Genomic DNA, 282,030 nt, shown 5'->3' with positions numbered 1-282,030 from the left:
TAGTTGCAAATGGAGGATCAGGGATGGGGCAGAGAGACTCATCCTCATCTTCGCTTCCCCATCGCTCACTTCTTCTCCCAGGGTCTTCAGGGTGGCCTCTTTACCAGGGCTCTCGGCTCGGGAAAGACCAGCTGAACTATTTAGAAACCACTGCTGTTCGGGCGTCTGTTCCTCCCTCTATTTGTTCACCAGAGTGATGGAAGGGGGTGTGCTGTACGTTTGGGGAGCACTGGGGAGCAGTGCAGACTTTGCGTATGCCTTTGATCAAGTGGTGGCAGGATGTGGAAATGGGGGCTCTCATTGACAGCATTGGAGTGCCACCCAGGTGAAATATCTTGGTTGTAAACAGTCATTAGAGCCAGGAATTTTTCTCGGCTATGGTGTCAGAAGGGCAGACCTGAAAAACCTGCTGGGCCTGCCTCTGGGTGTGTGTGTGTGAGTGTGTGAGTGTGTGTGTGTGTGTGTGTGTGTGTTCCCGCATGTGCCCTCTGTGGCTCTCGCTGCAATCTATCCCAGCAACAGGACAACAGAATGACAAGACAAGGGTCTCAGAGGTTTGTGTGAGGGTGCCTTAGTGATGCAGGGGTGGTGGTGGATTGCTTCTTTACCGTCTCGTCTTGGTGTGAGGCAGTCCTAAGTCCCAAGGCGAGTGTGCAGATCAGAGGAGAGCCAAAGCAAAGGTTTCTGAGTCAGGTATGGAGGTGTGGGGCGTTGACCTGTGTCTCGCCTGCCCAGTGACCCAATGACTCATGCCCCAGCTATGTCCCAGAGGTCAGACTGACAGGGTGGAGTCGGGGTTCCTTTCTGGACCCTGTGTTGACTTCCAGGATGCTCAGATTTGCTAAAGAAGGAGGGATTGAGGCACTCTGGTGTGGAGCAGGAGACTGATGTTGGTGAGCTGGGTGAATGGGCCCAGGGGTCGGGGAAGTTGGGTTTCTGTTGGGGTGGAGGAGAGTTCAGGCAAGCCTTGTGAAAGTTTTCCAAACTAAAATGGGTCGGGAAAGCAGGTGTTCTGGGAGCTGAGGGACAGAGGAAGCTAAGGTGAGGTATCCAAGAAACCCTGTCGTGCTGGAGTGTTGAACCTCAGATGGGTGGGCTTGGGGGGGACCGTCTGCAGTGCACACACTGGCTGGATTTGTAGAAAAGGCTTTGGGGTAATGCATGAGTCCTTTGGAGGAAGGATACAGACCCTGTGGGACAGTCAGGAAGACTACAGAGAAACTAGGGTACCTAAGAGGCCGTTTGCTTATACCCCACGGTAGGAAAACGGGGAAGGAGCTTCTAGCCAGGCTTCCTTGGTTGTCTGGGTCTTCTCTAGCACACCATGACAAGCTGGGAATTTCAAGGTAGGTTAGGACAGGTGGTGGGAGGTGATGTCACCTGGTTGCCCAGTTGGGGACTGAGCAGGATATGGGAGGAGAGAGCAAACTCCAGAGAAGCAGAAGGAGGGCTGGCTGCTAGCCAAGCAGGCTCCGTGGTCATCCAGGGCAGAAAAGAGAGGCAGAAAATGTGTTATCTCTGGCTGTTGGATGGCGCGCCTCACCCATCCCAGCAGGGTAGCTTCTGTGCTGGCCTCAGAACAGAGTGGAAGCGAAGAGGGGCTGGAGGGACCCTGTGGTCAAGGGGCACTCCTTGCTACATCAGGGCAGCAGGATGGAATTAGGACAAGTAGAGAGCCAGCTCTGCTCAGTCACACTTGTCCAGCCAGCTGGTATACGTTTGTGGACTACTTGCTGTGTGCAGTAGTGTCTGGGGTAGCTGGAGCTACCAGTACACTGGGGCAGACATGCTTCCTGTCCAAATGGCAACGCAGGGAGGGACTCTCCCTTGTTCAGCAGGAGCTGTGGGACGACGTCACTCAGGGGCCACCTCTGAAAGGGGCATTTAAGCCCCAGAATGAGCTGGCCATGATAGTGCCGGCCTTTAACCCCAGCATGTGGCAGGCTAAGGCAGGAGGCTTGCCATGAGTTCAAGACCAGCTTAAACATAGTGACTTTCAGGCTAGCCCAGGCTACAGAGTGAGACCATGTGCCCAAACCAAAACAGCCCCAAAATGTTAAATGAGAAACAATGTTCCAGAGGTGAGAGGTTGAAAACAGTTTCCCTAGACTGTGGCCACACCCTGGGCAAAAGTCCTAAAGCTGATGGAGGTGCTCAAGAGACAGTTGGTGGGGTTGGAGCTGCTGTTTTGGGGGATTGCATACGACCGGAAGAGTTGTCCTATGCTGTGTCCTTTACTGGGCTGGAAAAGGTAATAATGATGGAGCTCCTGCCTGAGGAGTCCTTGTGACATGGCAAAGTAACTGTTCCGGGCACCCAGAGCTCACTGTTGCTATACTCACTTGAATGTGTACCATGACTTCTCTCCCTAGGTGAGACTCCTGGCTCTGTGTGGCCTATGGGCCTCTGAGGAGGCGTTGTGAGTCTTCCCAGCTTCCCACTTACTGTGTTAGCACTCAATGGGAAGGGAACCAAGGGACCAGGCCAAGTGGGTCCAGACATTGACACAGAATCTGAGCAGGCAGGCCAGGTAGGCCGGTGGGACCCAGGGTACTTCATGGTCCTAGCTGGAGTGTGGGAAGTGGGACTGGGCAGGGATGGGGCGGGTGGGGGGGGGGAGGGGGACGTGGCATGGGATGTATCTCCTTAATGCCTCCTGTGCTGTGTCACTGCCAGGCTTTGTCCAGCTGTCAGCCACAGCCTCCAAACAGTACAAGGATGGAAGTCAAAGGTCAGCTGATCAGCTCTCCTACCTTCAATGCCCCAGGTCAGCAGCGGCTTCCACTTCCTGCTGCCCTTCCCTGCCCAGCGTCTCCGTGTGTCTGCTTGCGGAGGGTGGGTCCCTGGCCCCCCAGTTGCTCCAGGATGTAGTAGCTATCCTGACCTTTGCTCCCCCTGTGCAGCTGCCCTGTTTGGAGAGGCTGCCCCCCAGGTGAAGTCAGAGCGTCTTCGAGGGCTGCTTGACCGCCAGCGGGTTCTGCAAGAGGCCCTGAGCCTCAAGCTTCAAGAGCTCAGGAAAGTGTGTCTGCAGGAGGCGGTGAGGGCCTGGCCCCAGGGCTGGCAGGCGGGAAGGGCGAGAGCCAGGCTGCCTAAGCTGGCAGACTGCTGTGATAGGTGCCTAACTGCTTGGCTGCCAGTTAGGAGTGTTCTTGTCACCCTGGGTGTCCTCCAAGTTTGACTTAGAGGTCACAGAATTAATGAAACATGATGCAGACCCATAGTCACTTGTGAATAATTTAAAACCTTCCCAAACCCTCAAAAGTGAAAGCTGTTTCCAAAATTGGGCAACAGAGTCCATCCTAAAGGGACACAGGATGAGTTATTTTTCCCTTCCCTCTGTCTATCCATTCATCTGTTTTCTGAGCAGAGTCTTACTCTGTAGCCCAGGCTGACCTAGAACTCGTACTGTAGCCTGTGGTGATCTCTAGCTCATGTCTTAGCCTCCCAAGAACTGCAATTATAGGCATGATCCACCACACCTGACTGTAGCTCTGCTTTTACCCTTCCTAGTGTGAGCAGCCACAGACTTTTCCTGAAGGAATAATAGGCTTCGGGGGCTCGGGGGTTAGCTCAGTCGGCCATGTAAGCATCCGGGCCTGAGTTCAACTGCAGAACCCATGCAAAATAGGTATGGTGGTCAGCACTTGGAATCCTAGTGCTGGGGAAGTGGAGGCCAGATGGCTTCCCTGGAGCTTGCTCACCAGCCAGGCTAGCCTAATCAGCAAGTCCCAAGCTAGTGAGTAAGACTTTGTCTCAAAAAAAAAGTAGGTAGTATTTTGAGAAACAGCATCTGAGATTGGCCTGTGGTCTGCGCAAACACACACACACACACACACTCTAATGGGATTCAGAAGATGCAGCCCATGTTATATATGCAGCATATAGAGTGGGCTTTTATAATTATAAAAACTAAGAACTCTGGGCTCCACATTTCAAAAATTCCTTTGCCCAATGGCTCAGAGATTTTTATTTTTTTGCCACTGAGGGCCTTAGAGTCCACACTTCCTACACTGGTGGTAGAGCTCTTGAGAGGAGGAGGAGACCTAGTACATGTGGAGTATTGAGCAGGGGTAGGCCCCTTGGGAGGGATAGTTTCTTGCACCCTTACACTACTTTATGCCATCGCTCCAACTGACTCTTGTAGTCTCTGTCCCGTCCCCTCCAGGAGCTAACTGGCCAGCTGCCCCCCGAGTGCCCACTGGAGCCTGGTGAACGTCCTCAGTTGGTACGCCGGAGGCCCCCTGCTGCTCGTGTGTACCCTCCACCACACCCAAACCCAAGTCACCACTCCTTGTGTCCTGCTGAGGTAAGCAGTTGGGTGTGGGAGCAAGATGGTGCTGCTGAGGGGCAGAATGGAGGTTATAGCCAGGACTTGGCCGAGTTAAGGAGGGAAAGAGTTTGAACAGGTGGGTTCCCCATGCAGTACTGGACCCCAACTGCCTCAAGACAAGCTCCCTATCTTTACAAGATACACAGGCCTACTTCCTCATCCTGTTCCCAGAGGAAGAAGAAACTCCTTCCCTGGGCAAACAGACTCCCCCAGGAAGAACAGGCCCCACTTCCGGTGTAGATGGGCTCTGTCAACTCTCCACTCTTCTGGGTAGTCATTTCTATTATTTAGTCCTATGCCCCCCCTTTTGGCTTGTGCAGGAACTGGCTCTTGAGGCCCTGGAGCGGGAGGTGTCAGTGCAGCAGCAGATCGCAGCTGCCGCCCGACGCCTGGCCCTGGCCCCTGACCTTAGTGGAGAGCAGAGGCGGCGGCGGCGCCAGGTACAGGTTGATGCACTGCGGAGGCTGCATGAGCTGGAGGAGCAGCTCAGGGACTTCCGAGGCCGCCTTGGCCTCCCTGTGCTCCAGCTATCTGCCGGAGCACTAGTCAATGCCCAGGGTGTCTGCCTGGGCACACGCCTTGCTCAGCTCAGCCAAGGTAAGCTGGGTCCCACATCTCTCCAGTGAGTGAAAAATGGTCATGAGAATGGACTGTGGCTAATGCATATGGGAATGGTGGAGAGGCAGAGCAGCCATTGAAAGCAGAGAGGTGAGCAGGACTTAAGGGACTCACCCCTCAAGGAGAATTGTGATAACCTGACTTGAGGTTAAGAGAGATCTTGAGGGCTGGGGAGATGGCTCAGAGGTTCAGAGCACCAGCCGCTCTTCCAGAGGTCCTGAGTTCAATTCCCAGCAAGCACATGGTGGCTCACAACCATCATGTAATGAGATCTGGTGCCCTCTTCTGGCCCACAAAGACACATGCAGGCAGAACACTGTATATGTAATAAATAAATAAATCTTTAAAAAAAAAGAGAGAGAGAGTGGTCTTGAACAGTAGGCCACAGGAAGATGAATACTTGAGTTCATGATAGGCTTGAATTCAGGTAAAGGTAGATATTTTTATGTATGGTAGGGTTGAACCTAGGCCCTCCAGCATTCTAGATAAGCATTCTACCATGGAACTACATAGCAGTCCTCTTTTTTATTTTTATTTTATTATTTGTTTACTTATTTTGGTTTTTTGAGGCAGAGTTTCTCTGTGTAACAGTTCTGGTTGTCCTAGAACTCACTCTGTAGACCAGGCTGGCCTTGAACTCACAGAGATCCGCCTGGCTCTGCCTCTCAAGTGCTGGGATTAAAGGCATGCACCAGTACCACTTGGCTTTTTATTTTTGTTTTTAAAAAGACTTATTCATTTTTTTACGTTTACCACATGCACACAGATGCTTGTGGAGGCTTTGAAACCTTTGGACTGTTGTGTGAGGACTGAACCCAGGTCCTCTGCCAGGGTAGCCAGTGTTCTTAACCACCGAGCCATCTCTCCAGCTCCTTGCTTTTTTGTTTTTGTTTGTTTATTTGTTTTGTTTTGTTTTGTATTTTTTTATTTGTTTTTGAGACAGGGTTTCACGGTGTAGCCCTGGCTGTCCTGGAACTCAGTCGGTACACCAGCCTGGCCTTAAACTCACAGAGATCCCCCTTCCTCTGCTGGGATTAAAGGCATGCGCCACCACTGCTTGGCTCCTTTGTTTTGTTTTTACTTTATTTTGAGACAGGATTTTGGTAAGTTGCCCAGGCTGGTCTTGAACACATTCCATAGTCCAGGCAGAACTCCCCCCCCCTCTCTGTCTGTCTCTGTCTGTCTCTGTCTGTCTCTGTCTCTGTGTGTGTGTGTGTGTGTGTGTGTATGTCTCTGTCTCTCTCTCTGTCTCTCTCTTTCTCTCTCTCTCTCTCATACACACACACACACACACACACACACACACACACACACACACACACACACCACTTCTGGAGCCTCTTGGGTAGCTGGGATTATAGGTCTGTGTCTGGCAAAGATGGGCTCTTGGGGAGGCGTCAGAGTCAGGAGGCAGAAGGCAGAATACACAGAGGCGCCTATCCAGTGGTGTAAGGGATGGAGCCCAGACCTTGGAGTGACAGACTGCTTTCCCCTTTCTCACCTGTAGAGGATGGAGTTCTGCACTCGGAGAGCAGCTCCCTCTCAGAGTCAGGGGCCAGTCACGATAATGGTGAGAACTATCCCCTCACCCTGAGCTCACCCCACTCCTGTGTCCTCTCGGAATATCCTGTTTTGTTCAGCCCCTCCTCCTTTCGCTCCCAGGTATCCTTTGCTTCACCTCTCTGCCTCCTCTGCCCTAGACCTGCAGGGCGGCCTCTGCATTTGCCATGCTTCACCTCTTAGCTTGCCCATGCCCCTCCCCTTTAAACCTGCCCGGCCCTGCCCCTTCCGGCCCTCTCTTTGAATTCTACCCTATTCTCTCTCCTACCCAGAGGATCCTCATAGCTGCTTCTCTCTAACTGAGCGCCCCTCACCACCAAAGGCCTGGGACCAGTTTCGGGCAGTATCTGGGGGGAGCCCTGAGCGGCGAGCCCCATGGAAGCCTCCCCCATCAGATATTTACGGGGACCTGAAGAGCCGGCGCAACTCTGTGGCCAGTCCCACCAGGTAAAGAGGAACCTTTTCCCCCTTTCCCGGGTCTCGGAGTGGGGTCCTGAGCCTGGGTTGGCAGGAGGGCCTACTGGTGGGTGCAGTTTCTAACCTGGGTCCCGATGTGGGCCTGCCATCTCTGTCTAGCCCCACCCGCTCGCTGCCCAGGAGTGCCTCCAGTTTTGAGGGGCGAAGTGTGCCTGCTACCCCTGTCCTCACCCGGGGCACTGGCCCCCGGCTCTGCAAGTAAGGGGACTCTTGAGGGTGGGTCTGAGTATCAGAGGAGGAAACCTTTCGTTCTAACTGTAGATGTTGACTAGAAATTACCAGAAGATGTGGGACATGGGCAACTGGGCTTTGAAAGGTGGAGAGAAGTTGAAGTGGGAATTGGAGGCAGAGGCATGAAAGATTGAGTATGGGCTTTGCTGCGGTGTTTTTTTGTTTTTTGTTTTTTTGGATAAGCCATTTTCTTTCTCTGACTCTTTCCTTCCTCATTTGTGAAGTGAGTGTAATATCTGCCTTTGAAAGACACAGGTACAGTGCATGTTGGATAGCATGTATCAAATGCCTACTGTCTGCTACTAACTGGCAGCATTTGTGGTGGAGAGCAACTCCTTTATCATCCTAAGATCCCTCTGAGGAGGTGCCGTTTGCATTTTGTAGGTGTGGAGACTGAGGCATGGAAAGGTTAATTAAGTAACTTGTGAGTAAACCGAAGTTCTGACATTTGAACTCATGCAAATTTTTTGAACTAGAGTCAGCCTCGAAACACTTTAGTGTTTCTTAAATACTTAAATGCCTACTTTTCCCATGCTGTGAACAGAATCCCTGTCTTCTGGGGGCATACACTCTGTGCATGGTGGGACGATTGTGTGGGGATGGTTCATAAACATGGTGTGTTAGAGTTCAGAAAGCCTTTAGTTCCGGCCATAAGGCCCAGGGCTTCCTCCAGGAGGTAGAAAGGAACCATGAGGATAGCCTTAGCAGAATAGGGGCTCCCGGTAACAGAAGAGTGCCTGTGTGTGTCCTACCTTAGCTAGCGCTTCCTTCGCATTCCCAGAAACATTTACATCACCCTAAGAGCTTGCAGCCCTGTCCCGGTGTACACTTCCCTGTCTGGGACCAAATCTCAGTGGCCCTTTCCATGCACTACTTAGCAACTACATGCACACAGCTTCTAATACTGGTCCTACTCTAGAGATAGTGGATGCGCAGAAAGAGTTGAGACAGTCAGGGTACTCATCATTGTTCTTCTTTTTCTGACCCTGCCCTTGTTACCGCACCTCTGCTCTCCAGACCGGAAGGCCTCCATTCTCGCCAGTGGTCCGGTAGTCAGGACTCCCAGATGGGCTTTCCTCGGCCTGACCCTGCTTCCGATCGGGCCTCGCTCTTCGCAGCTCGCACCCGCCGCAGCAATAGCTCTGAGGCCCTGCTGGTGGACCGGGCAGCTGCTGGGGGAGCTGTATCTCCACCTGCCCCCCTGGCTCCCCCTGCTGCTGGTCCCCCAGTCTGCAAAAGCAGCGAGGTGCTGTATGAGCGCCCCCAACCAGTCCCTGCCTTCTCCTCCCGCACCACTGGCCCCCCAGACCCTCCTCGGGCTGCCCGGCCTAGCTCAGCTGCCCCTGCATCCCGTGGGCCCCCTCGGCTCCCACCTGTATGTGGAGACTTCCTCTTGGACTATTCATTGGACAGGGGCTTGCCCCGTGGTGCTGGTGGGGCAGGTTGGGGGGATCTGCTGCCTGCTCCTGAAGTCCCAGGACCCCTTTCCCGCAGAGATGGGCTCCTTGCCATGCTCCCTGGTCCTCCACCCATATATGCTGCTGACGGCAGCAGCCCCCTTCTCCGCAGCAAAGACCCCAACACCCGTGCCATCCGTTCCAAGCCCTGTGGCCTGCCCCCAGAAGCTATGGAGGGTCTGGAAGTGCATCCAAACCCATTACTCTGGATGCCACCACCCACCCGGCTACCTCCAGCTGGTGAGCGAGGTGGCCATAAGAACCTTGCCCTAGAGGGCCTCCGGGACTGGTACATCCGGAATTCGGGACTGGCCATGGGGCCCCAGCGCCGGCCTGTGCTCCCACATGTGGGCCCAACACACGTACCCTTCCTCCATGCCCGCTGCTATGAGGTGGGCCAGGCACTATACGGTCCTCCCAGCCAGGCACCGCTCCCACACTCGAGGAGTTTCACAGCACCCCCTGTCTCCGGCAGGTATGGGGGTGCTTTTACTGATGGGTAGGGGTGTTGAATCAGATGCTGAAGGTATCCTGACCAGGGGGCACTTTGTCAAAATAGCTGATGAGTGGGACCACAAGGAGACTAGCTATAGTCTTGGCATGGGGTCACTATCAGACATAACCTGCATTAGTCTTTGGGGTCCTGGGGAGGGGGATCTTGGATGTTGGTAGCAGGAGTTCTTTCCCAAGCTGTAGAAGGATTTTTTCTATTCTCCCCAGTACTTGACAGCTGGCAGTGAGCCTTGAGGTCAGGGTGCTGGGAGGAAAGGACGTGCACTCCCTGGTCTTCTCTTTCAAGCTGCATACCCCATGCTTAAGAGCCTGAAGGTGCTGTCCTGTGCCTGTCTCCACCTCTTTAACAAGTCTCTTTTCCTCTCTCTGTGTGTGTCCTGTCTGTCTTTCCCTCTCATCTTCCCTGTCTTCCGGATTCCTGCTGTCCTTTCTAAAGATACTACACGGACTTCCTGTATCCCCCGGAGCTGAGTGCTCGCTTAAGTGACCTGACGCTAGAGGGGGAGCAGACTTCCAGTTCTGATCCCCAGACACCAGGGACATTGGTCTGACCCTTCCTGATAAGGCCCTTGTTGCTCTGGAAATACTCCAGTCTGGGGGACAGATGGTCGACCTCGCTGAGCCCTGGGATGTGGTTGCTCTTGGTCCTGAGGGGCAACTGCTTGGTCTCACAGGACCCCTGACTTCTTTTTGGGCCCAGGAGGATGTCCGATACCCCTGCTTCTCTTCTCATCTTGTGCTGGGGGACTGGAGGGCCCCAGCTAGCTTCAAAGAGGGGATAATGATTTGGGGACTCTGCCCCTTCCTCCATTTCTGTTTACAGTTGTGATTTAGTATTCACTGTCTTTGCCCAACACTAGGGATTTTCTAAAAGGGAAACTGAGCTCATTCCTGGTTGGGTTCATTCCTGTTCCTATGCCCAGACTGTTCCATTCATGAGCCACGACCCCGCCTCAACAAGATGGACCATATAGAGAGAGTCTCGGGGGGTTAAGATACCTCTGTCAACAGGACTCCTTCCCACCAGAGTTCTCGGGCAGATGGGCTTCTGTCCACATTTGAAGGTTGGAGGTCTAGGTGGGGTCCCTGAAGGAGCTGTTGTCACTGTCTCTGCCCATGGCCTCTTTGCTGAGGTTGTCAAGAAGCAGAGCCATTTGAGTGTGTCACATCCTAGGATGCTGCAGTGGTTAAACCTGGCAACTAGGGGATGCCAGCAAAACCCTCAGGTAACATCTGGCCATGGGCCACAGGCCACATCGTGTCCTCCTTGGCATTCCTTCTATTCACCACTTTTTAAACAGATCCACATAAGCTGTGTTTTCTATATTGTCTGTGACTTTCTGGAGCTGGGGGTTCCCCTGCCCCCTTACCCGGTGTTACATTTTCTTTTTGTACCGATGGATCTGGGCCCAAGACACTACTCACACTGGAAGGGGATTTCTATAATAAATATGTAAACTGACCCCTGGATTGCTTCTTTGTCTGCTTCAGTACAGGAACCCACACTGCCAGTTCAGACCAGATTATATATATATATACTTGAGACAGGACAGGGACACACTACGTAGCCCTGGCTGGCCTGGAACTCACTATGTAGACCGCATTGGCCTTGTACTCAGAGATCTATCTGTACTGGAATAAAGGGCATGTACAACCATTCCTAGCCAGGAAAAAAATATTTTTATGGAAAGAAAAAAATGCACTGGAAATAGCTTACAATAGTGTCATGTGTTTTGTAGTATGTAGCCAGGGCCAGCCACAACTCACAGTCCTCTGGAATTACTGGGCTCACTGTGTCCAGCTGTCATGTGTTGACTTCACTTGCTTTGCCTCCCTGCACTTATAACGAGAGACTATCCAAAATGACAGCACACACTTCTGCATCCCACTGTTTTAATGCTGATTGAGAGGCTGCAGGTGAGGACCATAGGCGTCACCCTTTCAGCACTGAACCAGTCAGGTATGGTCTGGCAGAACTGAAGACAGCCACGGGGTTGTTCATTGAAAGGTACAAGATGGGTTGGGGATTTAGCTCAGTGGTAGAGCACTTGCCTAGCAAGCGCAAGGCCCTGGGTTCGATCTTCAGCTAAAAAAAGAAAAACAAAAACAAAAAAAGAGGTACAAGAACTTCACACAAGAGGCCAAATTAGCTTGAGATTCAACCGGCTTTATTGTTGCAGGAACGCTAATGTATGTGCTCCATTCCCAGTTGGGGCTATCCCTAGGCAGCCCCACACCTTGGTCCTCAACACCAGGAAAATGTGGGGGAGGGAGGAAACCTCTAAACAGAGTTGGAGGGAGGCTGTTGGGTCTGCTGAGGGTTAGGGTCATCTGGGCTCAAGGGTTCATTGGGGTTAGGGCTGAGGACACTTGGGATTTAAGCTCAAGATTTGGCCATGTCTTAACCTGGGTTCCAAGCTGGATGGGGTCTGAAAAATCCTTAGTTTAGAGTTCAAGATTTGAGAATGTCCTGCTCCAGGCCCTAGATTTGAAGTATGGAAAACCAGTGAGTCCCAGATTTGGGTTAGGGGAGTATCTCTTGGTCCTGTTTTGAGATTGGCCATGGATACACTGGATTAAAAGCCCCGTTTCAAGGCGGATGTAAGTGACTGAGTCTCCAATTCAGTGCTGAGGAAGACTTTGGTCCCTAGGTAATAGGGCTAGGTGTCTTATTTTTGACAGGCCAGAGGGCTCTAGAATCGTTTTTAAATGGCTGAGAAAAGGCTCCCATCTTGGGTATGGTGTGGGGGTTGTCTAGATGCCAGGGTCCTAGGATCCAGCTTCCTGCTCTTGTCCCAGTGCCTCTAGGAGCAGCCCCATTGGTGTCCGCTTTAGACCAATGCTCTCGATCTTGTTCTCAATCTTGTTTTTAAGGTTTCTCAGGCGCAGTGAAGCATGCAGCAGGATCACTGTGGGCGATACCAAGAGTGGGTCAGGGAGGGGCCTTAGCTTGCAGCCCACAATGGGGAGATTGGCCCAGAGGCAGGCCAGCCTGCTATGGGGGATGTGGCCAGGAAGGACATTGCAGTAAATCAGGACTTGGACAGTTTAAGGCACTTCACACTGAAGACCCACAAAGGTAATAAAGAGGCATGCTCCCAGGAGAGGGAGCAAAGCCAGGGAAGAGTTAGTGGAGGCATGTGTGTCCTCCAGGTTTCCAGTCCCCTTAGCCCAGGAACCAGTGCAGGGTAGGTCTGGTGTCCAAGCATGAGCTGTCCATTTCCCCAGCTGTAACAGGGAGAGTAGACTCACAAAGCACCGGAGCCGTGATGCAGAGCAGGAAGGTGAAAGCGCCGCCCACGGCCCAGAGAATGAGGAGGCTAATGGCAAGCACTGTAGCCAGGCAGGCAGCTGGGTGGCTGCGACGACAGCGGCGCACAGCTGCGCGGGTTTCAGCAGCCCACACCAGCACCCCGAGAGCCACCACCACTACCAGTGCACTCAGGAGGGTGTGCAGTGGACGAATGTACCTGCAGGAACAAGGGCACTCAGCGAACCTCACCATCCACCAAATCCTGGACCCCAAGAGGTTTGTTTCCTGGCTCCAGAATCAGCATCCTAGCAGATAGTCTCACCAGGCCTGTCTCCATCTAGTCCATCCTGCAGGGATTCCTGTGAACTCTCAATTCCTCAGTACTACTGTCCTATCAGATCCTCATATCCTGCTAGAGGTCCTGGGCTCCCAAAACTTCTCTGGTCTTTGGCTTTAGACCTGCAGGGTTTCTTTCTAGTATTCCCAGATCTGCTCCCACATTCCTTTCCTTCACCTTAACCCTTGGAGATCCCTCACCAAGGCTTTCAGTCAATACACATTTCTCTTTGCAGACTAGGCACTTTCCAGGTGTCCTTTCTTTCAAAAGGCCCTCCACTACCCCATTTTCATATAGAACCACCCTCCCGCGGTTGCTTGAACGAACCCGTCCTCGGTTTCAGTCCCAGGCTTAACCCTGCCCAAGACCCTCTTCTAGACTGTCTGTCTTTGGCTTCCAGCTTCTAAACACTGGGTCTTCCCTCTGGGCCCAATATGAGCAGGCTCTTCTCTACAAACTCACCTTGCAAACCCTGTCTTTACTACACCCCCACTTCTGTCTTAAACCCTCCAGGGCTCCCTTAATCTGCCACATCACTCACATCACTGAACCTCTTAAGTACTCTCACATCCCCATATCAGACCTTCCTTAAATCCGGGCCCACCTCCTAGCCCACATTCCTCTTCAGCCCCCCTCCCCCGCTTTCCTACCCAGGTCTTCTCTCACCTCCCCCCACAACCCTCCTTATAACAAAAATCTGCCTCCTTCAAATCCTTCCATCCATGCCCCTCAGACCTTCCTTTTCTACCGAATTCGCCCTTCCCAGCCCAGCATTTCCCCTTAGGTTTCCCTCTCCTCATCCTCAAATACCCGCAAGTCCACCCTACTTCCCGCTAGTATCTTCAGCCAATCACTGCCTCCCTCCCTCACCCGGCCAGAGCGAGACTGGTGCCGAAGCAGAGAAGGTAATTGGTTTGGTAGTAGAGGAGATTATTGATGACGCGGTGACACCATCGCTGTGGATCGCCTAGATCAGGAGCCGCCAGACGCGCAGACCCCAAGACAAAGTCGTCTAGGGCGCGCAGCGGTGGCAGCCGCACCTCCGACATCCTGCGGGTTGCTGGACCAGCCTGAAGGGCAGCGAGACTACAACACCCGCAACCCCTCACGGCACCTCGAGGCACATTGGGAAATAGAGTCTAGGGGGCGACGTCTACCAACGCAGGCGTACTGCGCAGCTGCAAACTTGAACGTCACCAGAAACCACCAACTATGGTAGCAGAGACTGCCGGGAAAGCAAGCTTCGCCACGCTGTAAGCAGCTCAAAAGTGGAACTTCTCTTCACCCCTGGGCAGGGCACCACGCCACACTGTGACGCCGGGACTCTGCAAGCTGTGTGTTGACTCAACGCGGAACAGACTAAGACTAATAATAGGAAGTCAAGTCCCAAGCTATATTCCACTTCCTGTGAGGAGCCTAGGTCACCCTGCTCCAGGAAAAGCATGCCCCACCCTTGAGGTCAAGTCATAAATGCCATTTAAAGGCCCTTTATTCATATACATCACAGAGGCTATCTCCTGGTATTCTTTTTTAAATCCCCAGGTTGGATTACGACAATCCTTTTGGGTCCCTGTGAATGTTTTCCAGACTAGGTGGCCCAGGGAATCTGTCCTTGGCCTTCAGCACTGTCACAAAAAAAGTGCTTGGGGGAAGTGAGCTGTTTATTTAGACACAGCTGTGCTTGAGTGGAGAGTGGGAGGCCTCATTAATGCTTGCTGGTTGGTTCAACACCCTCAAGACTCAGTTTGGCCATCTGCTACTGCAGGTTCCTAGTACAGCTGCCAGGGCTCTTAAAAGTCATCGTCATCACAGATGTCAAGGTACACGTCAAAGGCCTCTCTGTTGCAGTTTCCATCAGGAGTGAAGACATATTTGTGGAAGGTCCCATCTACGCAGATGGCTAGGGAGGGTTGAGGTGTTAGGAAAGGTTAGGAGATGCCCCAGCCACATATTCCAATCCTCTCTGGTGTCCCACCATGGCTCATGGCTTTTGCCCAAGTGCCACACCCTTTGCTAATTATGAGGTTGAGCCACACATTCCAGTTTCTTCCAGCTTCTGAAAACCCCTAAATCCTTTTAGGTCCAACCCGCAGTCCTTTACCCATGTAGTACCACAAACCAAGGGGGCTCTTGTCACTCACCAATTACAGAGTTGACATTTTTGGAAGTATTTCGACCAAAGGCGCAGATGCATGCTGATTCCGCAGGCACAGTAAAGCTGGCCAGGCTCCACTGAGAATCCACGTACTGCCCAATCATAGGCCCGACCTTGCCCACACGAGCCAGCCTGTAGGCAGCATTTGGTAAGTCCAGGTATGGCACATGGCCAGGGGGATTGGGGCAACACAGGATAGGGTGAGGATACTCACGCAGAGCGCCGGTTGAGGCGGGTGTCTTTAAGAGCAAAGATATGGACAGTGCCCTTGTCACTGGAAGCACAGAGGAAGGAGGAGTCGTGGCTGAAGTTAATGCTGCAAGACAGACCGGTAATGATGTCCAACATGGCGACTTGTGCTGAAGGCACCAGCCCACCACACATACACTCTGCTCACCAGTATAGGGTGGCAGGGTCAGTGCCTCTTCGAAGCTCCACCAGTTTTTCCTTGGACTGGGTGTCAAAGAGACGAATAAGGGTACCCTTCTGGGAGGCCGAGGCCACCACAGTGCCTGGCTGGTTCAGGGACACACAGGCCACATCACTCTGGTGTGCATTAATAGTGAATGGAGCTGAGGAAGTACCAGGCTTTGTGCTTGCCAGGTCCTGGAGTCGGAGGAAAGAGTTTGGGCTTGGGGTAATATGGCACAAGTTCACAAAGACAGGCAGTCCATCCACCTCGCCACCCTTGCCCACTGGCTGGCTCACCACAAGTTGTAGACTTCCACACTTGTGTCCAGGAAACACAAGCAGTTGCTTCTCCAGGCTTGGGCAGAGGTCACACAGCCCTAAGTTGTGAGGATGAAGTGGGGATGGGCAGGTGAAGAGGAGGCCAGGGGAAGGCTGAGTCTCAGAATGGATAGAGCTGGACAAGGGCCGGCCAGACTTTAACCCTCTGTGGTTTAATACCCATAGCAACCTGACAGGGGTAGGCTTTGCATTAAGGTCCACTCTCCATGGTCTGAACAGATTGCCAAGAAATCCTTGGGGGCCCAGGGCTCACTGATTCACTTACCCATGTCCTCAGTGAGTGCTTTCTGATGTCAGGTGGGGCAGGACTAGGGGTAGGGATAAGGTAGGGACTGGAAGGGCTATATCTCTGGCATAGAGCCTCTCCCTCAAGATCTCTGAGGATGTGTTCCTTCTTTTATCTCCTCCTTTTTGCCTCTTCCCAAGCCTCATATCCTTACACCTGGATATCTGGGTCCTCTCACCCTTGGGGTTGTCCCGAGTGTCAAACTCAAACAGCTTTCGAGGATTGTCAGGGAAGGAGTAGACATAGATGCGGTTCCTCAGCACAATCACAATCCTGCAGACATCACAGAAGGCTATGAGGAAAGGGAAACTGCCGGAGTGGAGGAAGGGTGGGCTTGTAACTTGCGTGGGAACCTCCTGCCCCCATCCCAGTCTTCATCAAGCTCACTTGTCATGGCGCATGCGCACAGCCAGCACTGGCTTGGTAAACGTGAACTCCAGCACCAGTTTGTCCTTGGAGTCCTTGCCTTCTCGGGCATCGTCCCAGATCAGCACTGATAGGCAGATGGGTGGGTTGACAAGACCAAGGTTTAGGGTAAGAGGCAGACTGGGTGACAGAGGGCCCATCCCTATTCCTCATGGGCCCTCAACCATTTGCTTCACCATTCACTAAATATTCACTGTGAGCCTCACACAGCATGAACACTTAGGGACAAGATCTCTAAGAAAATGCATTCTAGACCAGCTATGCTCATTTGGAGATAAGAAAATCAAGGCTTGCTGGGCGGTGTTGGCACACACCTTTAATCCCAGCACTCGGAGGCAGAGGCAGGCGGATCTCTGAGTTCAAGGCCAGCCTGGTCTACAGAGTGAGATCCAGGAAAGGCACCAAAACCACAGAGAAACCCTGTCTCAAAAAAAAAAAAAACAAAAAAAAAACAAAAAAAAAAAACCAACCCAAACCAAACAAACAAATCAAGGCTCAAATGATCGGAGTCAAGGGCCTGTGGCACAAGAACAAAGAGTTAAGGATCCACAACTTCTCTCTGTAACTACTTCGATCTTCAGGATCCAGTCCATACTCAGGAGATTTTGTGAGGAGTTCTAGGGTTCTGTGACTCACTTACAATACGCTTGCCATGTCGTGTGGGATCAACAAGAAAAAAAGTTAAAACAAGGTGGTACTTGAGGCACAAGTCAAGAAGATATAGGAGAGATGGCTCCAAGATTTGAAAACCTACTACTTATATAGTCTTAAATAGTCACTTAAGAAGGTCTGTTTTTTTATCAGTAAAAATGAGGATAAGGAGGCTGCGGGTATGGCTTTAGCGATAGAGCATGCGTAGAGCCCTGAGTTCCATCCACAGCACAACAAATATGGGAAGAAGGGCGAATGGTGAATGGTGTTTCCTACCACACAGAATTAGTTGGGAGTGGTAGGGCACACCTTTAATCCCATCAAGCAGAGGTAGGAGGGTCTCTGTGAGTTTGAATCCACCCTGGCCTACGTAGTGAGTTCCAGGACAGTCAGGGCCATGTAGAAGACCTGTCTCTAAAAACCAAAAGAAAGAAAACCCTACAAAACTAAATGAGCTCAGAAAAACAAAAACAAACAAACAAACAAAAACTAAATGAGCTAATGTATGTAAAGCCAGGTGTGAAGGCACGAACCTGTAATCCTGGCAACTGGGAGGTAGGTGATCAATTCAAGGTCATACTTGGCTACAAAAGACCTTGTCTCAAATTAATATGTTTGTGTATAAAGTGCTTAAAATTACTATTATGGTCCCAGTAAGTGCTCCATTGTTTAAAACATGGCAAACAGGAGATGGACAAGATGTGGTTTCTCTCTCTTTTTTTTCAGAGCTGAGGACCGAACCCAGGGCGTTGGGCTTGTTAGGCAAGTACTCTACCACTGAGCTGCATCCCCAACCCAGTTTTTCTCTTTTTATAGTGCTGGGGATGGAACCGAGGGCCTTGAGCATACCAGGAAAGTGTTCTACCACTGAGCTACACCCCCAGCTCCAGTGATGTTTCCTAAATAAAAACAAAAGTGCTCGGTGTGATAACGCACACCTTTAATTCCAGCACTCTCTGAGTTTGAGGCCAACCTTATCAACAAAGAACTACACAGTGAGACCCTCTATCAATAAGTAACAGATCAAACATTTCAAGCTGTAAGATTCATGACTTACAAAGTATGCCTCACTGTGGGACTCTGAGGTGCTGAGGACTTCATCTGCCCATGCCTCAGGGTTGTATGTGGGAAGTGAGGAACCTGGGGAATCTAGGTCAAGTGCAGGATGAAAGAAGCACTTACCTGAGATCTCTGAGAACTTGGGGCTGCCACCACCGCCCACCAGGGCCAGCAGGTTGGATCGGTGCAGCATCTCTACCAGTCCCACGCTGCCTACCTGCTCGTGGTCTGCACAAGGACCAGGGTGTCAGTAGAGGCAGATGCCAAATGCCCACATCAGCCCTTCTGCCCACTGCCCCCCAACTATAGCCACTTACCCAGGTGCCCCTTCTCCATCAGTGGCTCCACATTATAGATGCGTACGCCTGTCTCCATGGCACAGCAAAAGCAGCCTGGGGATAGAAGGAATCTGTCTGACTCAAAATTCTAGGGCTCATAGCCATCTCTGACCCTTCTTTCCTATCTTTCCCACAAAGACACAATCACAAGCTTACTTTGGTCTTGGTTGAAATGTAGGCTGGTCACACCTCGGAGCGGTTGCTGAGTCATGGTCCGGGACTGCCTCCCTAGGCACAAAAGTGACAGCATTTCGAAGAGTTCTGGAGTGCCCTCTCTTAAGTCCTACAACTTCTGTCCCCCAAACCATTCCTTCTTCCTCACCACTTTGTCTATTTTGTTTTGAGATAGGGTCTTGCTACGTATCCCTGGCTGTCCTGGTACTCCCTAGGGAGCACAGGCTGGCCTTGAATTCCCAGCAGTCCTCAGCCTCCACTTCCTGAGTGATGGGATTATGGGTGTGTGCCATCACTCCCGGCTTCCTCCCCATTTTGATACTTTTCTTTGCCAGACTGCAAAAAACAAAAACAAGTGGAGTATACCTCCGAGTATCTGTTCAAACCAAGATCACCCGCAGAATGTATCTTGGCCTGCAATGACATACATAGACTCACAACTGCCATAAACAACACCAACCCTTACTGAACCTATCAGGAAGTAATGGGGTAGAGCATATCCCATGATACCTCCTCATTCCCAGCCATTCTTGGCTCTAATTCCTGACATGACCTCAAATCTCTTTCCACCTGCACCCGGCCCCACCTGTCAGTAAAGAAGAGAACAAGGGCTAAGGTTTCTTGCATCTCCCTGCAACTGCTAGGAATGGCCCACCTCCCACAGAACTCCCTCATTTATCTGCCCCCAGGACCTCTCATTTACAGCCTCCCATGCAACACTTTCCCAAAAGCCCTTTCTCATACTGCTGATTCTTCGAATTTGACACATTCCATTCCTTGTCCATGACTCCTAACTGAGCTGACCCAACGCCATTCTCATGAACCTCCTTCCCCCTAAAATTTGTCCCTTTTATTCCCACATTATCTCCAGTAGACCCTGCCCTAGGTCACAGATACACCCTAAAGATCTCCCACTACACACCACCCAACAAACCTGCCTTGGAAAACTTCAACCTGTTTCTGTCTCCCTGTCCTAGAAGCTTCATGCTCTTGTCGAACCCCATCACTCCAAGACCTCTGTCCAGACACACCCCCTACCCATCCTCTAAGACTTCAAACCTACTTTTTCTGCTGTAACAACATCTGGGTCTTGCTTCTACATGAGCCATACTCTGCTCTAGCACTAGCTTCCAAGACCCTCTTTTAGATCTCTGGTCCAAATGCCCACTCTAACTAAGAACCCTAATTGATATGTCTCACCCTCTCCCAAAAGTCATGTTCCTTTCCATGACAGCACCGACTCAAGCCGCCTGTCCCCACCTGTCAAGACCTCTAGTACAGACACCCACCCCACGACCCTGACCAACCCTTGGATCGTGCTCCAGCTGCTTTTGCTGACTTGCTCTTCACCCCTCCCCGACCCCTGCCCTAGCTGTCGGTGCCGCCTGCGGCACGAATTTCTGACCTCCCGGGCTTAGGTGCCCGGCTCCGCTGTTTACATCAGGTCTTACTTCCGGAGGAGGGAGTCTGTGACCGGAAGTGACTCATCCTGGCCTGAAAATCCGGCCACAGTTCTCGCCCAGTTCGCGGACTTGTGGAGCATCCCGAGCAGTGGTAGAGTCCTCCGAGGGGAGTATCAGGAGGAGAATGAGGGTCGATTGGGGAACTGGAAGCACAAGAGACTTCCGAAGGCAAGACTATCTGAGGGGACCCGGAGAGAAAGAGGGCCTTCCCCTCCCTAAACGGAAGCGGGCCAAGCATTGAACTCGTTAACCCACTGAGAGATAGAGGGGTGAACCTCCCAGGCTAACGAGTTAGTCCTCTGAATTGAGCTAGAGTGGCTGTCGGATGTTTACCTTTTAGCTTTGGAAGCTCCAAGTTGGGAGGAAGATAAAAGATCTTGAAAGTTGAGATCGCCTTGGGCCGGAGAAGAGGCGATGGGGTTTTACTTTCTTTTCCCCCACCCTATCCTTAGCTCTGTTTATTTACAAAATGATAAATACTGTTTTATGCTAAAACATCTATGTGCTCCAGGCGTGTTTGTGCACTCTTGAAGTCATAGATAATACTTGGCTAGGAAGAAGCAAGAGGAACAGGACTTAAAGGTTATCCTGGGGTACATGAGATCCTTTCTTTAAAAAAAAAAAAAGAAAGAAAAGAAAATAAAGAGAGAAACAGAGAGTGCTTACCGTGGAAACACAAAAGGCTCCAAATTACACACTGGGAACATTAGAGTTTTGAGGTCAGTGTATATATACGGTCAGTTGTGAGAAATAATAAACGAGTTGGGACTGGGGGCTGAAACAGGATTGCAGAGAGTTTTCACCCAGGGTTACTAAAAAAATCAACAAAAGGAAAAGAAGAATGGAGAACTACATTGCATTTACCACAGCCAGGGCTATATAGTTGAGATTCTGTTCTTGTTTGCTTTTTAAATGTTTTATTTATTTGTAATTTTTTTTGTTCGTTGGTGTTTTGCCTCTATGTATGTCTCTGTGAGGTGTCAGGTCCCCTGAAACTGAGGTTACAGACAGCTGTTAGCTGCCAAAGAGCAGCCAGTGCTCTTAACCGCTGAGCCATTTCTCCAGCCCTGGGGCCCTGGGATTCTCCCCCCTCCCCCCCAAGACAGGGTTTCTCTGTGTAGTTTTGCGCCTTACCTGGAACTCCCTTTGGAGACCAGGTTGGCCTCGAACTCACAGAGATCCGCCTGCCTCTGCCTCCTGAGTGCTGGGATTAAAGGCGTGCGCCCCCACCGTCCAGCTCAGCCCTGGGATTCTTAAACAAACAAACAAACAGATACACTGTATTATACTTCATTTTTTGTTTTGTTCCTTTTTGGCATAGACTGGATACAAACTATATTGTAGAAAATTGGAATTTACAGGTGGGTACTCACCAAGTCTGACCTGTTTAGCTTCCAAGATCAAAGCAGATTGGGCAGTTCAGGGTGGCATGGCCATGGGATGTCACTACTTCCTACTTTTGTTTGTTTTTCCAGCTAGGGTTTCTCTGTGTATCTTTGGCTGTCTTGGGACTCACTGTGTATTGCAGGCTGGCCTCAAACTCACTTTGTAGACCAGGCTGGCCTGGAAATTACAGAGACACAACTGTTGCTGCCTTCCCAAAAGTTAGAGCAGGTAGCAACAAAGTGTTATAGTGATGGTGGAGCCAGTGCTAGGTTCCTGCTGGCTAACTGCTGTACCACCACTCTGTTCTGTTGAATCCCTCTGATCCCTGGGTTTATAGTCTATCCAGTGTTGCTAAGCAGCACTCTGTTTCTTCTCCTGTGTGTATGCATTGTTTTGCATGTGTAGGCACACATGTATGAGTATGCGTGGGGGACAGAGGTTGACACTGGAACCATCCTCCATCCCTCTTGCACCTTGTTCATTGAGGCAAAAATCACCAAACAGGACTTCATGCTTTATTAACATATAAGGTCATGTGTTTACCTCATCCTTTTTAACCTACTCATTTTACTTCATAGTCTAAACATAGCATTATTCAGCCATTCCATTACTGATGGCTATCTAAGTTCTTTCTGGTTCTGTGTGGTCGGTTTGATCTCATTGTTCCCTTTGAGATGAGAGATGGGCTTGGGGGCAACACTTCCTTATAACGAAAGGCATTTTGAAATGATCAGTCTTCCTTTTATGTTTTTTTCTAAAATTCTTTTGAATTTTGACATTTTTGACGGTTTCACTTATATAACGAATTTTAGTTGCTTAATCCCCTCTATTCTCTTCTCTCATGCCCCCCAAGCTGGAACCGGGAATCTTTTCCCCCAAGTCCCATTCTACCTTCACGTTTTGTTTTAGTGTGTGGCCTACTGAGTCTGGAGTTTCTTCCCTGAGCATGCGTGGATAATATTTGCTAAAGCAAGGGCAACTTAGCAGTGTCGATGACACTAAAGAAAAGTAGACCTTCTTCCACCCCAAACAGTAAATTACCTAAAAGAAAGCCTGGGGCCTCGTGGGCCCTTCCCTGCCTCATGAGGAAACGTTGAAGAGCTCAGTCTTCTTCACCACAGCTTCAGTTACAGTGCAAAGGCAATGTTATTCCTGTTCAGGAGGGGTCCTTTTGCTATGCACCTCCCCATCCTCTGGCTCTCACATTCTTTCTGCCCCTTCTTCCTTGCTCTTGCCTGAGCCTTGGAGGGGGTCATATAGCTGTGTCCCATTTAGGGCCAAGCCCTCCAGCATCCTTCATTCTTAACCAGTTTGGGGTTTCTGCATCAACCACTGTCCTCTGCAGTAAGAAGCTGCTCTAACCTCAGATGGCTGAACTATGGGTAGGCTTAGTTTTTCTTTGAGACCGTGAACTCCTGATCCTCGTGCCACTGAGGCAGGAGGAAAAGTTTGGAGACTTGGGTAAGAAAAGGAGTCCTGGGGCTGGGGAGATAGATGGCTCACCAGTTAAGAACACTGGCTATTCTTCCAGACAATCCAGGTTCAATTCCCAGCACCCACATGGCAGCTCACAACTGTCTATAACTCCTGAGATATATATCTCTATATATAGTTCCAGGGCTTCTGACACCCTCACACAGACACACATACAGGTAAAATACCAATGTACATAAAATAGAAATAAACAGGAAAAGGGTCCTTTTAGGGTTGGAGAGATGGCTGCTTTTCCAGGGCTTGACTTTGGCTCCCAGCACTCACATCAGGTGGCTCACAATCATTTGTGACTCAGCTCCAGGTAGGGTATGTGATGTCCTTTGCTGGCCTCTGAGGGCATCTACACTCACAAGGCATATACCTACACATACACGTAAATAAGAATAAAATCGATCTAAAAAATAAAGTATCCTAGGGGTTGGGGATTTAGCTCAGTGCAGAGCGCTTGCCTAGCAAGCTCAAGGCCCTGGGTTCGGTCCTCAGCTCTGGAAAAAGAAAAAAAAAATTAAAAAAAAAAAGTATCCTTCTAGAGTATGGTTGAAGCCGCCTGCCAGCTGAAAATCAAGGACTCTAGCACAGGTTCAAGTGTTTGGGAAAGGTTTTCAACACAGAGTGTTTCTTTTAAATAGAAATATTTGCAAGCCAGGTTTGGTAGCGGTGCACACCTTTAAACCCAGCACTTGGAAGGCAGAGGCAAGCAGATCTCTGAGTTTAAGATCAGTTTGGTCTACACAGCAAGTTCCAGGCCAGACACAGCTACATAGTGAGATCCTGTTGCCCCCACCCCCCAAAACTTTTTTCTTGAAATAGGGTCCCCTCCTCCATTCTCTATCTTGCTGACCTCTCTGAGAATTTTATAGCATATATAGACTCTCCAGACAAATAGGCATTAAGGGGTTTGTATAATTTACATTTGTCTGATCATCTAATTCAAGCAACCTGCCATGCATGTGATTAGTTCTGGGGGTTTTGTCTTTTGTAAAATTGCCTGTAACAATTGGTATTGCCAACTTGACATTACCTGGAATCCTGAGGGATTGTTTAGATCAGGTTGCCTGTAGGCATGTCTGGGGGGGATTGTCTTGATTGCATTAATTAATGTGGGAATACCCAGTCTACTCTGGGTGACACTATTCCCTGGGTTTATATACCAAACTGTATTAAAGAAAGGAAGAGAAAGAAACCCCAAGCTGAGCACCAGCATTAATACATTATAACAGTAGTGAGTGTTCTTTCTCTTTCTGCTTTTGACTAAGTCCCAGCTGCCTTGACCTCACTGCTATGATGGCTGTAACCTGTGAATGGAAGGCACATCAACCCTTTTCCCTTAACAGTTCCCTTTGTGCGGGTGTTTTATCATAGTAACTGGAAAGGAAACTGGGACACTGCCTGATCATATCCTGTGACAATTTCTATCATGGGATTGATGTCCTTGGAAAACTGTTCGCAGGATTGCCTTAAATGTACAAGATTGGATATCATTATGTTTTTTAAAAGATATATGTATGTTATATGTGTATATCAGCCTATTAAACACTCTCCTCTCTTTCTTTGTGTGTATCTTTGTTTTTTCTTTTCTTTCTTTCTTTCTTTTCTTTTTCTTTTTGAAATGTGGTCTCTTTCTGTAGTTCTGGCTGTCTTAGAACTCACTATGTAGGCCCCATGCCTTCTGAATGCTATGATTAAAAGCGTGCACCACCACTCCTGGGCTTTATTTTTGATTTTTTAAAATATTTTAGAGGGCCGGAGGGATGACTCAATGGTTAAGAACACTGGCTGCTCTTCCAGAGGACTCAGGTCTGATCCACAGAACCCACATGGCTCTCACAACTGTCTGTAATTTCAGTTCTAGGGGATCTGACACCCTCTTCTGGACTCGAATAGCACTCACTGGATGCATGTGGTGTACAGATATACATGCAAGCAAAAACATTCATACAAAATAATAAAATAAATATACATTTTTTTGTAGGTGGGGTGTACTTGTTATGGAGCATGTGTGAAAGTCAGAAAACAACTTGTTGGCATCCTCTCCTTTCATGTGGGTCCTTGGTTTTTATTTTGTTGTTTTGCTTTTTGTTATTGGAGGCAGGATCTCACATGGTTTGAGATTTGATATGTAGCTAAAAATAACCTTGAACTCTTGATCCCCTTGGTTCTAACTTCTAAGCGCTAAGATGATAAATGTACAGGTGTGAGCCTGTAAGACACTACACACTGCATCTATTGAGTATATATGTATGTGTGTCTGTCTACACACACACACACACACACACACACACACACACACTAAATATGATTCCATCCAGCTGGTTCAGAAATCTTTAGCCAGGAAGAACCTTGAACTTCTGTTCTTCTTGCTTCTACCTGTCAGTTGCTTCGATTACAGGCCTGTGCCAAGGACAGCAAGAATGTAAACGGATGTTTCTTGTCCCGAATGCCCACTCCCCTTCCACGTAGCTGCTTCCAAATTACCACACAGAGACTTAACGTTATTTATAAATGCTTGGCCGATAGCTCAAGCTTACTGCTAACTGGCTTTTACATTTAAATTAACCATTTCTATTAATCTATGTATTGCCATGAAGCTTGTGGCTTTACCTGTCGTCTAGTATGTCTTGCTTCCTGGGCGGCCCGCTGGCGTCTCTTCTGACTCTGCCCTCCTTCTTCCCATCATTCTCTGTTTGCCTTTCCTACCCAGCTACCATCTTTTTATTAACCAATGAGAGTAATACATATTCGTAGTGTTTCCACAGCACAAGACCCTTTATCTTCTTTGTTTCTCTTTTTTCAAGATAATGTTTCTCTGTGTAACAACTCTGGCTGTCCTGGAACTTTTTTTTCGTTGTTGTTTTGTTTTTCCAGAGGGTTTCTCTGTGTAGCTTTGCGCCTTTCCTGGATCTCGCTCTGTAGACCAGGCCGGCCTCGAACTCATAGACATCTGCCTGCCTCTACCTCTGCTGGAACTAATGTCGGTGCATCACCATGCCCAGCCTCAAGAGCCCTGGTCAAAATCAAGGAAACAGAAGCTGGAGAAATGACTCAGTGGTTAAGATGATTTTGCAGAGGAGAAATGCTTCCGAGGTTAAGATGAATGAGTTCCTTCATTTCCCAGCAGCACATCAGGTAGCTCACGACCATCTGATATCCCTCCTTTCCTCAACATGCAACCCACACATGTGTACATACAAATAAAAACAAGCATTACACACAATTTGGGGCTGAGAGATGGTCCAGCAGTTAAGAATACTTCTTCTTCTTCTTCTTTTTTTTTTTATTTTTTTTTATTTTTCGAGACCTGGGTAGCTTTGCACCTTTACCCGGATCTTGCGCTGTAGCCCAGTCTGGCCTCGAACTCACAGAGATCCTCCTGGCTCTGCCTCCAGAGTACTGGGATTAAAGGCGCTAAGAGTACTTCTTGTTCTTATAGAGGACCTGGGTTCTCTTCACAGCACCCACATGGTGGCCCACAACCATCCATAATTGCAGTTCAGGGGATCTGATCCCCTCTACTTACCTCTGAAGGCATCAGGCATGCATATAGTACATATGTGTACATGCAGACAAAAATTCACACATGCACACATAAAATAAATCTGAAAAAAATCAATAAAATAGCCTGGAATTTGTTTTGTTGTCAATTGTTTTGTAGTACTGGGTATTGAAATTAGTGGCATGCCCATCCTAACACAAATTCTCTAGCACTCTTCTATAGTACCGGTCCTTTGAAAAATGATTCATTAGCCAGGCGGCAGGCGCACGTCTTTAATCCCAGCACTCGGGAGGCAGAGGCAGGCAGATCTCTGTGAGTTCGAGGCCAGCCTGGTCTACAGAGCAAGATCCAGGACAGGCTCCAAAACTACACAGAGAAACCCTGTCTCAAAAAAACAAAACAAACAAACAAAAACAAAAAAAGATTTATTTAGGGCCAGTGAGATAGTTCAAAGCTTTCAGCAAGTGTGGGCACTTGCCACCAACCCTGACAAGCAATATACTCCAGGCTGGGCTTGAACTCCTAACAATCCTCCTGCCTCAGCCTCTGAGTGCTAGGATTACAGGTGTGAGCCATCATCATGTCCTGTTTCCTTCTGCCTGTTCATCTGTAAGCCTGTAATCTATGCGGAGTAGGGCTATGCACAGGGTGTTACATAGGAAGCATTCCTGTGCCAGTACCTTCCTACTTTTATAACCATGTGGGATTCGGATCTTCAGAGGGTGCTTTGAGATGCGTTTCTTTCTGTGGGTGTTTTGTTTGCATGTATGTCTGTACACTTTAGGAGTTAAGAGGAGGGGTGTTAGAACTCTGGGAGTTCAAGACCAGTTTTTGACTACATAGTGAGTTCCATGCCAGCCAAGGCTCCATAATGAGACCTTGTTTCAAACAAAAACAGTAACGAAAAAATAATTAACTATTTAAATTAATTAAATAATTAAGCTGATAGGAAGGAGCCTGAGCTGATTGAGCCCCTCCCCTATTATTCATGCCTTACTGTACAGAAAGAAGTCGGACATTAGAAACTGTTTGTTTAAATTGAAGTGTGGCGTCTTCACCTTTAAAGAAGGCAAACAAACAAAGGAATAAATAAAATTAAAATGGACATGATGACCCATGACTTTAATTATAGCGCTCCAGAGACAGAGGAAAGTTGATCTCTGTGAGTTCCAGGTCAGCCTGGTCTTCATAACAAGTAACCAGCCAGAGATACAGATGAGACCTTGACTTAAAATATATTTCAAAAAGTTAAAGACAATCCAAGGGCCTCCTTCCTATACCTCCCGGCTCCTATTTTAGTGATCATCTATTTACTTATCTATCTAAAATTTATACAGTTGTTAATATTGAGAAATTAAGGTTGTGCTGTTGTTGGTTTTTTTTGGCCTGGAACTCATGGCAGTCTCCTGCCTCAGCGTCCTAAGTGTTAGAATCACAGGTTTGAGCGCCAGGCCCAACAAACGTTCTGACAATCGTCTATTACAGAAACCCTAAAGCAGCTGTCCGGAACCTGTGGGTCACGACCCCTTTGGCAAACCTCTGTCTCCAAAAATACTTAGATTACTATCCATAATTGTCGCAAAATTAGTTAGGAAGTAGCAAGGAAAATAACTATGGTTGGGGGTCACCACAACACGAGGAACGGTGTAAAAGGTCGTCCTGGTATAAAAGGTCGCCCTGCTAGTTAGGTTGAGAAGCACGGAATCTGTGGAGCACTCTAGGATAACCTAAGGTGTCGCCTCCTCGTAAGCCTTTTGTCCTGAAATATACCCACTTGGCCCCACTTAGGAACCTAACTAGCAATCTCGGGCCCACATCTCCCCAAACTCTGCCCTTTGCCTCCCCAGACCCACGGGGGAGGCTACGGCCCCAGTAAATGAACTGAGTTTTGTTGTTGTTGTTGTTATTTTGCTGCGCAGGCGCAATGTGATGCAACAGTGTACCAAAACCAACACCATGGCCTCCAGTATCGCCAGCAGAGGGCGTGCATTCAGTAGCGCCTGGAGCTCCTGGAGTTTAACCCTGTGAGGAAGGGGATAATTTAGCCTTGGCCCAAACCAGGGAGAACATTGATTCCTCAGTCAGAAGACCTAAAGATAGCAGGAATGGCTGGGCATGATGTCTCATGCTTATAATTCCAGCACAGGAGGCAGAGAGGCAAGAAGACTGTCATAAGTTCCAGGCCATCCTGATCCACATTCATCTAGCCAGCCAGGGCTACACAGACTTCAGCTCAAAAGAAAAAATATCAGGGAAGCTGGGCATGGTGGCTTAAGATGTAATCTCAGCATTTTGTAGGTAGAGTCAGAGGATGGAGAGTTCAAGGCCAGCCTGAAGCAAGCCTGGATTTCATGAGACCCTGTTTAAAAAAATCAAAAAACAAAAAACTGTGTTGCTGGGCTGGAGAAATGGCTCAGCAGTTAAGAGCACTGGCCACGATTCCAGAGGGCTCGACTTTCAGTCCCAGTATCAAAGAATCTCCCAAATGTCTGTAACTCCAGTTCCAGGGGATCCAATGATCTTTTCTGACACCAGGCATTAAAGCTGTACACAGACATCCAAGCAAAGCACCCATACACATTAAAAAATAAAATTCAGTTTAAAATGGGTGGCGGAGATGCATCAGTGGGTAAAGTGCCCAATGGGCAGGCCTGAGGACCTGAGTTCAGATCCCCAGCACGAATGTAAAATCTGGGCAGAGTGGGACATCTCTAATCCCAGCGGTGTGAGGTGGCAGGGGTGACAGGAGGATCCCAGGGGCTCAGTAGCCCACCATTTAGCCGAAGTGGCAAACTCCAGTCAAGTGAGAAACCCTGTGTCAAACACACAAAGTACAGAGCCAGGCATGCCAGGCCTTAGACTCTGGAAACAGGTAAACAGACCTCCGAGTTTTGAGACCATCCAGGGCTACATAGTAGGCTCCTGTCTCAAACAAACAAACAAACACTATGTATGGGGACTGGAGAGATGGTTTAATGGTTAAGAGCATTGGCTGCTCTTCAAGAGGACTCCTCCCCAGTACCTACATGGGGGTGAATCACAACTGTAATTCCAGTCTCAGGGTATCTGATGCCCTCTTCTGGGCTCTGCATGCATATGGTTGGTGTACAGACAACATGCAGGCAAAACACCCATATACACAAAATAATAATATGCAATTTTAAATATATGTACATTTTGTGGTTTGAGAGATGGCTCAGTCTTTAGAGCACTGACTTCTCTTCCAACAGACATGGGCTGGATTTCCAGAACCCACAGATCCTGGGTACCACCTTGGTTAAAAAAAAAAATGAGGAGCTCAGTAGAGGATGTTCTTTTGAGCCCATCAAGAAATTCTTTTCAGCTGGGCGGTGGTGGCTCACGCCTTTAATCCCAGCACTCAGGAGGCAGAGCCAGGTGGATCTTTGTGAGTTTGAGGCCAGCCTGGGCTACCAAGTGAGTTCCAGGAAAGGCACAAAGCTACACAGAGAAACCCTGTCTCAAAAAACAAAAACAAAAAAAAAGAAAGAAAAGAAAAAATTCTTTTCTTTTTAATTTATTTATTATGTATACAGTGTTCTGCCTAATGTATGCCTGCACACCAGAAGAGGGCGCCAGCACCAGATCTCATTATAGATGGTTGTGAGTCACCATGTGGCTGCTGAGAATTGAACTCAGGACCTTTGAAAGAGTAGTCAGTGCTCTTAACCTCTGAGACAGCCCCCATCAAGAAATCATAATGGACTTTGATTTGGACATACTCCCATATTCTGGCTTCTCCTCATTCCCTTCATAGGCTAACTCTTGCCTTAGGGAGAACCCTCACATCTCTTTCCAGACACCAGTTAAGGACTTCCTTTCCTCCCTACATCTGATAGTTGGGATCTTTTGGACAGGCCCTCTAGAGGGGTACCCCCAAAATGCCACACCTGACACTGAAAATTCATCTGGAGAAAGCCAGATCAGTCATTACCCCAATCCTATAACAGCAATTAGGGATACCTCCCTCTTGAAAGGGAGGAAGAAATTAGCTAGACAGTTTAAGGTAAAAATACCCCAAGGGCGGTGGTGGGCACACCTTTGATCAGCACTCGGGAGGCAGAGCCAGGTGGATCTCTGTGAGTTCAAGGCCAGCCTGGTCAACAGAGCGAGATCCAGGACAGGCACCAAAACTACACAGAGAAACCCTGTCTCAAAAAACAAAAACAAAAAACAAAAACAAAAACAAACAAACAAACGAAAAACCCAAGGGAAATTATAGTGTTCTCCCTCCCTCCCTCCCTCCCTCCCTCCCTCCCTCCCTCCCTTCCTCTCTCTCTCTCTCTCTCTCTCTCTTTTTGGCTAAAAACCAAAATCTTTCACTCTCTCTCTCTCTCTCTCTCTCTCTCTCAGCTAAAAACCAAAAATGTCTGGGCCTCTTCTTCCTTGCCCAAGACCAGATATGCCGAAGTGTCTTGGGAAACTTGATCTCTAATCTGGCTCCTAAACTAAACCTGTGGGCCGTGACCCTTGAGGGTGAGGAATGACCCTCTCACAGGGGTTGCCTAAGACTATTGGAAAACAGATATTTACATTATGATTCATAACAGTAGCAAAACGACAGTTATGAAATAGCAACGAAAATAATTTTATAGTTGGGGGTCACCACAACATGAGGAACTGTATTCAAGGGTCTCAGCATTAGGAAAGTTGAGAAGCGCTGCGTTAAGCCACTTGGAACAGTAATGTTCAGGTACTAGAGACTTCAAATGGTCAATGTATGCTTGCTAAGTTTGAAATAAAAAGCATAATAAAAGGGGAGGAGGGTGTTGTGCCCTGGGCACGAGACCCACAAAGAGACCACCAGAGACACGAACTCACTGAAATGCAAAAGCAAGGTTTATTGAAGCAGTTCAAGCCGCACTGCAAGGACCTCAGTCAAGCACCCCAACACAGTGGAGGCTAGAGGAGGTGCCCGCCCCTCTGCAAGCTCAGTTTTTAAAGGCAAAAACATAAGGTTACGTCATTTAGGGGTGCTAATATGGGTACAATTCTGATTGGCTCAAGTTTAGGGGCTTTCCAGAATTTCTGTGTTATCTTACTCTGTAGCTTGAACCGGTTGTTTGTCAAACTTTATAGACTACCTCCGGCATTGGTGTTTTCTGTGGTTAATCAATTGTTACCAGATAGTCCTTCAAACATCCTGACTTTGTACTTTTGACCATCTCCGGCATTGGGGCATTCTATGGTTAATCAGTTGCTACAGATGGCTCTTCAAACATCCTGACTTCGTCCTGGGACCTATGTCAGCAGCTCTGAGAATCTTGAAAATCAAGCCAGTTTCAAGCTGGGGTGAGGGGCTTGCTTGAAACGAGGGTGCTTTGGTTCTTCAGGGGGCATATTGAGCAATGTTCTAACACTTCTTTTGTCTCCCTCTCCCCCAAGAATTACCTAGCTACTTTACATTCCCTTTGAGTGTTCTTTTGTGAAAGGCCAAGATTATTTATTGCCTGTTTTGAATACTATGCGTCCCTGTTTGGCTTGGAACTATGTAGACCAGGATGACCCAGAACTCAAAAATCAGCCTGTCTCTGCCTCCGTAGTGCTGGGATTAAAGGCGTGCATAAGCACACACAATAGTATTGATAACTTTTTTCCCCCTGAGACAGGGTTTCTCTGTGTAGCTTTGCGCCTTTCCTGGAACTCACTTGGTAGCCCAGGCTGCCTTGAACTCACAGAGATCCGCCTGGCTCTGCCTCCCAAGTGCTGGGATTAAAGGCGTTTGCCACCACCGCCCGGCGCATTGATAACTTTTAATCTGTTACCTCAAAAATGGCTCTGGTGAAAGCACCATGGCATGGTGTGGGATCTCACTAACCTCTGATAGTAACAAGTACCCTATGCTGCCCTTTTACGTGCGATCAATTTTACACACCGAGGTGGTATTTGAACCCACGACTCAAGGTCCTTAAAACTCGGCTTCAGCATGAGGCCTAGCCGGGTGCTACAACCACTGCGCATGCCTAGAAGCAGTTCCGGGAACCTGGTGCACGGTTGGGGGTGGAGCTACGTTCTTTCCCAGAGCCCCGCAGGCTCAGAAAGCGGCAGACCCGGATGCGGCCGCCGACCAATCAGCGCCCACCAGGGCGGCCCCCGAGCCAATGGCCTGCGCGAGTGCCTTGGCGGCAGGCTCCAAATGGAAGGATTGGAGGGGTCAGAGGAAAGCGGCAGGACGTGGCCGGTGGGATAGAGGCGTCCCGCCGACTCGGAACTGCCATCCGCCAGCGCCGAGTGGCAGAAAACAGGCCAGGACGGGTCCCGGGGCGAGCGGACTGGGCCGTTTGCGGGCCAGACGCCGCTTCGCTCTTTTCCTCCACCATCGACAAGTGGGACGTTCCAAGATGGCCGCCGTGCGCAGGGGCGCGGGCCAGGGCGGCGGCTCCGCTCCCGAGTTCCCCCCACGCCCGACAACCAAGTGGTTCCGTCCGGGCTGAACGCCGAGGCGGAGGCGCCCCTCGGTTCACACGCAGTGGTTTGGCCCGTGCTGGCGTCACAGGCTTGGGCGTGGATACTTCCCCGAGCCCAAATTCTTAGGGTGGACACAGTCCTGAGACTACGAAGATTTGCGAGGGAAAACTTAGTGGGGCGGCGGCAGGCAGGTCTCTTGAGTTTGAGGAAAACCTACATAATGAATTCTGGAACAGCTAGGGCTACATGGTGAGACCCTGTACTGACCCCCCTGCCAAAAAGAAAAAAAACCCAACAAAAATAGTAATAATAGGGGCTAGAGAAATGATTCAGCAGTTAAGAGCACTGGCTTCTCTTCCAAAGGACTTGGGTTCATCCCTAGTGTCTACATGGTGGCTCACCATTGTCTGTAACTCCAATTCCAGGGGATTGAAAACACTCCCAGCCTCTACAGGCACCAGACACTCACGTGGTGCACAGACATAAACACAGGCAAAACATCTATAGATGTAACATAAATAAAAACCACCAACAATCAGCTTCATATCTTCTTTCATAACTCATGTCCATTATCTGCTTTCAGTCCTATCCCATTCCCTTATACTTAACTTTTCTCGTTATTTTCTTTGTTATACTGTACCCTATGTGTACATTTGCTTACACATATACATATATTATTGGCTAATTCAAAAAATGATAACATGCATTTTTCTGAGATTAAAATACATTCTAAGTCCATCCATTTTTTAATATATGGCTAATGAAAACTTGGTATGTGTTTGTATTAATGGACAACTAGATCAATTCCATTCTTTGCTAGTGACTAAAGTAGCAATAAACATGGGGGTGCCAATATCTCTACGGTTAGGGTAGAGTTCTCTGGGTATATGCCTAGGAGTGAAATAGCTGGGTCATATAGCAGTTCCATATTTAGTTCTTTGAGAAGTCTCCAAAATGATTTCCACAATGACTTCTTTACATTAACTTGCACCACCATCAACAGTGAATAAGAATTCCTTTCTCCCCACATCCTTTCCAACATTGGTTGTTAGCCATTTTGACTGTGGTGAGGTAGTGTCTCAAAGTAGTTTTAATTTGCATTTCCCTAATGGCTAGGGATACTGAACACTCTTTAAAATTGTTATTGGTCATTTTTTTTTGTTTAGTTTTCTCTGTGTGGACCTTCAACTCAGAGATCCACCTGTCTCTGGTTTCTGAGTGCTAGGATTAAAGGCATGTGCCACTGCTGGCCACCACTGCCACCACCACTATTCCCCCCCCTCCCCTTTTTTTGAGACAGGGTTTCTCTGTGTAGACCAGGCTGGCCTCGAACTCAGAGACCGCCTGCCTGACTCATTTGAATTTTGATAAATGGCAGTTTTATTTCCTTGGTATTTAATTTCTGCAATTCTTTGTATTTTGGATATCAGCCCCTTGTCTGAGGTATAGCTAGTGAAGATTTTCTTCTGTTCTGTAGGCTGTTGGCCCTGCCCACTGTTCCCTTTGCTGTACACAAAGTATTCATTTTCATGCAGTCTCACTTGTTGATAGTTTGGGTTAGTTCCTGTGCTCTATTCAAAAAAGTTCTTTGGGTCAAGCAGAGTGACACATGCCTTTAATCCTAGCACTTGGGAAGCAGATGCCTAGTCTACACAGAGTTCCAGGAAAGCCAGGACTACATATTGATACCCCAGAAAGAAAAGGAAAGGAAAGAAAAGAAAAGGAAGGAACCCCCAATAACTTGAAAGGTATTTTCTGTTTTCTTCTAAAGTTTGAGTGTTTCAGGTTTAAATTAAGGTCTTTGGTAGAGGTTGTGGCATCTCTCCAGATCCTAGGCTCTTTTTACAAAGTATGTTCTTGTTTCCTTTGTTTAAAATGAAGTGGGGGATAGCTTAGCCAGTTTATTTCTGGGTCCCCTATTCTATTTTATTGGTCTGTCAATTTTTTCAAGTACCAGGCTGTCTTTATCACTACAGTTCTGTAGTAGAATTTGAGGTTTGGTAGGTTCTGTAGGTTCGCTATAATTGCTTTGACTATACATGGTCTTTTGTAGTTCCATATGAATTGTTTTTTCTAAACCTGTCAACTATGACATGGTAACTCTGATAGTTACTTCATTAATTCTAGAACTTATTTTGGTAATATAGATATTTTCACAATATTAATTCTGTCTATCCAGAAATATGGAATAATTTTCCACTGAGTTGTATTGTCTGTAATTTTTTAAGTATCTTAAACTTTTCTTTGTGGAGATTTTTCACTTCGTTGGTTAGATATATTCCTAAATACTTACTTTTGGAGGAACTACTTTAAATGGAATATGTTCCCTATTTTCTTTCTTGGAGAATAGCCTGTTAGTATAAATGAAGGCTACTTACTGTTTTTTGAGACAGGGTCTCACTATGCAACCCTGACTAGCCTGGGATTCTCTATGTAGACCAGGCTTGCCTTGAACTCACAGGGATCTCCTGGGTGCCAAAAGGCTGTTTTAAATAATGATTTTGTATCCTATAACTTACTCTTGAGTGTTTATTAGGTCCATGAGTTTTCTACTAGGCTCAATAAGGTATTTTAGGTAAAGAATCACGTCATCAAGAAGCCACAACATCTGGATACCAAAACCAGAAGGAGGAGGAAGAGAAGGAGGAGGAGAGACAGACAGACACACAGAGAGAGACAGAGAGAGAGAGAGAGAAAAGGAATGAACAGAAAACTACAGACCAATATTTTTGATGAACATAGATGCAAAAATTTTTAACAAAATGCTTACAAACTGAATTCAGGAATACATTGAGAAGATTACACATTATGACAAAGTAGGCTTCATCCCAGAAAGGCAAAATTATTTCAACATACATACATCAGTAAATGGAATACATCATATAAACAAACTCAAGGACAGCAATCACATTATTTTAGTTGATGCTGAAAACACATTTGACAAAGTTCAACATTTTTTTGTGATAAAAGCTCTGGAGACTGTAGGAATAGATGGAAAATACCACAAAATAATAAAGGTTATATTCAATAAACCAACATTAAATTATAGCCAACATTGTATTAAATGGAGACATATTGAGCATTTCCTCTAAAATCAGGAATGAGATAAGAGAAGATAACCACTCTTCCCTATCTTATTTGATACAGTGTCAAAGTCTTAGCTATAGCAATTAGACAAGACATAGACCAGGCTGGCCTCACACTCACGGAAATCTGCCTGCCTCTGCCTACTGAATGCTAGGATCAAAGGTGTGTGCTAACACACCCAGCACATTTCCTGTTTTTAGTTTTTGAAGAAAGGGTATTTGATGAAGCTCAGACTGTCCTAGAACTCATGGAAATCTTCGTGTCTCAGCTCTCAAGTGACAGATTACAGATATGGGCTACCACACTTGGAGATTCATGTCTTTTAATGTCTGTTCATTTGTCTAGAGTTGTTTGCCTTTGTTCAATAGACAGCAATCTGCCTCTTTTCCTGGTGTTCCTGGGGATAGAACCCAAGGCTTTACTAGGCACATACACCATACACTGAGCCCATCTCTAACCCCAATTACCTTTATCATCCTATTCTGGGGTATTTTTATTCTTTTCAGTGTGTGCCATAGGCTGACAAATTAGGTTGTTTTTTTTTGGGGGGGGGGTCGGCGGTGTTCCAGACAGGGTTTCTCTGTGTAGCTTTGTGCCTTTCCTGGTTCTCTTGCTCTGTAGCCCAGGCTGGCCTCAAACTCACAGAAATCTGCCTGCCTCTGCCTCCTGAGTGCTGGGAGTAAAGGCATGGGCTGCAGCCGCTGCCACCACCACCACCTGGCAAATTAGGTATTTTTACCTGTGGCTCAGATCTAAGTCAAATATCATTTACTGCATGAATGACTTAAGCTTCAAGGACGATTTAGAAGCAATTGTGTCTAAGTTTCTGACTTCTTAATCACTGAGCCATCTCTCCAGCCCCTAAGGCTCTGACTTCTCCTGTTGACTTTTATCTTGGGCCATTAAGCAGGAAAGAGGTTCAGGACTCTCGACAATAACCTGTTTTAGAATATAGTTACCTAAGGCAAGCAGAGAAAGAAACTGCATGAGTCAGAAATATCTTTTAAGATGTTTTGGGACTAAAAGTGACTGGCTCCTTTGGAAATTAGAAGTAAGCCATCCCGTCTGTGGGCATAAGTCTCCATTTCTCTTCAGTGCATCATCAGCTCAGTGACATTTCTGGAGGCCTGCCTTGGATTAAGGATAACAGATGCCCCTACTAGAGTTCCCAGTGGGAATAACAGTCTGTTTCCCTAACTCTGACAAACTACCAGACCTAATTAAAGTATAAGGAGGAGAGGTCTGTTTCTGTTCACAGTTTTGGAGGTTCTGAGTCATGACCTAAGTAATCTCTACCAGGCCTTTATCTTTCAAGGGTCAGAAATAAGTGCTGCTGGCATTATCCTGGGCAAGAATCCTTTAAGATATGGATACATGGGCTGGAGAGATGGCTCAGTGGTTAAGAGTGATTGCTGTTCTTTCAAAGGACCCGGGTTTGGGTCCCAGCACCCATGTCCAACAGCTTGCAATTGCCTGTAACTTCAGCTCCAGGGGGATTCAACACTCATGGACTCTGAAAGCATTTGTACAGTCACACACTCACCCAGGCACACACATACATATAACCAAAAATCCAATAAATCTTAAAAAAGAAAGATATGGGCCTTTGAAAGCCATTCGAGACCCAAACTCAGGAAGTTGTTCAGAGATGTAGCACTGGAGATCCTATGGTGTTTGTCTGGAGACAGACAGAGTTCATAGTTTCTATGTTCCAAGAGTGAGCTCTGTATCGGATGGGGAATTTCACTTGTCCTGCACCCTGAGCAGGGACACGAGGCTAAGAAATGAAGTAGTTCCACCTCAGTCATCTCAGTTCCCACCTGAAGTCCCAGCTCACATACTGGTTTGGCTGTATCTTCCCATTTTTTAAAATGAATTCTATTACACTTAAATTTTGGTAAATAGTCTGGTCTATGTACTCACGTTGCTGTTCTTGTACCTCAAAGGGGGACAGAACAGTTATCCCCCATCTTCTCCCAACCTGTGACAGCCTAGGTGCTGCAGTGCTCCACAGATCAGTCTTCATCTGAGGCGCTGGGGCCCACGTACTGGCAGATAGTGTCATAGTGGAGCTCCAGCACCCGAGTCTCTCTCCCAAGTTGTACCAAAGCCTGACTCTGCACGCTGTCCCGACTCAGAAGAAGTCCTACCTGAGGAGGGATGGGTAGAGTCAGCAGGGTCAGCCCGGATCCTCAGTGCTCTGCAGACTCATTTCCAGGCACGGGGACTCACCTTTCCAGCATGTGGTCCCAGCACCACCATCACACGGTGGCCCTCTCCCTTGGGGATCAGGGTCTCCAGCATGCCCTCTTTCACACCTGCAGATGAAGAAGAGAGAGAGGAATGAGGCCCACAGCAAGGGCCAGGCTGCACAGATCCCGTCAGGAGGGCCCTTGCTAACATTTATTAGAGCTACTCTTTCTCCCCTCTCCAGATAGGGTTTCTCTGTGTAGCCTTGGCTGTCTGTGAACTTGATCTACAGACCAGGCTGGCCTCGAACTCACAGAGATCTGCGTGCTTCTGCCTCCCCAAATGCTGGGATTAAAGGCATGTACCACCACTGCCTGGCCCTCGATTTCTTTTTAAAACAGGATCTTATTCCACAGCCCAAATTGGCCTAGAACTCACTATAGTCCAGGTTGAACTTGGACTTGTAGGAATCCTACTTCAGCCTCCTAAGTACTAGAATGAATTCTTTCTTTTTTCTTAAATTTTTTTTAGATTTATTTATTTTATGTGCATGAGTGTTTTGCTTGCACGTATGTCTGTGGCACCATGTGTATGTCTGTTGCTCACTGATGTCAGAAGAGGGCATCAGATCATCTGAAACTGGAGTTACAGACAGTTGTGAGCTGCCACGTAGGTGCTTAGAATTGAACCTGGGTCCTCTGGAAGAGTAGCCAGTGCTCTTGACCACTGAGTCATCTCTCCAGCCCCTGGAATAGACCCTTTCTTTATCATCCCTCTAGGATGGGAACATCACAGGTATAGCGGCTCAGAGTTACCTTCTAGAACTCGGCCTTCATCTGTCCGACACACACAAGTGTCTGGGCTGAGGACATCTTCAATGGTCATCTAGAGATGAATGAGGAGGAAGTAAGATGTTAGAAGGTTAAGAGCCCACCCAGTCCCTGGGTAAGGAGGGACTCCAGTTGTGGGGTTCCTACCTTGGTGTTGTAATAGCGGCCCCCCTTGTGCAGTCTGTCAATGAAGCGCACTCGTAAGTCCCTGTGCAGCCAGTGCTTGTTCTTAGCGGCTGCCTTCTCACTCTTTGCCACCACTTCGTCCTGTCTGTGGAGAAAGCCAGCTCCTGGCTTAGGGTTTGGTCCCAGCCATGTTAAAGCCAAGCTATCTTTAAGGGCCACCCTTACTGCTGTCCCAGCTCCTTCTAGGCCCTGCCTTGCCTTGCTTTGCACCTTTTCCCTGACTGCCTGAGCCACCCCACATCTTGCCTTCTTCTGCAAGCCCAGAGGCCGGGGCTCCTGCCCAGGCTCCTCCTACCGGTCTGAGGGGTGTTTCCGCTTCCTCTCCGACTCCTTCTGCCGCCTCCTTGATTCCTCCTGATTCTGGAGGGCTTTCAATGACAAGGCTGTTCCAGTTGTTCTGTGCTGCTCTGTGGAAGTTTTACTCACGTGGCCTGTTCAAGGGGGTATAGGGACGTCAAGGAGAAAGTCTCACTGGCATTTCCTCTCAAGGGCCATTGTCCTCCTGCCAAAGGCCCCAATCCTGTCTACCTCCTTCAAGAAGCTGCTCTCGAGCCCTCAGCCCCCAGCAGACACAGCAGGCAACTGCCTAGCGTTCCTAACAGAGTGGAAGAAGAACCGCAGGGACCTCTAGCTGCCCCCCACAATCATTACTGCTCTGTTTGCCTCTCCTTTGCACACACCCTAACCCTAGTCTCCTATGTAGCCAGAGAGGACCATCACTCTAAATACACAAGGCCCTCCTGGGGGTAGGAACTGCTTTCCACACTCATTTCTTGCTGCTTAGAGAGGATGCAGATACAGGGTATTAGATCAACCCCTTCTCAGCCAAACTGAACACACTAGGCAGGATATGGCTCAATGGTGGAGCCCACTTAGCACTGTCAAGGCTCTGAGTTCCATTCCCAGCACCACCAAACAAAAAAATGAATGAACTATTCTTGTCCCTTCTCATGCCTGACCTGACTGGAAGTCCCAAACTGCTCCTCCTCCCTCCATATCTGGACAGAACCTGTCTGTCCCCATGCTTCCCTAAGTTTCCAGCTATAAGAGTCTCACCTGGCTGTGAGGCGTGGCTATCAAACTCCTGCTGAGAAACAGGCCGTAGGCAATACTCACTAACAGTCACAATGCGGTTGCCTACTGCCAGACGAACCATGGCCCGAACATTGTCAGGATCAAGGCCTTCTACCTAAGGTGGAGGTAGGGATAAGGCAGGGGTGAATGGACTACAGCTGCTAGGTCTAAAATGTCTAGCTCTTCCATCCAGGTTTGAGCTGTGTCTCTCTTACCTTGTTGTGACCTTTTTGTCTGTTTCGTTTTTTGGATAGAGGCTCTCACTATGTAGCCTTGGCTGGCCTATAACTCATGTCCACCAGTCTCTGAGTGCTGGGATTAAAGGTGTAGACCACTATGCCCAACTGTATGCTGTGACTTTTGATGGCTAGGACCAGGCATATGTTCCTGGGTCTCCCTTAGCAAAATGTAAAACAAAGCTGGGCGGTGGTGCACACCTTTAATCCCAGCACTTGGGAGGCAGAGGTAGGCGAATCTCTGTGAGTTCAAGGCCAACCTGGTCTACATGTGCGTATATGTGGTGTACACACAGGTACCTAGTGTTTGTGTGCTGTGTGCACATGTGTGTGGAGGACAGACATCCACATCAGGTGTCTTCCTTGAATGCTCATCACCTTATGTTTTTTCCTTCTTTTTTCTTGAGCCTATGTAGCTATCCTTGGCTAGCCTGGGACTTACTATATTACCAGGCTGGCTTCAAAGTTGCAGAGATCTGTTTGCCTTTGCCTTCTAAGTGCTGGGATTAAAGGTGAAAACAACCTTACTTTTTTGAAATTTTTAGTTCATGTGTGCGTATTTTGCCTGCATGCATGTGTCTGTACATCCTGTCATGTGTGTGCCTGGGGTCTGCTGAGCCCAAAATAGGGTGCTGGATCTCCTGTGAGCTGCTATGTGGGTGCTGGGAATTGAATACAGGTCCTCTAAAGAACAGCAAGTGCTCTTAATGGCTGAGTCATCTCTCCAACCCCACAACTATTTTTTTTTTTTTTTTTGAGACAGTGACCCTGTTGCTCACTGACTCAGCTAGGCCGGCCGGCCAATGAGCTTTAGAGATCTTAGAGTCTCTACTCCCCAGCTTTGGGTTATAGATGCATGTGTGCCTAGCTTTTATGTGGGTGCCGGGGATCCAAACTCATGTCCTCACGCTTTTGTGCTAGTCAGTCACTTTACACACTGAGACATCTCCCTATCTCTCACTTTTCTTAAGACAGGTTCCAGGCTAGACTAGTACTTGTCATATAGCCCAACAAACTTGCAGCAAATCTCCTGTTTCAGTTTGTGAGGTACTGGGTTTGCATGCATAAGCCACCATGCTTTCTCCAGACATCCTGCAAACACTTAAGTTTCATGGACACTGTGGGATATGCCAATTTCTCCATTCTGGTTGAGAAACGAGGCTCAAAAAGGCCCAATAAATTGTTCTGGAGTACCTACTGAAGCAGTGGGCCAGGCAGGCCTGCAAGACCAGGACTTACAGGGCTGGAGAGATAGTTCAGCAGTTAAGACAGGTATTACTCCTGCAGAGGACATGAGCTCAGTTCCCAGCATCCACGCTGGGTGGCTCACAACCACTTGTTAATCCAGCTGTAGGAGGAACTCACCTACACATACCTACACACATACACTTATTTTTGTTGTTGTTGTTTTGAGACAGGTGTCACTGTGCAATCTTGACTGGCCTGGAACTCACCATGTCGACCAGGCTGGCCTCAAATTCATAGAGATCTGACAGCCTCTGCCTCCTGAGTGTTGGAATTAAAGGCATATACTACCATGCCTGGCTAGACATACACATAATTTAAGAAATAGTGCCACTGGGTGGTGGCGGCGCATGCCTGTAATCCCAGCACTCGGGAGGCAGAGGCAGGTGGATCTCTGTGAGTTCGAGGCCAGCCTGGTCTACAGCACGAGATCCAGGAAAGGCGCAAAGCTACACAGAAAAACCCTGCCTCGAAAAAATAAATAAATAAATAAGAAAAATAAAAAAATACATGGTTTAAAAAAGAAAGAAAGAAAAAAAAAAAACAGTTCCACGAAGAGCTTTGCATGGTGGGGGTTCCTTCCTTTCTCACTCCCTGGCCATTTTGGTGGCTGCTCTTGGCTGGGGGCTGTCCTGAACATAAGATAGGAAAATGGTGGCCACAAAGACAGAAAGGTCTCTGGAGTCAATCAACTCTTGCTCTAGTTTGTTATAAAAAGTGAAAAGTAGATGCTGGGATACAAGTAGACTCTAAAGACGGTCAGACAGGACAAAGCAACATTGGTTACCCTCACCAACAACTGCCAGCTTTGAGGCAATCTGAAATACAATGCTATGCTACGTTGGCCAAACCATGTCCATATTGCCAGTGGTAATACTACTGAAGTGGGCCCAGAAGGTGGGAAGTCCTACAGAGTATGAGCACTGGCTTGCTAGGGGATTCTGATAGTATTAGAAGCATGTCAGAACAGACTGGTGGAAAATAAACCAGAAAAATCTCTTTTTAAATAACACTAGCAGAGCTCATTTAAAGCAACCCATTTTGCTGTCTATGAATGTAAATCCGTGTGTGTGGAGGCTCTCATCAGGTGTCTTCCTCCGTCAGGTTGCTCTGCAGATTCCAGCTCTTCCTGAAGGCTGGGATTACCTGCAGCGGCCACACTTTCCTGGCTTTTACGTGGGTTCCAGGGGGGGCAGTCTGAACTCCAGTCAAACTTGTGTAATAAGCACTTAGTGCACTGAGCCATCTCCCCAGCTCCTTCTCCCGTTTTTTTTTTTTTTTTTTTTTGACACAAGGTTTTGCTACATACCAAAAGGCTGGCTTTGAACTCACTACATAGCTCAGGATAGCCCTGAATCTTCAGTAATCCTCCTGCCTCAATCTCCCAAATATGTCACCATGCCTGTCCCTTGTCTTTCTTCCCCCTTTCATTTAAGTAAACAGTTTTTATTTCTGAGATTGTATTTTAATGACAACATTTCTCCCTTCCCTTTCCTCCCTCCAAGCCCTCACATATATCCCTCCCCACTCTTTGAAATTAACGGTCTCTTTTTTTTTTTTTAACCAACTGTTACTGCATGAATATATGTATTTGTATATACTACATATCCCTAAATAGAACCTGTTCAGGCCATATAATGCTACCTGTATGTGTTTTCAGGGCTGACTGTTTGGCATCAAACAACCAATCGGAGAAGGCCTCCTCTCCTATTCCAGTGTTCCTCAGTTGTCTACAGTTCTTTGTGCGGGGCTGAGGCCTCACGGGTTTCTCTCCTTCCAGTCTGGCATGCCCATCTGTGTCAGCCTTGTTCAGCTAACACTGGGCAGTCATGTTGGGGAGACTTTATGGTGTAGCTTCTTGTTATGCATCCTAGGCTGGCCTCGAACTCTTGGAAATTCTTCTGCCTCAGTCTCTTAAGTGCTAATATTATAGGTAGATTCCACTATGGCCTGCTTCTTTCTCATGGTTTTATTTTTTCCTGTTAGGTGCCTCCTACTACTGATGCAGATCGCTATCCCTTTAAAATTTTTTATTTACTTTAGAAAGTTTACTAGGTTGTTTTTGGACTTCCCATGTAACCCAGGAAGGTCTTGAATTTGTGATCTCCCTGACTGTTTCTAGAGTGTTGGGATTACAGTCATGTACCATGACACCTGGCTTCACTGACAGCCTTTCTATCTATAATTCCTCACTCTGGCCCTCAAATGAATCTTCCCTGCTACCTGCCATGGCTTCAGGGGTATGATGCTTTCTTACCTTCCCATAGAGGCCCCGGTAAGGGCCAGAAAGGACCACCACAGCTCCTCCAGGCATCAACCCTTGAGGCTGGCCTTCCTTATCTTTCTTTCGATCCCCATCTGGTCTTGGTGGGTGGTGAGAGCCAGTGGAGGTCAAGGCCTGGGCCTCCATCAGGTTGGCACCCAGCCCTAAGCCTTTGGGCCTGAGAGAGTTGACTCGGGGCTTCACTACTCTGCAGAGAAGAACACAGGCTTGTGGGAGTATAAGTCTTCAATACTTTCCTGCCAGGATATAATAAACACACCCCAGAAATACTTAGTTTTATTTACTTTATTTATTTGTGTATGCTTGTGCACCATGACACACACATTAAATCAGAGGACAACTTGTAGGAATCCATACTCTTTCAACCATGTGAGTTCTGAGGTCATCAGGTTTACAGACAAAGGCCTTTATCTGCCTGGCTATCTTATCAGCCCCACATTTAGATTTAGATTACCCTTTCTGATATCACATTAGAACTTTCTGAGCTATAAAAGTGCCAACTTTTCTGATGTTAGGGGTCAAATGCAAGGCCTCAAGCACGATAAGCATACTCTACCACTGAGTTACACTTTAAGCCTCCCAAAACAGCAATTTCATTTGATTCAACTGAATTAACTTGTTGCATATACTATCTATTACATCCTATCTACAAGTGCCAAGTTAGGTTGGCATAAACAAATATAGTAATCTCTCTACAGAAGAAATCATATGATACGCATACCGAGCAAGGGGAACAGTTCAGAATGCTCAATACCAATTATAGTCATATTTGGCTACCATATTCCTATGACTTAGGAAATCTTTGGGATTTACAACGGCAAAGGGATTTTGTTTTTTAGTCCCAGGGATGGAACTCAGAGCCTAGCTACACAGCAGCCCAACAAAGGGATTCTGAGTCTGAAGGAAGAGTACAAACATGGTTAGTCTCTGCTTACTAGGGACTAAACCCTACCATGTGTGCTGCAACAACCTATGGAGTCAGCACGAGCACCTGCATTTTTCCGATGAGCAAACTCATCCACAAACAAGAAACTTTCCGTAAGCGGGCCTTCTTACTGTTTTGAAGGCAAATCTGAGCAAGCCAGAGTTGGAAACAGTAGCAGGCGACTACTGAACTGGTGGGGGTGACAATCTTCTCCCTCAGCACCTGGATGGCTCTAGATTAACCATAACCACAGGACTCTTGTTTATACCCAGGGTCCACCCCGCATTCCCCACTGAACTCACTGACTGAAAGTGTTGCCGATGCCCTTGCCAGGTTTCCATCCCATGCCTCGCAACATGGCCAGCCCATAGGCCTCCACAGGGACTGCCTCATAGTCAGCTTCCTTCGGCACCTATTTGTCAGGCAGGAGAAGGGAGTCAGGCTTTGCTTGCAATGTGCCCTGTTTGCAGTATTTGCTGTCACTCCTCGTGAGGTGACTTCCTACACTCCTGGCCCTTGAACATCATGTCTGTGCCTGGTTTCAGTGGAGGGCAGAAGAAACATTGGATGCCCTGGAATTGGAGGTATGGATGGATATGTGCCATGTGGGTAATGGGACTTCAACCCAGGGTCTCTACAAGAGCAACAGGTGCTCTTAACTTCTGGGCCATTGCTCTAGTACCCTTATCCCCCAATTTTGTTTGTTTGTTTGAGACAGGATCTCACTATGTAGCTCTGGCTATCCTGGAACTCTCTATGTCAAGCAGACGTCTAACTCACAGAGATTAGCTTGCTTCTGCCTCCTAAGTGGTGGGATTAAAGATATGTACTACCACACCTAGCTCAACAAGTATTTATAAAGAGCCTATTATAGAGGCTGGAGAGAAAGCTCAGAGGGTATGAGCCAGGGTGCACATTTACACATGTAGGAAAAAGACATACACATGAACTAAAAATAAATATACCTTAAAATTTGTTTAAAGGACCTATTCTGTAGAAAGTGCTATTTTAGGTGCTGAGGATAAGGAGCTAATAAAATGGAAAACTTGTTAGGGCTTATGTTCTAGTTGTCAAGGCATACACTAAATCAAATTCTGAAAACATGATACATCAGCTGGTGATACATTTTATAAAGGAAAATAAATAAATAAAGTGGTACTATGCACACTGGCACTGTCCAGTATCCTGTGTATGAGATGAGGAAGGAGTGTGGCTTAAAGCCAAGAATTTGAAAGCAGCCTGGGCAGCATGGTGAGACCCCATCTCAAAACCAAAAACAAAGACTTGGCTGAGGGAGTGCAAAGGAGAGGAGTGTCAAAGATAGATGACAGAAGAAGGTATGAGGCTATGACAAGAGTGCTCCGAACAGGCTCAGTTGTAAACATAAAGAGCCCTGGGCACATGCCACGGGGGAGGAGGGAAGAGCATATCTCTGTGAGCTCAGGGCCAGCCAGAGCTCCACAGTGAGACCCTGCCTCAAAAAACAAAACAAGGGAGCTGGCTCAGGGGTTAAGAGCAATGGCTGTTCTTCCAAAGGTTCAGTTCCCAGCACTCACGTGGCAGCTCACAGTTACCATAGAAACAGAGTGAGATCCGGTCTCAAAAACACAACAAAACAAAACGGTGAGGGTGGGGAGAACATAGCCTGATAGAGGTGAAAGCACAAAAACTCGAAGTTCAAGGTCACAGAATGAATTAAAGGCCAGCTTGAACTACATAAAACTGTCTCAAAAAGAAGAAGCCCAAAGCACATCTGAAGACGGATGAGAATAGTTCAGTTAAAGAAGGATGTATCTCAAGCTAAAGAGCTCCGCTCCAAACGTCATTATTTCCACTTCTCCTGCTGTCATTTCTTTACCCCTTTACAGCTAGTTCACACACCGCAAGCTGATTTCCCACAAGCGTGCTGATTCTTGGGCTGTTGCTGCCATTAAGAGTAGACAAGCTTACCTTTCTTCTCTCACCAGACCCTAACCCCCCAGGCTTCACCCCTGCCACTCCTCCGAGTGTCCTCAGCACCTCTCTCCTGCACTAGGCTACTTGCTTCCTTGCTCCCGTCACTATTAGTCATATTTGGTCATGGCAGCCAGAGGGGGTCCTGTTACAACCCTTGTCTGCTCAGAATTTTCCCGTAGCTCTCCTTCCACTCACAGTAAAAGAGCAAGTCCCCTCTGTGGCTCAGAAGGCCCCCTCTGCCTTCATCTACTGCCTGACCCCTCATTCATCCCAATCCAGTCACACTGGTTTCCTTAATGTTCTTCAAGCACTACAGGTTAAAAAAGAACAAAGAAAGGAAGAAGAAAAGCGGAAACAAACAAACGTGGTTCCAAAGAGTGTGTACCCGTATGGCATTTGTATTTCCCATCCACTTTGCTGTCCACCTCACTCAGCTAATCCCAGGATTGAAGTACTTTTTTTTACATCCTGCTATCTATTTGTTAAAGCCTCTAATAAGGATGGAAGGAAGAAAGGCTAATCGGCAAAGCTTTGGGACACACAGACACACTTTCCCCACTATGTGCAAGGAGGCTAAGTAGACAGCATAGAGGGAATGATGCAGGAGGCAGGCAAAGGGCAGCTCACCGTCTCGGCCTGAGGTTCGCTGTCTGGTCCTTCCTCACTGGGACTGCATCCTTTCTGGATCATGGGGATAGTGAGCGTGGGGTCAACACCTGCATTCTCCCTCTCCTCCAGAGACTTCTTGGATTCTAAGAAAGAATGGGAGGGATCAAGGAGGCCATACGCTTTCCTCCCAACTTCCTCCCCTTCTATCTGCGCTGGGGCAGAGCAAAGGGGAGCTTTCACTTACCCTCAATGAGCTCCTTCACAGCCAGGGAAAGCACACCATCTGACGTCAACACACTCCTAGTTTCTGAGGATGGCTTGGAGCTCTTGGGCAGTGGTTGCCTTCGAGACCCATTCTGGATCAATGGGATGACCAGTTCCTTGGGAGCTTCTGGAGGATTCACACTGATGTGGGTAAAGAGAAAAAAGGTTGGGAAAGCAGAAGTATTAGAAAGTAGAAATATCAACACCCAGCCCTATGGATCATGTTCCATAGGTTCTTTTTCATAGGTTCCCCCATTTCTTTTTGAAACCGTATCTCACTGCATAGCCTAGGCTGGTCTTATAAACTCAGTCTTCCTGGTACAACCTCCTAGTGCTGGAATTACAAACATGTATCATCTCTCCGCATGTCCCCCAGCTTTAAATGTGTCTTGTAGGAATCACTCCTAGGCTCTCAACTACAATGACCTACAACATCATCATCTTTGGTGGAGATTCTCCACAGTTCCAGGCTGGCAAACTGGGTTTGCACAGCTGTCTTCCAGAAGTCCCTTCCTTAGGCCTTTCAGATCAGTTTCTTAATTATGCTGCTGATGGCCTCCCCAAACCTGAATTGGCCTCGTTCTCCAAATCGGAGAAGCTCCCATATTTCAGCTGAGACACGAAGAGTCCTGTCATTCTCCTTTCTTTCCCTTTCTCCAAACACGCACGTCCTCAAGTCCCAACGACTTTTTCTCTGAGGAATATATACCTCTGGTCATCAGGCCCCATTTTACCCACCTCTCTAACAAATCTCCTCTTCTTTCCCTTAAATTATTAAACTTAATAACAATTTATTATTTTTCTTTCTGTTTATTTTTTTTTTTTTTACTATAGGCTCTCATATAGCCCAGGCTAGCGTTCCACTCCTGATCCTCTTGGGCCAGCTTCCCAGGTGTTGACATTAGAGGAGTTTGCCACCACTCCTGGATATCTCCATAAATTTCTTGAAGCTGTTTTTGAGGCTTTCCAAGCCCCTGTCACCAAGACAAACAACTCATATTCTGCCCTGCTTATGCCCACCGCACTGATTTCCAAAACGTGAAAGACCCGGCGTTTTACCTGTGCAGCTCCCTCCCTTCCACGGTCGTCAAGAAATCTTTCTCCTCCGAGGCCCGTCCTTCTCCGTCTCTGGTGTCTGCCAGTCGCCTCCGGGCAGACGTGCGAGTGAAACCGAAAGAAATCGGGGCCGGTGAAGCGGCAGCCGGCCGTACACTTTCTGGGTCCGCCATCTTGTCCCGATTCCCAGGCTAGCGCGCTGCTTGCTGGGAAGTTTTATTTAAGCTCAATTCGCTAGGGGCTGGGCGAGGAGCAAAAGAACAACCTATCCCACAAAGTAACGCCTCAGAGACAGGTCTTGAAGCCGTGGGAAAAAAGATCGCGCTTTTTGACGTCGTAGGAACGCGCCGCGCCAAGCATTCTGGGAAATGTAGTTCTCAGTGATATAACCGTGGTAGAAGAGTGATCCGGTTCTTCTTAGGTTCTCAACTGTAATGTAGTTCTAGGGCATCCAATACCCTCTTCGAACTCCGCAGGCACCTTGCACGCACGTGACGCAATACACAAATGCAGGCAAAATGCTTATATTCACAAAATAAATAAGCCGGGCGGTGGTGGCACACCCCTTTAATCCCAGCACTCGGGGTGGGGGGGGGGGGGGGGCAGAGGCAGGCTGATCTCTAGGAGTTCGAGGCCAGCCTGGTCTACAGAGCGAGATCCAGGAAAGGCGCAAAGCTACACAGAGAAACCTGTCTCAAAAAAAAAAAAAAAACAAAAAAAACAAAAAAAACAAAAAAAAAACAAAAATAAACAAACAAACAAATAAATAAATCTTGTGTTTCACAAGTACATAATGTGCATCTAAAGTGTGTACCTTCTTGTGCATTACTGATGTAGGAAGTGTCATAAGGAGAAAAAACAGGACTGTGCCAGGGAAGTGGTTCAGTGTGTAGTGCTGGTAATTTACTTAAACTTGGGGCCTCGCCTCGGCAAGCACTGTACCATTGGACTGTTTTACTTTAATTTCTTTTCTCTTTCTCTTTTGTTTTTGTTTTCTTTTCCCAGCTTCTTATACTTTCATGTCAAATGTCTTTGAAGCACATGCTTTCCTTTCTTCCTTTTTGACTTATTTGTTTATTTATTTGGTTTTGGTTTTTTTTGAGACAGGTTTCTGTGTAGCTCTGGCTGTCCTAGAACTCAAACATAGAGATCTACCTGCCTCTGCCTCCCCGAGTGCTGGGATTAAAAGCATGCGTCACCACGCCCGGCTTATTTATTTTTATTTTATATGCGTTGGTGTTCTGCCTGCATGTATGCCTGTGTGAAGGTGTCGGATTTCTTGGAACTGGAGTTACAAAGGAGGAGGAATTGTCACAGGTCTGAGGCAAACTCTATGTGAGATGCTGTGTGGATGCTGGAAATTGAAAGTGGGCCCTCTGGAGGAGGAGCCAGTGCTCTTATCCCCGGCACCATCCTTCCAGCCCTGGAGCACATGTTTTCTATGTTGCAATTTTCTGACCCTTTTTAGCTTTTGGATGAGGCAATGTCTTCTGGTCTTTGACATAAAGGACAGGGATCTTCTGGGCTGGAGCCTCTTTGCCTGGGTGCCCTACCTCCCTCCCTCATTCTTTCCTTCCTTCCTTCCTTCCTTCCTTCCTTCCTTCCTTCCTCCCTCCCTCCCTCCCTCCCTCCCTCCCTCCCTTCCTCTCTCTCTCTCTCTCTTTCTTTCTTCTTGGTGAGAGCCGTACTGTTGTTGCAAGTCCAGCCTTAACAATAGACGGTGGCTGGGGTGGGGGAGGAGGTTTCAGAATATCTGTTTTTTGAAATTCCTCCCTCCCTCTTTTTAGATAGGGTCTCATTATAAGCTCCGAGTGGCCTGGAACTCACAGACATTTGCCTGCTTCTGCCTCCTAAGTACAGGGATTAAAGGAATGTGCCATCACCTGGTCTATAGAGCGAGATCCACTAAAGGTGAAAAGCTACACAGAGAAAACCTGTCTCGAAAAACAGCAACAACAACAACAAAAGAATGTGCCATCACACCCAGCTCCCATACATTTTTGATCTAAATAACCTAGGATGTTTTCTGTAACAGTATTATAAATGATCAAAAACCTGAGATTAAGTATTTCTTTTTAATCACTGAGCCACACCTCTAGCCCTGGGTGCAGTTCTGTTAATTAAACTATTGTCCTTTTTTCCTTCCAGGATCTAGTCTACTATCTCATACACTGCAATATAATTGTATGCCTCCTTTGTCTTCTGCAACCTGTGATAGCCTTTGTCTTACCAATTTTTGAAAAGTACAACTCAATTATTTTGAAGAACATAATGTCAATATGGGTTGGTATGATAGCTTTTCATAATTAGACTGAGATTATTAGACTGAGATTATGAGTTTGAGACAAGAATTTCAGAGATGGCCAGCAGTTAAGAGCACCTATTTCTCTTGCGGAGGACCTAGGTTCAATTCCCAGCATCCAATAGCAGCTCACAACCATGCTAACTTTAGTTCAAGGAAATCCATTGTCCTCTTCTGACCTCCACAGGCACCAGACACATGCATGGTGCACATGCATACCATTCATATATATAAAATAAAATTAAAAAAGAATTTCAGAGATGATATGCCCTTCTGATCATGGATCAGAGCCATGATGATGTTAATATGTCTTATTACTTTTTTTCTGGATTAATTTTTTTTGCAATGGGTCTCATTTAGCCAAGGCTGACCTTGAACTCATTATATAGCTGAGGCTTGCCTTGAACTCCCAATTCTCCTGCCTCCACCTCCCAAATACTGAGATTATAGGTATGCATCACCAGGCCTGAATCCTGAACATTTTTTTTTGGTTGCTAATTAGCTTTACTTATCTGTCTAACCTTGCAAACACACCTGAAGACTGCATTCTCCAAGCATGTACAATTATATAACAACTAAATCCAAAATTAAATAAATCAACCTTACTAAAAAGGTCTTGCTTTGATTTTACTCCTAAAAAAAAATCAATTTTTTTGTTTTTGTTTTTGTTTTTCGAGACAGGGTTTCTCTGTGCAGCTTTGCACCTTTCCAGGAACTTGCTTTGGAGACCAGGCTGGCCTCAAACTCACAGAGATCCGCCTGCCTCTGTGTTTTGGTTTTTTTTTTTTGAGACAAGTTCTTTCTATGTAGTAAGACTGCCCTGGCTATGCGGTGGTGGCGCACGCCTTTAATCCCAGCACTCAGGAGGCAGAGCCAGGCGAATCTCTGTGAGTTCGAGTCCAGCCTGATCTACAAAGTGAGATCCAGGACAGGCTCCAAAGCTACACAGAAACCATGTCTCGAAAAACCAAAAAAAAAAAAAAAATACTGCCCTGGAACTCACTATGTAGACCAGGCTGGCCTCAAATTCACAGAGATCAGTCTGCCTCTGCCTCCCGAGTGCTGGGATTAAAGACATGTGTCACCATGCCTGGCTCATAATCACCTTTTTTTTTACACAGAAAAATTTTAATGTTTTTATTTAAATTAATCATTCAAGGTGGTAGCTCATATTTTTGAATGCTTAGTCATCAGGGAATGGCACTACTAGAGAGGGATTAGGCAATAGGTCCTTGTTGGAGTAGGTGTGTACTTGTGTCTATTCTCTAAGATGAAGAAGGAGGCTTAGACAAAGATATCTTAATATAGATAGACCCAGGCCAGTTTCAAGCTCCCAGAAATGATGCCGCCAGCCCCAGGAACTTAAAAGAACAGCCATCTGATAGCAGCTAATTAACAAAAGAGTGCCCCAAATGCCGGACAAAAGCCAGGCCATTTGGTGGTGATTGATTAACCATGGGATGTCCCAACACCGGAGATGGCTCTTCTCAACTCCAGAGACCGGCTGTAAAAGTTTTAACAGAGCAAACAGACAAACCAAAATAAGATAACATGGAGGCCCAGGAAGATTTATCCAATTTGAATTGTACCCATACTAACTCCCCCACAAACTGGAGGGACTCTTGGTTTTCGCCTTTAAAAAGCCAGCCTCACAAAGAAAAAGCAACTCCTCCCTGCCTCGCTGCGCTAAGCCGAGTGAGTGCTTGAGATGAGTTCCCTGTCGCGTGACTTGTAATGGAAATAAACCTTGCTTTTGCATTCTGGACATCCTTGGTCTTTGGTGGTCTCTCTGGGGGTGTTTTTGGCATAACACTTGTTGGAGGAAGTGTGTCACTGGGGGTGGGTTTCAAATGATTAAGTCAGTCCCAGTGGCTCTCTTCCTGCTGCCTTCCTATCTGGATGCAGAACTCTCAGCTCCTTTTCCAGCACCATGTCTGCCTGCACGCCGCCATGCTTCCTGCCATGATGACCATGGACTAAACCTCTGAACTGTAAGCCAGTCCTAATTACACGCTTTCCTTTATTAGGAGTTGCTGTGGTCATGGTGTCTCTTCATAGCAATATAACACTGACCTAGACATTCAGTAATATTAAAATATGTTTTCAGGAGTGCAGAAGAAACATATCAAGGCCTCACTGTGGTCAGATAGAGAAAATAACATAAAGAAATTGAGATGATCTAATCTAAAAGACTGGGTCAGATTAAAATGAAGATTTTTTTTTGGGGGGGTGGGGGTTTTGAGACAAGGTTTCTCTGTATAGTTTTGGTGTCTGTCCTGGAACTCACTCTGTAGACCAGGCTGGCCTTGAACTCACAGTGATCTGCCTGCCTCTTTCTCCTGAGTGCTGGAATTAAAGGTATTAAAAAAATATTGGGAGGTGAAGAGACGGCTCAGTGGTTAAGAGCATTGGCTGCTCTTCCAGAGGTCCTGAGTTCAATTCCCAGCAACCACATCTATAATGAAATCTGGTGCCCTCTTCTGGCATGAGGCAGAACACAGCAGAACACGGTATACATAATAAATTAATATATCTTTAAAAAATATTAGTGATAGGTTCAGAAAGATGGATTCAGTTACATGTCGCCAAGCCTGACCAACTGAGTTTGATCCCTGGAACGGACGTGACACAAGGACTGAACTGACTCCTAAAAGTTATCTCTGAGCTCCACAGGTAATCCATAACATGAGCACACCCATACAAGCACACACCAAGTTTATTCATTAATTAAATTAAAAAAGTCTAGCCGGGTGGTGGTGGCACACTCCTGTAATCCCAACACTTGAGAGGCAGAGGCAGGTGGATCTCTGTGAGTTTGAGGCCAGCCTGGTCTCCAAAGTGAGTTCCAGGAAAGGTGCAAAGCTACACAGAAAAACCCTGTCTCAAAAAACCAAACCAACCAACCAACCAAACAACAAAAAACCCCCACTAAAGATGGGGCTGGAGAGGTGGCTCAGTTAAAGAATGTTTGTTGCTTTTTCAGGGGACCCAATTTCTGTTCTCAGCACCCACACGGTGGCTTATAATCATCTATATTCTGGTTCTAGGGGATTCAATGTCTTCTGACTTACAAGGGCACCAGGTACTCACATGGTGCATATACATAAAGGCAGGCAAAACAGTTACACACAAAAAACAAGTAAAATATTAAACACTAGAGAGACTCTAAGGGTTCCTATCTACCTATCAGTCAATAGCTTACATAGCTGTTAATATTGAGAGTTTTTTCCTTGTTTATTTTTTGCTTTTTGTTTTCTGACACAGATTCCCTTTGTAGTCAAGGCTGGCCTTTGACTTTTGGTAATTCTTCTGGCTCAGCTCCTGAGTGCTAGGGTTACAGGCTTGCATCACCATACCTGGCTATCTGATTCTTGTGAACTCAGGGCTTGTGCTGGATCTCCAGGCTGGCCAGGTCCAGGCCCCTCCTTCCACTCCCATCCTCTTCTACCATCCTCCTCTGGCCCCAGAAACTGTTAGAGAACAGCTCCCAAACACAATGAAGGTTTGCATGCCTTAGGGCTATTAGTATTTACCATCCCAGAACCTCTGCCAGAGAGGCAGACAGTCTTGGGATAGATAGGTCATTATCCATGATATAATGTCCTTCAGAGTCCAGCCTGATGACGTTTATAGTGGCAAAAGAGACCAAGGAAGCCTTTTAGGAGGTCCCACCATCAAATGAACATTTTGCTCTCAGCCTTTTTCTTTTTCCCTTCTCTCTCTCTCTCTCCTTATCTCCCTATCTCTCTCCTTTTCTTCTTTTTCCTCCTCTTCCTATTATTATTATTATTATTATTATTATTATTATTATTATATGTTTATTTGCTAACATCCAGCTCTCCTACACTAGTTAACTCTTTCATCACTGAGGCTAGATAATCCTCAAAGCTCCTCCTTCTCCTCTTCTTTGCTTTTTTACTCTTGTTTTTCTTTCTCTGTTTTTGAGACAGCGTCTCACCTGGAACTCATTATGTAACTTAGACTGCCATGGAAATTGTACTGATCTTCCTGCCCGAGCCTCCCAAGGGCTAGGGTTACAGCTGTGAGCCACAGTTCCTGGCTGCTCCGTCTTCTTAACAAATAATCCTGGTCAAGCTATTTGACTAATCCTCCAGACTTTCCTACCTCCCCTAATAATACCCAGACTGCCTGCCTCAAATAACGCCTCAAGGACAACTCCAGAGGTTGTTCCTCCAAGATTTGGCTCCTGAACATCTAGGCCAGCCCTCTAGGGTCACCCCATTTCTCATCTTTCAAGCTCTGCTCCCAATGCGGTCAAAGCCGACCACTTTCCAGGCTCTGCCTCGCAGAAATGACATTTGAAGCACCTCACCCTGTTTTTGTTCTTGTTTTGTTGTTTTTACATTTCATCTATCTATCTATCTATCTATCTATCTATCTATCTAGTGTTTGTGTATCTGTATGGGTGTATGCCACATTATATGTTTTTTCCCCTTCTTCCACCATGTGGGCCCCTGGAATTGAACTCAGATTTTTGGGCTTGACAGCAAGTGCCTTTACCAGTTGAGCCATGTTGCAGCTCCACTTTCTTTTTTCTTTTAAGACAGTTTTTCAGGGTTGGGGATTTAGCTCAGTGGTAGAGCGCCCTGGGTTCGATCCTCAGCTAAAAAAAAAAAAGAAAAGAAAAAAGAAAAAAAAAGAAAAAAAAGAAAAAAAAAGACAGCTTTTCACTATCTAGCTCTAGCTCAGGCTGGTCTTGAACTCAGGAACCTCCTGACTCACCCTCCCAAGTGCTGAGATTACAGGAATATGGCAGCACACTATGAATCCCCACTAGCTTGAATTACCATCCAGCTCAGCACCCATAATGAATTCCCCCTCCTCCTTCTTCCTGCTTCTCTCCCCCTCCTCCTATTTATGAGACAGGGTTTCACTGTAACCCAGGCTGCCTTGGAACTAGCGGCCATCAGCCTGTTTTGAGTGCTAGAATCACAGGTCTGAGCACTGGGCTCAACAAACGTTCTGAGGATTCCCTCTCACAGAAACCCTAAGGAATATGTGGAACACACTAGGATAACCCCAAGGTCTCTCCACTTCAAAACTCCCTCCTAAGCTTTCTTTCCCGAATCACATACTCTTGACTCATCTGCAGAATGCCCCTGTACTCTGATCCAGACCCAGGAGAGGCTCCGATCCCTGTCACTGTACTTACCAGAGGCTTGGGTGCAATGTGCCATCTAACAGCATACCAGGTCCTAAACCTCTGATGGCCTGAACGCAGCAACCAGTAGATCTAGAAGCTGGTGGGTTGGATTGGTCACTTGCTCTAGAAAGTGCATGCATGATAATAGGAGTTTAGTCCCAGGACCGGATAAAAGGTGTGTACTGGTACCAGCTTGTAATGTCGGCGCTCTGGAGGCAGAGGCAGAAGAGTCAAAAGTTGAGGCCTTCCTCAACTATAGGTAAGTTTTAGGCCAGCCTGGGCTGTATGAGATGTCTCAAAAAAAAACCTTGGATAACTTTACATTCAATGAATTATTTCTAGAGCTCCCTCTCTATACCTTAGTAGCTAGAGATGTCAGATTCTGCTTGCGGGGGTGGTGGTGGTGGGTGGTGCCTGCTTCTCTCAGATATTCCCAGAAAACAAGGCCTACCTACTTCCACCAGGTCTGAGAATCCCTGATTTATCCTTCAGATGGTTGTTGTTGTTGTTGTTTGTTTTGCTTTGCTTTGGGTTTGTTCTCTCTCTCTCTCTCTCTCTCTCTCTCTCTCTCTCTCTCTCTCTCTTTTCTTGAGACAGGGTTTCTTTGTGTAGCCTTGGCTGTCCCAGAATTAGCTCTGTAGACCAGGCTGGCCCCAAATTTAGAGATCTGCCTGCTTCTGTCTCCTTAGTGCTGGGATTAAAGGAGTGCGCACCACACCCGGCTTCTTCAGATAGTCTTAATAACCTCTGTTTACCCCCAGAAGTTCCCTAAGATGCCTTATTTTCCCTACAAAGGCCAAGTCCTTCCAGATTTCCCCTCCACAGGAGTCCAGAAGCCCTCAATTCTTCTACCAATTCACTACAGATCCTGCACGATCCTGGGTCTGGTCCCTCCCTGAATATCTATCTGCCAAGGGAGTCCCTAGAGCTTCTTCCCTATTGTGTCTTGTGCAGCATCCTGGGTGTGGGTTCTGTTGTGGTTAAGAGGCCTGGAGCCCAGCAACTGCTGGACACCTGCTCTTGCCTTTGCTGGTTGGCCAAGAGAATCGTATTTTACCACCCATAGGACAGAAAAGATGATAGCAGGTAAGCCAGGGCAAGGGTGATAGGGACAGACCCTCTTCTTTCCTTGGCCCACATAGTTACCTCCTCTGCTCATCATAGGCACTGGTACCCCCTGAGTGAGCATATGACTAGTAGACTCCCCAGTGGACATATGGCCCCCTGTGACGATTTGAGCAAAGATGTAGTCATCTGGTGGCCTGCTCAGGTCTAGACACGGAGGCTGACTTGTCCCATGCCTGGAGGTGGATCTCATGCTCTACCTGGCTGCCAGCAAGGAGACCTGTGTGGGAGCCCGTAGGAACACTGGGACTCATTGGCCTCAGGTGCTCCCCCATTAACCGAGGAGCCTGGATCAGGCGCCTTTTTCCACTCTTGAGATATTGTTATTCCAAGCACAGGAAGCAGAAACTGAGATACAGAGAAGTTAGAGCACTTTCTGAGCTTTGACAACCAAAAATTGGCATGCAAAATTGGAGGCCACATTTTCTTAGGACATTCTGCAACATTCCATCAGATCTTTGTATACAGCAGGCACTCAGTAAATGTTTCCTTAACATGGTCTCTACTTGCCGGGCGGTGGTGGCACATGCCTTTAATCCCAGCACTCAGGAGGCAGAGCCAGGCCGATCTCTGTGAGTTCGAGGCCAGCCTGGGCTACCGAGTGAGTTCCAGGAAAGGTGCAAAGCTACACAGAGAGACCCTGTCTTGAAAACCCAAAAAAGAAAAAGAAAAAAAAAACCCAAAACCAAAAACAACAACAACAAAAAAACATGGTCTCTACTCAGGAATTGGAATTGGAATGGTATGGTCGGGTTGGGGTGGGGATTACCCTTCCTTGGAGTTTTGGAGGCCACAGGATGTTTGGGGGTCCTGAACATCATGGGGATGGAGGACTAAAACACTAAGTAGGTCCCCTGAAGGATAACGTAATGGAGGTGAGCTGGAGCATGAGGGTGGGATGAGATACCACCAGTGGAGGAACGCCCCCCCCCCCCATGTTTTGTCAAAGGCACATCTGGGGACTTGGAAGGTGCACTTGGGCACAGAGAGACTGTCTGAGAAGGAATAATGGAGCTGCCTGTGGCCACCACTTTACAGAAGAAACCGGCATATCTGAAGCTCATGGACCTGCTCAGAGCACCAATGCCAACGAACCTCGCTGGTCCCTATCAGCTTACACCCATGGATCAGTGACTATTTCATTATGTGGCATGGACACATTGTGTCCCGCCATGTATACTAGCTGGCCAAACAGCCTTTCTAGTTCAGCTATCAGAGCCAAGGTGTTGTTGGGTGACAAGGGCTTGAACAGTCCCTGCTTTCATTCTTGCAATCCCTTGCCTCGCATTTTTGGCCTGACTGTGTGAGGGAAGACACATTGGACCCACTACTCTGCTCAGTCTTTTTACTTTTTTTTTTTTTTCCTCTTTTGATACAAGGTCTTACTCTGGAGCCAAAGCTTGCCTCAAGTTGATAGCAATCTTCCTGACTGCCTGAGTGCTAGGATTACAGGTGCGTGCCACTATATCCGGCTTTGCCTATGTTTAAAAAAAATATTTACTTTTATTTACATGTATGTATGTGTATATGTCACTTGTGTGTGTTTGCAGTGTCCAGAAGAGGGTGTCAGATTCCTTGGAGCTGGAGTTACAGACCAATATGGGTCTTCTGGAAGAGCAACAAGTGCTCTTAACCTCTGAGCCATCTCTCCAGTCCCTATGCTCAGTTTTCCTTGAGATATTCAGGTCTGGGTGATGTACAGGGCAGCTTCCCACCAGGGGCTTGAGCTTTTGGGAACCTGTGGATGGGTAGCAGGGCGCTTATAATCTGAAGAAGGGAGGCTTGAAACCTTTTAGATTCAAGGATGTGAGAGCCTTGCGCGTTAGCATTGTCCAAGGGCTGGGGACAGGTGGACAGTGAAGGGCCAGGTGAGCACCTTAGGGGACATGCCAATTAGATGACAAGTTCAAGGCTTTGGGAATGGAGAACTACTTCCAGACTGGGAGATGTTTGGGTATGGGTACTTGAGAAGGAATGGGCAATTTCAAGGTCATCCTCAGAGATGGGGCCCAGGATGCTAGATGAGGACTCCCTGGGAAAGATGATACCAAAAAGCTGAGATTCAAGAGACAAGGGCAAGAACTGACTGAGCAGTGAAGTTTGTATTACTGGAGACTGCCAGCAAGGGAGGAGGTTTGCTGTGGAACCCTGTCCTTGGGCATGGCTAAGCCTGTTGCTCTCTTTAAAAACTTACTTTAAAGCCAGGATGGTGGTGACACCTGCTTACTGGATCTCTGAGTTCGAGGCCAGCCTGGTCTACAGAACGAATTCCTGGACAGCCAGGGCTACACAGAGAATCCCTGTCTCAAAAACAAACAACCAACAATAAAAAACGTATTGCATTTACTGTTTTTGCACACGTGTGCCACTGCATGTGTGGACTTCAGAAAATATCTTAGGAAGCTAATTTTCTCTTTCCATTATGTGGATCTCAGAAGTCAAACCTCAGGCTTGTACCTTTACTAGCGGGGCAGTGGTGGCGCACGCCTTTAATCCCAGCACTCTGGAGGCAGAGCCAGGTGGATCTCTGTAGTGAGATCCAGGAAAGGAGCAAAGCTACACAGAGAAACCCTGTCTCCAAAAACAAAAACAAAACACACAAAGAACCACCCAATTCTTTAAGATTTTATTTTATTTTTAATTATTTGCATGTGTATGCATGTATCTGTGTATAGGTACACGTACATGAGTGCAGGGGCCTGAAGAGGTCAGGGGCACCAGATCCCTGGAGTTGGAGTTACAGATGTTGTGAGCTGCCTGACATGGATGCTGGGAACTGAATTCAGGTCCTCTGCAAGAGCAGCAAATGTTCTTTTTATGAGACAGGGATTCTCTGTGTAGCTTTGCACCTTTCCTGGATCTCACTCTAGCCCAGGCTGGCCTCGAACTCACAGAGATCCGCCTGGCTCTGCCTCCCGAGTGCTGGGATTACAGGCGTGCACCACCACCGCCCGGGCTAAGTTCTTAACCGCTAAACTTCCCCGCCCCCACTAAGCTACCCCGCCCCCATGCTCCTGTAAGGAGTCCTGGTTAGGAACTTGGAGACAACTCAGTGGTTAAGAGCACTTGATGCTTTTTCAGAGGACCAGGGTTCAATTGCCATCATCCACATGGCAGCTCCCAGTCATCTGCAACTCCAGTTTCTGAGGTCCCATGCCCCTTTTCTGGCCTCTGTAGGTACTAGGCACATACATAGTGCACAGACATATATGCAGGCAAAAGCCCCGTACACATTACATTAAATTAAACTAGTTCCATTGCTTCACTAAGCTAGAAGGTTTGGTGATTAGTCTCTTTGCTTTGTCGTTAGTGGAAAAGTTCATGCTACAGGACTCAACAGGATACGGAGTGGAACCATAGCCACTGCCTCATCTAGAGCTTCATTGTACCCCTTTGGAAAGTGGGTACACATGTGTGGTAAGCCTGCCAAGGAAATTAGAAATATAGCTTCTAATCTCATTACAGATGGTTGTGAGCCACCACGTGGTTGCAGGGGATTGAACTCAGGATTCTAGGAAGAGCGGCCAGTACTCCTAACTGGTGAGCCTTCTCTCCAGCCACCAGCCTGTTCTCACTGTGTAGATCAGGCTGGCCTCCAACTCACAGAGACCCCCACTGCTGTTAAACCACCCAAGTGCTGGGATTAAGGGTGTGCACTATCACACTACAGTGACTTCTAAACCCACCTGAGCTATGGATTCTGTTTCAAAGAAAAAAGAAGAAAATAATTGTTAATGTATCTAAAGACATGGTCACAGGGTTAGTCAATGCAGCTGTGTTTCTAATATCAAGAGAGGGGAGTTGAGGTGGTAGGGTGGTACACCTTTAATCCCAGCATGTGAGAGGCAGAGGCAGGGGGATCTCTGTGAGTTTGAGGCCAGCCTGGTCTACAGAGTGAGTTCTGGAATAGCCAGGACTGTTACATAGAGAAACTCTGTCTCAAAAAAAAAAAAAAAAAAACCAAGCAAAACAAACAAACAAAAAAGGAACTATAGCTTCTCAATTGCCTGCATGAGGTACATGTAGTGGTCCTTTCCTTCCACATTTACCTGGGTTCCAGAGACTAGTCTTTTGAGCCATTTCACTGTGCCCCTGAAGGATGTTTCACTTTACTTCTTTTTTAAAATGAAAACTTAAAAAGTATTTGAGGGGGAGGCATGAACATTCTAGAACACACATGTGAGGTCAGAATACAGCCTGCAGGAGACAGGTCTCTCCTTCTACCACGTGGGTCCTGGGGACTAAAATCAGGTCATTATGCTTGGTGGCAGCAAATGCCATTACACATTGAATCATCTGGTCACCATTTTTTTTCCTTTGGTTTTTTTGAGACAGGGTTTCTCTGTGTAGCTTTGGAGCCTGTCCTGGAACTCACTCTGTAGACCAGGCTGGCCTCGAACTCACAGAGATCCGCCTGGCTCTGCCTACCGAGTGCTGGGATTAAAGGCGTGCGCCACCACTGCCAGGCAAACAGTTACCTTCAAACCAAGAAACAAACAAATATTCGGGACCAAATTGGCCAGCTCCTTGATATTTCATTTTCCAGTTTCTAGAACAAGAGGAAATAAATTTGTGCTGTTTCAGCCTTCCACTCTGTAATATTTTGTCATGGTTGCCCAAGGAGAAGGTGACAAGAAACAAAGGCTTCATAAACACTCATACTCAAGTCTTTATGGAAAGTGTGCATCCTTTTAGATAAGTACTCAGGAGTGGAATCATATGTGTATGTTTAATTAGTCTTCTTTCTGATTGCTTATTGTTTAATTTAAAAAATACTCACAAGCTGTTTTCTAAAGTTAGTATACCTTTTTACACTTCCAGCAGTCTAGTTAAATTCCATTTCCTGCATATCTTGTTTAACAATTGGTATACTCAGGCTTTGCAGTTTTAACCAGTTTCCAGTTAGAAGCGCCTGGGGCAGAGCAAGGCTAAACTCTGACTTTACAGGCTCCCACAACCAGGCTTCCTCGCCTGCGGCCAGGTAGGTCACCTCGCAGGTCCGGACGCCAGGCCTGGGACTGGCCAGACAACAGCCGCGTCCAGGCCTGGGCTAGGAGCCAGCTGAGCGCGCCCCTGTGCTAAAAACTAGTCACCTGGCTGCCCCGAGTCCACCAGGCGCACCACAGGCCATGGACTCTCGCGCTGGGAACACCGCAGACCCTAGAGGGAGCAGAGGAGGTACTGGCGTGGGTGGAGAAGAGAGAAAGGGAGGGAGACGTCCCAGGCCACCCTGTCTTGCCTGTCGGCTCTTAACCATTTCACCCCCCAAGTGGTGAACATCAGCCTTAGTGCGCAGGCTGTCCTGGCAGCAACCAGGGGCCCAGCAATGGAAACTGTATTTCAGGTCCCCTACAGACTCAAGGGTGCGTGTGTGTGTGTGTGTGTGTGTGTGTGTGTGTGTGTGTGTATGTATGTGTATGTGTGTGTGTGTGTGTGTGTGTGTGTATGTGTGTGTGTGTGTGTGTGTGTGTGTGTGTGTGTGTGTGTGTGAGTGTGTTGGAGGGGCACATCAGACTCCGGAGACCTAGCTCATCAAGAAGAACCTGGAGGCAGGCAGTCTGTAGGGAATTAGGAGGGTGGGCTGGGGGGGGCGGTCTGTGGAGGGGGTATCTGGAGATACATGTACCCTGAGGGGAGGGACACTGGGCCTTTAAGGAAACTCCTATTTTACTAGAGGTGAAATTGGGGGCTTCAGGGTTGCTTGAAGGGAGAGGTTTAGGTGGGAGAAGCAGGGTCCCCAGAGACACAGCGAAAGAATTTTGTCATCTAGTGTTACTAGAGGACCGTGTGGTGAGCTCCAAAGAAATTTGTTGGGTGCTCAGAGGTGTCCGGGTCTATTGCTGTCAAATGGCTACCTCTCGGGGCTTTATGGAGCAAGGCAGCCGGCAGTGCATACAGATGTGGCAGTCGGGGTGGGGTGGGGTGGTGGTGCTTCCAGGAGAGGAGGGGACTGTCGGCGATCTCTGGAACTATAGGAGTAGCCAGGGATCTCCGTATATCTGAAGGGACATTTCTAGGTCTTTGGACTTAGGAATCACTCAGGTCAGGGCTGCACGGCTCTGGGTCCATGATGACTTGTCTTCTTCTCCTGGGCAGGAGGTGGCCTACCTGGGTCCGGGGGCTCCCGCGCTCGGCAGCTCCTGGAGCGGCTGGACGCACGCCCCCTGGCGGCCAGGGCCGCAGCGGACTTGTCAGCGCTGGCACGAAAGGCCGGTGCCACATTGCGCCTGCGCCACAAGGAGGGTAGGTGCAAGGACGCTGTAGATTTTCCAGCCAGGACTGGAGAACTGTTAAGGAATGTGATTCCGCAGGGAGGGGTTAGGAGGGAGCGAGACCTCGAGAACTAGAGTGTATTCCTTCAGGGTTATTGCGATAGATGAGTTTCAGAACATATGTGGAAAGGTCTGGGCTGGGTGGTTATTAAGGTAAGAGAGGTTCCGAGTTGGCATTTGCAATCTTGGACACTCAGCAACTGTAGCTACCTGCAACACATACACAAACCAGAGTGTAGGAGCGGGTGGCTGGGAAGAAGAGAGTTAGCAGAAGTGGAAGAGGGAATAATGGGCCGGGCTGTGGTGGCGCACACCTTTAATCCCAGCACTCGGGAGGCAGAGCCAGGCGGAACTCTGTGAGTTAGAGGCCACCCTGGGCTACCAAGCGAGTTCCAGGAAAGGTGCAAAGCTACACAGAGAAACCTTGTCTCGAAAAACAAACAACAACAACAACAACAAAAAAGGAAATAATGGAAGTAAAGATGATTTTAATATATTTTATACATATATGAAATCGTCCAAAGTGTCATTTCCAAGAGGCAGCACTTAGGGAGAGGAGATGAGTTCTCTACAAAGGGGTGTGCCTGAAATGACAGCCAACCTGTGGAAGCTCTGGACACATCAGAGGGACATTGTTGTTTGCTTGGTTTCTTGTGTGTTTGTGTGTGTGTTTAATGTTTTAGTTTTTATTTCATTTTATTTTATAGACAGCATCCATCTCTCTATGTAGCCCTGGATGTCCTAGAACTCATTACATGGACCAGGCTGGCCTCGAACTCACAGAAGTCCGTCTGCCTCTGCCTCTTGGGTGCTGGGATTAAAGGTGTGCACCACTATGCCTGGCTTATTTTATTTATTTATCTATCTATCTATCTATCTGTGTGTGTGTGTGTGTGTGTGTGTGTGTGTGTGAAGGTATATACACACACGACTGCATCACATCTACCTGGAGCTGCAGTTACAGCAGGTGTGTGCTGGTCTTCTGCACGAGTAGTGGGAACTAGTAACTGTTGAACCATTCTCTCCAGTCCCTTGTTTGGTTTCATGAGACAAGGTCTCATGCTGGAGGCCACATTGGCCTCAAATTTGAGCCAATATTCCTGCCTCAGCTTCTAGAATCCTAGGGTTATAGTGTTCTGCTGTGGGTGGATCTTGAAATGTGAGAAATGAAATAAATTTTGTAGGCTAATTAGAGTCTGTAGTCTAGATTTTCAGGAACCTAATCTTGGGATAGTGACCTTCCTTAGGTAAGTTGTTTTTTTTTTTTAATTATTGTGTTTATGTAACTCTTTAGGTACTGGGGCCAAATTCAGGATATGGCACATGCTAGGAAGTCCAATTACCACTAAGCTATAGCCACTTAGGGTGTTACCTAATGCATGTAGCCAATGTATTATTAACACCTGAGAGGAAGGCATGGAATGGAATATTCAAGTGGATGGTACAGGATTAATTTTTAAGGAGTTGAAGCCAGATGGAGGTGGTGAATGCCTTTAATCCCAGCACTTGGGGAGTCAGAGGCAGGCAGATCTCTGTGAGTTCAAGGCCAGCCTGGTCAATGTAGCAAGTTCCAAAGTTCCAGGACAGCCAGGGCTGTAACACAAAGAAACCCTGTCTTGAAAAACTAAAAAAAAAAAAGCACTGGTTGCTCTTACAGCACACACATGGTGGTTCATGATGTAATGCCAGTTCCAGAGGATCTGACACCAGACATACAGGCGCTGAACAGATATACATGCAAGCAAAACACCCATACACATAAAATGAAGTAAAAATAATTTTTACATGTTTTAATCTTATGTGTGAGTATTATGCCTGCATGTATGTCTGTGTACCACATGACACCTGGTGCCTATGGAGGCCAGAAGAAGGCATTAGACCCTCTTGGACTGAAGTTATAGACAGTTGTGAGCCACCATGTGGGTCCTGGGAATTGAATCTGGGTCCTCTGAAAGAATAGACGGTGCTCTTAACCACTGAACCATCTTTCCAGCCCGCAGTCAAAATAATTTTGAAAAAGTTACCCCAGGAGTCCCAGGCTGTTTCTTTTGATATCCCTCTTTGTCTCTTCCATATCTTAGCTGTTAGCATTCTGGATTCTGCAGATATAGAAGTCACAGACAGTCGCCTGCCTCATACCACTCTTGTGGAACACCGATCCCAGGTACTACTACTCAATGCTGTATTCTGTGTCGACCCTTTGCTTTTTTGTTGCATCCTCTGTAGCCCAGGGTGGCCTGGAACTTGATAGGTAGACTAGGCTGCCCTCAAATTCATGGTGATCCCTCTGCCTCAGACTCTCCGGTGCTACGATTACAGGCATTCACTTTCTACACTGTGCTGACTAGTTTTCTGTCAACTTGACACAAGGGAGAGTTATCTTAAAGGAAGGAACCTCAATTGACAAAATGCCTCCGTAAGATCAGGTTACATATCTTTTCAAAGAGATTTGGGATTTTTTAAAAGGAGTCTGGATATTTTAAAGGGATTGAAATTTCAATGTGTTTGAGCATGTAAAGATTGTGGCACTTGTAAATTTATTCACCTTTATTTATTTATTTTTTTGCTTTTTGAGATACAGTTTCTCTGTGTAGCTTTGGAGCCTGCCTGAAACTCATTCTGTAGACCAGGCTGGCCTTGAACTCACAGAGATCCACCTGGCTCTGCCTCCTGAGTGCTAGGATTAAAGGTGTATGCCACCATTGTTCATCAGTTATTCATATTTTTAATGTGAGATCGTGGGGGAAGGAATAAGTAAAGAAAGGTTGTGGCTTAATAATGATGTATTTGTGTGTCAAGGTAACAAGGGGTCAATTGTGCTGGCTAGTCTTATATCAACTTGACACAAGGTAGAGTTATCTGAAAGGAGGGAATCTCAATTGAGAAAATGCCTTTATAAGATCTGGCTATAAGGCATTTTCTTAATTAGCGATTGATGTGGGAGGGCCCAGCCCAGCCCACTGTGGGTGGTACCATTCCTGGGCTGGTGGTCCTGGGTTCTATCAGAAAGCAGGCTGAGGGGTTGGGGATTTAGTTCAGTGGTAGAGCGCTTACCTAGCAAGTGCAAGGCCCTGGGTTCGGTCCTCAGCTCCAGAAAAAAAAAAGGAAAAAAAAAAAAAAAAAAAAAAAAGAAAGCAGGCTGAGCAAGCCATGGGGAACAAGCCAGTAAGCAGCACTCCTCCATGGCCTTGGCATCAGCTCCTGCCTGCAGGTTCCTGCCCTGTCTGAGTTCCTGTCCTGACTTCTTTTGATGATGGACAGTGATGTGCAAGTGTAAGCCTAATAAAGCCTTTCCTCCCCAAGTTGCTTTGGTCACAGTATTTTATCACAGCAATAGTAACCCTAACTAAGACATTCACCCAGCTAATTTATGTATACTCTTGCCCTTATTCCAGCATCGAAGGTCTGAGACTCTGAGGACATGTATGGAGCCACTTCCAGTCACCCAGAATAAGGCAAGCTATGCTTTGAAAGTACCCCAAGCCACTGGTCAATTTTCTGTGGAGCTGGTCCGAGGTCCTGCAGGCTTTGGTTTCACTTTAAAAGGAGGACGAGGTGTATCTGGGCATGCTCCGCTGGCCATACATGGACTGCTGAAGGATGGGCCAGCACAGCGATGTGGTCGTTTGCAGGTTAGCTCTAAGCAGCAGGCCATTCATAGATATGGTCCCTGTCCTTGTCAAGTGTTCTTAATCTGCCCTTCATATGCCACTGTGTTCTTACAGGCTGGTGACCTCGTGCTCCATATCAATGGAGAGTCAACACAGGGACTCACTCATGCCCAGGTGGTGGAGCGGATACGCAGCGGAGGTCCCCGACTTTGCCTGGTACTCCGCCGACCTCAAGAGACAGATGCCAGAAAGATTGAGGAGGGTGGAGGCCATCAGAAGAGAGGTGAGGTGCTGATTTTCCCAGGGAAGAGAAGCAGGGCTCAGAGAGGAGACTGGTTGGATCCTGGGTAGAAAGGGGACAGTAGAGGTCCAGTGCCGGGGTTGGGTTATAGAATTCACAAAATCTGAGATAGGGAGGGGGCATCCCAGAGTAGGAACTTCAGAGGGAATGCTTTTGAGGTCTTAGGAGAGGAGGGTCCGGGATAAAAGCTTTTTAGAAGGGCCTGTCTCAGGAAAATGGGGTAAGGATGTAGAGACTGAGGACTCTGACGTCAGGGATGCGGTTCAGTGGTCCAGTGCTTGCCATCTGAGAAGCCATGTGGAGTCCATCTCCCAGATACTCTTTCTCTCTCTCTTTTTTTTAAATGTGGAACTGAGGATCGAACCCAGGGCCTTGCGCTTGCTAGGCAAGCACTCTACCACTGAGCTAAATCCCCAACCCCAGATACTCTCTTTTACAGAGTAAGGGGTTTAGTTGTGAGAGACAAGTAAAGGGGGCTGGCCAGGCAGCTCAGCAGATAAAAGTGCTTGCCACCAAGCCTAACGCCATGAGTTCGATCCCTGGGACCCACATAGTGGAAGGAGAGACTTGGCCTACTCAAGTTGTCCTCTCTGACCTCCATATGTGAGTTTCCCCCCATCCGATGTTTAAGCACTGATTAATAGGTGAAAGGGCAGGGAACCAAGGGAGAAGGAGTGAGAGAGGGGCGCTCAGAAGTCTCACATAGGAAAGCTTCATGACCCAAAGGTTTGACTTCCTTTGGGCAATGATTTCTGTGGGGCACGTCCTGGATTGAAGAGGGATATCTGGAGGAGGTAATGTCTGGGTTTGTGAGGGAGTAGAACCTCTAGGTCTTGAAGAGATCGTTCTCTAAGGCTTTTCTGGCCACTCTTAGCCAAGGCTCGGATTTCCATTCCCCACTCCACCACCCAATCTAACCCCTAGTCTTGCTCTCTCCAGATCGCAGCCCAGATCCTAGGGGAAGCAGGATGATGAAGTCTCGCAGCACTATTTCCCCAGTTCACCACCCGCCCAAGACCCGGACCAGTCTGGAACCTAGTCCAGAGGCAGTGGCTGTTGGCCACGTGGTTCCTGCAGTGGAGCACCCCACAGAAGACGTGGACGACTGCATCCCTGGTACCCCTGGGCCCTGGCTGGTGCCCAGCGAGGACCGGCTCTCACAGGCTCTAGGGGTTCGGGGCGGGGGCGCACAGCTCGCTCAGGAAATGGCAGCTGGAAGGCGGAGGCACTGAGCACCAACAGACAGCTCTGTGCTCAATTGGCGAAGTCTCACCTGGTTTTATCATGCCTGACCGCCAGGCACTAGCTTTCCCCTTAGAGTTTTAACCTGGTCTAGTCCCCTCCCATTGCGCATTGCTCAGTGGACTGGTCCCCACCCCTTCAGGATGCTAGTGGTACGGCCCTCCCGGAGCCCAGAGTGCTTGCACTCCCTCCCACCCCCGCGCGCCTCAGATTCTCCTAGTTCTTTCCCGGTTGGGAGGTAAATAAAATAGCTGGATCTAGTCCTGACTTGCCAGGTGCTCTAGGCGGGGTGAGGCTTCCCAGTCCACCCTGGAAGGGAGGGAGGGGTGGGTTGATCTGGTTTCGATGAAGGTCCTTTGAAACCATCCGAAAGCTGCGTGCTGCTTCCTTCATGCCTCCAGATGGATCCTTATTTCTGCTTGCTCCCCAGTTTACTTCGCTTTGCGAACCCCTGCACTTCTTCCTATTCATTCACTTCACGTTTGGAGAACGCATATTACTGCATGTGGCGTGGGGAATGCAGAAGTAGGCCAGTTGTGGGCGTGCCCCAGTAGGCTCAGGGTTCCCGCATGGAATCCTTCAGACCCTCAGCCGACAGACATCAAGATAGCAAATCTAGAAACCTGGCGCCTTCCTCCACCCAGAGTCTGAGGTCTCCTACTTCCTGCTTGAGAAACTAGCTTTAACTGGTAGACTGCTACCCTACTGCTACCCTGGGGGCGCGGGCTGGGGCCCTGGACCCCACTTAGGGACAGAGTGGGGAAGGTCTGAGTCAGCACCCGGAGTGGGTCAGGCTAAAAAGGGCTGTTAGAAATCTTTGGTCCACGCCTCCCCTTTTCCTTAGAAGGTGGTAAACTTCTCTGGGCGGTCCTGGTCTCGGGAAGAGACGAGTTTCCTCCACCCTGGGAGTTGAGTCCTACTGTCCAAAGGCTTATATGGACAACCCGGGTAGCCACAAAGCAGGCTCTAGCCAATGCTACAAATGTCCAGTCACCTTTGCTGTTAACCACATCCTGAACACTCAGTCCCATCCCCCAAAGAGGGAAGTTGTGGTCCGAACAGGCAACTTTCGCTCCTATGAGGAGCATGCAGGGAGGGGAGAGAAACGACAGGACCAGAGTCTCAGGTGGCACTGAGGGTGGGGGTGGGGCAGACTGCAAAACTAAACAGGGACAGCTGGCAGCTGGGATATAAAGAAGCGAACACTTGAAGTGTTCGTGCTGCGAACATTGTGCGGGGGTGTGTGTGGGGGGGTGACTTCCAGCTACTCATGACGCAGAGTATAGGGGGAGTATGGCTCCCCAGAAGTCAGGAAAGGGTTCTAGTACATAATTCCTAAACAGTCACACCCAGGGGACTAACATAGTAACCCCAGCCACCATTTCCTTACTTTAGGTTTAGTGGGGTATTTATTTTCATCTAGTCACAACCTACTCACCAACTCTGATAGACCATTTCACAAAGGGGGAAATGAGGCCCAGAGAGTGCCAACAGATTGGAGGGGGGCGAGCTCAAAGCAAGATCAGTCAATGCTTGGTTTTGAAACTTTTCATCTTAACCTCACCCCTATTTGACAAACACCAGCTGAACCTCAACTGTATACCTGCTCTTGCCACTGATGTCGGACAAGAATGGCAGGAATGCATAAAAGATAACTCCTAAGAGAACCGATAGTTACAAAACTAAAAAAAGGAGGCTATGGCTGGAGATTGTGTATACCTGTAATTCCTCCAAGTAGGCAGCTGCGTGAGATAAGAGGATCACAAGTTCTAAGCACTAAGCCATCCTGGACTATACAGTAAGACTGTTTCAAACATCAAACGAAATAAAAGACAAAGAAAAGGAGGGGTTATGTTGTGGGAGATGGTGGTGGGCTGCTTGCTGGCTTCGATTGAAGACATAACGTTTGATGTGGAACCTGAAAAACCAGAAGCCAAATGAATGAAAAGCTGGGGGAAGGGCATCCAGTAATGAGAACGGCCAGTACAAAGGCCAGAGGCAGCTAAATTTGTCATGTTCTACAAGTGCAGGTATTTACCACTGCTTGAATGCATGCACTCAACACTGAGAAAAATGTTTCAACCTTTCCATTACTCAGTCACTCCTCCAACAATGGCAATTGTAAAAGGGATCTCCTTCCTTTGAAAGGGATCTATGTTTGGGGTGGGGGCAGGCAGGGCCTTAGATTGAATTCGGGCCTTCCAATGATTTCTTTACACTTGAGATGAGTATAAAACCAATGCCCAAAAACACTGTGTGTGTGTGTGTGTGTGTGTGTGTGTGTGTGTGTGTCCTGATTTCGAGTAACCAGGCGCATGTGTCAGAGTTAGACACTAAGATGGCTAGAAGAAATTAGCTGCTCAGGAGCACAGTGCAAAATGTCAACTTTCTTACCCCAAATTGCATTCCAAGAACCATCCCCTTACCTTGCCCAGCTCTCAGCAAAAATGTGTACTTTCCCCATTCTTCACCAAAGCTGGCTTGGCCTCTCTTCTCAGAACCAGAAAGCTGAGGTCCAGCACACAGGCTGAAGATTTCCCTGGAATTGCACAGCACAGAGTAAGCCACTGGCTCCCTAGGCTCTAGGCATATTATTGACGTTCACTACTCTTCACCAGGTGATCACCGACCGGGGCCTGTTCCCACCCAGTCTTTGCAGCACTATTGACACATTTCACATCACACTATCCTTTTATATATAACCAAAGCCTGCCAAACTCGGGAAACCTACTGCACCCTCCCCACCCCAGCTAGGTATCATTTGACTACAGCATGTGACCTGACCTAATCAGGAACAATTTTCAATATTTCCTCATCTCACTTATTGTGAACATTTACGCCATTTCTTGAGGTAATTAACTTTTAATACCCCAGATCCTGCAAAGAGTCTTAGGTAATATACTAAGTGGTTCTCACCTTTCCTAATGCTGTGACCCTTTAATGTGGTGACCCCCAACCGTAAGATTATTTTCATTGTTATTTCATAGCTGTAATTTTGCTACCGTTGTGAATCCTAAAGGAAATATCTGCGTTTTCTGGTGGTCTGTAGCAACCCCTGTGAAAGGGTCGGTGGAAGCAAACGGGTCGCGACCCACAGGTTGAGAACCATTGCTATAGATGCAAACGGGGAAACCTTCTAAAATTCAAAGCACTCCGAATTCGGGAAACATACCTAGTCTCGAGAATTTCGGGTTTAACCAGGGCCTCGGCTGTGTGTGCGTGTGTGTGTGTGTGTGTGTGTGTGTGTGTGTGTGTTTTCAGCCAAGGAAACTGAGTCACTCTATTGCTTGTTGGCCTTTTGGCTAAGATCAAATGGAGGAAGTCAGATTCGCTCGGTTCGGAGTGGAAGTAGCCCGTTTGCATTATTTGAAAAGTTAAGGGTCTCTCTCTATTCTTGCACCTGGTATCTGGAGCTGCCAGACACCTCGAAGATGGAGGTGTGCACAGGACCCGTACTGTCTTGGCCGGAGGGCAAAGGGGGCTTCCGGGGCGGCAGCCACCTGGCCCGGCCCCCTCCGGCCCCGCCCGCTTCAGCTAGGCGCGGTGATTCATTCCCTCCTTTGCCCGGGGGCCCTCTTCCCGGCCAGACGGCGGGACAAACGGTTGGGTGTGCAGCAATCTCGAACTCGTGAGCCAGAAAACAGAGCTTCTGCGTCCCAGCGACTCCAGCACACACCATGGCGGACTCTGAGCGCCTCTCAGCCCCTGGCTGCTGGTTAGCCTGTACCAGCTTCTCTCGCACCAAAAAGGGAATTTTCCTGTTTGCTGAGATTGTGAGTGTTCTGGGACCGGAGGGTGGGCAGAGGCCGAGTGTGCAGGCTGGACCTCTCGGTCCAAGACTGTTCGGGTTGAGGCAGGCACGTGGCCAGGCTGATTGGCAGTGGGGTGCAGGTGGGTGAGTTCGTGGAGGAGGATCGAAGCCAAGGTACAGGGGGTTCGGTGGGGCATGGGCGAAGTACTGGAGAGCTGGTGGTGCACTGGTGAGGCGATGAGTCTATAACTTATATTGGGGGCTCGGTGTGGGGGGGCGTAGACTCATAGTGGACACAGAGAAGGGGTTCTGGGGAGTGGATGTCTCTCGTGGCAGGGCGTGGCCGGCCTGGGCACTGGCTGGCGGGCTGGCAACGCGCCCAAAGGCGGGGCCTGTTGGGGTGGGGTAGAGCTAGTCCCCTAGGGTAGGGCGCTCCACCCTTCGCCAGTTCTCCCTTGCCAGTTTGGGACTGGATGAGAGGTCCTTAGCTCTTTGGATGGTTATAGGGAACTTTAGTTTTCCATCCCCCTCGAAGTGGACACTGCCTTATAAAAGAGGTGCGGCGCCTTTAACGGAGCCCTGCCCTTCTAGTGTCAGTCTCACCCCTGCCCAAAGGGGTTGCCTGGGGAACCGCACGTCCCTCCCCTAAAGGCATGGACGCTGGCGCCACCAGCGCTCACAAAACACCTGGCAGAGCCACTCCCCTCAGGGAAAGGGGAACCGAAGCGCATAATTCTGCTCCCTCCTTACTGGGTGACCCTGGGCAAGCCACTTAACCTCCCTATGACTCAAATTTCTCATGTGTAAAATAGAATAGTAGCTAGCTCATTAGATTGTTGTGATGATTAAGTGAAATAAGACATGGAAAACTAAGACAATGCTTGGAGAACACAGAGCATGCGAGAGGGGTTTAGCAATTATTGTGTGTCAGTTTCTCACTCCGGGTAGTTCTTTGAGCAAGGGTATTTTTTCTTTCCTTCCCACCCCCAACTCTGTCTGCTGAGTGGGCAGAACCTAGGACTTCGCACATGTTAGGCAAATGCTCGGCCACAGAGCACATCACCAGTCTTGGGAAGTGGATTTCACTTTTTTTCCCTGATGGACATTTGAGTTTGAGATCTTTTCTTTTCTTTTCTCTTTCTTTCTCTCTCTCTCTCTCTCTCTCCCTTTCTCCCTCTCTCCCTCTCTCTCTCTCTTTCATTTTTCGAGACAAGCTTTCTCTGTGCAGTTTTGGAGCCTGTACTAGAACTTGATCTGTAGACCAGGCGGGCCTCGAACTCACAGTGCTGGGATTAAAGGCGTGCGCCGCCGCCGCCGCTGCCGCCGCCCCACCACCACCACCACCACCACCGGCTCCTGAGATGCCGCTTTTTAAATTTAAACCGTTCCTCTTAACCCACGGCTGATTGCGGTCCTCTGTCCCCCTTAGGTACTGTGCCTGGTGATTTTAATTTGCTTCAGTGCTTCGACGTCAGCATACTCGTCCCTGTCAGTGATTGAGATGATCATTGCTGCTGTCCTATTTGTCTTCTACATGTGTGACCTGCACTCCAAGATCTCCTTCATCAACTGGCCGTGGACTGTGAGAAAGGGGCCAGCACTGCAGAGGGTGGCCAGGGGAGTTGGGAAGGTGGAATGGTCTGGAGAAGTCTGGGCGCTGAAATCACCGTCTTTCCCCATCCACAGGACTTCTTCAGAGCCCTCATAGCGGCCATCCTCTACCTGATCACCTCCATTGTTGTCCTTGTAGAAGGAAAAGGCAGCTCCAAAATTGCCGCTGGGGTAAGGGCCCAAGATGCAGGTCCCAAGACAGGAAGGAGGTTTGAGGATCTGGGGGATCCTGCAGGAGTGTATGAGCCACACCAGGCCAAAGTTGCTATCAGGACTTGCCGCAAAGTCTGGCCCCAGACTTTGATTTTATCTGCCAAGATCATTTGCTATAAAACACTGTCCCATGTCTACACAGAGACCTTTGTCAACATGCTAGGGTACCATCTGCTAGAACTTTGCCTCAAATGTAGTATGAAGCATGCCCTCTACGTATGAGCCAATGGGGGTGGCTGACCTGTGCTGAGAGGTAACTGGGGAGATGGCGGGGTAGTATGCATTCAGACTCCTGGCCTTTCTTTCCCTGAGGTCCCCTGGTTTCCTAGCATAAGGCTGGATGGTCATTGTGTCACATAGGCTGGTCCCTGGAGGTGGATACAAGAGCCTGAGTAGGTACACCCTCTAATCCAGTCCCCTCACTCCTGTTTTCTCAGGTACTGGGCATATTTGCTACATTGCTCTTTGGCTGTGATGCCTACTTTACCTTCCCTCTAAAGCAGCAAAGACATACGGCAGCTCCTACTGGTAAGAGAGAGAGAGAGAGAGAGAGAGAGAGAGAGAGAGAGAGAGAGAGAGTGTGTGTGTGTGTGTGTGTGTGTGTGTGTACCTATGCGAGTGTGTGCACACATGTGCATGCATACTGAGAGCAGAAAAAAAAGGGACAGGTGTGGTGACAAATGTCTATCAACCCAGCACTCGGGAGGCAGAGGCAGGTGGATCTCTGTGAGTTCCAGGATGGCCAGGGCTACATAGTGAGACCGTGTCTCAAAAATTTAAAAGAGGCCAGCTGGGTGGTTGGGGCGCATGCCTTTAATCCCAGCACTCGGGAGGCAGAGCCAGGCGGATCTCTGTGAGTTCGAGGCCAGCCTGGTCTACAGAGTGAGTTACAGGAAAGGCGTAAAGCTACACAGAGAAACCCTGTCTCGAAAAGCCAAAAAATAAAACAAACAAACAACTTAAAAGAGGAAAAAAAAAAAAGAAGGAAAAGGACCTCTCAGGGAAGTGTCTGATGGCCAAATCTGTCCTGTACTGATGTGCAGTACATAGCCTGTGTGTGAGCATTCCTGTCGGTAAAGGCAGATCTAGCAATTGCTTTCTTTCTCCTCTCACAGACCCCACAGACGGCCCGTGATGCTCAGTCGCCTGTCTCTGCTACCTGCCAATAGCTCCTCCATCAAAAACTTCCTCTTGCCAGATGTGGTGGTCCGTGCCTTTAATCCCAGCACTCAGGAGGCAGAGACACGTGGATCTCTGTGAGTTCGAGGCCAGCCAGAGCTACACAGTGAGACCTTGTTTCAAAAAAAAAAAAAAATACCTCCTCCTGTTTCCACAACACTCCCAGCCAATTCTCGTCCCTCCCGAAAGTGCTTATGGTACAGGAGATTGAACCTAGAGCCATCTGAAAACTAGGCAGGCACTCTCTGCTGAGCTACATCCCCTGTAAAAGTGCCTTTGATGGGAAAATTTTGTCTTCTAGCCTGCCAATCAGTCCTCCTGGGTGTGGGCACCTTTATGAGTGTGCCTAGGTGTCCGTGCCCCCCGCCCCTTGCTCTGCAGTACCAGCAGCTGACTTGAGTTCTGCTTGAACCATTCCCCCACATAAGCTACAAGATGACCGACCCACTACAAATGACCTTTTCTCTCTGTGGGGTGAGCTGTGAAGGGCTAAATAAATAATAAACAGGTTGTTAAAATCTATAATGAATAAGTTAATTTTTTGATCAAATGTACGTTAGCATTAGGAGGAGGGAAACTGAGGTAAAGCCATTGGAGCAAGGAAGCCAGGCCTGTTTTTTTTTTTTTTTTAAAAACAACGATTGCATTGTTGCACTAATACAAACAGAGGGTGGAAAGGGGGCCATGACTTAGTTTAGGGGAATCATCGGTTACACTGGATAGTAGAGTCCCTTCTAAAGTTGCCTGCCTTCAAGCCACGATGCAGTTCTTATCTCGGGTCTGGCGAGGCATCACTGGGTGAGACACCTGTGGTGGGTTTGGGGAGTTAAAGGTTTCAGTTGTAGTGTCCTGAGTGGTCCTGGACCTGGACAGGTGAGGAGGCAGCGGGATACGTTCCCCTAGGAAGAAGCCATCATCCTCAGAGGACTCTGAACTGGGGCTAGAGGGGGAGCTGGAACAAGATCCTGAATCCGAACCCGATCCCACGTTACATCGATGGTGGCCATGTCTGCCAGGATGGTGGTGGTGATGGTGGTGGCTCCCGCGGCGCCGGCGCCGACGCCGGCGGTGGCGGCAGCTGGGGGCCCTGGGTGGGGGACTTCGTGGCCTGCGGCGCTGGGCTGGGGGTGCACTCAGGGTCCGTCGTGGACCTCCCTCAGACACCAAAGGGTCGCGAAAGCTGACACGAGGGGTGCTCTGGCGACCAAAGGCATTATCATCTGGGTGCAGGGCAGGATGTCCGGGTGTTTCTGTGGGTGGCTCAGGAGCACTGCGGAGCCCCAACTCAGGCATAGAGTGGCGGTGGGGGGCCCCTCTCAGAAAGCGGGGGGTCTCGTCTGGGCCTGCAGCTATAAAAAGAAAGATGGAAGACTCGGTATTTGCCTGCTCTATCTGGCCTTTACCTGAGGGAAGACTTGGGAATGCCTTCTACTGGGACTGGGAAGTGGAGCAGGGGTCAGAGATGGGGTACCCCGAAGTCTGACTGTTGGTGCAGGCTTTAGGTGGAGAGAAGGGTAGGAAGTAGATTAGCATGAGTAGGGAAGGTTTGCTGTATAGGTTGTGGTCTGGGAATGGGGTGGATTGGCCAGAAGGGAACATAATCAAAGGCTGGAGTAGGTTTGGTTTGAGATAGAATGGAGGGGTAGCCTGGGTGCAGTGGGTGGAGGGTGACCAGTTGGAGGAAGTGAGGGAAGTACTTAGGCTCAAGATGGGACCAGTTTAGGTGTCCTATGGCCTCTGTGCAGGTGCAGGGCAGACCCAGGGTTCAGCAGGCTAGAGACTAGGCCTGAAATGGCCTGAAATGGAGCCGAGAAGGAGGATGGGCCCAGCTATTTGGGAGCCAGAATGCTTCAGGCAAGGCTGGGGGAAAGGCAGGGCTCACCAGGCTCTGCTTTGGTGCAGGTGCCTTTGCTGGCTGTCTCAGATGTCCCCTCGGCAGCCGGGGAAGCTGTGAGCGGTGCAGTGACTGTGCCGGCGCTCCAGCTGCGGCGGCCAGGTCCCGGAGCAGTGGTCTCAGCCCCGAGGCTGCAGGCTCGGGAACAGAAGATAAGGCCACGGCGTGGCAGGAACGGGCGGCCCAGCAGGGCTCGACCGCACCGGCTACAGCAGAAGCAGCGATCTGAAGCGTGCCAGTGTTGGCCCTCATAAGCCATCTGGCCTTGGTCCAGGCCTGTGGGGACCAACAGGAGGAGGAAAACTGAGGCAGCATCCCTCTAGGGTGGGATCATAGGAAGAGGTGGGGTATTTGAGGTAGGGTACCCTGATTTTCTTCCCCACTCCCAGAAGGGGCCCTTTCTCTGGAGAAAGCAGATAATGTGAGATTTGACCCTCATCTGTCTTATTTCTTGGAGAGGTGCTGGCAATGGTGCCCTCTCCTCTTTCTTTCCTGGGATGCACATTTAAAGAGCACAAGATGGGCACTGAGCTCTAATATGTGGGCATTAGGGGTTCCAGTCAGGTTCAGGTTGAAGGCAAACGGAAGGCTGGACCTGAAAAGAGGCATGCACAGTGGGGGCAGGCCTTAGGTAAGCCTGGCTTTGGTGGGAAATAAGCCAGTTTTAGGAGGTAGGGTGTCCTAGAGTGCAAGACTTAAGGTAGGATGAGGGAGGAGAGTGGGAAAGAATAGAGCGCAGCTCTGGGCAGTAAAGGCTTCATTTTTGAGTGCTGAAATGAGAGCCTGCTCTGCAGGTGGATTTAGGTGTGTAGTGGGGGACTGATGTGTGGGTGGAATTTACAAAGCATGCCATATGGGGTGAGGAGTATAGATCAGTGGCAGAAAATCTGTTGAGGACGTTGGAGGCCCTGGCCCTGAGTCCCATCTCCAGCACCAAAGGAAGGGAAGGGAGGGTAAGAGGGAAGAGAAGGAGGGGGAAGAGGAGGGGGGAGAGAGAGACAAAGAAGGAGAAAGCGAGTGGGCCTAGCTGTTCATACACCCATCTGTCCTGTCCCATCGTGTTCACCCACCGATGTGTTCCCCACAGCCATCACAGTACTCCGCGTGGCGAGCTTCATAGCAGGTGCAGCAGTGGGGGCGGCTCTGGCGCATGACATAGCGTTGCCCTCCTAATGAAGCCTCACACTCGAAACAGCAGAAGTGACCCATGTGCCAGTGCCGGCCCTCGGCCTCTGTACATTCAGGGGAGAAGATGATCTGCAGGGCATAGATCACCCGGGCCGGTCAGAAGAGCTTGCTTCTGCCTCTGTCCACCCTCCATTCCCACCTCTGGCCAGGGAGGCACAAACCTCATCACATGCTTGGCAGCGAGGGCGCAAGCATTCGGCATGGTGGCGCCCACAGTAGACCTTGCCAGCATGGTAGAAGTAGATGAGGTCAACCAGCAGTTCCTGGCATGTGGTGCACACAAAGCACTGAGGGTGCCAACAGGCACCAAGGCCTGCTCGACTGGCAAATACTGCAATGTCCCCACCTCCGATCTGCTTTCCACACTGCCAAATAACAGACAGTACCACAGTCACCAAGAGAGTCAGAGGGATGGGGTCAGCCAAGCATGGGACAACTTGAACCTCTCCCATTGTGAACTGAGTATATTTTTTTTTTGACAAGGTCTCATGTAGCCCAGGCTGGCTCTGAATTTAATATACAGCTGTAGCTGGCCTTGAACTCTTGATTCTCCAGTAACTAGTACCACCTATGGGATAAATTTGAGATAGTTCTCACTCACAAGGAGGAGGGGGACACATAAGAGACTGACTCTGCTCACGGAAAAACCATAAAGATAGGCCGTAACTATCATGGTGGCCTTACAGGCAACCGTTCCACTAGGTAGTTGGGGAAATCTTAAGTGGGGTCCAGAGGAGGTCTCAGCCAATGGACCTCACCAAATAGTCCCACCCACCAGAGATGGCCTTGGAGACAAATTCCACCAACTGTGGAGGGCTCTATCTCAGGATTCAGACTCTACCACTATACATCAGTTTATTATTTGTTGTTATTAGTTTGCATTGTTGGGGATGGGCTTATAAGTCAGTTCTTTGTTTTGAGACGGGGTCTTACTATGTAGCCTGGGCTGCCCTTGAACTTTCAACAATCCTTCTGCCACAGCCTCCCAAATGTTGAGATTACAGGTGTGAGCCTCCATGTCCAGCTATGTGGGTCAGATCTTAATAACAAGTCCTGATCACAAGAAGACCAAAGAGACAGTCCCTGCTCCATGCCCTCTGCATGGAGGAGAGGAAACCACAGAAATATACATCAAGGCCTTCTTAGAGACAACTTGGCCCCAACAGTGGTGTCTAGGGGACAGGTTCTATTCATCAAAGGGCTCTAGAGGTGCCCCACTGGGTGTTAAGTAGTAGGCCTCAGGGCCTTCACTTGCTGAGGCCCTCTATAGCTCACCTCCTCGCAGATAGCCCCAGTAATGGTCACTGGGAAGATTCGAACAGTACCCCGTCCCAGATTCTCCCGCTTCCGCTGCTGGCTGAAGGCTCTCAACTCTTTCTTCTCCTCCTCTTCCAGGGCCGTGCAGTACTGTGCCTGGGGAAAGGAGGAGTCTTCTAGACTTCATCCATGCTCATAGAGTTGACTTCTAGGCCATTTTATATATATATGGTGCCACCTATTGGAAATACCCAGTCCTCACCTCTTCTCTCAAGGCTTAGCTATGTTTGGTCAAGGAATGTCCCCTTCTGGCTCCTGCTTCCCCAGACCTTTCACTTCAGCTCAGCTCACCTTTTGTTTGTTTGTTTGTTTTTTCCCAAGACAGGCTTTCTCTGTGTAGTTTTGGAGCCTGTCCTGGAACTCACTCTGTAGCCCAGGCTGGCTTCGAACTCAGAGATCCGCCTGGCTCTGCTTCCTGAGTGCTGGGATTAAAGGCGTGCGCCACCACCGCCCGGCTTCAGTTCACCTTTTCTTAGCTGGCCCTGTCCATTTCTTTCCAGTCACCCCGAATTTGCCCAGGCTGTACCCCACTCTTGGCCTTCTTCACTCACCTCGCTGTCATGCGGAGGCAGCTGGTGCAGCAGCTGCTTTATCCTGTATTTCTCCCCAGGACTGTTGACATAGGGGACCTTGTCCTCTGGGAGGCAGCTGAAAAACTGGTAAACCTGGGAGGACATGGAAGGGTGAGAGAAGAAAACAATTACAGTTAGGGGTGATCCAGGATACAGTGTGTCACACGTCCCTGGTTCTATGGGAAAATTAAATCACCTGAAGGGCACTTCTCCTGATGCTATCCTCTTTCCCAAAGCCCCAGAATGGTTGAAATGACCTACAGAGCAAACCTCCAAGCCCCGCTTCCTTCTTCCCTTTATAGTAAAACTTCTCAAGGCTTGTGAGCATTCCCAGGCAGTCCACTTCCTCTGCTCCCATTGTATCTTGGGCCCTCTCCAGCCAGGCTTCTGGCCCTGCCCACCCGCAAAGCTATTAAGGTCACTGGGGACGTCTGCATTGTAAAAACCATTGTTCAAGTCTTAGTCCTCATTGGTCAGTAGTTCAGGCCCCAGCTGATTACTCTCTCTTCCTGCAAACAGTTTCTTCCTTTGGCCTCCAGAATACCACATAGCCCTGGTTTCCTGCCTTCCTCCTTGCTTGTTCGTCTCATCTTTTAAATTGTTCCGCAACTCGTCAACCCCTGAATATGGGATGGTTATGGGGCCTAGTCTTTGGTCCTTCTTAGAAACTGCATGCACCTTCATGGCTGTGACTTCCATCTGTTGGCTAAGGTGTCACGCATTGCAGCCCTGTGACCTCTCCCCAAGTCCTAGGTACTTTGCCTATCTAACTAGCACCACCAACTGTGACTCAAACATTCTCAGATTGTCTTTCTTTTCTCTCTTCTTCCCTTCCCTTCCATTTTCTCTTTGAGATGAGGGTCGCCATATGTAGTTCTTGCTGGTTTGGACCTTGCTATTTAGATCAGGCTGGCCTCAGCTTCCCGAGAGCTGAGAATACAGGCATGCACTACCATGCCTGGTTTGTCTTGACTTTTTTCATGCTACTTAATTCATCCATTCATCTTTAAGGTAATCTTTCACTCTTTGCTCCTCTCTCTCCCTGACCATTACTGAATATCTCTCTCTATACACACATGTATCATATACATATCTAAATAGGTGGATACTGAGACATGGTCCCACTCTGTAGCCCTAGCTGGCCTGGAACTTGATATGGTCTTGAACTCACAGAGATCTACCTGCCTCAGCACCCTGAGTGCTGGGACTAAAGGCCTGTGCCTGGCTTGCAATTTCTTTTCTTTTCTTTTCTTTTCTTTTCTTTTCTTTTCTTTTCTTTTCTTTTCTTTTCTTTTCTTTTTCTTTTCTTTTCTTTTCTTTTCTTTCTTTTCTTTTCCCTAGACAGGGTTTCTCTGCATAGTTCTGGCTGTCCTGGAACTCACTCTGTAGACCAGTCTGGCCATGAACTCAAAGATCCGCCTGCCTCTGCCTTGCTCAGTTTCTTTTCTTAAAGACTGGGGACTTGTTAAGTAGTCTAGCCTGGGCTGGGTCACATAGTGAGTTCCACACCTATCAAGGGGATACAAAGCCCTGTCTCAGAAAATCCTCCCCAAACAACAAAAGACAATGTATCCCAGAATTGAGGCTAGGAGGTATCACACACTCAGTGGTAGTGCACTAGCATGTGCAAAGGCCCAGTGTGTTATTCCTACCTCTGTATGTATTTCCAAACACAAGCCTTACTCAGCAGTCACCCAGACCATCGACACAGTTTCCTCCTCACTAGTCCTGTTTCCACCCTCACTGCTACAGGTTGTTATAGCAGCCATATACACTGTTACGAGCTAAGACAAGTCACTTCCCTCTTCTCACAACCCTCTTGAGCCTCTCCCCTCACCCCCAGTCCCTCTGACCTTTCCTGCAGCCACCCTGACTTCGCTCACTCTGCTCCTGCTGCACTGGTCTCTCCTCACATTCCCTCACACGGATGTGCCAAGCACATCCCGCCTCTGTGTTCACTACTCACTCTGCCTCGACTGTGCCAAGCTCAGATTTCTGCAACGCTCACGTCTTCACCTTCTTCAGGGCAGCTCAGACAGGGCTTGCCTGGACACTCTATTTATAGTCCTGGCCGCCCTCCCTCTCTTCCCCTCAACTTGCTTTTTTTATTCCCCAGCCCTTCTACCGCCTGACACGCAGTCATCCCTGCCCATGAGAGAGCTGCATATTTGAGGGTTTAACTAACCAAAGGTATTTTTAAAAGATCCATATGAACTGAACACCTACACACAGATTTTTTTCTTGTTGTTGTTATTTATTTATTTATTTATTTATTTTTTAAGGATGGGGTCTTATTATTAGCCCTGGATGGCCTGGTATTTTATACAGTCTTGAACTCGTGATAATCCTCCTACTTCTCCAGCCTCCCCAGTGCTGAGATTATAGGCATATATTACCACACCCAGCTTTTTTTCCCCTAACACTATCTTTTTTTTCTGGTTCTGGGCTTGATTCCAAGGCCTTGCACATGCTAGGCATATTCTTCACAACAGAGCTACAACCCCAGCTCATAAATAATGTAACTTCTTATAGCATTTACAGCATTATAATCTAGAGAAGATTTAAAGTATATGGGAAGATGTTTGTAGGTTCTATACAAATAGTATGTCATTTTACATAAGCCATAGGTTTACTATGCAAGTTTATGTAAGAGACAAGCATTTTTAGAATTTGGTATTCCTATGTAGGAAAATAAGTATCTGCATGCATGTGCATCTATGTGTATTTTAGTGCTGGTGTTGGAAGCCAGGGCCATACGCATGCTAGGACAAATGCTCTATCCCTGAACCATACCTCTAGCTTTTGTTTTATGGTTGCTTTCTTTTCTTTTTTCTTTTTTTCCCAGAGCTGAGGACCGAACCCAAGGCCTTGCGCTTGTTAGGCAAGCGCTCTACCACTGAGCTAAATCCCCAACCCCTGTTTTATGGTTTCTTTACTGTCCTCGGTGCCTAGACATGTCTGACATACAATAAATGCTCAGTAACAATTGAACGAATACATCAATGGCGATGTGATGAACAAAGAGCCAAGACAAAGTCTGGAGTAAAGGATAGACTAGAAATGGGGCTGGAGAGATGATTCAGCCATTAAAAGTGCTCTCTTGCTCATCCAGAGAACTGGAATTCAGTTCCCAGCACACACATGACAGCTGACAACCTCCTATAACTCCACTCCCAAGGGGTCTGTTACCCTCTTCTGGCCTCTTCAGGCACCCATACATACCTGGTGCATAAACATAAACACACACACACACACACACACACACACACACACACTTTCAAGAAAAGAAAAAAAATAAAAAGAAATGGAATAAAAAGTGAACAAGACCCAGAAGAACTGGTCCAGTGATCACTCAGAACAGAGAGACACTGATAGTTGGACCACACTCCAGCATTACTCCAGAAATAGGTTCGCACTCAAATCCATATGTGCTTGCATGTGTGTGCACCCGCTGGAGAGTGAGAGTGGGTGGCCAGCCTTTGGTCACCTGCTCTGGCTTAAGGCCAGGGGGTACCCAGGCATACTCCTCTGAGGCACAGCCTGAGTCGTCATCAGAAATGGAGTGGCGCTGGAAGTCTGAGATGAGCCGGCACATGATGCGTTCGAGGTCCACAGGCACCGTGTGCACTGCATGCTCCTCCCGCGGGCATTTGCAGTGTTGGCAGATCTTTCTGTGAGAGCCAGGATAGGAGTCAGTTACTAAGGAGTTGTCCACCCGGACCCCTAGGCAGCCCAGGTCCGGCAGAAGGGGCAGGACATGCAGATTAATACCAAAGGGCTCAGAGCTGGGATAGAGCTCTGTGTCTGGGACCAGGGCTGACAAGAGTTGGGGCTAAGCCAAGGTCTGACTCGGCTTGTGACCAGGCCATGGGACACTGACTGTGCCAGGCTCAGCTTCTGGATGATGACAAGTCTGGAACACAGGGGCCTAGAGGACTGGGGGTTGGGCTGTGATCCTGGGTGCAGGATATTAAGGGGTGGAGCTTCAGGGTCTGAAGGACATCACCTAACTGTTCCAGCTCTGGTACGTGGGTCAGATTCTCTGGACAACAGGGGCGGGACTCCGGGACTGAGACTGGTGTCACAAATCAAGGTGAAGGATTCTGTATCTTGTGGGGTAACTACCCCTGAAGGCCGGTCTTGTGTTGAGGCCCTGAATTTGTGTATAGGGGGAGTGGGAACACGACTGTGAGTCTGTGGGACTATGTGTTCTTAGACTTCGGGTGCAAGGCTCCGGTAGGAGAGAATACTGGGTCTAGGAGAAAAGTTCTGAGCCCAAGAAGGAGGCTGAGGGAGTCTGTGGAAAGGGCTAGAAGGTCCCTTTTGGGATGGGACTCAGACTTGGGAGAAGACTCTTTGGGGGGGCAGGGTTGTGGAACTCTCCTGGGAACAGGTCTCTTGGGAATGAGTCAAGGGGCGGGGCTCTGGAAGGGACTTTGAGGCTCCTTTCTCAACTCTGCTCTGTGGGCGGAGCTCAAGCCTTGGGGCGGGGCTCTGACAAAGGCTAGGGTCACTTACCTCCAGCCGTGCAGCAGGAAGCCTGGGCACTGTTCCCTGCAGGAATTGCAGGGCTGGCCATGAGCAGGGTCCTCTGCTTCAGGAGGCTGTAGTGGGTGGGGGCAGATGCAAGACGAAATAAGGTGCGGGAGTAGGGAGGGAGAAGTCGACGCCCGTTTCTCCACTCCCAGGCTCGCAACCGCAGGCTGGGGCCTGTCTCACTGGGGGCAGCGCTGGGCAGGCTGAGACCGAGCCTGGAGCGCGGGGGAGGAGGAAACAATCAAACCGGAGGCAGGGCAGCTGAGACCACTTTCCTGTACGTTCCTTTTTCAGGGAATTCTCCAGTCTGGGCTGGTCTGTCCCCTCTCTATTTCTCAGACAGGTCCATCAGAGAGAGTCCTCTCCCTATAAGAGAAGGGTCCCTAACATGGGCATTCCCTCTCAAGTCTCATTTTGACCCTTTCAACATCCAGTTCCACAAGGTAGGCGTCTGCGAACCCATCCTCCCCTGAGATCCCTCATGAACTCTGGGCAATGCCCTCCCCTAAGAAGTTCTGCTGCCCCTCCCCCAAACCCTGGTTCCATCTCTCCTACCTGAGGAACTGAGGAGTATCTATCTTTAGGACCACAGGATGTCCCTGTTCCATTCAGAAAGCCCCAGTCCAAGAAATCTTTGCCTTTACCCTTCATATATGAGGACTATTTTCTTCTTTAGTCCAGATTCCATCTTTCTTGGTTAGAGATCTCTCAAAGAAAGAGAGGAAATCCTCCTATCTAGGAAGTCAAAAGCTTCCAAACTCCGATGGAAGCCTGGAAATCTTATACTAAATCTTAGTTTATAGACTCTTGGTACTCACAAGTGAAGGACCGCCACTCCCTCATTTTACAGTCGCCCAATGTAAGCGGTTCCTTATTCACAAACTCAGGACGCCCTGCCCAACCTCAAATCCCAAGACTCTATTCTTTTCACCCTTAGGATTAATTCACAGGAAAGGGGGGTGCCCCCAGATTGCAGCGGGGATAAAAGTGTGAGATGTGTTAGGGAGTTGAGCCACCATATCTACACGTTTCTGCATCCCACAAGTGTGCTTCGGTCCCAGAGCCCAAGTCTAGGGAAAGCTGGAGAAGGGAATTTCCAGGCCCTCCTTGGGGCGCCTCCCCTCTGTCCGAGTGCCTTGCCCCCCTCGCCCGGGCCTCAGTTTACCCCTGACCCCCACCACTGCCCTTGAGCCCTGCTCACCGCACGCCCGGAGCGGCGCCTCCGGGACCCACGCGCGAACATGGCGCGCCTAGACAGAGTCAAGCTCAGCTGGGTCAGGCGGATGTAGTCCTCCGGGCGGCCAGGCCACGGCGCGTCCGGCCTGGCAGCGCTATTCCGTAAACTTGACTCCGGGGTGGGAGGAGCACGCCTCATAGGGCCCGCCCCCTGGCCTGTAGTGTCTAAGCCACCATGCGGGCCCCAATGGAAAGGTTAGTGAGCGCCTTGCTGGAAAGCCTGTAGTTGGAGTTCATCCCAGGGCTAGAGCCAGAGCAAGGTGTCAGGAAGCTGAACCTCCAGTGTCCCTCCGGTGCCACACGGCCTTTAGAGTTTGAAAGCTGGAAGCGGGCAAGGTTGGACATGGAGACATGATGGTATACTAGAGTGCTTGCTTGGACGAATAATGTCAATTTATCTTGAAAGCTTTGGGAGGCAAGGGTCAAAGCCATCTCTTGGTCCCTTCCCAGAGTCTTTTTTTCAGGATGAATGTTACAAGAATGGTTCCAACCTCATCTTCAGTCCTAGCTGGTGTTCTGTTGCTCTCATGGTCCTAGACCTATTCCATTTTCAGAACCAGACCTGAGGTTTATGTGGAAGAGACTGAAGTCACTGGCCAGGTTCCGAGGCCTGTTCCACATCTTTCCAAGGCATTCACATCCAACCACTGTGCCCAAGGATCCCAGCCCAAAGAAGTAGGTCTTAGAGTTCTCCTTCCTGCTCCCCTATTTTTCTATAGCCAGGTAGACCTCACCTTTCCTGAGAGCACTTCCAGAGCTGGGTCTCTCTTTCCTGCTCTTGGCATCTCTGGGCCTTGGGGCTAGGAAGGGGTCAAGTGTTGGCAGCCACAACTCAGAACTCAGGCGCCGGAGTGGAGTCTTTAATTAGGCATGAGGCAGCAATTGGTCAGACAGGCCTTTCATCTTGGGCACCCAGGAACTCCCCCTTCTACTCACCTCCCCAACCTCATTACACACAACCCTGTCACTTCCTGACTCTTGTCCAGGGAGAAACTGGGGTCAGGGGGAGGATGTTGATCAGTTAATCAGCCTCCCCACCTGGTAGGTCTCTGGTTCTCCTGCTTAGGCTGAAGCAGAAGGAGAGAGTTACCTCAGGACCCAAGGGCTTGGGTAGGATGAGGTCTTGTGGAGTCTCCCTAGAGAGCTTGGAGAATTTGAGAAGACTTCATTGGGACCAGGAAGGGTGGTGGCTAAGAGATCAGCACGAGGACCACACCCTACAAAGACATCGAACAGTGCTAACTCAGAGACTGGGAAGACTTTGTAGGTGAGGCATCAGCAGGATGCTACTGGGGGCTGAGCTTCCTCTGGTTTCCTCTCCTCTAGCCTCCTCTCTCTTCGTCTACACCCCTCAAAAAAAGATACACTGAGAAACCAGAGCCGGGTGGGCTAGGTGGTTGAGGAGTTTATTTGGAAGAAGGGAATTTCTCATATGTGTTCTTCCTCAGGGAGGGAGTCTTCAAACAATACCGAAGGGCACAGGAAAGTAGGGGGTCTGGAGGGAAGAGGGAGGGGCCACAGTCAGACAAAATGGCAATACACGATCACAGGCACTACCAACATCACAGACACAGCAGAGGGTACAGGATCGGGGCTCCAGACCCAGCCTCCAAGTATTCCGGGACAGATGGAAGGGTAGAGGGAGAGGGTAGAGAATGGGGGAAGAGGGTGGGTCAGCCCCACAGACCTGTAGACTCTGTCCTCTGATAATCTAGCTGTCTCTTGATGGGGTGAGCCAGGAACATTTCTCTCTGGATCCTACCCCTCACCCTCCAAACCACAATACTTGGCTTGTCCCAGGTTACCTCAATTCCCAGGGGGCCAGGAGTATTCTCCCTCCTTACTTTTAACAAAACTGGTCTCACAGCTCCTAACTATGGCTGCCCACACCCACTGCTCAAACCCCACTCATTTGAAACGGATTTTCTTAACTGCCCCATTACAGGAAGGGCTTGCCCTTCGGAAACTATCACACACTCCTCATACTCTTCATATGCCTGTTTGGAATCCTGACCAGGACCTCATCTCAAGCTTAGATCGTTCCTGAACCCCATTTCTATCCCTTCTCAAGCTCTTTGGAATCAAACACTGACTCCCTTCTAGAGATGCTGGTTCCAACCCAAGCGGGCCCACTCAGGAGCCCACCGTGTGTTAAAGCCACGCCCCTCTTAGAACCACTCCCTCCATCCCTTCCAGCCCGTTCCAGAATCCTGTAGGACATCACTTCCCTTTTAGGTTCCACGTCCAGTATGTCTGGAACTCAACTCTCCGCTGACTAGTCTTCGCTATCCAGAGCTCCTCCCCTCCCCCTGTTTCACCCGTATCCCCGCCCACACCACTGTCTTTCTACTCTTGGGGTTGGATTTCCATTCGAGCTTCTGTTCAGTCAATGCTGGAGGAACCAAGGCCAGAGTTAGGAGGAGCAGAGGGAGAGAAGGAAAAGTCACACTGACCCTCTCCATGCAGCCAAGGTCTGGTCCCCTTCCTGTCCTCTTTCTAGAGCCCCCTTACCTCAAGGGACAGGGCTAGGGAACAGATAGGGGCTGAGGAATGCAAGGTCAGGGTAAGGGAGGAGCCCATTCAGGACTGGGCCCCTAGTGCATGGAGAAGTGGGTGAAGGTAGGGCTCAGACAGATAAATAGATATTTATATATAATATAATATATATATAAACAGCAAAGACAGTTAGGGTCTCCTGGGTTGAGGGGTGGAGACCTAGGGTATGGGATGGGAAGGGGGGCAGGCCTTCTCTTGAGCTCTTGCCCACCCATGGGGTCTTCGTGGGCTTCACTGACCTGTAGAGACAAAAGACACAGAACAGAGAAGGGGTCCAGATGAGGGTGGTACCCTCACAGATGAGGGTGATATCCCCAGGGAGGGATTGGGCCACTACACTTTTTCTTCTGCCTGCCATGGTTTCTTCTTAACAGCTCTGGAGTCAGCCTCGTCCTAGCTACTCTCAGTAGGAAGATACTACAAACCTTGCTCAAACTGGGTACCAAAGGAACAGTTAAGGTCTCCTCTCTTCATCCAAAAAGCCCATTGACCAGTACTGTTCTAGTCACAGTTGGACATCAAAACAAGTAGCCCTATTTTTATGGGGCTTACATTATGTCAGGGGAGACAGGCTTCACAGGATGAACATGACATATTAGTGAATTATCTAATATACGATGATAATAGGCCAGGCATGGTAGCACATGCCTTTAATCTCAGCACTTAGGAGGCAGAGGCAGGTGGATCTCTGTGAGTTCAAAGCTAGCCTGATCTACAGAGTGAGTCCCAGGATAGCCAATGCAATATAGAGAGACCCTGTCACCCTAAACCAAAAAGTTCTCTAAGTGAGGCTGTAGAGATAGCTCAGAAGAGTGCTTGCTGTTCTTCAGCTCCAAGGAATCTGACCTTTCTCCTGGTCTCCAAGGGCACTTGAACTCACATGCACATACACACACATATACATAATTAAACACAAATAAAATCTTTTAAAAAAAGTGCTCTAAGTGATGTGTGTATAGAATGAATAAGTCTTGGTTATACCTCCAACCTAGTGATAAATTGTAAGTTAGTAATTAAGAATTGTGATAAGGGAAAACACAGGGTGTGATGAGATAGATAATAAGGGGAATTTGTTTTAGACAAATAATCACTGATGTGGAGTTGGTAGTATATGCCTGTGACCCCAGAATTTAGGAGGCAGAGGCATGAGGAAAACAAATTTGAGGCCAGCCTGGGCTACATTAGTGGGACCCTAGCTCAAACAAAAAGCATAACAGGGAGGTGGAGGCACAATCAGGAATTCAAGGTCATCTTTAGCTAACACAATGAGCTCCAGGCCAGTGTGGGCTACAGGAGACCCTGTCTCAAAAATAACATCAACAACACAGCAACAGCTGTGGTGGTGTAGGCCTATGATCCCAGTCACATGGGAGGTGGAGATGAGAGGATTGCAAATTCAAAGCCAGCCTGGGCTACAGAGCGAGTTCCAAATAAACCTGAGTAACTTAGTAAAACTCAGCCTCCAAATAAAAAGTAAAAAGAGGCTGGTTGTGTAGTTCATGGTAGAGCACTTGCTTAGCATGAGGGAGACCTGAGCTCAATTCTTAGTACTTGCAAAACAAAACAACTCCCCCAAGAAACAAACAAACAAACACAAAGGCCTCATTGAGCGAGAGACCACAGCAATGACTAAGTAAAGATGTGTATGTGTAAAACTCTAGTGGGGAGGCAAGTTCAAAATCCCTGAAGTAGAATTGAACTTGGTACGGCCAGATTGACTGCAACAGAGTGATAACAGCAGGTGGTCAGTGGCAGCGGGCCAGCGGGTCAGATTAAGTGTCTTGGAGGAAGAGGAGATAGTGCTGCATATGTTGGCCTTGTGACCACTCTGAAAGATTTTTGCCTTTAAGTGAGATGCTACAACTGACTTCTGAATACAGGACAGTGATTTCTGAATTGAGAAGACAGCAGCCTAGCAGAGTCCTTGTGGATGCTGGGGCAGAACAGGTTGTAAATGGGGAAGATTAGGCCCTTGGGAAGAGGGAGGATGATTTCGAAAAATGGAAAGGCTGGAGATAATTTGAAAACTAGGAACCAACAGGACAAGACTGACTGACTGCCTTCTCTTCCTTCCTTCCTTCCTTCCTTTTCTTCTTCTTCTTTTTCTTCTTCTTCTTCTTCTTCTTCTTCTTCTTCTTCTTCTTCTTCTTCTTCTTCTTCTCCTCCTCCTCCTCCTCCTCCTCCTTCTTCTCTCTCTCTCTCTCTCTCTCTCTCTCTCTCTGATTTCAAAATATGTAAAGGCTGGAGATATTTTGAAAACTAGGAACCAACAGGACAAGACCTTTCTTTTCTTTCCTTCCTTTTTTTTTTTTTTTTTTGAATAGGGTCTCACTGTGTGGTTCTGGGTTCTGAGTGACCTGGAAGTTGCTTTGTAAACCAGGCTGGTCTTGAACTTACAGAGCCCAGCTTGTCTCTGCCTCTCCAGTGCTGGGATTAAAGGCGCTGGGACCACCACACATGGCCAAAGACTTTTTGATTAATTAAATGTGGGCTGCTTTAGAAGACTCTCCCTCCTGGCTCACCCACTACCAAATCTACTCCACTTCCACTCTCTGAGACAGAATTTGGCTATATAGACCAAGCAGGACGTGCAATCCCTGTGCCTCAGCCCCTCAAGTGCTGGGATCATATATGTGCTCCATCGCGCCGTGCATTCATTTCTTTTAAGGCCCAACAAGAAGGCACACGCGAGTTTCCAATGCCCCTGCCCCTCCCCTTTTCCTCATTTGAAATTCCACACCATCTCTTTCACTACAAAGAGTTAAGGAGAGGTTGCAGCAGATCTACATCCCGCTCCTGCGCTGGTGACCCTCAAAACCCACCGTGCTTCCCTTCCCCCGACCCGTCTATTGGCTTTCTCTCCCACTGGTTTATCAATCATTATGAAGACCCACCACCTCCCCTTCCCTACCTGGAAACTACACTACTTTGGAGAATCTCCATTGCGCAGGTGCCCCTGTGCTCCATTCATTGGTTACTATGAGCACTGCTCCTTCCCCTTCCTTCTCCTGTTCGCCACTCATTGGCTAGTTTTTCTGAATTCAATTTATCTATCTATCTATCTATCTATCTATCTATCTATCTATCTATCTATCTATCTATCTATCTGTCTGTCTGTCTGTCTGTCTGTCTGTCTGTCTGTCTGCCTATCTATCTATCTATCTATCTATCTATCTATCTATCTATCTATCTATCTCTGTAGTTCTGTCTGTCCATTGGTTCCTTCAAACTTCATTTCTTGTACCTTCCTACCGCACCCTCCCATCCATCACTCACCAGATTACATCTGATTGGAGAAGGAGGTGGGCGCTCCCTGCGGGCCATAGCCTTGTTGCCCATAGTCGCCCTGAGGCCCGTAGCCACCGCCACCGCCACCTGCTGGCTGCCCGTAGTCGGGTTGGTAGCCACCCTGAGGCCCATAGGAGTCCTGGGGCCCATATCCTCCAGGGCCCTGCCCATAGCCCGCATCGCCATAGGCATCCCCAGGTGCTGGTTGCTTTTCCGGGGCGCCTGGAGGTGCGCGCATGAACGGAGCGGCCCAGCCTGTCTCTTTGAACACGAACCATAGGTTGCCAACCCAGAGCACCAGGTTCAGGAAGCCAAACACCTGTAGGGAGACAAGACCAAGCTGTTGTCTCTCACCCATTGCCTTGGCAGCCCCGGGGACTTTGAGGCTGAGCGAACAAAATGGGCATTTTTAGGACATAAATTCATGGGTCTCTGTGACTATCAATGTACTGAAAAATTTGGGACTGGGGCATTTGTTAGGATTCAGCATACAAATATTTATTGAACCTGGTGGCCCACTCCTGTAATCCTACGGAGCTGGAGGCAGGACGATCCATTCAAGGCTAGCTTTAGCTCCATAGTTTGAGGCCAGCCTGGGCTACGTGAAAGTCAGCCTCAAACAACTAATTTTTAGGGCAAGGCATGGGTGGTGCAATGCTTTCAATCCCAGCACTCAGGAGGTAGAGGCAGGTGGACCTCTGTAAGTTTGAGGCTACTGTGTTTACAGAGTAAGTGCCAGAACAGCCAAGACCATGTAGACAGATCAGGCCTGTCTCAAAAGGAAAAAAATAATTTGAAAAATGTATTTAAATACATACTAAGTATACATGTTTATACATGTACAAAATATAATAAATTTAAATTTGTAAAATATAAGTATACATTTTAAAGAAATGGACATCACTAATTGATGCATATGTACACACATATATACAAATTAGCACATATGTGTATGTGTAAAACAGAAATGTACATGTGTTATATATATATAGATAAATAATTTTGTTTTTGTTTTTTTGTAGTCCTGGCTGTCTTGGAACTTGTTATGTAGACCAGTCTGGCCTCAAACTCAGAGATCTACCTGCCCCCACCTCCCAAGTGCTTCTTGTGGTTATTGAGACAGGGTTTTACTGTGTGGCCTGGCAACCCTGGAACTCACTATGTAGGCCAAGCTGGCCTCTGCCTTCCAAGTGATAGGATAAAAGCGTTCTAGGAATTGAACTCCCATCCTCAGGAAAAGCAGTAAGTGCCCTTCCTTAACCACTGAGCCATCTCTCCACTCCCCCTGTTTTCCTTGACTTTTTTTGTTTTTGTTTTTTTTTTTTTTTTTCCGAGACAGGGTTTCTCTGTAGCTTTGGAGCCTGTCCTGGACTAGCTCTGTAGACCAGAATAGCCTTGAACTCACAGACATCCACCTGCCTCTGCCTCCCGAGTGCTGGGATTACAGGTGTGCGCCACCACTGCCCGGATTTCCTTGACTTTTTTAAACAAATATTCTTGGCTTTATTATTTTTTTTTTATTAAATTCATTCATTTGTAGTGTGTGTGTGTGTGTGTGTGTGTGTGTGTGTGTGTGTGCTCAAGAGTGCAAGAGACATGGTGTGCCTGTGGAGGTCTAGCCCCTGTTTGATTTTTATTTGTTTTTGAGATGGGATCTTGTCATTTATCCCAGGATGGCTAGTTCATTATGTAGGCCAGTCTGGCTTTAAATTAGCCCTGGGGATGGAGAATTGGCTCAGGGTTAAGAGGATCTAGGCTCAGTTCGATTTCCAGCACTCTCAGGGTGGCTCGCAAACACTTGTAACTCCAGTTTCAGGGTATCCGGCACCCTATTCTTCTTTTGAAAGCTTTTTCGAGACAGGGTCTCACTGTGTAACTCTTGTTGTCCTGGAGCTCACTCTGTAGACCAGGCTGGCCTCGAACTCACAAAGATCTGCCTGGCTCTGCCTCCCGAGTGCTGGGATTAAAGGCGTGCGCCACCACCTCCCGGCAAAATAATTAATGTTTTAAGTGCTAGGTTTACAGGCATGTATTAACATCCCCGACTCTAAATACATGCTTTTTGTTTGTTTGTTTTTGTTTTTTTGAGACAAGGTTTCTCTGTGTAGCTCTAGCTGACATGGAATTCACTATGTAGACCAGGCTGGCCTCAAACTCACAGAGATTCACCTGCCTCTGCTCCCAAATGCTAGGATTAAAGGTGTATGCTGCTATGCCTAGCTAAGTATATGCTCTTAAAGAAAAGCAATTTAAAAGTTAAAAAAATCAAAAATACAAAATCTTTAAAAAACAAAATGCTATGTGCCATTTACTGTATGTCCCACCCTCTTCTGAGAACCTTATGTGTTATTAGCTCACTTGAAGTTCTGTGTTTGAACAGGAAGTAAAATCTACATTTTATTTTATTCTTTGGGGGGGGGCAGTCTTGAAATGTTGCCCACGCTGAACCAGAACTCCTGGGCTCGAGTGATCCATCTTCTGCCTCTGCTTGTCTAGTAGCCAGGACTACTACACCCAGTTGATAGCCCCATTTTATTTATTTGTACTGTTTTTAGTCTATTTTTCCTTTTTGAGACAAGATCTCACCCTGTAGCCTAGGCTGTTCTGGAACTCACTATAGAGCCCAGAGTCTCAAGCTCTTAGCAATCCTCCTGCCCCAGCCTCCCAAGTGCTAGAATTACAGGCATGTGCCACCACACTTGGGCTGATATCTCCATTTTATTTTACCTTTAAAAATGTTTTTAAATTTCATTTAGATATGTAAGCATTTTGCCCACACGTTTGTAGTGTATGTGTAGCGCCTACATGCCTGGTCCTTGAGAAGATCAGAAGAGGTCACAAGTCCCTTGGAACTAGAATTATGGAGGGTTCAGAGTCAATGAGTGGGTTCTAGGAACTGAGTCTGGGTCCTTTGCAAGAGCAGCAAGTGTTCTTCACTCCCCCACCCTTCTCTCCGGAGACAAAGTTTCCCCGTGTAGTCCTGGCTGCCCTGGAACTCACTCTGTAGTCTGGGCTGGCCTGGAACTCACAGAGATCTGCCTGCCTCTGTCTCCTGAGTGCTGCGAATAAAGGTGTGTGCCACCACCGCCCAACTGAGTAGCAAGTGCTCTTAACCACTGAGCCTTCTCTCTCTCTCTCTTTTTTTCCAGAGCTGAGGATCGAACCCAGGGCCTTGCACTTGCTAGGCAAGTGCTCTACCACTGAGCTAAATCCCCAACTCGAGCCATCTCTTGATATGTCCATTTTATTTTACTTATTTATTTTAATTAATTAATTACTTCTATTTTATGGGCATTGGTGTTTTGCCTGCATGCATGTCTGTGTGAGCATATCAGGTTCCATGGAACTGCAGTTACGGAGAGGTGTGAGCTGCCATGTAGGTGCTGGGAATTGAACCTGGGTCCTCTGGGAAGAGCAGTCAGTGCTTTTAACCCCCGAGCCATCTCTCCAACCCTGATATGTCTGTCCATTTTAAAGTCAAGTCCAGAGAGGCTGAATTACCCAAGACAACCCAGTCAGCCAGTGGTGGGAAAGAAGAGTTCAAATTGTAGGACGTGCCACAGTGATACAGGATGTGATCTTGTGCTAGGTTCTTTCCTAAGCACTTTGTGTCTTGTGAATTCAGTGAGTACTCAACTTTGGAGTAGGACCTATCATTAGCCTTCAATTACATGCTCAAAATGATCCGTGAGAGGCTTGTCCCTAGTTATAGGTCACAGTGCTTGCAAGTGACAGGATCTATGTTCAGACTGATTCTAGCCAGTAGGGGGCGTCCAAGTAGAGAAACATTTCTAGATAGTCTTTTCTTTTGCACTTAGGGAAACAAGCCGTAGGAGGATACTGAGTTTTGGGAGATTTGACCATATTGGGCTGGGTCCAGGTGTCCTGGCCTAATCTGAAAGGCCTCACGCTCCCTGTTATTGGGGGCAGACAGTGTGTGGTATCCTAGTGGTTATAATTGTTCAGCCTTCTTTGGTTGGTATGCCTCCTCCTGGGAACTGCATGGATTCTTACTCTCCCCTCATTCTCCGTCTCCACCACCTCTCCTGCTCTCTTAGCTTTTCTCTTCCAGCCCAGCCAGCTTCCCAGGGCTTACCACTGAGGTGTTGAGTCCCGAAGTCACAGGGTCCCTCAGTTCCTTGCATGTGTTCCCTTTCTGACGGCACATAGCCATCTGCTTGATAACGTTCTCTGGGTCCGTGGCCATCTTCACATCGGACAGGCCTTTGGCCCAGGCAGAGGAGCTAACTAGCCACATGAAGGCGAACACTGCTGTGGCCAGGAAGTCCTAGGCAGGGGTGAGGAAGATGGCACTATGAATGGACTGCTTCATGTGGAGCCCCCACACCTTTCCGGCTCACAAGCCTTTGCAGCGCTGAAGCTCCCAGTATATTGACTTGGAGGTAGCCCTCTCAGCTTGCACTCCCGTGAGTATGTATGATACGGAGGATGTGGGAGTGTGCTAGCGACGTGTGGGTGTGGATGTTGAGGGAGGAAGTAGCTCTGTGGGATGTTTCTGAATCTGTGAGAAGTATGTCTTACCACTTTTATTTGCATGTGGGAATAGGTGTCATTTTATGTCTGCGATGAGGGTGTGAGAATATCTCTGTGTAGGAATCAGTGTCTGTGTAGCAGAGCGACATGCGTGACTGTCACAGTGAACCTCAGTACTCCTTCCTTTGATCTAGTCTATGTGGTTGTGGGCGAGATAATAGGGTCAGGTTGTGGGCTAGTCTGGCATGCTGTGTGGGCTATGACTATATGACTTCACAAGCCAGATGCCCAGTGTAGAGTTATGGAGGCGGCGGCAGCAACAGCCGCAGTGTTGGGTTGCTTGAGTATGGGCCTGTCTTGGAGTTGGTTTGGCCTGTGAGCCAAATGAGCTTCGTCACTGTAGCCTCGTGTCCCTGACCAAAGCATGCAATCAGCTGTGGGGACTCACCATCATGGGCCCTTTGTTGTTCTCTCGATACTTGTTCTGCAGGAAGATGTAGGTGGCCAGGGCCCCCATGGAGTAGAGGAAGGCAAACACAGCCACAGTGACGAAGAATTCAGCTGATGAGGAGTAGTCCCCGATTAGGAAGACCTTGGTGGTGCCTCCTTGGCAGGTGGGTGCATCAAAGTACACTTGGTGCAGCCTGTAGAGAGAGTTGTGCAGGTGTGGCCCAGACTCTAAGAATCCCTTTCTCACCTTCCCAGCCACAGCTCTCCCGGACTGTTTTGAGGTCCCAGGAAGGGGAGGAAAGAAGCACTCACTGAGCACTTGCAATATACCATTGGTGGCTGAAAGCATCCTGGTAAGATATGTGGTAACCCTCCCTCACTGCAACCCAGGTACTTTTGCTTCTTCGTCCAGCCCAGAACATGCTAGGTATCGTATCTTTCTGCTCTGGTGTCTTTGGACTGGCTGTTCTCTTTAGCAGGAATGCTCTCACCTTATTGGTCCTCAGATTGTTTGGCTAAGATCAAGTGTAGGAATGTTCTTCCTTAAGATGTCTTATTCTTCCAGCTCCTTCAAACTTTGCTTAAGAATCACCTTCTCACTAAAGACTTCCTGCATTTCACTTTAAAAACTTTAAAAAAACTTCCTGCACTTCACTTTTAAGAACTTTATTTTTTGGTGCTGATGATTGAACATAGGACCTTATGCGTGCATGTGTATGTGTGTGTGTGTGTGTGTGTGTGTGTGTGTGTGTGTGTGTGTGTGTGTACATGTGCGTGTGTCTGCAGGTGCACATTTGGTGGTGTGTATGCAATTGCACAGACTTGTGGTGGCCAAATTTTAACCTCATGGGTTGTTCCTCAGGTGCCATCCCCCTTCTTTTAAACAGGTTCTCTCTGTGGCTTGGAACTTGCCAATTACCCTAAGCTGGCTGGCCATGGAGTGCCAGGGATTCCAGCATGAACCACCATGGTTTTGTTTAATGTGGGCTCTGGGACTCAAGCTCAAGTCCTCAACCTGTAAGGCAAGCACTTTCCTGACGGAGCTGTCTCCCCAGGCGTAGGCTTTGCCTTTTCACCTTGATTTTCCCTGTAACTATGAGGGAGCAGGCTTACTCCTCTTTTTCATTTACTGACAGATCCCAAGGGCCTGGAACAGTGCTGGCACCTATTAGGTCCTCAAGCAGTGTTTTTAGGGTGAGACACACAGAGATGGGAGCAGGCTGCTAGTAGAGGAAGGACAGAGCCCCTGTATTACTCCTGTCTCCTCCTAAATCATGTTGACTCTTTTCTCTTTTTAGAAATTATTTTCAGGTCCCTGAGACTTAAAAAAAAAAAAAAAGTATGTGTGGCAGAGCAGCCAAACAGCTATGAAATAGGCAAAGACAGAAGGGCACAAGGGATCTTGGAACAGGATGTGTGAAGGGCAGTCTGGGAAGGTGCTCTGAGACAAAGGCCTTCCTTCCTTCCCTGTGCTGTGATGGGGGGCAGCCTCATGTGTGGGCAGAATAGAACTGGACTGGGAGCCCGCAGCTCTGGCCTCAGGTTGGAGATCAGATCCTGAGGCTGAAGAAACAGAACTGGTGTCCTTGTACAGCAGGGGTCCCGAGCATGGAAGGTGCTGGGGCAGGAGGGGGGTCGTGGAAGGCTTCTGTGGCCTTTAGGAAATTCCCAAAAGGCTGTCTCTTATGCTGCTAACTTCCCTTCACCCCCAACACCACCTGTGTGTCTCTCTAGGTGTGTCTCCTCCTCCAAGTACTGGGGATGGACCAGGGCATGCTAGACAAAGTGCTTTGCCACTGGGCTATACCTTCAGCCCCCCGAACTCTTTTCTCCTTGCCTGATGTGAACCTGGACACCCTTGGCTGCTCTCTTTCAGGCCACGCTCCCCTACCATCTTCTGTTTCTATCACTGCTCACGGCCTGAGCTGTTGTCCCTCCCCCAGCTGTGTGGTCTCTTGGGCCTCCCTTTACCCTTAGTGCTCCCCAACTCCCAGCTTCCAACTCTTCCCCAAGTTCCTAAATCTGATTTCTTATACTTTACAAATATTCTGAGCACTTCTTGGTCCCAGACACTGCACTGAGTGCTTTACAAGTATCAACTTAGAGAAAGAAGCCCCATTGCCTTGTGGAGCACCAATATTATCTCTGTTTACAGACCAGGACGCTGAGACTCAAACTGTTATATGATTTAGTTCAGTAGTCAAGGAAAGTCAAGTGAAACTGGGAGTCTGTCTCCCCATCCTTAAGATGCAGCAATTCTTCCAGCTTGTCCTTTCTCATGTATACCTAGCACCCAGTACAGTGCCTGTTATGGGTTTGGGACTGAGTAAATATCAGGAACTTCTAATTTGGTCCCGTGACCCATTAGCATCCCCATTCTTGTCTAGCAAAACCCCTATGTGAGGATATGCTTCTAGTATTTGTCTGCATGTGTAGTTATCTCCTTTTGTTTATTCTAATGGAGAGCCACGAGGACCAGGAACTTGGTCTGCTTTCCTCACCGTTAAACCCCAGCACTTTGAGACGTAAATAATGTTAACTAACATTATTTTAAAATATATCTTTTAAAAATTGCCTTTAGTGTATGCATGCCTTTGTGTACGTAGGCGGATGCGTGTCACAGCTCATGTGTGGAGGTCCAGAGAACAATTTGCAGTGAGTCTGGTCTTTCTACCTCTTGTGACTTAGGGATCAAACTCAAGTTGTCAGGCTTAGTGGCAAGTACCTTTTTATCTGCTGAGCCATTGCACACCCCTTATTTTGAGACAGGATCTCACTTTGTATCCGAGGGTGGCCTGGAATTTACCACAATTTTTCGTGCATTCCTTCCCAAGTTCTGGGATTACAAGCATTTGCCACTATATCCAGCAACTAACATTAACTGAACATTTATTTACTGCATTAAAGTGTACATATGTGTGGTACACCCATGTAGCTCTCTGTCTCTCTGTCTCTGTATCTCTCTGTAGCTACCACTGCACTACGTCATTTGCTTATGAATCTTATTTATTTCCTGTCTTCCGTTCCTTCCTTTTGCCAGAATATAGCTAGAGAGGATGACACCCTGTGTCTGTCTTGCACACCACATTGCCATAGAGATCAGTGCCAGTTACACAGCAGGTGTTTTAGTGCATGGCCAGTGATCCCGGTGGCTGTGGCCTCAAAGGTGTGAGCTGTGTTAAAGGTCAAGGGGAAGGATCGCCCAGACCCACCCTGCCCCTGCCCCGGCCTCTCCCAGGTCTCAGGATACTGAGGCAGGAGCACACCTGAAGGGGTATTCAAATTCAACTTCGATCTTGAGGGCACTCTCCGTCTTGTTGGCACACTCCACGCTCAGCCGAAGCTCTCCGTTGTAGCTGCCACATGTGGCAAAGGCGAAGATGGCAAAGACCTTGGGTAGCAGGGAAGTGGATAGCTGTAGTGAGCCTGGATGCATGCTCGAGGGAGTGCCCTCCTCCGGACAGATTGAGGGGGGGCAGCAGAGACAGCAGCAGATGGAGAGGTCCCCGCCCCCACCCCTCTAATCAGGGCTCACCGGGTCCTAGCACAAGCTGATTACAGGGGTGTGGCTGTTTCTCTCTCCCTGTGTCTCCGTTTTTTTACCTCTAGGTGCTCTGGCTTCTCCTCCCCTTCCCTCCCTCCCTGTCCCCCTCTCTCAGCTCCCCACTTCTTTCTCTCTCCTCTGCTCTCTGCTTTCTCCTCTTCTGTCACCTGTTATCTCCGTCTTTCGTATCTCTCCCTGTTTCTATACACGCCATCCCAACCCCATTATCTATCTCTTCTTTACTCTGTGTGAGGGTACGTCTCTCTCTGCACGCTTGTGTCTTGGTCTGCTTGCTCTGCCTCTCATAAGGTCTCTATGGTTCTCTGTCTCCCTTGTGCCTATTTCTGTGAGCTGCTTTCTGTTTTCTCTTTTGGGTCTCTCTCTCTCTCTCTCTCTCTCAGCAGTCGGCCTCAGGCTCCACCTCTCATCCCTCCCTCCTTTAGTTCAAGAGAGGAGGTAGGACGTCACAATCTGTCACTCCACAACAGGGACAACAGGGGTACCCTCGGCTTTATGTGACGTCATAGCCTATCTGTCCCCTGTCCTTAAACCCCTGGGACCTTACTCTGGAGCCCAATTCCCTCATCTCCTTCACCCCAGTTCTTTTCTGGCTCCCTGACCCTCCTACACCCCTGATCTTCTGGACCCCATTACCACCCTGTCTCCTTGCACTTCCCTCACCCCACAACCCAGACCACACTCACCCACTGCAGCACCTTCACGAAGCCAAGGGGCTCCTTGACCACCCGGAACTGACCCCCAGCCACCAGCTGAGGAGAAAAAAGTGGGCAAGGGGAAGGGTTATGGGGAATAGAGATGGAGGCGAGGGGCCAGGCTGCTAGGCAATGATTGATCCCTGGGGATATGGCATGTGACCCCTGAGAGTGGGTGACATATAGAGAGGGGGTGAGGGACAGAAAATGACACTTTGGGGAAGGCGTAAACACCAGGGTCTCAGAGAAAACCCCCAGGGTTCAGGAGTGATGAACTGTGAGGTGATGAGTCACATGGCAGAAGAGGTTGGGTGTAGAAAATAGATGGGGTCCAGACTAGGAAAGGAAGGTCTGAACTGCTTAAAGGTGACTCAGATAGGGAAAAAGGTTGAGTGGAAGAAGATGGGGTTCATTAAGTGGGGGAGGGGGCACTGAATGATGAGGGTGAGTCACAACATCATAGGGGAGAGGTCTGCAGCGGTAAAGGTGAATCAGATGATGGTGGGTTGTGTCTGAGGAGATGCGGGTGGGGAGGGGTCGCTACTGCTTAGGGAGGAAGCCGATTCTGAGATGATGAAGAAGAGGGAGATGGCGGAGATGGTCTGGAATGATTAAGGTGGGAGAGAGCTGGGGCATGGATTCACTGGCTATGAGCTGGGAATGAGGAGGCTGGGGGCTTTGGAGAGGGAAAATCGGATCGTCTCCCTAGATCTGCTCTGGGAAGGGGGGAAAAGGTGGTCATCTACCGGGGTGAAATCTCTGGGAGGGGCGGGTGCCAGCCCTCCCCCACCCCGCCCCCACACCTTCTGTCGCTCTATTTCCTAGCTCATCTGCAGCCCCCCCAAGTCTTCTTTTCATTCTCCCCTACCCTACCCCTTTGCCCTCTTCCTACACCCCAGCTCCCCTCTCTCTCCCCACCGACAATTCTTATGGGGCTCTGGAGGCCCCCTCTGCGGCAGTGAGGACAGTCCTCGATGCGGCAAAGAGCGCACTCCTTTTCTCCACCTTCCTCCCTCCCCTAGCCTGCTGCAGCCCCCCCAGGTCCCAGCCCCGGTGACCATCTCTCGGCTACCCTGGCCACCACCTCTCAGGGTCGGAGGGCCAAAGCTATCGGGGTTCCAGCAAGCGCCGGGCTCTGTCCACGGTGCTGGAGCGCGTACCTGATTCACCACGTCCATGTCTGCCAGCAGCAGCATCAGCAATGCAGGGGGCGGAAGGTGCCTGCTAGCAAGGGCGGGCGCGGGGCGCGGCGGGGGCGGCGCGCGATCGTCGGAACAGCCCAGTCGGCGGCAGCCCCGCCCCTCACACCCTGTCTCCCTTTCGCGCAAGCGCCTGCGCACTACAGCACTCCCCTCCCCTAGCTTGCCTGCGGCCATTCCATCCTAGAGGCTGGCGTCGGTAAATCTTAAGCGTGTAGGGTCCTTTCAGAAAACACAGGTAGCGGTCTAGGGATTGGAAGACCGCTCAGTTCTACGATATTTGGCCAAGCCGAGTGCTGTGTTTGTTACGTGTGTTCACTCATTTAATCCCTATATAGCAGTGACTATTAGTCCTGTTTTTACAGATGAGAAAAATGAGTCTCCAGAGAGATTGACTTGCACAAGGTCACACAGTTCGTAATCGGCAGTGTTCAGAGTCTTTGCAGTTTAAATGTCTCTACAGTTTAAAAGACAGTTCAAGGTCTAGAGGATTCCTTTTGGGAAATCTGCATTTTTAAGCACATCCCCAAACTCTAACCACAATTTCTCTCTTCCTCTTGGCCAAATTATTGCCTACTTTAACTCTATACTTCACCTTCTGTTTTTTCCTTGGCTCTCTCTCTTTTAATACATTTATTTATTGTGTGTTAACCCTCTTTTTTAAAACAAACAAACAAACAAACAAACTTCATTTATTTAGTGTGGAGAGAGGGATGGAGGGAGGGAAGGAAGGGGGGACACTATAATATGAAAGGACAGCTTGCCAGAGTAGGCTCTCTCTTTTCACTGTGTGGGTCCTCCATCTCTTAAAGGACTACCCTCGTTCATGATACTAAACCGAGACCCATCAAGGTCAGTGATGATTGCCATGTTACAAAATCCAAGGGATAAAATATAGGTGAGGTTAAGATGGTCAACCCCACATTAAGAAAGGCATATAAAAAGCACTAAGATTCTAAGCGCTAACCTATGAGTGCATCAACTTACACAGATAATAAAAGATAACCGTCAGCAGCGGAAAAAGAACATCATTTTATAACCCTCTGTGTGCTTGGATTTCGAAACATTTGAATGGATGCCATTTATTTATGTATTTATTTATTTAGTTGTTTATTTATTTGATCGGATTTCATATAGCCCAGGTTGGCCTTGAATTTCACGTGCAGCTGAGGGTGACCTTAAATTCCTTATCCTCTTTCCTCTACTTCCCAGATGCTGGAATTATAGGCAAGTACCATCATGCTATCTCTGGCTTTTTTGTTTGTTTGTTTTGTTTTTTCCAGACAAAGTTTCTCTGTGTAACAGTCCTGGCTGTTGATCTGTAGACCAGGATGGCCTTGAAGTCAGAGATCCCCCTGCCTGTACCTCACAAGTGTTGGGATTAAAGGTGTGAGCCACCACAGCTAGGCTAGCTCTGGCTTTTGTTTGTTTGTTTGTTTTTTTGAGACAGGGTTTCTCTGTGTAGCTTTGTGCCTTTCCTGGAACTCACTCTGTAGCCCAGTCTGCAGTCGAACTCACAGAGATCCGCCTGCCTCTGCCTCCCGAGTGCTGGGATTAAAGGTGTGCGCCACCACCGCCCGGCAGCTCTGGCTTTTATACCTATTTTTTTTTTTTACATTTAATTATTTACTGTGTGTATGCATGGATGCACAGTGGGAGGTCAGAAGACAGCTTGTAGGAGTCAGTTCTTTCTACCTTGGGTCCTGCGGATCCAACTCAGGTCTTCAGGTCTTGGTGGTAATCATTTTTACCCGCCGAGCTATCTCCCTAGCCCCCATATTTACTTTATTTTGTTTTACTTTTTTGAGACAAGGTCTCTCTGTATAGCCCTGGCTGGAACTCACTGTGTAGACCAGGCTGGCCTTCAACTTACAGAGATCTGCCTGCCTCTGCTTCCTGAGTGCTGGGATTAAAAGCGTGCACCACTGTACCTGGCTCCTATATTATTTAAAGAAAAAAACAAACCCACAAGTATGTAATAGGTACTTCCTAGTTGTTTGGATTTTGGCACTCAGTTGCTTGATTCTCATTTCTAATATTTACTCCTGTTTGACCTTAGACATGTAAAATGTTTTAAAATATTATATGTAGGGTTGTCATACTGATTAAAAAAGACAATCAACTATAATGAACTCAGTACAGGGATCATGGCATGGATCATTTTACTTTCTTTACTATTCTGGAATCCACTGACTTCCCATCTCCCCTGTTACCTTCCCTGGCTAAGGTAACCATCATTTCTGCCAATTTTAGCATCTCCATTCTCTTCCCCTCCAGTCTGTTTTCAGCATACCAGCAGAGCATCTATTTAAAATGCATAGTTAGCTAGGTCACTACCTTACTTAACTCTTTCCTGTGGTTCCCCCATACTTTTAGATAGAAAACCAGACATCTCAGGACCTGGCATTCAAGACTGCATGATCTGGCCTCCAACCGTAGTTCTTAGCAGGCGGTCTCCACTCTCTATGCTTTCCTCTAACTTGCTCTTTCATCATATACCAGCCCAACTTCTTCAAACCTTTGTTCCAAGGCCCAGTGTGATTAATTTCGTGTGTTTAGAGTCTTGGTTTTCGATTGTGGCTCCCCCCAAATTCCCTGGCTTGGTTGACACAAAAGATACAACTAAGAACCCCTTGCTTCAAGAGTGAGGAAGGATGATTAAATGGTGGTCAATTCCTTTGCAGTGGAACTGACTCCCACTTTAGATAAACATGTCATATGTCTTAGCCACCTTAGTTCGTGGGGGGGGGGGAAGCAGCAAGGTACCTGGCCCACGCCAAATGCCTGATAAGCTTTTCCTGAATGAATGAGATCCTCAAGGCAGAGCAAGAAGCAGAATGAGAAGCTCAGGCATCTGTGTGGGAAGAGAGTCACTCTCAGGTGTTTCTGGGAGATCAAGGGGCCTCGGAATGGGTTCCCTGGAGCTAGAAGCACCACTGTTGGCTGTCACCTAAAATTTCTACCAATGGATTTCGATTTTTCTTCTTGATGCTGTGAGAGGACATTTCTGCTTCAGCTACCAACTCTAACCACTAGGCCTTTGCCCTGCCTAAACTCTTCTACAGTCTGCCCTTCTTTGGGCTGACCTGACTGACCCCTTGTGACGTCTCTGCCTCTCCCTGCTATCCGGACACCCAATATCTCCTCTGCTCCCTTCCCCCTATCTGCCTAGTGCCCTTCTTCTCCCCCACCTCCACTCTGTCTCCAGCTTTTTTTGGCTGCTGTCTCTTTCTCCTCCTCCTCCTCCTCCTCCCTCCTTCCCTGACGCTGAATAATCAGGCCTAGCTGTCCTGGTTTCTGGAAATACTCATGTGTGGGCAGTGGCTCAGGGATGCAATAAGGGATGGATGGAAACTGCCCCAGACTGCCAGTACAAAGACACTAAAATCCAACAGTATGTGGTCAGTGCTTGCCTCCTTCTGAGCGAAGGAAGGGCAGGGGCTTTATTGAGCAGTGGATGAGGGGTAAGAAATTAAAGGGCATGGACGCAGGCCATCTCATCTCTCAGATCCTCTTCATCAAAGCGGGAGAGAATAGACTCCTCATCACTATAAAGGGAGGTGGTTCTCTGTGCTAGCAGGTCACTGGCAGCACTGTCCATCTCATCCAGTGTCAGGTGACATGCATCTGCAATCTCCTGCTTTGCCAGGGCCACAAACCGTGGGTCTTGGGCAAAGAGACCGAGGCCTTCAGAGATAAGCACCTGGGGAGGGGTTCAAGTGGGAATAATGTTGATCAACGGCACAATGTGCAGAGTAATCACATTAATGATGTGCTAATGGCGGAATTCAGGGGGACAGAGTCAAGTACAGTATACAAGCTCAACAGAGAGTCTGAACACTCCTTGGTGCCCGTTTCTGCTCCCACCTCTGCTCCTTCTACTCCAGCCCCTCCCCCAATCAGGACTCACAGCTTCCACCAAACTGTCCGCACTGCCCCTCTTGCTGCGGCGGCGACTGGGATCTGAATGAGCTCCAGGCACTTGCAGACAGGCGAAGGTGCGCAGTGGCCCGCTGAGTTTGTTGAGGTATCCTTCACCCACTGTGGCTTCCTCCACCAACAACAGGGGGGCATATAGCAGTCGACCCTTCTGAGGAGGGGCTGCCCAGGAACCCTTGGTCAGAATAAGCACCAGAGGGGGCAAAGATTGATGAGTATGAGGGGCTATGATTCACTCTTGTGAGTTCTACCCCTCTTCTCTAACATACACAACTGGAGTCCCACTGAATGATGTAAATCAGAGGGGAAATAAATGACTTCTTTATTTGTGGGGATCAAACCTGGAGTCATAAACATGCTAGGCAAAGGCTTCACCACTGACTACATCTTCAGCTCCAGACTTGAGGTTTTGTCAGAGTACAGAAAGCCTTTGTTTGTGGGCATTGCGTGTCATTCATTCATTCATTCATTTATTTGAGACAGGGCTTTACTCTATTATCAAGGCTTGTAATTTACTATGTAGCCCAGGTTGGCCTCAAATTTGCAGTCATCCTCCTGTACCAGCCTCACAGGAGCTGGGATTATAGGCATGAACCACCTTATCTGCTTGTTTTGGTTCTTTTGAAACAGAGTCTCATGTGGCCCAGGCTAGTCTCAACTCTATATGTAGCTGAGAATAACTTTGAATTCCTGATCTTCCTGTGCCTACCTCCCAAGTGATAGGGTTACAGGTATGTTCCATCCATCATATCCGACTCAAAAACCTGGATTAAATGACAGTTGTGTTTGTGTGTGTATGTGGGGGGAGGGCTAGCCCTAACTCCAAAGGGAGAAGAGGCAGGAGGATCACTGGAGATTATTGGCTCCCAGCCTAGACAAGAAAATGTGAGGCCTAGGTTCAGGGAAAGAGCCTACTTTAAATAGGTGGAGACAGAGGAGGACACTGACACCTTCTTCTGGACTCTGCACAGTCCTATGAGTGAGTGTATACACACACACACACAGAGGCACAAAAAGACACACATACACTTACAAGAGTTAATGAATGAATGAATGAATAAATAAATACTAAGTATTTTTAAAACATCACTTGTGCTGCTTACTAACTATGTGATCACAGGAGGATAAACTTCTCTGAGCCTCAGTTCCCTCACCTGTAAACTGGGGACAGCAAACCCAAAGTCCAGTGGGGATTATGTGTGGCCCTTTAAGTGCCCCATTCTTTGGAAGGCCTTGAGATGTAGTATGTTTGTAAAGTTCAGCCTCAGAGGCTACATCTCTGAAGGCCACAGTGCCCCTTTTCCTCACCTGAGCCCTGCCTGGTCCTGAGGTCCGTCCACGATGGTAGGTGCCTGGGATGGGTAAATCTTCACAACTGCCCTGGCGTTGCAGACACTGAATGGTGAAGGAGGGCTTCCGACCTGGCGGGCAAAGGACAATGGCAATTCCTCCCTTGTTGTGTTTTGCTAGCCCTTAGGGTTCCATCGGGCCCATTTGTCTGCTTACCTGCAGGTGTTGGAGGCAGCAAACGTCGGCGTGGTCCATGCTGCCCATTTACGTGTCTCTGGGGCCAGTGGGGTGGCAAAAGGACTGGGTTGGAGGGAGTCCCTGCCTGCTCATCCAGGTGGGGGGTCCTGTGGAGAAGGCAGAGCTAGCAGTGAACTCAGGTCTGAGATTCAGATTTGGGGTATCAACACTCCTGCCCTCCCCTCCATGGCCCCTGTGGTGTGGCCAGTGTACCAGTCAGGGACTTCCTGTTCCTCATTCTGATTGTCCTGCCCTTGAATTCCCTTGAGCTGATTACTTGCTTCTTCTGGGATAGTGAACATGAAAACTCCAGAGCTTCTCCTGGAGGGGGATGCATATTAGTTAGACCAGTTCCCAAACCCCCAATATGTGATCCCATTCTCTAAACAAACACCAGGATTTACAATTACTTTTAGACAGGGTCTTACTATGTAATCCTGGCTGGCCTGGAACTCACTATGTAGACCAGGCTGGCCTTGAACTCACAGAGAGCTATTTCCTTCTGTCTACTGAGTGCTGGGATTAAAGGCTTGTGCTACCACACTTGATTTGCATTAATCTTTTGCACTGCATTTCTCATATTTTTCTGTTATTCTCTTTTCCATTTTTCTCTTGTTATCCTCTATTTCCACTTGAGCCCGTGATTTATTATTGCCTTTTAAAAAACAGGGTCTCATACTCACTATATAGCAAGGATGGCCTTGAACTCTGTATCCCCATGCTTCCACCTCCCAGGCCCACTACATCAGATTCTCACTTAAGCCCTTGAAACACATCTATCCTTCCCAAATTTCTTCTTGAAGGCCTCTAGCCCTTCTTCCAGCTCAACCAGTACAGTGGCTAGTTTTTCTTCCTTCTCACAACTTCCCCCAGGTGCTTGACCATACCTGTGGGCTTGGGATCCAGCCTGGAGCACACTGGGCTGCTTGGGGTTGGGAGCCAGTCTATCATCATCATCACTAGGCCCGGGTGAGAGAGAATCTGGGAGTTTCTCCCTCATAGGTAGAGACACTGGAATCTTGGAGTTCCATTGAGATTGGGGCTGGGAGTCTATGGAGTCCTGAGGAGAAATTCCTTGGCTGAGTGTTTTGTTAATGCAATGGCTAGGTTACTTCATCAGTGCTTCCCTCACTGGTCCATGGGGACCATCACTCCCTGGGGGCTGAATCTGGGTCTTGTTTTCCAACAGCTGGTGATAGGTATTGAACAGTTTTCCATTGTAGAGGAGGTTTCTCCCCAGAGACAGTATTGAATTGACTTAGGGGTCTGAGGGAGCATTTTACAGTCAAGAGTTTGGAGGGGAGTAGAAACATGTCCTCACTTTGTATGTTTCTGGGTTGTTCTCAGCTTCCTCCTCCTCACCCTCCTGACTCACTGCTTCTTCCTCTTCTTCTTCCTCAGTGTCATAGGTCAGGGCCTGTCGGATCTCAGGACCCAAGTCCTGTAGGCTTCTTAGACCAACCTGTGGGGATGGATGGAAAAATAAGGAAATTGGTAGCTCATGGTCTAGAGTGCCCCTCTATGAGCTTGCTTCCCATGTAGAAGTGTGTGCGCCAGGGCTGTGAGGCTCCCTTGACCCTCTGTGAGGCCTAGGTCTCAGTTTCTTCCTCTGTGACATGGGTTTCAGGAGATCAAGAGGGAGGTCAGCCTCTACACACATGGCCACACCAGACCCTGTCCTTAAGACCTGAAGGACAGAGGATGTGCTTGTTGGGGCCTCTGTTCCTAGTAGCCCCTTTTCTTTCCTTCTCCGGAATTTTCGGAAATAATCTTGGATCAGAAATGTGGCATAGAATTTGCCCACGGTGACTTCCTCCTCTGGGACAAGAAAAGAGGGCAAAGTTATGCAGGGGTCCTCTATACTGCTACTGCCTCCCTAGTTCCTACCTACCAGCACTAATCTGAGCAGACAATTAAGGAATTGGGGGTGGGCAGCTCACCATCTGGAGGGGGGATGACCTCATCCAACAGTTTCTGCTTTATCCTCTTCCAGATCTTTTTGATGACCATCCGAAGCTCCTGGTTGGCTTGATCCAGGTTCCCTACAATGCAGGAGAGCGTGGGCTAGGGCAAATAGGAGAAGTTGCTCCTCATTGCTGGGGGGGTCGGGTGGGGTTTTGCTTTGAAGTTTCACATCACTGCTATCAGATAGGGTGTGGAAGCAGGCCTGGAGAAGCCAAAGCCACCCATTTTGAGGTCCAGAGTTTGGAGATGCGCATCTGTCATTCTTTGCATTTGTCCCCTGAACCCTCCCCAGGGACCCTTTCACTCCTGCTCCTCCTCCCCCACACCTTCTGTCTTGATCTTCAGGGATGTCCGAACCAGGGCAAAGAGGGTAGCGTTGAATGTCACTGTTCCATCTGAGTTGAGGGGCACATTCATTGCCACAAGTCTCTGTAAACACCAGAGACATAGAACCCACTTTCGGGAAAATGCTCGATATACTCTGAATGCCCAGGGTAGAAACCTTTGTGGATGCAGTCATGTACCCATCCCTACCAAAGGAAGTCCCTCCCCCTTCCCAGAAAGTATAGTGCCTTCTTGTAGGTCAGCAGGTAAGCAGATGGGCAAGTGCACAGACCTTGCAGGCCACTCGGTGTGGGCACAACTTTCCGAACCCCAGTGGGGGCTGGATGCGTCTCAGCAGGGCAACGACGTCCAGGTGCTTGATGCGGCCCCTGGGGCAGCCGGGGAGATGCCACTGGGTCAACAGTACTCCTTTAGGCTTTTCTTAAGCCCTGCCCCAAGTGAATCATTACCTCCCAAACTGACACCCCAAGGCTTTCCAGGGAAGAGCAAAGATGGAGAGGACAGAGGGTAAGGCAATAGAAACCTCTTTATCATTGGGTAATGGAATGTGTGGGTCTGAACTTCTAGAACTAGGGGCCATTATCCTTAGGATTTGGGATAAGAAGTTAGAGTGTATACTTGGCTCCAGGGTCATATTCAGACCAGATCCTCTTGAATTCATCAAGGTGGTGGGGGCCCAGGATAGACCAATCTCTGGTCAGATAATCAAAGTTATCCATGATCACAGCCACAAAGAGATTTATAATCTGTGGGCCAATGAGCAAGCAGAGTTAAGTAAAGGAACAGAGCTGGGTTTTGGGGGTGGGTGGGTAGGAGCTGGGATGATCTTATATGGCCACTGGGTCACAAGTTCCTTGGTTGATCTTATTGTTGGGGCAGCTCTCTCAAGATCTGGGCTGCCCAATTCATTTGGACTTCTCTGAACCACTCAGGGCCAGCTCCCATGGCAATGATGGTGGTAGTGGAGAAATGTGTCCTTACCAGGAAGGCACAGAGCATGAAGAAGCTGATAAAATAGGCAATAGCAAAATTGCTACCACAGGTAAATTCTTCGCCTGGGCCAAAGTCAGACTCAGGGTCGCATCGATTTCCGGGAAGGCTAGCAAGCATTATCTCTTGCCATGCCTCACCAGTGGCACACCTGGGGAGGGTCACAGAGGGGTGGCATTCTGGAGAGGCTCTAAAGTTATGTCAAGTACAGTTGTGGGGGTCTAGGGGAGTAAGGGGATGACCTACTTCTCACCAGAGCTATACTTTATATTTATTTTATTTTATTTTATTTTATTTTATTTTATTTTATTTGTGTGTGTGTGTGTGTGTGTGTGTGTGTGTGTGTGTGTGTGTGTGTGTATACACAATCTGTGGGAGTCTTTTCTTTCATTTCCCCATGTGGATTCTGGGAATTGAACTCAGGTCACCAGGCTTGGCAGCAAATGCCTTTACTTGCTGAAGTGTCTCATCAGCTTCTATATCAACACTTTAACAACTAACATGACCATGATAATGGCAGTTATAGAATGTCTCTTACAGATGAGGGCACTGTGGACTAAAAGGAGGCACATCTTACAGCCAGAAAAAGAATGGCTGAGACTCGAATATTTTGGAAGACTCCTCAGATTACAGTCAGAAATGGCTTCAGCTTATGTGGAACTCAGGCTGCCCTGATATTTCCATAGTTCAGGCATGTTGAGGCCCAGAGAGGGTGTATGGGTACCCTAGATATTCTGGGGAGCAAGGTAGCAGGGAAATGGGAGTATATTACCTGAACAGAAGCAGCACAGCCTGTGGAAAGGTCTGGAAATTGTTGTTTCGATTTATCTGTGTGCCATCCTGAAGAGCCACCTTGCCAAACATCTGTAGACATGCAAAGGCTGCGTGCCAGGAGGGAACCCACGTGTTCCCATTGACTTCACATTTCCTGTTGCCTAAGGGATCTTCCTAATCTTGAAATCTCTTCCTAATGAGCTCATTTCACACATGTAGGCTTACCCAGGGTCATCCAGTTTGTCTGTCTTTCTGCTCCTCCACCCTCTCATTGGGGCTATTCCTACGAAGTCTCTCTGGCAGAAGGGTTCCAGAGGGGTATTCTCTAGGGTCTCCACTTACCTGCATGCCAATGACTGCATAGATGAAGAATATCATTGCTATGAGAAGAGCCACATAGGGCAAGGCCTGGGAGAATGGGAAGGGAGCAGACATTTCAGGTGCAGTCATCGAACTATAAATCCCAGAATGCACTCCTCTCCCCCAGCCTGGGACTGCTGGGGATGTAGTCTACCCTCAAAGTTTCCTGGATTACATGTGCCTCCCAAATGTAGACACAATATTAAATAGAATAGGGTAAAGTCAGTGAACTAGAGGCATGTTAAAGATTGAGAGCTCAGAGAAAGAAAGTTGGAAATGATATGGCAGACTGGGAACTGTAGTTCTGAGTGGAGAATTACCTGGAAAGACTTGATGAACGTCCAGAGAAGTGTGCGGATCCCCTCACCCTTACTGAGAAGCTTGACCAGCCTCATGACTCGGAAGAGGCGAAAGAATGTGATAGATATTCGGGAGCTGTCCTCTGAACTCTGGAGTTAGGGATGCAGTGGAGGTGCTCAGTTTGCACCGGGTCTAGCAACTTCTTTTCCTCATGCCTTGGCCCTCCCAGTTCCCAAAACTCTCAGAACCCAGGTCCAAGAGTGGTCACAGAGCATTTTTTGTTTGTTTGTTTTTCGAGACAGAGTTTCTCTGTGTAGCCTTGCCCTGGACCAGGCTGGCCTTGAACTCAGAGATCTGCCTCCCTCTGCCTCCCAGGTGCTGGGACTAAAGGCATGCACCACCACTGCCCAGCTGTCAGGGAGCATGGCTAAGGTCTCTTGGGCTGGGAGGGATGGTTGAAAAAATTATTTCTGTGAGGGGTGAGAAGCTACCTCGCCAAGATGGCCTCCATTCTGGTGGGACATGTGGCCAAAACAGAGGTGATAAAGGAGATGATGTAATCATATGCCCAAATGGATAGGGGGAAATGATGGTGCATACTCAGCAAATGGTGGGGGAAGGTTATATGGTAGTAGATCATAATGGTTGTAGACAAAGTTTTAATGGGGTGGGAGTAAAAGGATCAGGTAAAGGAGATGGTGGAGCAAAGACATTGAAGGAAACAACGGAGCCAAAGTTTCATGAAAATGAGAACCAATGGATGATCATTGGAGAAGCCAGTGATGTGGAAATGCAATCGGCAGTATTGTCAGTCATGTAGTATCCATGTAGTACCCATTGGATGAAATGATGGAGCCAATGATGCAATCAGTTGTGGTTACAGAGCCAGGGAAGAGCCAGTATAGGAGATGATGGAGTTGGTGGAGAAAATGGAGCCAATGAAGTAGTCAGATGATGCAGCCAAAGCGGGAGTCCATGGAGATGATAGAGCCATTGGAGTGGGGTAGAGACAATGAAAGAGATAACAGAAATAATAAGGGAGGCAGCAGAGCCACTGAGTAGGTTGCAAATGGAATAAGGGGCTGGTTAGAGAGAGGAGTACTTAGCCAGAGCCTAGCAAGGATTCAAAAAGGCAGATCTAGAATGAGGAGTGCTCAGTCTCTAGAACCAGGGAGAATGTGAATGCCAGCTGCCTACCCAAGTGAAGGAAGGCTCTAGGGAGAAGGTAGAAGGGTTAACACAAAGCCCAGTTCTCACATTGACTTCAGTGACGGCAATGTCCACTACGCTGCCCACTACAATAAGAGCATCGAACGTATTCCAGGCATCGGCAAAATAATGCTGTAGACAGGAGGAAAGCAGTGTACTGTGTTCTCTTAGCCAGCAGACCAGGGTAGGGGACCAGTAAAGGATAGGTGGTATTGAGGAGACAGGGCCTGGCTTGGACTTCAAATAGTCTGTACTTGGGTTTCTTTCACTTCTTAGTCTTATGACTACTTGATTACACCCCCCCCAAACCTCCCAGGGCTGTGGAATGCACTTCCTCCCCTAGGAATGTATTCACAGGGAGTGGGCCTAGGGTGTACCTTGGGTTTGAAAGCGATGATTTTGAGCACCATCTCAATGGTGAAGAGGCCAGTGAAGACCATGTTGAGGATGTCCATGGCATAGTTAAAGGGAGCAGTCTGCTCATAGTGCTGTGGGGAAATTAGATGGGAACAGAGCCTAAGGCAGAGACACCCTACACACAAACACAGTCCCTGGCCTGAGCTGAGGAGTCTGGGGACATGGAAACACTGTTTGCATTGCCTCTCATTATGGACACTGCAAAGCCTGGTTCTTGATTCCCAGACTGCCACGGTTGGCAGCTTCTGTGAAAAAAATTTATTTCACTAAAATATGCAAGAGTTTCTGCTTGGTTCAAACTCTCTCTCTCTCTTTTTCCTGCCTTGAGCATGGAACGGATGTCTGGAATAGTTGTTTTGTGACCATGAAGCAACAGCCAACTCACAGCAGAATGACATGACAGGAAAATGGACAGAGCCTGGGTCACTAATCAACAACGAGAAGACATCCTACGTCAGTGTTCCTCAACATTTGAGGTAATTAGGCAAACTCCACTGACTCTAGGGTGCACAACCGGTTTCATCTTAGAATCTGAATCTGGAGAGCAGTTTACAATCTGTGACAGTTTGCAGCAGTCATGGACCATTGTTTTCACATTCCTGCATCTTTAAAAGCAGAATTCGATTTTTGGCCTTAGATTTGAAGAAAGGTTGCAAATGTCATGATAACTTCAGGCTCTGTTGGTTAAGCAGGGGTGGGGAGTGGGGTTGTTACTTGCTGCCTAATGTATTCCTAATAGCTCTCAATGGATTGTGTGAAAAGAACAAATGTCTGACCATGATCAAGATGGGGGTGGGGCTCAGACAGACCTGCATGGCTAGGGCAACCGTGTTGAGCAGGATGAGCAGAAACATGAGGTACTCAAAGGCAGCAGAGTTCACAGTGGCCCACACGCGGTACTGATGTGGATTCTTGGGGATGTATCGGCGGAGTGGCTGAGCTTTGAGGGCATATTCTACACACTGGCGCTGCATAATGGTATAAGGCATGAGTGAGCAGACGAGGTTCACAAGACAAGGAGAGACAGGTTGGAGGTCATTGGTTGGGAATGAGAGGTCACCTGGTTCTTGTCCAGCTCACAGTTTTGGTATTCCTGCTCTCCCTGGGCACGGAAGGTGATGATAACAAAGCCCACGAAGATGTTCATCATGAAGAAGGCAATGATGATGATGTAGACAATGAAGAATACTGAGATCTCCACATGGTAATTGTAGATAGGGCCCTCATCTTCTGCATGTGCATCTATAGCTTTGTATAGCAGTCTGTGGGAGATGGTGGGAGGTAGAGATGAGGGCATGTGCAGGGGAACCCCAGTCCCCTCAGACTTCTTCCTAGGCTACTTATCATACCCACCTCCCAAATCTCCTGGCATACCAACCTCCCTAAATTTACAACCTAATCACTTGGGACTTCTATACATCCATAAAGAACCTCCCACAGGCATCACAATCCCCGACATCAAGCTCTACTACTATAGAGCTACCGTAATAAAAACAGCTTGGTACTGGCATAAAAACCGACATGTGGAACAATGGAATCAAATTGAAGACCCTGACATTAACCCGCACACCTATGAACATATAATTTTTGACAAAAAAGCCAACAATGTACAATGGAAAAAAGAAAGCATCTTCAACAAATGGTGCTGGCATAACTGGATGTCAATGTGTAGAAGGCTGCAAATAGATCCATATCTGTCACCGTGCACAAAACTTAAGTCCAAGTGGATCAAAGACCTCAACATAAATACAGTTACTCTGAACCTGATAGAAGAGAAAGTAGGAAGTAGTCTTGAATGCATTGGCATAGGAGATCACTTTCTAAATATAACACCAGTAGCACAGACACTGAGAGAAACAATCAATCAATGGGACCTGTTGAAACTGAGAAGCTTTTGTAGAGCAAAGGACATGGTCAATAAGACAAAGTGACAGCCTACAGAATGGGAAAAGGTCCTCACCAACCCCACATCTGACAGAGGGCTGATATCCAGAATATATAAAGAACTCAAGAAATTAGACATCAAAATGCCCAACAGTCCAATTAAGAAATGGGCTATAGAACTAAACAAATTCTCAACAGAGGAAGTTCAAATGCTGAAAGACATTTAAGGAATTGCTCAACATCCCTAATTATCCGGGAAATGCAAATCAAAATGACTCTGAGATACCACCTTACACCTGTCAGAATGGCTAAGATAAAAAACACAGAAGACAGTTTATGCTGGAGAGGATGAGGAGTAAGGGGAACTCTCCTCCACTGCTGGTGGGAATGCAAGCTTGTACAGCCACTTTGGAAATCAATATGGCGCTTCCTTAGAAAATTGGGAATCCATCTCCCCCAAGACTCAGCTGTAGCACCCTTGGGCAAATACCCAAGGAATGCTTGATCATACCACAAGGGCATTTGCTCAGCTATGTTCACATCAGCATTGTTTGTAATAGCCAGAACCTGGAAACAACCTAGATGCCCTTCAACTGAAGAATGGATAAATAAAATATGGTCCATATACACAATGGAGTACTACTCAGCAGAGAAAAACAATGACATCATGAGGTTTGCAGGCAAATGGATGGATCTAGAAAAAATCGTCCTGAGTGAGGTAATCCAGACTCAGAAGGACAAACACGGTATGTACTCACTCATAGTAGGATACTAGATGTAAAACAAAGATGACTAGACTGCTACACAACTCCAGGGAGGCTACCTAGAAAACAGGACCCTAGGAAAGACACAGGGATCGCCCAATGACAGAGAAATAGATGAGATCTACATGAACAACCTGGATGACAGTGGGAGTAATGAAGGGCAAGGTTTGAGGGAAAGAAAGCTTAGGGGAGCAGGAGATCCCAGCTGGATCAAGAACAGAAAGGGAGAACAAGGAATAACAGACCATGATAAATGATGACCACATGAGAACAGGAACAGACAGAGTGCTGGAGAGGTCCCTAGAAATCCACAATGATACATCCTCTGTAGACTGCTGGCAATGATCAAGAGAAAGCCTGATCTGACCTAGTCTGGTGATCAGATGGCCAAACACCCTAATGGTGGTGCTGGAACTCTCATCCAATAACTGATGGAGGTGGATGTGGAGATCATCAGACAGGCCCCAGGTGGAGCTCCAGGAGTCCAATTGTCCAGAAGGAGGAGGGACTGTAAGAGCATGAATTATTGAGACCAAGATTGGAAAAGCACAGGGACAAATAGCCAAACGAATAGAAGCACATGAATTATGAACCAATGGCTGTGGAGCCCCCAGCTGGATCAGACCCTCTGGATAAGTGAGACAATTGAATAGCTTGAACTGTTTGGGAGGCACCCAGGCTGTGGGGCCGGGACCTGTCCTTAGTGCATGAGCTGGCTGTTTGGAACCTTAGGCTTACACAGGGACACTTTGCTCAGCCTGGAAGGAGGGGACTGGACCTGCCTGTACTGAATCCACCAGGTTTAAATGAATCCCCAGGGGAGTCTTGGCCCTGGAGGAGATGGGAAGGGGGGGGGATGTGGGGAAGGTGGGGGTGGTGGAGGCAGTAGAGGGGAGGACAAGGGAACCCATGGCTGATGTGTAAAATTAAAACACAAATATAATAAGTAACAAAATAAGGAACCTCCCACAGGCCTTTTAAAGTGTCCTAAGTCTTTGTTTTTTATTTTTCTTTTCTTTTCTTTTTCTTTTTCTTTTTTTTTGAGACAGGGCCTCACTATGTATCCTTGGCTGTCCTGGAACTCAACTATGTAGGCCAGGATCCAAAATCTTTTATACCAGACACCTCAAAGTTTCAGAGATTCCCATGCAGCCCTCAAAAGAATCCTATCCAAACCTTTCAAAATCTCCTATGTTTCTACAGACACCTTATCCCCTTATAATGGTCCCTGGAGCACCTCCCCTATGTGGTTCTCCAGAATTTCCCCACAAGCTTCTAAGATCCTGGACTCCTATCCCACAGCATTGAATGATCTGCTCAATTCACCCCAGAAATTTCTAGCTAGTATACCCAAAGGCTTTTGTAGTTTTCTGAATTTCTGAATCCTATCTCCTCAGTGAGCCCCCTTTGAATCCCTCCACATTCTATATCCTCCTATAACACTCATCCAGTCTTTTTTCTAGATTTACCTATTCCCTCAGAGATCTTTGCCCAATTTCTAGAGACCTTCTCCAAAGTCCCAATGAATCCACAGTGAAGTTCTGGAAAATTCCCACCCAGTTTTCCAACACACTCACCAGTCTCTAGAAAACTACACCCAACTGGAAGTGGTAGTACAAACCTGAATCCCAGCACTCAAGAGGATGAGGAAGGAGGACCACCAGTTTGAGGTCAAAGTGGGTGCATGGTAAGACCCTGACTCAAGAAAATAGGGGAATAGAGATGTAGCTTAATGTTATACCATTTGCCTAGCATCTACAGACCCCGGGTTCCACTCTCAAGCATTGAAAAGAGGAAAAAGGAAAGAAGGAAAACCCTATCCAGTCTTAAGAGACTTTCCATGCGTCCTTAAGCTACACTCCCATCCACTCCCAGTTGATCCCAGGCAATTATCTGCAATCATCTGCCCAGTCCCCTGCGATCCCCGAGGCCCTGCCCCTCACGCAGGCCAGCCTTCGAAGGTAGAGACAGTGAACAGGGCCATCATGGCTGAAAGGACGTTGTCAAAGTTGAAATCACTGTTGACCCAGAGCCGCTCTCGGACCAAGGGCCGTGACACATCTCCATCAGGGTAGATGAGGAAGGAGCCCCTGTGAACGTTGTAGACAGGCTAGTGAGAGAGGAGGAGTGAGGAGCTGTGGCGAAGGGTCTAGGGTCTTCATTATGGATGTAGCAGGGCACAGTGGTGTACCTAGATGGCTTGGGTTCACATCCTGCCCTTTGATTTCCTACCTGGATTATTGTAAATGTTCAGTCTCTGTCTATGGACTTTTTGTTTTCGCCATCTCTCTCAAAAATGAGGATTCTAACAGAATTTCTCACCAGGATTAAGTCAATAAATGACAATTAATCGTGGTGGTGCACACTTATAATCCCATTACTTGTGAGGCAGAGGCAGGAAGATTTTTAGCAAGTTTGAGGCCAGCCTGGCCTTCGTGATTTCCAGGTCTTCCAGGGCTACACACTAAGACCATGTCTCATAATAAACAAACAAATAAATAAAGCCAGGCGTAGTGGCACATGCTTATAATCCCAGCGACTCAGGTGACAGAAGACAGGCAACGTGTGAGTTTAAGGCTGGCTTGAGAGCTTAAGGCTGGCTGGAGACATATTGAGACCAAGGCTCAAACAAGCAACCACCCCCCTCAAAAGAACAGCAAAAGAAACCAAACAAGGGCCGGCAAAATGGCTTGGTGGGTAAAGGTCCTTGCTGCCAACCTGATGATCTGACTTTGCTCCTCAGAATCCACATGGTGGGAGGAAAGAACTCCCTCAAGCTGGTCTCTGGTCTCCACACCTGCAGTGGCAGGCGTACTCCCCATATGATAAATTACGAGAACTTAAGCAAAGACCCAGACTAATTTCTGGAACACAGCTGGGATAGCATCATCACCACTGCCATTAGCATTTTTGCCACCAGGGGCAAGTAGTTCTGCAAGTGGCCAAAGTTTCTTAGCACTGACTCTGCCAGGTACTGTGCTGGCTTGCCACGTAGGTACTTTACTGTGCCCACATATTCTATGCCCTGACTACCTTTCATAAGCCATTTTCAGTTGAGCAAAGGGACTCAGCAAAGTGAATAAGTGCCCCGAAGCCTGTGAAGTGGGTTTGAGCCAGCGATTCCTGGCTTCATGGTGTTTGCTTGAAACCACCTCCCTCTACAAACATCTCTAGAGGGAAGCTGGGATTCTGAGGAGGGGCAGGAGTTGCTAGGGCTTCTGGGGAGGAATGTAGGTAATGCTGAAGAATGTGGAGAAAGGTTAAGGGGGGACCTAGAGTGCTTGCTCTGATATGAAGGCCTCTACAATTATTGGGAGAGTTCTTCTGAGGGTCTTAGGGATTTCTAGGAAACCAGATGTCTAGAGTCCTTGGTAAAAGACTATAAAGTGGCTCCGGGACCATAGAGAGAGAGGCCTGTATTTCTCTATGTGATTTGGAAGGGGCTCTGGATTCCACAGGGGGCAAGCCTCAAACACTCACTTGCATTCTTTCAGGGTGTGTTTGGCCTCATCAGTGCAGCTGTAGAATTTTCCCTGTATGGAGGACATCTGTCAAACAGGTTCCCCTTTCACCCCCACCTTGACCTGGGCCTCTCCCTGGGTCTCCCCCACCTTGAAGAGCTGCACACCAATGCAGGCGAACATGAACTGCAGGAGGGTGGTGACGATCATGATGTTCCCAATGGTCCGGATGGCCACGAAGACACACTGCACCACGTGCTGCAGACACACCCACAAATGACTATTGGGCATCGAAGGCCATAGCATGTAGTGGGGACTTGGGTGATGGATATAGCTTAAGGACTTGGGCCAGGGGTATGTGGTTACAAGTCAGGAACACATGGTCAAAGGCAGTATTGTGGGCTAGCTTGTATGGGTATTAACAAAGAATAAGTGTTTTCTAGGTAAGGACATGTAGTCACATGTCAAGGACATGAGTCAGAAAATTGTGGCTACTGGTATAGTCACTTGTAAGGAACATTGGTCAGATCACATGGCCAGTAGTCAAGAATCTGTGGTCACATGTTGGATTCAGGCTGCAAATGGTCAGTTGGATCTGTGATCTTGACTCAGGACCTGGGTTCTGTGGGCTTGGGTAAGCTGGGCTTACCTTGAGTCCCTTGGCCCTGTTGATGGCTCTGAGGGGCCGGAGGACTCGGAGGACTCGGAGAATCTTCACAACTGAGATGGCACTGGAGCTGGGAGGGGAGTTTCAGGCCTTAATTAGGGCTTGGTCCTGGTTCTTGGAGGAGTGGGGTGGGCAGGGGAAGGTGTTACTCACTGGATGCCGAAGGAGATGAGGGACACACTGACCACAAGCAGATCCAACATATTGAACCAACTACGGCAGAAAGAGCCCCGGTGCAGGAAGGCCCCAAACACTGTCATCTGGGGATCAGATGACATTAGATTAGACCTCAGACAAGAGGATAGCTGGTGGGTAGGATGGGAGAGAGAGCAGAGAGATAGGTGGTAGGGGTGGCCGGGAATGTATTGGGGGCAACTGAGGGTATGGTTGGGGGTTCAGTTATCACCTTTAGTAGAATCTCCACAGTGAAAATGGAGGTGAAGGCATAATCGAAGTATCCCAGAATCTGAGGAAATGAGAAAGATGAGGAACACTGTCATTACTAAAGGAGATTGATAGGTATGTGTGTGCCTCTCTTTTTCTTTCCTTGTCTGTCTATCTATCATCTATCTATCTATCTATCTATCTATCTATCTATCTATCTTCCTATCTATCTGTCTGTCTATCTTTCTATCTATATCTATGTATCTATACATCTATGTATCTATCTATTATCTATCATCTATCTATTATCTATCATCTATCTATGTATCTATATCTATGTATCTATCATCTATCTATCTATCTATCTATCTATATCTATCTATGTATCTATCTATTATCTATCATCTTTGTATCTATCTATCATCTATGTATCTATGTGTCTATGTGTGTATGTATGTATGTATGTATGTATGTATGTATGTATCTATCTATCTATCTATCTATCTATCTATCTATCTATCTATGTATCTATCTATCTATCTATCTGAGACAAAGCCTCACTCTGCAGCCCAGGATGACCTCTGAGTTGCAGTAATCCTCTGGCTTCAGTCTCCTAAGTGCTAGAAATCCAGGCAGGTATCACCACGGCAGCTTGTGTATGTACCACTAAATGTAAGCCTTGCTCTCCTCCTTCCCTCTCAGCATCAGGAAAGACCTTTTTACACATGCCAAAGGCTTGGCCATCTGACATGAGGGCTCAGATTTAGGCTCCTTTGTCTCTGCCCAGCTGCATGAGTGCCCTTGGCCTGTTTAACCTCTCTGAGCGCAGGTTCCTCTCATCCCCAGTCTAATCCTGATCCCCTGCTCGCACTTCTTGGAGTATGGTAATGGCTGCTGGCACTGTAGTCTCCACCATTGCTGGTCCTCTTCCCCAGCCCAGTGAAGGGTCTTCTTCTGGTCTCTACTCTGGCTCGAACTTGTGCCCAGGAGAATACCCCTGTGAGTTCCTCCTAGCCCTCAGCATGGGCTCACATGGTTTCGGAAGGAGTGGGCTCGGATGGGGTCCTCAGCGGCCAGGGACACGCTGCTGAGGATGATGAACACCAGGATGAGACTGGTGAAGATATGATGATGTATGAGGGTGTGGCAGGCCTTCCGAAGTCTGGGAAGTGCGGAAAAGGCAGTGATTAGAAACCAGGATCAGTGTTTATTGGGAAACCTCCAGGGATACATCTGTGCCCTGTTGCCTTCTGGGTAGTTCTAGGGCTCTCCAGCTGGCCCGCCCCTGTTACCCTGCCCTACTGCCCCCTCTAGCACTCACGGATTGGTTTGGCTGAGGCAGAAGAAAGCACTGCCTTCAGGAATGGGTACCACCTTCTCCTTGGGTACAACTTCCTGCAAGAGTTCCACATGCCCTGCACCGCCTTCCTCCTCCTCCTCCTCCTCCTCCTCTTCTTCTTCCTCTTCCTCGACGCCTGGTGCTGGAAAAAGAGCAAAAAGTGAAATTGGTTGAGAAGTCAATGGAAAGCTCCTGGAACTGTGCTTGGTACAGGACAAATTCTTCGCATTTCCTGACCAGAATCTCCGCTCCTCAGGGAAAAGATCTTAAGTCTGTTTTGTTTAACAGATGCCTAGCTTTTAGAACAATTCCTGAGATACAGTGAGAGCCTGGTGAGTGTGTTTAGTTAGTACTACACACACACACACACACACACACACACACCCAAAAAAATTTTTTTTGATACAAAGGCTCTGAGAATGTCCTCAGTAAAATAAAATGTCCTTTTGTCTTGTTTAACCTTGGTGTCCCAAATGTTGCTGTCTAGGGACTAAGCCTATTCATTCATCTCAGAATAATCATTTTTGCAGTCTTAAGATTGTACTTAGGGGGTTGGGGAGTTAGCTCAGTGGTGGAGTGCTTGCCTAGCAAGCAAAAGGCCCTGCGTTCGATCCTCAGCTTAAAAAAAAAAAAGATTGTACTTAGGGCCTGGTACATGCTGTGTAGGCACTCTACCACTGAGCTATATCCCCAGTCCTTATTTGTGTATTTATTTCATTTTTGAGATAGTGTCTAGTGTCTCTAATATAGTCCAGGCTGACCTGGAACTCACTGTTTAGCACAAGGTGTTCTTGAATTTGCCACCCTTCCCAAGTTTTGGGACTACAGGCATGTGACACTCTGCCTACTGCCTTGGAAGAGTCTGCTGGCCAGAGAGGACCTTGTCAGGGGTCCGGAGTTCTCTGCCTGGGTTCTTTCCCAAGACTCCATGCCTCTTCCATCTGACCTGCCTACTTGCCTGCTTCTTTACTCTTTGCACCCTCTGCTTCCTCGTTCTTTCCACCAGGCTCCTGGAGATAGGAAAATTGGAGTTATTGATTATGCAAGAGACACCAGGAAATGGACACAAAGGAGGTATGGAAGAGACAGGATAATGTGGAAATGGATTGGCAGAGGATGGGGTTAAATCATGTACACACTGATAGGTGTGGGTGGTAGGAGGAGGTATAGACAACTCTCAGGCTTCTTTCCTTTAACATTTATTTATTTAGGCTTTTTTTTTTTTGCGACAGGGTTTCTCTGTATAACAGCCCTGTCTGTCCCAGAACTCACTTTGTAGACCAGGCTGGCCTCAAACTCACAGAGATCCACCTACCTTTTTTGCTTCATGAGTGCTGGGATCAAAGATGTGCGCCACCACTGTCCAGCTTTAAGATTTTTATTTTTATTATTTTTTTAAATTATGTATATCTCTGTGTGGGTATGTGCATGTGAATGCAAGTGGCCTTGGAGGCCAGAGGCCTTGGAACTCTTGGACCTGAATAACAGGTAGTTGTGATCTGCCTGACATGGGGTCTGGGAACCGAACTCAGTCCCTTTAGAAGAGCAGCAAGCTCTCCTAACTCCAGCTCCCCACTTTTTTTTAAAGCCAGGGTCTTACTACATAGCCCTAGCTGCCTGGAGCTCACTATGTAGACCAGGCTAATTTAAAACTCATAGACACTCCCCTGCTTCTGCTTCCCAAGTCCTGGGATCAAAGGCATGCATCAGCACACTCAGGCTTTGAACTCACCAACACTCTGTTCTCTGGTGGGGGGTTTCCTTCACTGCTCTTCTCTCTGTTCAAGGAAATAAGGGGTGATTGCTGTAGGTGAGAACAGATGGATAAAGCTGGGTGGACACTGCTGTCAGGACAGACCTTTCTTGGGGCTTCCTGCTTCTGTTCCCAATGCCTATAGTCTATCCTCACAGCACACAGAAGGAACCCGTGAAATCCCACCACTCTCATGCCTCTCTCCACCAAGAGCAAAAGCCAAAAATCTCATCTTGACCCAGAATAAAAGTCTGGTTCTTTTATTCCTCCCAACATCTACCCATATTTTCGACCACTCCCCTCTCTGCTGCATTCCCACCTCACTGGTGGGTTTTGTTTGCTTGTTTATGATGCTGGGGTAGAAACCAGAACTTTAAAGGGGTCAATTTTCTCCCTCTCAGCTAGGTCCCCAGCCATGGTGTTCTGTTGTCAATTTCAAAGGAGCAAATTTAGTGAACCTTGTCTGCTATACAGTCTCATTGTGGAGCCCAGGCTGGCCTTGAACTCCTTATCCTCCTGCCTCAGCCTTCCAAGTGCAGGGAATATAGGTATGGCTATCTAGGTTTGGTTTAATTTTTCACTATTGCTTTGTTCTGTTTTCTGTTCCTTCACTACTTATTATTAACATATTCTTTTTTTTTTTGAGACAATCCATAACTGGACTGGAACTCACTCTGTAGACCAGGAGGCTCTCTAACTCACAGACAAACCTGCCTCTGCCTCCTGAAAGCTGGAATTAAAGGCATGTGCCACAGCACCTGGCTTACTAACAATCTTAAAAGTTTATATCTATTTTCTTGTAGTTTGCTTGCCTTCCTCAATTACAAACAGCAAAGACTCTGTCTGCCTGAACCCATGCAGTCTCCCTAGCATTTGCAGCAGGGCCCAGCACAAACATATTGAGTGTGTGCTCAATAGATTCATGTTGAAGGAATGAATGAGTGAGGCCTGTATCTGGAGCTGGGAATTGACAGCAAAAATGAAGTCCTGTAGTATGTGCGTGTGTGAGAGCCAAGTCAGTGATCGTAGGGAAAGGATGTCTTGGAGATGGAGCTCACCTGCCCTTGTCTTTGGCAGTACCTGCATCCCCGCTGGCTAGGTTATCCACAGCAATGGCAAGAAACACATTCAACAGGATGTCTGGAGTGAGCTCAGGTTGCAGAGATGGAGAAGTGCCTGCCTGTGGACTGCCCAGCACTCCCCTCCACCCCTCACCCTGCTATATCCTGTCTCCCAAAGCTCTGAGGATACAGTTGCCGCAGATGAAGAGGATGATGAAATAAACACACACCAGCATCCCTGGGAAGAAGGGGCCACCGTAGGCCATGATCCCATCATACATGACCACGTTCCAATCCTCACCTGTCAGGATCTGAGGGTAGGAAGTCATCAAAAAGTTCTTGGACCCTTATAACTCCAGGTCCTGCTAGCACACACACACACACACACACACACACACACCCCTCCTCAGGGTCTCCAGGCCATACCTGAAAGACAGTGAGGAGGGCTTGGGGGAAGGTGTCAAAGGTGCTTCTCTTGGTTTGGGTTTGGTTGAAGTTGAACTTGCCCCCAAACAGCTGCATGCCAAGCAGGGAGAAGATGATGATAAAGAGAAAGAGGAGAAGCAGCAAAGATGCGATGGACTTCATGGAATTGAGCAGGGATGCGACCAGATTGCTTAGAGATGCCCAGTGCCTGCAGCAGAGGTAGAAAGAGCAGGCCTGACACTTGGTTCCCTGTAGACTCCTGAGCCAGGCAGGCCTCCAACTTGGGATACCCTGGGATCCGTGGGCTTAAAATAGGTTGTGATGCTAAGGTTCGTGGAGGTGATTTTTGGAATCCAAGTGTGATAAGAGTAAGAGAGGAGGAGACCCCTAAGCTTGGAGTTAGAGTTAGCATTCAGGGTGCGGTGGGAGGTGAAACTAGGGAGGAGTTATAGATAGAAATGGGTTTCATGTTGGGACTGGGATGAATTGGGCATGGGGTTGTGGTGATTTGGGGTTGGAGGAGTTGGGAGAAGGTTATGGTTGAAGGTTGGTGTGGGGGGATAAAGGAGAGCTCGAGGGTGGAGAGAGCAATAACTGGGGTTGCTGGCCAGGAGTAGGCATGCTTCAGACAATTGAGAAAGGCATTGTGGTTGGTGGTCAGTGATGGGGCTAGGGCTGGGAGTTAGTGCTGAGGTGGGAGGTTGGATTGGGTTAGCGATTAGATAGTGGACCTGTGGATGACATGTAGTTGGGGTTGGGCTTAGAGAGGGTAGTGTGGCTGGGACTGGAGATGAGTATGGCGGTGGGCTTGGGGGTAAAGTCATGTCGGGAAATGGGATGGAGATGGAAGAGGTACTAGGTGACTCTCTTCTCCATGAGGACAGGAACTTGTGTTTGCTTTGCTTTCTGGTGTTTCCCTGGGGCCTAGAAGGTCAGCACACAGCAGTAGGTGCTCAATGGATGTTTGCTAAATGAATGATGAGGCTGATGGAATTATCTTCAGAGCTGGGGTGTGGAATTAGGTCTGCATTTTGGGCTCCACGCATACACACCTGGTGACCTTGAAGATCCTGAGGAGGCGCACACATCGGAGCACTGAGATCCCGAGGGGCTGCATGGCCCCCACTTCCACCAAAGTGGTTTCTAGGATGCCCCCACAGACCACGAAGCAGTCAAAGCGGTTGAAAAAGGAGGCAACATAGACAGAGGGGCCCAGACCATAGAGTTTGAGAAGCATCTCCACCGTGAAGAGACAGAGCAGCACTTTGTTCGCGTACTCTGTAGGGAGAGCAGGACGGGTAACTAAGCTGGCCATGGTGACATGCAGGAAGCCAGGAACCTTGGCATGATCTTGGGGTAGCAGGGAGCCAGCCAGGTGTGGGCTAGGGTTTAATTGGGCTTAGGGACTGAGGTGAATATGTAGGTCAGAACAAGTGAGGTTTGGAGCTGGGGTAGAATGGAGATGGGGACCAGAGTCAGCCTATGTGAGTCCAAGACAACTCCAAATTCAATGGTACAGTTAGTATCTAGGATTTATTTTTTTCTAATTATTTTTTATGTTTATGTCTTATGTTTTTAGTTCTGGGGATGGAACCCAGGGGCTCACACAGGTTCTCTACCACTGAGCCATACCCCCAACTCCAAACCTAGAGTTTCTTTAGGACTGAACTGGTTTGGGGTGGGGTTAGGGGCAGGATCAGTGGTAAAATTGGGGTTTCTATTGCAAGGAATGATAGCAACAGTTGACACGATGTGGGCCAAACAATATTCTAAGCTGATCTCATTTACTCCTCCCAACCACTCCAGGCCACGGATAGCTAGCATTATCTCCATTTTGTGCATGGGGAAACTGAGGCACAGAGGGGTTAACTTGTCCAGATAGCATGATGTTAAGAGCCTCAACTACAATTCCTTCTCTGCCCACCCCCCACCCCCCCAGCTGAGTCCTGGGGTTAGTTGCTTAACATCAGTGCTGTGGTGATCAGGACCTTTGGCTGGCTTTAGTACTTAGGTACTAAGGTTCTAACAGAATACAGTTCGAGTTTGGACATGTGAAATACTAGAGACTGATGCAACATAGTAAGTACCACATAAGTGTGGTTTGCAGGGTGGGATAGGACAGGTTAAGGTTTCTGCACTCATATGGATTGGAAGATAGTATCTGGGGTCTAAGACTCCCTAGAGAGCCTGCGTTTGAACTTCGGGGGTGGAGGAAGCAAGGGATGAAGAAGAGAGCTGGCAAACGGAGGCACACCCTGGGTCTGGGTGAGCCACACAGGCTGCCCATGGTGTTCCGAAGCGATGGTCAACGTGTTCAGAAAGACGAGCAGCAGTACAGCCCAATAGCAGGCGGTGGACTTGACAGCCCGGCGGCAGCGTGCACGGAGACCCCTGTTGGCTCTGCGGAATTGGCGGCTGGGCAGAGGAGAGCCCATCACATCACTGAGATGGCCTAGGTCAGCCCAGGGGTTCAGGTCGGGGAGCCCAGAAGTCACACGGTCCTTGGAGGTGGACCGGTCTCAAAGTCATGGGGTCAAAAGGTTGCACAACTTTCACAACTTACCAGACCTTGGTTTTCATGATCTTGTTTCTAGAAATAATTGGAAAGGGATGGGGTGTCATAAGGGGCTGAGGGAATCAGCATCCAGACTAGAGGTCAGGACTGAGATCAAGATTTGAAGCTAAAGTAAGGATGGGGGTTTGGATTACTTAGGGTTCAAGGGCTGGGATCCCTTACAGGCAGCGTGTACAGCTAGCCAGAGACCCCTCTTCTTCATCTTCATCTCCTGGGGTGTCTGTCATGGAGCCAGTGTCACTGGCTGGGAGGCTGGCTGTGGGCAAAGTGAGGCTAGAGGTTAGGACCCAAGACCCTAGGTCCCACGTTTGGTTTTTCCCTCTGTCTACCACCCCAGCTCCACCCTTGCAGGATTGGTTCTCACTATGGCTGCTGGTGGAGTGTGTAGATCTAGTAGAGTGACTGAACCATCGGAGTCGTCCACGCCTCCTATTGGTCAGCTCTGACAGCTGTGGTCCTGTGGGGATAGAGCCAACTGGGAAGGATGGCCTGGAGGCAGAATTAGGGCCAAATCTAGGGGAGAAGGGGCTAGTTGGGGTCTGTGTCTGAGTCTGGGTTGAGATTCTGTGTCCTGAGCCACATCTGGGGCAAAGCCTAGGGTGGCTGCAGGCTTGGTCTGAGTCTCAGGAGGGCAAATCACATCTGGGGTGGGAATGAAGCTGGGTTAGAAGTGAATTGCCTACGATGGCTGGCCCGTCCCTCTTCAGCAAGAGAAGCCAAGTTGCCATCTATTGAAGGGTCATGGAGGTCTAACTCCTCAGCCTGTGTGATCCAGTCCAGGTAGCCCCGAAGGTCCTCTTCCATCTGCTGCTTCTCTCGAAGCTTCTGAAAGTCACCTCGTGCTTTTGCCTTTTCTCTTTCCTTGGAGAACTCCCTGGAGGAGGAGGAGAGAAGACTCCATAGGGCAGTCACCCCAGTCACCTTGTCTTTACCACCCCAATCGCAATAGCTTTCTAATTGTTCTTTGGATATGCCAAGGGCATTCTAGCCTCCAAGTGTTTGCATTGGCTGTTCCTATGGCTTAGACTGTTTGCCCCCCCCCCCCCGGCAGGGGGATCGGGGTCCATCCCTGGTGCATTGGTAGGCTTTTTGGAGCCCAGTGCCTAGGGTGTGACACTTTGCACAGCCTTGGTGCAGGGGGGAGGGGCTTGAATCTGCCTCAGCTGAGTGTGCCAGGCTCTGCTGACTCCCCATGGGAGACCTTGCCTTGGAGGAGGTGGGAATTGGGGGATGGGTTGGGGGAAGGCTGGGGGGTGGGAAGAGGGAAGAGAGGGGAATCTGTGGTTGGTATGTAAAGTGAATAGAAAATTTCTTAATAAAAAAGGAAAAAAAGAATACTATCAACACCTTCTCAGGAGGTCTTTCCTGATTTTGAAAAGAATTTGGCAGCACAAAAGGGTGGGAGGGGATTGTAGGGGAGAATATTCAGGCTTCTCACCCACTTAGGACGCCAAGCACAAGGTTGAGGACAAAGAAGGAGCCAAAGATGACGAGGCTCACAAAGTACACCCAGGGTAGCTCATACCCCATGGCATCCTGCATCTGGAGAGAGAGCATATTTCCCTCATAGCATGCAGACAGGACAACCCTAGCTGGGAAAGAAGGGCAGGTGCAGCCCCCCAGCTGTGTGAGGGCTTGTTCACCTCACCCAGTAGAGGACGTCTGTCCAGCCTTCCATAGTAATACACTGGAACACAGTTAGCATGGCAAAGAAAAAATTGTCAAAGTTCGTGATGCCACCGTTGGGCCCTGGCCAGCGCCCGCGGCACTCAGTCTGGTTCAGTGTGCATGAACGCCCAGAGCCAGAAGACGCACAAGGCGATGGGTCCTCCTCTGCCTCTACATCTGCAGAAAAATTGAAGCCCCGGGGCTATGAAGGAAAGTCACACTAGTTCCTTGCTACTCTGCAGCCTCCTCCTCATAGGAAGTTTGTTTTAGTGCCCTAGATATTTTAAAGGCAAAAGTAATTCTTGTTTCCTCTGCTAGGGTCAAACGCTTGGAGGTATCAATTTGAACCAATTGGAAGCTGAGTCCTTCCAATATGGATCTGGGAACTGTGAAGTGTAAATCCTGTATAGAATCTTAAATAACAGTGAATCTAGGAGCAGAGTCTTGTGAGTATGAGGGTCTCGAAAAGAGGGCAGAGAAAAGGGGGCTTCATAAATGCCTAAAAAGGCGAGTCTTGGAGTTTGAAGTCTTAAATGCCGCTAGGCAGACTGGTCCTGTGGGTGGAGTCTTGTGACACCTGCACAGCCACTATTGAGGGAGGGGTTGTATTCTGGGATTTAGGGCGGAGTCTTGAATACAGTGGGTGGGGATTGACTATACAGAGGTAGAACCTGAGCCTGGGGACCGAGTCTTGCAAAACCGAGTGGGCTTTCTAGAAGCAAGAGGGGGCCCCCCAGGAGTGAGGGCAGGGGTCGTGTCCTGTCCTGTGAAAAGGGGGTGGCTGACCAGATCCCAGGAAGTAGCACGTCTTGTGCATGCGTCCGAGGAACAGCTCCAGTCCGATGATGGCGTAAATGATAATGACGAAGAGCACCAACAGGGCAATGTGCAGCAGCGGCACAAGCGCCTTCATGATGGAATTGAGCACTATGTGCAGGCCTGTGGTGGGGAGGGGCAGGCTCAGCACATTCGCCCTCAGCCTGGAGCCCCACCTCCAACTCGGGGGTGGGGGGCGTATACACTTACTTGGGACCCCAGACACCAGCCTCAGTGGCCGTAGCACCCTAAATGCCCGCAGTGCCTTCACATCGAAACCTCCCGGCTTTCCTCCAGTATGCGGGGCATCGCCTGGCCGCCCGGGTCCTTGCTCCAGAAGCACGCTAAACAGCCTGATTGGGGAGCATGGGACGGGGAGGGGGGAGAGTGAGACCTTTGGCTCCCGCCTCTTCCCTCCTTTCTGTTCAGAAAAGCACAAGTCCCTGTAACTGTAAGTGCAAATGGTTTTATATATGTTAATATTTCTGATTTTAGCTGCAGAATAGGGGCTGTCTGAATCAGTCGCTTCAGAGACCCAGAATTCAGTGGATTGCAAACTAGGGTGGGGTGCCCCTCCCCCTGCAAACGCGCACCCGACCACGACGATGATGAAGTCGAGTAGGTTCCAACCATTGCGAATGTAGGCGCTGGGATGGAGCACCAGCCCATAGGCCACGATCTTGAGCACTGTTTCCACGGTGAAAATCACCAGGAACACGTATTCTACCTGTTCCTGAGGGCGGAGCCGGGGCGGGGCGTGAAGACCGGGACTTACTTGGGGCAAGGTCAGACCCGGTGGGTGTGGGCCCAGGTTAAGGTTGTTTTCGCCAGAACCCAGAGGAGTTAGGTAGGTCCAGGAAGGGTGGGGCCTGGCTGGGTGCCTTAAACTGTGGCTCTAAGGGAAACTGCAGTCTGGCTGGGGATGGGGTAGGCCTCACCAAGTTGTGGTTAGCAGTGTTGGAGTCGTCCTCAGGGAAGGGGATGTATACTCCCAGGGCCACACAATTGGCAAAGATGGTCAGGAGGATGAGAATATCAAAAGGTCTCAGGTGAACACAGTCAAGGACCCAGGAAGAGTGACGTTGAAACCCCCACATTCCCTTGGTGCCCTCTTCACCCAGTGCTGACTCTAGACAGGATCGTGCTATGCAGCCTTTTTAGTTCTCCTGCCTCAGCTTCCTGAGTTATGGGGTTATAGGTGTATGCAAGTATGGCTAGCTTAGTGCTTGTTCCTGGTGACTGTCATCACTCTGGACTCCCTTTCTATTCTAGTTCTTGATTCCCCCCCCCTTCTCAATTTGTAATGCTTTGGACTGAACCCAGAGCATCTAATACACTAAATAAATGCTCTACCACTGAGCTATACAGTCCCACCCCAGGAATCTCCCCCCCCCCCCAATATTTGATCCTTGGTCCCTGGTAATCTCAGCCCTCCTCCATTCCAGGCCTGACCTAATCCTTGACTCTTCATACCCTGGTAATCCTTACCCTAGAGTCTCCTAGGATACTTCCACTCCACAATGCTGATGCAGGACCGCCGAAGGGGATTGGTTAAGGTGAGGCAGAAGAGTGCTCGAGGTGATCGCTGGGCACTGGCCACTGCCACAGTCTTGTGTTTGTTATGCTGGGTCCTTCGTTTTGGGGTCCCCAGGCCTGATGCCCCACTGGTATCAGCCCCCACGGCTGGAGGCCCAGGACATAGCCCCCATTCAGGACCAGGGCCTGTCCCATTGGCTGGACTGTGCTCTGGAGTGGTGTCTGTGTGGAGAAACAGAGTCAGGGAAGGGATGGCATAGGACAATCATGGCAACTTCTTGTCCAATCCAGTCCCTCTGTTTGAAGGAAGAACATGGAAAGCTATGGAGAAATGGAGGATGGTTGGGTTAAGGATTGAGGGTTAAGAATCAATGCTGGAATTAAGTTTAGGGAGGAGTGAGTTTTGTTGAGGAATGAAGGTAAGAGTGTTCTCAAGCAAGGCGGCGCTTGGCTGGATGATCGCCACGCAGTGCACTTCAACTAAAGGTCAAATTTGAGTGGTAGATTTGGGGTCAAAATGGGCTTAGCATTACTTGATGTAGGCAAGGATGGAATTTGGTTGAGATTTTATTTAGGGTTGAAGCTGAGTATTTGAATGAGTTGGGCTTGGAATTAGGATCAAAGTGCGGGATAAATTTTGAGTAGAATTTGCATTTTTCATTGGAGTTTCATCCCTCAGTATCAAGATTCTGTGGCTTTGTTTCAGCTTCTGAGATGGGCAGGAGGTTGGCCTGGTTAAGATCCTCAGATTTGAAAGAAATAAGTTGTCTGATTTCAAATTCTGACTACCATTTAGAAGTTGTGTATTGCCTTGAGTAAATTATGGGATTACTCTTGAGCCTTAATTTTCTTATCTGTATAATGGGGAAGACAATAATGGTTGCCTGTGTTATAAGGGTTTTGTGAGGAGTAAATTGAGCTCACTAGTCATAAGAATGCCTAGTAGGTAGTATTATTACTATTTTGAAATGAGGAAATTGAAATGAGTTAGTAATTTGCTGAAGTGGTCAAACCAGGGGTTCTAACTATCAGCAACATCAGCTGTATGCTCTTTCTCTGTATTCGTTCTGTATTTGGAAAAGGGTCTGTTCAACCCGGAGAGGTGGCTCTGTGGTTAAGAGCACACACCGCTTTTCCAGAGGAGGGGAGTTTGGTTCCCAGCACCCTTACGGCAGCTCATGGTCTCCTGTAACTCCAGTTCCAGGGGATCTGACATCCTTTTCTCACCTCTGCTGGCATTGAGCATACGTGACAGTCATACATAAACTTGGGCACACACATATACTTATAAAAAATAAATTAATAGAAATTTGAGAAGGGGTCTGTGCTATTTCTGGACAGCCAGGGAAAATCATTCAGTAGCAGTACTGGCGTCTAGAGGTTAGATGACCTTCAAGTTCATGATAAGTCTGTAGCCGTTGTGAGGTTTGGATTCTAATGTCTCATGTAGGGGATTGTCTTCTGGTTAGGAGGGTTTAGATTAAGGTTTAGAGTGAGGCTGGATTTGGAGTTAGAGGTGGACTGAGTGCTAGGGTCAGGATTGAGCCAGGGTTTCATTTGGGAACTAAGGCTATGAATAAGGTTGGGGGGCTATTGGGGATAGCATCTGAGATCAGGTGGCAAAGAAGCTCTAATAAGGGGTGGCTAGGGCAGGAAGAAGGTGATGATATTCTGGGGAACCAGGGACTCTCCAGGAGTAGGATCCAGGTGGGCAGTGGGTAGGTGAGAGGGTGAGGGTGGACCAGAGCCCAGGGTGACTCCAAGGGTCTTCAGGGGCAGATGGCTGCTCTCACCTTTCCTGTCTTCAGATTCCGACATCCTCCTCTGGAGATGTAAGGGCCATCTGCACACAGTCCCCCCTCTCCCCCTCCAGCCTTAGAGGGATTAAGGTCAGGGGGCGGGGAATAATAGTGTCAGTTGGGAGCGTGAACAGGGAGCAAATGGAATATTTGTAAGCCAGAGGCTGGCAAGTGAAATGGCACTGGTTAAGAGTTTACCAAATAGATACCTGCACTAAGAAGGCAAATCTAAAATAAGAAAAAAAATGGTGTCATTTTCCAGTAACAAATTTTAAGTACATAGGACAAAACTAGCATGTGCATTATCTCTATGAAAAAAGAGATATAAAATGGAGAAATCTATAACATCTAGTGATGGTGTAAATTTTTCCCAAAGTGATAGGTTTGGCATTTTGCATTGGCTACACCAAACAAAATCTCAGCATATTTTTCTTTGGAATTGATATCTTTGAGATACAAAGGACCCAGAAAAGCCAAAACCTTTTTGGAAAAAAAAAAACAAAACCCAAGATGAGATGACTTGCCATATCAGATATTAAGGCTCATTATAGATCTACAGTAATTAAAAATAGAATATAGCCATGGGTGCTGGCACAAGCTTTTAATCCCGGAACTTGGGAGAAAGGAGTATTATCATTACAAAATTGAGGCCATCCTGGGATATAATGCAAGACTTTGTTGTCTTAAAACCAAACCAAACTGAGACAAAACAGCACAACAATAAAAAAAAAACAAAACCAAAGTATAGTTCAGAAACTGAGCCATGTACTCGGTGTGTGTGTGTATATGTGTGTGATTTATGACCAATTTTAGCACTACTGGGCAGTGGAGACAAAAAAGGCTGTTCAATAAGTAATGGTTGCATAGATATTTGCTGTGTCAATATTTTTTGATTGAACATGTATGTATAGCATATTAAAATGGCCCGTTTATTGATTGCATAAATAAGTATAACTGACAGCTCTTCTCTCTTACCTCACTCCCTTCTTTTCTTTTGTGGTAGTCTCCCTGTGTAGCCCAATCTACACTCCAACCAGATGCTGAGATTACAGGTGTTTTCCACAGCACCAGGCTTAGTAATTCTGTTTCTTTTTTCATCTATTGTATGTGTGTGTGAGTGTGTGTGTCAGTGGTACTGATGCATATGTGTGAATGTCAGAGGACATTTTGTAGGCACCCATTCTCTTTATATGCCCTGTGGTTCCTAGGGGATCTAACTCAGTTTATCAGCGTTGGTGGCAAGAGGCTTTACATGATGAACCATCTTACTGGCCCAGTAATTATGTTTGCTTATTTATTTAATATGTATTATTCGATTGTTTGTGTGTGCGCGCGCACGCATGCATACATGGGTCACAGTGCACATGTGGAGTACAGACTCTATTGAGCCATCTCTCACCTTCTACCATGTGGGTCTCAGGGACAGAATTCAGGTTGTGAGGCTTGGTAGCAGGAGCCCTTATCCTGAGCCGCCTCCCCAGTAGTAGTAATTATATCTTAACCCTAGGACATAGGTATTATCAAAATTCTCATTTTACAGATGAGGAAAGCAAGACAGAGGGGAACAGTCATTTTCTACACTTGTCGGCTTTTGCAACTTGGAAGATGAACGCGTTCTTAAATGAAATTTTTTTCTGTCCTGTCCCTCAGCTGCTAGCACCATTTTTCCCTTGGAGGAGTCTACAGGACTTTAGGTGGAAGAACTACAGATTCCAGCAGCCATTGCGTGCTCAGCTCTGAGTGTATGCAACATACCACGCCTCCGCCTGCTCAGCGACCACTCTCAGAACTACACTTCCCAATGTTCCTTGCGTGGCACGTGATGCTCTGTCCTCCCTGGGCGCGGAGAGCAGTTGCTACAGCATTGCTCCACTTTCTCTGATCTGGTCCTGGACCCAGCCCCAGAGTTAAAACTGACTCCACCATGGAAGAGGCCGACCGAATCCTCATCCATTCCTTGCGCCAGGCGGGCACGTAAGTACGCAGCCCCCACTCACCTCCAATTGCTCACATCCGGGACTCCAGAACCTTGGACCCCATTACCCGGGAACCTTAAAATCGAGACCTTGGCACTTACAGGATCCTAGGCCCCCCCTACGCCTTAACATCATGGATCTCTCAGATCCTTTGATCTGGACATTTGGTGAGCCCAAAGGACTCAGACACCTTACAAATCTGGAACCTTAGGAACTGAGACCTGAAATGTGTGGTCTGGACACTAATACTCTGAGACCCTGATATTTAGAGGCTGTAGGACACCTGCACTCTGAGATTCAGGAAGCTTACAACACAGGACTGGCACTCAGAGTCTCCAGAATCCCTGAAATGGGATACTTGAGGATCTTCAGACTTTAGCTCTTGAAACACTCAGGGCTTTTCAAAACACTGGGGCCCTAAATTCTGGCTGCAGCAGCAGTTGGTAATACTGACACACACACACTGGGCAGTGGTAGCACTTGCCTTTAATCCTAGAACTTGGGAGGCAGAGGCAGGTAGATCTCTGTGAGTTTGAGGCCAGCCTGGTCCACAGTCCCAGGACAGCTAGGACTGTTACACAGAGAAACCCTGTCTTGAAAAAAAAAAAAAAAACCGGAACAAAACAAAACAACAAAACCATTGACACACAAGGAATCCTCTGTTTGAGGGCCCTAAAAGTCCTGGATGCTACAATTTAAGGTGCCTGAGTTTTGTTTCTATTCACAGATCCCGGCATTTGAGACTTCTGAAAAACCCCAGTCTGTTACTGTGTAGTTTTTTCAAACCCTGGTAGATCATGCAAAGAAACAATGTCTTGGGATTTAGAAATACCGACACCATGCCACTTGGAACATTTTCACCTTTGCAGATCCCAGAGGTTTGAAACATTGAAGTGCAGGGGAATTTGAGACTTTTCTGAACTTGGGTCACTTGTATTCACGGAGGTCTTAGGACCAAAGTAGAAGTCATAGTTGCTAACACCCAGGGTCTGTTGAAGCCTAGGTCTTCCCCGCCCCCACCAGGTTCTAGAGCTTCCTTCTCTACAAAGCTGTTTTTTTTTTTTTTTTTTCCTAACTACTGCTCCTTAAGTCTGCTGCCTTCCTCTTTAGGGCAGTCCCTCCAGAAGTGCAGACTCTGCGGGCTTTCACCACGGAGCTGGTTGTAGAGGCTGTGGTCCGATGCCTTCGAGTGATCAATCCTGATGTGGCCTCTGGCCTCAGTCACTTGCTGCCGCCAGCCATGTCTGCCCGGTTCCGCCTGGCCATGAACCTGGCTCAGGCTTGCATGGTGAGTGCTCTCCTCCCAGTATGCACACCATCTTCCTTCCCTTTTCACAGAGTCACCAAGTTCTTTGACTCTCTTGCCTTCCTCTCTGTCCCTCTTTGTGGCTTTGCATTCATTAATGGTTGAAGCTGCCGCCTCCGTGGCCACACTGTGTGGCTAGTTCCGACTCCACCCAACTCTACTCATACTTGCTGCACGGCCCTAACCCTTCCATGCCTGTTTCCTTATCTGCGAAATGGAGATGATGAAAGCAAGGTTGTGTGGAGTAAATGAGCTGGTTCAGTTGGACTACCTTTAGCACCCATCTTTTAAGTCTGGCATCCCAGATTTCACCCCGGTGTCACATGGTAGTCAGTTACCTACTTACTAGGACTGACGGAAGACCTTGAGTGGGTCGTATACTCCTAAACGAAGCTCTGCTTAGCTCTGCCCAGGTCACATGGACATCCTATTCGACAGATTAGTTGCCAGTTCATCCTGTAGAGCTGGAGAAGGCATGGTTCCCCAGAGAAAGACATTCTGTTTAAGGAAAACATTGTCTGTTACATTGTAACAAAAATGCTGCTCTGTTAGGTGGAATGAAGTACTTCTTCAAAGAAGTGCCCTTCCCTCCATTTCAGAGCAGTGTCTAGTTACTGTGCTGGAGAGCTGAGAGTTCTGCCTTTTTTTTTTTTTTTTTTTTTTTTGAGACAGGGTTTCTTTGTGTAGCTTTGCGCCTTTCCTGGAACTCGCTTTGTAGACCAGGCTGGCCTCAAACTGACAGAGATCCGCCTGCCTCTGCCTCCCAAGTGCTGGGATTAAAGGTGTGTGCCACCACTGCCCAGCTCTGCCTTTTCTTGTAGCTCACTGTCTTTGTGACTTTGGGCCTGCTTTTTAACCTTTTGGTCCTCAGTTTCTGTCTGTGTAGAATGTGTGTGAAAGCTAAACTGAGTCAGGATATAGCTCAGTTTTAGAGTGTGTACTTCATATGTATGAGGTCCTGGATTCCGTCTCCAGCGTTCCAAAAGCAAAAACTAAGTTGCTATAGGAACAGTTGGTAGCATCATCTGGCTGCATGCATCCCAGCAGCCTGTGGCTATGGAGTGAATGTAGACACTTCCAGCATACTCAGTAAGTTGCTAGTCTATGGTGGCAGGCCATTAGAATATCCAGTGAAAACTTCCTTGCAGACCAAAGGGGACAGGGTCATCACAGCTGTTTGCCTTGGACCAATGTTTATGAAGTTTTGATCTGAGCAGTACCCCCGTTGGCTCTGTCTAGCTAACTCATTACTCTAAGGTTCACCTAGCTGTCAGGAATTCTCATAGTCTTCTGTCTAGGGCTCTTGGTGGCCTTAGGAAGTGATCAGTCTGCCCCTGTTTGGGGCCACGTTCTGGAAGATGGCCTTGCAAGAGAGAAGCTCTGTCTTCTGTTGGGCATAGAGTATGCTCAGTGGGAAGCACCAAGGTGGTGGGATGAGGCTTTCTCTGATGTTCCCTTCTCAGTGCTGTCTGCCTCTGGATATTGTGGCTCATGTTCATTTCAGTGTGGGGCAAAGAACTTGGTGGCCAAGAGATACATGTGATTGTCTAGTTCAGCAGCCATGGTTTGCCAGCGGCAATCCGAAAGGGTCTCCAATTCAGCATTGTGTGTTCTGGTGTCTTCCTCTCTACGAATTTTGCTTCTGGTATCCACTTCTGTATCTAAACCACCTGTGTTTTGGCATCTGTCACTGTATATGGCTGCTTAGTCAGTGTTCTGTTGCTGTGAAGAGACACCATGACCAGGGCAACTCTTATAAAAGATAGCATTTAATTGGGGCTGTCTTACAGCTTCAGAGGTTTAGTCCATTATCATCATGGTGGGGAGCATGGAGGCACACAGGCAGATGTGGTAGCTGAGAGTTCTACGTCTGGATTCCAAGGCAGCAGGAAGAGAGAGACTCTGGGCTTGGTTGGCATGGGCTTCTGGAACCTCATAGATCACCCCCAGTGACACATTTCTTCTAACAAGGCCACACCTCCTAGTCCTTTCAAATAATACCATTCCCTGGTGACCAAACATTCAAATCTATGAACCTATGGGGCCCTTCTTATTCAAACCACCACAACAGCCCACTCCTGGAATGAGTTTCCATGTCAGTCACAATTCTTAGATCATAGATGTCAGGTAAAAGAAAAACTAAATAATGTAGCAGAGCAGCCAGTTGTTTTTAGACTGTGTGGCCATGCGCCTCTAATGGAGCTCCTATTGTGACAATACATGGATGCATATCATAATGATGGGTTTTGAGTCAGTACTCTGTGCCCAGGCATATGAGTGCTTTTGTCCACATGGATGTGTATGTACCATTTGTGTGCCTGGTACTGGTGGATGCCAGAAGAAGGCATTGCGCCCCCCTCAACCGAAGTTACAGATGGTCATGAGCCACCACGTGGTTGGGAATGGAACCCAGGTCCTTCGGAAGAGCAGCCAGTGTTCCTAACCACTGAGCCATCTCTCTGGCCCTTGGTATAATTTTTTTCGTACACAACAAAAGGGAAGTATAGAGAAGTATTGGCCTGGGGTCACATAGCTGGTAAGAGGTAAAGCTTGGGTTTGAGTCTAGGAAGTTTGCTTTCGGGGTCTGGATGTCTTTGAACCTATCTAGAACCCTTGATAGTCCTTTCTTCCTGAGCTGTGTTTGCTGATCTTTTGCCTGTTGGTAGTGTTGGTGATGATGATGATGATGATGATGATGATGATGGTAATGGTGATGATGGTAATGGTGATAATTATTTTGTTGGTGCTAGGGATGGAACCCAGGGCCTTGCTCATGTAAGCGAGCACTCTGACCCACATCCTCAGTTCTCTTTTTTAGGCAGTACTTAGATAATGACATTCTTCTCAAAGATTCTGGATATTGTTTTCCTAAGCTGTCATTGCTCTTTTGACTTTGTTAATTATATTTTTCTTAAAGTTGTTTCTTTCTTTCCATATGGGCAGAAATCCTGTGTTCTTTTATGGCCTTTGGATTTTGAGTCGTAGTTAGCAAGGCTGAGCTTTGCTTTTGTTTTTGTTTTTGGAGATAGGCTTTCTCTGTGTAGCCCTGGCTATCCCGGGAACTCACTCTGTAGCCCAGGCTGGTCTCAAACTCACGGACATCTGCCTGCCTCAGCCTTCTAAGTGCTAGGATTAAAGGTGTGCGCCACCACTGGCAGCAAGCCTGCTGAGCTTTAATATCTTTTCTTGACCTTGTAATACTGACTATGATGGTTGTCACTGAGGCCAGGATGCCTTGGCGATGCAGCGGGGGGGGGGGGGGGGGGGGGGGAGTGGGAGGGTGGGAGGGTGATGGCAGGTAAAGAGTCATACAAGGTGTAATAGTCCCATGGCCCCCAGAGCAGGAGGCTCCTCCCTGCTTGGCAAATGCGGGCTTGCCTTCTTACCCTCAGTATCATTATCTGGTTATACTTGCTAACCCCCAGGACCTGGGCTATCCCTTGGAGCTTGGCTATCAGAACTTCCTCTATCCCAGTGAGCCCGACCTCCGAGACCTGCTTCTCTTCTTGGCTGAGCGGCTACCCACTGATGCCTCTGAGGATGCAGACCAGCCTGCAGGTATGGGGTCCTGCAGGACTGGGGAAATGGATTGTATTCCCAGAGTGATAGGAAGGGTAGGGGCAGGATGTATCTTCAGGAGAATTGGGTGGTCAGAGAGCAGATGGATACCAGGCAAGTGGCACGAGGCTAGGAGCTCCTGTACCTCTGATCCTCACTCACTCCATGCTCATTACGTGGGTGTTCTTGGTGTTCTTGAAATGTGCCAGGCACAGTCTAGCCTCAGGGTGTTTGGGTCCCTGGATTCTTCTTCCCTCAGATCTCTTCAAAGTCAGCTCCATATCAGGTGAATCCAACCCTTGGGGCGCATGCTGCTGAACATAGCTGTGAATGTCAACCACCACACACTGTCAAGCTGTTTAAAATGTTAGGAGATTTTTTTGGCGTGACTCAATTGCACTGTTCTTGAGCATGAACTTTGTAGGTGATAACATCATGTCAGAATGTCAAAAGGTTAAATACATCCTGAACTCTCTGTGGCTTCTGCTCTGTTACCTCAGCAGGGCCTTTCTCTGGCTGCTCTTTGGAACATTCTGTCCCTTTTAGCAATCCCGCTCTCTCCTACTTAGAATAGATGGTCCTATCCAGGAAGGTTCTTTTCTGTTATCTTGCTGACTCCATGAAGATGGGGATCTTATCAATTTTCCCCCTGAAGTGGTGTTTAATCCGGTAAATGGTACCTACCGAGTTTAAGCTCAGTAACTGTTGAATCCATCTGCATCTGGAGGACAGTGCTATGGCTGGCTTCCCAGTACTTTCAGATTTGTGGCATGTCACTCCTTCCCTACCCCCCATCCCTCACCCCATAGGTGACTCGGCTATTTTCCTTCGGGCCATTGGGAGCCAAATCCGGGACCAGCTGGCCGTGCCCTGGGTCCCACCTCTCCTTCGAACTCCCAAGCTGGAACGCCTCCAGGTGGGATCCCCACCTCCTATCCGTCTGGACTTGTCCCCTCCTTGCCTTCTTTGTCGTCAGCCATGTGCTCAGGTTGTCGGCCCCCTTTCACTAGGGCCTAGTTCTGGACGCTGACTCTGCTCTCCCCACAGGGTTCAGGCCTCCAGCAGCCGTTCCACTCCAGCAGGTTGGTTCTGTCTGAACTGAGCTCCAGAGGAGGTGAGGCTGCAGTTGTGTGGCTCCAAGTGAGGAGGGGAGAGGTGTGTGTATGAGTGAGCGTTGGTATGCTGTGGGGCAGCTGGCTGACACTGTTTCTGCTTTCAGAGCCACGGGAGTTCCAGGCAAGTCCTTTGCTGCTACCAGCCCCCATACAGGTGCCCCAGCTTATGCGGAGGGCGGCCTCACTCCTTGAACATCATGCCGCCCAGCTCTGCCAGCATGTGAACAGGGATAGCCCAGGAGATGAAGACCGAGTATGCTGGGCACACCGCCTCCAAGCCCAGGTACCACCAGTGTTTAGCTCTCGTCCCAAGGCTTCTGCTTCCGGTGGCTCCTGTTAGCTCTCCACATCTCATTTCCCCCTCTTCATTGCTCTCCTCTGTGTGCACCTGCCTGGCTCCTTGCCTGCAGCAAGTCCCTCCCCTCTGCCTGCTTTCCTGTTCTGAAACAAATGGGATGGTGGGGTAGTGATCTTGCGTGAATTTCACCCGGGACCCTTGGGAGTATTCCTCTGTCTCTGCCTTTGTCAGTGATCCTCATGGTTCCTGTTACTGTCTTTCTTGTTGTCTCTCCGTCTGTGTATGGCATCTCTGTTCAGTTTTGCCCATCCCTTCTTGTCCTCTCCTACCTCTTCATCTCCCTTCTCCACCTCTGCTCACTTCTCCTCTCCCCCCACATACCTGCTTCTCCACCTGTCTCCCCTCCCCATCTCCCCCCCACATCCATTTCTGTTTTGTCTCTTTCTATCCATCTTTGCCACTCTGGTTGCCTTTGCTTCTTCTTTCTCCCTGCTCCCTCTCGGTTTTTTTAGGAGATTTGAGACAGAGTCTCACTCTGTAGTCCAAGCCGGCATCACAAATTACAATCCCCCTGCCTCTGCCTTCTGAGTTCTGGGACTACAAGCATGTCTCCTCTCTAAATTCACAGGAATTTTGAAGCATAAATATAGAGAGATTATTCTAACAGTTCCTGCCTTTCTTCCATTCTCTTTTAACTTTCTCCTTATATTTTAGAGTAAATCCCAGAGCTTGGGATGTAGCTCCATGGTAGAACACTTACCTAGCATGCACAAGGCCCTGGGTTCTATGTTCAGGATCCAATCCTAGCCAACCCAATCTGTCACATAATTTCAACTCTTAAGTAGTCCAGATGATATGTCATTACTCATAAGAACATTTTTTATGTAACCATACTGAATGAAATGAATGATTTCTTAGTACCCTTCACCACTGAAATGGTCTCCTTTCTGCTCTCCTTTACCTATCTTCCTCTGTCCTGAACTCGGAACCATTTTGTTCTGGTATTCTCTGTTTTGTGTCTTTGCTGCCCACCATCCTTTCTGTCTCCTTCTGATTTGAAAGCTCACCTTTCTCTCTTCTCACATTCTTCTGCAGGGTGAGGAGTGAGCGGGTAGAGAGATGTAGCTGTGGAAAAGGCACCTCTCTGTCTTTGGGGAGCTCCTCGGCCAATAGGGCAGGGACCTGCCTTGGTGGGAAGGCAGGGTTCTAGGAACCAGCAGGCCCTTATGCCTTTCCTATTCCCTTGTCTTTTCTTTCCAGGAGGATTCCCGGGCTCCACAGCAGCGACTGCACAAGCAGCTGGCTGAACATCTGCGTCAAAGCTGGGGCCCACTTGGAGCCCCGACACAAGTCCGAGATTTAGGAGAGATGCTACAGGCCTGGGGTGCTAAGGATAAGACTAGTACCCCCAAAGGCTCCCGCTTCACCCATTCAGAGAAGTTTACCTTCCATCTGGTGGGTAGGACCAGAGTGGACTGTGCTGATGGCCGACTTTGAGGGTTGCCTTATGTATTAATACCACTGTATTCTATACAAGTTCCCTGGGCCTACTGAGTAGGCCCTCTCCAACTGGGAGAGAGTGCCCAAAAGGCTCCCCTAGCTTCTTGGGACTCGAGTGGAGAAAGGGCACATAGATGGGACTTGTGTAAGGGTGTGCAGTGCTCCCAGAACAAATCCCATTGTCCCTTGGGCTTTCCTTTGGTAAACATGTTTCCTTTGAGAACATCTTTTCTTCTTGGACACCCACCCAGAGGAACGTCTGCTTTTCTCATGGACATTTTGGCCTGGGTGGTTATAGGATCAGGGTGATTATAGGGTTAGGGTGACTACAGGGTCGGGTGGTTATAGGAGCGGGTGGTTATATGGCCAGGTGGTTATAGGGTCAGGGTGGTCAGGGTTAGTCTCAGGGAGGTTCCCTTGTGGTTGCCATTCTAACCTGCAGTTACAGATGGTGCTTTACTCTGCTGTAGTCATAGTCTGAAAACTGTCAGTGCTCGATCGGACATGGGTACAGTGCTTCCGAGTGTTTTGGGGTTTAAGGCTAGGCTGTGAAGGATAGGACCTTGTGTGACTGACAACCAGGTTGCTTCTTCTACTCATAGGAGCCTCAGGTCCAGGCCACCCAGGTACCAGATGTACCAGCTACCTCCCAGAGGCCTGAACAGGTAAGGACACACACACACATACACACACACACACACACACACACACACACACACACACAGAGAGAGAGAGAGAGAGAGAGAGAGAGAGAGAGAGAGAGAGAGAGAGAACGTGTATGTGTATGTGTGTGAGTCAGTCAGTCCAGCTGGGCTATTGCCTGTCTTCTGGACGTGGTAGCTCCACCTAGACTGGCCTGTGCTTCCCAGGACACACGGGCAGCTCAAGAGCAGGAGTTAGAGTCGCTTCGGGAGCAGCTGGCAAGTGTGAACCACAACATTGAGGAGGTTGAAGCTGACATGAAGACCTTGGGAATGAACCTTATGCAGGTGAGGGGCTGGGAGAGGGACTTGGGCTGGATCAGGTCAGAACTAGGGCCTTGAGAGATGCTCCATAGAGGTCTATAGATGCCAGGCTTGTTGATGGAGGATGCTAGGGACCTCTGGTGGTGTTGAAGGTTCAGGAGAACTTGTGAGGCAAAGAAAGATGTTGGATTGATGGCTTGGTGGACCTTCAGGGGTTAGAGGCACATTTGGGTATCAGTCAGGCTTTGTAGGGGGACATAGCAGCTATGGGCATCAGTGGAGCAGGGCTTCTCAGGGCTTCTGGCTGTCGGTATGGAGCTGAAGATCCAGAGGCCTGGAGTAGAGGCCATGGGGTGATGTGTAAAGCCTTGAGCTGGGCTCACTAGGATTATGAGCTGTGTATATGACTGGGAGCTTGGCTGTGAGTATACCAGGTGGAAGCCGAGTGTCGACAAAGTGAACTCAGTGTGGCTGAGCAGGAGCAGGCCCTACGCTTGAAGAGCAGGGCGGTGGAATTGCTGCCTGACGGGGCTGCCAACCTGGCCAAGCTGCAGGTGAGCTGGGATTGGGGTTGGGCTGAGAAGGGCGGAGTGGATGGATCCAGCCTGTTCTGACATACTCCCTGACTCCTGCCAGCACGTGGTGGAGAGTAGTGCCCAGCGGGTTATTCATCTAGCAAGTCAGTGGGAGAAACATCGAGTCCCGCTTCTTGCTGAGTACCGCCACCTCCGAAAACTCCAGGATTGTAGGGAGGTAGGTCCTGAGAGGAGAGAACTGCCTCCATTGGGGGCTGTCTCTAAGCTCTGCTCACTGCCTTCTGTCTATGGGTTCCTGGCAGCTGGAATCATCTCGACGGCTGGCAGAAATCCAGGAGCTGCACCAGAGTGTTCGGGCAGCTGCAGAGGAGGCCCGCAGGAAGGAGGAGGTCTATAAGCAGCTGGTAAGGCCGATTTTAGGGCCCCGAGTTGTCATGGTGGGTGAGGTGTGGGGCTTGGGCTCATGCCTGCCATGTTCCTGTCTAGGTGTCAGAGCTGGAGACTCTGCCAAAAGATGTGTCCCGGCTGGCCTATACCCAGCGCATCCTGGAGATTGTGGGCAACATCCGGAAGCAGAAGGAAGAGATCACTAAGGTGTGCCACTGTGGCTCTGATGGATGGATCATGTGGACTAGGGTAGTTACACAGGGGCTGTATCGTCTCTGATAGGTAGAGCTGCTCAGGCACACCCCAACATATACTAGTCAAATACAGTGTACCCAAGCCACCCCAACACAGTGACACAGGCCCTGACTGGATGTAAGTACAGGCACAGCCACCATGCCCCCGACATGGACTGATGGCTACCCTGGTTTCTGTCAGATCTTGTCGGACACAAAGGAACTTCAGAAGGAAATCAACTCTCTCTCTGGGAAGCTGGACCGGACATTTGCAGTGACTGATGAGCTCGTGTTCAAGGTATAAAGCCGGCTGGCCTGGGGGAGGGGAGGGGTGGGACTGGGCACTGTTGCCTGTTGCTTGGGCCTAGCTTTGCTCTGTGGAGGGTGTGGTAGTAAAGGATGGCTCTGTAGGGGAATGGAGTAGTGGAAAAAGCGGGAATGGCTGGCTGCTATGTTTGCGGTCCCTTCTGTCTTTTCAGGATGCTAAGAAGGATGATGCTGTTCGGAAAGCTTACAAATACCTAGCTGCCCTGCATGAGGTGAGGGGAGCCATATTCCTGGTGGGCTAGCTGTAGAGGGCTAGCACAGGTGCAAGCCTTGTATTCTTGTCTCCAGAATTGCAGTCAGCTCATCCAGACCATTGAGGACACGGGCACTATTATGAGGGAAGTTCGAGACCTTGAGGAGCAGGTGAGATCTGGGAATGGGAAGGGGAATGGAGGCAGGCCAGGGGTTAGCTCCTTGTTTTACACTGAGAGTCTGTGAAACCAGACAACTTCCAGCTAGAGGCTCAGCCTTAATGCCTGCTGTGCCTGGCACCTGGAGCTAGCCAGTTGTCTACTCTAAGCCCTGGCTTCTAGCTTGAGGCTCTTAATGCCCACCTCCCAGAACCCATGGCAGAAGCTGTGACTTTAGGCAGAGGGAAGGACATACACAATGGCCTGGTGATGGGAAGGGGCAGGCCACTGTTCCAGGGATGGGAGGAGTAGAGTAACGCAGTAGAGAGGGGCAGCCAGCAGGGGCTGGAAAATGGGCCCTGCATGCTGAAGATGTGTGCATCATGTTGTCTTAGATTGAGACAGAGATGGGCAAGAAGACTCTGAGCAACCTGGAGAAGATCTGTGAGGACTACCGAGCCCTTCGCCAGGAGAATGCTGGCCTCTTGGGCCGGGTCCGGGAGGCCTAGAGCCCCGATGGAGGTCTCCTAGCCACAGGCAGGAATTTGGGGGTGCTGGAGACAGTGCCCAAGCACTTGTTCCAGCACTGCCTTCTGTTTGGTACCCACTTTTTCCTGCTGGCATCTTGAACCCAGGTGCCTGCTTATCTGGTCCCATCTTTGATCAGGGTGATTGTCTAGCTTGGCCACAGTTTATTGGATGGGCATTGGGGGCCAGAGGCCTTGGATCCCAAATAAAAGAGAAGTTCTTCTGTGGTCCACGCTGAGGCATGGATTGGGGTTTGGGTTCGGGGACTGGAGTCAGTGGCAAGTGAGTCATGGGGTACATTTTGGTGAGTCAATGTGTATTCATGGAGCTCAGGAGATACAGTGGAGGGGGCTGCATGTGTGCGCATGTGTGAGTTCTGACAAGCTATGTCTGACTGTTGATTATTTTGGGGGCATTGCATGAGGCTGTGTATGACCAGTTATGCCTGTGGTTTTCTGGGATGTAATCTGGAAGGTTCTAGTGCTGCTGTTGTGCAAGGGTCTGCATATATACCTATATGTGATAGTGCCCATGGTTCCAGATGTTGTGGGTGAGTGCTTTCGGGTATGAGTCAGTAGGATTGCAGTTGTATGAAACTGCAAGACCATGCAACTTTGAGGGCAGAAGAATGTACCAAGGCAGGCTCTTTGTGCTTTAGGGTTTGGGTTGAGTCCAGGGGACAGGATTATGGCGGTGTGTGTCTGTGTCATTTTCCCACTTGGGAGTAGCCAAGGGAGACTGTATGTATAGCTGGGTATGAGGGAAAGCCCATCTTGGGAATGGGTTGGGGATAGGGGCTGGGCTGGGATTGGTGTCCCTCAGCCTGAAGGCAGAAGATACAATCCAGGAGGGCAGCTAGACAGGCGAGACGGCAGAAACACCATTGCCTGGTCTCTGTAGATATGTCCGGGACTTGCCTCCTTGCCTCCACAGCCTCAGTTTCGTGTTTTGGCCCCTGTCCATCTTTCTTGTCTTGGTTTTGAGATCAAGGGCAAGGGTTGGAGCACTTGCTGGGGCGTTGGCTCCTCTTCTTGCGAAACTCAAACTCATCGACGGTCCACACTGCTCCCTTCTCACTCTCCACTCGTACGAAGCACTTGTGCAAACTCAGGTTGTGGCGGATGGCATTCTGTGGAAGGAAGACCAGGTCCCCAGGCAGGGATGGGATGGGTAGTCATCCAGTGAGCTCAGCAGCCCTCAGCACTGACCTGCCCTTTTCCCAAATATTTAGCCCAAGGTTAACCACCCTTGGAGCCATCCCAGCCCCCACTGTGTACAGAGATGCTCACCTTCCAGGTGGCTGGGTGGTTTCTGAAGTAGGCAAACATGCGTGTGAACCAGTGGTAGATTTCATTGAGTGTTCTCTGCTTCTCTGGAGCTTCCAGGATGGCCTGGAAGGTGGAGTCGGGTGGGATGAGCATGCTTCCTTAGAATTGTGCCTGAGGGGGGAACCTACTCTAGGCTTTCCGCCTGGGATAGGTGTGTTGTTGTGGGTCAAGGGAGGGGAAGGAGAGAATGGGGTGAAGTTAGTAGTGGGGTGGACAGTGGAAAGGATAGTTTTGAGTGTCCCAGTTTGGCTTGTAGTAGTTTTAGGTCCAGGGACAGATGTGGGGTGAAGCTGTCAAGAAGCATCACACCTTTGGGCTCCTCAGAGCTGAGGTTTGTTAATGCAGGATCCCACTCTTGGTGCAGAGGGACGTAGCAGTGTGGGAGGCAAGCACCCCACCCCCAGCTGCCAGGCCTAGGCTGCCCTGCTTACCCATCGGATGAGGGTGGCATAGGTGAAAGGGGGTCTCATGTTGTGGAACTTGAAATAGTCCATGTTGTGGAAGAACTCTGCAGAGGGTTGGGATAGGATCAGGCCCCGTGACCTCCTCACACCCTACGCCACCTTTGTCTCCACTGTGAGTCCGAGGCCTGAAATCCTCCCATTAGCACCAAGGATGGAGGGGGGTGGGTCTGTGGTCACACAGAGGTACTGTTTACTGAGTACCCGCCATAAGCTAATTCTTCCTTGTACCACTCTTCCCAAAATAGCTCTCCCCAATGAAATGAAGTCAGGCGACGTGCACATCAAAAGCATGTCAGCAGTTCAAGTGGTGTAACCAATATGACACCGAAGAGTTGTGGTTCCTGGTAAATCCACAACCTAGGCCTGGCAGGTGGGAGTGGATTGGTGAGCTTGGAACATTCCACCTGATTCCCCTTGAGGTAGGAAGAAAGGAGGGTTCTTTGGAATTACTTAGCTAGGTTCCTCTCTCATGACCAAATGAAACAGCTGATGCCAGGTGGGTGAGGCATGGCTCTAATCCCCAAAAGACACGGGCCCAGAGCTATGGATTTGTAACCATTGGAGGCTTCTAGGTCTAATAAACTCAGGTACAGTTTCCTCCCAGCTGCTGGTGGGGTTGAGAGGGGAATGGGAACTCCTTTGTACCTCCTGGCACCAATTGGTATTAGGAGCGTGGGGTCATCAGATGGGGTGCAGATTCCACTGACCTGGAAAGGTGCCATTTCCATGGCTTCCCCAGAGGTGCCTCCGCACTGCAAACAGGCTGTCTGAAGCCTCCCGGGGAGCAGACCAGGCTGGGAGAACACTGCCCTGCGTGCTCGCAGCTACAATGCAGCAAGAGTTCTTGTCCACTGAGGCCTGGGCCGATTCAGGAGAGAATGGTGATTGAGAGGCTTAAGCTTTTCATTTTGTTTTATCCTTTCCAAAATGATTTTGTATTTTTATTATTAACTAAATTTGTTTCTGGACAATTTTGCACATGTATGCAATATGTACAGACCGCTTTCACCCTACTTCCTCCCTCTACTGCTTACCTGCTTCCTCCTCACAAATCTCTCTCTCATATTCATGTCTATTTATTTTGTTTAAAAATATTGTTATTATTTTTATTATTATTACTATTAGAGATGGGGTCTTACTATGTAACCCTGGCTGGCCTGGAACTTACAGAAACTTACCTGCCTCTGCATCCTGAATGTACCACCATGCCTTGTCTATTCATTTTATTTTTGTCTTACTTAATTATTTTTTCTGAGATAGTCTCACTATATAAATCTGGCTGGCCTGTACCTCCCATCTTCTAGCTCTACCTCTGGAGTTTTGGGATTATAAGTGTGTGTCACCACGTGTGGCTTCTATTTTTAATATATATATATATATTAGACAGAGTCTCTCTGTGTAGTCCTGGCTGTCCTGGAGCTCACTCTGTAGACCAGGCTGGCTTCAAACTCACAGTGATCCACCTACCTCTTCCTCCCAAGTTCTGAGATTAAAGGCGTGTGCCACCACACTGGCTTTCCATTTTACTTTTAAAAATGTTTGCTTGTGCTGGGCGGTGGTGGCGCACGCCTGTAATCCCAGCACTCGGGAGGTAGAGGCAGGTGGATCTCTGTGAGTTCGAGGCCAGCCTGGTCTACAGAGCTAGTCCAGGACAGGCTCCAAAGCTACACAGAGAAACCCTGTCTCGAAAAACCAAAAAAAATTACAACAACAACAATAAAAAGTTTGCTTGTTTACTTATTTACTTATGCAGGGTCTGACATTGTAATACAGGCTAGTCTGCAATTTACTATGTAGCACAGGATGGCCTCAAACTTGGGGCACCCACTTGCTGTATCAACCTCCCAAGTGTTTTTCTGAGGCAGGTCTCATGTAGCCCATGCCGGCCCTCTAGTTTATTATGTATCATAGGATGACCTTGAAACTCCTGATCCTCTTGCCTCCACCTCTGGAGTGCTGGGATTATAGGTATGAGTCATTATACCCAGCTTCCATTCTATTTTGATTGTAAATGAACAAAAGGATTTTGTGTGTATGGCATTTTGCCTGCATGCATGTCTGTGCACCACATATGTGCCTGGTGCCTGTGGAGGCCAGAAAAGTGCACTGGATCCACTGGAACTGGAGTTAGAGACAGTTGTGAGCTGCCCTGTGGGTGCTGGGAAACTCTGATCCCCTGGAAGAGCAGCAGGTTCTCTTAATCCCTGATCCATCTCTCCAGTCCCCCAACCCCAATTTATTTTAAAATTTGCATTTACTTATTTAGTTATGTTTATATCTCACTTGTGTGTATGTATGATGTGTATACACATGCATGTTTGTATGTGTGTAAGTGCTGGTGCATGTGTAGAGATCGGAGGGCAATCTTGGATGTTAGTCCTAACCTTTCACCTTGTTTGAGACAGGATCTCCTGTATGCCTCTGCTTATGACAGGTTAGCTGGCCTATGAGCTTTCAGTTTGGGGGATTCTGGTTTTTTTCAGACAGAGTTTCCCTATGTAGACCAGTCTGGCCTGAATTTATAGGGATCTGACTGCCTCTGTCTCCTGGGTGCTGGGATTAAAGGCCTGTGCTACCATGCACAGCATTTTGGGTAATTCTGTCTCCACCTAAGTGCGCTGGGTTAGAGACTTGTACTACTCTGCAATTGGTGTGGGTGCTGGGATCCAAACTCAGATCCTTTTACTCTTCCCATTGAACATTCTCCCCAACTCCTGTTTATTTGTTTATTTGTTTATTTGTTTTGTTTTGTTTTGTTTTTCAAGACAAGGTTTCTATGTAACAGCACTGGCTGTCCTGGATCTCGCTCATGTAGACCAGGCTGGCCTCGAACTCACAGAGATCCACTTGCCTCTGCCTCCTGAGTGCTGGGATTAAAGGCGTGTGCCACCACCATCTGGCTATTTGTATTTTTTTTTAACTTTTTTTTCGAGACAGGGTTTCTCTGTGTAGCTTTGGAGCCTGTCCTGGATCTCGCTCTGTAGACCAGGCTGGCCTCGAACTCACAGAGATCCGCCTGGCTCTGCCTCCCGAGTGCTGGGATTAAAGGCGTGTGCCACCACCATCTGGCTATTTGTATTTTTTTTTAACTTTTTTTTCGAGACAGGGTTTCTCTGTGTAGCTTTGGAGCCTGTCCTGGATCTCGCTCTGTAGACCAGGCTGGCCTCGAACTCACAGAGATCCGCCTGGCTCTGCCTCCCGAGTGCTGGGATTAAAGGCGTGCGCCACCACCGCCTGGCATTTTTAAACTTTTATTCTTCTCTCACCCATAGTTTCCCCTCCCTCCACTCCTCCCAGATCCTCCCTCCACACCTGCTCTCTCCCAGATCAACACCTCCTCTGTTTCTGATAAAATAAGATAAAATAAGACTGGACACAAACCCTTATATCATGGCTGGATGTGGCAACTCAGTTTTTGTTTGTTTGTTTGTTTGTTTGTTTTTGTTTTTAGAGACAAGGTCTTTCCGTGTTGGTCAGAATGGTTTTGAATTCAAGAGGTCAAGCGATCCTCCTTTAAGTGGCTAGAAGTATAAGTGCATAGCATGTGTCTAGTGAGGTCAGTGCTTTTGAGAAGGGCACCACCCTCTTGCCAATTGCAGGCTGTGGCAGAACTCCACAAAGTAGCTGTGGAGCATCTTGATTAGATACAGGAGTGAGCGTGCTATGAAACCATAGATGCTGAGGCTGGGGGTGAGCAGGGGCTGAACTGGGATCCCCTAGCATCCACCTGTGAATTTGAGAGACTCCACTGAGTCTTCCTGACTTCAGTTGTCTTCATTTGGTCATTCGGATGACAGTGGTAGTATGAGACTTGAGTAAGTTCACATGGGCAAAGGGCCTGGGACTGGGTGTGTGAAATGTATGCTCGCACAGGACCGACCCTACAGTGGGCAATGTTCTCAGGTTGTTGTCTTTTTCTAGTGCACCCTCTGAGTCTGCCACTGGTGCATTGAGGTTACTGTCTGCCTTCTCTATGTGGCTATTTACTGTTGCTTTGGGGCCACAAGGTCAGACGGTGTGTAAGCATATTAAAGAGGTGGAAATGGCCTGTACAGACCAGGGCCTGTGTGTGAGAAGAGGTCACTTGGTCTCTCTTGCCCCTAGACAGTAAAGTCTTCTGTATCTGGACTTGGGGTACTCACCATAGCTGGAGCCTTTGACAGTGCCATCTTCCCGGCCAGGTGGGCCTGCATAGCACCCAGCTTCTCCTTTTCCAGCTCCAGCTGTGGGGATGTACACCAAAGTGAGCTCTCCCCTTGGTCTTTCTTAGCCACACGTTTGACTGCACTAAGGTCCCCCCCCCCTTCTTTGCCCTCAGCCACACCCTGCAGGCATTACCTGCTGTTCCAGAGACTGTACCACTTCTCTCTGCAGGAGGCACTGCGCCTTGCCCTTCTCATCCAGGAGGTGATCTGCTTGGCAGTGCCTGAGCAAGGAGAAGATTCCATGTAGCTGACCATGCTGGCTCAGGCCTCCTGGCTTGGTGTTCCATTTAGGGACAGCCAAGACCCTTTGGGAGATTTCTCCTTACAGTCAGTTTCTCTACACTCAACCAGACCCCCGTCTCTCTCTCCCATCAGGACTGCCTTAAACACACACTCTTCAGCAACTGCTGGCTTCCAGGCCTGAGCTATTAGAAAGAGGGAGAACAGGACTTGAGGTGGTGGGCACAGCCTATGCAAAGGCCTGGCCATGCAGGACATGTATCATTGCCAAGAGTTAGGCATGATTAGTGAAACACAGAAGGTGAAGGGAGCAGATAGAAAGCCGAGGGGAAAGAGCTGCAGTCATCTAGAGGAGCAGAAATCTGAGGAGCAGAAATGTGTGTTGTGTGAGGGAAAGCGGGATAAAAGCAGTTGGGAGTGTGGGTTCTGGAGCCTGGCTGCCTGGGTTCATGGTCAACAGTCACGCCTGTGTGTGCTTAACTGACACTTAATTCTGTTTGGCCTTAGTTCCTTTGTGTATAAAATGGAACTAAGATAACTATCAGCATATACCTTTATTATTATGTCTCATCATAGAAGTGAGACAACCTGGACCTAGAAAAGTCCAGTAACTTGCCCACGATCACAGACCAGGGAGGGATGAGGTCTCAGTCTTTACTCCTTTCTTCTTATCCATCAAAAGGATTCTGAGTTGAGGTGTGCAGTCCAGACCTCTGTTCAGACACCAGAACCCCATGAGTAGAGTCAGGATACTCACTTAAGAAACTCTTCTGGTTCCTCGAAGACCTTCTCACAACCAGGCCACTTACAGACTCCGTTTGCCAACAGTGGGTAGGATCCTTGCGGTGCAGCCAAAAGGTTGCTAGGTTGGGGGTGAGAATCCAGGATATGAGCAGAGGGGTGGGCAGAGAGAATGGGTTCTTCCCAACACTGGCAACTTACTTATCTTTCCTGGGTGTCCCTGAGCGTGGGAAGGTGCAGAGTAGAGCTGGCTCCCTGGACACCCATTCCAGACTGGCTACATTGATCCCTGTGGGTAGAGACCATATACTTCTGGAGCTGCAAGCCAGGCTCTGCAGCTTGTCCCAGAAGGCTTCTATGTTCCCTGAATCTTGAAGATTCTGACTCCTAGGACACTGCTGTTTGCACAGAGCAGGGGTTCTGACAGGGCAGCCTAAAGACACCCATTGGTAAATAATGACATTTTGACTAATGGCAGTGATTTATGATTTTTGACATTCTATGTCTTCAAGGTTCTAAGCCTGAGGGTTTTTGGAAGTTGGAATGTTCATGACTCTTAAGACCCCTCTAGACCTCTATAGGGCTGCAATTCAGAAAAAGTTTACATTGTGTATGAAGATCTGAGGACTTGGAGATTCTGTGAAGCCATAGGGAGAAAGCTGAGGTGTTTACCAGGTGGCAGGCCAGGCCGGGCCTTGAGGGAGAAGACCCCAGTGGCAGCAGAAGGTGGTGGGAGGCTGATCATGGCCGGGTTGTCCAGTGGGCGCACTTGCAGCACAGGGGTCTGGGCATGGGCATCCACAGTGGAGAGCTGAGGAACAGACATGGGCCATGGCTCAGCCTGGCTCGGACTCTGCCTCATGGTTGTCCTGTTTGCTCCCTCGTCCCAGCCTGTTCAGATTCCATACCTGATGCATGAAGTGTGGTCTATCCTGGAGAAGTGCCTGCAGGTGGGGTGAGGGACCTAGTCGGGCCCCAGAGGGTGCCACCATGACCAGGGGTACTGTCGGCAGCTGGAAGGAGAGGCAGATACCATGAGATGCTAGCCTCATTGTCACAGTTCTGTGTCTTATTCATCAGCTTTTCACTAAAGTTCCACGTGGTAGGAACTATTAACATAGCCAGTTCACATGGACTCTGAGGCTCATGGAGACATGACTCACCAATATCAAACAGTTGTTACAAGAGGTAGAGTTGGTCCCAACACTGTCACCTTACCTTTCTGGGCTCCAGCCATCTCCTCTTGTCACAGTGAGACTATAAGGTCTCCTTTTGGGACAAGGATTGGGAGGGTGGGGGAAGCCTCGAATCTGAGGCCTGGAGAGTGGGGATTTTCTTGGCCCTGCAACATCTGCATAAGTCATAGACTTGCCTGGGACCCATAAACCACTTCCTGTGCCCCAGCCAGCCCCCCTCCTGCCATATGCCACAGTAAAGGTCGGCACCTATAGGCCCAGGTACCCCACCCTGCTTGCCCCATTCTGGGCCCTGGGCCTCACCTGCAGCTGTGATGGTGGCAAGGGGTTCAAGGAAGAAGTGTGAGCCCCACCTCGCAGGTCCCGGCCTTGGAAGGTTCCCCCAGGACCCCTGGTGGCTAGGAGCTCTGAGGCCTTGGGTGCAGTCTTCCAGCTTGGCAAGACTCCTGGGGAGGGACCAAGGGCCAAGGAAGGGGCCACGGGCTTGGCTGGCCTGGGGTTGGGCATTGGGTTCTTGTCAGAGGCAGGCTGCAGGGACGACAGTGGAATGGAGTCACATACGTTCCATGGGTGGTGTAAGATGGTCATCCAATTGAACCATACAGATAACCTCTGGTCAGAGCAGATATTGACTAGGGCATGCCCCAAAGGGCCCCATAACTATACCCTAGCCCTTGTCTGTCTTACACACATACACCCTACCCTGATATATGTATGTATGTGTGTGTGTGTGTGTGTGTGTGTGTATATAATATGTATATAACACATATATGTATATCCCCCACATGTACATGTCCAGCACCTGACTTGTCTGCATTCACCACACAGCCCTGTTGTGAATGTGGGGCAATGGGGAGTTAGTTGGTGGAGCCTCAGCCTTCTGGTACCCCCTGCATTCTGTACAGGTTGCAATCTTTGCTGATTCTTCTGGGGCTTGTCTTAGACTCTGTTCTCATTATTTGATTCCAGTGACTTGGGCATGAGCTCAAAAGATTCAGCTGGATGCTATGCGAGGGAAGATTCCAGCGAACTAGTAGTACTAGTGAGAAGTCTACTGCAGTAGTTTAGGCAGGTGATGCTGCTGCTACCAACCTGGATAATGGCAGAGGAGCTGGTAAGAAATGGCTGGATACTAAGTCCCCTTAGAAGACAGAGTCGGGAAAAATTGCTGGGAGCTTGGATGTAGGAGATGAGAGAAAGGGTCAAGATGACCCTTTGGCAGAAGCAGCTATGACAAAGTGGGCATTACCAGAGATGGAGGATGGAGGAGCAGAGTTTGCAGTGATGACAGCAGGCAGCTGTGGCTAGACGCAAAAGTAGCATTAGATGCCTGGAGAGACATGCGGGTAGGTAACTGAATTCAAGACTGCAGAGCTGAGGGCCACAGTGGGGGTTAGTCTTCTCTGGGCTTTTGTCCTGCATGGTGTTAGCATGGCAGGTGGCCGGAAAAAAGAGGGATAGGATTTCTTGATCTAGGGCTTTGGGAGCTCCCCAAATTAGCCTCACCCCTACTTGCCCCAATCTCTGCTCCTCAAGCTTGGAATTCCTACACCATATCCTCTTCCCCTAGCCATACCACAGTTCCCTTGTGGTTGCCACTCTAACCTGCAGTTACAGATGGTGCTTTACTCTGCTGTAGTCATAGTCTGAAAACTGTCAGTGGTGACCCAGGCCTCTCTGCTGAGCCCCAGTACCTTATAGCCCCTGAGAGGCATGGCTTTTTTTCCCCAGGATATTACAGTTCTAGTCAGAGAGGCAATCAGATCTTGAAGTGACTATATATTTCTATCCCCCTTTTAAATTAAAGGGGTACCCAGGTTCATAATTCTATAGTTTTTCTATAGCCTGGCACCGCCTTTCTTTTTTTGGACAGGGGCTCATTTAGCCTGGGCTGGCCTGGAACTCATTACACAGCTGTGTTGTTCTTGAGCTGTTAGCTTCTGCTTTCTGAGTGCTGGGATTACAAGGCACCATTCCAGGCCAATGTCTCCACATCTTTCTCGAGGAAGTATGTATCTGTGTCTACAGTTCATAAAATCCCTGCTCCATGTCTATGTCATTCTCTATTCTACTGAAAACAGCCAAGGGAGCACACAAGTGTCCTGGAAGGCGATTTCTTCTTTGCTATCATGTCATGGGGATTGTCAGAACTGTGGCCCTGAGAGAGATTGGTGTGAGTTTAATACGTAGGTATTAAAACTGTAGTATCTCAGGGGTTAAAACATTAGCGTGAAAACCAGGGGTCTGGGTCCTTGGAGGCTGTAATGAGATGAGGAAGTGAAAGACTGAATGAAGGCAGGCAGCCATGAAGTAATGCTTCTCCAAGGCAAAGGACAGCAAGGAAAATAACCAGAAACTAGGAGAAGGCCAGGGAGGGGTTATAAAAGGAGCCAACCCTGCTGACATCTTGATCTTGGTCTTCTAGCCTCCAGAACTGTGACACGATAAACTATGCTGTATAAGTCACCCAGTTTGTGATACTTCATTACAGCAGTCCAAGCAAACACGTATCAAGTTTGGTGAGTAGAATTTTCCACCATAATGGCTTAGCCCTCATGGGCGGACCATGGTCACTTTTGAAGCAGTCTAGATATTTGGCCAGAACTTATAAGAAATCTCCTCCCTAAATACATCTGGAACTGGTCTGACTCTGGGAAGCATCAGTACATTCTAAGAAAGGGGACCCAAATTGGATATGGTCTGTCTAGTGGTAGTAGGGACCTAGAGAGCTGGGCTGGCCAGCCAGCTTCCTGCACTGTCTGTTGGGGCGTCCCTTTTTGACTATTTCTCAGAAGCTGTATGGAGGTTGTTTCTGGGACACAGAATATGTTTTCCTATCGGGGTCTACATCTGGGCCCTGTTGTCACAACCCCAACTTGGCCAGATTTTTCTGCCATTGACGTCATGGCGGCCGGATGTACCGGGCTTCATCGGCAACAAAGAGGAAGAGAAGGGGGCAGACAACCCACCCCACAGGTTTCGTTCCGAGAACTGCCTGGTCCATCCCATAGCCGGATAGGCCCAGGTAGGGTGACGTGGGTGCTAGCGGATGTGGTAGGTGACGTCCATCTGGCCACCATGCAAACCCCAAGTTCTGTAGACCCTGTATTTCTTGGATGTCAGAGAGGCCCAAGGTTGGATGCTTGGTGAGTGTTAGGCAGGCCTCATGGATATTGGGACCTCCTGTTGGGTCTTCAAATGGTATAGTAACCGAAACTTAGAACTATAAGATCTCATTTCTTAGAGCCAATGGATTTCAGTATCTCAGGAATACAAACTTTGTAGGGTGCATGGATTCACCTTCTCACTGTGTGAGATCACTGTGTGAGATCACTGTGTGATCCTTCTCACTGTGTGGATCACTGTCCCAGAGTCCAAAGAAATGGGAACCACCTAAAGGCTAGGAAGCCCAAAAGTCTATAAGGCCTCTTGCTGGGCCCGGAGTGTCAGCAAGTTCTCCTCAGCTTCCTCCCCGAGCTCCCTAAAGGCAGAGAATTGGAAGGACCCTATTCTGTCCTGATCTGTAGGACAGGCTTTGCCCTCCTTTCTAATTTGGGACAGTAACAGGGGCCATCTGCCAAAGTTAGTACATATAAAATGCTAAGCAAAATGTCTCACTGATAAATGGACACTTACATATGGCTCCAGCCCTCCTATCCTGGGACAACATTCCCCAAATCATAACATTCAAGAGAAAGACATTTGGCCTAGGACTCATGGAAAGAGCACACCACCAGGCTCTTAGGAAAGACCTCAGAATAGTGATCTCCAGGAATCCAGCACCAACTCTGAGGATACATTCTGACTGATACCCCGCCATCATTACTATTCTCTGGTCAGTTAGGGCTTCCGACTCATGGGGCCCAGAGTCTTACCCAGGCCAGAGTTTCTGAGGCTTGGCCTCATTACATGATTAAGGACCATCCTGCTGAAATCTGGATCCAATTTGTGAGAAGGCAGAAGGGGCTGACACTTCAGGTCTCCTGGGTACTGTGGGGTAAACTGAGGCCATAATGGGGGATGGTCAGAGGCGAGGTCCCACTGAGAATTCTGAGATCTGATCTTGGGTTTAAATGACACAACATCTCTGTGAGGCCTGGAAAGAGTTTGGGGTGGAGGAAGGCCAGGGTCTTTCTGTCCTGTCATCCATCCATCCATCCATCCATCCATCCATCCATCCATCCATCCATCATGTGTGTTTGTGTGTGCGCCCATATGTGTATTGAATAAAGACATGGGGAAACAGACATGGGAGAAGAGATACAGTTGGAGAGAGAGATAGAGATAGAGAGTGAGGGACATGAGATGGAACAGAAATAGATCACAGAGACATGAGAGCTCTTTAGAGAAACAGTGACAGAGAAATAATGAGAAAAAGAGTGAAAAACAGAGAGAGAGAGAGAGAGAGAGAGAGAGAGAGAATTGACTCAAATAATCACTGGCCTCTGGCTGGAGGACTAATTGCCACTAGGTGCCAGAGACATCCATGGCTGGTATTGAATTGTTTTGCAAAGCAACATCAGAAAAGCAGTATTGGTCTTGTACAAGAACAACCACTAAGGACTAGAGCAGAGTAGAAAGCTTTGGCCATAGACTTACTTATGCATAGAGAAAATGGGATTTGTGATGAATGCAATGTTTCAACATGAGGAATCGTGCAGGCTAGATTAACAAATGCTTCTGAGACAGGAGAAAATCAAGTGACCGGATAGAATGATTAGTCCACTTTCCTACAAGTACCTCTCTGCCCTCCTGAAATGTCTCCAGCATTACAGGCTCTAGAATAATTCCCAGATCCCCCGAAGACATGCATTTTAATGCCTGTCATTGTGTGTTCAGCCTTGTGCTAAGCACCTAGCATGATTAATAGATCCAATCCCCAGAAAGAGCCTTTGAGGTAGGTACTAGTATAACCATCATAGTACATACGAGGAAATGGAGGGACAGAGAGGTTAAGTGATGGTTAAAATTCACATAGATGACTTGAGGTGAGGCTAGGTTGTTCCAGACAGTCTGGCTCCAGTACCCACACTTTTGACCTCTGTAGTAAGTGGAAAAAATGAAGCCATAAAGGAGACTGGAAGCCAATATGGGGTGAACAATTATCTCATTTTCAAGTGGCAAAATACTTTTAAAGCACAAAGCCATAGACAGAAGCCACATAAGAAAAGAGTAGTCTGAACACATAAAACACATGTGCATTACAAAGCACAAAAAGTATTTAAAAAAAGCAAATGACAGTCAGGTATAGTGACGTGTACCTTTAGTCCCAGCACTTGTGAGGCAGAGGCAGATGGCTGGATCTCTGTGAATGTGAGGTCAGCCTGGTCTACACAGTGAGTTCTCTAGGCCAGCCAGGGCTATACAGTGAGACCCTATCTCAAAACAAAAACAATAGAAAAGCACACAAATGGAGCTGGAGAGATGGCTCACTGGTTAAGAGCACTGGTTGCTCTTCCCAAGGAGGTGGCTTCAATTCCCAGCATCCATGTGGCAACTCACAAATATCTGTAACTCTAGTCCCATGGGATCCCACACCCTCCTCTGACCTCTATGGGCACCAGACACGCATATGGTGCACATGCAGGCAAACATGCATACTCATAAAATAAGTAAATAGATAAAATTAAAACACACATATTTGGGTTGGGGATTTAGCATAAGGCCCTGAATTCAATCCTTAGCTTAAAAACAAAAACAAAAACAAAACAAAAACAAAAAACACATATTCACAACTGATGAACTTGGGGCAAATGTTTGCCATATACATATTGCCAATAAAAAGTTATTATCCTTTCCAAATTAAGATCTGTAGAAAACAAAACTTTGGGTACTCCATTAGGATTAAGAACATGATCATACAACTCTTGTTCACAAAGCACAAATGGCCTATAGTCATTCAAAGTCATCAAAGAATGCAAAATTTGACAATGTAACTTTTTCTTATGATGGATTAAAAATGGTACTACCCACCTAAGATTCTAAGATTAGCTTGAACAGAAACAACATAAAACAAGACAGCATTTTGGAAAAGCAATTTGCAGAGAAAACAAAAAACAATCCTTAAAAACGTATACTCCTTCCTCCCCAGCTACTCCATTTTCAGGGTCCAAGGAGTCAGTCGTGACTTTTTGTAATTAGAAGAAACCTGACTATCCAACCATCAGCACTTAATTCAGGCAATTCAGAGTGTGGTATGAGGACAGTCATGGCAGACATAAAAGATCACGTGTTCATTATTTTTAGTATGCTACAAAGATGGTGTTGATTGAATAAAGCAGGAACAAACCCCCAAAACAGCGTGATTCTAATTTGTTTAAAAATACTAACAGCTAACAGTGAGAAGTTACCATATACCAGATACAGTGCCACAGGACTAAGCCTAAAGAGACTAGCTCACCTTCATCCTGAACTGCCTGTTCTCCGTGGACATGGACTCTGGTCACACTCACACAGTCCTTTGCTAAACCATGGTTGACTACGCTGTGAAGTGCCTTTCAAGAGCGTGTCCTCTTATGTGACAGCAGAAGCTCAATTAAATGCTAAGACTGACCTGATGCTCACAACCCTCCTCCCCCTAGGACCAACAAAACTGATACCCATTTTTGGAAAACGGAGCTCTCTAGTCATTATTAGCAAGGGCCAGTGGTGGTCCAGTCTCTGTGCCGGACACTGGGTGGAGAAGCAGGTGGAGGAAGGTGAGCCCAGAGAGTCAGAGAGGTGGAGGAAAGCAATGGGACACAGGTGGTCAGGATGGAAGAGACAGAGAGGAATCTAGTCAGAGCCTTGAAAAGACATGAACATCGAGTGGCCATTCACGGGAGAAAGACAGAGACAGACAAAGAAACAGAGTGAGACAGGAAAAGAAGTGGGGGGCATCAAGAGGAAAGAAATGAGATTCAGTTCAAGTGCCCAGATCCAGCTGGACAAGATGTTGAGTGGCCCAGAGCTCTGGCATTCATAGAGACTAGCAGTTGATTGACATTTAAAAAACACTGTCCATCTGTGCATCAACCCATCAATTAGCTTCTTTTTGTCCCAGTTTAAGGACTGACTGCTCCACCTATCTGGTACTTAGGATAAGTGATATTAGTTTCACAAGTCCTTACCTGGAGTTGACAGTGGCTGTGTGTTTCCAGCTGGACTGGAGGGCTCCTGACCCGCCCCTCCCCAACTGCTATCTCCCTGACACTTTCTCCAGCAGAGCTGTGTCTGGTGGGGGAGAGCAGGGACACTCACCTTGGTGAAGTGGACTGACAGAGAAGGATCAGCCTGGCTTGTGGGAAACTGCCACATTATCAAAAACAACTTTGCTTTTATACCGAGAAGAAAAACCACGGCGTGGAAGCCGCAGACCTCTCTCTTCTAATAATCCAATTTTTTTTGATGAGTGTGTGTGCTGATAATCACAGGGTGGGGGGGTTCTCATAGTTTTTTTTTTTTTTCTCTCTCTCTCTCTCTCTCGCTTTGTTTATTCTTATGAGACTTAAACGGAAATTTTGAAATTTTGGGTTTTTTCTTTGCCCTTTACAAGTCATCTGAAAATATGATTTCTTCCCCTCACCACAGAGGTAAAAGGTATCAATGAGATAACAGGGCTCCTGAGAAACCACAATTTCTTAAACAAAAGTGTGTAGAGAGTCAGAAAAAAAAGTAAGGGAAAATAAATCACAAAGGCATCCCAAGGCAGGTCGAGCCACGGTTCTGTGCATGGGAGGATGTTTGAGGACCCTTGGCTTGAACAGGAGAAGGAATCTGAAGGCCAACATTTGGATGGGAGACAGCAAAGAAAGACATGGAATAGTGCTCGGTTTCCAGAGGCTTTTCAGGCCTCGCTTTTTCCTTAGGAAGAGTCCATATGATCACCACCATTCCTGTTGCCAGAGGTTGGGAGATCTGGACACCTCTGTAACCTTTCTTTCCATAGAAGGCAAGAGCTATGTAATGCAGTTCATGGAGAAAGAAAGTGGGGTGTACTCCTACCACAAATTCATAGAATCAACGAGTCTCAGAATCACTGGCTCCTAGAATCTGCTGAAGTCTCAGCGTGAAGAGAAAAGGATCTCCACATGCTGTTTATGCCTCAGTGCTCTGACCCAGCAGTCACCCACCTGCTAACAGCCCTAACGGCCCCATACTAATGCATCGAACATCACAACCAAGGGCTAGGGCAAGAAAGGCTCAGCATGCAGCTCAGTGGCAGAGGGCTTGCTTAACAAGCATAAGACTCTCGGTTCCATCCTCAGCACCACCAAAACAAGATTAAGGAAAAAAAAAGTCATACACAGGGCATCCCAGGGTTCCCATCCTGTCAGGAACAATATAACCATAGCCTGATGATTCTGACTCCCGCCCCCAGCCTTTGTGACATCCTTTGTTGAAAAGCCCCAGTTTCACCCAGCATCATTAACACACACCAGTAATCCCAGCACCCAGGAGGCTCAGGCAGAAGGATAAAGAGTTTAATGCTGCCCGGGGCTATATAGCCAAATTCTGTCTCAAAAACCTAAACAACAAAAGGAAAGAAAAGCTACAGTTCCCAAAGGTTTAGGATTCTAAGTCACTGCCATAATTTTGGTAGCCAACATCTATCTAGAAATTTCCGCATTCTAGCCACAGAGCTGAACATTTCTCACAAACAATTGTGTTCAATCCTCACCCTTTGAGCTCCATCTCGTCATTACTGTATTGTATGGGGAAAATGGAGGTGCAACTTGCCCAAGATCACAAAGATGGAAAATAGGGGTCCTTAGCACTGGGCTCTGAAGTACCCCGTTTTCCTGAAGCCAACAGTGTCAGGTTTTAATTTCTAGGATTCGATGACAGGGAAGTTCTGGGATTTGGAGACTCTTCTGGAGCTTGAAGCTTGTGAGCTTTTAAAGTTTTTGTACAAGACTGGCAGTTGCATTTTCTCGCTTTGGCACAGACCTGCTCCTTCCAACCAGTGCTCAACATAGACCAGCCTCTACAGATTTCCCCTGACAAGGCATGGGCAAAGCTTCCAGCTTTTGGTGCCCTGGCACCCCGTAGAGCGCAGAGTTCCAGGTATCCAACTGCATGCTCACTGCAACTTCTTTGCAAGACCGCCTTCAGGCCTGATGAAGAGAAAGTAGAAGTCAGTTTTTATTCACACGATACTAGTCTAGTGGCAAATACCCAGCCCTTTACCGTTTCTATCCTTTGCCCCCTTTTTCTTGTCCCCTATCTTCAAAGCCCCCCCCCCCAAAAAAAAGAGAGTGGCTTTCCTCAACTTAACTCACCTTTCTAGAAAAGACAAGAGTGGAACTGATGGCCTGGCTTTGTAAAGACAAAAGGGGAAAAAAGTGAATAGAGAAAAAAAAAAGACCTAAAAATATCAGCCAACAACAACAATTAAAAAAAAAAAAAAACCCTCCACCCTTCCTACCATTAGCTCAAAGCAAAACTTTCACTGGTTGGGGCTTCTAAGTTGGTGGGACATATCTAAGAGCAAACATGGCCTGTGTGGTGGCTGGAAGCAGAGGGAGGTACTGAGGCGAAAGGGAAGTACAGAGGTGGGATGAGGTCCTCTTTCTGACTTTGGAGCTTTGCAGGGATCCTGGGAGCTTAACAGAGTGGTTGTGTGTGGGAGGGGAGAGGGGAGGGCTGAAGAACATACCTAACGGAGTCCTGGGCAGCTAACTGTAGGCATGCCCTAAGTTAATGATCCCTGCTCCCTGTATACTTGGGCCTGAATAGTCCCTGTATCTTCTGTGTGACTGAGACAGTTCTAGTCCTTGCCCTAGCACCCGTCTTTTTCTGGAATAGGTGCTGGCTTTCTCAGGGTCCATGGTATGGTCTGCGTCCTCCTTTATATCCCTGTGACCATCTGTCTGTTCCTGACACTCTGTGGAGAAGACTGGCCAGAGATGTGGCAGGGAACGTGAATGAGGGTTAGCGACAGAGATTCCCAGGAGTCTACTTGAGTGGGGCCTCAGGTGAGGGAGGGTTGAGGTTACTGAAGCTGAAAGCCAGGATCTTTGCAGAACAAGGGCGGGGGTGGGGGGTCAGGCTGTCAGAGGGCAGCATCTCCTCTCCACCTTAACTATATCTGCTCATGTAGGATTCTGGGGAAGAGGACCTGGTTGAAGATGAATGGGTAGAATTGAACAGGCCAGGGAAAGAGATCTTTGACAAAGACCTGGCATAGGTGAGGAAGAGAGCCATGGAGAGGTCTGCAGACCTGTAGGAAAGGGCCAATGGGAATGCCCTGAGGTGAGTGTACTGGATTTGGAGAGCAGCAACAAGAAGTCTGGTGTGTCTTGAGTGCAGTGAGCGAAAGCAAGAGGAACAAGAGGTAAGGTCAAAGAGGACTCATTAGATTATGCCTTTTTCAACACCCTGGAGGGTTGGCTTTTCCTCCATCGGAGTGTCGGGAGCTGAGGAGGGACATCACTGTCAGGACTTAGGAGGACACCTTAGATAGCTGAATGTGGAATAGAGTGTAAGAACATGGGACAGAGACCAAGCAGGAGGAGGCTACTAGAGTGGCCCAGGTGACTGGCACTGGGGCTGGTCCTGTTGGTAGAGTGATAAAGAAAAGATGATTTGGGACTTTAAAAAAGGGTGCTAGAGGTGGGGCCCGTGCACTTGTAGGAAGTGATTTACCACTGAGCTGCAATGCACCTGACCATTCTTTTTAAAGACAAGATCACACTTGTAGCCTAGGCTGGTCTTGAATTCAGTGATCCTCCTGCCTCACCCTCCTGAGTGCTGGGATTACAGATGTGCATCACCATATTCTGCTTGGGAAATGCTTTGGATAAATAACCTACAGGATTTGCTAAAGAATGAGACTCCAAAGCAAGATCAGGGCACAGTTGGTACCTAAAACAGGCAGACAGGATAAGAGTCCTGAGATTACTTGCCACCTTGAACTTTCAGAGGAGAAAAAAAAAAAAAAAGTTCTGCCTTGTTTAAACCTCCATCATTTCATTATTTTTCCGCTTCTTGTAGCTGAACATACTCTTTCATGACCCTGGCCACAGACTGGAGGAGCAGAGACACTGTAGGGGCCAAGGGATGGCCTTCCTGCTAGGGGTACTGTGAGGGCTAGATGAAAGCACTCCCTGAACGTGGCACGTGGCAGACAGTAAGGCCTAGTACGTGAGTTAGTGAGACAGAAACGGTGATGTGTGAATGAGCATGCTGGCAGAGTCTATTCCGTTCCCATAGAAGTGAGGTCTCAAAGGGAGAACGAAAAGAATTCACTCGAGAAAGGAAACAGATGAGACAGCACTCTGGGCAGAGGAGATGGGCTCAACAGAGATGGGGAACGAACGTGGGGAGAGGAAGCCACCGTGGGTGCAAAGTGTCAAAATGAGCAAGAAGGGCAGGATTAGCCAGAGTCTATTAACATGCTCAATCAACTGGTTGTGTACTGTCAGGGTCAATGTGTGCTGAGTGAAAGTTAGAACAAGCTAATCCTTGAAAAAGTTCTATTTCCTATATTGTGATTGATTTTCCCAATGGTGCCAAGTCCTGAAGAACACCAATGCTCAACTGGGAACTTTAAGGAACAATCAAGAGTGTTCTTGGCTAGTTGCACTGTTCACGAAAAGGCTGGGAGGTATGTGTGTGTGGGCAGGACACACCCAGTAACTGATGGCAGAGCTGTTTCGCTTTGGTCTCACACTATGGTACAGTCTAGGCTTATAGGGGCTCTGGAAATTCGTGGGGTCATGGGAGTCACGGAAGGTCAGGGGGAAGGTAAATCCATTCCCCAGAGGCCTAATCATTTTATGGGATGCCTGAATTCTGATTCTTTGCACTGAGTAGCTCAGGCTCACCCTATGCACCTTCTTCCACTCTAACCTAATTATTGGCTATTTATGCTTTCCTTCACATCACCTACACCACTGCCCTTGGCTCTGCTTTCCCATTTTGCCTCTAGAGTCTCTGTCCGGCTACACTTTCCAGTTTAGGCATTGGTTAATCCTATACTGGCACTGCCCTTTGAGATTTCCCAGCCTTCACCCTGGCTCCCCATGTCTTTCTCACTCCCACATTCACTCCTCACATGCCCAAGGGCTCTTCCCCCTTCAGTCCCGCCTCTGTATATGCTCACACAATATCTTCCAGCCTCCTTTCAGTCTCGGTATTGGCTAGATCCACCCTGTTACCACCCCTTGAAGCCATAGTGCACTCTCACAAGACTCCCCATTGGCTCGTTGCAATCATTATCGTCATCCTGCCTCTACATCATTCGGGTGCAGTTCTCCATTGGCTGTTCTTTTTATCTTTCTTACGTCTCACCGCCTACGCAACCTGCGGATCTCCCACTTTTTGGACCTCTGGGTTCGCTCCCCGCTGCTCCCATTGCCTGCAGCCATTTCATCTTCCCGCCGCCCATTATGCCGCTCGCGCTTAGACCTCCCCACTAAATGTCATACTTCAGCTAGCTACATCTTCGGTCCCGCATTAACCCCACTCCGGCCTTTCCATTAATTCGGTGATCATCCCGCCTCCCACACCGCCCACGCTCGGGCGTCCTCATTGGCCGCTAGCTTCTCCTGCCCGTCAGTCACTGCCTACGTCACTCCCCCGTGGCTGTCCATTGGCTGTTGGCTGTACCTGTCTTCATCTCGCCGCCTACGCTCCACTGGAGCCCCACCCCCTCTCTCTGGCCTCCCCATTGGCTGCCCGCCTTTTCAGGCCCTGCCCCCGCCGGTCCCACCGCCGGTGCCGTCGGTGCCGCCGCCGCCGCCGCCGATATGGCGCGCACGGCCCCTGTGGAGCCACCGCTGCGGCATCCCGCGCCCCCGTCGCCGGCTGCGGGAGAGCCCCGCGCCTCGGTTGAGGCAGCGGTGGCCCCGCGGAGAGTGCTGTTCGCTGACGAGGCCCTGGGGCTGCCTCTGGCGCAGCTACGCCGCTACCGGCCGTGGGGCGGGCCCGGGGCGGGCAAGATGGCGGCGGCGACCGGGCAAGATGGCGGCAGCGGCGGGGCTGATGAGGACGATGATGGCGAGGATGGGGATGAAGGGGAGGAGGAGGAAGAGGAGGCTTGCCCTGATCCCTCGCCGCTGTGTCCCGTTCCCGCTGGCGGGGGGTTTTACCTGGTGCCCACATTTTCGTTGCCGCCCGCGCTGGGCCGTCTGGAGCGGTTGGGGCGCGTGATGGTGGAGCTGGAGGCGCTGCTGCCGCCTCCTGGAGCGGTCCCCGGGGGCTCCGGGGTGTGGGTGCCTGGGGGGCGCCCGCCGGTGGTGCGCGGGTTGGTGCGCGTGCTGAACCGCTCCTTCGAGAAGGCGGTGCACGTGCGGGCCTCACACGACGGCTGGGCTTCCTTCTGCGACCACCCAGCGCGCTATGTCCCACGCAGCCCCCCGGGGGCAGGAGTGGGAGGAACAGGAGCAGGAGATCCCCTCCTGGATCCGGGTCTAGGCCTGGGCCCTGGCCAGATGTCTGCCTCCTCACCCGACGACGGTGGCCGCACTGACCGTTTTGCCTTCCAGCTGCCCTTTGCTGAGGGTGCGGGAGATGGGGCGCGCCTCGACTTCGTGGTGCGCTATGAGACCCCCGAGGGCACTTTCTGGGCCAACAACCATGGCCGCAACTACACTGTCCTGCTCCGGATCGCACCCGCTCCCACACCCACTGATGCCGAAGGGCTGCCCCAGCAGCAGCAGCTGCAGCAGCTGGAGCCACAGCCTGAGTGCCAGGGTCCTGTGGAGGCTGAGGCCAGGCAGCTGAAGAGCTGCATGAAGCCGGTGAGGCGCAGGTAATGTCTGCCAGCGCCACCTCCGCCAACACAGGGCTGGATGTAGAATGGAGAACAAGCATCCCATTCCAGGAGCCCCCCAGGCCTGCTCTCCAGGACAGGGAGGAGGGTGCATTTGGTCAAAGAGTAGTGGAGGCCAAAATGTGCTAGGCACTGTTATATACTGGGGTATCCTCCATTACCGAGTTCCACTGTAAAACCCTGAACAAGACAGACACCTTCCCTGCCCTCAACCATCGTGCAAGGCTCCTGTGGGAAACAGTATGAAAAAGCAAACAAGCAGATAAGATAAATAGGGCTAAGGTTAGTGCTGAGAGGAAAGAAAGGTACAGTTAAGGCTCTGGAGAGGGAGTGGCTGCTGTAGACGTGTGGAGGGTGAGCTCTTATGCTGAGTCCCAGACGGTGATAAAGAAGAGTTATGGAAGAGAGAAGTGATAGAAAATGGAACAGGTAGGACTTTCCTGAGGAGGTGCCATGGAGTCCTGAGTGGTATGGTGCAGTGACAGACGTGGAAGGAAGATGTAGGTAGTGGGAACAGCAAGTTCAAAAGTCCTGAGGTGGTTCTGAGTTTGGTATGAATGACAGCCGGGGTGCTGGAGTGGAGAGATTGCGGTGTGATGGTGTGGCCTAAGTGTCTCCCAGTGTGGGGTGTGGAATCGATTCCTGTCTGACATAGCAGGAAGTCAGTTACAGAGGTGCAGAAACTGGTTGAGGAAGTGGTGGTACTTGGCTTTTTAGTTTAAACCATTTCTGGTCTTGAAGTCTATGCAAGGTTTTTTTTTTTTTTTTTTTTTTTTTTTTTTTTTTTTTTTTTTTTTTTTTTAACTGTTCCTCTCGTAGTCTGAGGCCTCCCGTAGAGGTGAGGGGCTGAGGCCATCTTCTCACATGAACGCATTTGCTTTGGCAGAGGCAGAAGCAGATGAGAAGTGCACTTGAAGCTCATGTCTCCTTTTTTTGCACATAGCTCCCATAAACTTCAGGGGCTGGGAAAAAGAACCATTTATAACCCAGGAGACTGATAATAATAATGCTTTTCTAGGTCTTCTTTACCAGGACTGAGTTTTTCAAGGACAGCAGCTAGGCCTGATTCTTTCTGTGGTCCTCTAGGTGAGGTGACACCTGGGGTCAGTTAGATTCTCCATGAAATGCGTGTATTTTCCTTCTCCTAGGACTGAAAATGGGAAATGGGAGGGTTGCTCTTTTGGTCATTGGAAGCTGCATGATGGAGCAGGGTGTTGTGGGATCAGCTGGTTGTGGTAAGGGCTTAGGCCGTGAATGGTTCTGAAAGGTATAGCTCCTAGCTGATGAACCTTGAAGTGTTAAGAACTTGGATTCTGCCATCAGATTACCTGTGTTCAAACCCTAGGCCTGCCACTTTCTAGCCAATTGCCACCTTAGCCAATTCTTAACTGCATTGTGCCGTAGCTAACTCATCTGTAAAATAGGTAATTACGGCATGTACTGCACAGGGTGAGTAAAAGCAGTCAGGGTTAAGCCTAGTTCAAAGTCGTGCCATAGTGGTGTTAATTAGCATTAATATTTAGATACTCACCTGCAATCTGTGTGTTGTATGGTCTTGTCTCAGTTTCCTCATTTGTCAGAGAAGGATGGTATTAACATTGTGTGGTTGAATTGGATGCAGCAACTGTGGGCAAGGTAACTGAGGCATAATTGTAGCTGTGAAAGGTACGGTGGTCAGCATTTACTGGTCTCTGGTAACAGTGGTAGGTGCATTCTCCTTTCAAGGCCAGCTGAATGTGCTGTTGCTGTAGGTGCTTTATTGATTCCTAGTTAACAGGGAAATGGGGAGCTCAGAGAGATGATCCAGCTTGCTTAAGGCCACTCAGCTAGTGAATGGTGAGAGCAGGGAAGAGATGTTAGGGGCATTTGTTGAGAAACAAATTCTGGATTTCACTGTTGTGTTCTTGGCTCTTCATCTTTTCCCTTGAACCTGTTATGTGTGCTTGATGTTTTATTGAGGTATACCAACATGAAGTGTACTGATCTTGAGTGCATGGCTCAGAAAATTAACAAATATGTTTGCACACCCCCCCCCCAGCTGAGGATCGAACCCAGGGCCTTACGCTTGCTAGGCCAGCGCTCTACCACTGAGCTAAATCCCCAAGCCCAATGTTTGCACTTCTATAACCACCACCCTGATGAAGAGACTGAGCAGTTCTAGTGCCCCCAGAATCGCCTTCATTTCAATCACTTCTCATCTCAGTTGGCAGTTGTGGGATCCCTGTCTGTAAGATACCACAGTTTGGGTACTGAAATTTGGTCATTTTCAAGAGTGTGAAAGAAAGAGAACAGACAAATCAAAACCTTGCCAGGCCAAGGTGGGTGGAGAGGGTGTTTTTCTTTTAAAATACATGGGTGGTTTTAAGGAGAAATTGAAGTAGTTCATTTAGACAATTGTTTTGGTAGCTGGCCCCATGTTTGTGGTTCCCAACGTGACTTGAGATATTATTTTAAGTGGGTAGATGGCTTTTTGATAGCTTCTTTATCTTTTGATCTCAGCTCTTGCAAAGGGGAGGCTGGTGTGCACTGCAAGATCAGCGATAAGGTTTTCTTTGTAGGTCGGTGGCTTTCTTGGCAAGTACAGTTCAACTTATTATTGTTGTAAGGCCTGTGTGCTGCTGCTGATGTGGAGCGCTGTTGAAGAACAGCTACCCCCTGTGATCTAGCCCTCTCGGGAAATGGTGGTGGACCTCAGGGGATACCCTTTTCTTATCTGTGGGAGGCCTGTTGTAGAGGGCTTCAGAAATGTTGGCTGCAGGCCCACTGTGCAGCTGGGCCTTGACAGGTGGGGTCAGGGGAGCTGTTTGGCAGCCATGAGGATATAGTCCAGAGGCTCAAGTGTGCTTTCCCTGGGTTGCAGGACCAGGTTTTCAGTACCCATTAGGTTTAGAGATAATCCATCAACAAGTATTTTTTTTTTGTAGGGCCTGGTATGTGCTGAGCACAGGGCTAGGAAGAAGCAAAGAAGATACAGACTGGTTCTAAGATCCCCAAGGGCTTGTGCTAAAGCCCACTGGTAAGGCATATATAAAGCCTTACCAAGTGACCCATGGATGAGCCCCTTTTCTTTGCTAGACACTTTGCTGAGTATTTTTGTATAGTCTCATTTATACTCGACTGGTTCCTGTGAGCTAGACTGCTTTTAATCCCTCTTTTCTGCGTGGGTGAATAGCATTTGAGTCCTCAGTGCTAGGGCCGATATGGGAAGAGGCCTTCTGGTCAGTCTTGGCTTTATACTTTGAGGGGGTGTCCTATTCCTCTTCAGAGTCAAGAGTAACAAAATCTGACTGGCCCTTAAAGCCCTCACTGTTCCCCGGTTTGCCTTCTGCTGTCACCTAGTCTTGCTTCATACTGGCTTCTGTGCCTGAGCTCGTGGCACCACATCCCTTCTGTTACTCCTCTTGCTTCGTGTCTTTGCTCATACTGTTTGCTTCACCAAGAATGTGTGTCCCGCACCCCTCAAATTCTCCTCATGTAGACCCCTCAGTTCTAAGAGGGATTCCTCAGGGGAGCTTGCCCACCGTAGCCTCTTTGATCCCTAGTATTATTCATAGCACTGATGAGCTCAGGCAGTTCAAGTTGGAGAATGCCACAGAGCCTGGCATGGGAGCCTTACCCCAAGTCCAGGATCATTCTCCATCCTGCCTGGGAATCCTGTGTGTTCTCAGATCCACCCTTGGCTCCTCTTTCGTGGGATCCTCTCAAGCATTCTTTACCTCCAGACTCGGTCTTTTGCTTCCTCCAACATAATAGAAACCATCAGAATGGACCTCCCTATCACTCAGTCCCCAGCTCTGAACACTGACACCCCTCACATTGTCCCCATTTTAGGCCACTTCCTGTTCTTTGCTTTAGAGCTTCAGTCTTTGCCATTTGTTGCAGAATCTGAGATCATAAGCCTCATTTCTGTGTTGTCAGGCTTTTTTCCTGTTCCTCTCGCCTGATCTTCTCTGTTGACTTATCCTCAGGCCAGAGCCTCGCCCTCTGCTTCTGGTCAGTACCTGATGATCACCCTTGGCCCCTTCACCTGAAGAGTCACCAGCACCTGCTTCCTCTACTTGCTCACCTCACGTTTGTCAGTCCCTGCTTTGGCCAAACTGAGACAGCTTTGTGGCGTTCGTTCATTCTTACCTACTTAGGTCACCTCTGTCCCTGGCCTTGGGACCACGCCCTGTTGGTTTTCCTCAAAATCCCTGGCCCTTCTCTTTCTCCTTGTTCTTTCTGCCTCAGTTACTGAACTTTGTGTCTCCACTTGATAGAATCATTAGGTTTCTCAGGCTTAACGGTCTCCCACACAGTGCTCCCAAACCACCTCTTACTTCCTGACCACACACACCTCTCCACTTGTTTTCTAAGCATCCTCAAAACCTTGCTGATTCTAGTCTGTGCCAGGGCCTAGTGTTCTAGCATGCTCCTTCCTTTTCTAAAGGCTCTGACTTGAGTCTGTAGTGAGACCTTTAGTAGGGGATGACTGGGTGACTGAACTGCTAGACTGTAAGCTCCGTGAGGGGTAGGGACATGCTCTGCATTGGTGACCACTGTATTCTCACAGGCCTGCCATAGTGCATGGCACTTAGTAGGTGCTCAATAAATATTTGTTGAAATAATGAGTTTGAGTATTTTTTCAAATGTCTCCACATCCAATTCTAAATTTCATAGTTCGGTTTGTTCCCCAGTGTGTCTCCTGTCAATCTCCCTGATGCACAGCAAAGCCTCAGGGGTTTCTAAATGTACCTGTAACTAACTGAGCAGATGGCTGAATTGGCAGCCTGAGGGAAATGAGAACAATTAGAATTGGAACAGGGCGGGTCAGGGGTCATCTGAGTTGTCTGGAGAGAGGATTTCATGTGAAACAGATGTCCCTTTGTTCTACAGAAAACTGGTAGGGCATCGTGGTTAAGGCTGTGGGTTGGACGCTGCACACCCAAGTGGCGGAGCAGGGACCTGAGCCTGGGGAGCTCTGCTAGTGCTCCAGTTTGGAACTGTGGTACTAGGCTAGCTGATAGGTCCTGCCAGGCGGCCATGGCTGGACAAGTTGCTTTCCTTTTCAGGGCCTCAGGTTCTCTCAGTGGGAGCTCAGAAGGAATTCGTTTTAAGCACTTTACTGGTGCTTTTTCATGTTTCCCCAGTCCGTTCAGCAACTCACGGAAGTCTTACTGTCGTCTCTTTATCGATGAGAAGACTGAGGCACAAGAGGTTAGGTAATTTACCCCAGGTCACACAGCTGGTATGTAGTAGAGCTGGGATGGTTCAACATTGCATTTTCTGGCCATTAATTGAGATGCAAAATCAGTTTGCTAGCTTCCAGCAAACGCTGAAAAATGGTGTAGGGGATAGCACAGTACATTATGACAAGCAGTAGCGGTAAGTATTATTTTGAAGAACAACTGTCTCAGTTCTCAGTGTGTCTGTGTCTGTGTCTGTATTTACTCGTGTGGATGTGCTGGGTTATGAGGTCAAATGGTTTTCTCACCCTGGGCTGTGACCATAGAAGTGTCAGTGAGTTAGAAGAAGCCTGAGGCATGGTAAGTTCCTCCACAATGCACAAGTCCTAGAGTTGAGGCTGACACTTGGAGAAGGCAAGACATCGCCCTACATAACCTTGGTGGCTTTCATAGCGGCCTCACCCCATTCCCCGCCCCCCCCCCCCCCCCCAAGCACATGGCTTAGGGTAACTAGAATTCTAAGTATCTCAGAGCAACTTTCTGAAGCCACCTACCCCTCCAGACAGCATCATCAAGTTGTCTCCATGGGAGCTGGGCTCTGCTGTGTTTCCCTTTGGGGTTCAGCACATGACCCACTTGGGGCAAGTAAAGTTCTTTGAAACTTGCAGGGCTGGGAGTGCTCACATAGGCCCAGATGGTGGTGCCTGTGATATGACTGAGTCGACTTTGCATTTCTCCTTGGGGCTTGTTAGCACTCATTTCTTCCTCCCTGGCAACTCATCTCTCTGTCCTGTCGTGGCTGGCCCGGCCTGGGGCCACTGTCACCACTTTCTGAAGTCTCATCCCCTGGTCTCCATGTACTGTCTAAAGTCAAGCAGCCATTGAGTTTCTTAATGGCAGGAGGAATTTTCACACCCAGTAGAGTAGTCCGTTCTAGGTTAAGATGGACTTGATTCATGTTCACAGGCACTCAGATAAGGTATGCCAAGACATCCCCGGCAGTTTGTGTCCTGGCCACTGTATCACTGCCCTTGAGAGGATGCCACATGGCATTTGTGGGACTGGTGCCAAAAGAGCAGGTTCTATTCTTGAAAATTAACAAGCACACTGCAGCAGGTACTGTTTTGTTCTTAATCTCCCTCCCCATATTTCTAAGAACTGTTACTGATGAGTGCGCCAGTGCACACTTAACGCTCAGTCCTTTATTTTCCTCCTTTTGATTGTAGTCACAGCTGCCTCCAAATTTTTACCACGAAAGACAGTTCAAAAGTTTTACACACACACACCACACCCCCCTGCCTACTGTTTGAGACAGTGTCTTCAAAGTGGGGCTGTTTGGGGGTGGTGTCAGTATGGAGTGTATCGTAGTTAGTGGTTATGGATACAGTCCTTCAATCTTAGTTTCTACCTTTGGAAGAAGGAGAGGTTGCTGTTTTGAAGGATACATGTAAGATTTTCAAATGACCTTGACGTAGTAACAAAAAGGCCCACAGTGGAGGAGGCGAGGCATAATGGTCCCTGCCTCCTGCTTTTCTTCCCAGCTCTTTGAGGTTGGGAAAACAACTTGCTTGCTTCTGCTGACTTGGTGGATCTTGGTTTGGGCTGATTCCTAGACGGCTTTTGCAGTAGAAGAGGTGTGGTGCTTGAAGAACTTTTCTTTTGGAATTTACTTTTCTTCCTTCTTCTGACTAGAAGTCTTTTCTGCTAGTGGCTGCTGCTTGAGTTCTCTTTTTACTCACATCTATGACTTAACAGGAGCTTGGTTGTCATGTGTATCAGGATTGAGCCAGATTACAGGGGGTGCTTGTATAGGGCCTATCCATGGGTGGAAGGGCTGGCTTTCTGTCCAGTTGGGAATGTTCATGAAAAGTTTTACTTTAGAAGATCCCAATCAGATGGTTTAAGAACAAAAACAAAGGTCGCTCGCTCGCTATCTCTGCCAGGTAGAAATCCTATGGAGCTGTAGATCCAAAGGCCTGGATTTTACACCCACCAAAGAGACCAGCTCAGGTCTATCATGGTTTTTCCTGAATCTTCTCATTTGTGTTATGTGGAAGTTTCTGGCTGGGCTTCCCAGAGCCACCTGCCCCAGGCTCTCTAATATTCAGACCGAAGCACCTCTGGTGGGATGCCTGAGCCCTAGACTATAGAGAAAGACTCAGTACCCCTTCCAAAGATTCTAGACTCTAGGCCCTCATATTAGTTAAAGCTCCTTCCCGCAAAGTACTGATGAAAGGTTCCTGTAGCCGCTCTTTGGTAGTAGTCTAGCCGTACGTGCCATGGTACTAGAGAAATAGTGAATATGTAGATGATGGGCAGCTGAAAAACAGCCTTCCCGAAAGGGACAGAGGGTAGGAATGGATGTGTCTGTTATGGGTTCTCCCCTTTGTTTCTGGTTAGGGCTGGAGGTTGGGTTGGGTGCATGCAATAGGAGTCTCTTATCCAAACAGCATCAGCTTTTTGACTAAAAATCTGGGTTTTGATCATGTCTGTGCAATCTTGAGTCATCTCCTTAGCCTCTCCTTCATCATCCACAAGACGGGGGTAGCAGAACTGCCCCGCCTCAAAGGATTTACAAGTACCTCCTTTGCAGTCACCACGAGTATTAAAGCAGTACATGTGACACATGTAGACCACTGGCTAGCACCAGAGTTCTGTGCATAAGCCTGCTGGTGGCATTCTGTTTCTGTGAAGGTCATTTTGACTAGGTGTTTGATTAGGTGTTTTCTCAGTTGCACCTTTTTTTCCCTAAGTGTCAACAGTGCCCTGTTAGCTCTGAGGAAGAAAAAGTTGGGATTGTTTCAGTTCCCCACAGCTCTCTGAATCCTGTCATCATTGCTCTCGGAATCATTGTTTCCTACATTTGTCTTATTTGTGAACATTTGGTACTCACAGGAAAGAATAAGAACAGTGATTGCTCCGTGATTAATCCCCACTCCTGAGAGGACTGGAATACTTGGCCTCTGCCACTCAGGGATCTAACTTGGCTGACAGAGGGGCAGTTAGACCAATACATTTCTCCCACTGATTTAGCTACCGCTCTGTGCCAGGCCAGATATCTGGCTTTCCATCCTTACTCTTGACTTCCCTATGCTCCCTATGTTGCATACAAGGAGGTGATGGATCCTGGCAGGCTGGTATGGGGACCAAGGAGAGGTGGAGTAGAGGGACAGGCCTTTCTGAGTCCCTTCCCATTCATTCTCCATTTGCTTTTCTGCTTCACCTCTGTTGCTTCCTGTGTCCCCTAGTCTTCTGCCTGCCCTTCCCTTAAAATTGGCTTCTGTGATAGCCAGGAACAAACCCTAGATAAACGATGCCAAACTGCCCATTGATATTTGGTTTGTAACCATAAAGGAAAGGAAACAAGCTAGCTACTCAGCAGGAAGGGAATGGCTACATAGATAATGTCAAGGCCATTTGATAGGAGCACAAAGCTGCCGTTTTTCACTGTTGGCAAAAGTCTGTGACGATGTTTCTTACTGTTTAATGGACAAAGCCAGCTGTGAAAGCCTGTTTGCAGAATCGAAATGGTTTCAGGGAATGTCTGGAATGAAAGTTTCCAAATAGTAACAGTGGTTGCCTCTGGCTCATATGTGATTGTTTTCGTTCCTGCATCCTTATGCTTTTCTGTATTTTGAAAAATTCCTACATAGGACTTTGATGATCAAAGAATTAAAAAGCAGTGGAAGAGAAAATAGCAGCTGCTAGGTGAAGATTGGTCACCACAGAGGCACAGAAGGTGCCCATGGGTGGCAGAACTGTCCTCTCAGGGTGTCAGATTTATGTGCTGTCTCGTTTGCCCCACAGGCCTCTTGAGGAAGAGCCAAGGATGAAGAACATGGATGATAATACCCTTGTGGGTAAGCATCCGGCAGGCTTTGAGGATTCTAGCTCCTTCTAATACCTTAATTATTTTTCATGGTGCTGGGGATGGAACTCAGGGCCCATGTGTGTGCTAGGTAAATGCTGTGCTACTGAGCTATGTCACCTAACCTTTCTAGTGGCCTTTTGCCATTTCTTCTTTCCTTGTTTCTTTCTATAAAAAAGAAAAGGTCACCTTCCTTTGCCACAAAAAGCTTCCAATGTAAACTTCCAGTTAGTTTCATAGACGACCAGGATTAGACTGCTTGTATACTTGTCTCGCTTCAACAGTGACCTTCTCTTCTCTCTGACAGAACATCCTGATGTTCGAGAGTCGCTGGGTCCCCTGGTTGCCCCCACCCCTCTCCGTCCCTGGCCCCAGATGACACTTCAGGTAAGCAGGTCCTGTAACCTTGGTGTGAGTACTCTGGTAGGTAGCTCCCAAGGTGACCACAGCTGGACCCAATGGTAGAACTGACAAGCTTTTGTCTATCCTAGGAGTGGGTGGAGGTGGGAGTGACGTCACAAGCCTCAGAACTTGATAGGGGTAAGGGACGGCTGAAATTATTCACTTGGTTTTAACTGTTAATTAGCAAACATTTAGAATACTTGTTCCATGTTATAGACACTGGAAACCTGACACAGATGGCATCTGTATGAAGATTACATGTTCAGGCAGAGACATAATGAACTAAAGATTAAATATGTGCTATTTTAAATGAAGATGAGTGCTCAGGGAGAGTGGAGGGCAGGAGGGGCCTGAGAAATGAGGCTTGAGAGAAATTTGAAGGTGAGAGAAGGAACCCCATGACACACTGGGAGAGGAGCCAGTGCCAAGTTCCTCAGGTGGGCTTCGACTACTGTATGTCAGAAATAAGACTGAGCCTGGCGGTGGTGGCCTGTAATCCCAGCACTTGGGAGGCAGAGGCAGGCGGATCCAAGTTCCAGGCCAGCCTGGGCTACAGAGGGACTTCCAGGGCTACACAGAGAAACCCTGCCTTGAAAAAAAAAAGAAAGGAAGGAAGGAAGAGAAAAAAGAGAAAGAGAGAGACTGTTGTGGGAGCAGAAGAGCAGAGTGAAGTGGGGAGCAAGGTCTGGGAAGTGGCAGGGAACAGACTGGGGGCCGTGGGAACCAAGGTGAGGACGAGACAAGGGAGGGTGCGTTGTGAGCGCTGCTGTGGGCACTGTTGGAGGAGGGTGGGAAGCAGGGCCACCAGGGAAGAGGAAGCTGGTGAACCATGATGCTGTTGGCAGGGGAGGAGGAAACATTTAAAATGTGTGTGTTTTAACTTTTGTTTATAAAAAATGTAAAAGTCTATATGAAAGTAGAGAGACTAGTGTATGAACCCACATGACCCCGCTTCAGCACATACTGCTGTGTGTCCATCCCTACTTTACAGCATAGCTCTTTCCCTTCGCATTTCCTGTGGAATTATTTTGGAAAAAAATCCAGATAACACTCAATTTGTGAATGCTGTAGTTTATTTCTCAGAAAAATAACTGTAAAACAAAACAAAACAACAAAAAAACCCCAATGATCATGCCATGATCACATCTCTGAAAATTAACAGTATTCCTTCATGATTGGGTTAGTGATCCAATTTCCTTATGTGTATTCCTAGGACCCAAACAAGGTGATGCATTGTATTCTTTCTTCCCTCCCTCCCTTTCTACTCTCTCTCTCTCTCTCTCTCTCTCTCTCTCTCTCTCCCTCCCTCCCTCCCTCCCTCTCCCTCTCTCTCTCTCCCCTCTGTTTTTTTTTTTTTTTTGAGACAGTTTCTCTGTGTATCCCTGGCTGTCCTGGAGCTCACTGTCCAGACCAGGCTGGTCTCGAACTCAGAGATCCGCCCCCCTCTGCCTCCCGAGTGCTGGGACTAAACTGCCCAGCTGATACATTGTATCTCCTCTCGATACATCTCTTTACTTCTCAATATGCCCAAGTTTCTTCACTGCAGTCTGTTTACTAAACCATGTTTGTCATGTAGACTTTTACACCGTCTGAGTTTGGCTCATTACATTCAGGTGGAAACACAAGTCTTATTCTATTTAAAACTTTAAATTACATTTATCTATCTATCTCTTGTGTATCTCTGTGTACATGCACAGGGGTGTGTGTGTGTGTGTGTGTGTGTGTGTGTGTGTGTGTATAAGTCAAAGGACAACTTGTAGGAGTGAGTTCTCTCCTTTTGTTGTGTAGGTTCTGGGAATCAGACTCAGGCTCTCAGGGCCCTTACTGAGTGGTCTCACTGACCATGGCCTTCTTACTCTATTTTCGTTAATTCATTCATCTTATTTACTTCAGTGTCTTATTAAGTTACATTTACTCAACCATTAATTCTGCTAAATATATTTGTTAAATGTTGTCTAGCATTATGAAATTGATTTAAACAGAACTCATTCCATTAAGTTCTATTAAATTCTGTCATTCGACTTCTTTTATTGGCTGGGCTTTTTCTCTAAAGAAAATTATTACACATTCATTCATTCATTCATGGATTCGAAACGTATTTGTTGACTCTGAACCCATTACATTTGTTTATTTTGATGCTTACATTGAAGTGTCTTTGGCTTGGAGTAGTTTTTTTTTCTTGTGTCTTTTTACCCCTATTAGCACTCCCCATTATTCTGTGAACCTCTTTCCACATCTTGCTATGATGATATATCATGGTCTTGTACTTTACCTGCTCCAAACCTGGAGAAAGCAGTTTCATTAAGAAGCCTTGGTTCCTGGGGTTGGGGATTTAGCTCAGTGGTAGAGCGCTTGCCTAGCAAGCACAAGGCCCTGGGTTTGCTCCTCAGCTCCGGGATGGGGGGGTAGGGATGGGGGTGGGGAGTGGGGGGGGGGGGGGGGCTTTGTTCCTTTTGATAGAGAATCGTGTCTACCGACTCAGATGGGGGCTCAGTAGGACTGTTGCTATTAGACTGAGCATTGTTTTCAAAGACAATTACAAAGTAAATATTAACTTCTTGTTAACTTTATTTGTGTGTGTGTGTGTGTGTGTGTGTGTGTGTGTGTGTGTGTGTATACAACTTGTAGGAACTGGCTCTTTCCTTTCCAGCATGTGGGTTCTGGAGATCAAACTTAGGTCATCATGTTTGGCAGCAAGTGCTGTTACCCTCTGAGCCATCCTACCAACCCATAAATAAATATTTTTAAAAGAGAAAACCCATCATGTATTCATTTGTTACAGTTATCTACTGAGTATGGATACCCAGTGGATCACTTAGCATTATCACTTGCAAAAAGAGGTCTCTTTGTACTTGCCCGAACTTGACTCTTTGCAAATACAGGATCAAGTCTTTGGCAGTTAGAGAATTACAGAGGGTTCTTTAACATATTTTTCCTGGAAATCTCTAGGGACTGGGTGTGGGCTGTTCCTAGTTCTTACCGTCTCTTCTACTTTATTCCATTCCCTTTCTCTGCCCGCGCCCATAATGGAAACAGGTTTCTGAAGTTACAGTGAACAACAGTCCTCAAGAAGAAGGTGCCATCCCCAGAGGCAATCCACCTGTGGCTTTTACAGAAGTCCTCCAGATACCAGCCATCAGGATTCCTCCGTCTACCTATGGCCTGGGTGGCCCCCCCAGGGACCAGGCCTCAGGGCCCGATGCAAGTGATAGAGCCACTGGGCCCTTCTTGGAACCCAGTCAGCAACAGGTGGAGGCCGCGTGGGAAAGTGGAGGGGGTCGAAAGGCCCCCATGGTGGGGGCTATGGCAGATGAGCCCACTCGGGGTCTGGAGATTGTGAGTGGGTTGGAGGAATTGCTTGGTGAAGACACCATTGACCAGGAGTTGGAGCAGCTCTACCTGTCTCACCTGAGCCGCTTGCGGGCTGCTGTGGCAGCAGGGGGGGGCGGGGAGGGCTCTACAGATGGGGGAACCTCCCCCAGCCATCCCCTGGGCATGCTCACGGACCGTGACCTGATCTTGAAGTGGCCTGGCCCTGAGAGAGCCCTGAACAGTGCCCTAGCCGAGGAGATCACGCTGCACTATGCGCGCCTGGGGTGTGGCGTGGAGCTCATCAAGGACACTGAAGACCCTGATGATGAGGGGGAGGGCGAAGAGGGGCTCTCCATCACTCCTTCTAGCCCTGAAGGAGACAGTCCTAAGGAATCACCTCCAGAAATCCTCTCTGGGGCACGCTCTGTGGTAGCTATGGGAGATGTGTGGCTCCCATGGGCTGAGGGCTCTGGATGTGACAGCCCTGTGGTTCTGGGAACACAGGGACAGTTTACTGAGAATCGGGAGAAAGAGATGGGCAAGGACATCAACTCTTTGCACATGAATAGGCCCGTAGTTGGGATGACCAGGTCCCTAGGGGAGGCTGGGACAGAAGCCCAGATGGAGGTTCCTACTGAGTGGGCAGGCAGCTTGATACCTGTTTCTGGTACGGAACCGGAACCGGAGCCGGCTGCACCAGTTCTGTCAGAGAAGAGTCCCACTCTCCTTAGTCCCCCGGGGACTGAAGTCTGTCTTTCTAGTGTAGCCAACTCTCATGTGGTCTCCCAGGATGAAGAGGGTGGAAGCCTAAATCTTGAGTCCCCAGAGAGGTCTCCCATGCCAGCAGCCCAGGCACAGTGTATGTGTGGATTGGCTCCTCAGCTTCGGGGGCCCTTGACCCAGACTCTGGGTGTCCTGGCTGGGCTAGTTGTGGTCCCTGTGGCTTTGAACAGTGGTATGTCCCTTCTGGTGCTTGTGCTATGCCTCTCTCTGGCCTGGTTCTCGTAGGGACTACCTGTCAGATCAGTGACAGCAGCTCTCCTCCTCCTCTCTGGGGTCTGGAGATTTGCAGTCCCTCTCTCCCAGGAGTTGAGATGAGATCCGTGGCCTGTGCCGTGAGGGACTTTGGTCCTTTGATTCTGAGAGTGCTTGACTGGAGAGAGGCCTTCCGGGCTCTGAGCTCTCTTCTCTCATCAACACCAGGCTTCCCGCAGTAGTACTTGTGGAGTGGAAAAGAATGGTGGATGGTGTGAGAAATTTTAGATTGGAACCAGGCATGCCCCCCCACCCACCCACCCCAAGCCTGTATTTATTTTTGTATAATTCTCTGGATGAGGGAGAGTGGTCATGAGCTGGTCTTGGGGCACAATTACCCAGAGATATATTTATTAACAGCCAATCTGTGCAACCTGCTGGAGCTTTATTTTTAATTTAATTTATATAGAGTACCTATTATTATATGCCACAATAGAGCTCTATGAGAAATGATGTGTCTTGCTGTGCTGGTCTCCTGTTTGGGCCTAAGTGTGTAGGGTGGTCACATTCTGGGGAATGACCATGATCCATGGTGGGCATGGAGATGGCCCTGGCCATGCCTACTTCTGCCTCCTCAATGTGTTCTGGAGGATCTGTATCCCTTTGCCTTGTGGTCCTAATATATGTGGTCCTTTGGTCGTGCATATTTTGTCTGTGGGAGCCTGTGTCTGTGTATATGGGTGGTTGTGGTGGGAGCCAAGAGGAAGAGACCACATGAAGTTTTGGTGTTAGTCTTGTGGCTACATTGGTGGCTGTGGCCAGCTGTAAATATGGAGACATGGATTAGCCACAAGGTTTTGAGGCTACTGAAAAAAGAACAGCTTTTGACACCAGCAGGGAGACCCCTCAAACCCCCAAATGGGGAAGACCCCAGAAAGAAATTAATGTACTGTGAAGAATTTGTATCAGATTTGTTGTCCACAGACATTGCATTTCTACTCCAAACAGGAAACCCAGAAGCTTTACAAAGAAAGGTTAGATACATTTATTGCATGCAAATAAAAACTCTTGGTATAGCAAAATAAAACACAATATATTTATTTACTTCCCTTTACAGCAGAACTTTGAAAACATGGTAATTGTTTTGGTGGTTTATTTACTTATTTAGCAGGGTTTCAGACTGGCTGGGAGCTCACTGTCCTGTTGATGCAGTCTCCTAGCAGTGGGATTCTAGATGTGTGTCAGCATATATGCCTAGTGGTACAACAGAGCTTCCCTAAAGAATTATTGTAGCAGCTGCCTCCATTCTTTTCTATTCTGCCAATACCCCATGCTTTTCTGAAATAGCCCCAATTTGTATTTTTTCCCCAGCAATTTAAAAAATGCTGCTGCTGTTATAGCAACAGTTATGCCCCAGATCTTTCTCCATTCTTTTCTATTCTGCCAATACCCATGCCCTTCGGAAATAGCCCCGATCTGTATTTTCCCCAGCAACTGAAAATTGCTGCTGCTACAGAGCTCATCTTACATAGCTTCCTGGCAGTATGTGACAGGCTTCACCTCTGTTCCCAGCTTTTCCTTCACTTGGTTTCCAGGGTGCCACACTCTTCTAGTCTTCCTTACTTCTCACTGGCTATTCTAGAACAGTGCCCATCATGTAGATTTGCCCAGTAAATAACCATTGAGTGAAACATGAAGGGACAGACACATACATAAAGAAATACAGAGAACTGTGGCTACAGTCTCAGCTCAGCTTCACAAGTGTTGACTGACTGAGCACCTCTGCTCTGTGGACACCAAGTGGGGGTCTCACAGTCCTGGGGGTGAGCAGTACAGAGGAGAAGTCTGTGCAGCATGCTCAGTGCACTAACAGTGTTAAACGTTAAGGGGTGGGGAAGCCCAGGACAGGTGCTCAGCATAGTCGGGAATTCTGGAAATCTTGGAGGATCTGGTACCAGTCCTGAGTTCCCCAAAGCGAGGAAGAGTCTGGCAGACAGTGAAGGGGAGGAGAGGACCAGTCAGAAGGAATAGTTTTGTGGCATGGAAGGAAAAAACAGCCAGTGAGAAATTCAACAACCTGTTTTTCAAGAATTATTTTTTATACAGCTTCTCTGTAGCCCAACTTGGTCTTGAATGATGATCCTCCTGCTTCAGCCTCCCTGGTGTTGAGCTTACAGCATTATCATGCTTGGCCTCATGAAGGTATTTTGACTTCTCAAATATCAATGTCCGTGTCTTAGTTAGGGTTTCTATTGCTGCAGTGAAACAACATGACCAAAAAGCAAGTATAGGAGGAAAGGGTTTATTAGGCTTACACTTCCACACCACTGTTCATCACTGAAGGAAGTCAGGACAGGAACTCAAACAGGGCAGGGTCCCAGAGGCAGGAGCAGATGCAGAGAGGCCATGGAGGGGTGCTGCTGCTGCTGCTTACTGGCTTGCTCCCCATGGCTTGCACAACCTGCTTTCTTATAGAACCCAGGACCAGCAGCCCAGGGATGGCACCACCTACAGTGAGCTGGGTCTTCCCCCATCAATCCTTAATTAAGAAAATGCATTACAGCTGGATCTTTTGGAGGCATTTTCTCAATTAATGTTCCCTCCTTTCAGAGGACTCTAGTTTGTGTGTCAAGTTGGCATGGGAGCAGCCGGCACAGTCCAGCTATTTATGGCTTGGTGTTGATGTGATTTTGTTTTGAGACTGGCTCTTGCTTTGTAGCCCCAGGCTGGTCTTGATCTGTCCATCCTTCTGCCTCAGCCTCCCAGGATTACATGTCTGGCTTTGATTTCATAATTTGATTGTTTGAAACAGTTCCTTATGCCAAATTGTTTGGAAAAAAATTACTATCAATATGTAACTTATGAAATGTGTCCCAAAAGGGAGCAGAAAAAATTAAGTAGTTTTATAACCATTGAAGAAACAGAAGTTTTCCTACACAGAAACTCTGGGCCCAGATGGCTTTGCTATTTTAAAACCCAAGGAACAAATACCCCACTTTCCCAAAAGTAATTCCATGGTGAAGAAAAGAAGCACATGCTCAGTTCATTTAATGGGGCTGATAGAATCTTGATAGTTTAAGAATCTGATGAACCGAAAATGAATATCAACAAAGCCATGTCATGAACATAGACAAAAATATTCTAAATCAAATGATTGTGTATAGCGAGATACGGAAGTCCGGGATCAGGTCAGGTTTATTAACAGATGACATCAATAAGATACACCCACAACACAGAACAAGGTTGATACTGCTGTTGATCGATGCCCTGCCTTTCCACCCAAGGCCGATGGGAACCAAACTGCAAGCCAGGCTACAGAGAGAGAGAGAGAGAGAGAGAGAGAGAGAGACAGAGAGAGAGAGAGAGAGAGAGAGAGAGAGAGAGAGAGAGAGAGAGAGAGAAAGACTCTTCCCTTCGCCAGTTCTTAAGGGGTCACTTACCTTCAGAGAAGACCACGCCCATTGGGCAAAACCGCTCAATTCAATTGGTCAATAGACCGAATGGCAGAATTCTCACAACAATTGCTAAGTGCAATATACCTTTTTGTTTTGAGCTGAGGATTGAACTCAGGGCCTTGCGCTTGCTAGGCAAGCACTCTACCACTGAGCTAAATCCCCAACCCGCAATATACTTTTAAAAACGTCTAAAATGACCAAATTGAGCCAGGCCTGGTGATATAGTCAACCTTTCTGAAGGCTGAAGCAGGAGGATTGCAACTTTGAGGCCAGTCTCTGCTACAGACAGTTCAAGACCAGTCTTGGATGTTTAGCAAAACACTGTCTCAAAAAACTTGGGGAAAAAAGAAGGCCCAAGTTGGATTTATTTCTAATATGTCATGTGTTTCAATATTTGAAATAGCACAGATACCCTTATTAGCATGCTATAAAGGAGAAAAACTACAGGAACTAGAGAGGTGGCTCAGCAGTTAAGAACATGGGCTGCTCTTCCAGAGGACCTAGGTTCAGTTCTCAGCACTCACATGACAGATCACAACTGTCTGTAAATACTAGTTCTAGGGGCTCTAATCCTTTTCTGGCCTTCACCAGGCACACACATGGTGCATATGCAGGCAAAACACCTATATACAAAACAAAAAAAGAGAAGTTACAGTTGCATCAATATTTAAAGAGAGATAAAACTCAACATTTATTTACTGATCTTTTTCAAATCTTAGCAAAACAGCCAAATGAATTTTCTTGGCAGAAAGCTTATCTAGAAAGATTGTCAATGAAGTGCATAATTGCGCTGAAATGTTTAATAGAATTTGACACTGGAACTGTGGTAAGGCTGCTGCTATCATTTATAGCCAACATTGCCAAGTTCCAGGAGTCCAGTCAAAGAGAGGGAAGAGGGATTATGTGAGCAAGTGGGGGCGGTCCAAGATCATGATGGGGAAATCTACAGAGACAATTGAACCAAGCTCGTAGGAACTCAGGAACTTTAGACCTACAGCTGTGGAACCTGCATGGGACCAGACTAGACCCTCTGCCTAGTGAGACATTTGTGTGGCTTTATCATCCCCTTTAAGGGGCCCCCTGGCAGTAGGATCAGGATCCATCCCTGCTGCTCGAGCTAGCTTTTTGGAGCCCATTCCCTATGGTGGGCCACCTTACACAGCCTTGGTTCAGGGCCAGGGCCTTGGACCTGCCTCAACTGAATGTACCAGGCTCTGCTGACTCCTCATGGGAGGCCTGACCTTTTGGGAGGAGGGAATGGGGGTGGGTTGGGGAGAAAACTGGGGGAGGGGTAGGAGGAGTGAAGAGAGGGGGATCTGTGGTTGGTATGTAAAATGAACAAAAGATTTATTAAAAAAAATTATACTCAAGGTCTAGCACAATAAGACATGAAAAGGAAAACATTTAGGGGCCAGTGAGATGGCTCAGTGGTTAAAGGTACTTGCTACCAAGCCTGATGACCTGAGTTTAATCTCTGGGGTATATATGGGATAGCAAGAGATTTCCACACACATGCTGTGACACATAAATAAATGTCCCCCATAAATAAATGTAATAAAATTTTATGAAGAAAAAACATTTAAACATTGGAAACAAGGAACAGAATGATCATTATTTGTAGGTTATACCATTATGTATGCAGAAAAGCCAAAATAATCTGTGGAGCTTAGGATGATTAACTTAGAAAAATTTCTGGATACAAAAATCTCTATTTAAAAGTTTTTTTTTTTTTGGCTTGGGCTAGGACTGTAGTTCAGTGGCAGAATGCTTAATAGGTGTGAGACCGTGGCCTATCACAAGCACCACAAAAATATGTTTTTATATTCAGACAACAAAGAAAAGTTTAATAAACCATTTATAAACAACTTAGAAATTAACAGCTAAGGGCAATATCTTTTTGGAAAAAAATACAAAACCTAATTGAAGAATTTTAAAGACTAAAAAGAGTCACATATTCATTGGAAGAGTCAAGGTCATGAAGCTGTAAGGACCCTCTAAACCAGTGAGTGGTTCTCAACCTTCCTAATGCTGTGACTCTTTAATACAGTTCCTTGTGTTGTGGTGACCCCCCCAATCATAAAGTTATTTTGTTGCTACTTCCTAACTGTCATTTTGCTACTGTTATGAATTGTAGTGTAAACATCTGATACACAGAATAGCTGTTGTGTGACCCTGGTGAAAGGGTTGTTCGACCCACAGCTTGAGAACCACTGCTCTTAACTGTTTTGTAGGTTCAATGTAAACCCAATCACAATTTGTGAAAAATTCATTCTTCAATGTATATGGAATGAGACAGAAAGGCACAGTAATCAGGATGGTGCAATATTGTTTCAAGCCTAGGTCAATAGGTGGTCTCAGACAACACTCATATGTAGATCTAGAATCAGTGATCAAGGAAAGATTCTAGACCAGTAGGGGAAAGGTGAAACTTTTAAAGAATGGAACAGTTGGTGTCTAGTTTGGAAGAAATGAATTTTGATCCCTATATCACAAATAGCAACTCTCTGTGAACTAAAAACATAAAAATGAAAAGGAAAAGCTAATCACTTTATAATATGACCCAAAGTTGTTCTTTGTGGTGTTGGGGGTCAAGTTTTGCATTCTGTGCAAAGACAAACACCCTAATTCAGCTATACCCAACCCTCAACCTTGGAAAACATTTGTGTACTAAAGGATAGAAAAGTTTTCCTTCAACAAAACACAAAAAGCACTAGCCATAAATGAAAATTATAAAACATCAAATGACATTAGGAATGCCTCCTGACAAGCAACATTTTGGGAGAAGACAGGAAACGCATCTAACTGATGAAGGTATTAATCCTAGAATGTATTGAAAACTACAAAGAGAAAATCCAGGGCCCAAACAGGTATATGAATGGTGACATTCACAAAATGGAATATTCACAATGAGAAGGAATGATCTACAGCTGCAAATGAAAGAGTTTATATTATGTGAACTCTTTAATCAAAGTTCTTAACAAGTAAAACTAATGCATTACCACATGACAGATAATGTAAAGAAAGGTGAGGGGGTGATCACAGAGAGTCACTGTGTACTCCCTCTGTGGGAGGGAGGGGTGTGGCTAGGAAGGAGCCTACAAGACTTGTGAGACATCCGTCCATCATTCAATACTGTTCACTTTGGGTGTGGCTCATGGGTGTACATTTAGAGGCTGAAGAGATGGCTCAGTAGTTAAGAGTACTTGCTGCTCTTTCAGAGGGCCTGAGTTCAGTTTCCAGCATCTACATCAAACAGCTCACAAACCATCTCTAACTCCAGCTCCAGGAGATCTGATGCCTCTGGCCTATGTGGGCACCTGCACTCATGTGTACACAAGAGACACGAACACACACACACACACCTACACATAATTAAAACATGAGAAATCTTCAAGTGAACATTTGTATTTTCTAGTATTGGGCAACAAATCTAATCAAGTCAAACTTAAGTGAGAAGAGGGGGTAAGGTGTAGGGCTTCCTCACAAGGCTTCCAGGAATCCCCTTCTCCTGGTCTAAGGCATGAGGCATAGGTGACCCACATCCTGCCAAAGCTCCCCTGGGTTCAATCTCTTGCCTTCTTTCCTGGCTACCCCAGGAGCTTCGTCCTCTCTGTTTGGGTAAATGATGCTGTGAGAAATTGTTTAACCTGTATCCTGAAATGGTAGTGGAGGAGGGCCTCCCATCTCCCAGGCCATAGGCAACACATGCCCATCTTGTTCTCAGATCTCATCTCCCCTTGGGCCTCACCACTCCCATCATTAGCCGGGACATTAAAAAAGCCTGGCTGTATGACTATAAGCAAATTATTAGTTCTCTCAGAGTCTCAGTTCTTCATTCATAAGAGGGATTTGGTATCTACTGGGCAGAGTGATTGCACCCCCTGGGGTAAACTTGTAACATAACCTTACCCAGACCCACATTCATTTAGTGTAGTGTTTGATGTAGCATAGCAGGTCTGGCAAGGGCAGGGCTTAGAAGATAGGGTCCTGAACTGTATCTTCCCGGCCATCACACAATGGGTCAGTTACTTAGTTCTTTCTGTGTCCCTTGGCCCATCTGTCGTCCTCAGGTAATACTTCCTCAAAGGGTTTTGGGAAGTTGAAAGGAGACAACCCATCGGCCACTGACTTACTTGTCTATTTCCCTGATAAAACAACGTGACCAAAGCAATGTTGGGATCACATTTCTCGAGGGCTAAGAGTCTGTCACGGTGCAGCAGCATGGCGGCAAGCGGCGGCAGCCATGCTGGCTGGAGCAGCTGCTGAGAGCTCACGTCCCAAACCACAAACAGGAAGCAGAGAGAGCAAATTCAAATGGCGCAAGTCTTTTGAAACCTCAAAGCCCTCCTCCAGTGACATACTTCTTCCAGAAAGGCCACATCTTTAAATCCTCCCCAAACAAGCCACCAACTGGGGACCAAAACCACCACAGCCAGTGACAATGTCATCTTTCACAGAACAAGCTTGAGTTCAAGCTTGCCATCACCATCCCTCATAAGAATTTACAGCTGATGTCCCCACAGCAATTGCCCCCAACCAGTGCATGGATTGTTACAAAGTGAGTGATATGCAAGGTGGGGACTTCCAGGTACCTTCCTGGCCTGCTCTCTCATGAGACACTGGGCTCCTCATACCCTGTCTAGGGGACTAGCATCTTCTCTGTCACTGAGGCTGATAAGGGCCCAGGAACACCACAAGGTAGGCTGGGTGTTTCTGACACAGATGGCCCCGAGGGAGGGAGAGAAGCGGGGAAGGATGGGAGATTGGCTCATGTTCTTGCCTGAATTAGTTTTCTGTTGCAGATTCACAACAAATTAACAAATAGTCACTGTTAGATTTCTGAGACAGTTTGAAGGGACAGGAGGCAAAAAAGAGACTAGAGACTGACCTCAACAGACTTGACTTTATTTCAGACAGCAAGGAGCAGACACAGCAGGTAAAGGGTGTCTGCCGAAGGGGAAGGGAGTGTTCTTGGGGTTTCTTTAGGACCTTTGGAGAATGGGAAATTAAACGCAACTGCTGGAGCCACGTGAAAGCCTGCAGTTTACCCTTCATGGAGCTGTTTGTCCAGACAAGGCAATTTTATCTTTAGAAACTACCTTGCCCTGGCTACTGGGATGTGGGTGACAGTGGGTGATTGAGTGACAGTAGCAGTGATGGGAAGGGCTGGAGTTTCAACATAGGGTGTTGGTCAGGGTCTGACAGTTTGGTCAAGGCTTGCTCTAACAGTCAGAGGTCTCCCAGGTTTGTAGGCTGGTGCTTCAGGAAGATCTAGGATCTAGGACAGCGGTTCTCAACCTGTGGGTTGTGACCACTTTGGGGTGTGTTGTCACATATCAGATATCCTGCATATCAGATATTTACATCACAATTCATTTTATTCATTCATTTATCTATCTATCTATCTATCTATCTATCTATCTATCTATCTATCTATTTATTATGTATACAGTGTTCTGTCTGCACATATCACTGCAGGCCAGATCTCATTACAGATGGCTGTGAGCCACCATGTGGTTGCTGGCAATTGAACTCAGGACCTTTGGAAGAGCAGTCAGTGCTCTTCACTGCTGAGCCATCCCTCCAGCCCACATCACAATTCATAACAGTAGCAAGATTACAGTTATGAAGTAGCAATGAAAATAATTTCCTGGTTGGGGGTCAGCACATGAGGAACTGGATTAAAGGGTTGCAGCATTAGGAAGGTTGAGGACCACTGCTCTAGGGGGGGGGGGGGGCACTCATCTTCTTCCCTTCCCAAGTTGTAGATGCATCCTGTAAGTCCTTGGCTCATGTTCTCGTCCTCGGTATTTAGAACCAGTCATGGCCAGTCAAGTAGAGAGCAGAACCTGCAGAGATCAACATGGCACAGCCAATTGACAGGGAGTGATTGTGGTGCTAACAACATGGTGAGTATCTCCCCCACCCTTCCTCTGCCCCAGGTGTGGCTGAGCACTCCTCATGAGCTTATTTTCCTTACACCAGGCACAGGCGTGCAGGATCTACTTTGACCACTAGGTAACAGATGGAGAAACCAAGGCTCTGGGGCTCCGTGTCCTCATCGGGCCTGAGCACAGTCCACTGTCAGCTTTCCTGGCCATCCCTTCCCTTCTCTTCCTTGCCCAGCATCTGCATCTCATAATGGTCCTTGTTCCATCTGTCCTAGTTTTCAGCCTAGCTGGCATCTGCCTCCATCCTACAACTCCCGTTTCCCATTCACGATGGCTATGGTCTAAGGTGAGACCACCTCCACATCTGACCTTCCTTTTTCCTCAGAGAAGCCCCATGGTGGTTGTGGTCCCACAGTGGGGTCGTAGTGCCATAGGACATCATTTAGCTCTGAACAGCCCACATTAGTGATGTCGACTTTTGCTAGAAGGGTGCAACTTTTCTCCCAAACAGGGAGGGCTTCAGAGGACACAGAGGAGGGTCAGGTTTTGTTTGTTTGTTTGTTTTTGGTTTTTGTTACATTTTTTTATTTGAAAAATTTTTTTTGTTGTTTTGAGACAGGGTTTCTCTGTGTTAACAGTCCTAGCTGTCCTGGAACTTGCTCTGTAGAATTGGCTGGCCTCGAACTCACAGGGTGAAAAAATTACTTTAAAGCTCAACAACTTATTGTTTTATTGTGTGTGTATGTCTGCCTGAATTTATGGAAGTTGGTGGACAGCGTTGCCCTCTATTGTTCTTTACCTTATTCTTTTGACTTTGCTGACAGCCAGAAAGCCCCTGTGAGTCTCCTGTCTTAACCCTGCTTCGTGCCAGGTATACACAAGATCAGAGCATATGTGGACGCTGACAATCCATCTTAGGTGTCGTGATCACACAGCTCTTAAGCACAGAACTATCTCTTCAGACCCCAACAACTGAATTAAAAAAAACCCATTCATTTATTTTGTGTTGTGAGTGTTTGTGTACCAAATGCATGTTTGGTACCCACAAAGGTCAGAAGAGAGCATACGATCCCTTGGAACTGGAATCATAGATGGTTGTGAGTCACCATCTGGGTGCTGAGAATGGAACCCCGGGTTTCCGTGAGAACAACCAGTGCTTTTAACTGCTGAGATACCCCTCCAGCTCTCCCAAGAACATTTTAAATGTAAATCATGACTCCTGACCTCATGCTAATCACCTGTTTAAGTGGCGGTATCTACACATTAGAGAAGGCAGCTCAAAGCAAGAGAACACCAAAGAGGAGACTGTAGAAAGAACCAGACAAGGGCTAGAAACTGGGACTCACCCTTCTTGCTGCCCTATCCTATTAGCTCTTTAGAATGCCAGTCTAACCTCAGGCTTGGGCAGCAAAGCAGGCTGCTTTCAGAGCAAGGAGCTGACTGGAACCAAAAATAAATTAGGAATGGAACTCCATGGCTGAATTTAGACCCTGAAAATCTATAGGAAGTAACTGACATTTGAAAAGATTAAAAACCTCAGTTTAATAAGTGGGGGAAAGCTAGATGGATGGTGGAATCAGTATGAATGGTCCCATTACCATAAATTGGCTTCCTGTAACAGAGCTAATGAGCACCCCCAGACTCTTGTCTAGAAGAAGGTCAGAGCTCACCTGTCTTCTTTGACCTTGCTAATCACCTTGCAAGAAAAGAGCCAGAACAAGAAATATCTTGGAAACTCAGGGACCTAAAAATTCTGCTCCTGTGTTGCTTTCTCACCTAAATTAACAGCCAGATGGGGAGTAGGACCTAGTGTCTGGCAAAACTTCTGGATTTGTGTGCTTGGCTCAAGGACCACCAGCAGAGATGCAGTTGAGAACATGGACAGCATACCTAGGTGTCTCTGCTGCCTTTGTCTCCCACTTCTCTGATCCTAGAATACCTTGTTTGTGTCTCCACACTGCAGGAATCCCTCTTCCACAGCTCAAGAATGAAGAACCAGATACATGTCCATCACAGTGCCCTTGTGAGCACAAGCGATACCTGTGAATAATGATTACACACAGCTCTATTGTGCCTTCTCTATAAGGGGTTCCTACTTCAACCATGGCTCAAGCTTAAGATGAATAACCAGATGAGGGTGCATGTATGAACATTCAATAAGAGAAACACATTTTGACATTAGAGCTGTGATTCTCAACTGTGGGCAATTTTGTCCCTATAAGACATTTTAGGGTGTCCAAACTACGATATGTCAGGGATGCTATAAAATATTTTATAATGCACAAAATAGCCCTCTGTTACAAAAGATTTATCCAACCCAGATTGCCACAATCATTTCCAAAGATGGATGGGATGAGGGCAGAGGGCAGCAGGATGAGAGTAATTAAATTAACTCTAATTAAAAATTTAATTAATTAAAAAAGGAACATTGCTGGAAAGCTAGCACTGCTACAAAAACTAACTGGAGAAAGACCCCGGGGCTGGCAGAGAGATACGGAAGAACCATGAGCTTAAGAGCTAGGCAACGGCCACCCTCCCAGCCCCTTGACCTCTGCATACGTTCAGGCAGAGCAGAATTTTGTGAGTGTCTTAGCAGGGCTACCTTCAGCTTTGCTCATCTTGTCCACGTGCACTATTGGAGGAGTACAGTTTAAAAACAGATTGCATGGTGGTACACAGTCCCAGAACTTGGCAACATCTTGTCATGGGGTGGGGAGGGGCTCTTGGAGCCCTACTCCTCCATGAGGATGTATATGCAGTTCACGGTTGGTGGGGAGGGAAAGGCATTTTCTTTAGTTGTGTGGCCACTTATTAAGGTGCTCATGCTCCTGTTAAACGAATCCTCGTTGTATTTCTGCAAGCAGCCCCAACTAAATTCATTGGATCACAAAAGCAAGTTATGAGAGAAGAAGTGGGACTAGTTAGGAAGAGGAAGGAGACCAGTGGGTGTGGAACAAGAGGGTAAGGGGGATGATATATGTACGTGTGTGTGTGTGTGTGTGTGTGTGTGTGTGTGTGTGTGTGTATGATACATTATTATGTACAGGTATGAAAATGTGATAATAAACTCATTATCACAGATGGTTAATATATGTTTATAAAACATTAAGGAAGTTTCAAAACGTGAGATGGTGGAACATGACTGCAATACCAGTAGGAGAGTGGGGTAAGAAGGATCAGAAGTTCAAGGCCATCCTTGGTTACTTAGTGAATTCAAGGCCAACCTAGGAGACTGTCTTGAGACTGTCTCAAAAACAAACAAACAAACAAACTACAGTAGATGGTATCCAGACTTTCACAGGAACAAGGAACTCGTTGTCGGTTCTCAGAAAACCTTAGCGCAGGCCTAGGGTGTCCAGAGCTTCTGCTGAACTCCTCTGGCCAACCAGTAAGCACTTGGTTAGTCTCATGCCTTTGTAGGCAGTTAGAGAGGGAAAAGACAGGCCCTTGGGGCACTGGCTATAGGAGGGATGGATGTGGGGAGTACCTCTTCTGGGATCGGCATGGATGGACGGTACTCCAAGACAGCGGAATCACTCCTATGGGAGCTATGATTGCTCCACAGCCTGTCTTTGCTTCTCTTAGATCTCACATCCTTCTGAGCTTCACCTGCCACGGTAACCCCACCCACAGCCCCAACATCCCCAGACGATGTGAGTCAGCTGGATAAAACTGATTGGCCCCTCAGTTAGGGTTAAGACAATTTGTCATTTTTCCTTTACCTGGAGATTTTTCTAGCACACAGCAATGCGGTTTGTACCAAAATGATTTGTGTGTGTGTGTGTGTGTGTGTGTGTGTGTGTGTGTGTGTGTGCTTATATGTGTCACATTACATGTGTGGTGACACCCTGTGGGAGTTCATTCTCTCTTTGTGGGTTCTGGGGGATTGAATTCTGGTAGTCAGGTTTTGGAAGTCAGCATTTTTACGTGATGAGCCATCTCACTGACCCTCCCATCTTATAACAATATTCTGGGTTCACTCAACAAGGTGGATCTAGAAAATGGGGATGGTCTTGAGACCCTTACCTGAGCACTGAAAGGCAGTGTCTCAGACTACTAAAGGGCCAGTGAGAGGTAAGCACAAGGGTGTTGGCCTCAGATTTTGAAGTCTGCTGTTGTCTGATGTCATGACATCTAGCTGATGGGGGTTCTGGCCTGATGTCTGCCACTCTGGATTCCCAGGCTTGCTCCTTCTTGGAGTTGGGGAGCCCAGGGCCAGTCAGCCTCAGTCTTATTTTTTTCTTTTTGTTAAGAAATTTTCTATTTATTTTACATATTAACCACGGATTCCCCTGTCCTCCTTCCTCCCACCCCCCAGCTTTCCCCCCGACAACCCCCCATTTCGTCCTTCTCCAAGGCAAGGCCTCCCCCAGGGAGTCAGCAGAGCTTGGTACATTCAGTTGAGGCAGGTCAGCTTCAGTCTTAAACACGCACTCCTGCTTGGGGTAACAGTCCTCTGGGTTCCTGAGCAGAGGCCAGGATGTTTCTTGGAACCTGTTGCATGTGGATAGGTGTGGGTAGCCTTGGCCTGTCTTGTTCCTGAAGGGATCAGGTTCCAGTTGGTGCTAGTGTGTGTGTGTGTGTGTGTGTGTGTGTGTGTGTGTGTGTGTGTCTTTTGCATATGCCCTCCTCTTCCTCCTCATCCTTGTGTGCTTCTTCCTCCTACTAGAAGCTCATTTCTGTTACCAAAGGAAGAGTTCATATTTTGAGTCTTTTTTTTTCATTTAAAACTTATTATTGGTGTTACTATCATTTACTTTTTGATCCAGGTGTGGTAGCCCATGCCTGCAATTCTACCCATGACTTGGGAGGTGGCAATAGGAGGATCAAGAGTTCAAGATCACCCACAGCTTCATAGCAAGTTGGAGGCCAGCCTGGGCTAGTTTTATCTCGCATCCCAAAAAGGAGGTAAAAGAGAAATATGTGTTATTATTTTTTTTCTGTGATGGCTCTGTGAACAGTCTAGACAGTGCATACCTGATTCTGAATGTACCCAATAAAGACTGCTAGTAATAAAAAGGCCACCATCTTGAGCCCCAGCCTGGTGTTGGATGGACATGCAGGCCAGTAGGGCTCTTCAGTGTGGAGATATCAGAAGATTTCTGCATGATCTGGGTGTGATAGCACATGCCTGTAATCTTAGGACTTTGGAGGCTGAGGCAGGAGGACTGCCACATGCTCAGGGACAGCTTAGCCTAGGGAATGAGACCCTACTTAAACTCTCCCATTGCCAAAACAAAAACAAGAAATCTCCACATGGCTTGAGGGATGCCTGGCTATTGGTAAGCAGGATCTCATCCCCAGACCTTAAATGCAATCGAAGGCCTAGGTCCTGCCATCTATAGGATGCTGTCTCCTCACCTGCACATTGGGTATAACGACACTCTCTGTCTGCAGGGTGTGTTCATGGGGAGGAGACAGCTGAAGCCATGGGAGAACAGATTTGGCCCAAGATCAGAAGGAGCAGGTCGGAGTCAATGGGGGAAGGGCTGACTTAGATCAACAGAGGCATAGTTAGAGGTACCCTGGCTGCCCAGGGTAACCAGGGAGAGTAAATGCTTAAGCTACCATAGGCCTGGTATGAGAGATCATCTCTATAGCTTTCTGGTGAAACCAGTTGCTAGGGTCACCTGCCTTTTCTTCTTGGTCCTCATGTCTAATCATGGGAACTCTGAGGTTATGTCAGTGAGTTTACTGCCGAATTGTTGACTTTGACCCACATACCGTCATTAGAGCCATGAGTTGTCATTACAAGAGCTACTAGGTTGACATTTGTGTAATGTATACTTGTGTGCTTTCAACTGATTCTCACAACTTAATTTATCATCACATTGTTTATCTTTCTACATGATGGCCAGGCAGTGTTTGATTGACTTTTCAACTGTCCTAATTTAGCGAAGGTGAACATTCTTTGTGTGTGTGTGTGTGTGTGTGTGTGTGTGTGTGTGTGTGTGTGTGTGTGATACTGGGGACTGATTCCAGGGACTTAAGCATGCCAGGCAAAGCACTCTGAACAATGAATTACATCTCTAGCCCCTAGCATTGTAACCTAGGAGAAATACAGGAATCTTTATGACCTAAAAGTGCTTGTAATAGAAAAAAATATGAAAACAGCCTGATCATACATCAACAGGAAATGCATAAGGTGATTGTGTTATTTCAACTCCCGGGGCTACAACAGACCCAGAAAAAAATATACATGCAAAAGAGGCAATGTGGTAAGATTCCTTACAAATAGCTTGGAAACAAATGAATGAATGGTTCAGAAGTAAACAAAACGAATCTCTAGGCATACAAACACCTGCAGCAAAAACAGTTTTAGAGAAAACAAGGATTCTTATGTGCTTGATTGGAGAAAATTAAAAAACAAATACATATTAGGGATGACTGGAAGGAGCAAGAGGGGGGAAGATTGGGATAGATATGATCAAGATATGCTTTACCTGTATGAAATTGTTAAGAAATAAACAAGATATTTTTTAAAACAAAAGGAGAAAATGAGTGAACAAATGTAATTAAAATCCTACCGAATTCATTTTGAATTTTATGAAGTTTGTTACACGCATGGATTCATGTAACTGGCAGTACAATGATTAGGAAAGGATTCCTCAGCCTAAAATCTCCATTATGTTTCCTCTCTGTCACTATACTTTCTTCTTGGTCCCAAGCCTCTGCAGCCCTTCACCACTCTGTGTTCTCTTTTCAAGAAAGGCACAGAAGTGAAATACTATCTTTTGAGACTGTTTCCCTTGACTCGATTTCACTGAGTTTCTTTATCCATTGGGTGTCATCCAAGTTGTTGAGCAGATCAATATTTCATTCCTTTTCTTACACCCTCCATTCGTAGTACGGTTTGTTTATCAGCTCCCCACTGAAGAGCATTGGTTTCTTTCCCGGTAAGAGTAGTTATTAATAGAGCTGCCGTAAGCATTTGTGCATGAGGTTGTATGAACATAACCTCTCATTTCTTTGGCAGAAATACTCTAGATGTTCAATTGGGCTGATGCTACTTGTAAATACTTTGCTGTAAGCAGAATATTCTGTCCCACCAGCCAACTCCTAACTAACCACACAGAGACTTATTAATTGTAAATGCTCTTCGGAAAACTTAGCTTTGTTACTATCTCTTACCACTGAAATTAACCCATATTTCTTATCTATGTTCCACCACCTGGCAGTACCTTATTTCACCAAGGCATGTTCATTTTGCTTCTCCCTGAGTCTCCTGGGGATTCTGCCCTTCTTCTTCCCAGAGTTCTCTCTGTCTGGCTCTCATGCCTAAATCTTCCCCTGCCTAGCTATTGGCCATTTAGCTCTCTGATAAACGAATGAGAGCAACACTTATTCACAGTGTACAAAATCTTGTTCATCAACACTTTTCTTTTTCTACCAAATTGCCTATGGAAATGCAGCCAAATGATTTCTCCCAGAAGTGAGTCAATCCCTGTGTCAACACCACATTGTACTGTTTACTGTGTGCTATGATTGGAATCTTAAAAATATTCTTGAAAAATTTATTGATTTTATGTGTGTGCATGTACACCCGTGGGATTGAGTGCTAACTGTATGCAGGTCTCTCAGTAGGCCCAATGAAGGTGCTGGATATCATAAATATGTAGTTACTGATGTTTGGGAGCCACCTGATATGGGTGCCGGGACCCAAACTCAGGCATTCTGCAAGAGCATCAATTGCTCTTAACTATTAAAACCATCTCTCCATCCAATAGTTTGGATTTTAAACATCCCCCAAATTCTTGAAGTTTTGATCTACAGCTAGTGTGTGTGCATGTGTGTGTAAGTACAAGAGCTTTAGGCCAAAGGCATACATAGACTACCTTGTTCTTCACTTTTCACCTTATTCTTTAAGACAGGATTTCTCACTAAAGCAGATGCTAGCTGTTGTGACAGGACTGGCTGGCCAGTGACTTCTGGGATCTCTCTCTGTCCCCCTAGTGCTGGGTTTATAGGCTCAAACAGCAATGTCTGACTTTTCACATAGGTTCTGGGGATTTTAACTAAGATTTTCATGCTTTCAAAGAAAGTGCCCTAACCCATCTCTCTGAACCGTCTCCCAAGCCCCATACTCTTGTTTTATTTTTTGAGGGGGATGCAGGTGTGTGTGTGGTGCTGGTGTATGGAGGTCAGAGGTCAACTTCAGGTGCTTTACCTCAGCAGCTGGATACCTTGTTTTTTGAGACGGGCTCTCCCTCACTGGTACCCGAGGATCAGCAATTAGACTATGCTGTCTGGTTTGTGAGCCCCAGGAATCCTCCTGTGGGCACCTCCTTAGCAGTAGGATTACAAGCACATACCAACGTGTGGAGCATGTCATGTTGGGGGATCATCGCCAATCTAAAGCTTGTGTGCCAACCTGTTTCCCAATTGAGCTATCTCCACACTCTCTATTTTCAAACATTTACTAAATGTATTGAAATGAAGGTAAATTAAATGATTCTGAAATGAGAAGTCTTAAAGGCAGGATATGGTGGTATTTGGGAGGCTGAGGCAGGGGAATCATGGGCTAAAAACTAATCGGGGCTACATAGATATTTTGAGGTCATCCTCTAGTAAGATTACATTCCATCAAGAAAAATCACCTCCATAGAAATCTGTATCTAGCAAGGTGGTGGTGGTGCACACCTTTAATCCCAGCACTCAGGAGGCAGAGGCAGGTGGATCTCTGAGTTCAAGGCCAGCCTGTGTTACAGAGTGTGTTCCAGGAAAGGCGCAAAGCTACACAGAGAAACCCTGTCTTGGAAAAACCAATCAAACAAAAGTGAATATAAATTACCCAACTTTATGGAGAAATTCAGTTAAATACATAGTCCTTACTATTTTATACAAACAACCTACACATTCGCCATATCAATTCTGGCAAGAAAAATTGCAACAAAAAAAAATCAAGCAAACATCAAGTACACTAAAAAAATAACCCTGATGTTTAGAAACAAGTCTCAAGATGAAAATATACCGTTAAAAATTTAATAATGAGAAAGAAAAAATACTGTGGAATATGTTGCAATAACAGTGTTCCACCTCCTCTAGGTGTTTCTTGAGACAGGGCTTTGCTTTTATGCCCAGGCTGGCTTCCAATGTAATGGGCCCATGTGATCCTCACACCTTAGTGTCCTAAATATTTGGAATTACAAGGGCCCTCTACCACGCTCAGAATACTCCTAGTTAAATTTCACGATTTTATCTTGCTCAAAGTGGTGCTGGGCCCCAGACTCAGTAGACCCCCAGACCTTAGCACAACTGACTCCTTGATGGAAGTACCATTGAGGCTGTATAACACATGCAGCATGTAGACAGAAGCAGCTACCAAAAATGAAAGCAAAGACCAAATCCATCAAAGTCCACAGTTCTGGGGAAGGCTTTAAAGGTACCAAGTTTGCTTTGCTTCTGTACTTCCATTTCTGGCTCACTGTTTAAAAACATGTTTGTTTAGTATGTTTGCAGTGTTCTACCTACATACATGCATGTAGAACAAACAAAAGGGCACCAGATCTTGTTATAGAGGGTTATGACCTGCCACGTGGTTGCTGGGAATTGAACTTCAGACCTCTGAAAGATCAACCAGTAATCTTAAACCCTGAGCCACCTCTCCAGGCTCCTGATTGAGCTCATTAACTGAAGTATACCAACCCAGGACATGGTTTTGGTGCCTTAAATCTCACTCTGAGAAAGGCCCAGAGCTGCACTTGCTGGCAGGCTAATAAAGCCTTTCTATTGGCTTAAACCATTTCCTGAACAGTCTTCCCTGGCGATATGCTACAACTCAAAGCAGGATTGGTTTCAATTTCTTGAGAGTGCCTCAGTCTGTAGCTTGGCTGGCCTTGAACTCAGGGAGATCTGCCTGCCTCTGCCTCCCAAGTGCTGGGTTTAAAGGTGTGTGTTACTAGCTGGTCGTGGTGGTGCACAACTTTAATCCCAGCACTTGGGAGGCAGAGACAGGAGGATCTCTGTGAGTTGGAGGCCAGCCTGGTCTACAGAGTGAGTTCCAGGTATGTCGGGACCATAGAGAGATACCCTGTCTCAGGAACAACAAGTTGGCGTCCACACACCGTGCTGCTTTTTAATTTAATGATATTGGCATCGGGAAACAATGGATTACTAATAATGAAGACATTTTACATACATAGTATCTTTCTGAGGTTTGAAAAATTTGATGATTGTTTGCCACAATATTTTATGTTTTCAATGACTTTCAAGACCAGAAGCTAACTGCATACAGTTAAGTGGCCTTAGTTTTGAGACAGAGTATTTCTATGTGGTGCACACCAGCCTTGAACTCCTGAACTTCCAGCTTCCTCTTCCTTAATCTGGGGTTACTGGCTTGTGCAATTACATCCAGCATTTGTTGTGGTTTTTTCTTTTGTTTTTAAAGGCAGTCTCACTAGGTACCCTATCACTGGCTGGCTTGTAACGTCCAGGGATCTATCTATTCCTGCCTCCTGAGTGTTGGGATTAATGGTATGTGCCACCACACCTGGCCTAAGGATTTATGAAAATATAAATTTGCCTTTCAAATTAGAATGATTCATTTTTCTTGATCCTAACAACAAATTGTGACTTATCTTTCCCTGTGTAGAGAGAATTACATTCTTTTGGAGGACAGCATTAAGACCTACTCATTCTTGCTGTGAATGGTAGTGCATGCTTTTGAGTCACAACATTCAGCAAGTTGAGGAAGTGAGTTCAAGGCCACTGTGGGATACCGAGGGAGACTATCTCCAAAGCAAAGCAACCCCTTGGGGGCCTTGTGTGCAATGGTTACAAACAGCAGCTAACTTGGTAGTTGATATAGCCCATTGTATATATGGGTGGCCATTAGCAACAGACCTTGGAGACAATTTCTTGGCAGTTAGGGATGTCTCCAATCTCAGTGTTAACCCCATGTCTAGGCTCCAGACAGGTATGGGTGGTGCCTTTAGGCACTGTGCCCAGGGTACTCTGACCAGGCTTCACTCTGGCAAGGTCAAAATTTCCCTCTGTAGAAAGCTGCAGAAAAAGATATATGTGATTGAGGCCCTCTGGAGAGCCAAGTTCAAGTTCTCTGGGCACCAGACCAGTTTATTGCAGACAAACTTGAAGACACAGTAGCTGAGCATCAGCTCACTCTTGATGACTACATGGAGTAACTGAATGCCCTATGGCAGATGCAGTGTTTCAACATCACTGCAGTACAATGGCATCTTCATCCTTAACTATGGTCCAGCATATCCTGCCTCCAAAGTCAGATGGTCTCCCTGTCCTCACAGTCCTCTTAGTTATTCTTTTAAAACTAAAGTATTTCCACAGTTTACAATCTCTGTATTGGAGCCAGGCAGTGGTGGCGCACACCTTTAATCCCAGCACTCGGGAGGCAGAGGCAGGCGGATCTCTGTGAGTTCCAGGCCAGCCTGGGCTACAGTGTTCCAGGCCAGTCTCACCCACTGGAGTCTGTCATCCCTAGGGGATTGGGCTATCCATATCTTCATGCTCTGTGTCTCTCTCGCCTGTGTCTGTAGGGAGGATGTGAGAAGGGAGGATGAACTTCAGCAGACAGCTCACTTTAGCTAGTGTATCTGGGCTCTGCTCAGCTTGCCCACCTGCTTTTGTTATGGAAGCAACTGTTGGATTTTATTAACTCACTTCAGTTTCTTCTTAGTGAAATTACTGATTCCTTTCCTAGTAAGTTCAGTTAAAAGAACTTCACATGTACAAAACCTTAAAGAAGAATAGAAACATATGTAAAGTATGTTCTAACAAAAATACCTGTAAAATTTTAAGTACATCATTTCCTCTTCCTACTCAGCTCTGTCACTTTGTGTCTGTCTATACAAACATCTAGACCTCTATGTTTAGTGCTAGCATTAAAGGTGTGTCTCCACACTTGGCTCTATGCTCCAGTATGGCCTTGAACACACAGAGATCCAGACAGATCCTTGCCTCCCAAGTGATAGGACTAAAGATATGTGCTACCATTGCCTGACTACGACGTCTACTTAAGGTGGCTGGCTCTTTCCTCTGATCCTCAGATAAATTTTATTGGGGGACATTGTGTATTGGTGGACATAATACATCAACACGGTATTTTTCTTTTTTAATTATTAATTTTTCATCTTTAGACTAGTTTTAATGTCCTGTGTTTTTTGTTTTCTTTTGTTCTTTCCATAATGGACATGATGTATATATATGTTGTCTGTATAAAATAGAAATGAGTAAATATGTAATTAACTGAAAATGTCCACAGAGTTGGATAATTTATATTCTCTTTTGTCAGAAATTTCTATGGAGGTGATTTTTCTTGAGGGATGGTATCTTATCTGAGGGTGACCTCAAAATATCTATGTAGCCCAGACTAGGCTTCAGGCCATGATTCCCCTGCCTCAGCCTCCCAAGCACCACCATATCCTGCCTTTAAGACCTTTCATTTCTGCATCATTTAAATTCCCTTTATTGCAATAAATTTGTAAATATTTTATAATGGAGAGCTGGGGAGATAGCTCAGTTATTAAGCAGTTTGCCACATAAGCTTGATGTTGACGATGATCCCCAGAATTATAAGCTGCGCATATTGGCATGTGCTTCTAAAGTCAGTGCTGAGGACTTGCAGACAGGAGGGTGCCTGGGGCTCACTAGCTTGCCTGCCAACATAGTCTAATTGCTGATCCTCAGGTGCCAGTGTAGGAGATCCTCTCTCAAGAAACGAGGTATCAGTCTTCTCAGGTAAAACACCTGAGGTTGAACTCTGACCTCTGTACTCCCCACACACAAAGACTTGTGTCTCCCTCAGAAATCAAACAAGATTATGGGGATTGAGGGATGGCTCCCAAACATCTTTAACTACATATTTATTATATCCAGCACCTTCATTGGACCTACTAGGAGACCTGCATACGGTTAGCATTCAATCACATAGGTGTACGTGCACACACATGAAAACCAATAATTTTTTTCAGAAGTCAAAGCTTCTTTATTTGCATATGATATGACACTGTCCATAAGTGACATGAAAAACTCCACCAGGAGACTCATACAGTTAATAAACACTTTCATCAAAGTAGCTAAAAGATACAAAGTTAATACACACAAAAAAATTCATAGTCCTCCTATATACAAATGACAGGAAGACAGAAAGAAAGAAATCAGGGGAACAATACCTTTCAAAAACCCTCAAAAAATACCTTGTGCTAAGTCTACTCAAGCATGTGAAAGACTTTTTTAATTAAGAGATTTTTTTTTCTATTTGTTTTACATATCAACCATGGATCCCTGTCCTCCCTCCTCCCACCTCCCAGACTCCCCCCGCAACTCACCCCCATTCCTACCTCCTCCAACGTATGGTCTCCCATGGGGAGTCAGCAGAGCCTGGTACATTCAGTTGAGACAGGTCCAATCCCCTCCTCCATGCACCAAAGCTGAGTGAAGTGTCTCAGCATAGGCCCTAGGTTCCAAAAACCCAGTCCATGCACTAAGGACAGGACTCAATACCACCGCCTGGGGGCCCCCTAAACAGTTCAAGCTAAACAACTGTATCACTTATCCAGAGGGCCTAGTCCAGTACCATGGGGGCTCCTCAGCTATTGGTCCACAGTTCACGTTTCCACTAGTTTGGCTAGTTGACTCTGTACTTTTTCCAATCATGGTCTCAATATCCCTTGCTCACAGAATCCCTCTCTCTCATCAATTGGACTCCTGGAGCTCTGCCTGGGACCTGGCCGTAGACTTCTGCATTTGCTTCCTTCAGTCACTGGATGAGGGTTCTATCATGACACTTAGGGTGTTCGGCCACCCAATCACCAGGGTAGGTCAGCTCAGGCACGCGCTCGACCATTGCCAGTAGTCTATAGTGGAGTTATCTTTGTGGATTCCTGGGAACCTCTCTAGCACTCTGTTTCTTCCTATTACCATGGCGTCTTCGTTGATCATGGTATCTGTTTCTTTGTTCTCCCACTCTGTTCCTGATCCAGCTAGGACCTCCTGCTCCCCTAAGCTCTCTTTCCCCTGACCCTTGCCCTCCATTAGCACCCCACTCCCAGTTTGCTTATGTAGATCTCATCCATTTCTCTGTCACTGGGTGATCCCTGTGTTTTTCCTAGGGTCCTCTTTACTAGCTAGTCTCCCTGGAGCTGTGAGTTGCGGTCTGATTATCCTTTGCTTTACATTTAGTATCCACTTATGAGTGGGTACATACCATGTTTGTCTTAGTTTGGGTTACCTCACTCAGGATATTTTCTAGTTCCATCCATTTGCCTGCAAACATCACAATGTTATTGTTTTTCTCTGCTGAGTATCACTCCGTTGTGTATATGTACCACATTTTCTTTATCCATTCTTCAGTTGACAGGCATCTAGGTCGTTTCCAGGTTCTGGCTATTACAAATAACGCTGCTATGAACATAGTTGAGCATGTGTCCTTGTGGTATGATTGAGCATTCCTTGGGTATATGCCCAAGAGTGGTATGGCTGGGTCTAGATCGATTCCCAATTTTCTGAGAAACAACCATATTGATTTCCAAAGTGGCTGTACAAGTTTGCATTTCCACCAACAGTGGAGTACTGTTCCCTTTGCTCCACATCATCTCCAACATAAGCTGTCATCAGTGTTTTTGATCTTAGCCATTCTGACAGGTGTAAGATGGTATCTCAGATTCGTTTTGATTTGCATTTCCCTGATGACTAAGGATGTTGAGCATTTCCTTAAATGTCTTTCAGCCCTTTGAGCTTCTTCTGTTGAGAATTATCTGTTAAGCTCTATAGCCCATTTTTAAAATTGGATTGTTCAGTATTTTGATGTCTGGTTTCTTGAGTTCTTTATATATTTTGGAGATCATCCCTCTGTCAGATGTGGGGTTGGTGAACATCTTTTCCCATTCGGTAGGCTGTTGTTTTGTCTTATTTACTGTGTCCTTTGCCTTACAGAAGAGTCTCAGTTTCAGGAGGTACCATTTATTAGTTGTTGCTCTCAATGTCTGTGCTACTGGTGTTACATTTAGGAAGTGATCTCTGGTAGAAAAAGAAAAGTGTTGTGGAGCAATTTTTTCTATGCTGTGAAGATGCATTGCTCTGGTTGGTTTAATAAATGCTAAATGGCCACTAGCTAGGCAGGAGCAGTTTTAGGGGGGAGAGACAGACAGAGGAGAACTCTGGGAAGAAGAAGGGCAGAATCCCCAGGAGACTCAGGGAGAAGCAAAATGAGCACGCTGTTGTGACAAAAGTACTGAGATGTGGTAGAGCATAGATAAGAAATATGGATTAATCTCAGTGGTAAGAGCTAGTTTGTAACAGGCCTAAGTGTTCAGTGGGCATTTATAATACATAATAAGTCTCTGTGTAATTATTTGGGAGTTGGCCTGTGGAATAGAATATTCCTCCTCCAAATGGTGCCTAACAACCTGGAACCTACATACACATAAGGCCTGAAAAGGCTTTAATAAAGGACAAGAACATGGGGTCATAGACCTGTTGATCTCAGGTAGACTCAGAGTTAGCTGCACACAGAGCAATGGTTCTTTTAAGAGGCAGTCCCTGTGAGCACTGAAATGAGCTCTTTAAGCATCAGGGAGCATGCTATTGGGTGGCATGAGAACAGGATGAAACCACTACAGCAGCATGGACCCAGAAACTTCCCAGAGCTGAGACAATAAATGTACCTCCCACCAGTTTCTCTGCCATGAGGCTGGGCTCTGAGGAAACAGAGGGGAGTGGAGATGCCAGCATCATGCACTAAGGTTAGCCTCACAAGCAGCTGACATGGCATTTTAAGATTTGTCTCATGTGATAAGAGAACACTACAGATGCTCAATAAAGACAGATCCAGATGGAAGAAACCTATAAACAGGTTGCTGTTAAAAATGTACATACGCTTGAAAAGGAAAGGAGACAGAGTAGAGACAATCATAGGAAAAAAGAATAGTTTAAAATAAAAAATAAAAACTTTAAAGAGAGAATATGAAAAATAATAAAAAGTATAAGCCACCTAAATATGGAAAATTCACAGGAGTCTGGATCCTACATGGTGTTGTACTGACTTTAAATTGTTGGATTGCTGATGAACAATGGATAGCTGTTGAGAGATATTGGATGATGGAGGATGCTGCATTAAACCAACCTATGTACTCTAAATGTGTCTTGACTTCAAAATGGAAATGAAAAAAAGTGTTGCTTTGGAGAAGAGATAATGCTTTTGTTCCCACAGAAAACAAAAGGCTGTGGATTCATTCAGGGTTGAAGAAGATCAGGTTAGATAAGGGGACACCTCTTGAAAATCCTGGCAAGAGACATAAAGAAATAAACCTAAAACAATCAAATGAAGGTTAACATATATTTTACCTCTCAAACATAAAACAAAAAACCGTCGTTGGCTGACTGGTGTACAACACACAGTCTATACTTTTATTAATGAAGATTTTTATGTTATCTTTGAAAGTATAAATATTTTAAGAAAAGAAGAAACAGACACAAATAAACAAAACAAAAAACAATGATCCTGGTGATCCAGCATCTTAGAGCACCTCTGTTGCAGTTTCCTCAGAGTTTTGCATCCAAACCAGCTTCAAGCCTTTTGGCTGAGATACTCCAACACCACACACACTACTGCAGCCGGGACATCAACATTATCCTGATTTTCTCAGGGTTCCCCCAAAGACACCAGCACCCCAGACAACAGGAAGCAGTCTGAACAATAGCATCTAAGGGTTCATTTTGGTTACTTGGTAGGTTATGCATGTTTGTGATCATTTAGAAGGGTTTGGATTCAAGTTGTTGCTGGTCATGGTCAGGAAGAAAGCTAAACAAAGGATTAGATTCCAGGATCTCTTTCTGAAGGGAAAAAGGGGATAAAGTATAAAAATGATAAGATAAAAGAATGGATTTTGGGGTCTACTTTTGAACACCATTAATCTAAAATATTTACATTAGAATAGGTTTCTGTATAATGGTAAAATTTTACGTGTATTTTTCTTAGAACATACTCAACAATGTTTCTATTCTTTAAGGTTTTTGTACATGTGCGGCTCTTATAACTGAACGTACTAGAAAGGAATCACTAATTGGTAAGAAACTGAAGGAAGTTAATAATATCCCACACTTTGAGCATGATAAAATCGTGAAATTTAACTAGGAGTATTCTGAGCATGGTAGAGGGCCCTTGTAATTCCAAATATTTAGGACACTAAGGTGTGAGGATCACATGGGCCCATTACATTGGAAGCCAGCCTGGGAATTAAAGCAAAGCCCTGTCTCAAGAAATAACTAGAGGAGCTGGAACACTGTTATTGCAACATATTCCACAGTATTTTTCCTTTCTCATTATTAAATTTTTAACGGTATATTTTCACCTTGAGACTTGTTTCTAAACTCAGGGGGTTTTTTTGTTTGTTTTTTTTTGGGGTTCTTTTTTAGTTTATTTGTTTGTTTACTTGATTTTGTTTTTGTTTTTCTTGCCAGAATTGACATGGTGAATGTGTAGGTTGTTTGTATAAAATAGAAAGGACTATATATGTATTTAACTGAATATTTTCCAACAGTTGGAAAATTTATATTCACTTTTGTTTGATACAGATTTCTTTTTCTTTCTTGCTTGCTTTCTTTTTTAAATTTTTATTTATTTATTTATTTATTTTGGTTTTTCGAGACATGGTTTCTCCATGTAGCTTTGGAGACTGTCCTAGAACACACTCTGTAACACAGGCTGGCCTCAAATTCAGAGATCCACCTGCTTCTGCCCTCGAGAGCTGGGATTAAAGGTGTGCGCCACTACCACCAGGCTAGATACTATGGAGGTGATTTTTCTTGATGGAATGTAATCTTACTAGAGGATGACCTCAAAATATCTATGTAGCCCCGATTAGTTTTTAGCCCATGATTCCCCTGCCTCAGCCTCCCAAATACCACCATATCCTGCCTTTAAGACTTCTCATTTCTGAATCATTTAATTTACCTTCATTTCAATACATTTAGTAAATGTTTGAAAATAGAGAGTGTGGAGATAGCTCAATTGGGAAACAGGTTGGCACACAAGCTTTAGGTTGGCGATGATCCCCCAACATGACATGCTCCACACGTTGGTATGTGCTTGTAATCCTACTGCTAAGGAGGTGCCCACAGGAGGATTCCTGGGGCTCACAAGCCAGACAGCATAGTCTAATTGCTGATCCTCGGGTACCAGTGAGGGAGAGCCTGTCTCAAAAAACAAGGTATCCAGCTGCTGAGGTAAAGCACCTGAGGTTGACCTCTGACCTCCATACACCAGCACCACACACACACCTGCATCCCCCTCAAAAAATAAAACAAGAGTATGGGGCTTGGGAGACGGTTCAGAGAGATGGGTTAGGGCACTTTCTTTGAAAGCATGAAAATCTTAGTTAAAATCCCCAGAACCTATGTGAAAAGTCAGACATTGCTGTTTGAGCCTATAAACCCAGCACTAGGGGGACAGAGAGAGATCCCAGAAGTCACTGGCCAGCCAGTCCTGTCACAACAGCTAGCATCTGCTTTAGTGAGAAATCCTGTCTTAAAGAATAAGGTGAAAAGTGAAGAACAAGGTAGTCTATATATGCCTTTGGCCTAAAGCTCTTGTACTTACACACACATGCACACACACTAGCTGTAGATCAAAACTTCAAGAATTTGGGGGATGTTTAAAATCCAAACTATGGGCTGGAGAGTTGGCTTCATAGTTAAGAGAAATTGGGGCCTTTGCAGAGGACCAGAGTTTGGGTCCTAGCACCTAAATCAAGCAATCTAAAATGTTTGTAACTACACTTCGAAGAGATTCAGCACCCTCAATGGGCCTCCTAGGATACTTGCATATAGTTAGCACTCTTTCACACAGGTGCACATGCACACACATAAAATTCAATAAATTTTTCAAGAATATTTTTAAGATTCCAATCATAGCACACAGTAAACAGTACAATGTGGTGTTGACACAGGGATCGACTCACTTCTGGGAGAAATCATTTTGGCTGCATTTATGTAGGCAATTTAGTAGATAAAGAAAATTGTCAAGGAACACTTTTTTCTGTCCTGTGAAGACGCATTGCTCTCATTGTTTTAATAAAGAGCTAAATGGCGCCTAGCTAGGCATGAGAAGATTTAGGCTGAAGAGCCAGACAGAGAGAACTCTGGAAAGAAGAAGGGCAGAGTCCCCAGGAGTTTCAGGACAAACCAAAATGAACATGCCTTGGTAAAAATAGAAGGGTCATATAGTAAAACATAGATAAGAAATATGGATTAATCTCAGTGGTAAGAGCTAATTTGTAACAGGCCTCAGCTTCAGTGAGCATTTATAATACATAATAAGTCTCTGTGTGGTTATTTGGGAGGTGGTCTGTGGAATAGAATATTCCTCCTCCAAATGGTGCCCAACAACCTGGAACCTACATACACATAAGGCCTGAAAAGGCTTTAATAAAGGACAAGAACATGGGGTCATAGACCTGTTGATCTCAGGTAGACTCAGAGTTAGCTGCACACAGAGCAATGGTTCTTTTAAGAGGCAGTCCCTGTGAGCACTGAAATGAGCTCTTTAAGCATCAGGGAGCATGCTATTGGGTGGCATGAGAACAGGATGAAACCACTACAGTAGCATGGACCCAGAAACTTCCCAGAGCTGAGACAATAAATGTACCTCCCACCATTTTCTCTGCCATGAGGCTGGGCTCTGAGGAAACAGAGGGGAGTGGAGATGGCAGCATCATGCACTAAGGTTAGCCTCACAAGCAGCTGACATGGCATTTTAAGATTTGTCTCATGTGATAAGAGAACACTACAGATGCTCAATAAAGACAGATCCAGATGGAAGAAACCTATAAACAGGTTGCTGTTAAAAATGTACATACGCTTGAAAAGGAAAGGAGACAGAGTAGAGACAATCATAGGAAAAAAGAATAGTTTAAAATAAAAAATAAAAACTTTAAAGAGAGAATATGAAAAATAATAAAAAGTATAAGCCACCTAAATATGGAAAATTCACAGGAGTCTGGATCCTACATGGTGTTGTACTGACTTTAAATTGTTGGATTGCTGATGAACAATGGATAGCTGTTGAGAGATATTGGATGATGGAGGATGCTGCATTAAACCAACCTATGTACTCTAAATGTGTCTTGACTTCAAAATGGAAGTCAAAAAGTGTGTTGCTAATTTAGAGAAGAGTTTATGCTTTTGTTTCCACAGAAAACAAAAGGCTGTGGATTCTCTCAGGGTTGAAGAAGATCAGGTTAGATCAGAGGACACCCCTTGAAAATCCTGGCTAGAGACAAAAAAAAATAAGCTAAAACAACTAAATGAAGGATCATAAGTATTTAACCTGCTCAAACATAAAACAAAAGCTGTCATTGTCTGACTGGTATACAACATACAGACTATACTCATATTAATTCTGGTATGTATGTAACTTTGAAAGTTTATATATTTTAAAAACAGAGATCTACCTGCCTCTGCCTCCTGAGTGCTGGGATTAAAGGTGTGCACCACCATCACCTGGCTTCAAAAGAGAGATTATAAATGGTGGAAATACTTCAGATTTAAACAATAATTAAGAGGACTGTGAGGACAGGAAGACCATCTGACTCTGGTGGCAAGAGATGATGGACAATAGCTAAGGATGAAGCTGCCATTGTATAGCAGTGATGTTGAAACACTGCGTCTAACATATGGCATTCAGTTACTCCATGTTGCCATCAATAATGACGTGATACTGAGCTACTGTGTCTTCAAGTTCATCTGCAAGAACGGTGTGAAGCTCTGTTTCTTTGAAGTTTGCATCATCTGGTGCCCAGAGAACTTGAACTTGGCTCTCCAGAGGGCCTCAATAACGTATTCTTCACTTTTCTGCAGAGGGAAATTTTGACCTTGCCAGAGTGAAGCCTGGTCAGAGTACCCTGGGCACAGTGCCTAAAGGCATCACCCATACCTGTCTGGAACCTAGACATGGGGTTAACACTGAGATTGGAGACATCCCTAACTACTAAGAAATTGTCTCCAAAGTCTGTCGCTAATAGCCACCCATATATACAATGGGCTACATGAACCAAGTTAGCTGCTGTTTGTAACCATTGCACACAAGGCCCCCCAAGGGATTGCTTTGCTTTGGAGATAGTCTCCCTCGGTATCCCACAGTGGCCTTGAACTCACTGCTTCAACTTCCTGAATGCTGTGACTCAAAAGCATGCACTATAGTGATATTTATTTGTACTGAAATGTGGTTTTATTTGTATATTAATAAAGTTGCCTTGGGGTCAGAGCAAAAGCCATAGCAGAAGCTGGGCGGTGGTGGTGCACGCCTTTAATCCCAACACTTGGGAGGCAGAGCTAGGCAGATCTCTGTGTTCAAGGATACAGCCAGCATGGCTACACACGCCTTTAATCTCAATGCCAACCATAGAAGACCTGGAGGTCTGTACAGACAAGGCAGTGACAAGAAGGTCATGTGGTTGGGTTTACAACCAATGAGAAAGCAGAACAGAAAGTCTATAAACAAGAAAAAACACACAGAAGTAGGTCTCTTGTGGAGAGGAAAGACAGAGCAGCAGTGAAGGGTAAGGTTTTTCAGCTCTTGCTCTGACCTCTGTGGCTTTTAACTCTGCAATTGGCTCTGTGTTTCTTATTTAACAAGACGGTTACATCTACAACGCACTACCATTCACAGCAAGAATGAGAAGGTCTTAATGCTGTCCTCCAAAAGAATGTAATTCTTACTACAAAGGAAAAGTTAAGTCACAATTTGTTGTTAGGAACAAGAAAAATTAAACATTCTAATTTGAAAGGCAAATTTATATTTTCATAAATCCTTAGGCCAGGTGTGGTGGCACATGCCTGTAATCCCAACACTCAGGAGGCAGGAGCAGGTTGATCTGTGGAAGCTGAAAGCTAGCCAGTGCTAGGTTACCTAGTGACACTGTTTAAAAACAAACCAAAATAAGAACAACAACAAAAAACGGAGGATGTAATGGCACAGGCCTGAAACCCCAGCATTAAGGAAGAGGAAGCAGGAAGTTCAGGAGTTCAAGACACCACATAAAAACACTGTCTCAAAATTTAGGCCACTTAACTGTATACAGCTAGCTTCTGGTCTTGAAAAGTCAATGAAAACATAAAACTTTGTAGCAAACAATCATTTGTAACTTTTCAAACCTCAGTAAGATACTGTGTATGTAAAAAGTCTTCGTTATTAGTTATCTATTGTTTCCTGATGCCGATAACATTAAGTTAAAATTAAGCACCGTGTGTGGTCCCCAACTTCTTGTTCCTGAGACAGGGTTTCTCTCTGTAGATAGTCCCAACTCACCTGGAACTCACAGAGATCCTCCTGCCACTGCCTCCCAAGTGCTGGGATTAAAGTTGTGCACAATCACCACTGTTTAGTAACACACACCTTTAATCCCAGCAGTTGAGAGGCAGAGGCAAGCAGATCTCCGTGAGTTCAAGGCCAGCCAAGCTATAGACTGAGGCACTCTCAAGAAATTGAAACCAATCCTGCTTTGAGTTGTAGCATATCGCCAGGGAAGACTGTTCAGAAAATGGTTTAAGCCAATAGAAAGGCTTTATTAACCTGCCAGCAAGAACACTGAGTTTTGGAATCCTAGTGCAGCTCTGGGCCTTTCTCAGGGTAAGCTTGTAGCCACAAAACACATGTCCTGAGTTGGTATACTTCAGTTAAGAAGATCAATCATGAGCCTGGAGAGGTGGCTCAGGGTTTAAGATTACTGGTTGATCTTTCAGAGGTCTGAAGTTCAATTCCCAGCAACCACGTGGTAAGGTCACAGCCCTGCATCATGAGATCTGGTGCCCTTTTGTGGTGTACATGCAAACATATAAGCAAAACACTGCATACATAATAAACAAAAGTTTTTTTTAACAGTTAGCCAAAAATAGAACTACAGAACCCAAAAGCAAACTTGGTACCTTTAAAAACTTCCCCAGAAATATTGACTTTGATGGATTATGTCTTTGTTTTCATTTTTGGTGAATAGTTCTGTCAACATATTGAGGTTTATAGCCAGAATTGTACTTCCATCATGGAGTCAGTTGTGCTAAGGTCTGAGGGTCTACTAAGTCTGGGGTCAAGTAACTCTTTGAGTATGACAAAATCATGAAATTTAACTAGGAGTTTTCTGAGTGTAGTAGTGGATCCTTTTAATTCCAAATATTTAGGACACTAAGGTGTGAGGATCACATGTACCCATTACATTGGAAGCCAGTCTGGGAATTAAAGCAAAGCCCTGTCTCAAGAAATAACTAGAGGAGGTGGAACACTGTTATTGCAACATATTCCACAGTATTTCATAGACGAATTTCTAAACGGTCTTATTATATAAATAACACAGTGCGGGGATATTGACATGAAAACTTGAGAAATCTGAGAAATAGGAAAAGCCACAAGTAATTGTACTTCACCAACACCCCAGACTCCAAAAAGAGCCACTTCCTGTCTACCCAAGCCTTTATGCCTTTCTGTTGTGTTCTCTCATTTGCTCTTATAGCTTCTTCCTGCCCAGATCTTCCTGTCTGTCTATACAGACATCTAGACCTCTATGGTTAGAGGTGGCATTAAAGGTGTGTCTCCACACTTGGCTCTATGCTCCAGTATGGCCTTGAACACACAGAGATCCAGACAGATCCCTGCCTCCCAAGTGATAGGACTAAAGATATGTGCTACCATTGCCTGACTACGACGTCTACTTAAGGTGGCTGGCTCTTTCCTCTGATCCACAGAAAAATTTTATTGGGGGACACAGTGTATTGGTGGACATAATACATCAACACGGTAATTTTCTTTTATTAATTATTAATTTTTTCATAGTAGTTTTCATCTTGAGACTAGTTTTAGCATCTTGTGGTTTTTGCTTTCTTTTGTTTTTGGCCAGAATTGACATGATGTATGTACATGTTTTCTGTATAAAATAGAAAGGAATTAATATATGATTAACTGAAAATGTCCACAGAGTTGGATAATTTATATTCACTTTTGTGATACAAATTTCTATGGAGGTGATTTTTCTTGAGGGATGGTATCTTATCTGAGGGTGACCTCAAAATATCTATGTAGCCCAGACTAGGCTTCAGGCCATGATTCCCCTGCCTCAGCCTCCTAAGCACCACCATGTGGTGGTATTGTGTTCCCGAAAATATTGTGCACCCTAATAAACTTATCTGGGGTCAAAGAACAGAACAGCCACTAGATACAGAGGCTAGAAAATGGTAGCACACGCCTTTAATCCTAGCATTCCAGAGGTGGAGATCTACCTGGATCTCTGTGAGTTGAAGGATATAGCCAAGCATGGTGAGTCACACCTTTAATCCCAGAAAGTGAGCCTTTAATTGCAGGGAGTGATGGCAGAAAGCAGAAAGGTATATAAGGCGTGAGGACCAGGAACTAGAAGCATTTGGCTGGTTCAGCATTCAGGCTTTCGAGAAGCAGTTCAGCTGAGATTCATTTGGATAAGGACTCAGAGGCTTCCAGTCTGAGGAAACAGGATCAGCTGAGGAACTGGTGAGGTGAGGTAGCTGTGGCTTGTTTTGCTTCTCTGATCTTCCAGCATTCACTCCAATAACTGGCCTCAGGTTTGATTTTATTAATAAGACCAGTTAAGATTCCTGCTATACCACCATATCCTGCCTTTAAGACTTTTCATTTCTGCATCATTTAAATTCCCTTTATTGCAATAAATTTAGTAGATATTTTAAAATTTAATTTAATTTTACATATCAGCCATGGATTCCCCTGTCTGCCCTTCTCCTGACTCCCCCGCCTCTGCCCTCCCCCCCAGCCCACCCCCCATTCCCAGCTCCTCCAGGGCAAGTACTTCCCTGAGGATTCAGCTCAACCTGGTAGATTCAGTCCAGGCAGGTCCAGTCCCCTCCTCCCAGGCTGAGCAAAGTGTCCTTGCATGGGTTCCAAACAGCCAGCTCATGCACTAAGGACAGGTCCGGGTCCCACTGCCTGGGTGCCTCCCAAACAGTTCAAGCTAATATTTTATTTTATTTATTTATTTTTTGGTTTTTCGAGACAGGGTTTCTCTGTGTAGCTTTTCACCTTTCCTGGAACTCCCTTTGGAGACCAGGCTAGCCTCAAACTCACAGAGATCCACCTGCCTCTGCCTCCTGAGTGCTGGGATTAAAGGTGTGTGCCACCACCTCCTGGCTTCAAGCTAATATTTTAAAAGAGAGAGCTGGGAGATAGCTCAGTTGTTAAACAGTTTGCCACACAAGCATGACATTGACAATGATCCCCCAGCATTAAAAGCTACAAATGTTGGTATGTGCGTCTAAACCTACTGCTAAGGATTTGCATACAGGAGGGTGCCTGGAGCTCACTAGCTTGCCAGCCAACATAGTGTAATTGATGATTCTCAGGTGCCAGTGAGAGAGATACTGTCTCAAAAAACAAGGTAACCATCTTCTCACGTAAAACACCTGAGGTTGAACTCTGACCTCTATGCCCCCCAAAAACAAACACATGTGTCCCCCACAAAAAATAAAAAAATCAAATGAGATTATGGGGATTGGGGATGGCTCCCAAACATCAGTAACTACATATTTGTGATATCCAGCATGTTCATTGGGCCTACTAGGAGACCTGCATACAGTTAGCATTCAATCCCACAGGTGTACGTGCACACCCATAAAAACCAATAATTTTTTCAAGAATATTTTTAAGATTCCAATCATAGCACACAGTAAACAATACAATGTGGTGTTGACACAGGGATCAACTCACTTCTGGGAGAAATCATTTGGCTGCATTTCTGCAGAAAATTTAGTAGAAAAAGAAAAGTGTTGTGGAACAAGATTTTGTACACTGTGAAGATGCATTGCTCTCATTGGTTTTAATAAAGTGCTAAAAGGCCACTAGCTAGGCAGAACATTTATGGGGGAAAGACAGACAGAGAGAACTATGTGAACAGGAAGGACCACTTTCCAGGAGACTCAGGGAGAAGCAAATTGAACATGCATATGATATTTTATTTGTACTGAAATGTGATTTTATTTGTATGTTAATAAATAAAGTTGTCTGGGGGTCAGAGCTAATAGCAAGCCATAGCAAGAGCCGGGGTGGTGGCACACACCTTTAATCCCCATCACATGACAGACAGATCTCTGTGTGTTCAGGGATACAACCAGCATGGAGACACACACCTTTAATCTTAATACCAACCAAGACAAGCAGTTACAAGGAGGTCATGTGGTTGGGTTTACAACTAATGAGAAGGCAGAACAGAAATTCAATAAAAAGACAGATACACAGGAAGTAGGTCTCTTTGTGAGGGGAAGGACGATAGCGGCAGCGAAGGGGAAGAAAGGCGGTTTTAAGTCTCAGCTCTCAGCTACCTCATTCTTGCTGTGAATGATAGTGCATGCTTTTGAGTCATAGCATTGAACAAATTGAGGCAGTGAGTTCAAGGCCACTGTGGGATACCAAGGGAGATGATCCTCAAAGAAAAGCAACCCCATGACGGTCAGGTGTGCAATGGTTACAAAGAGCACCTAACTTGGTAGTTCATGTAGCCTCTTGTCTATATTAGTGGCTGTAAGGGCCGGACCTCGGAGACAATTTCCTGGCAGTTAGGGATGTCTCCAATCTCAGTGTTAACCCCATGTCTAGGCTCCAGACAGGTATGGGTGGTGCCTTTAGGCACTGTGCCCAGGGTACTCTGACCGGACTTCACAATGGGAAGGTCAAAATTTCCCTCTGGACAAAGCTGAAGAATATGAAATACATGATTGAGGACCTCTGTAGAGCCAAGATCAAGTTCTCTGGGCACCAGACAATGCATACCTCAAAGAACTAGAGCTTCACCCAGTTTATTTCAGATGAACTTGAAGACACAGTAGTCTTTACAGTCCTCTTAGTTATTCTTTTAAAACTAAAGTATTTCCACAGTTTACAATCTCTGTATTGGAGCCAGGTGATGGTGGTACAAGCCTTTAATCCCAGCACTTGGGAGGCAGAGGCAGGCAGATCTCTGTGAATTCCAGGCCAGCCTGGTCTACAGTGTTCCAGGCCAGTCTCACCCACTGGAGTCTTTGTCATCCCTAGGGGATTGGGCTATCCATATCTTCATGCTCTGTGTCTCTCTCTCCTGCGTCTGTAGGGAGGATGTGAGAAGGGAGGATGAACTTCAGCAGACAGCTCACTTTAGCTAGTGTATCTGGGCTCTGCTCAGCTTGCCCACCTGCTTTTGTTATGGAAGCAGCAACTGTAGGATTTTATCAACTCGCTTCAGTTTCTTCTTAGTGAAATTAGTGATTCCTTTCCTAGTAAGTTCAGTTATAAGAGCTGCACGTGTACAAAACCCTAAAGAAGAATAGAAACATATGTAAAGTATGTTCTAACAAAAATACCCTTAAAATGTTAACATTTTATAAAAACATAATCTAATGTAAATATTTGAGATTAATGGTTGTTCAAAAGTAGACTCAACAATAAATTCTTTTATCTTATCATTTTTATACTTTATCTTCTTTTTCCCTTCAGAAAGAGATCCTGGAATCTAATCCTTTGTTTAGCTTTCTTCCTGACCATGACCAGTAACAACTTGAATCCAAACCCTTCTAAATGATTACAAACATGCATAACCTACCAAGTAACCAAAATCAACCTCCCCAACACCTCTTAGGAATATGGGTGCTGTTCTTCAGACTGTTTCCTGTTGTCTGGGGTGCTGGTGTCTTTGGGGGAACCCTGAGAAAATCAGGATAATGGTGAAGTCCTGTCTGGAGTAGTCTGTGAGGTTGGAGTATCTCAGCCATAGGCTTGAAGCTGTTTTGGATGCAGAACTCGGAGAAAACTACAACAGTGGTGCTCTAAGATGCTGGATCACCTGTATCATTGGTTTTCTATTGGTGTCTGGTTCCCTTTTTTAAAAAATATTTAAACTTTCAAAGGTAACATACAAATCTGCATTAATACAAGTATAGTCTGTGTGTTGTACACCAGTCAGCCAATGATGGTTTTTTGTTTTATGTTTGAGCAGGTAAAATATATGTTACCCTCCATTTAGGTGTTTTAGGTTTATTTCTTTATCTCTAGGCAGAATTTTCAAGGAGTGTCCCCTGATCTAACCTGATCTTCTCCAACCCTGAATGAATCCACAGCCTTTTGTTTTCTGTGGGAACAAAAGCATAAACTCTTCTCTAAATTAGCAACACACTTTTTGACTTCCATTTTGAAGTCAAGACACATTTAGAGTACATAGGTTGGTTTAATGCAGCATCCTCCATCATCCAATATCTCTCAACAGCTATCCATTGTTCATCAGCAATCCAACAATTTAAAGTCAGTACAACACCATGTAGGATCCAGACTCCTGTGAATTTTCCATATTTAGGTGGCTTATACTTTTTATTATTTTTCATATTCTCTCTTTAAAGTTTTTATTTTTTATTTTAAACTATTCTTTTTTCCTATGATTGTCTCTACTCTGTCTCCTTTCCTTTTCAAGCGTATGTACATTTTTAACAGCAGCCTGTTTACAGGTTTCTTCCATCTGGATCTGTCTTTATTGAGCATCTGTAGTGTTCTCTTATCACATGAGACAAATCTTAAAATGCCATGTTGGCCGCTGGTGGGGTTCATCTTGTGCATGATGCTGGCATCTCCACTCCCCTCTGTTTCCTCAGAGCCCAGCCTCATGGCAGAGAAACTGGTGGGAGGTACATTTATTGTCTCAGCTCTGGGAAGTTTCTGGGTCCATGCTACTGTAGTGGTTTCATCCTGTTCTCATGCCACCCAATAGCATGCTCCCTGATGCTTATAGAGCTCATTAAAGGGCTCAGTGACAGTGCCTGTTTAAAGAGCCATTGCTCTGTGTGCAGCTAACTCAGAGTCTACCTGAGACCATCAGGTAGCTGTCTATGACTCCATATTCTGATCCTTTTCTTAAATGTTTTTTAGGCCTTATGTGGATGTAGGTTCTTGGTGTTGGGCACCATTGGTTGGAGGAATAATCTGTTCCACAGGCCAACTCCCAAATAATTACACAGAGACTTATTATGTATTATAAATGCTCACTGAAAGCTTAGGCCTGTTACAAACTAACTCTTACAACTGAAATTCACCCATATTTCTTATCTATGCTCTACCACATCTTAGTACTTTTGTCACAACAGCGTGCTCATTTTGCTTCTCCCTGAGTCTCCTGGGGATTCTGCCCTTCTTCTTCCCAGAGTTCTCTCTGTCTGGCTCACCTGCCTAAATCTTCCCCTGCCTAGCTATTGGCCATTTAGCTCTTTGATAAACGAATGAGAGCAACACTTATTCACAGTGCACAAAATTTTGTTCATCAACACTTTTCTTTTTCTACCAAATTGCCTACAGAAATGCAGCCAAATGATTTCTCCCAGAAGTGAGTCGATCCCTGTGTCAACACCACATTGTACTGTTTACTGTGTGCTATGATTGGAATCTTAAAAATGTTCTTGAAAATTTTATTGATTTTTACGTTTGTGCATGTGCACCTGTGTGAATGAATAATAAGTGTATGCAAGTGATCTAGAAGTCCAAATGAAGATGCTGGACCTCTTAGACATGTAGTTACAGATGTTTGTGGGCCACCTGATAGAGGTGCTGGGACCCAAACTCAGGCACTCTGCAAGAACAGCAATTGCTCTTAACCATTAAAACCATTACTCCAGCCCATAGTTTGGATTCTAAACATCCCCCAAATTCTTGAAGGTTTGATCTACAGCTAGTGTGTGTGTATGTGTGTGTAAGTACAAGAGCTTTAGGCCAAAGGCATACATAGACTACCTTGTTCTTCACTTTTTACCTTATTCTTTAAGACAGGATTTCTCACTAAAGCAGAAGCTAGCTGTTGTGACTGGACTGGCTGGCCAGTGACTTCTGGGATCTCTCCCTGTCCCCCCAATCCTGAGTTTACAGGCTCAGACAACAATGTCTGTCTTTCATATAGGTTCTGGGGATTTGAACTCAAGTCTTCATGCTTTCACAGCAAGTGCTCTAAACCACTGAGCCATCTCCCCACCATATACTCTTGTTTCATTTTTTGAGAGGAATTTGTGTGTGTGTGTGTGTGTGTGTGTGTGTGTGTGTGTGTTTGGGGGGTGGTGTATAGATGTCAGAGGTCAACCTCAGGTGTTTTACCTCAGCAGTTGGATACCTTGTTTTTTGAGACAGGCTCTCCCTCACTGGCACCTGAGGATCAGCAATTAGACTATACTGTCTGGCTAGTGAGCCCCAGGAATCCTCCTGTGGGCATCTCCTCAGCAGTGGGATTAGAAGCCCATGCCAAATGGTGTAGGATTTTATGCTCAGGGATCATAGTCATCCTTAAGCTTGTGTGCCAAACTGTTTCCCAATTGAGCTATCTCCGCACTATTTTCAAACATTTACTAAATGTATTGAAATGAAGGTAAATTAAATGATGCAGAAATGAGAAGTCTTAAAGGCAGGATATGGTGGTGTTTGGGAGGCTGAGGCAGGGGAATCATGGGCTAAAAACTAATCCGGGCTACATAGATATTTTGAGATCACCCTCAACTAAGATGACCCCCCCTCAAGAAAAATCACCTCCATAGAAATCTGTATCTAACAAAAGTGAATATAAATTATCCAGCTCTGTGGAAATTTTCAGTTAAATACATATTTATTCCTTTCTATTAAATACAGACAAACTATTCATACATCATGTCAATTCGGACAAAAAGCCAAAAAACAAAACAAAATAAAAACCCAAGATGTTAAAACTAGTCTCAAGATGAAAAAATACTGTGAAAATTTTAATAATAGGAAAGAAAAAATACTGTGGAATACGTTTCATTAACAGTGTTCCAGCTCCTCTAGTTATTTCTTGAGACAGGGTTTTTCTTTTATGCCCAGCCTGGCTTCCAACTTAATGGGCTCAGGTGATCCTCACACCTTAGTGTTCTAACTAGTTGGAATTAAAAGGGCCCTCTACCACACTCAGAAAACTTCTAGTTAAATTTCACGATTTTTATCATGTTCAAAGTGTAACTTGGCCTCAGATTTATTAGACCCCCAGTCTTAGCACAACTGACTCCATGATGGAATTACCATTCACGTTGTAAAACTCAGCATATAGACAGAATCACCTACCAAAAATGAAAACAGTGACCTAATCCATCAAGTCCATAGTTCTGGGAGAGTTTCTAAATGTACTAACCTTGCTTTTGGCCTCTGTAGTTCTGCTTCTGGCTAACTGTTTAAGAAAATTTTTGTTAATTATGTATACAGTGTTCTACCTACATGTATGCATGTAGACCAAAAAAGGGCACCAGATATCATTATAGATGGTTGTGATGTACCATATTGTTGTTGGAATTGAACTCAGGACCTCTGAAATTCAACCAGTGTTCTTTTTTGTTTTGTTTTGTTTTGTTTTGTTTTTCAAGACAGGGTTTCTCTGTAGCTTTGGAGGCTGTCCTGGAACTCGCTTTGTAGACCATGCTGACCTCGAACTCACCTGCCTCTGCCTCCCGAGTACTGGGATTATAGGCGTGTGCCACCACCGCTCAGCTCAACTGATGTTCTTAACCCCTGAGCCATCTATCCAGGCTCCTGGTTGTTCTTGTTAACTGAGAAGTATACCAACCCAGGATATGGTTTTTGTGCCTAAAATCTCACCATGAGAAAGACTCAGGGTTGCAGTGAGTTCCGGGTCATCCACTGTACTTGCTGGCAGGTTAATAAATCTTTTCTATTGCCTTAAACCCATTTTCTGAACAGTCTTCTCTGGGGGAATACCCTACAACCCAAAGCATGAATGATTTCAATTTGTTGAGACTGCCTCACTCTGTAGCTTGGCTGGCCTTGAACTCACAGAGATCTGCCTGCCTCTGCCTCCCAACTGCTGGGATTAAAGGTGAGTGTTCCAGCCGGTTGTGGTGGTGCATACCTTTAATTTCAGCAGAGGAAGGCAGAGGCAGGAGGATCTTGTGTTGAGACTATAGAGAGCAACCCAGTTTCAGGAAGAACAAGGTTCCAGTCACCCCACCATGCTGCTTTTTCTTTTAACGATATTGGCATTAGGAAACAATGGATTGCTAGTAACAAAGACATTTTACATACATAGTATCTTACTGTGGTTTAAAAAATTAGTGATGATTGTTTGCTACAATGTTTTAAGTTTTCCGTGTCTTTTCAGGACAGGAACCTAGCTGCATACCATACAGTTAAGAGGCTTTATTTTTGAGGCAGAGTCGAAACCTAGGCTTCTTCGAATACTTGTGTACCTTTTGTTATAACCATTTTAATTTTTTATATATTTTAGAAATGAGCTGAGAGCTCGGGTCTTGGTAGTGCATGCCTCTAATCCTCTTTTTCCCACTTCCATCTAACCTTTAATCTGGAAGGTTCTGAAACTCTTCAGGTTTCAAGCAGATGGCCCTTTTCATCTGTGAGTCCTTAGATCATAGCACCATGCCTAATGCGTGGGCTCTCAGCAAGCCTTTAGTAAGTGAAGAATTCCCTCCAACTTTGATCCAAACCTGCCTTCCGAAATAATTTAAATTAAAATCAAGAGAGAGAGAGAGAGAGAGAGAGAGAGAGAGAGAGAGAGAGAGAGAACAATGCCCATGCCCATATGTGCAGGTGCATGTGGAGAACAGAGGCAGCCTCAGGTGTCTTTTCTTAGGAGCCATCCACTTATCCACTTTGTTATTTGAGCTAGAGTCTCCCACTACAACCTGCGGATCCCAATGAAACTAGACTGGCTGGCCAAAAAGCCCCAGGAATGCTCCTGTCTCTGCCTTTCCAGTGCTGGGATTGCACATGTGCCAGCTTGCCCAGCCATTTATGTAGTTGCTCAGGTGTTCATGTTTGTGTGGCAATTTCTTCTAAGGAATATACCAGACGCATCAAGTGTGGATGTGGTGGAACTGACCATGTGACTTTTTCTGTTTTGTGAGAGGAAGAACTTGGGGCTGGAAAAGTGCTTACATGCGCAAAACTTGATAGGCTGTTCTGTGGGAGCTTGGAAGATAAGAAATGTTGAGAGCAGTTTGGACTCTAGAGGCCTGGATTGTGAAATTTCAGAGTGAAGAACAGACTATCAGGACCATTTGTGCGATATATTTGAATTAAGCATCTGTGGAAATGAAATCTTCTTTGGTGTACTGGACAGTGGAAGCTTGTTAGCTGGAGCTGAAGAGTCAGCTGTGGCTAATAAGGACCAGCGTCGCTGAGGTAAAATCTTTTGGGAAATATTTCCTCAGGGACAGCATCCACAAGCTGTGATCTTGGGTCGGGACTTGGCAAATAATGTATAGGAGTCTCCCACATGGTACTGGTTTTGAAGGCATGAAGTGGCTATGGAGAGACACTGGGGCTCGGCACTGTGTGGCAGGTTCAGGGTCTCCCTGAAGAGTAGCCAGGAGAGGCGTTGATGAAGATGCAGCTTTTGTTGTAGAAACCTCAGGATTGAAGCAGTCATGGAGAGAATGAAGCCTGGCACCATGTAATCGTGTTGGCCTGGAGAGAAGCCAGGAGGCCATTGGTGAAGGCGCTTCCTCAGTTGCAGTGCAGACACCAGCCTATTGGAGACACCATGACTACGGTGTCCATGACCATCAAGGACAGTGACAAGTGTGGAGTGAAGCCAGCTTGAGCCTACAGTGTGTGTTGAGGATGGAAGAGCTGAAGAGGTAGAGCTACTCAAACCTTTTGTATCCCTGAAGATCATGAGCGAGTCCCAGACATTGGACACTGAGCTATTTATACTGTTGGGTTTTGGTTTTACTTTGATCTGATTTATAACTGTGTTCTAGTTCTTTCCTCTTGGAATAAGAAAACATATAACTTGCTTTTGAATTTACAGGAGCACACAGTTAAGAGTCTTTGGACTTTTACAGTACTGAAAATTTTAGACTGTTGGACTTTTAAAGTTGAACTGTACGGTTGGAGAGATGGTTCAAAGGTAAAGAGTACTGGCTGCTCTTTAGAGTTCCTGAGTTCAGTTCCCAGCACCCACATGGCAATTCACAGCCTGATGCCTTCTTCTGGTCTGCAGGTATACCTGAAGACAAAGCACCTGTATACACAAAAGATAAATCTTAAAAAAAAAAAGTTGAACTCTATTTTGTTTTGTGATATTAACATGAGATCCTGAGGACTGAAAGAACCAAGCAGACCCCATAACATGGTGCTCAGTCTTCTCTCAGAAATCAGGCCTCAATTGCAGTTTCCTGAGGCTTGAGCAAGCAGTTTCTGGGAGGGCCATGAACAAAAGACACAGTCCTTGCAGTAGCTCCCTTTCTGCACCTACTCTGACAGCTCAAGGTTCAGTCAGGTGTTTACTGTCTGGGACCCCTCACCGACTTTGAGCTACTTGCATGAGTCAAGGACAGATCCTGGGCCACTGAGTCAGCCCCCACAGTCAGTAGGTGCTAGGCCAGCCAGTCTCCATGGCAGCTCAAGGACAAAGCCTGGGACTTGTCCAGGCCTGTCCAAAAATGGATGACTGTAACTCCCAACTAACCTTAGTAAACAGTGTCCCTCCATGGCCCCTGTCTCCAGATTCATGCCTTGAATTTCTGCCCTGATTTCCCATCATAATGGACTACAAGCTGCAAGGTGAACTAAATTCTTTTCTCCCCAAGTTGATTTATCACAGGAATAGAAATTAAAGTAGGACGGAAGTAAAAAAGAAAACATAGGTCCTAAATTTAGTGTATTGTGTAGTCCTTAAAATATTCCTTGAAAGAATTTATTATACACATGATACTTTATCTCTTCTATCTGGGCCTCCAAGAGCATTCAGCCATCATGACTAATGAGCCAAAATAGGTGCTGCTGAATCTGTCTGCAAAAGAGCATGGGAAAATGAACCAAAAGGTAAAAAAAAAAAAAAAAAAAAAAAAAAAAAAAAAAAAAAAAAAGATGGGCTGGAGAGATGGCTCAGAGGTTAGGAGCACTGACTGCTCTTCCAGAGGTCCTGAGTTCAATTCCCAGCAACCACATGGTGGCTCACAACCATCTGTAATGAGATATGCCGCCCTCTTCTGGCCAGTAGGCATCATGCAGGCAGAACACTGTACACATGATAATTTTTTTTTTAAAGGCACAAAAAGGTGAGTTTTGGCTAGCTGCTCAGAAGTATACATTTAGCAGGGATGCAAAAGTTAAAAGGTATCTTAATTACAAGAGGTGGTTGGAAAGCATACTATTGCGACTGTAGTTGGTGGTGGGACCTGGGGAAATTGAGCCAATTGATGAGGCAGACTAAAGTCTCATGCAATAGTCAACTTTATTCAGAGCATCAGACAATTTATACTCTGAGGGTTAAGAAGACTCACATGAGCAAAGTGTACAATCACAGGGACAAGCTGCACATGGCAAAAACATGTTTTCCCATAGGGGCATATGAGTAACAACGGCTGAAGTAAACTCACTCCTATCTGCTACACCTGGGAGGAGCACAAAAGCAAAGTCCTTGAACAGTTTGTGTTTTTGAAGAAACAGGTCTCAAGACTCTTGTCTTGTTTTCTTGGAGTTTGCTCATAAGCAGTCAAAGTTCTCACAGGACTCCATTCTTGGACTGTGTTCCAACAGCATGCTTCTATAAAAATCGTTGTAGTTTTACATGTAAATCTCAGTGTTTGTGAAAAGAAAATTCAGGAAGTTGTGTAGTCATTGGTGCTATCTAATTCTAGGAAATTTTTATCATTTGCAAATAAATCCTATACTCATTAGCAGTCACGACTTATTACTCCTATTCAAACCAATTCTTGGCCATAGTGGATCTATTTTCTGTCTTGATGTGTTTGGTTTACTCTGAATATCTCAAATAAATAGAATAAAACATCTTACGGCTTTTTGTGTCTGGTGTCTTTCACTTTGCATACTGTTTCCCTCCCTCCCTCCCTCCCTCCCTTCCTTCCTCCCTTCCTCCCTCCCTCCCTCCATTCCTTCCTTCCCAGTTTCTATGTTTTGGGTTGTTTTGAGTCAGGATCATGAAATGTAGTCAAGACTGACATTGAATTCACTTATGTCAGGTGAGTCTGAACCTGAACTTGCCATTCTCCTGCCAAAGCTTCCCAAATGCTGGGAATACACATGGTTACCACTGTGGCCATCTTTGTATAATGCTTTAAAGTTTTAGCCATGTTGTATCATATATTAGTACTCCATTCTTTATTAAAACTAAAAAATATTCCATCACATTGCAATTTTATGCCAAAAATTTATTATTAATATTATATTTCATTTGGTCAATCATACGGAGTATCATGTAACGCTTTAGTCTGTGAATACAATGTAAAATGGTTAAATTAATCACTAAATTGTGGTTAAATAATAATTGCTAGTGACTTAGCATTTACTCACCTATCTCTTTTATTATGACACATTGAAATTTACTTAGTCTATTTCAAAATATATGAGATATTATACTGACTGTAGTCAGTAATTTATTTCTCTTTTTCTAGAACTTTGTACCCTTGGTCAATGACTTCCCATGATGGCTTCTTTTTGAATTATAGCTATCCTAGGGAGTATTAAGGAGTATCTCATTTGTGATTGTGTAAGCGTATGTGAGCCTGTGTGTGCATGTGCATGTATATTGTTATGTATGTATATGTGAGTGTGCACTTTGTGTGGTTGTCTATGTATGTGTACATGTATGTATGTATGTATGTATGTGTATGTGGATATGTGTGGTTGTACGTGTGTATGTGTGTGCTTGTATGTGTATATGCATGCATGTATGTGTGCATACACATATGTGTGTGCATATGTATATGTGGTTGTGTATGTGCATGTGTGCACATGTGTGTCTGTGTATGCGCATCTGTGTGAATGTATTATGGTTTTGTGCACATGTGAGTGTATGTAGTTGTGTATGTATATGTGGTTTTTTTTTTTTTTTTTGTGTGTGTGTGTGTGTATGTGTGTGTTTACTAGAGATAAAGTGCAGGACCTTGAACATACTTGTCAAGCCATCTAAATGCTCAGCTCATTTTAGTTTTGATTTACATTTCTCCAATGACTAATAATGTCAAATACTTTTGGTGTGTTTGGTGTATAACTTTTTTGGAGAAATATTTATTCATGTCCTTGGCTCCCGTCACCTCTGCTGCAACCTGTCTGGAAGCTAAACTAACCCCCCCCATGCTACGTGGTTTAGGATGCCAAAGCTGGCTCAGAATTACTTGGGCCTTGCATTGGTGACTGACAACCTCTCTAGTTCTTGTCCCACTTTTAAACTCAGGAATGATTAGAAAAGAACAAATCTGTTGGCCCAGCCAAACCCATAGGATGCCTGGTTTGTATAGCTGCTTTCAATTTCTGTAGGCCAATGGCCTCTAATCAGGACACACTTGAAAGCATCTCCCCCATTATAAAGCTCTCCTATCCCCTGCCTGGCATTATCTGCTAGCACAAGTGATGGTGTTTGTTTTCCTTGCAACATATAGCAAATTCTGAACAAAGAGCCTGCTTGCTCTCATTTTGGTGGGTTTTGTTCATTTTCACAGTGGATTGCCAGATAAAATGCACACTTCTCATTTAGGTATATTGCTCCTTTAAATTCAAATTTCAGATAAACAAAAAGTACTTTGTTAGCAGGGCTGTATCCCAACTATTGCATAATTAATATTTGCTTAACTGGAGCCCCGCACACTTGCAAAGCTATAGGCCAGCACAGAATTTGCAGACAGGTGTAGTGGCTTTTCTAACACCAGACAGTTGGCTCATTTGGCTCAGCTGAGCCCTCTGGCTTGCAAAGTGCCAATGAAATGGCATGGCTGTTTTGCTATGTCGTACTCTTGTAGCAGGCTAGAGATTATCCTCTGGTCAATTCGTGCTTTCATTGACCTTTATTAAGCTGTGGGACTTTCAAATTATTGTTTGGGTTTTAGCTGCAGACAATACAAGGCATTTCATTCTAAGAGCCTTTTGCTCCTTGCAAGTTAATTAAAGGCACTTCAATGGTCTCTGCTGCCAGTTTCCTGTGATCTTCATTCAAGTAATGTTAATTTAGTCCCCAGGGCCTCTGGAGATTCATACAGGCTTCAATTCTGATTTATTTTTGTCTTGACCAGATGGCTCCAGGTTCCTGTGATTGCACCAGTGTCTTTTGGATTATCCTGTTTATCTTTCCCAGTGCCCAAGGTTAGGGTTGATTCTTATGGGACACATTTGTCATCAGCATAAGCCATTTACCTCCACTGCTGCTTGGTCATCATAACCAAAGCTATTAGATGTGATACATGTTTTTCTAAACTCTGTGACAGAAACTGGCAGAAAGTTGGTTTGTTTTTCCACCTTTCAGAAACTGCAGGACTGAACAGAGAGGAAAGGGTCTCTCCAGGAGCGCTGAAAACCCTCGCTGGGTTCATCTCTGCTTTTTAGGCGAGTGGTCATGAAAAGTATAAACAGAATATCATCAATAAAGTTAATAAACATGCAAAGGAACATAGGATGTTTGAAGAAACAAAAACCAACAAAAATGATACTTCCCTGTGACATTGGGAGATTCCATTCACACAGAGGGTACACTCAGTTCATGTAAAAACAGCGCCTGCACATTCTCACACAATGAACACTCTCATATCCATCAAGGCTAGAGTATAATACTCTCTGGGTAGTGGGTTTTGAAGCCTTGAAAAATGTGCTGGAAGCCACACTCTACAGAGGCCTGTGACATTTGGACTTAGGCATGTAGAGGGAGAGAGAGGTCCCCCTGGTCCCCTTCATTTTCATATGTGCTCTTTAGTCTAGATCTAGAGAGCAAATTACTACAAGCATTATCAGTAAGAGGAAAGCAGTACATGTACATGTGATCTCTCTGTACAAGTGATGTTCAAAGGGAGCAAAGCCAGACGCTCTTGAAGACATGAGAGGATGAGTGGATCTCTGGACCAGGGAAGTACATTAGAATTAGACTCTAGGGACTAGAGCTTGATGGGAAAGGGAGAGCTAGTGGAAGATAAGGAATGCGCCAATGAGATTATTTATTTAAGTTCATTATGGCCCAAAGAACATGTGTTGGTGAAAAAAAGCCATTTTCTCACCTTAATAGGGGAGGACACTCTTTTGGAATTAATCTTTATGGCTTCCTGTATGCAACAAAGGCAAAGCCAAATGGCTTTCTTGACAGTTACAGAAATCAAGTGATTTGGGCTTAAAATAATCACTATATTATAGCATGCAAATTTAGTATGTTTGAGATGGCATGTCCTCAATTTCTTCACACATATGTGTGTGTCCACATACATGTGCCAACACACATATAATCCAGAAATGAAAATTTATCACTTTTTTTGAGGGATTTCAGTTACCCAAACCCTCCAATGAACAAACAACATCCACCAATCTGTAAAGATGCATTGTTGACACAGGCCCTCAGGATGCTTGTTTTGATTCCTAGATGAGTTCCTTTTCTGACCTACCCATGCAATGCAGTATCCCAGCAGGCTCAAATAGCAGGGAATCTTGATTGCCCTTTATCTTGGAGAACTCAAATCAAGAATTTATGAGGCTAGGGTTGTAGCCCAGTGGTATGTTACATGCTTGGGGCCTTGGTTCCATCCTCAGTGCCAAAAGAAAAAAAAATTTCCTAACTTTTGGGATCTAATTAGCTCACTGTGTGCCTTGTTTTGGCTGGCCCCAGGGTGTGAAATGTTAGTAAAGCAGCATGCTTATCTCACTGGCCAGTTAGAAGGTTTTGCCTAAAAAAGGAATGTAATCCTGTACTACCCATGAAGAATAAGGTAAAGGTACAATGTGCAATCTAGCGGTGGCCAAATGAACCTGAGCAGCATCCTTTGCTGACTCGACCTGGACCCTGAGAATTAAGAACTGCTGCAGCAGGGCAATGCATCTTGTAGCTGGGGTGAAGGTGGAGTCAAGATACACTTAAGTGAGGATGGAACTGAGGCCGTTGCACATGTAACATTCCATTGGGCTACATCCCTAGCCTTGTGAATTCTTGATTTGAGTTCTTCAGTATAAAGGGCAATCGGGACTCCCTGCTATTAGAGGCCGCTGGGATTCTGCATTGAGTGGGTAGGTCAGAAAAGGACCTCATCTAGGAATCAGAGTGAAGCACTGAAAGTAGAGACCAGAAAGAGTAGGGAATGTTTATGACGGTGGGGAGATAAGCAGTGTTTGGACACGCAGTTGCAGGACAGATTACTGAAGGTATAGGAACCACGATAATATATGTGGCCTGCATTAGTTTGTGTGCATTTGTGTTTTACCATGGGTGTCAGGCCCCCTGGAACTGGACTTGCGGACAGTTGTGAGCTGCCATGTGGTTGTTGGGAATTGAACCCGGGTCCTCTGAAAGAGCAGTCACTGCCCTTAACCATTGAGCCATCTCTCCAGCCCTGTGGCCTACCTTACATTGGCCCCATGCTAAGTTCTTTTTACATATGGCCACATGAAAACACATGTTTTTGAGGTTGGTATCATTTCTGTTTTGCAGATGAGGAATCTGAGGTGCAGATAATTTTTGTGGCCAATGGAAAGGCAGAAGCTGGCAGGACTTAGCTGAGAGGTCAGGGGACTCTCCAGGAGTGCTGAAGAGTTTCTCTCTACTTTTGAAAGGGTGTGGCCATGACAACTATAAACGACTATCCTTACTTAAGTTAGTAAACATGCAAAGGATGTTCGAGGCAGGTATTTTCCTAAATTAGACTCTAAGGAGCTCTGTTAGAGCAGCAGAAGGTAGCCAAAGGGTTCAGAATATCTAATAAGTCTGACTCTGGTCCTCCCCATCTTCATGCATCTCACCTTTAACATGTTCACCCTCTTCTGCCCTTCTGTGGCGTGTGCAAATGGCGAAGTCCCACTGCAGCAATATTCTAGAAGGAATTGCTTTATGCATTGCTATATCCATCCATATGACTATTTCCTTAAGGTAAGATATTTTATCTGGTTTTTGTCTGTTTTATATTTTTGATGATTTTATACAAAACAGGAATAGATTGGTGTATTATTTTTATCTATCTATCTATCTATCTATCTATCTATCTATCTATCTATCTACCTACCTATCTATCTATCTATCTATCTATCTATTTTTTGGTTTTTCGAGACAGGGTTTCTCTGTATAGCTTTGCACCTTTCCTGGATCTCTGCTCTGTAGACCAGGCTGACCTCGAACTCACAGAGATCCGCCTGCCTCTGCCTCCCGAGTGCTGGGATTATAGGCGTGCGCCACCACCTCCTGGAGATTGGTGGATTGTTTTTAAAAAGTTTGTGTGTATGGATGTTTTTCCCACATATATGTATGTACATGCCTGGTACCTGTACAGATCAGAAGAGGGCTTCAGAGCCCTTGGAACTGGAGTTATCAATGGTTGTGAGCCACCATGTGGGTGCTAGGAATCAAACGCAGGGGCATCTGCTGAAGCAACAGTGTTCTTAGCTGCTCAGTTGCTGAGACATCCAGCCCCCACCTTTAAAAAATAATTTTATGTAGGGTTGGAGAGATGGCTTGACTATTAAAGGCTAGGCTTATAACCAAAAATAAATTTGTGTGTGTAGATATTTTGTCTCCAAGTGTGTCTGTGCATCACATGCTTGGCTGGTTCCTATGGAGGCTAGACAAGGGCGTTAGATCCCCTTGGACTGGAGTTACAAACAGCTGTGAGCCGTGTGAGTGCTGGGAATCAAATCTGACCCCTTTCCCGCCCCCGGAAGAGCACCCAGTGCTCTTAACTGCTGAGCCGTCACTCCAGCTCTTAGCTTTCTTTACTAAAAATAAGAGGGGTAAGGGGGAGACCTCTAGCCATATTTGGAAACAGTAAATTTTGTTTTCCTTTTGTTGATCAAGGGTCAAGTAAGCTGTTTTCTTTGGGCATCATTTAAGACCAAAGAAAACAGTGTCTGTCTCTCTCTCTCTCTCTCTCTCTCTCTCTCTCTCTCTCTCTCTCTCTGTGTGTGTGTGTGTGTGTGTGTGTGTGTGTCTGTCTGTCTGTCTGTCTGTCTGTCCACTTGTTCTCCAGAAATCCTTTGCAGGTTAACTCTGAGCAGTGCATGCCAGGCAGTCTGTGTGCTCTGATTGTCCCTGCCTTTAGTTAGCACCTATGCCAGACCTGCACTGTCTATTTCCCCAGAAAATGTCAATTACTGCCTCTCAGCCACTGAGTGAGCAAGGCTGCCCATGATGGCTTTACTTTCCTTCAGAATCTGATCATGAGTTTACGGGACTGTGGCTGTGCAGCAACATATCACTTGCATTTTAGGTGGTGGGAGAAGGCAAAATGTCTAAGGAAAATCATAATAAGAAATAGCGGAACACACTTCACATCCAATTCCTTAGTTTTCCTAAGCCCAACAAGGAAAACAAGTCATTGGCTGTTGTGGGATGGTCTGTATGTCAAATGTGTTGATCAGATTGGTTGAAATAAATAAAGTGCTGATTGGCCAGTAGCCAGGCAGGAAGAATAGGGTAGGTGGGACAAGGAGGAGGAGAATTCTGGAAAGTGAAGGCTGGGGAGAGAGATACTGCCAGCCACCACCATGACGAGATGTAAGGTTACGGGTAAGCCACAAGCCACGTGGCAAAGTATAGATTAATAGAAATGGGCTAAATATAAGAGTAAGAGCTAGACAATGGTAGGCCTGAGCTAATGGCCAAGCAGTTTAAATAATATAAGTGTCTGTATGATTATTTTATACGTGGGTTGTGGGACCTCGGGGGCTTGGTGGCACCTGGAGAGAAGCTCTCCAACTACAATTGGCTTAGTTTGGTCAATATTAAATAAGAAGATAGCTTTAAATTTGATTGACTGATTGGTTGTCCTACTTCTACTGAAGTATTTATTCAGGGATATAAAGATGCATGACCCAGTACCCAGATGTCACTTTGGTTGGTGAACAAATAATTATTGTATCTGGTTGTCTTATGCTTGTTTATGATGCTTCTAATGCTCAAGCTATTTCACCGGCTATTTGGGTCAAAGTCTGATATAAATTATGGATAACACCATTTACTTGAGGAACTCCTAGACAGAGTATAATTCTTGGCACAAATATGTGAATACTACCTGGTAAAATAACAAATCAAATTATGAATGAAGCAGTGGAAGGTTTGCTTTAAAAGGTTAATTTTGAAAGACTAAATAGTTATATGCTGTATAATATAGTTTAACAGGAAATCCATTTGTTTATACCAAAAAAAAAAATCCCATGCGTGCCAACAGATAAGAGCACAAATGTGTTATGGTAGTTAGCACTTAATGTCTGAGTTTAATTTGTCTGATTGTGAATGAAAAATATGTTGGAAAAAGTTAATTAGTCATACTCAGATGGTCCCAAGTTTATGTTGATAGGAAAGTAATATCCATTTAGTTGAAGCTGTACTTCAAATTTTGATCTACTCCCTAGGCTATTAATATACAAGATTACATGGTACTGGGCAGGGGCAGTGAGTCACAGCTAGTCAGCCACCAGACTAAACAGGGCAACAGCTACTACAGTATAAAGCACTGAGTTGCAAATGTTTTGAATATTCGTATTTGGTGTTTTTATATGCTATAATAGCTACAAAATGCTTACCTGTGTGTGGATCTGACATCATCAACACTTTACTGTAAAAAAGGTTTTATGTTAATTGATTTTCCAAACTGTAAGCAAATGTGTTTTAAGAATGTATAGTGCTAGGCTAGGCTGAGGTATGCTATTCATTATTAAATTTATGTATGTAAGATCTCTTTTTGTACCCTGACACTTGCTATGTAACATGGGCTGGCCTTGAGCTTGCAATCCTCTTGCCTCAGCCTCCTGGATGAGGGGATTACAGGTAGGTAGCATCATGCTTGGTTGGCTTAGGACTTTTGCATCTTGTGATGGGCTGGTGGCTTTTGTGCAGCTTTGTGAGTGATAATGAGTATAGTTTTCATTATTAGCCCTCTATCCCGTCCTAGTCATGGTATCTCTCTGGTCTATTTCAAGGCTTTCCAAAATGACAGGAACAGTAGCCAATTGTTGGTGGTCTGCTATACAGTTATGGCATATGGATATGCAAAAGTTAATATTTTTGTATTAGAAGAGCTATAAGGGAATGAAATGATCAATTTTAAGGTGAAATCTGGCACAATTTAGGTTCATAGACATAGCTCAAAAATTGTTACCAAAACGTGGGTCTGGATGAGAAATCCAACAGCTGGAAAGATTGCCATTGTTACAGTTGTTTGAGGATAATGAATTCAGAGTTTCTGGAAATCAAGGTATTTGAGGAATCTGAAAACAGGAAATTTTAGAATGAGAATTTTAACTACAATCTTTTTGGGGGTTTATATGGTAACTTTTATTTTCATTTTTGACAGGTTCATATATATACATATATTCACATACTTGCACACACTCACACACACTCATATTGTAATGCATTATGGTTATAGTTATACCTATTCCCCTCCAGCAGTCACTTGCCTTTCTCTCTGAACCATTTCTCCTTCACATCTTATTCTCCGGCAGCCACTCTATTAGAGAAAATTGATGATGTGGGATATCGATGACTTGCAGTTGTTAATTCCCATTATTTTGTTGTTCTAGTGTGTTAGTGTGTTAGTGTGTGTGTGTGTGTGTGTGTGTGTGTGTGTGTGTGTGTGTGTGTGTTTCCTTTCTTTTGATTTGCTAGTCTGGGATTATTTATGCTCTGTGTTTTCTTGGTGTAGTTAACCTCTTGAGGTTGGAGTTTTCGTTCTAGTGCCTTTTGTCGAGCTGGATTTGTAGATAAATATTTCTTAAATTTGGTTTTATCATGGAATATCTTATTTTCTCTATATATTGTGATTGAAGGTTTTTCTGTGTATATTAGTCTGGGCTAGCATCTATGGTCTCTTATGGTCTGCAGCACATCTGTCCAGGACTTCTGGTTTTTAGAGTCTCTATGGAGAAGTCAGGTGTTATTTTAATGGGTCTGCCTTTATATATTACTTTGTCTTTTTCCTTTGCAGCTTTGAATATTCTTTCTTTGTTCTGTATGTTTAGTGTTTTGATTATGATGTGGCAAGAGGACTTTCTTTTGTGGTCCAATCTATTTGGTGCTCTGTAAGCTTCTTGTAACTCAACAGGCATCTTCTTCAGGTTAGGGAAACTTCTATGATTTTTGTTGAAAACAGTTTCTGTGTCTTTGAACTGAGTGTCTTCTCCTTCCTGTAGCCCTATTATTCTTAGCTTTGGTCTTTTGATGGTGTCCCAGTTTTCCTGGATGTTTTGTGCCACGAGTTTCTTAGGTGTAATGTTTTCTTTGACTGAGGTACCATTTATTTTATCGCGTCGTCAAAGCCTGAGGTTCTCTCTTCTATCTTTTGTATTCTGTTGGTGAGGCTTGTCCTCGAGGTTCCTGTTGGAGTTCCTAATTGTTTCATTTCTAGAGTTCCCTCGATTTGAGTTTTCTTGTTGATTTTATTTCCACTTTCAGGTCTTAAACTGTTATTTTAGTCATTTCCTCCCTCTGTTTGTGTTTTCATGAATTTCTTTAAGGGACTTACTCATTTCCTCTTTAAGGACCTCTATCATATGCATCAAGGCTGCTGTAAGGTCTTCTTGTGCTTCTGCTGTGTTGGAACACTCAGGCCTGCTGTGGCAGGATTGCTGGGCTCTAGTGGAGACATATCGTCCTGGCTGATACTGTGTTTTTATGGTGGCATCTAGGCATGTGCATTTGGGAAGATTTTAATTCTAGGTGCTGATATCTGGTCTTGTTTTAGTTGGGTGTATGTTTTGTTCCTCGGTTTCTGTTTGCTCTCTGGTTCTTAGGAGAGTATGGTGGCTGTGTGTTGCCTGGTAGGAAATTCTTCTGGGATTTTGATAAGTGTGGCCATTGCTTTCCTGGTCAGAGCAGCCTGTGGGTTCCCAGGGAGTAACTTTTGAGGACACTCAAAAGTTAGAGATGAGTGAGTGTCTACAGAGTCCAGGAAGCACGAAAGGGTGTGTGGTAGGAGACACTAATTGGCGGATAAATATTAAAACCCTGGAGATATGAAAGTAGGGAGGCTAACAAAAACCTAGGATGCATTAAAAACCCATATAGCAACCCACTACTTTATAAATTGAAAAAATACAATTAAAACTTTTAAATTTAGAAATCAAAAAGAGCTTTGAATGGAATTACCCTTTGTGGACAGCGAATGCTAGTCCCGGGAGTCATAAGCTTTAAAAAGAATCCCAATACAAGATACAGAAGTTGTTTTGTGGTACAGGTTTCGGGTACCCCTCAAAGGGTACAGGCTACTGCCATTGCTCACCAGAACTAAATAGGAAGGCCCTGTTGCTGAAGACACCACACACTTTGGTTACAGAATACATAGAAATGGAGATGGTACTGAGCTCAAAACTCCCTCCCTGCTGGCTAGTGCCTAAAGGTGTTATGTAGGCTACTGTGAGATAAAATTAATCAACTTTCCCAATTCTGCAGTAAAAAGACAATGACTTACACTATGGATGCTGTTTTTGCATCTTCTAAACCCAACACATCTTAACATAAAGGATAGACAATACCTTAGGGTAAAAGGATGGGAAAAAGATGGTCCAAGCAAGCAGACATAAGAAGTAAGCTGCTGTAGCCATTTTACTATCTGACAAAATAGACTTCAGACCAAAACAAATCACAAGAGATATAGAAGAACACTACGTACTCATCAAAGGGGAAAAAAAAATCTACCATGAGGACATTGCAATTATTTTTTTTTTCCCGAGGCAGGGTTTCTCTGTGAAGCCCTGGCTGTCCTGGATCTCGCTCTGTAGCCCAGGCTGGCCTCTAACTCACAGAGATCCACCTGGCTCTGCCTCCCAAGTGTTGGGATTAAAGGCATGCGCTACCACCATCCGGCCGGACATTGTAATTCTTAACATCCATGCCCCATACACAACTTTCTGCACAGAACACCAAAATCACAAGCACTAAGATCAACACTTAATGAATGGGACCGCACAAAACAAAAGCTTCTGTAGGGCAAAAGATACTGTCATTTGAACATAGAGGCAGCCTACAGAATGGGAAAAGAATTTTACCAACTACACAGCTGATGAAGGGCTAATATTCAAAATATATAAATAACTTAAGAAACTAGATATCAAGAAAACAAATAACCTAATTTAAAAAGCCATAAGATGTTTAATTTTGTTTATTTGGAATATCCAGACTAAATTAAACACATAAAACAGAAAATCAATCCTCTATGGCCAAGAACTGGTTTGAGGAGGGGCAATAGGTCAGATCTAAACAGAGAATTCTCAATAGAGGAAACTCAAATGACTGAGAAACACTTAAAGAAATGTTCAACATCCTTAGCCATCAGGGAAATGCAAATCCAAACTTCTTTGAGATTCCCTTTACACCTGTCAGAATGGCCAAGATCAATAACACAAGTGACAGCTTATGCTGGGAAGATGTGGAGCAAGGAGAACACTCCTCCACTGTTGGTGGGAGTGCACACTTGTACAACCACTATGAAAATCAGTGTGGCAGTTCCTCAGGAAGATGGGAATCAATCTGTCTCAGGATCCAGCTATATCACTCTTGGGCATATATCCAAAGGTCACTTCATCCTATCAAAAGGACACTTGCTCAACTATGTTCATTGCTGCTCTATTCATTATAGCCAGAAATTGGAAACAATCTAGTTGCCCCTCAAGAAGAATAACAGGTAAAGAAAATGTGGCACATTTACACAATGGAGTATTACTCAGCTATTCATAAAATAAAATCGTGAAATTCACAGGTAAATGGGCAGAACTAGAAAAAAAATAATCCTGATAGATCTCTAACCCAGAATGAAAATATGGTATGTACTCACTTATATGTGGATATTAGCTGTTAAGTAAAAGATAACCAAGCTACAATCAGTGGACCCACAGAAGTTAGGTATAGAGTAAGTGACTAGGGTGTACAGACAGATCTCTTTAGAGACAGGAAGTAAAATAGATAATTATGGATGGGTGAGGGGTACAGGAACAGGAGGATCAAGTGGGAGGGGAAGAGGGGAAGGGGTAAGGGAGGGAATATAGGGAGAGCCAGCTAAAATTAAGGGCCATTTGAGGGGTAGAATGGAAACCTAATACAGTAGAAACTTCCTAAAATACATACATATATGAAAGCGACCTAAAAGACATCACCAAATGATGGGGGAGACAGAGTCCCAATTAGACATCTCTTGTCACCAAATGAAGCTTCCAGTCCCAGGTTTGGGTTACACCTAATTGAGTTGTTGGCCAAAGGGGTCCCATGGAGATCCTCAAACAATCCAGGCTGTTGCCAAGACTATAAATTGCTCTCCACAAACTGACAGCAAGGCCCATTGCTGAAGACAACACAACTCACTGAACTATGTTCTAGTGTCTTTGGTATAGGAAGATACTCTGTAGGCTACCAAAAGAGAAACATGAACACCAAGCCAGCCACAAAGCCTTTATCTACAATTGTGTCCAGCCTGAAATATATACTAAGACAATGGTGGCATAAACTTATGGGAGTACCCAACCAATATCTGGTTTGACTTAAGTCCCACTCTATGAGATGGAACCCATACCTGACACTGCTTGGGTGACCAAGAACCAGAGACTAGATAGCTCAGGGATCTAGGGTAAAACCAAATATCACAATTTAAAAAAAGTAACAATAAAATGACTCCTAATGACATTCTGTGATACCTATAGATCAGTGCCTTAATCTGCCATCATCAGAGAAGCTTCCTCCAGCAGCCCATGGGAGCAAATACGAAGAGAGTGAGAGACCTTAGAACACTCAGTCCTACCTGGGTTATCTCCATCAAATCTCTCCCCTCAGGGCTCAGGAAACCTTGCAGAAGTGGAGACAGAAAGACTGTCAGAGCCAGAGTGCATGGAGGACACCAAGAAAACAAGGCCCTCTGGATCAACATGAGTAAAGTTCAAGTAAATTCACTGAGACTGAAGCAGCATGCACAGGGCCTGCACGGTCTGCACCAGCTCCTCTGTGTATATCATGGCTTCCAGTTTAGTGTTTGTCTGGGACTCTTGTGCCTTTTCTTGGGCTCTTTTCATTTTGCTTGTTTTTCCTGCCAAACTCTGATATGTTAGTTTTTGTTTTATTTTATTTTAGTATTATCCCTCAGAAGCTTGTTTGTTTTCTGATGAGAAAGGGAGTGCATCCAGATGGGAGGGGAGGGGGAGGAACTGGGAGTGGTGGGGTGAGGGGAAACAGTAATCAGGGTATATTACATGAGAAAAAAAATCTATTTCCAATAAAAAGGAAAAAAACACACTGTAAATTCCAGAAATTAAAAAATACATATTTTTAGTGTATATGTGTGAATGCTAGAGTGTATGTAAGTGCACCACTGCATGCAGGGGCCCCAGAGGTCAGAAGAAGGCATTGGATCCCTTAGAACTGTAGTTCAAGGTGGTTGTAAGCTGCCATGTGGGTGCTGAGAACTAAATCGAGATCCTTTGCAGGAGCAATAATCACTCTAAGTGCTGAGCCACCTCTCTGGCCTCTCAAGTCAACTTCTTAATTGTGAATCAATGTAAAACTGAAAAAAAAAGTTGCATACTTACAACAGGGGCATGTAGTAAAAAGTTTCATTACAATAGAAGGAAATTCATAGAAAGCAGGAAGATAGCAAGGAAAGATTGGAGCAAAGCAATGCTGAAACACATAAGGACAAACACCAAACTTTGAAGCTCCATGTCCAACATTTGGAGCTCAGGGTGGCGTCATAAGGGCTCTGAGGAGCTTAGGTAACCCTGAGCCTACATAGGCTCCATGGCCTGCAGCATACACAGTCATTCTCTTGGCTCACTCTACCTGGTGCTAGTAGCTTTCTTTAGCAGGTGTTCCATATTCCTGGCATCTCCAGCATCCTAGGGTCTCCATTGCAATGGAAGTTTCACCTCCATAGTGTTACAGCCTACTTGGAAACTTCATGCAGGAATCCATTGTTGCTACACATTGCTCGGCCTCAGCAGCTTTCTTTTTTTAAATTTATTTTCCTCTCATATATTACATCCTGACCCCAGTGTCCCCTCCCTCCTCTCCTCCCAGTCCCCCCATATCTGCTTCTCCTCCTTTCCTTTCAGAAAAGGACAGGCCTCCCAGGGATATCAACCAAACATGGCATATGAAGTTATAATAAAATTGGCACATCCCCTCAGATTAAGGCTGGACAAGGCAACCTAGTAGGAGGAAAAGGGTCCTAAAGTAGACAAAAAGTCAGAGACAGCCCCCGCTCCCACTGTTAGTAGTACCACAGGAATCTCAACCTACACAATCATAACATCTATGCAGAGGACCTAGGTCAGCCCATACAGGCTCCAGGATGGTCGGTTCAGTCTCTGTGAGCCTGTATGAGCCCTGGTTAGTTGATTCTGTGAACTGTTTTCTTGTGGTGTCTTGACCCCACTGGCTCCTACAATCCTTCCTCACTCTCTTCAGCAGAATTCTTCCAGCTCTGCCTAATGATTTTCTGTGGGTCTGCATCTGCTTCCATCAGTTGCTGGATGAAGCCTCTCTGATAACAATTATGCTAGACACCTGTCTGATTACATAAGACGGCCAGTTCAGGTTCCATATCCCTCATTTCTTGGAGTCTTTGCTAGGGTCACCCTTGTGGAATCCTAAGAATTTCCATTGCATTAGGTTTCTACTTTGCCCCAGTCATCTCTCCCAGTACTCTTTTCCTCTGTGTCCCCCTACCTACCTAATCCCTCCTGTTCCCATGCTCACCTGTCCCTAGTCCATCCATGAAATTTCCCCTTTCCAGGGAGATCAATGCGTACCTTTGAGCTCTCCTTGTTACTTAGCCTCTCTGGGTCTGTGGATTGTAGAATGATTATCCTTTACGTTACAGCTAATATCCACTTACAAGTGAGTACATACCATGTTTGTCTTTCATGCAAATTTCATGTTTTTTAACAGCTGAGTAGTACTCCATTGTGTAAATGTACCACATTTTCTTTAAACATTCTTCAGTTGAGGGACATCTAGGTTGTTTTCAGCTTCTGGTTATTACAAATAAGGCTCTCAGTGGCTGTTTTGGTGCTTCCATGATCTCACAATGCTTACATTTTATATGCTTGATAAAGCATATGAAGCATTGTCCACCCCGATAATGCTAAGATCTTCTACCGGCTTGAGATCTTCTACCTGACTGTCTTGGACCACAGACATAGAGACCTCTATGTATTTTCATGACTGAACCTGGGAAAGTATTTTGTTGGGTGACCATTTTCCAAAAGGATACCCTTAAAAGTCTGTCTTTTTAGACCCCCTCCTTTTCAATAAACTTGTTATTATATCCTTGGGCTGATGATAGGCAGGGTCTTGTCCTCGGGGCTCCTTTCCCATCATCTCAGCGCAAAGCCTGTGGTTTATCTTTAGTGATGCTAACTCCTTAGCAGTTACAGATGTTTGGTCCATACCCACTTTGTCTACAACTGTTAATTCACTCATGCTCATTTCTTTGATCTTTCATCTTTCTGCTTCACTTGCTGATCTTCTTTATTTAATCTAAGAGCTGTGAGAGGTAACAGTGAGCCAGCCTGAATGCCATACTGTCTTGACATTTCCTTTGTCAACCAACTTAGCCAATTGCTTTCCAATTTAGTCTCTATCAAATTTTCAGGACACAGAATGTAACATGCATGGCCTCTAGAGTTCTTGTTCTCCTCTGACACCTCCTGTGCTTGGTCTTTACTCTCTGACTTTTCTTTGGCATCCTCATCTTCTGAACTCCTATCAGAATGGATCAGTAGCTCTGCTTAGCCCTAGGGTTAATCCCATAACTCCAAGCTCACATTCCTCTTGGAAACCAGTTTTAAAGGCCTGTGATCCACATGGATCAGGTTTCTCACAACAATGACTCTCCTTCTCAGGAACTTTTCTTGTTGCTGTGACTGGACAAAAGCAACTATTTATTTTGGCTCACAGTTTAAGGGAACACAGTGTATCATGGTGGGGAAGGTCTGGCAACAGCTGGCTCTATGGCAGTGAGAATGTGAGGCCGCTTGCTCATGTCTCAGCAGATCAGAGACATGGGATGCTGCACTCTCACTAGCCCATTCTATTTTACCGAAACTTAGTCAGTCTAGGTAAGAAAGTTTTAGTTTTAATGGGAGTACTTTGCACAGTTCCTTAGGTATTTTACCTTTAACATGATCTTTTCTATCACTAGACAGTAATAAATGTACTCTCCAGGTGGGAAAAGCAAAATATCTGCATTAAATTATTTTTAGTTATTATTTGAGTGATATTTTGTTTGTGTTCTGGCAAATAAAGCTTGCTTGGAGTCAGAGGGCGGAGCTACCCATAGTTAACCATAGAGGTCTGGAGGACTGTATAGAGAGGGACAGGAAATGATAAGGTGGGACTAGACAGGATCTCTGCCCTTTTGGACTGGAGGAATGGAAAGAGGAAGGACAAGACTGTCTGCTCTCCTGCTTCTTTGTTCTTTCAGTTTTACCCCTGATATCTGACTCTGGGTTTTTATTGATAGGATTAATTAGATTTATGCTCCATTTGAGAATTTCATATATGCATATGTGGTGGCTTGAATTTGAATGGCTTGCATAGGTTCATATGTTTGAATATTTGTTTCCCAGTTGAAGGGACTGTTTGGGAAGATTTAGGAGGTGTGGCCTGTTGGAGGAGGTGTGTAACTGATGCCCTCTTTTGACCTCTGATGGTGCAGCACAGTGCTTTTTACACATTCACTTAGGGCTTCCTCTGTTTACCATAGACTCCAGGTCAATTCCAGCTTCATTATTCCAAGTCCAGTGTCAGAAATGTGTGCTGCCTTCAGCAACTGAGCCTTCTGCTCAAGTTCTAGGAGGAAAACAGGGACCATGGCAACAGTTTCCATTTTTTGGAAGTCTCTTAGACTTCTCTGGCCAAGAACTTCAAGAGATTTTTTTTCATGCCTGGCACTGGGGTTTTTATTAGTCTAATGTTCTTGCCAGAAGCATTATCACCCCAAATTTTGTAACTCCATTTGCAAGGACTTTTCTGAAAAGGTCTCCAGAATGTCAGGAAATAATAGCAATAATTGACAAATGGGATCTCTTGAAATTAAAAGCTTCTGCACAGCGAAGCAAGCAATTAGCAGATGAAAAGACAGCTTAGAAAATAGGGAGAAAATCTTGAAAACTATTCACCCAATGGAGAGCAATACCTAGACTCTATAGCAAGGCCATAAAATTAAATACTAAAAATATTAATCAGCAAATGGGCAAGCGAATTGAACAGACTTCTCAAAAGAAGAAACACAGCTGGACAGTGCTGGTTCACACCGTTAGTCCCAGTACTCAGGAGGCAGAGGCAGGCAGATCTCTGTGAGTTTGAGGCCCACTTGGTCTACAGAGCGAGTTCCAGAACAGCCAGAGCTACATAGTGAGACCCTGTCTTGAAAAACAAAAACAAAAAAGCAAACCAAAACAAAACCCACAAATGGCCAATGAATATATGCAAAAATGCTCAATATCTTTAGCCACTGGGGAAATCAAAATATGAGATTTTGATTCTGAGATTCCATCTTACCCCAGTCAGAATGACCATCATCAACCAAACAAATGATAGGGGCTGTGGCATATGGCTCAGTTTTGATCCCTAGCACTGCATAAAACTAGGCATGGAGTACATGTCTATAATCCAAACAGGAAAATCAGGAGTTCAAGGCAATTTTCAGCTACATAAGGAGTTTGAGGCTAGCCTGAGCTAGAAATATAATAAAAGAAAAAAATTCAAAAATTTTAAACATCTTTTTTAACATTTCTTTTGATTTTGTTTGCATTGGTGTTTTGCCGTAGGTACCTGGTCCCATGAAACTGAAGCTTTACAGACAGGTGTGAGCTGTCATGTGGGTCCTCTGGAAGAGCAGTCAGTTCTTTTAACCTCTCAGCTATCTCTCCAGACCAAAGAACATTTTTTAAAGAAAACAAGGGGCAAAGGAAATGGATCAGTGGATAAGAGCACTTGGCTCTGAAGGTAAGAGGACATGGGCTCAAAGCCATAGCTCACATGTAAAAACCTGGCATGGTCATGCATGTTGATAATTTTAGTACTGGCGGCAGAGACAGGTGGATTCCAGGAACTCGCTGGCCAGCCAGACTAGCCTAAGTGGCAAACTTCAGATTCAGTGAGAGATTTTCAAGATAGGAGCTATCCCTGTTACTTCTGCATGCATGGTACAGGTATGTACAATACAGGTATGGAGAGAGAGAGAGAGAGAGAGAGAGAGAGAGAGAGAGAGAGAGAGAGAGAGAGAGAGAATAGTGACAAAGATGCAAGGAAAAAACCTCTTATATAGTACTATTTCTACCACAGTGGAATGGACATTCCCTCAAATCTAAAAATAGAATGATCATATAATCCAGCCATATCATTTCTGGGTATCTACCTAAGGAATCTAAGTCTGCATTTATCACAGCACTATTCACAATAGCCAGAATATGGAGCTAGCCTTGATGCCTATTAACCAATACACAAACAAAGAAAATGTGGTAAATACACACAATGTAGTTTTACTAAGCCATAAAAAGAAATGAAATTGTGTCATTTGTAGGAAAATAGAAGACAAATACATTGTCTTTCACATATAGAATATTTCATTGATTTTTTTTTTTTTTTGGGTTGTGAGAGTCAACCCTGGCATCTCTCACATGGGCAAGCACTCCACCACTGGTATACATCCCCACCCTTCGTATACAGAATGAATCTGTCTGTCTGACTATCATGTGTGTGTAATGTGTAGGACACAGAAGTAAGAAGTGAACTATCTGGGGGAGGAAGGGAATCTAATGTAAGGGGGAACAAGATACTATAACTAGGAGGAGAAGAAAATCAAGTACCGTGTTTTCTCTCATATGGAATATACTTATTTGGGGAACTATTTGGGAGGAAGAAGACCAGTGAAAAGGATAGAAGTGACAAGAGGGAAAACGGGGAAGTAAATTTGATGAAAATGCAATGATGTATACATATAAAATGTAGTAATGAAATCGATTATTTTAGTTTATGTGTGTGTGTATGTTGGTGTTGTTGAAATGAGCATAGCCTTTGACGCACAAAGGTCCAGCCCACTATGGGCAGTACTATCCCCTAGGCACGTGGGCCTCAAGTGTAGCTTATCATGCATGAGCCTGAGAGCCAGCCAGTAAACAGTAGTCCTCTATTGTTTGTGCTTCACTCCTTGCCTCCAGGTTCCTGCCTTGAACTCCTGCCCTGGCTTCTCTTGATGTTGGACTATAATATGGAAGATTAAACAAGCCCTTTACTTCCCAACTCACTTTTGGTCATGATTTTTTTTTAATTGTTTGAGACAGCACTTCTCTGTGTTGCCCTGGCTGTCCTGGAACTTGATTTATAGACAAAGCTGACCTTGAACTCACAGACCTGCTTGCCTTTGCTTCCCGAGTGCTGAGATTAAAGGTGTGCACCACTACCAGCCACCTTGGTCACGATGTTTATCACAGCAACAGAAAACACACAGGAGCAGAGAGAGCTATATCTGATCATCATGAAAGGCAGTTTCCCATTCAATCAAATATTGCTTTCTGTGGCATTTCAGTCACGTTGAATAGAGGGGCTAATGGCAGTTGGGGGATTAAGAAGTAGGAATTTAGGAATTGTGTTACTGAATACAAGCCCATTTGCTGGAAGCTCAGAAGCTGTTATAATTCATCTTGGTGGCCAATCTGAGTCTGTTGAGCCCCTGGAGATTTATGAAGCACATTGCTGGGTGTGCCTGTGAAGATGATGCCAGAGAGGATTAATTCACAAGGGCTCTGACCTAGTCAATGGGTAAATCCCTTGATAGATTCATACTATGTTGGCATAGGTTGGTAATGGAAGGTAGGAGGTAGGGTCTAGTGAGGAAGTAGGTCATCAGAGGTGTGTGTTCTTGGACTATCTCTTGCCCTGACCCATCCCCTAAACCTCCTTTCTTTGCTTCTTGATTACCATGGGAATAGCTCTGCTCTGCCCTTCTCTCCTCAGCAAGATCGATGAACACTTTTGGAACTGTGAGCAAAATAAATCCCTTAGCTTGTTTCTCTCGGCTGTTTTGATATAAGAAATGAAAAACCTTAACAAAAAGGTTGGGATGAGAGATGGCTCGTGGGGTAAGAGTGCCAGAACCCACCGTAGAAAGAGAGAACAGACTCCAGTGAATTGTCCTCCGATCTGCACACACACACACACACACACACACACACACAGAGAGAGAGAGAGAGAGAGAGAGAGAGAGAGAGAGAGAGAGAGAGACAGAGACAGAGACAGAGAGACAGAGAGACACAGAGAGAGAGAGACAGAGACAGAGAGAGAGAGACAGAGAGAGAGACACAGAGAGAGAGACATTGGACAGTTTTCTTCAGTTTTCTTGACATTTTAAGTCTTTATTTCTCAATTTATTTTTTAACTTCATGCTTGAGATATATAGTATAATTACCACAGTTCTCCCTTGCCTTTCATCCCTCTAACCCCCTCATATACCCCTCCCCACTCTCCTTCAAATTCAAATTCAAAGTTCCTTTTTTCACTCATTGTTATTACATACTTCCCTGGGGAAGGTCACTTCCTCCTCTTGCAGCTTTCCTCAATTGCCCACGTTCTTTGTGTAGGGTTGAGGTCTTGTGGGCTTCTCCCAATCCACTTCAGCATGTTCATTGGTGTTGTCCATGTGTAGCTCACATTTGGGCAGTCATGTTGGTGAGACTTCATGGGTGTAGCTTCTGATATTACTAGAAGACACACACAATATTACAGCAAACTCATCCTCTATCATTTGCGGTCTTCCACACCCTTCTGCAAGGTTCCCAGAGCCTTAGGTGCAGAAGTGTTTTGTAGATGTATCCGCTGGATCTGGGCTCCACAACTTTGCATCTTGATTGGTTGTGGTTTTATGAAGTGGACTCCATCTGTTGCAAAGAGAAGTTTCCTTGAAGAAGGGTGAGGACTACACTTCTCTGTTGGTATTAATGTAGAGTTTTGTTAGGGATTGTGTTGGTTTAGTAAAGTAGTGGGTGTAGATACTCCTCTAAGAACCATGACTTCAGCAGCACTGAGTAGTTAGGTTTCTAGTACCAGCCATGTTTTCCCTCCTGTTGAGCTGTTAAGTCCTATTAGAGAGCACCTTAGGGTTATGGAACTGTGCTCATCATTGTTGTGGTTCATAGGCATCATAGCTGGGTGGAACAGTTGGTGCCTCCTTCCTTTGGAAACCTGCATAGTGCCTTTTGCTGTGAAAGCTAGTCCTCAAGGATGGAGTATTCAGGGCAGTTCTAGCCCAAGGGTCTCTTGCAACCCTTTAGCAATATGGACTTACCTTCTCTCTCTAGGGGGAGCCAAGGGCAACAGCAATAAGCTATATGTTTTGGGAGTCCTTGGAAAGCCGTGGTCAGCACTTCATGTTTGGTACTGGAGTCTTTGTTAGGTGATCTTTGGCTCCTGGAGGGAACATTGTCAGCCCAGATGAGAAAAGTCATTAAAACCATATATGTATATTTATACACAGATTTATGTGTCTTATAGTTTTTAGGTAAACAGTTAGTAGTATGACTCCTTGTGGCTTTTTTCAGACACCCTATTGCTATTTTATATACCCCCCTCCTTCCATATTTATCTCCCTCTCTCCTTAAGGAGCCTTCCTTTCCCCCATTTCTCCTATCAGATCACTTGTATCTTGCTATTCCTCTTACAATACACGCACCACCACCACCTCCACCACCACCACCTCCACCACCACCACCACCACCACACCACCATCACCACCACCACACCACCACCACCACCACCACCACCATCTCTACCACCATACCACCACCTCCACCACCACACCACCATCTCTACCACCACCACCACCTCCACCACCACCACCACCACCATCTCTACCACCATATCACCACCACCACCACCACCACCACCACCACCACCACCACCACCACCACCATCTCTACCACCATATCACCACCACCACCACCACCACCACCACCACCACCATCTCTACCACCATATCACCACCACCACCACCACCACCACCACCACCACCACCACCACCATCTCTACCACCATATCACCACCACCACCACCACCACCACCACCACCACCACCACCACCATCTCTACCACCATACCACCACCACCACCACCACCACCACCACCACCACCACCACCACCATCTCTACCACCATACCACCACCACCACCACCACCACCACCACCACCACCACCACCTCCACCACCACAATAATAAATAAACTATTTTTTTTAAAAGTTGGGCTTGTGGGCTGGAGAGATGGCTCAGAGGTTAAGAGCAGTGACTGCTGCTCTTCCAGAGGTCCTGAGTTCAATTCCCAGCACCCACATGGTGGCTCACAACCATCTGTAATGAAATCTGGTGCCCTCTTCTGGCCTGCAGGCAGAACACTGTATATATAATAATAAATAAATCTTTTTTTTTTTTTTTTAAAGTTGGGCTTGTAAAATGACACAGAAGGTAAAGGCACTGGTTTGAGTTCAATCTCTGGGACCCATGTAGTGGAAGGAGAGAAAGGAGTACCAAAAGTTATCCTGTGACCTCCATACATGTCCCATAGCATGTGCCACAAACAAACAAACAAACAAACAAACAAATAAATGTGATAGAGTTTTTTTTCCAAATTTATTTTTTTTATACATATGGGAGTTTTGCCTGCATGTATGTCTGTGCACTGCATGTGTGTGGTGCCTGAGGTGGCCAAAAGAGGGCATCAGAGGCCCTGGGACTGGAGCTGCCATGTGGGTGCTGTGAATCAAGCCCAGATTTTGTGGAAGAGCAGCCAGTGCTCTTAGCGTTGAGCCCTATCTCCAGCCTCATAATCAAAATATTTTAAAAGTAACTGTTTCAGACAAGATGGAATGGTAGAAAGAAAGAAGTTTCGAGTCCGCTCAAGCTGGTGCTAGCCACCCACAGGCCTGCCTGGGCCCTCAAGGCCCTTATGGTGGCAGGCAGGTGGGTCTGCTTATGTATGTGGTGAAGAAGTGGGAGAGAGAAGTGGGATGGTTCACATGCTGTGCAAAGAGGCAAAGTGGAAGAAATGCAGGTGGTGAGGAGTATGCTGTTGTGGGAGGCCTGCTTACCATCCAGGGCCGACTGCTGTCAGGTGCCATGTCTGAGTCTGTGATAGATCCACGGCTCATTTTGCCACCAAAGGCCACAAAGATGCCCAGTGTCTGGGCTGCTACCTGTGGCCATGTAGCTGTCCAAGGGCCATGCAGCCACTGGAGCTATGCTGATCTGAATAGCCTATGCTGCCACCTGGGGCCATGGTAACATCCAGACCCAGTTGCTGCCAAGGACCAGGTCTGTGTTCATGGTCCTACTGCAGCTGGGGTCTGTGATGAAGTCTATGGCCCATGTTGCCACCAGGGCCCACTTGGAGGCCCTGGGTCTGGACCATAATCTGTGGCCTTGTTGGAGTCTGGGGGCCAGAAAGATCTGGGTGGCCTGTGCTGCCACCAAGGGGCATGGTGTCATCCAGGCCTGGGCTGCTGCTGAGGGCCACATATGGGTTGACATCCATGGCTCCTATTGCTACTGAGGGGCCATGTGGATGCCCAGAGTCAAGTCAACCACCTGAGTCCATGTTGGTGTTTGAGAGCCATGCTGCTGCTGGGCCGTGCTGATCTGAGTGGCCTGCGCTGCCAGCTGGGGCAATGGTGACATCTAGACCCAGCGGCTGCTGAGGACCAGGTCTGAGTCCATAGTCCTACTATAGCTGGGATCTGTGTTGAAGTCTAAGGCCCATGTTGTCACCAAAGGTCACATGGAAGCCCAGAGTTGTGGCTGCAGCCTGTGGCCTTTTTGGTGTCTGGGGGCCATGCTGCTGCCAGAGCCATCCTGATCTGAGTGGCTAGTTCTTCCACCCTGGAGCCAGGATGTCCTCCAGACCCAAGATGCTGCTGAGGGCCATGTCTGGGTCTATGGTTCAGCTGCAGCTCAGGTCTGTGTTGATGTCTGTGACTTACGTTACCTCAGGGGGCCATGGGAACCATGTGTGATGAAATCAGAGGGCCATGCTCAGCTTGCCCTTTGCTGGCCCTGGAAAAGCTGGCCCTGCTCCTCACTGGATGCTGTAGCAAGAGAGCTGGCCTCAACCCTTATGGGATAGATGGCTCACTGCTCACCATAGGCAAGGAAGAACTGTTCATGAGCATAGGGGAGCTGGCTCCGCCCCCTCACCTGAGGTGGGTGGCCCCAGCCAGTGGCCTAGACTGACCAGCTCAACTACCACCCAAGCCCACAGCAGGGCCTGAGGTTGGCACACCCTAACATCTACCCCATCTATGACCTGTTGGAGCTCGTGAAGGGACTGGTCCTGTGGAATGATACCCACAGGATCTCCATGACTGGGGTGGCCGCTGGATACCCCAGAGGAGTTTAGGTAGGGATCCAGTGATGTTGGTGTACCAGAAAGCAGAGGCCTTGAACTAGACCAGTGACTCATTGCAATGAACATTTGCTAGTAAACCTGATTGAACAAAAGGGTGTACTGTGTAACACACCATGGCTCCCAAGGCCAACAGGATGAATGAAGAGGTGATAGAGAAGCGGGAAAGATGTAGGAGTGAAGAGCAAAGAGGGGTTTTTGTTTGTTTCTTTGTTTGCTTTTTTTGTTTTGGTTTTATCTTTTAATTTTCTTTTTGGGTGTACTTCAGGGGTGAGGAGGATATGGGGGTGCTGGGAGGTGAGTGGAATTAGGGTGCATGATGTGAAATTCCCAAAGATTCAATAAAGAAATTACATTAATTTTATTTTAAAAAGAAAGAAGTTTCATTAAGGTCTGGCCTTGACAAACATTACTCTTCCACAAGTTAAATCTCATATGAATTTCCCAGTTTTGAGTTATTGATGCATATGATTAAAGAATAAGGAAGGGCATTATCTGAAGTTTGTCAGATATTCTGGGTTCTGTAAATCCAAAGAAATGTTACTTAGGGATTAACATATTAATCACTTAGGTGTGGATTTTCTTTAGAATTTAGAATGCTGGGCAAAAGTAATTACCAAGAATAACTAATAAAGGGATGTCTACAGTTACATAGGAAATAAGAAAAGATAAAGCCATTTGGCTGGATTTGCAATATGAGCAACGTTTGGATTTTAACATTTTTAATTTTTAAATTAATTTAAAGCTTTTGTTAGAATAGTAGTTTATTTATTTAGTTGTCGTGTGTGTGTGTGTGTGTGTGTGTGTGTGTGTGTGTGTGTGTGTGTGTATGTTCATGGAGGTCAGAAGAGGACCCCTTAGAATGGAGTTACAGACAGTTGTGAATTGCCTATAAGTGCTAAGATCCAAACTCCACTTATGTGCAAGAACAAATATTCTGTGGTAGTTTCAGTGAGAATGACCCCCATGGACTCATATACTTGAATACTTGACCTCCATTATTGGAACTGTTTGGGAAGGATTAGGAGGTGTGACTTTGTTGAAGGAGGTGTGGGCTTTGAGGTTTCAAAAGTTCACACCATTCCCAGTTAGCTCTCTGTCTGCCTCCTACTTTTGGATAAAGATGTAAGCTCTCAGCTACTGTTCAAGTGCCATGCCTGCCTGCCTGCTGCCATGCCCACCATGGTGGTCATGGACTCCAACTATCTAGAACTGTGAATCGCAATAAACTCTTTCTTCTATGAGTTGCCTTGGCCATAAATTGTTTGTGTCTCTTCACATCAATAGAGAAATAACAAAACATGCTCTTAACCAGTGAGCCAGCTCTCCAGCCCCTTTAATTAATTTTTATTTACAAAATATACAAAACAGGTTTCAGGCCACTGAGAGAGTTCAGTGGGTAATTATACCTGCCCCAAGCCTGGTGACTTGAATTCTTTCCCCGAGACCCTTCCTACATGGTAGGAGAGAGTTGACATCATGCAAATTGTCCTCTGTCATGCATGCCTCACAGACATGTCCAAAGGCCAATATGATCAGGGAGATTCTTTAGTTGAGTGTCCCTTTTCCCTGATGACTCCATGTCAGTGTCAAATTGACAGCTGAAGCTAACTATGACACCATCTTTGATCTATTTTGCAACTCTCTGTAAGCTCTAAGTAAGTGATGGTTGCATAAATTATGTCCTGGTTGTGGCTTAAATGAACTTCCTACACTTGTGGGAAAAGTTTTGTAGGCATTCACTTCAACATTCCTTCATTCAAGGTGGGTGCTGGTGGCAGCACACGCCTTTAATACCAACACTTGGGAGGTAGAGGCAGGTGAATCTCTGTGAGTTCGAGGCCAGCCTGATCTACAGAGTGAGTTCCAGGACAGCCAGGAATGTTACACAGAGAAACTCTGTCTCTAAACAAACAAATAAATAAATAAATAATAAATAATAAATAAATAAATAAAACAAAAAACAAAACAAAAAAGCCAAAGCATTCCTTCATTCTCATAAATCTCTACTAGTTTAACTTTTCCTTTAAAATGGCTATAACATTTACCTGTCTCTTCCATGTCATAAGAATGACTCTCACATTAATGGAGCTATGTAGACAGGTTCCTGAACTATCTTCCCAAACTTTACACTCGCTGACTCTCTTCCCATCTTGATAGGCCTCCATATATCCAGTAAGAAAAAGAAAGTCACTTTAACAGAAATCCCCACCTCAACATTCCTCCTATTAGCTTTTAAACAACACTGTTCATTCTCCCCCAAGTATATCTTCCCACTTGCCCATGTTGTATTTGGATTGAGCCTAGTTCTAACCTAAGGTCTCTTTTCTCCATTGTTGTTCCTGAGTAAAATTTGTTTCTACCATGTTGCTGAGAAGCTCTGGTTCTCTTAAATAGGAATAAAATGAATTCTTTAATGTTTGTTCATTTTCTATCTGTATTATAGCTGATATTTAATATTTTTGTTGAAATTTTTAATGTATGTGGTTGAGCCCTGGGGATTTGCCTGTCTCTGCTCCCTTCAGACTGAGATTACACGTGCACACCACCATGCCAGGCTTTTTACATGTGTGCCGGCATCAAACTCAGGTCCTCATGCCTATAAGCAAACAGTTTACCGACTGAGCTATCTCTCCAGCCTCCTGAATTAGCTTCAGGGTGAGAGATAGGTATCTAGCTTCATCCTTCTATATGTGGTTATTCAGTTTTCTCAACACCATTATTGAAAACTTTGTCTTTTCTACAGTGTATGCTTTCGGTGCCCTTGAAAATAAGATGACTAGATATACCTCCACAAGTTTGTTTCTGGATATTCTACTATATTCCATTGGTCTACATGGCTGTGTCTGTGGCAATACCATGCTGTCTTTATCACTGTGGTTCTGTAGCACAATTTTAGGACAATTATTGTGATACCTCCACCATTTCTTTTCCTGATTAGAATTTCTTTTGGTTATTCACAGAGTTTTGTACTTCCATTTGACTTTGAGGACTTTTTTCCCCTGGTTCTATGAACATGCTATTGATATCCACCAGTGTGGAAGAACTGAAGATGAATTTGAGATTGAACAGAACCAAGGGACTCAAGGCTATGTATGCTGCACAAGAGTGCCTTTACCGTCATTCTCTGGAGCTTTTATTTGGATAGCTCAGAGTACAGAGTTCAAAGCAGGGACAGAGAAATACAGAGAATTTCTTATCACAGTCACCAGATGTGCTCAGGAGACAGAAAGTCTCATGGCCCCATGGGGCTGTTTGCAAAACTTCCTTGAATGTGGTAAGATGCATCTCTAAGGAGGGGGAGAGGAAACATCTTGCTTGGAACATTCCTTGAGCAGGCAGAGGCATTCCTCCTAGGGTAGCAAACACAATTCTATAGGACCAGAGTTCACACAGCAGGAGTGTCTGGAAAAGTCTATTAAATGTACGCTACAGACGTCATTGGAATTTTGATAAGGATTACAGTAATTTTGCGGATGGGCTTTTGGCAGTGTATCCATTTTTCACAATACTTATTCTGTCAATTCTTGACCAGTCTCTGTATTTCCTAGAATTTTGACAGTTTTTCAGTATCTTATAGTTTTTATTACTACAGGTTTTTACTTCCTTGGTTAGACTTTTTTTTTCAGGTATTTTTAATCTGTTGTGAATGGGATTTTTTCCTTGCTTTCTAAAAAAATCAGAATGCTCATTATTGGTTTATGGGAAAGCTACAGATTTTGTATGTTGATTTTGTATCCTAATAATTTGTGAAAAGTTTTTATCGGCACCAAAACTTTTCTGGTGGATTCTTTAGCATTTTTAAAGGCTAGGATCATAACATCTGCTAATATGTATAACTCTGTGTCTCCCTTTCTTGTTTTTATGCCTATTATTCTTCTCTTTGCTTTATTTCAACATTTTTAGTGTCAAAGCTAAGGGTTTTGTTTTGTTTTGTTTGTTGCCTGACTTGGAATTGAGAGCCTTCTGCCTGAGTGCTTGGATGACTCCATGCATGGTTGATTTTGATTTTTTACAGTCTTTGGTGGAAAGCATAAATGACCCCTAAAAGATGCCATCTTGGTACACTGAATGTCTTGACTGCAATCATTTCAGAAATGGCAAATGCAGGAAAGATACTGTGACATTCCCTGGATGTGATCATATAGACTTCATTGAGAGCTCCCCTCTCTGCCAAAGGAGAGGGGTATCTTTATTTCTCAAGATGGTGGGATTTGGAGAATAATAATATGATTTTTTGACTTTTCTCCTACTCTGTATTATCCTATCATCATTATTACCACATGATTTTTCACATTTCATCAAACCTAACATAAAACCTTTTCAGTTTAGCTGTTTCTCCAGGTCTTCGTTTACTTAAGGCTCCTGTGCCACATGAAACTTATTATTAAAGAAATTGTATGCTTTTATTTTGTCAATCTGTCAGTTGGAGGGGCAAGAAAGATGTGTCAGTGGTTAAAAGTGTGCACTACTGTTGCAGAGGACCCAAGTTTCATTCCTAGCACCCATGTGGGTCACCTCAAAACCACTCATAACACCAGCTCCAAGGGATCTGCTGCTTTCTTCTTGCCTGTGTGCACTTGAACTCATGTGCACATACATACAAACAGATGCATGTGTGTGTGTGTGGTATACATAATTAGAAACAAATCCTTAATAATCTGTCTGTTCATTGTTAATGTAATTCTTTTTTCTCCTTTTTTATTTCTTGTATTTGTGTTTTAATTTTACACATCAGCCATGGGTTCCCCTGTCCTCCCCCCTCCCGCCCCCACCCCTGCTCCTCTCTTCCCCCCCCTCCATTCCCATCTCCTCCAGGGCTTGATTGTATATCTTGTATGTACTTACTGTATATAGTTTTTCTTATATTAGTTATAACCTTCTGTTATTATTTTAGACAAAAAGGGGGAAATGTGGTGATATATTGTATACCCTAATAAACTTGTCTGAGGATCAGAGGACAGAGCCAGCCACTAGATTACACAGGGGCCAGACAGTGGTAGCACACACCTTTAAGCCTATCACTCGGAGGTTCTCTGTGAGTTCAAGGCCACACTGGAAGCAGAGCCAGGCAGTGGTGGCACACACCTTTAATTCCAGTACTTGGAAGCACAGATGCTTTTCATCCCAGGAAGTGATGGCAGGGTGGAGAAAGGTATATAAGGTGTGAGGAAACAGTAAAGCAGTTCAGTTGAGACCCGTTTGGGTGAAAACTCAGAGGCTTTCAGTCAGAAGATTTGTGGAATTGGCAAGGTAAGTCTGGCTATGGCTTGCTTTGCTTCCCTTATCTTTCAGCTTTCAACGCCCACCCCCCAAAAGAGTCTGTCTTTTGTTACACAGATCGAACTGAGAAGATGAAAGGGTATAACAGAAAAATATTTCCCTTCCCTTCACCCTAGATGATCCTAGACTCGGATTTGTTGAACAAAATTGTGAGAGATGAATATTTAGGACAGAGTTCCTGCCCCTCTTTTTTTTTCTGTTTTAGCCTAAGTTATATAAAACCCAATCTCTAACCAGTCCTGACTGTTTCCATGGACACATATGGGATAAATACAAATCTGTCTTTGGTAGGACTTGAGAGATGTCTCACATTCAAAAGGACTGGCTGCCCTTTCAGAGGACCTGTAGGGCAGCTTACAGCTGCCTCTGTAACTCCAGTTCTAGGATATCCAATGCTATCTTCTAGCCTCTGCATAGACGTACATGTAGGTAAAATATCCATAAAAATAAAAATAACAAATAAAACTTTAAAAATCTGTCTTTGGCCAGTTTACCTTACAAGGTCCTGGCCAGAGAAGCTAAGATGGATAGTTGAAATTTTCTTTTACTCCTTTACAGATCTCTACAGAGGCTTTTTGCCTAGAATATCTCCCTACACACATTCTCTCTTGGGCTTCATCGTAGCAGAAGTATTATCTGTTGAGATCAGTCATTAAGTCTGACCCATATTTAAATGGTGAAGAATTAGACACCACTTCTTGATGAAAAGACTGCAAAAGAATTTGCAGCCACATGTTCAAAACTACTACGTTTCTGGCATGTGGTTGAAGTACAACAGTGTGTCTGTGTGTGAGGGGAAGGCTGGGAAGAAGTGTGCTCTGGAAGATCAGAGTATGTTTAAACAGAGAATCTGTGGACACACTGATCTGTGCATGTGGCCCTCCTGTTCCCCACGTCCTGCCTGGCTGTCTAAGTGCAGCCAGCGCTCCTGATGACCCATTTGCCACAGACTGTTTCTCCTCCTTGCTTCTTTCATACAGGGGACGGCAACACGTTCTCAATATCGGTGTTCCCTGTGTCTCATTGTCCTTTGTTGGTTCTTCTAACTTTGGCCAAACCTTCATGCCTCTCCCAGGTTCAGGTGTTTGAATACCCAGTGGGTGGCACTTGTTTGGGGAGGTTGTGGGGACTTTGGGAGGTAGAGCCTTGACAGAGAAACTACATCACTGTAGGTTCGCTTTGAGAATGAAGAAAGCCTTGGTCCCTCTTTCTGTTCTCTCTCTGCTCCATGTTGTGGATGAAGATGTGATCTCTCAGCTTTCTGCTCTGGCTGCCTTTCTCACTGTTGTGGACTATTGGTCTGTAACTGTAAACCGAAACCCTTCCTTCTATAAGTTGCTTCTGGTCATGGTATTTTATCACAGCAACAGAGAAGTAACCAACAAAATGGTCCATTAGTTCAACTTTTAAAATTTGAATACTTTGGATGACCCATCTTTTTTACTGCAATGAAATTGCTTAAATCAAGGCATCAGAGTGAACTTAAGGAGAGTAATTGGGAGGATATTATGACTTAGGTAATACTTAGGATAATAAGGGCCTGAGAGCAGAAGATGCATTCTAGATGGATTATTAAGGTAAAAGTCACAAAACTTTATGATTGATCATATCTATCAAGAAATTTATCCATTTCTTTTAGGTTTTCCAGTTTGGTAGAATACAGATTTTAAAAGTATATCCATACCAGGCAATAGTGGTGCATGCCTTTAATCCCAGCACTGACAAGGCAGAGGCAAGCAGATCTCTGTGAGTTTGAGGCCAGCCTGGTCTACAGAGCAACTTCCAGGACAGCCAAGGCTACACAGAGAAACTCTGTCTCGAAAAATAAAACAAAACAAAAAAGTAATGTCCTTATGATTCGCTAAATTTTCTTGGTGTCTATTGTAATATCTCCCTTTTATCTCCAATTTTATTAATTTGCATCTTTTCTTTCTGTCTTTTAGTTAATTTATCAAAGAACCAATTCTTTGTTTCATTGTTTCTTTGTATTTTTTGTTTTGTTTATTTCTGTTTAATTGATTTTCAGCCCTGAGTTTGAATATTTCTTCCTGTGTACGGTTTTTGGATATTATTTTTTCTTGTTTTTCAGACCTTCATACTGTATCATTAGGTTATTAATACGAAATTTCTCCTTTTGTGTGTGTAGGCACTTAGTGTTACAAACTTGCATCATAGAACTACTTTCATTATGACACATAGGTTTGGGTATATTGTATTTTCACTTTCATTCATTCTAAAAAGTTTTTAATTTCCTTCTCGATTTCTGTCTTGGTCATTTTTCATCCAGCAGAGAGTTGTTTAGATTCCATGAGTTTGTAAGCTTTCTGTTGTTCCTGTTGTTGATATCCAGCTTTAATCTGTGGTTGTTAGATAGGATGTGGGGTGTTATTTCAATTTTCTTGTATCTGTGGGGACTTACTTTGTATCCAACTATGTGGTCAATTTTGTAGAATGTTCCGTGAGCTGCTGAGAAGAAACTATATTCTTTATTGTTGGGTAGAATGATCTGTAGATATCTATCAGGTCTGTTTGGTTTATGATATCAGTTAGCTCGAGCATTTCTCTATTTAGTTATTGTCGAGATGACCTGTCTATTGGTGAGAGATGAGTACTGAAGTCATCCATTATCACTGTGTGTGGTTTTAGTTGTAGTAATGGCTCTTTTATGAACTTGGGTACCCTTGTGTTTGGTGCATAAATGTATAGAATTGCAATATCCTCTTGGTAGATGTTTTTCTTCGTTGAGTGTATAGTGTCATTTCCTATCTCTATTGATTAATTGGTGTTCGAAGTTTATTCTGTCAGATATTAAACTATGCCTGTTTGTTTCTTGGTTCCATTTACTTAGAAGAACTTTTTTCATCCTTTTACCCTGGTCCTGTCTACTTGGTGTTTTTCATGCCTCTTGCCTTAATAGGCATCTCTTTTTCTTATTGAGGAAATTTTCTTCTGGCCAGATGTGTACACTCAGGATCTCAGAGTTTGAGGCCAGCTGTCTACCGAGGAAGTTTTTTTTCTGATTTTGGTTAAAAGAATTTTCTATACCTTTGACCTGGATTTCTTCTCCTTTCTCAATTCTTATTATTTGCAGATTTGTTCTTTTCACTGTGTCCCAGATCTACTGGATGTTTTGTGCCTGGATTTTTTTTAAATTTTTAAATTTTTTTAGATTTAGCATTTTCTTTGAGTTATCCATTTCCTCTACCTTGTCTGAAATTCTGTCTTCTATGTCTTATAATCTGTTGGTGAGGCTTACCGCTGAAGTTTTTGCTTGAGGTCTTGAGTTTCTCATTTCCAGTTTTATTTTAGGTTTGGTTTCCTTCCCTTGATTCTATTTCATTGCTAAGTTCTACTTGAATTGTTTTCATTATTTCATTCAACTGTTTGTATTTTTCATTAAGGCATCAAGGTATTCATTCATATCCCTTTTAAGGCCTTTGAAATATTTAGAATTGTGCTTTTGAACTGCTTGTCTTGTGTTGCAGCTAAATTGCTTTTCTGAGGCCTAACACAATAGGGTTTCTGGCCTCTGGAGGAGGCATATTGTCTTGGTTGTTCATGTTTGTGCTTTTGCTTTGGGATCTAGGCATCTGGAATTATGATGTTTGAAGTGTTTCTTGGTGTAGAGATCTGCTCTTGCCTTTGTTGGGTGGGTGTCCCCATTCTTCAGTTGCTGTCACCCACCCTGGGTCCTAGCCAAGTATACTGGGTGTGGAGTCCCTGGTAGAAAACTGTTCTCCAGGTTGGAGGGGTGTCACAAAGGAATAGAGATGGGCCAGGAGAAAAGGCTGACGGTGCAGTGGGAAAGAACTAGGGGGATCCTATGTCTGCATCAAGAGGTCAAGTCCCACAGAGATGGGAGAAGCTCAAGCAGGCAGGCTGCAGCAGGGCTAAGGGTAAGAGGCCGAAATGGAGAACAGGATACGGGTATCCTACCTGAGTTCCAGCTTAGCGGGATAGCTCAGGTTACTGCTAGAGGGACGTACTGTAGGTTGGAGTCACAGAGCAATAGAGATGAGCTTGAAAGCAAGGCTGAAAAGAAGTCCCATGAAGAGCTAGTGAAACCCTAGTCTTTCACCAACAGGCTGGGTCTGTAGTGGGTGGATGTGGCTCTCCACTAATACGTTTTGCTCACACACATAGGAATGAATCTGAGCTCAAAGGAAGAGATGATAGAAATAGCTCTTTGGGTTGAACTATAGAAATTCTATAATTGCTCCCTTCTTTCACGTAAATGCCCATTGTGTCTCTGTTATCTCATTGTCACCTTATTGTCCTTTGTCTTTCAGAAAGAGGATGATAACATGGATGACCCCTGATAGATTAGTGTTCTTGTGATTCCCAAATATCATTCTATGGATTAGAGGATGCCTTCGAGCTTTGGTGACTAGCAATTTAACAAAGGAAAACAACAAAACACATTTTATCCAGAACTTTTGCAACACGGAAAAGGAGCCTTTGAATAGAATGAAGCTCAGCTCTGAATATAAAATCTGCAAGTGGAAATTTATAGTCATGGAACAACATGTGAGTCAGTGTATGGAAAATTACAGAGGAGACACGTGGCTAAACTGACCTGACAGGATTCTTGCTCAAGGTAGGCCGCTGTGACTAGGCAGTACCTGGAGGACAGTAACAAACAAGGGGTCTGGTTAGGCGTCCGAAGTGAGCGAGAAGATATGGAAGAGGGGAGATTCTTGCTGAAAGTTGCACAATGCAGAGACAAATGTGAAGGTCCCAAGGTCAAAACTTAGTTGAGAAAGTGCTCAGGGCAGCCTTAGTAGTTCTGTCAGAGCAGATCATTGTATATGTGTAAGTAATTTATATATTTTGATTTAAATTTGGTATGTCATATGTATTTGGGGATTTCTTCATTTTAGATTTTCCTTTTTTTTGCAATGTAACTTTTCAAAGTATTTCCTAATGAGTCTCTGGATTTCATTGATGTCTGTTGTATAACATTCCCATGTTTACCTCTAATTTTAATCTTTACTGTTTCTATTGTTTAGTTTGGCAACTTTTTTTTTTTTTTTTTTTTTCTCGAGACAGGGTTTCTCTGTGTAGCTTTGCGCCTTTCCTGGAACTTGCTTTGTAGCCCAGGCTGGCCTCAAACTCACAAAGATCCACCTGTCTCTGCCTCCTGAGTGCTGGGATTACAGGTGTGCGCCACCACCAACCGGCTGGCAACCTTTTTTTTTTTTTTTTTTTTAATCTTTCCAAAAAAAAAAAAATCTGTTTCTTTGCATTCTAATTGAGCTTTGTATTTTCTTGCTATCTATTGCTTTTGGGTTTTGCTTCTTTTTGATTTTCTAAGACCTTGAGATACATCATGAAGTTATTTATTTGATATTGTCCTGATTTTATAATTCTATGAATTACTTATGAAATATTTATGAAATTATAATGTTTTGTATCAGGTGTGGGTGTAGGTTCCTGTGGGTCCTTGGAAAGAAGTACAGAGGCACCTCAAGGATGAATTTTAGCCTTTCTCAGCTCCAGGGGGATTGTCTCAATGGGTTGGTCCACCCTAACTTAGCAAAGGGCCCTTTTATTGTTATACAAGTCACACTTTAGCAAGTTAATTTCCATATCCCCAAACCTCTTATCTAAGCCCCCAAAGGGACAATGCCAAATGCAAATTTTCAGTAACGCAATACCACAGTGTCCTGGGTTGTCCCTAAACTAAGTTTGTATAGGCTTTGAACTCCTAGGAAACTCAGATAAGACTTCAAACGAAAGGTACTAGAGACAGGAGGCAGCAGTCACAAAGGGCAGATCAAAGCTAGGTGCTAACACTCCAGAGTCAAACTGGCTGGAGCTCTGTGGGAATCCTCCCATCATATAAGCATTCATAAGTATAAAATTTTCTCTTATAACTCTCTTAGCTGTATCCCAGAGGCTCTGGTTACTTGTACTTTTATTTTCATTTGATTTTATAGATATTTTAAATGTTTTCCCTGATTTCTTCAATGACCCAACCTCTCATTGCCAGATTTCCTTTTCTACTTCAGTGGTTTCTAAAATCCAAAAGCTTCCAATACAGGGACAGGACATACAACATAGGAGGCCACACTGAGGACCCTTATGTAAATTAGTATAGCATGTGTGTTAGTGCTGTGTTGGATTGCCAGTCATTTTCTGAGTCAACAAACTTCTTTTTACCTGTCAATATGAGCAATTATAGCACACAAATGACAGTGTAAATAGCCAATTCTTTTGTTTTTTAAGATTTGTTTTCATTATTTTTAATTATGTGATGTGTGTATGTATGTATGTATGTATGTATGTATGTATGTGTGTGTGTGTGTGTGTGTGTGTGTACATACGTGTATATGTAAATGCTTGTGCCCAAAAAGGCTAGAGGATTTAGATCCCGCTGGAGTTGTAGTTATATGCAGCTGTGTACTGTCTCACACAGGTGCTAGTGACTGAACTTGGGTCTCTGGAAGACAGATTCTTAACTCCTGAGCCATCTCTCCAGCCTTCTTTTCTTAAACAGCCATTCTGAGACATTTATGAAATCAAGGCGGAACATCCACATATTTTGTTGTTGTTAAGAGCACTTTCTCTCTTTTCTCCTCCTCCAACTTTTTCTTTTGTTAAAAACAAAAGAAACATCATCTGCTAGTCTTTCAAGTATAAATGACCTCTCCCTTTCCTCCACAAACAAGAGGGACCTGAGAAGTCCAACCAAGAAAGGCATTGGTGTTCCGAAGTGGATTTGTTTTCCTCACAAGAACGGACCTTCCAGAGAACAAATATGAAAACATCCCTCCTCTTCTTCCTTGTGCTGTGACAAGGGAGTCCTCTAAAGCACACCAGGAGCCAGCACCCCCGATTTGTCTTTATTATCTGAAACCAGCACGCATCTTTTCTCACACTGAGCTAGCACATTTATTAACAGGGACTAATCAAAAGCTCGGGTTGCTCAGGAAAAAGCAGTTTGGGCCATGAATAATTCTTCTGCTTATAGAGGAACACAATGTCTTTTTCCTTTACAACTTTTTTCCCTGATGCAGGGCTGGCTGTGTTTCCTGGGCTGGTCTGAAATTAATTCCTGGACTTGTACCTTCTTCCTGCCTCTGCCTCTCAAGGACTACTATAAGGCACATAACGATCTCACATTCACTAAATCCAACACCTCAGGTTAGTTAGTGTGGTGATAGCAAGTGTGGACTTCCCAGCCAAGCAGAATGCCCAGATTGCACAGATTCCACAGATATGGCTATGTCTTCATTGAGGTTTTAGCTTTTTAAGACGGAGTCTCATGTAGTTCTAAACTCTCTATGTAGCCCAGGATTATGATCATCTAACCTCTACCTTCCAAGTGCTGGGATTACAGACATGGACCACCATGTTTCGTTTTGTACAGTGCTGGGGACCAAAACCAGGGCTTCCTGAATGCTGCCTAAACTCCGTATCAAATGAGCTATACTTCCAACCCCTTCAGTGAGCTTTCTATGTTTAGCCTTAGTCCGTGAGGCATGAAGAAAAGAAAAAGAAAGTGATCTTGGGATGTCTGCAAATCTTGAATATATGGCCTGTAGTAAGTAACATCAGGTCTTTCCCAAAGATGTCTCCCAGTCTATGAATGTGATGTTATGTGGACACAGGGGTAATTAAGTTGAGATTATTCCAGATTTATGGTGATGTCCTTATGGGAGGAAGGAGAGGGATGTTTGAGGTGGAAATGGAGGGCAGAGCGGTGCAGCCTCAAGCCCAGGGACATCTGGAGCTGCAAGATCTGGGTGCATGCTGGGCAGCGGTGGTGCATGCCTTTAATCCCAACACTTGGGAGACAGAGCCAGGAGGATCTCTGTGAGTTCGAAGCCAGCCTCGGCTACAGAGTGAGATCCAGGACAGGCTCCAAAGCTACACAGAGAAAACCTGTTTCAAAAAATTAAAAAACAAAACAAAACAAATAAACAAATAAAAAGAAAGAATCTGGGTGAAGCAGGGCAGGACTTAACACTCCTCAAGCCTTAAGAGGGAGTCTGGCCACAGCCTTATTTTGGAGTTCTGGCTTACAGAACTATGAAACAAATACCCATTGTTTTAAATCACCAGGATTGTAGTAAATTGTTAGGGTAGCCACAGGAAACTAATACGTGGCCTGAAGGAAGAATGATTATTCATGTACTGGCATGTCCAGAGAAACCAGCATGTATGTTTGCTAGTACATTTCCATCTGGTATGCTGAGAGGCAGGAATCCTCTCAACCATCTGGTCTCTCTTCCTGGCTCCAGGCAGAGTTGCCCTCTACACAGAGATGGTCCCAATTTGGCTCCGGTTGTAAATGATACAATTTCTGACCATGATGCTTTACATAGGGGTATCTGTGCACCTCCTCACGTGTAGGTTGAACAAACACACAGCCTTGTAATGTTTGCCCAGACATTTCTGGGCAATGCAGGTGTGCTAACTATGTTTCCCTAGGAACACAAATGACTAGCTACCACAGTGCTAATGAATAATTCATAACTTGCTTCCTGTTTCTTTCCTTTAAAATATTTCTTGAAATTGCTTTGGATGAAATAGGATCAATACCATCAATTACAAAGGAAAGAAGAAAAATATTGCTGCCCCCTGTCCGTCTGTCTCTGTCTGTCTGTCTTTCTGTGTGTGTGTGTGTGTGTGTGTGTGTGTGTGTGTGTGTGTGTGTGTGTGTGTTTATGTCTCCCTCCACCTCCCAGAATTCATAGGAGCAAGTGGAAAGCAGAAGTTAGAATGCTAAGTACATACATATGTTTTGAAGGGAAGACAAGGAAGCAGAAAGCCTCCTGGCTCCCATGGACGGCCCTGTGTCTCCACCTGCAGGTACGCAGTGTGTATGTCAGGGAGAATCCAACCGCTGTCCCCACAAGCCACTCCTTGCCACTGGGGAACACCTATTTGAAAAATCTCACATAGGAAAGTGCTAAAATGTTTAGTGTTGGGCTGTGAGGCCCTGAAGCTGAAATCAACCAGGAGAGAGCAGGGCTCTCAATACTACCAAAGTCATGGCTACTCCCCAAAGGTGATAGCGGGGAGGGGAAATGGGTGGCCTCTCCTTTGCTGGAAGCCACTTTGCTATCTTAGCACTGAGGTACACTTTGAGGATGAGGGAGAGCAGTTTTGGGAGTTTTGACAGTGGATTCAACCTTCTCTTGCCAGAGACCTGAAAGGATTTACTTTCCAGAAGAGTCAACTGACCCTTAAATCACCGTGAACTCTGTCCATCTCAGTGGAGCTAACCAGCAGGGCTGCTGCCCAAGTACAAGGAACAGGAGCAAAATGCCCAGCGCCAGGAGTCTGAGTGTTACTCACCCAAGTACATGCTCATTTAATGCCTTGTAAAGAAGCACACTCACAAGTGGAAAGAAGCAGGGTGTGAATCTGTCATGTACTTTGTCATCCTTATCCAGTTCCTAAAATCTGACTGAGCAGAAATGTTTGCACAAGTTGGAGGAAATAAAACTCTGCTTTATCTTTTTTCTCACGTTTTTATTTTGGAGATTATAATTACAACATTTCCCCCTTTTCTTTCCCCCCTCACATGTATCCCTCCTTGCTCTCTTTCAAATTCTTCGTTTCTTTCTCTTGTTTTTTAGATAAGAGTGTCATTATGCAGCTCAGGCTGGCCTGGAACTTACTATGCAACCCTGGATGTCATGATTCTCCTGTCCTGCCTCTCAACTGCTGGGGTGACAGGCATATGCCTTAAATTTTTATTTGGGTAGAATCAAGGATATCTGAAAGTGTTTAGAATGTTTATCTTACTCATGATATATATATATATATATATATATATATATATATATATATATATATATATATATATATATATATATATATATATGCGCAGAGTGTACATGCATGAATGCAATTGCAGGTATGCCCATGTATGTTCATACTGGAGGATACAAGAATATTAGAGTATTTACTCCTTCTATTTATTGATGCAAAATGACTTACAAAGTTAATCTTGTCACCTGCATAAGTAATATAGTCAGAGATCATTACAGAGATCCACAAATGTTTAAAATGTAGAGAACAAGTGATTATAGGGTTCACAGCCCCCCATGGAAACATCTATCACACAATTCCTACACCTAAGGTTTGGGGAACACGGGGTGCGGTAGAGAGAAGATTGTAAGAATCCAAGAAACAGGAAATCTGCTGTGAGATTGTGTCTCCTAGAAACATCAGAGAAGTTATGCCCATGATACCTCACCAACATGGCTGCCTAAACAAGACCTCAGCAAGGACAGCACCAACAGACATGCTAATGTGGAAAGGGAACACATTGCTCCTGGTATTTGTTGGCCATTTGCATTTCATAGTTCTTTGTATGTCTTGGGTATTAATCCCTTGTCTGATGTCCCATTCTGTGTGTGGCTTTGGTGACTGTTTCCTTTGCTGTATAGAAGCTTCCTAATTTCATGGAACCCCATTTATCAATTCTTGGTGTTCTTTCGCATGCTACTGGAATTCTGTTCAGAAAGTCCTTGCCAATATTTGAAAGTGTTTTTACCTATGCTTGTCATCTATCAGTTTCAAAATTTCAGGTCCCACATAAAGGGCACTTGGATCCATCCTAATAGGAAGTAAAATGAGAAACAGGAAAATTAGAGAAGCATAGACTATTGAGGAAGCTACCTCACTCGGTGCTGTGAACACACAGACAGCCAACAGTGTTCATCTCCTTGGTAGCATAACGGAAGTCAGAAAATGGTAAACAGAGAATTTTTAAACTGTCCTTTTCTTTCTGCGATTGTGTAGATGTGATGGGCTTGTCAAAATGTCACATAGGGCAGTGCCTCTAAGAGCCTAAACTAATACATCCTTCTGTCAGCTTAGGAGAAACAAACTCCAAATATTCATGAAGCCAGAGGCTAGTGAATATTCACATCCTCATTGCAACTTTATCTTCATTTGTCAACTTGGCTCTTGGCGAATTAAGCTTTAAGGAAAGCAGGGTTCTAACACTTTTCTCCATTTTTAGGTAAGTGAGGGGCTGAAGAGATGGCTCAGAGGTTAGTAGCATGTACCTGTGCTTCCAGAGGACCAGGGTTCGACTCCCTACATAGCAGCTGCCACATGCATGTGATGTTCTTATATACAAGGAGGCAAAACAATCATACACATAAACTAGAGTTAAAAAATTTTTTAAAAATAAAAAAATAGGTAAGTATGAATATTTACATAAAAGCATTTGTAAAATTGTTGGAATAGTAGCTGATATATATACTCTCAGGTGGCAGGAGTGCACTCAGCACATGCATGTGTTCATGCATTGTACACACAGACACACATACACACACCACTTGATATTCATGGGGGGTTTGTTCAAGGATCCTTGTATATACCCAAATCTACACATGTTCAATCCACAGCCCTGTTCTCTGGTCTTATCACATCTGTTTAATGAAACCTTAGCCCTTTAGGGTATATGTTGGTCATTCACAAAATCACCATGAGTGATTTCATTTGGCAGAAGTGCTATGTTATTAAAGTATTTTATGGAGTTCCTTCATGAAATGTATACTTCTGGGAGACAGAGGTCAAAGCAAGTATAGAAGGCAATGTGCTGTCCTTTTACTTTCTGCCCACCTGGTACCCAAGAGTCGGAAGAGGTTTACATTACAAATAATAATAGGCTGGGTGGTGGTGGCAGCGGCGCTCGCCTTTAATCTCAGCACTACTCAGGATGCAGAGGCAGATGGCTCTCTGTGAGTTCGAGGCTAGCCTATTCTACATAGTGACTTCCAGAGTGGCCAAGGCTACACAGAGAAACCCTGTCTCAAAGAAACAAAATATATGAATAATAATTTCAAACAGTCCAGAGGAAAGTTTGGCCAGCATGTGTACAGGAATGACAGGTCATTATTCTGTCTCTTTGTCTCTTTCTGTCTTTCTTTTTTATTACTACTCGCGTCTTGGTTTGTATAAATCCTTTTCTCTCTCCTATTTCTTTCTTTTCTTTTCTAGCTATCTGGTTTAAGGCAAATTTCTGAAACCTGAAGCCAAATAGCACTCTCGGGGATATGTCATTTAATCCTCTGACAGTTCATTAGATCTGAACTATTATTACCCTCATTGAGATGATGGAGAATCTAAGGAAAGAGGACCTGAAAGCTTGCCTAATGTCACATAAATGATGGAGTGAGGGTTTTTAGCAAGATAGTCTTCATCCAGTGACTACACTATTAATCATTATAACATATGCTGGCTTGATTATTAAACCATGTTCTCTATAATAAAATGATGATTAAGATAATGATAATAACAGTAGTATTTAGGTAGTGGACATTTTAAACTTTTCCAATGCAGTAGTAGCATTAGTCTAAATTAGAAAAGAACTCATTAAAATAAAAACTGTAAAGTAGGTACCATTGATGCTCACATCTTAGAAATTCTCATGTCTATTTATACCCATCAACTAAAGAATGGGTCATTTATTTTTTAAAAAGAAAATAAGATAAAATTCACATAACATGAAAATTACCTTTCCTGAGTATATGATTCAGTGATTTTTTTTTAGTATGTCTCCTGTTACACAGCCATTATCAACCCTCTAATTTTAGAACATTTTCATCATCCCCAAAGAAATTGTGTCCATTAGCAGTCACTCTCCATTCCATCTGCTCTCCAGGCCCTAGCAACCACTAATCTACTTTCCGTCTCCATGGATTTACCTATTCTGGATATTTCATATAAATGGAATCATAGACTATGTGATCTTCTGTGTCTGGCTTTTTTCACACGGAACAGAGAAAAACAGCTACCTTTTAATGGTTGCTATGACTACCGTGGCGCAAGCACCATTATTGAGAGCTTTGTGTGCATTATCTTTAATCTTCCAATAACCCTGTGGCAGAATAGAAGTATGCTCTTCATTTTAATGAGGAGACACATGCATAGAGCTGTTCTGTTAGTCCCATAATGCATTATAGCTCATAAATGACATAGTTAAAATGCAAACCCAGGTCAGTCTGTCCTCCTGTATCTAAATTCTACACCTTTTGCACTCCATCTCAAGGTCACATGGATGTGGGCTAGTAATGTGGCATTACTCAAGCAGGGCTGTGGTGGGAAGTGCAGTTTAAGCCCTTGGACTTGGTGCCTTGTAGTATGAGGGGGGGCAAGGATGCCCTCTTTCAGGCCTGGCCTCCACAAATTTGTCTGCTGAGGTCCTGCTTGCCTTATATTCTCTGGAGCTCCATGGAGGCCTCCCTTGCATCCCTTACATTTTATTCAACTTAGATGTGTTGTTTGAAGGGCTTGTATGGTGGAATTCACAAGAAATCACATCAAAGCAAGCTAAGATCTCTACACAGTGAAGGGAGGAAACCAATGAAATTTCTTCAGACATTTCCACAAAAACCCCTTAGTTCAGGAACATTTCCCTCTGGGCTTCACTGAATAGCACCAGCTTGCTTTCTGTGGATAGACTCCCAAGGCTGACAGCTCATGCTTGCGTCTACAGGAGGAGGTATCCGAGTCTCCCAACAATTTGGTGCACAGAGAGCCTTTTGTGCTGTTAACTGACATTGGCACTTTCTCTGAACATAAAGCTCTTTACAGTGTGGCCTGTGAAATGTAGGGGAATGCACTTCAAAAAGAAAGGATTATATCCAAGCTGATAAAGCTGAGATTTTCACCATATGGTGGTGATAATTATTCCTTGAATAGCACTGGAGGATTTAATGTGAGAGTGAAAACCATATCTCAAACAGCAGCCTCCTAGAATGTTAGAGCTGGAGGTGACCTTCAAAAACAGTTTTCCACTTTACTTTTTAGAGACAAAGACATTTATCAAGTCTGAGAAGAGAGGGAGTGCATGGAGTATCCACAGGTGTCAAGAAGACAGCCACAGGGTGATCATGCTCTGGCTACTTTACAAAGGGAAGCATACTGTGGCGCCAGTGAGTCCTCAACATCGGTGACATTCATGTCAAGATAACTCAGTGATGATGCTCATTGTGTCATGGGCTCTCTTGGCTCTTGGTACTGGTGTGCCAGTCAATGGTTTTCTTGGGTGATAACGGGGTTTCTACAGGGTAGCTCTTAGTAACTACCAAGAACACTGATAACAACGAGGATGATAATGTCAATTTAGAAAAGCCAAAAGTGGTGCAGATGACTTCTGCTCAGTGATTTGCAAGGCTGCCTGGGGATATTAGCCCTCCTTCCCTTCCTGATTGCCATCCCTCTTCAAAGCCATTCACTGAATTTATCCCCTCTTCCTGTTAAGGTAGTGTAACAGTGGGAGAGGAAACCACAAAAGCCCACAAAGCAGGATCTTAGTTAACGCTGACAGCTTTGCCCCTGAACCAGCCCAGGAACTCTTTTATCTATCATGCAAAGATGTACATGTTCAAACCAATAGTTAGGAGCGATAAATAATTAAGTGAAGTTTCCTGTCCTCTGTGTAATACAGTAGAGAAGTAGATACTTGTTTTCCAGAAGTAATGCCTCCCCAAAACATTTGTTCAATGATTCAGAAAATGAAGGCCCAAACAGCTCATTTCTTCAGACCACTGAGCCCACTGTGGAGTTCTCAGAGGAATTCAGATGCTGGCAAAACATACAGGTTATGGAAGAAAATTTTACCTCTTCAAAATAGTGTGTGTCAGCTTATCTTTATCTCTTTCTCTCACCTTTTTATTTTGATATAATTTTAGATTTACAGACACTTGTGTGCTCTTTACCTGGCCTGCCCTTGTGTCAGGCGGCCATCTTGCTATAGTACTATTAAATTACAAAAGTTATTGAGATTTTTAACCATTTTCCACTTGCAGCCCTTTTTTTTCTGTTCAGGAATAGAGGACAGACCTACATTGCATTTGTTGTTAGTTGTATCGTGTCTTTCTATTTCTTTCCAGTCTGTGAGAGTTCCTTGGTCTTTTCTTGTCTTTTATGAACATGACATTTTTGAAGAGTAGTACTTGGATATTTTGTAGACTGTCCCTCAATTTGGGGCTGAAATTGATTGAAATTGAAGGCTAAATTTAAGGAAGGAAGAAGTTGTTTTTCTCTGGCCTTCTCTTTCTTCCCTCACTGACTGTTGTTTCCATCTCCAGCTTACCCTCTTTATCTTCAATGGCCAACCCTTTCTAAGCACTGGCTGTATGTCCAACTCCATGATAGAGGATTTAGGTAGTGGAAAAGGATGGACCCACCTCTCTCCCTTCACCAGTCCTTCCAACAAGGCTACTAAAACTCTAGGAGAGAAGCCTTGTCTCCTCCATAGAGAGTTCATGGAAGCAGCATGCTGCTCATTTTGCAAATGTTAGAACGTGGTGGGGGGTGGGGTTCCTCCTACAGCTGTACTCTATCACTGTGTTATTTATTGGGGAGAAAACAACAACCCACCATCAGCAAACTATTAGACCTTAAATATGTGCCCTGAATTCTGGAGAGAGGCTTGAGGTTGCCTTGGCAACTGAGCAATGTGATGTTTCATTTTAGTGTTTCTGACTGTTCCTAGTTTTGTGGAGGGGAAAGAGTCGTCTTAGGTTTTCTGATGCTTCCAGAGAGATGAGAAATATTATGGAATCTTCAATTTTGTCACTTAAAACATGATATTTTAAGTCATGCCAATGCTGAAAAGGTATCTTTTTCCAATAAACTCGAAACATTAAAAAGTTATCATAAGCTCTAGACTCTAGTCGTGGACTCATACACAATACCCACCTACAGTTCCCAGGAATTTTTCTCCAGGATCCCAGCCCTCCAGATCTGGACCTCCCACAGCAACTAGGGAACGCTAGCTTCTCCTGCTCAGACCTGCTTATGCTTCTGGGTAACCTCCTATACCAGGAGGCAAATCTCTGCTCCCTGCTTCCACTGTTTAGGGTTGCCTACACTGCCTGAGAAACATGCTCCAGGTTCCAGCTCCTGGCCTCTTGTTCCAGGCTCACCTACAGCTCCCAGGAACTCTGCTTCAGAGCCCAGCCAGTATAGTCTCCTGCACCAAGTTAGGAGGCACCAGCTTCCCTCTCTTGGGTCTGCCTATGGAACTTCCTATACCAGCTTCACAAATAAAAATCTAGCAAATAGACCTTCAATATGTGCCCCGAATTCTGGGAAGAGTCGTAAGGTTGCCTTGTCAACTGAGCAATGTGATGTTTTATTTCAGTAGTTCTGACTGTTTCTAGTTTTGTGGAGGGGAAAGAGTCATGTTAGTTTTTCTGGAGCTTCTAGAGTTCCAGAAACTAAAAGTAGCATTTCAAATCTACTAAGATGTAGTCCTCTCCTGAACATTATAAACACCTCCACTGAATGAAGAAAAGTGGCTTGAACAAAGAAAGATAAAAGGGAAAAAACCCTCAACTAAAAATACTCCAGATGAACAAGTCTAGGCACAGAAACAGCAACAGCATGAAAAGCCAAGGAATTACTAATCTTATAATAATAGTATCTAATGAAAATGACAAGGAAGAACTGCCAGACAAAGAATTCAAAGGACTGAATGTAAGTACATTCAAACAACACAAAGAAGTCATGAATTTACTCTAGGAGAAAAACAACAACAACAACAACAAAACAAAATAAAAACAAAAACAAATAGATGAATGAATAAGGAAGTCAATCCAAGATAGAGAATTGCTGAAGAAAATCCAAACTGAAATGATATTAGAAATGAAAAACTCAATAAATCAAATAAAAACTGCAGTGGGAAACTGCCTTACCTATAGAATAGATCATGTAGAAAAGAGAGAATCAGGGCTGGAAGACAAAGTAGAGGAATAGGATCAGTCAGTAAAGGTCTTAGGATAAATTAAGAAAAATGAACTAGGGGCTGGAGAGATGGCTCAGGGCTTAAGAGCACTGGATGCTCTTGCAGATGACCTGGGTTTAATCCCCAGTACCCACACAGTGGCTCAAAGCAGCCTGTCTCCTGTTCCAGGGGATCTGATGCCCTCTTCTGACCTCTACAGAGACTCAGCACACAAGTGGTGAACAGCCACACATGCAAGGCAAAACATTCATACAATAAAAGTAAATAAAGGCATAACATTTAAAATATGTGAAATGAATATGAGTCAGCTCTGGGACACCAGGAAAAGACCTAGCCTTTGGATTATGGGCATAGGAGTGAGAGGAAAACATAGTGAAGATACATAAAATATTTTCAATAAAAATAGAAGACAATTCCCCAAACCTAGAGAAAGGGATGTCCAGGTACAAAAGGACTACAGAATACTAAACAGGATCAGAAAAGAAGTTCCCCACAACCTATTATAATTAAAGCATTTAAAAAACACATAGTAAAGAAAGAATAATGAAAGCTGTAAGAGAGAAAGGTCAAGTCAATTATAAATGCAGGCCTGCCAGAATAACATCTAATTATGTAACAGAAACTTTTAAAGCCAGAAAGATGTATTTCAAGTGATTAAAGACCACAATTCTCAACTCAGACTATTGTACCCAGCAAAACAATTTATTAAAGTTGAAGGAGACATAAAAAGTGTATTAGCAACTTTCTTGTTGCTGTGATAAAATACTGCTGATTCCAGAAGTATACAGTCCATGGTGGGGAAGGAATGGCGACAGTCAGGAAAAGCATGATGTCGGGAGCAGGAAGCTGGATGACCACATTTTTGTCCCCATACAGGAAACAGAGATCAGGAAATGGGAGAATTTTATAAACCCTCAAAGCCCTCACCAAGTGATGTTCTTTCTCTATAACCTCTCTGCTGTGGGATGTCCTCTATGCTGTGAATGTGTTGCTATGATTGATTGATAATAAAATGCTGATTGGCCAGTAGGCAGGCAGAAAGTATAGGTGGGACTAGCAGAAGAGAGAATTGGGGGAACAGGAAGGCGGTGTCAGAGAGATGCTGCAGCTGCCACAAGGAGAAGCATAATTTAAGATACTAGTAAGCCACGAGCCATGTGGCAAGGTATAGATTTATAGAAATGGGTTAATTTAAGATATAACAACTGGATAGCAAGAAGCCTGAGCCAAACAGTTTAAATAATATAAACATCTGTTTGTTTATTTTATAAGTGGGCTAAGGGACTGCTGAGGCTTGGTGGGAGCTGGAGAGAAACTGGAAGATCAATTGTTCAAATCCATGAGCTTATGGGGGACATTTTTTTCATCCAAACCACCACATATAGCTATTCTAATATCTGACAAAACAGACTTGGAAACTAGTCAGAAGGGATAAAAAGCTCTACTCCATACTCATTAAAGGAACAATTCACCAAAAGGATATTGTAATTTGAAATATATACATACTGAAACAACTACATCCAATTTCATAAAACAAATACTATTAGATAAAAAGTGATAGATAAACACCAACATAGTGATGTGGATGACTTCAACACCCTACTCTTACATGTCATCCAGACAAAAACTAAACAGAGAATATTGGAGTTACAAGACAATGCTAGTTAAGTTGGCCTGTAGTTAGAGTTTTCCTGCCTGGCCCAGTCAGGATAAATCTCTCTTACCTGCCAGTCCCACAGTCACTCAGACCTAACCAAGAAAGCACACAGAAACTTACATTGTTTAGAAACTGTATGGCCGAGGCAGGCTTCTTGTTATCTACTTCTTCTATCTTAAATTAATCCATTTCTGTTAATCTATACTTTGCCACATGGCTTGTGGCTTACCAGTGTCTTTACATGTTGCTTCTCATGGCAGCGGCTGGCAGTGTCTCTCTCCAACCTTCTACTTCCCAGAATTCTCTTCTCTCTTGTCCCGCCTATACTTCCTGCCTGGCCACTGACCAATCAGAACTTTATTTACACAGAGCAATATCCACAGCACTTCCCCTTTTCTTTTTTTTTTTAACGAAGGTTTTAATTTTTACATAGTACAGTTACATATAACAAAACAATTTTCAAGCAAGAATTACAATTACAATATTAAAGAAGATATCCTATGTATCTTATATTTGTGAGTTTAAGGTTTTATACCTAACTTATCTTTTATCATAACTGAGGAAATTATAACTATCTAGCCTTCAACCACATCAAAGACCTCAGAAGGATATAATATTACCTGAGAACTGGGAGAAGGATGCAAGCATTTTTCAGGAGTCTTGCAGGGTAGACAGAGACAGCTGGCAGCCTGGACAGTCACCTAATGTTCCTTTGTAAAGTTGGAGCATTTGTCTTCAGCCCACAGGGCTAGAGTCTCTCGGTCACTTCTTTCAGTGTCCTGTAGAATGTCTGGCAGTTTCCTCTGTGAAGCAGGAACCTGAAGGACCATTTTGTCAAGCAAAGTTTAGTGGTCACCTTTCTATGGGTCCTGCATGTCCAGTCGATCAAGCAGTCCAGGCAAGAACAGTTTCTTGCCCAATTGGCTATTTTTGCCAAGGTGAAGATACGATATGAAGTGTCTTCAATGCCCATCCTCCTCTCTGAAGTAAATCGGTGCTGCCAAGAGCAGATATGCCTCACTGTCCAGAAAGTCTAAATTTTAAAAGTATTTTAAATGCCATATTCTGTAGGTCTTTGAAGTATTTGAAGATTACCTATCTATCTGAAATATGTCTATGTATATCTAGAAGACTTAACTAACATGGCTACAAGTATGATTATCATAGATGACTAATTATTAATCTATTTTTAATTATCCATTACAATTTAAAATGAGCTATATAAAATAATACATTAAACATGAGTAGAAATATATACACAATATAACAAAATTAACTTTAAGTTTGTATCAATAGACTAAAATCTATACCAATGTAAAACATTTTAAACAAATTATTGTTCTTTAGAAGTAAGTTCCTTAATCTACCCTTCATCCTATCATATCTTTATCATATCCCCTTTTTATCTTTAGAAAGAGATTGCATTTATAATCAACCTGTTTTAAATAAAATAGTGGTTTTTTTCTGTCCCACACCAGAGGGCTTTTCTTATTTGGGACACAAGAATCTCTTAACCTTTTATTTTAACAATGTGCTTGGGTTTAGAGAAGGAGTGAGCCAATTCCATCTCCAAAGCCAGCTGGGAATTTGGGCGTAGTTTTTCTTACTACTTCCTGCTGGAGGGGGGCGCTGTATCTTATGGGGACACAAAGAAAATTCTAGGATTATGGAGTAGTCTGTGAGGGTAAACCTCTGAGCCAGTTGCCTTGAAACCATTCTGGATGTCGGATCATCTGGGCCATGGTGTCATTGGAGACCTTTCAGGTGGTCTTGGCTGATCAAACCTGATATATCTTAATCTGGAACAAATCCATAGCCTCTGGCTTTCTGTGGAAATAAAAGCAACATATCCTTATATCCAAATTTTGAAGTCAAGGTACCTTTCAAATTTACATATTTGTTTAACTCAACAGCTTTTACAATCAAATCTTTTTCTGTAGTTAAAAATCCCAAAGACAACACAAACCAGATTCTCTGTGTAATATCCATCTTTGTAAGACTGAAACGCCTCTGTGGCTGCTGGCTCCGCCCACCTCAGCTTCCCAACGTGGTGGTGGTACAGTTTACCGCCAGCTCTGGGTCTGGAGCCATGTGTACCATCAACTATCAGAAGCAGTTCTATCAAAGCAGTGCATAGCCCAGAAACCTTTTGTTTGTTTGTTTGTTTTTTGTTTTTTGAACTAGCTAACAGACATTTGCAAAATGTCCTACCCAAATGCTAAAGAATACACATTCTAAAGAATGTACATTTGTAGCAGGGCATAGTGGTACATGCCTTTAACTTCAGCACTTGAGAGGCAGAAGCAGGTGGATCTCTGTGAGTTTGAGACCAGCCTGGTCTACATAGTGAGTACCAGGATAACCAGGGCTATAGAGAGAAACCCTGTCTCATAAACACCCAAAACAAAACAAAATAGGAAAAACTCATTCTTCTCAGCAGTGAAACTTTTTACAAAATAAACCACATATTAGGACACAAAGCAACTCACCAATCAACTCTGCATTCTAGCTGACCATGATGGGATAAAGCTGGATATCAATAGTAATAGAAACTATAGAACATACACAGAATCATGGAGAATAAATGACACACTATTGGATGATAATTGGGTCAAGGGAGAAATCAAGAAAGAAAATTTAAAAATTCCTGGAATGTAATGAAAATGTAAACACTATACCAAGATCTATGGGACACAATGAGGGTAGTCCTCAGAGGAATGTTTTTAGTACTAAGTGTCCACATTTTTAAAAAACTGAGACATCTTAAATTATTAACTTAATGATGCAACCAAATGCCTTGGAAAAGCAAGAACAAACAACATCTACAATGAGTATGTGGGAATAAATAATCTAACTCAGGGCTGAATGAAAAAGAAATTTTAAAAAGATACAAAACAAGAATCAATGAAATGGAAGACTTTTGTCTTTGAAAAGATTCACAAGACTGATAAGACTTTAGCCAAATTAACCAAAAGAAAGAGGCTCAAATTAATAAAATTAAAGACAAAAGTGGAGAAATTACAATAGACACAGAGGACATTCAGAGAATCATAAGGACTAGCTTTAAAAATTTGTATTAGACTAAACTGGAAAATATTAAAGAAATGGATGAATTTCTGGATTCACATGACCTACTGAAGCTAAATCAAGATGAAATAACTAATTTAAACAGACCCTTTAAAACCAATGAGATAGAAGTAATTTTTGAAAAACTCCCAACTAAAAAATAGACCTTGGCCAGATAGATTCAGTGCAGCATTCTACCAGACCTCTAAAGAATTGACCTGACACTCTTCACTTTATTCTGTAAAATAGAAAAGGTAATTTCCAATTAAAAAAATTATTTTATGTGCATTGGTATTTTGTCATGGGTGTTGGTCCCCTAAAATTGGCATTACAGTTGTGAGCTGCCATGTGGATGCTGGGAATTAAACACAGGTTCTCTGGAAGAGCAGTCAGTACTCTTAGCCTCTGAGCCATCTCTCCAGCCCCCCCCCCCTTTTTTTAACAAAGCCAACATTACCCCAATACAAAAACCAGATAAAGACACCCCCACTTCTGTCTTAGTCAATGTTCTATTGCTGTGAAGAGACACCATGATCATGGCAAATCTTATAAAAGAAAACATTTAATTGGGGTTTGCTTACAGGTTCAGAGGTTTAGTCCATTATAGTCATCATGATGGGAAGCATGACAGCATGTGGGCACACTTCCTCCAAAAGGCCACACCTACTCTAACAAGGACACACCTCCTAGTCCCTGTCAAGTAGTGCCACTCCCTAATGACTACAGGGGGGCATTCTTATTCAAACCACCACATTTCCCCAAAATGAATTATATGGCCTATATATAATCTCCCTGATGAACGTAGATGCAAAATTTATTGATAAAATGCTTGTAAGCCAAATTCAAGAACACATAAAAAGTTCATCCACCATGATCAAGTAAGTAGGCTTTATCCCAAAGTAGAAAGGATGGTTTAATACATGTAAATGGATAAAAATTCTACAGCTGATAAACACATACACATAAAGTAGCAGGATACAAAATTCATGTAAAATTAGTAGCCTTCTTATATATAAATGACAAATACAATGAAAAAGAAATTAATGAAATGGTACCAGCCATGATACCCTCAAAAGTATCTTGGAATAAATCCAACCAAAGAAGGGAAAGACCTCCCCTGCTCCTGGATTGATAGGATTAATATTGTGAAAATGGCCATACTGATGATACCACCAGCAGTTTTTATTTATTTATTTTTTTCATTCAGGATTGCTTTGGGGTATTTTGTGTTTCCATATAAAGTGTAAGATTATGTTTTCAATTTCTGTGAAAACTCAGGATCTAAGTTCAAATTCTCAGAACTCCTGAAAAGTTGGCACTGGCCTTGCAGGTGCCTGCCATCCCGCACTGCAGTGGAAAGAGTCAGGAGGGACACTGGGGCTGCTGGCTGCCAGTCTAGCTTGAGGTTCAGTGAGGGACCCTATCTCAAGGAAATGAGGCAGAGAGTGATGAAGCAGGATACTTGATGTCCTCCATTGACCTCCACACACACACCACACACATGCCACATTATAGAAGGTCCCAAAAACCATGCAGAAAAGGTTGAAAGACTTAAGGTCCATGGTGGAGTGGTATTTACAGAGGCTTAATCTGACTGAGGTCTGAAGAAGAGGGACTGATTGCACACTGGAGAGTCATTGCCAGGCAAGAGTGATAATTATTCCATTTATATCCCAGAGGTAACTAAAGTAATGTGGCCTATTAGCGAGACAAGTGATTGGAAAAGAAAGCTGTGCTATACAGAGCCAGCGAGAGAGACATTTTGGAGTGAAGTACCCCTGGGTGTTCCTTAAATTTTAATTGAAAAACACACTGGTTAACATCCTTAAAGTATTTATTATGTGCTAGCCCTTAGTGCTGAGCATTTGTTCATGCACTCAGGACACCAAAGCTCATCATAAGGGACTGCAAATATCCTTGTAAAATCTCCCAATTAATAGGCCTGTCTGATTTCAGGGTCCTATGTCCCAACACTCCCAACAAGGCTGTATTATTTCTTCTATGTTAAAGCTGCAGGATCCTAAGAATTGTAGTACAAACTTGGTTTTAAGGACAAACAGGTTGAAATTCTGAGAGGCAGAGAAGTGCACCTAATCCATCATTTTGCTCTTCAGAATGTTGTCTCCAAATATCCAGGTTCTAAGGATGAGATCTCTTTCCCTGCCGTCCTTCCTTTATCCTTCCTTCCCCCTTCCCTCCTCACCCCCTCTTTCTGACAGGGTTTCTTTATGTAGCCCAGGATGGCTTAAAACTTGCGATTTTTTTAATTACAGGCATGAAGTAACTTGCAGGGAACAAACCCTTTCGAAAGAGCCCAGGCTTTTAGATCTTGCAAATTAAAATTGGGGTCCACATGTTTTCC

At 46.1% G+C, this 282,030-nt stretch overlaps 12 protein-coding genes and 2 pseudogenes across 21 annotated transcripts in view; 6 read left to right on the top strand and 8 right to left on the bottom strand.

Annotated features, from left to right (window-relative positions):
* Ccdc120 (coiled-coil domain containing 120) overlaps positions 1-10,643 on the top strand; it is a 19,052-nt gene extending 8,409 nt beyond the window's left edge. For 2 of the 4 annotated variants that reach the window (XM_036174675.1, XM_036174676.1), the window contains 10 exons: positions 2,373-2,530; positions 2,677-2,767; positions 2,904-3,037; positions 4,166-4,306; positions 4,651-4,927; positions 6,456-6,518; positions 6,781-6,955; positions 7,085-7,183; positions 8,234-9,148; positions 9,623-10,643. In XM_036174675.1, coding sequence (XP_036030568.1) covers positions 2,719-2,767; positions 2,904-3,037; positions 4,166-4,306; positions 4,651-4,927; positions 6,456-6,518; positions 6,781-6,955; positions 7,085-7,183; positions 8,234-9,148; positions 9,623-9,737 — 1,968 coding nt within the window. In that variant the 5' untranslated portion in view covers positions 2,373-2,530; positions 2,677-2,718 and the 3' untranslated portion in view covers positions 9,738-10,643. The remainder of the gene's footprint in view (positions 1-2,372; positions 2,531-2,676; positions 2,768-2,903; positions 3,038-4,165; positions 4,307-4,650; positions 4,928-6,455; positions 6,519-6,780; positions 6,956-7,084; positions 7,184-8,233; positions 9,149-9,622) is intronic. The other 2 variants (XM_036174678.1, XM_036174679.1) reach the window with 2 other exon arrangements.
* A 689-nt stretch (positions 10,644-11,332) lies between these two features.
* On the bottom strand, positions 11,333-14,168 carry Praf2 (PRA1 domain family member 2). The gene is made up of 3 exons (XM_036175111.1): positions 13,647-14,168; positions 12,439-12,656; positions 11,333-12,095 (listed from the first exon to the last, which is right to left on the bottom strand). The coding sequence occupies exons 1-3, from the start codon at positions 13,823-13,825 to the stop codon at positions 11,956-11,958; spliced, it is 537 nt and encodes a 178-aa protein (XP_036031004.1). The 5' UTR covers positions 13,826-14,168; the 3' UTR covers positions 11,333-11,955.
* A 67-nt stretch (positions 14,169-14,235) lies between these two features.
* Wdr45 (WD repeat domain 45) lies at positions 14,236-20,318 on the bottom strand. Of its 5 annotated transcripts, XM_036175108.1 has the most exons (12): positions 19,923-20,011; positions 18,982-19,029; positions 18,598-18,669; positions 18,421-18,495; positions 18,227-18,331; positions 16,355-16,460; positions 16,146-16,240; positions 15,640-15,719; positions 15,329-15,537; positions 15,146-15,247; positions 14,918-15,063; positions 14,236-14,676 (listed from the first exon to the last, which is right to left on the bottom strand). In XM_036175108.1, exons 3-12 carry the CDS (start codon positions 18,650-18,652, stop codon positions 14,567-14,569), a joined length of 1,083 nt encoding a protein of 360 aa, XP_036031001.1. In that variant the 5' UTR covers positions 18,653-18,669; positions 18,982-19,029; positions 19,923-20,011; the 3' UTR covers positions 14,236-14,566. The 5 variants fall into 5 exon arrangements, with proteins under 5 accessions (XP_036031001.1, XP_036030998.1, XP_036030999.1 ...); XM_036175105.1 differs by lacking the exons at positions 18,982-19,029; positions 19,923-20,011 and adding an exon at positions 20,067-20,318; XM_036175106.1 differs by lacking the exon at positions 18,982-19,029 and having other exon boundaries at positions 19,923-20,077.
* A 17,091-nt stretch (positions 20,319-37,409) lies between these two features.
* Positions 37,410-49,117, bottom strand: Gpkow (G-patch domain and KOW motifs). The gene is made up of 11 exons (XM_036175308.1): positions 48,823-49,117; positions 47,744-47,904; positions 47,518-47,642; positions 45,237-45,346; positions 43,983-44,196; positions 40,227-40,359; positions 39,466-39,601; positions 39,132-39,255; positions 38,970-39,039; positions 38,197-38,282; positions 37,410-38,114 (listed from the first exon to the last, which is right to left on the bottom strand). The coding sequence occupies exons 1-11, from the start codon at positions 48,990-48,992 to the stop codon at positions 37,980-37,982; spliced, it is 1,464 nt and encodes a 487-aa protein (XP_036031201.1). The 5' UTR covers positions 48,993-49,117; the 3' UTR covers positions 37,410-37,979.
* A 13,422-nt stretch (positions 49,118-62,539) lies between these two features.
* Magix (MAGI family member, X-linked) lies at positions 62,540-69,040 on the top strand. Of its 3 annotated transcripts, none has more exons than XM_036175440.1 (6): positions 62,540-62,588; positions 63,507-63,653; positions 65,764-65,846; positions 67,408-67,581; position 67,768; positions 68,534-69,040. In XM_036175440.1, the coding sequence occupies exons 1-6, from the start codon at positions 62,540-62,542 to the stop codon at positions 68,824-68,826; spliced, it is 747 nt and encodes a 248-aa protein (XP_036031333.1). In that variant the 3' UTR covers positions 68,827-69,040. The 3 variants fall into 3 exon arrangements, with proteins under 3 accessions (XP_036031333.1, XP_036031331.1, XP_036031332.1); XM_036175438.1 differs by lacking the exon at position 67,768 and adding an exon at positions 67,078-67,314 and having other exon boundaries at positions 67,408-67,576; XM_036175439.1 differs by lacking the exon at position 67,768 and having other exon boundaries at positions 67,408-67,576; positions 68,519-69,040.
* A 3,323-nt stretch (positions 69,041-72,363) lies between these two features.
* Positions 72,364-76,115, top strand: Plp2 (proteolipid protein 2). The gene is made up of 5 exons (XM_036175352.1): positions 72,364-72,609; positions 74,017-74,169; positions 74,274-74,369; positions 74,849-74,939; positions 75,527-76,115. The coding sequence occupies exons 1-5, from the start codon at positions 72,514-72,516 to the stop codon at positions 75,544-75,546; spliced, it is 456 nt and encodes a 151-aa protein (XP_036031245.1). The 5' UTR covers positions 72,364-72,513; the 3' UTR covers positions 75,547-76,115.
* On the bottom strand, positions 75,862-86,758 carry Prickle3 (prickle planar cell polarity protein 3). The gene is made up of 9 exons (XM_036175351.1): positions 86,299-86,758; positions 85,080-85,165; positions 84,049-84,232; positions 80,541-80,654; positions 79,948-80,085; positions 78,834-79,037; positions 78,555-78,741; positions 77,473-77,760; positions 75,862-76,939 (listed from the first exon to the last, which is right to left on the bottom strand). Exons 1-9 carry the CDS (start codon positions 86,470-86,472, stop codon positions 76,341-76,343), a joined length of 1,974 nt encoding a protein of 657 aa, XP_036031244.1. The 5' UTR covers positions 86,473-86,758; the 3' UTR covers positions 75,862-76,340.
* A 955-nt stretch (positions 86,759-87,713) lies between these two features.
* Positions 87,714-102,682, bottom strand: LOC118573764 (synaptophysin). The gene is made up of 7 exons (XM_036174107.1): positions 102,539-102,682; positions 101,370-101,435; positions 100,388-100,512; positions 97,120-97,315; positions 96,274-96,465; positions 92,166-92,496; positions 87,714-89,128 (listed from the first exon to the last, which is right to left on the bottom strand). The coding sequence occupies exons 1-6, from the start codon at positions 102,572-102,574 to the stop codon at positions 92,170-92,172; spliced, it is 942 nt and encodes a 313-aa protein (XP_036030000.1). The 5' UTR covers positions 102,575-102,682; the 3' UTR covers positions 87,714-89,128; positions 92,166-92,169.
* A 3,292-nt stretch (positions 102,683-105,974) lies between these two features.
* Cacna1f (calcium voltage-gated channel subunit alpha1 F) lies at positions 105,975-134,592 on the bottom strand. The gene is made up of 48 exons (XM_036174106.1): positions 134,531-134,592; positions 132,710-132,959; positions 132,140-132,245; positions 131,795-131,934; positions 131,412-131,554; positions 131,172-131,324; positions 130,366-130,562; positions 130,156-130,259; positions 129,401-129,591; positions 129,082-129,174; positions 128,880-128,973; positions 128,706-128,732; positions 128,397-128,557; positions 127,195-127,420; positions 126,143-126,350; positions 125,907-126,027; positions 125,714-125,795; positions 124,635-124,680; positions 123,861-123,912; positions 122,885-123,044; positions 122,596-122,725; positions 121,586-121,645; positions 121,333-121,439; positions 121,162-121,249; positions 120,663-120,770; positions 120,532-120,584; positions 118,995-119,141; positions 115,464-115,665; positions 115,213-115,371; positions 114,364-114,474; positions 114,035-114,118; positions 113,269-113,289; positions 112,798-112,926; positions 112,460-112,525; positions 112,116-112,207; positions 111,335-111,494; positions 110,972-111,099; positions 110,625-110,721; positions 110,335-110,437; positions 109,984-110,085; positions 109,731-109,861; positions 109,365-109,505; positions 108,931-109,103; positions 108,257-108,364; positions 108,023-108,150; positions 107,825-107,937; positions 106,488-106,691; positions 105,975-106,280 (listed from the first exon to the last, which is right to left on the bottom strand). Exons 1-48 carry the CDS (start codon positions 134,553-134,555, stop codon positions 106,050-106,052), a joined length of 5,955 nt encoding a protein of 1,984 aa, XP_036029999.1. The 5' UTR covers positions 134,556-134,592; the 3' UTR covers positions 105,975-106,049.
* A 1,616-nt stretch (positions 134,593-136,208) lies between these two features.
* Positions 136,209-147,843, top strand: Ccdc22 (coiled-coil domain containing 22). The gene is made up of 17 exons (XM_036175103.1): positions 136,209-136,510; positions 137,623-137,800; positions 141,244-141,376; positions 142,186-142,292; positions 142,424-142,490; positions 142,596-142,774; positions 144,050-144,244; positions 144,892-144,954; positions 145,159-145,278; positions 145,689-145,808; positions 145,891-146,007; positions 146,093-146,194; positions 146,277-146,384; positions 146,613-146,708; positions 146,890-146,949; positions 147,026-147,100; positions 147,483-147,843. Exons 1-17 carry the CDS (start codon positions 136,461-136,463, stop codon positions 147,594-147,596), a joined length of 1,884 nt encoding a protein of 627 aa, XP_036030996.1. The 5' UTR covers positions 136,209-136,460; the 3' UTR covers positions 147,597-147,843.
* On the bottom strand, positions 147,795-165,084 carry Foxp3 (forkhead box P3). The gene is made up of 13 exons (XM_036175104.1): positions 165,050-165,084; positions 164,449-164,884; positions 156,093-156,317; positions 155,502-155,606; positions 155,266-155,404; positions 154,795-154,882; positions 154,610-154,714; positions 153,746-153,833; positions 153,550-153,630; positions 150,115-150,265; positions 149,375-149,451; positions 148,905-149,006; positions 147,795-148,744 (listed from the first exon to the last, which is right to left on the bottom strand). Exons 3-13 carry the CDS (start codon positions 156,294-156,296, stop codon positions 148,601-148,603), a joined length of 1,284 nt encoding a protein of 427 aa, XP_036030997.1. The 5' UTR covers positions 156,297-156,317; positions 164,449-164,884; positions 165,050-165,084; the 3' UTR covers positions 147,795-148,600.
* A 3,047-nt stretch (positions 165,085-168,131) lies between these two features.
* Positions 168,132-184,398, top strand: Ppp1r3f (protein phosphatase 1 regulatory subunit 3F). Its single transcript, XM_036174561.1, has 4 exons — positions 168,132-169,524; positions 178,518-178,570; positions 178,886-178,965; positions 182,017-184,398. Exons 1-4 carry the CDS (start codon positions 168,521-168,523, stop codon positions 183,298-183,300), a joined length of 2,421 nt encoding a protein of 806 aa, XP_036030454.1. The 5' UTR covers positions 168,132-168,520; the 3' UTR covers positions 183,301-184,398.
* An 18,946-nt stretch (positions 184,399-203,344) lies between these two features.
* LOC118574895 lies at positions 203,345-203,468 on the top strand (annotated as a pseudogene).
* A 10,110-nt stretch (positions 203,469-213,578) lies between these two features.
* On the bottom strand, positions 213,579-213,700 carry LOC118574896 (annotated as a pseudogene).
* Positions 213,701-282,030: the final 68,330 nt, after the last annotated feature.

Source organism: Onychomys torridus, chromosome X (genome assembly GCF_903995425.1).
Source record: "Onychomys torridus chromosome X, mOncTor1.1, whole genome shotgun sequence".
NCBI classification, from domain to species: Eukaryota; Metazoa; Chordata; class Mammalia; order Rodentia; family Cricetidae; genus Onychomys; species Onychomys torridus.
This window is presented reverse-complemented; position numbering and strand designations above follow the sequence as displayed.

What these genes read in the sequence shown, in the direction of transcription:
- Praf2 (XM_036175111.1), bottom strand. Translation starts at nt 13,825, where the DNA reads ATGTCGGAGGTGCGGCTGCCACCGCTGCGCGCCCTAGACGACTTTGTC. An exon ending in ACCAGTCTCGCTCTGGCCGG is followed by an intron (nt 12,657 to 13,646) that starts GTGAGGGAGGGA and finishes TTGTTCCTGCAG; the next exon opens with GTACATTCGTCCACTGCACA. An exon ending in CATCACGGCTCCGGTGCTTT is followed by an intron (nt 12,096 to 12,438) that starts GTGAGTCTACTC and finishes TATCGCCCACAG; the next exon opens with TGATCCTGCTGCATGCTTCA.
- Wdr45 (XM_036175105.1), bottom strand. Translation starts at nt 20,316, where the DNA reads ATGCTTGGCCCGCTTCCGTTTAGGGAGGGGAAGGCCCTCTTTCTCTCC. An exon ending in ACAGACTCCCTCCTCCGGAA is followed by an intron (nt 18,670 to 20,066) that starts GTAAGACCTGAT and finishes TTTTGTGCCTAG; the next exon opens with GGAGGCAGTCCCGGACCATG. An exon ending in CGCCTCAACCGGCGCTCTGC is followed by an intron (nt 15,064 to 15,145) that starts GTGAGTATCCTC and finishes TGCTGCCTACAG; the next exon opens with GCTGGCTCGTGTGGGCAAGG.
- Gpkow (XM_036175308.1), bottom strand. Translation starts at nt 48,992, where the DNA reads ATGGCGGACCCAGAAAGTGTACGGCCGGCTGCCGCTTCACCGGCCCCG. An exon ending in GAAGGGAGGGAGCTGCACAG is followed by an intron (nt 47,905 to 48,822) that starts GTAAAACGCCGG and finishes TACCCACATCAG; the next exon opens with TGTGAATCCTCCAGAAGCTC. An exon ending in TGAAGGCCGAGTTCTAGAAG is followed by an intron (nt 38,283 to 38,969) that starts GTAACTCTGAGC and finishes CTTCATCTGCAG; the next exon opens with GTGTGAAAGAGGGCATGCTG.
- Magix (XM_036175438.1), top strand. Translation starts at nt 62,540, where the DNA reads ATGGACTCTCGCGCTGGGAACACCGCAGACCCTAGAGGGAGCAGAGGA. An exon ending in CCCTAGAGGGAGCAGAGGAG is followed by an intron (nt 62,589 to 63,506) that starts GTACTGGCGTGG and finishes TCTCCTGGGCAG; the next exon opens with GAGGTGGCCTACCTGGGTCC. An exon ending in AGCGATGTGGTCGTTTGCAG is followed by an intron (nt 67,315 to 67,407) that starts GTTAGCTCTAAG and finishes GTGTTCTTACAG; the next exon opens with GCTGGTGACCTCGTGCTCCA.
- Plp2 (XM_036175352.1), top strand. Translation starts at nt 72,514, where the DNA reads ATGGCGGACTCTGAGCGCCTCTCAGCCCCTGGCTGCTGGTTAGCCTGT. An exon ending in TTTTCCTGTTTGCTGAGATT is followed by an intron (nt 72,610 to 74,016) that starts GTGAGTGTTCTG and finishes TGTCCCCCTTAG; the next exon opens with GTACTGTGCCTGGTGATTTT. An exon ending in TCATCAACTGGCCGTGGACT is followed by an intron (nt 74,170 to 74,273) that starts GTGAGAAAGGGG and finishes CCCCATCCACAG; the next exon opens with GACTTCTTCAGAGCCCTCAT.
- Prickle3 (XM_036175351.1), bottom strand. Translation starts at nt 86,472, where the DNA reads ATGAGGCGTGCTCCTCCCACCCCGGAGTCAAGTTTACGGAATAGCGCT. An exon ending in CTGGGGCTATCTGCGAGGAG is followed by an intron (nt 79,038 to 79,947) that starts GTGAGCTATAGA and finishes GTTATTTGGCAG; the next exon opens with TGTGGAAAGCAGATCGGAGG. An exon ending in TGGCTGTGGGGAACACATCG is followed by an intron (nt 77,761 to 78,554) that starts GTGGGTGAACAC and finishes TGGTCCCCACAG; the next exon opens with GCCTGGACCAAGGCCAGATG.
- LOC118573764 (XM_036174107.1), bottom strand. Translation starts at nt 102,574, where the DNA reads ATGCTGCTGCTGGCAGACATGGACGTGGTGAATCAG. An exon ending in ACATGGACGTGGTGAATCAG is followed by an intron (nt 101,436 to 102,538) that starts GTACGCGCTCCA and finishes TTTTCTCCTCAG; the next exon opens with CTGGTGGCTGGGGGTCAGTT. An exon ending in GAATTTGAATACCCCTTCAG is followed by an intron (nt 97,316 to 100,387) that starts GTGTGCTCCTGC and finishes CTCTCTCTACAG; the next exon opens with GCTGCACCAAGTGTACTTTG.
- Cacna1f (XM_036174106.1), bottom strand. Translation starts at nt 134,555, where the DNA reads ATGTCGGAATCTGAAGACAGGAAAG. An exon ending in AGGATCTTCAAGGTCACCAG is followed by an intron (nt 126,351 to 127,194) that starts GTGTGTATGCGT and finishes CCTCTGCTGCAG; the next exon opens with GCACTGGGCATCTCTAAGCA. An exon ending in CGGACAGTTTGGTGGAAGCT is followed by an intron (nt 106,281 to 106,487) that starts GTGAGTCCTGAT and finishes ACCCCTCCCCAG; the next exon opens with GTGCTTATCTCTGAAGGCCT.
- Ccdc22 (XM_036175103.1), top strand. Translation starts at nt 136,461, where the DNA reads ATGGAAGAGGCCGACCGAATCCTCATCCATTCCTTGCGCCAGGCGGGC. An exon ending in TGGGAATGAACCTTATGCAG is followed by an intron (nt 145,279 to 145,688) that starts GTGAGGGGCTGG and finishes TGAGTATACCAG; the next exon opens with GTGGAAGCCGAGTGTCGACA. An exon ending in AACTCCAGGATTGTAGGGAG is followed by an intron (nt 146,008 to 146,092) that starts GTAGGTCCTGAG and finishes GGTTCCTGGCAG; the next exon opens with CTGGAATCATCTCGACGGCT.
- Foxp3 (XM_036175104.1), bottom strand. Translation starts at nt 156,296, where the DNA reads ATGCCCAACCCCAGGCCAGCCAAGCCCGTGGCCCCTTCCTTGGCCCTT. An exon ending in CCGGCCTGGCCTGCCACCTG is followed by an intron (nt 154,883 to 155,265) that starts GTAAACACCTCA and finishes CTCTACCCACAG; the next exon opens with GGATCAATGTAGCCAGTCTG. An exon ending in ATGCCACCCTCATCCGATGG is followed by an intron (nt 149,007 to 149,374) that starts GTAAGCAGGGCA and finishes TCCACCTTCCAG; the next exon opens with GCCATCCTGGAAGCTCCAGA.
- Ppp1r3f (XM_036174561.1), top strand. Translation starts at nt 168,521, where the DNA reads ATGGCGCGCACGGCCCCTGTGGAGCCACCGCTGCGGCATCCCGCGCCC. An exon ending in ATGAAGCCGGTGAGGCGCAG is followed by an intron (nt 169,525 to 178,517) that starts GTAATGTCTGCC and finishes TTTGCCCCACAG; the next exon opens with GCCTCTTGAGGAAGAGCCAA. An exon ending in GGCCCCAGATGACACTTCAG is followed by an intron (nt 178,966 to 182,016) that starts GTAAGCAGGTCC and finishes TAATGGAAACAG; the next exon opens with GTTTCTGAAGTTACAGTGAA.